Genomic DNA, 288,358 nt, shown 5'->3' with positions numbered 1-288,358 from the left:
TAAAGGAGGAATCACCAATAAAAAAAAAAAAACATTAATTACTGTATATTTTACTTTACTTTCATACAAACACATGTATTATGATTTATTCAGTGATTTACCACTTTAGGATTTAAGTCGTAAAAATATCACTAAGCTCTATTTAAGTGGATTTTCTCTCTCTACTGCTGAATGTTGCTGCTAGATGTCAGGCCGCAGAACCTCTGAGGAGTGCTATGAGCAAAGAAAAGCAAAGTGAAACGGATAATCCAACATGAGTCAGAAGATTACCTTAATAATTTGATTAATATTAACTATTTTATATTTACTTATGTGGACACTAATCTTGCCTTGTACTGTTTTCAAAACTGAGGAGCTCTTGAGAAAAAGCCCAGCAAAAATCTTTATTTGTATTTGACTTACTAGGATGGACAGAGAGAATAATAAGAGTGTGGTCTGCCTGCTTCCTAAAATGTGGAAAACTACTTTCTACTATCAGAGGAGGAGGATGACCACTAGCAGGCTGTTAACTCTTGGATAATCCAACATGAGTCAGAAGATTACCTTAATAATTTGAATTAATATTAACTATTTTATATTTACTTATGTAGGACACTAATCTTGCCTGTGCTGTTTTCAAAACTGCAGGATCCAGCAATAGAGCTCTTGAGGGAAAAAGCCCAGCAAAAAATCTTTATTTGTATTTGACTTACTAGGCTGGACAGAGAGAATATAAGAGTGCCTGCTTCTTAAAATGTAGAAAACTACTTTCTACTATGAGAGGAGGATGATGACCTCTAGATCCATCCATCCTACAGCCCTATCCAAAAGAGGGGTTCAGGGACACCTCGGAATCCATCATTGTGACCACATACTGCTCTTCTGCTCATGAACATCACACTTATATACAGATTAAACACTCTACAAGTCAATAATCATCAGGTGGAGAGATGTTTGTGGAAGATGAGAGCCAGTTCTACTCACTGAGGATGATGTCCAAGGCGAGAGGAGGATCCCCCGTGCATCTCGGATCAATCAAGCTCCCGTTCGATCCGCTATCCGAGCTGCCTGCTGTCGGTAAACTATCCATGGTTGCTGCTGCTGTCGGTGGACTTTCACAAACAAAGTCCTAAGTTACAGTGTGGAGCCGCGCTGAAACCTCCTCTCTTTTATCCAAAGAGCGTCCTCAAACTTTTCCACACAGAGAGAGAGTTGTGCCTCCAGGGCACCCAAAAAAACACTTGTTGCAATCTGTGGACCCGCCTCCTCCCTGTTGTCATAGGACAGTCTGCTAAATCCCCACGTCCCTCCTGGGTAATTGATGTAAAAACGTGGATTTGTGTGCCAATATCTTTTTATTTGTTTAAGAAAGGAGAATGAACAGGAACTTGTCTTATCTGTTGATCTTAATTAGTTTTTTAGACCATTACAATGCAGCATAAAAATGTGCAAGATGCAACAATATTTGATTTGTGCAAGAAATTAGGAAACTTTTGTATGAATTGATTTTATTTGCAGGCACAATTTGTTGAAATGGGGTCTTAGAGGTTTAGTTGTGTTATGGTGGTCTGTGGTTCTGTGTGGTTCGTTTATTAGGGATGCACCGATCAAACTTTTTCCAGTCCTGATAATGCCGATAGCCAGGGAATGAAATTAGCATCTTCCACCTGGATAAATACAGGATAAATGTTGGCTGTGGCAGGTAGAACATTTCAGGTCACCTGCCACTATGGCAGATAAGTATTCCTTATATTAAGAAATGTTATTTCAAGAAAGTAATTCATAAGTTAAAGGTGCTAAATGCGAAAATTGAGAGCAAATCTATTGCCTCTCAGGCAGTGCACTGTGGCGGCCGTGAGCTATTCATGGGGCAATGAAATGCACGGCTATGTCGACAAAGCATGAAGAAGCTCCAATTACAACACACACACAGAGGGAGAGTGACTTCATTCTCTGCTCAGGTAGACATTACTCCTCTTTATCTTTATATAGACAATAGTTGTTTGCTGATATATTAATGCTCTGAATGTCGAATAGAGAACAGGGATTAAGGTTGCATGATATATTCCACATTTCTACTGTCTGGTACCACTTACTCAGTGTTTACAATTCTCAAGCGTTACATACATAGATTTCAGAAGTGGCAGACAACAAATTGAGTGGCTGGTAGAAATGTTAAGTGGCCTGCCACAGTGGCAGGTGAGGAAGAAACGTCATTTCAGACCCTGCCGATAGCGATACCTGGGCTTTGGGTATTGGCCGATAACGAGTACCGATCCGATACCAGTAGTTAACTAGAAAATTTCGCAAGAAATTTTGACCAGTGTGCCTGGTGCTGGGGGGGGGGTCTGAGGACCACAGTGAGGTTATAAGAAGGGGGATGATAGGACCAATAAAGTCCCAAGTCTCGTGATCCTTTTAAACTTTTAATAATTTTTCTACGTTAAAGTATGGCAACTCTGTATTGCCCTAAAGACGAGTGTTTTTGAGCTCTCTTCACGTCGATTTGCCACTCATTCCTATGGAGCAAAGAAATCGCGCTTTCGCGCGATTTCTTCAGAGACCGCTACGCGAATCTCTTAGACAGGTCATAGCACACCATTCCCGGTCATTACGCACATTTTGATGTACTTTTTTTACAGGTGTTGGAAACGCTGCCGGAGGAGTAGCGCGGCAAAAAACGTAAGAAGAGCAATAGTAAGACTTCACTAGAAAATTTCGCAAGAAATTTTGACCAGTGTGCCTGGTGCTGGGGGGGGTCTGAGGACCATAGTGAGGTTAGAAGAAGGGGGATGATAGGCCCCATAAAGTCCCAAGTCTCGTGATCCTTTTAAACTTTTAATAATTCTTCTACGTTAAAGTATGGCGACTCTGTATTGCCCTAAAGACAAGTGTTTTTGAGCTCTCTTCACGTCGATTTGCCACTCATTCCTATGGAGCAAAGAAAACGCGCTTTCGCGCGATTTTTTCGGAGACCGCTACGCGAATCTCTTAGACAGGTCATAGCACACCATTCAAGATCATTACGCACGTTTTGATGTACTTTTTTTACAGGTGTTGGAAACGCTGCCGGAGGAGTAACGCGGCAAAAACCGTAAGAAGAGGAATAGTAAGACTTCACTAGAAAATTTCACAAGAAATTTTGACCAGTGTGCCAGTGTGCGCAATTTTTTCGGAGACCGCTACGCGAATCTCTTAGACAGGTCATAGCACACCATTCCCGATCATTACGCACGTTTTGATGTACTTTTTTTACAGGTGTTGGCAACGCTGCGGGAGGAGTAGCGCGGCAAAAACCGTAAGAAGAGGAATAGTAAGACTTCACTAGAAAATTTCGCAAGAAATTTTGACCAGTGTGCCTGGTGCTGGGGGGATGGGTGGGGGGGTGGCAGATTCAGACTGTCTGAGGTCCATAGTGAGGTCATAACTGTAGGCCCTTTCGCTGCGTGCGTGTCTGTCAGTGGTTGCCATGGTGATTGGGGGGCCGTGAGGAGTGTTTAGTTTCCTGTTAACATACAGTAAGAGTTGAGGGATTTTATTTTGAAAAGTAGGTGAATACCTAGTTCCTGTTATCATACAATGAGAGTTGGTGGGGCTTTTAATCACAGGTGTAATTGATCACATTAATTATGGCCCTGATCCATTGAAGCCTGGTTTAGAGCATGCTGGCTCACTGAAATGGCGTGATAATAGTGTGTGTGTGTGTGTGTGTGTGTTAGTCAGCCTGCTCTGATTGGCTAATGTGAATCAGCTGTCTAGCAGCAATCTGAAGTTGCCGTGGTGATTGGCCACTGCTGCAGTGGGGCAGTTTATAATAGGAGTTAACCAGAGACGTACATGTCATAAAAGTGCTTCTACGACAGAAACCGTGACTCCTATCGCTTAGATTGTTCATGAGACCAGTTAGGCTTTGCCTTGTGCTTCTAGGCACACTGGAATTAATAAGCTGTATGCTTAACTGTGTGGATCATTCTTTTATGTGTTTGGCAACATCAGGCTTGACTTAAACATTGCTTTTCTAACTTTGTAAAACAAAATGTAACCAATAAATACATACATTTACTGAATTGTTATTTGTAATTAAAATAATAAATCGTCTATCAGCAACTGCAAAAAAACTCTTCAAATTTAAATTAAGAAATTGGTCAAAACTTAAACAAGAATTAAAATTCAAGTATATAATGTATATAGTATTTAAACATAGAACTGAATTGAATAGATCGGCCCCATTGTCTCCGATATCCGATCCAGCTATTTGAGTCAGTATCAGCCCGATATCCGATCCGGTATCGGTATCAATGCATCCCTATAGTTTATGGCAGTGGTTTTCAAAGATATTCCATAAACACAATGACAAAATGTATGACTATTTTTGGTCATGGGTTTCATACACTTTCTGTAATAAAACATATAAAAGAAAAAATCCTCTCAGATGGGGGACCCTGGGACAAAGTCTCATTAAAAGGGGGTCCGTGGTCTAATTTGTGTCAATTTAGGGGTCCTTTACATGAAAAAGTTTGGTTTATAGTCATTAGTAGCCCATCACTTCACTGAGCCAAACATTGGCCTTTAGATAATAACTTCTTTGACATCAGCTCACTCAACTCAAGTCCTTATTCACATACAGAAAGTCTTCATCAATGAGGAAGCTCACAGTGTAGAAACTAGGTGGATTCTGCTTCACTCTCAGGGAGTTATGTGACACATGACTTTCTCTCCAGATAGGGATTAACTGGGACTATTTCTACAGGTTACTGAAAAAAGGGGCTGGAGGAGGGGGAAGTTTGCAGCGTATGCCTGTGTGTGTGTGTGTGTGTGTGTGTGTGTGTGTGTGTGTGGGTGTGTGTGTGGTAGTCTATGAGTGGGGGTGTTTGTTAGGACTGGAGCCTGTGGACAACACATCACATGCCCCCTCGTTCCCATAGTAACACATGCAGGGGCATCGTCATGTGAGGCATTTGCTGCAAATCTTTTTGCACCCTTGGCTCCATTTGATTCATTTTCCACAACACTGAGAGGCCTGTATAGAGGGCGAGTCACTGAATTTAAGCTTTAATAGCAATGACGCCTGAAGTGCAGTTCACCAGGCACATCTCCTCACTTATTCTTTAATAGCAATGATGCCTGAAGTGCAGTTCACCAGGCACATCTCCTCACTTATTCTCTGCATCCTACAGTTGTTATCTAACTTTCTTCTTTTACTTCCGAACATCACCTCTGCCCTCGTTTACCTCATATCCACCTCTATTGTTCATCACATCTGCCTGTCCGTTCAGGCAACTTGGCTTTAAACCTCTTTAGCCTTGAACTACATGTGCAGACACATTTGAAGAATGAGTAGAGAAGTCTGACGGGCACAAAAACAGGGACACGATAAGTCATGTACACACACCCCGACACAGCATTGGATATAGGAGGTGTGACGCATCTCTGTTTCACCTGATATGAATCATTTTCATCAAGTCTGAGCAATTTTTATTCTGGCTGCGTCAAGGCACACCTTAGCTTACATTTTTACTCAAGAAGGTTCAGACTTAGCAGAATGGATTTGCCCCAATTGGCCTGAGTTTATGAATAAACAACACAAAATTCCCAGAAATCTACAGAGAAATCTTCAACCACAAAACAGCATCATTAAAGTGGCAGTAGGCAGAATGTTTTTTGGCATCATTGGGCAAAAAAATCCATCATAACCTTTCAGCACATTGTAATTCAAGTGTTCTGAGAGATAACTAGACTTCTGCACCTCCTCATGGCTCTGTTTTCACACTTTAAAAAATCTAGCTTGTGACGGGAGACTTTGGCCAATCACAGGTCATTTCAGAGAGCGTTCCTATTGAGCGTTCCTATCGGCTTTTCATTTGACGGAGGCAGCTGTCAATCACTCGCAAACTCCGATCAATTTCACTTTCTCATTTTACAGCTAAACAGTACACTACAAGATGTTTCTTAAAACATTTTACGCGAGATATAGGCATTACAGTAACAGAATATTGATTCATATTTGAGCAGCGCTGCCTAGTTTGACCGTTTGTCCGGAGTTTGCGAGTGATTGACTCATACATTACTGTTAGGATCGAGTCACCATTTTATAGAAAATAACTTTGCTCCAATTCCACCCACTGCTGCTTTAAAAAGACATTTACGGGAAAATACCCCCCTAAAACGAATTAATATTCTGCTTCAGTTTAAGGTTAGATTTTAACAAGTTAAAAAGAAACAGACTGTGAGGATGATTTTATCTTAGGACAAATCCTTGGATGGTGATTAATGGAACAGTTCAGCTCACTATGACGGCTGTGATTATGATGCACAGCTGTACGCCAGACATTCAGATTCACTTAATTGCAGCCAGACTAACTCCAAAACCTGATCACATCATAAATTTGATGCTGTGATCTCCTGCCAAGGGACACCATCGGCTGTGTTTGTAGATACTGATGTTAAAATCCAAAATCACTGTTTAATGGGGGATTTTTCTTTTAATGGCTAACCCATCCAAAGGTCTTCAGTGAAACTGCAGCTGCTTTGGCCTTGCGGAGGTTTAGACTTGTTTGGTTTTTCACAACTCACTGTTTACTCTCCTTCAAAAACTGACACCGAGGTCATTAACTCGGGAGTTTATAGCTCACATGTGCATGGTCACCCACCTTATAAACACACATGCATAAAACTGGTCAAATCTAAAATCTAAAACAAACAGTATTTGATTTTAAATTAATATTGTGCTGTTCTTGTTCAGACTGTTTTATAATGTAGTCCACGACTTGGCATTTACATTACATAGTATATGCCAAGTCATGCTGTTATGACCTTGGTCGCTGTGTTGTACAGATCTGCAGAACAGATGTGATACTCTGGGGGTCTGTTCTGTCCCCATATGCCTAAATTATGATTTACAAACAGCCATGTCGGACGCTTTTGTAGAGGAAGTTAATGTGAAGCATGAGGGCTTTGAGAGGAAGAGCAGAGCAGTGAACAGCAGAGGGTCAAGGGCCTGGGTGTTAGACAGATACTGTACTATGGCAAAAGTTCTCAGTCCACAAAGAATGTCGACTGCCTCCAGATACTGTGAGAATGAAACTATTTGATGGTTTTAGTTTTGTGTCTGAGCTCATCTAAAAGCACTCGTTTTAGACAAAAACAAAGTTGACTTAAATCACTGTCTTTCTCTGACAGCACAAGGCTAAACACAATAATTTGTTCAATCTGCATGCTGTATTTGCATCTTTGTATAACTTTCACTTCAGGAATTTAGCAATTGGAGATGCTGATACTGAGTATCCTTTTTTCGCACAAACTGACTCTGGACAACACTTCAAACACTATGCAAAACTGGCCTTTTCTTATTCTCCTGTATTACACAATTAAGGTGTTGCTGTGCAGTCAGTATTTTTGATATTTGACACATTTTAAAGATTAAAGCCACATGGACAAACTAGAATTACCACCTTGCGGTTGTATGCCTCTGCCCATCAGTCAAGTTGCAGGCTATGAACTCTTGAGTTATGGCCAAAAATGTGTTTTGGGAGGTCAGGCTGACCATCCAATTCTTTTTTTTTTTAAAGATTATTTTTTGGGCTTATATATATTTAATGGAGAGAGAGACAGTGACAGTTATGAAAGGGGAAGAGAGAGAGGGGATGACATGCAGGAAAGGGACCCAGCCCCGGCACACGGGGCGCCTGCCCCACCAGGCGAGCCACCAGGGCGCCCCGACCATCAAATTCTAATCAGTTCATCCTTGTGTCTGAGTGGATGTTTGTCAAATTTGAAGAAATTGCCTCAAGGCGTTCCTGAGATATTGCATTCACGAGGGTAAGTGTGGCTCCGTTTTTGAAAATGCCCACTTAAGCTATACAGTCCAAGCACGTAGTTGACACGTGTTTCAATAAAACTCCGTAGTCCATGTTCTTCGTTTCAACCGTTTACTGAAAATCTTTCTGAAGTCTTCAAATACAAAAAAAGTAACAAAATATCAAAAAACATAACCAGTAAAAAAGCAAGAACAGGTATATTAAGCACGGTCAAAGACTAGTGTGCTCTCCAGGCTCCATAGCTTCAACTGAATCGTTTAATGAGCACATTTTTGCTTCTACCCAATCAGAAGACAGGGCTGGCTGCAGGCACAATTGCTCCTTATTGAGCACACTGCAATGAAACTACAGAGCTACTTATCTCAAGCAAATAAAACAAAATATAAATTAACCAGTTATTTCTTTATTGTACAAATGGCTCTAACAACGAGAATGGGACGGACATGAGATCACAGTAACCTTGACCTTTGATGACCAAAATCTAATCAGTTCACCTTTGAGTCCAAGTGGATGCCGGCACGGAGGCATAAAAGCTCCACCAATGTTCACATCAAAATGCCTTTACAGTTCTTGGGGAGTGCTACTGCATATGTGGAAACTTGTATAAAGCCTTCTGTGGCTCCAGAGGGAGCTGCACAAAGTTTGACTAAGTGCCTCAAGTGATGTCACTGGAGGTGTGGCGTTAGAAAGAAGACCTCTGTGGCTCACTCCTCCTCTCTGCTTGAGGCTACATTTGCTGCTACTGGCATAACACACCCAAATCTGCAACTGGATTGTAGGATGTCGAGTTGCATTGTGGGTAATGCAGGTTTTCACGGAAGAAGAATTTCTGCAATAAAGAAAGACAATATCTCTGTTGCATTCATTTTGGTCCTTTTTTTAAAAATTGCCCATCCGATGATGTTAAAGGAGTTCAATGCTAAATCGGTGCAGTACACTTTGAAGGCTTGAATTAATAAAAAAACTGATGAGCAAAATTAGACAGGAGGTTTAAAAAAACATTTATTGTTATTTTCATGTTAATCGTGTAGAGGCATGTACTTCATTCACAAAATAGGAACAGTAAAATTAATCAGACAAGAAAAATATATATGTAGTCTTTTTCTTACATTATCAATATATATATACACACATTGTAAAATAGGACATTGTAACAAAAAGAAACCAAAGTGTAGCAATAAGCACGTTATGATAGGCTACATCTGCAATGTGAATACAGATGTGAAATGTTTACAGTCGCAAAAGAAATGAAATTGTCAGATCCTTCCTCCGTTTTCACAGGAGTTTTTATGGCTTCGTTTATAAAGTTGAGACAGACCAGAGTAAAGCTAATTGAAAACATGACGCACCTGGCAAGAATTGTAAACCCCCAATGTTTTGTTTTGACACCATAATCCCTGTTATCTTGATAAAACACATTTTTTTACACGAGTTAGGCGCCATGCTTTTGAGCATTAGTCAGACGTTATGTGTGTACATGTAAACAGACATGTAAAAATCTCATGGCTGCACAGAAGCAAATTCTTCCAAGACGACAATATTACAAAAGAACACTCAATTAAGCATTACAAAATACACACGCGCACTTTAGTCTCAAGGCCAAACAGCCCAGAGAGAGAATATAGGCAATTTGTAAAACGACAAGACGACAGGTCCAATGTTTCAGAATCAGTGGCCGTAAAGTGATGAGCGGGCTCTTGACAGATGAACATACAGATGTTTTTGTCTTTTTTTTTCTTCAACTAAATGTGAGGTTTAGAAAAGATCTACACGTGATCAGAACACAACCTTGGCTTGCATCATGATCTCAGTGATTTAATCTGCTAAACTGAGATCGAACCACCGGTGTGATTCTGATACTTAGGCCCCCATGAGCATCATCCATACAGCAACAAATGTCCTCCAATCACTGGTTTGTAACTATAAATACACTCGGGCTCAAAAAGGGTCAAACATGATTGGAAGGACAAAAACGTAAACATAAAAGTCAAAAGAGCGGGCTGTTTTTAACTCTCCATCCCCCCCTACTGTCCCAGCTGTGGTACATTCAGCACAATGATTACCAAGAAACGCACCGTACAACACCACTAACTCACTCTACGCCATAGAAACAGCTGTAAACTTGTACATCACCAGAGTCTAGTTAGTAGGAGGCTCTTCCAGCAAACAGTCAGGGGTGTGATCAGATAGACACGAGCAAATGACAGACATCAGGAATTCGTTGGGTTTCCCTTTCGATGTGAAAGTTGCATATAAATAACAAAATTCCTCGCAAAAAGGACGTAACTAAATCCTGAACAGTTGTTATTTGGTTATACTGACAGAATGGTCCATTCTTTAGCAGGTATTCACATGTGCATGATTCACGAAATCTAATTAAAAAAGTCTTCCTTTACAGATTTTTGTCAGATCCTCTGAGTCACTGACACATCCCAGATGTTCAACACTGACATATCCCAGATGTTCAACACTGACATAACAGGTTAACTGTTAGGTTTTTAACACAAGCTGAGGCTCCTTTAACAGTTCAAGGTCACAACACGGAGTAGATGAGGCGAGAAGAAAGCCGTAGTCGACACCTCTAATTTCACATTAGATCAGATGGGTTCAATTCACTTTCATTCCAAAAAAGAGAGTTATTACAGGAAAGCTATGCATGGTATGAATTAAATACTTATTTCTGAAGAAAGCTGCACCTGCAAATTAGACTGAAAGTGAATTGAGCCCTGAGCCACATGTTGATGGAGTTCAGAAAAACATCTCCATCTGAATGAGGGCAGATAACAGGAGCAGTGTCGCAACCTGCCGGCCAGCACTGGTATTGCAAGGACATCATGACCCGCTACAGGCAGGAGGGACAGACGCACCTTGTAGAAAATATTGCGCCATAATGACTGATAAGTAGAATTTGGTTATGAATACATTGGCCAGTGAGGTTAAGATAAAGCTAGGATGTTGTAAACACTTCAGGTTCAGAGGTCAGAGCTCCTGACAGGTCAGCCCTTATTTGGCAATGGTGTCGTAGTAAAGGCTGAAGCGCTGAGCTGAGTAGAAAAACAGGCTGTAGACGTTGCGGGTTGAGAATCACTGATGGACATACTTACATATGACACTGAAAAGAACAGGTAGTGATGGACGCTGCGCATTGCACTGTTTGAAATGCATCTCCCAGGTCATTTATAAGCAGCATGTAACACAAGTTGGCCACAAAAAAAAAAACACATTAAGCTGATTCTTTTAGTTGCTGTTAGTTCTTACTGCCACTTCAACTGTTACACACATTCACACACAAACAATACGCCAGAAATCACATGATCATCCAACATCCGTTATACCTGGGATGCTTTTTGGACATGAGAAAAAGAACAAAAAAAAGCAGCACGTTGTTTGATGGACATTGATAATCTACAAAGTGCAAATGTGCCACCTTGTGCTGTGTAATATCCAAAACGCCACCCAAAACCCGGCTACAGCCTTCCCTGTTGTGCACTGGTTCAGTCCGCTGGACCGTGCGGTGTAGAGTCCTCTGTAAGATAGTCCAGGTTTTGGGTGGGAAACATCCAGCTCAAAAAAGTTGCAGACCACAGATGCGCTCCAACATTATGAGTTAAAAATAAAAAGACAAAAAACAACAACAACTGTCACACAGGTAAACTGATCCATCTCCTCAGGATGTACTGCCTTTCTAAAAAAAAAACACGAAATGTTCAAAACAAACACGCTGCTCCAGCTTGTCCCCCGCTCTTCACCGCAGCTTTGTGCCTTTAAAACGAGTCCCGGTGCACCCAGGGAGCTTTTGGCACCAAAAAGTTTTTCTCATTAAACACCAAAAGTAGCTAGTAATATTCCTTCCAGGATTCTTGAATTTTCATCAATAAATGCTCCACTTGTGAGAAAAACTAAAACAGCACGAGGAAATATGTATACAGTTGAATGTATGCGTGTTAGCATGTGTGTTTGTGTGTGTGTGTGAAGAGGAACTAGCTCGTATCACATGGGGGGGTAGGTGTGAGATTTGCTTATGAAACTGCATGCGAAAATGCCAATGCCATAGATGCATTACTGTGCTGTGACGGGCGAAAGAAATGCATTTCCATAGTTACTCTGAATGGGGTCTGTAGGGATGGGGTTGCCAGCTGGGAGACTGTTGCCATGGAGACAAACTAAAACTGTTGCGTTGCTTAAGGCATCGTATTAGATGACGGAGGAGTTTCTCCTGTGGCAGAGAAGAAAAGACAATTAGGTACATTACTGTTGATCACACTCACAATTGACATAATTGTTCAATGAAACACTTCCATGTGAAAAAACTGCAGACTGACTGAACTCATATTTACCTGGTTAGGACTCGCTCTCCATGGAGATTGTAATGGTTTCACTTTCAGCTGTGAAGTCAAACAGAAAACGTGTTAGGGGGGCCGTACACATGACGCTTTTTTTGCGCCCCTCACACCCATTGCTGTCAATGTAGACGCGTGGAAGGCCGGTTCAAATGTGGGAGCGACGCCGCCGCGACGTACAAGCGTTCCCATGCGCCTATTTTTTAAGGCTGCGCCCCGAGAATGAACACAGTTCAACTTTTGGAATGCTGCAGCGTGCACCGCATGTCATGTGACGAGGAACAACCAATCACAGCCGGCAGATATCCTTCCTTTCTTCCGTAAATATCAGTCTACGGTAAATATAGGATAGGATAGACAGCTTTATTGATCCCCGTGGGGAAATTTGATTGCCACCAAGTCAAACAACAACAAAAAACACAGTATTTACAGTACACTAATGAATAAATAACATCATAAGAAGCCCTTTGAGACATCATCAACAGCTGAGAGGTACCATGGAACCTCCTGAATCGTTCAGTAGAACACTGAGGCATCACTAGTCGCTCACTGAATGAAGGAGAAGTTAATCATTTTTATGCAGGGCTACCCAGAGCTTTACAATCTGTCACACAAACTTTCTTATTTGCTTCACTGTTTTCGTTCGAGGACGCCGCAACATCCGGTTGAAAGGTCAGCCTAATTGACACGGAGAAATCGAGCAGTAATGTTACTGTGAGGGGGTTTACGGAACTGGAAATCCATTTTTCTTTGTTTTGACTTTGTTTAGTTTAGTCAGTGAGGCTTTTTGCTGCTAAATTACCGCAGCTTCATTATTGACATTGCAGCGCGCAGGTTTCGGTTGCTTAGTAACAGCATGCGCGAAAGGAGCGGAACCTCCAAAGCACCTTGGGTAGCAGGATGAAAGTGGCACGGCTGGCGTTTTTTTCCACACGTTTTTTTAGATGCGGCATGTGTACGGCCCCTTATGGTGGCAGATGCCAGACGGTGAGTTGTCAATTCTGTAGGTGAAATAGAGCTCACCTGATTTGAGGGTGTTATTAGACTGATGGTCTCCGATGTTGTTGGCATGCTGGTCGTTGCTCATGAGGGGATTCTGTGACTCGCTCACGGGGCTCACTGGGACATCAGCAACACTGGAAACATGCCCAATGAATAAAATAGTAAATGAACTGTGCATCCACAACCCTTTAAAAAAAACATAAATCCTTTTTAGAGCCTCATGTCAAATAATATATATCTTTTATTATACCAGGAATCGATCACCTTTTATTTGGCTCGGGCTGCAGGGTCACTGTGGCCTGCTCTACATCAGCGTTGACCAGCCTTGTGGGAAACGTCAGACCGTCTCCCTGACTGTGGGGGACAAAGAGGACAGGGGAAACTCAAGATTAGCCAAAAAACTGCAGTTTGGTTCGATTTCCTCTGGAACTACACAAAGGTAACCTGATATTTGCTCTATCGCTTCTTAAGCATGAAAACATTTGTGTCAGAATTTTTTTTTTTTAATGACTGTGCTGTAAATTCAACCACAGAATCAGTACTTAGTTTGAATACAGTATAAGTGTTACAAGGGCCTCTATGTCTTTGTCTCCTTTAGAGCTGCAACAATTAATCGGTTAATTGTCAACTATTAAATGAATCGCTAACTATTTGATAATCGATTTGAGTCATTTCAAAGATTCCAGCTTCTTAAATGAATATTTTCTGGTTGCTCTACTCTTCTATGACACTAAACTGAATATCTTTGAGTTGCGGACTTTGGGAAACACTGATGAACATTTTTCACCATCATATAGACCAAACAGCTAATCAAGAAAATAATCGAAAGATTAATCGACAATGAAATTAATCTTTAGTTGCACTTGTCTCTTTTACCTGGTGAAGATGGGCAGCGGCCAGTACTTCTTCTGGTCTCCAAAGACCTGAGCGATATTCTTCCGGAAACCCAGAGAGAAGCCGTTCTTATCAGAGCCTGTCCTAAAGACTGGTGCTCTGAACGCCTCTGCAGAGAGGGAGCAACATGGAGAGACAAGCATGGGCAGAGACAAATACAGACAGGTCATTAAACGAACCAATAGGTGATACGAAGACACATTTACAACTACAACAACATTGAAAACCTCATCAAACACCTGTTGAATGTGTGTGTGTGTGTGTGTCTGTTACCTATAGTGGACCTGTTCTTCCCTACAAGCCACAGGTGGTAGCTGAAGAGGGACAGAATACTGATGCAGAACATGGCGGCCACAAAAAAGAGAAACAAGACATGGAATTTGGCGTGAGTGTCTGGCAGCTCATTCTGTGGGGGGGGAGACAGAGACGAGAGAAAAGGAGAGTGAATCATTAACATATTCATATTGAGGATATTTATGGAAAGAAAGAAAGAAATAAGAGAGAGAAAGTAAAAAGAAAAAGGCAGAGTAACAGAGAAATAAGACGGATGCCATGTGAACCACGTCACTGCAACGCACATCACGACAAAAACCATGGCAACGACGGTGAGGCACTGCAACACTAAAGGCTTTTGGAGGATAGCTGGGTTACCTTTGGGCAGTTCTCTGCCGATTTCCTCCGGCAAAGCTTTAGTACAAACAGAAACAAGACTGGTTAGCAACACCAGGAGAGAACAGGTGGGAGGGGAGGAAGCACTTAGGAACCAGCGGGCAAATACAAGTCAAGGCCACGTTAGGTGAATGAGGGTAAAAAAAATGAAAGAGAGTGGGTTGAATGTACAAAGTGTGCCCAGTATGGAGAGAACAAAGAGGAAGAGATGAGAAGGAAATCAAAGTGGAACAGCTACAGAGAAGGAAAAAAGAGAGGAGGTGTTTGCACGAGTGGTGTGACTGATGGTTCTGATAGTGGAGAGGGAGAGACAGAAGAGAGAGAGATGAGAGAACAATGACCCAGTGTGCGAGAACTGGGGATAACAGAAAGGGGGGGAACAGAGAGGGGTCGGAGGGGTCGAGGGGGAGAGAGGACAGAGAAAACAGAGGACTGACTGACAGCTCAGCACAGGGAGAGGTCAGCACCATGCACAACCGACTCAAGAGGATGCTCGTCCGGGCTTCGACATGCACCCGAATCTGCATCCTCTGTAGCATCGCATTCACAATCTTTACTCACTGTCCAGAACTTTATGAAATATTGCAGTACGGTGGCCGCAATGAACAAACAGTACACCAGCGAGTAGGCCAGGAAGAGGATGAAAAACTTGTAGTTGGAGAATCCGACACAGTTGTTCACCCTGGAGACACACAAACAAACAAACAGCAGAAAAGTCAGATATGACATCACTTCCTCAGCGTAGATATCTTATCAACCTGAACTTTCAAAAAAAAAGGTGGAGGCTTAATCTTATGGTTACACCCATAGACTGTATTGTTACACCAAGCTGGTAGTATTCTTTCTTTGGTACAAACCAGAGTAGAACGCTCTGTTGCCTTCTTATATTTGGTTAATAGAGGCAATGAGAACAAGATCTATGATCATAATTAAGTTGTTTTTGAACAGTTTTTGGCAACATGTCACGCTGCAAGATGAGATTATTCCAACATAGTGGAGTTAAAACAAATTAAGTTATTTGTAACATTAACTATTAGGGGTGTAACGTTACATCGATCTGGATCTACAATCTGACATCACTGACGCATATTGAAAAATATCGATACATATCATCTTTGAGACACGCCTTTATTTTGAAATTCCCACTTTATATGTATTCTTTTTATTAAAAAGAATAGATTGTTTTTCATTTAAATGTCTGGAAGAGCCCAGTAATAAAATTGTCAAATCATATTTTATTGGGCATATGATATCATCTCATATTGATTTCAGGCCCCTGAATTGAATCGTATCGTGGCAGACTTTGTGATATCGGCAAATATGGTTTTGTTGTCCAAAGAATCAATATAATATCATGAGGAAGCTTGTGATTTACACCCCTATTAACTATTAGGTCTTCAAAGCAGGAAAGAATAAATGAAAATTGCTCAGACAGCAGTTTGCTCTTGGCTGACTCCGTTGTGCTCTGCTTTTACAGTATGAGCTATCAGATCTATCTCCTTATGCTTACTAACCTGCATGAAGCAACTAAGAAACACTCGTAATACTGCAAGTTTTGGCATCTTAATACGACCAAAAAAGAGTTAAACTAACATGGGCCTGTTGCAATGATGCTTGGCATGAAGTGTGAACCATCCTAACTCTAAAATGTGAGATGTACAGTATATCCCTTTGTTTAGCAGGTCTTACATACCAGGGACAATGGTGGTCCATCTTCAGCACGCACCTGCCACACACAGCAAGAGAATAGAAGAAGGAGAGGAGAGATTAAAAACAAAAAACACACACAAGAAAGGATCAGAGACAAGTGGAAGAGAAATGGTTGAATCAAGAGGAAGTCTCACAGTTCAATAAATATGTTTTTTCTTACATGTCACACGCGGAGCAGTGATGACAGCGGTCTGGCTTGATAACTTGACAGCGGTCACAGTAACGGATTGCTGCATCGTGTCAACACAACAGGATCTTGTTACGGGACAGGTCCAACACAGAGGTGCAACACACATTCACATTTAGACACACAGAGACGTACCTCCAGCTCCTGTGCGGGTGTACAGAGGCAGACTGGTGGCGGCTCTCCAGAGGATTTCTTGCTGGGACTCTGGCCTCTCTTCCTTCTCGTAACGCTCCTTCTCAGGTTTGGGCAGGCAGAACTGGAGTGAACGAAAAGCAGTTTTTTTTTTATGTCAGCAGGGGATTACAGACATGTAGAGAGAGTGGGCTTGTATTTGGAGACTTTTTTGGTTATTGTACCTCTTTAGAGGGGTTGGCAGGCTGGCTGAAGATGGTCTTCCAGTAAGACCATACAAACATGATGAAAGAGAGGTGGAAGAAGATCAGGTAGACAACTGGAGGGAAACATTAAGCAAAACGTCAGGACCAACAGTCTCACGTATACATTGAACACAAGCATTAGCATTAAAAAGCTGATATGCTGCTGTCACTTGGGATATGAACACTGTACATCTACATATTAAATTAATGAGAGAGGAATGCTGAATGAGGAGCTGCTCAGCTTCAACCTCAGCACTTAGAGAGAGCATGTTTTCTGTGCCAACCTTTTTTTTCTTTAGCTAAAAGTGTACAAAGCATATTTCACCGGACCTTAGAGAGATTATTATTCCAGTAAAAAGCAAACTGGCTCAGTTCCCTACATTCACAATGTATTTAATAAACATTATTTTGAAACACCAAGACACTTACTCTGCTCTCCTATACTGGGGATGGTGACTGGAAGAGAAAAAAACAAGAGAAAATGTTAGATACAAAAAGAAATTGTCAACTAAAACAGTGATAGTTACATAGCAACATTAAAATCAGTGGTTATACATCTGGAAGTGGGCTTTAGAAAGGCTTTCCCAAGAGAAATTCACAAGTCTTACATGCTTAAAGGGATACGAATAAAAGAAAAAAAATATATTTTACACAAAATAGTGTTTTCTCAAGTTGACAAACCAATCTCACCACAATGTGTATTCAGCTTTCAGTCATATCACACAACCTTTGTTGCCAGTTGTCTTATAATTTCCATTTATCTGAGCACTTTAAAATGACTTTTCGTCCCCCTTGTGAGGGGATTGTTTTCTCCGCTACTGTTTCCTGGGTCTAGAATGAACTTTCAGTCTTGAATTTCGGGCTCATGTGGAAGAAAAACAGTCCTTAAAGTCAGAAAAAAATGGGAATTTGATCAATAGAAAATCTGCTGAGGAAAAACTAACGCTCATTTCATTTTTTTTTTTTAATTTCAAAATGTATTTCGAACAAGTAGAAAACAAATAAAAAGAAAGAAAAAGAATGATCATACCAACAAGTGGACAGTCAGACACAAGTAGTATTCACATACAATGAAAAGCGTAAGAAAAATAAATTGTCAACACTTGATGCCTTGATTTACATATTCGAAAGGAGTGAGAAGAAGTATAAACTTATTTAATCCCACCCCTTAAGTCAATTATTAACCAGCTTCCTTATTGAGCTGGTTACTGTTGAACACACATAATCTGTAAAGTGGGGATCAAACACAGATATCACCTCATTTTAAATGAGTCACAAGACATACGTCATCATTCACAGTTGAAACATATCAAATTAATTTAGTTCCTCTGATTAGATCCAACATTTTCTCTCTCTCATTTTATCACAAAAACTCTCAGAGCCAAATCAACACTGAGCTAATTACAGGAAGTATATTCACTTTTTTAATAGTCGTGTATCACAGCGGTTACCCTGCACTATATTCAGTTTTAACAGTTTTCTTCATCTCCTTGTATTTTTATATATGGTATATTTTTTTGTACTTTGTACTACTAACTTTTTTACTGCCTTTTTATTAACATGTTTTGCACTGTGGAACTGTGATGCTGGAAACTTGAATTAATAAAGTTACTATCTATCTATCTAATCTGTCAAGTGGGGATCAAACATAGATATCACCTCATTTTAAATGAGTCATAAGCAAAAAAAAAAAAAAAAAAAAGAGGAACCACTAATTTAATCTTAACCAAATCAGTGTGTGGTGTACTTTTTTATATATATTGTTCACACCACAGTGACATGAAAGTACACCTACATAAAATGAGATCCTGACACCAAAGTGTTGGTTTCTTCATCATTCATAGTTGAAACACATCAAATTAATTTAGTTCCTCTAATTAGAAAAAAAAAAACATTTTCTCTCTCATCTTATCACAAACACTCTCAGAGCCAAATCAACACTGTATGTTTGCCAGGCTAATCACAGGTGGTGTAGTTAAAGAGGGGAAGTCTGCACATCTGGCCAGCCGGCCACCTTCTATAGTTAACATTATAACGCTCCATCCAGACAGACTCAGCTCGACACAAAGCCATGTTAACACCACGGTGGAAGTTGTCTAAAACACATCTCCCATTAAAATAAGGCGACCCAAAGCTACAAGCATGGCAAGCTACCAGATAATGAATTTGGACAGGCTTTGCCACAACAACCATTGTTGAGCTGCAGTCCGTTTACTTCCTGCTGGCCAGCAGCAGCAGCAGCAGCTGTATGTTTGTGTGGACAAACACCAGCCTTTAAAGGCTTTACACAGCCAAAAGACGATGGCAGGATGACTACTTACATATACAAAGCTCTATCACGTAAGCGTAATACGACCAGCAGACGACCAGGGCGATGAAAATCACAGGTATCCATGCTAAACCCCGTTGACAGCATCTCAGGACGTGTGTGGGCGCCATCTTTCTCCCTCTACTGGGGGAACAGGGAGTGTCCATTTGTGACGTCACTGGGCTGAAAATATATATGTGTTTTTATTATAGGGGGGATTAATTAAAAGATATTCATTGAAATAAAGCGTTTTAATTACACTTTTTAGGCTCAAAAATACATGGAATGATCACACATAATATATATAGCCTATCGCATTTTTTTTTTTGTTCCTGCTAAATGTAGGTGTAGTTTGCAACTTTATAAAAGGAGATGTTTGTTAAAGATATTATTATCTTATTATATATTTATTGTTTATAATTTTATTTTTTTACTTGTGTATATTCTTTTTACTTATTTATCTATTTTTTTGTATATAATGTGTTTTTCCTGTATCTATACTGGCTTATTTTATATTAATATTAGGTTTGTTAAGTTTCTTTGTACCGAGAATGTTATTATTGGGGGCGTTTGTGAATGTTTGTTCTGTTGTTTCAAAATAAACAAAAAAACAATAAATATAATATTGAAAAAAAAGAATATATTCTATATTTTGAATGTAAGGAACCATATATATGTGTTTTTATTATAGGGGGGATTAATTAAAAGATATTCATTGAAATAAAGCGTTTTAATTACACTTTTTAGGCTCAAAAATACATGGAATGATCACACATAATATATATAGCCTATCGCATTTTTTTTTTTGTTCCTGCTAAATGTAGGTGTAGTTTGCAACTTTATAAAAGGAGATGTTTGTTAAAGATATTATTATCTTATTATATATTTATTGTTTATAATTTTATTTTTTTACTTGTGTATATTCTTTTTACTTATTTATCTATTTTTTGTATATAATGTGTTTTTCCTGTATCTATACTGGCTTATTTTATATTAATATTAGGTTTGTTAAGTTTCTTTGTACCGAGAATGTTATTATTGGGGGCGTTTGTGAATGTTTGTTCTGTTGTTTCAAAATAAACAAAAAAACAATAAATATAATATTGAAAAAAAAGAATATATTCTATATTTTGAATGTAAGGAACCATATATATGTGTTTTTATTATAGGGGGGATTAATTAAAAGATATTCATTGAAATAAAGCGTTTTAATTACACTTTTTAGGCTCAAAAATACAAGTAATGATCACACATTATATATATAGCCTATCGCATTTTTTTTTTGTTCCTGCTAAATGTAGGTGTGGTTTGCAACTTTATAAAAGGAGATGTTTGTTAAAGTTATTATTATCTTATTATATATTTATTGTTTATAATTTAATTTTTTTACTTGTGTATATTCTTTTTACTTATTTATCTATTTTTTGTATATAATGTGTTTTTCCTGTATCTATACTGGCTTATTTTATATTAATATTAGGTTTGTTAAGTTTCTTTGTACAGAGAATGTTATTATTGGGGACGTTTGTGAATGTTTGTTCTGTTGTTTCAAAATAAACAAAAAAACAATAAATATAATATTGAAAAAAAAGAATATATTCTATATTTTGAATGTAAGGAACCATATATATGTGTTTTCAAATGTTATGATTTTGATGAGAAGTTATTACTGGAAAATGCAGTTTTTATAAAATAAAATCAGAAATACTTTATTAATCCCCAGGGGATATAAAGAAATGTAGAAACATTTAAATAAAGGAGTATGTAACATGTTAATTACGCACATAATACCACAATATATGTAGGGAATATAAATACTAATAAAAATAAGAAATTAGAAATAATTTATAACAAATATGTGCATCAAACACATGCAATATATAATTACAAAATATTCATGACTTTTGATAAACTTGTGGATAAGCTCCATAAAATTACAACTAAATGTTAAATTATTTCAATTTAATTTAATATAAAACTATAAATTGTTTAATCTGCATGTATTTTTTTTATTGTGTTATTGTTTTCTTTATCCTTTACTATCATCGTCGTTTTTAGTTTTATGTTTCTGTTTATATAATTTAAAGCTGCAGTGGGTAGAATTGGAGCAAATATGATTAAAAAAATATGATTTTATAAAACGGTCACTTTATCCTGACAGTAGTGCATGAGACAGGTAATCTGAAGAAAAAAAACATGTGCCTCTGTGTCTGTCAATCACTCGTGAACTCCGATCAAACGGTCAAACTAGGCAGCGCTGATCAAATATTAATCCATATTCTGTTACTCTAATGCCTATTTCTCGCCTCAAATTTTTTCAGAAACATCTTGTAGTGTACTGTTTAGCTGTAAAATGAGAAAGTTTATGACCTGGCAGCCATGTGGAGATCAGTTGAGGAAATACCAAGCACCGCCCATCAGCCGGAGCACAGCCAATAGGAACGCTCAATAGGAACGCTCTCTCTTTGAAATGACCTGTGATTGGCCAAAGTCTCCCGTCACAGACTAGATTTTTTAAAGCTTGAAAACAGAGCCATGAGGAGGTGCAGGGGCCTGTTTCACAAAAGCAGAATAAAGATATCCAAGATAAGAGAAAAAGCGAGGGTTGACCTAGCCTAGTCAGTTCATCCTGGCTTAATTGGTTTCCCGAAGGCCGAGCCAGGCTGAAGAGGAGCGACTAGGTTGAGCCAGGTGTCAGTAATTCCAATAAATGCAGAAGGCTGGATGTAGCCTATGTCAATGGAAATACTTATTTAGTCCATAATGGATAAGAAGGCAGTGCTCATGGAAAACATCATTTTTATCAGGACCCAGATACTGTACAGCCTGAAAGCAACCTGGCATCGTAGTGAGTGTAGGACATCCATACACCATGTGTTTTACAGAATTCACAAACTTTCAGATATCTGTACAGCACACACTTAACAATACAAACTGAGGGGATTAGAAAGAGAAGAAAGTGATCATTTCAATGTACACTGTAAGTATACACAGTAACAGGATGTATTAATCATTGCTGTGTGTTTCTCCCCCAGCAGACCAGTGATCCAAGAAAAATAAAAGTTCAAAGCATTGTGGTGTCCTCTCCCTGTTGTTTTATGGATATACAGTACACTATATAATATATAGAAAACTATATATACATGTATATATACACTACACTATATAATATACGGTACACTACAGTATATAGTTACTGGTCCAGTGAACTTTATCAGCCATTTCTAATCAATAATATATTCATCAACCCTCTAACAACAATATGAACAGCAGTCTTCATAAACACAATATAACCGTAATAATGATTATCACATGAATGATTATACAAATAAAAATTAAAGATAATGGTATGATATGGTATTTTAATGCAGGCTAATAAAAAAAGGCAAAATACATGCATAAGGTCATAGATTAACTGTAAGAAACACACACTGGTTTCTGATCAGAGTGACTGCTGACTGAACAGAGAAGGCACCAGGATAAATTAAAGCTGGTCTGGAGTCTTATGTGAAGTCTAGTTTTGAAAGGTTATTATTTTGCCCAGTGATGCCAAAAACTGCCTACTGCGTGCAGGTCTAATTGTGACTTGTTTAACATTCATGAAAAATGGGAAAAGGATTTATTTATTTTTTTATACTATTACTTTATACTATTTATGGGTGATTCATCCACATACTAACTATAGCTTATTTATTATTTTATGAAGCAGGACCTCAGGACTTTGAGCCTGCCCTCAAGACAACATTAAGTAACTCAGCACCAGGAAGCAAAATCTACACAAGACAGAGGAACCACAGTGGTTTGAACTGGCCATGGAGATGCATCTGGAGACCTATTTGTCGCGCATCGGGTTCGCTGGTCCAGTCGAGCCCAGCCTGGAGGTCCTGAGGTCGCTTCACACCAGTCACCTGTTCTCGGTGCCGTTTGAGAACCTCACGTTGCACAGCGGCGGACGAGTTCAACTCGACCTTCCTCTTCTCTACGACAAGATCGTGAACCAGAGCCGAGGTGGTTTCTGCACCGAGAACAACGGTCTCTTCTCCTGGCTGCTGTCCAGACTGGGCTTCCAGGTGACAATGCTCTCAGGCCAGGTGAAGAGTCGTTTAACGGGCTTCTACGGGCCACCTTTTGACCATTTGGTCCTCATGGTGAGGCTCGATGGGCAGCGCTGGCTGTGCGACGTAGGGTACGGTGCCCCCTGCTTCAGTACCCCGCTTTCACTGGAGACCAGTGGCCTCCAGGAGCAGGGCCACCGGGTGTACCGCATCAGAAAGGTGGATGAGGGGATGCACTTTCTGGAGTGGCAGGGGGAGGAGAACAAAGGGGTTGATGGAGACTGGACACAGATCTACAAGTTCACCCTTGAACCTCGGCGTCTGGAGGACTTTGCAGAGATGTGCCAGTACCACCAGAGCTCCCCTTGCTCCCTCTTCTTCTGCAAGTCCCTCTGCACCATACTAAGACCAGGTGGGACTTGGGTCGCCTATCTGGGACGCAAACTCACCAGCACCACCATTTCAACAAAGGGGACAGCGTTGGAAACCACAATCAGGGAACTTAAAGATGAGGAGATACCTGGTGTTCTAGCAGAGGAATTTGGAGTTGTGCTAAATTCTCCACTCATACCAAAGGATGAGACAATCACACCACCGACAGCCATGTATTGATCATTCATTACACCTCCAAAATTATGCATCTTCTCATTGCAAACTGATCAAATATGAATCAATATTCTCTTACTGTAATGCCTATTTCTTGCCACAAATGTTTTCAGAAACATCTTGTATATATTCAATAGGAACTAGATTTTTTAAAGCCTGAAAACATCCATGAGGATGTGCAGGGGCCTGTTTCACAAAAGCACACCTCCAAAATTATGCATCTTCTCTTTGCAAACTGTGTTTGATTCATACAACTTTAAAGCAATTTTTTTAACTCTCAGGTTTGAATAAAAACAATCACATGCAACAGAAAAAAAGATAAATTGTCAGTTTGATTTAATAAATTATACATACACTTTTAAGATGTACAATGGTCATTGCATTAATTCATATCCGTCTTTTTTCTTTTTTTTAAGACAAAGTCTGCGTTCAAAGTATTTACACATGTACAGTTATCAGGCAGCACTTTACAAAGCAAGGCATGAACGACAATACAGATGTTTCAAATCAAACCTCTTAACCCCTCACCCTCCTGCTCCTACTCCGTTTGTCTGAGGGGGTTGGGGGTAGGGGGGGAAGAGTACTCAGCTGTCCCATGATTATAATACATTTTCCCATCCCACCTTTGATGGGGCACGACAGGGAATTCAAGAAATTGGAACGACATCCATTAAATCCACCGAGATCCACAGAAGATTCAAAAGGATTACTGTCCAAGGACTGAGTTGAAAATCAAAAAAAGGGTGTTGGGGGTAAAGGGGGGGGGGAGACCGGATGTACGCAGGGTAACAGGTGCAAAAATGTGGCAGCGTGTGACACAAAAATCTACTCTGCGACAGGGTTCGGGGGCGGGACTGAGCTCGCTCTTGCAGCTTTCCGTTCATAGTTGACGAGCCTCTGCCCAACCAGGTACCTGTAAGGAGAGATTATCATGAAAATAATATTCAGATTGTAAAATACATGTTGGTTTCTACACTAACGGATCCTTACTTGTCGTTCTTGATGTGCTCATAAAGGCGTTTAAACTGTCGGATCTGGAAGGACAGGATGCCGATAAGCGAGACCACCATCAAGAGGAACGGGTAGATTCTCCTCTGCATTAGAATCTCCATCTCTGGGGTTACTCCTGCAAAAGTAATGCACTTCAGTTATGAATGGTTTCAGTGAACGCCCCATTAGCTGACACTGTAGTCACTGCAACAGTCATCTGGAGATAAAAAGGAGTATAGTATCTTGGAGAAACCTCTGTAATATGAACTCAGCACACTCGCACAGGATTAATCTAATGGAAACCGTCAGTGCTTTAAGTGGGTTTAAGTGAACAAGGCCAAAGCTTTATTGCTCTCCTTTTGCAGCTGATACTGTATACATTACACAACACAGAAGAGGATATTTATTGATTTTTATCTCTTAGTTTGGTGCTCCAGTTTTGGAGAAAAATCCTTGAACCGAGAAGGTGAAATAAACAAACCGACAGAGAAAATAACTAAATGTAAAACTTTCTAATTGCTTCCCACTCAAGACACTCACCCACAGCAGGAACCACCCCGGCAGCGATCACATATGGCACGCACAAGGACAGCAGCAGGACTGAGATGACCGGAGCTGCCAGTTTACGGATGATGAACTGGAGATCAATGTTGCGAATTCCGTTTGCATAAACCTGAGGAGAAAGTTTATAATTATTGTATTGTACAGCCAATTACAATGTCATTCTCTTATCACGCTCTTGAATCAGGAAAGTAATATTCATCTGCAACCCACCTGCTCAATAACGGTCTTCAGCCACCACTGAGGGCCCATGAGAGTGATGGCAGCAATGATTTTGGCATGGAGCACTCCGAGAGCCCAGTCCTGCAGATAACAGAGAGAACAGTGGATGAACACGGATGTAAGGACTGTGAATAACGTGACACAATTGGGCAAACAGGGTAAAGAAACAATTATAACACAATACCTACACAACAATGAACCACTCAAATGGAGTCTCTATGGAGAGAGATGGAAAAAAGACAGACATACTCGTGCAACACAGACCCACAATCATACCTGCCAGGGGTAGAAGAGGGGTGTCTGGTCCAGGGGGACTCTGAGTGGAGCCACAATGACCAGTTCAAACAGCAGGCCTAGTAGCAGCGGGATGACTCCAGCGACCAGCAGAGCTACAACCAGGGTCTTCAGAATCTGCATACACAGCGCAAGGATATAAAATGAAGATGATTAATCACAAAACTTGATGGCACCACATTTCTTCCTTAATGGAACAAAACTGCAGCATTGGCAGAGTTAATGATAAGGTTGGGATATTACTACTAGGCAGGTAGCAGCAAATTTTGGATATCAGCTCAATGATCTTGTAATAAGCAGCCAAACATTAAACAAAAACATTGCATTTAGGTCCAACTTCAGACAATCTAACAGCTGGAAAGAGAACAACTCATTACAAAACCACTCTGCTGCCCAGTTTTTGGTGTTTGCCAACAGTGGAGGCTGCTCACAGATACCCACCATGAGTGTCCACTCCTGGACTTTGCGTGCGATGACGGTGCGTCCCTGGGGCATCCAGGCCAGCAGCACGGTGACTCCGCGGATAGACAGCCAGCAGACATACAGGCCGCACGCTGCCGTGTACAGCTCGTGGATTTTGGAGCTTCCTGTCCAGAAGGACATCAGCCAGCGCCCGGTGAACACTGAAACACGCGTGGGACAAAACAAACATGACCTCTCTGGGAGTAAATTACTATTTGAGCTAGAACTTAAAAAAAGAAATGCTTAAACAGCAGAGACATGCATATATATATAGATTCACCCTTTAATTATGGTTTGGGTGTGGGTCTGCAATGTAAATTGCTGGTTGTATTTTATGCAACCACATCTTACCTGGTAGGGTTAGGCACACCAGACTGGCCACCAGCAGAGTGATGCACATGAATGCAATCAGCAACACAATCTGGAGAAAAGAGGACAGTTTTAGAATAAAAGTATTTTAACATGAAGGAGGAGGAGTGTAATAACTGGGAGTTGAGTTGTACGGTGTTGGCTCAATTCTAAAATTGTGGGGGGGGAGCCTACAGATACCATTTTATACTCAATTATAAATGATAACACATTTAGCCCAACGTTAATTTAGTTTTGTGCATCATCGCTTAAAGTATGTTAATTGGAATCCAATCCCTGCATCTAAGAATTGACCATTCGCTAAGCCCCTCCCTAAAACGGCCACAGTCCATCCTACGTTAGCAACCGTAACTAGGCGAAGGAGCGCTGCCAAGCTTTCAGCGGCGTCTATGGAACCTGCAAGTCCGACAGCAGATATCCTTAAAGTTTAGAGGGGAGTGTCGTATTTTCTTCACTTTTCCGAAGCAATACCGCAAGAGGAGCGATGTCGGATATGGATTAAACAGTGTGGCGGACCTCACTCACAGCTGAGTCCAAGGTAAGGCGCTAATAACGTTAGCTAGTTCAGCGCGTTAACACAAAGACGGTTGAATATTAATTCATATTTGAGAGAGATCCAGTGTATGGATCAGAGCTGTGACGTGCGAGTAATATCCTGGCGTGCTTTAAACAAATGGAAAAGCAGGATAATTTAGTTTTATATTAGATAATGAAAGCTATAGGGGGGTCATAGCTAAATATGAATTGAGCTTAAAACAAACTTACCCAGGAACATACAGGAACACAGAGACTGTTCCAGAAACAGCAGTGATAAATGTTCAAAACCCCCAAGGCTTTCTCACCCTGAATGGGAAGCGAAGAGGTCTGTGGTAAGGCTGGAATCCGACTGGTCCCCCTTGCTGCAAAATGGCCTGATGGGCTGCATGTAGCCCCTCGCCAACAGCTGGGGCAGGGTTGTTATTGTTGTTATGGTGACCGGGAGGAGGGTTGTTATTGTTGTTGTTGTTCACAGGCTGGTTGGCATCATTGTCCTCCTGCTCCCCGAGGAGGTAGGAGTGGAGGTCTCTGTGGAGGTGAAGATGTGTTTGGTTATAGAGGGCCAATCGGAGAAAAATCAGGAAAAACATGCAGAAGTGTATTCAAACTGGTCGACTTACAGTAAAAATCCAGCGCTGACTGTCCAGGCCCTGACCAGGCCTTTGAGCCACTGGCGAGTGTGTCCCTGCTCCAACAGAGCTGGCAGCACAACCTGAAGTAACAACAGCTCCAAAGACAGCTCGCTGACCGGGGCATCACTGAGGGGGAAAGAGGTGGAGAGGGTCAGGCTCAACTCGTTTTTGTGGCAATGTGGTCGGTATTTCCTCTTTTGTTCAAGATGTACTGCGCTAAGATGCTGTGGCCATCTGGCCTAAGGAGGAAGTGGTTTCACACACCATTTCAGAGAGACAAAGCAGCAGCTCTTCACACCGTTTATTGCTAAGTGACCTATAATTTTATCCTGCTTGCTGGTTACCTGTAGAGCATGACGTTGTACGGGAGGAAGATGGGCAGCAGTAGTTTGATCAGCCTGATGGGCAGCCACAGCATGAGCAGCACGATGGAGCCGAACACAACTACTGACAGGATGAACCGCCGCAGGTGTCTATAGATAGGCAGGTGAATCATTTCCTGCACCGGGTTAAAATCGGGATCATTGAGGTTTCTCAGAAACCACAGCACTCCCGGCCTCAGCACCTGATGGGCGTAAACAATACAAGTTAGCGTTAGGAAAGCAGCTGCATTTAAAAAAAAACAAAAAAAACGTTACTGTTATCAGGATCTTACCTCTCTCAGTAGGAGGATGAAAGAAGCAAAGTAGAAGACATAAACCATTCCCACAAGCCAGTGCAGGAACATGGTGGTGCCAGGGGCTGATTTAAAACTCAACTCTCTGTCTTTCAGGGAGGCATCAAACATCTCCTGCAGGAAATCAAATGTTAAATAACGATTGCAGTTAGACTGATTCAAATTCCGTGTTTATTCTAGGATGATAATTACTCGTCTTTGTTAAATTAATGCACAGATGGCTGGAAGATCAAATGTGCTATGAATAACATTTGCGCATGCCATATGCTTTACAGATTAAAATTAGACAAAGCTCAATTAAATTCTGAAAGTAGCATGCAGAATGAAGGGTTCCTCCACTGCCGCTCAAAGGCAAGTCCCATGTTTCATATTGGAATTGTTCACTTATGTCTGTGCTGTTGTGTCTATAGGATTTTATATATCCTGTATGTTTATTACAACTTCTAACTAGAATTACCACCTCACGGTTGTATGCCTCCGCCAACCAGTCAAGCTGCAGTTTACAGCCGTGTCTGTCCAAAATGTCATCACTTCATCATTTTATCCTATTAGACAGTTCTGTGAAATTGTCATAATTAGCACATGACTTCTTGAGTTATGGCCAGAAACATGTTTTGTGAGGTCACAGTGACCTTGACAAACCAGAATCTAATCAGTTCATCCATAGTCCAAGTGGATAATTGTGTCAAATCTGAAGAAATTCCCTCGTCAGGCGTTCCTGAGATATCGCGTTCGCAAGAATGGTCCGCACGGACAAACAGACAGATGGATTTACAGACGGACAACCCGAAAACATTATGTTAAAGTTGATAAAAACAGCATCGTGGCAGAGACCAAACCAGCTTTGTCATTACAAGAAGCTCATTTTAATCTGTGGGACAAACTGAAATGAGAAACACAGCTTATTCCACGCAGTTCATTTTCAGGCCAATTAGATTCTTTTCAGAGGTGAACAGCTGCGGAGCGGGGAGGACATGGTTCCCTTCTGCTGTGTAAACTGCTCCACCTGTTCTGAGGCGCGTTGACAGGCTCGTGTAAACAATCCCACCGGCTTACACTGTGTAGCATAGGTGGGAAAGCTTAGGTGGCCACTGGAGGCAGAGGTCGACTTGGGACTGTGCCAGTTAGCGCCAGAGAGTGAAAAATTGCTGACACACAAGAGACTCGCAGATGAGGAGAGTGAAAGCCACAACGCAGAGGCATAATGTGACTCTCTCCATTTGTCCAAGCCAGTTTGTTTTCTGTATTTCTGTGTTAATAAATGTATGAACTGTGGGATCAACAGCATCTGCTTCTGTCTCTGTCTCAGCCCTGTTAATTGCCACTTCAAGGGCTATTTGAGAGACGCCTCTACAGGGTAGAGAACGCCACTCTAATTTGAACAAGAGACATGTAAGCATCCACTGAAATTTCATAGGGAGGAGAGGTAAATTCAGAAAATTAGACTGGCTGCAACTGGCACTGGAGGAACCCTTTGAGGCCGGTAGAAAACATAGATACCGTTACAGACAAGTATTTGTCACTATATGGCACTGTAAATACATCAGCCAAGGATGAGAAATACAATTAACCTTCCTATGACCATGATACCACTTAAAGTCTTAACATTACACCAGTTTAATAAATTAAATGCAGACAAGTGCGAGGAGCTGGGACTTCCAAAAACAGTATGATAGAGTATAACAGAGCCAGAGAGTCTTACTAAAGAGCAGATGTCGAGCCACCAGCCACAGATGAGTGGAAAAACACCAATCTCCACAACAACCAGCAGAGAGACCTGTAATGGAAGCATTGACGCGTCTCAGTATCACTTAACACCATATGTATGCACATGAAATAAGTCTCTATAAAAGGTGTTGAAATGCAGTAATGTTGTGCTTTTTTTCTTCATTCAGTTTCAGGCTCTTTTAAAATGGACAAGGCCACCTCAAGCCTGACTATTTATTATGAATATGTTTAGGTCATACTGTAATAAAATAATGCTATCTTTCAGTTTCTGTGTAATTGCAAAAATACAAAAAAAAACTCAGATTCAGTGTTATGTTCACGTAGTAAATCTCAGTAAGTGAATACTTCTGTCTATATTTCCACCAAGGACGGTGCAGGCGTGAGTTACACAGAGAAGAAATGTACTTAGAGGTGTTACCTTGACAACGATGTAGCAGACTCCCAGGAGACGTCGGGAGCGCTGAAACCTGACCAGAGCAGCCAGACCCTGAGACGGCCATTAAGGATCAACAATGCTGCTCACACATTTACACCCGCACAGACCAAACAGAATCAATTCCACATGCATTGCTTGTCCTGGTAATAGAATTATGTTTGCTTTAGGTTTTACATTTCAGTAGACGGAAGGATACGTGACAGAGGATGAGCGTCATGGCCAGCAGTATGTAGCCCACAATGGTTGTGATTAAGCCCTCAAAGTGGGAGGCTTGGACCTGAAGAACAGAACAAAGTTGTAGTCAAGTAATTAATCACAACTCAAGAGACACGATATTGAATAATAATAATGCCAAGCGGATGAGAGCAGTTTCTTACATATTCCTCAAAGCCAAGACCCACGACAGAGAAGTGCCCGATGTGGTAGGGACAAAATGCTGATTGAGGGGAAAAAAAGAAGACAAATGCAATCAACCTGCAGCAATTGCTATAATTACATAATATGTCTTAAATATGATCATATAACTGTACCAGGACTGCACAATTAATCAAATATTAATCGGGATTTTGGCTTCCCACAATTAAATGAACATGATCGACTGCGATATTGGCGTTTAAAATGCTCCGCTCATAGAAAACTCTGCTGCATAAATCAAGCGCTTCCTAAACTAACATGTCGTCGGTGTGGAAGTTCTTCAGCGTGAGTGAAGCAGACATAAAGCTCGCAAATTATCACAACTGCAAGTCCAAAATAAGCCGCGGAGGAACAACCTTAAAACATTTGGAACAACTAACTTAATCCGACACTTATATTGTAATTCATTCCCATGAATGCGGCTCAGAGTAATCACCGAGACCGGCTCGTCTGCCGACAGCACGGAGCTAAGGAGCTTATTTTTTTTTTAATCAAAGCAAATATTTGAATAAAAATTTAATTATTTATTTCCTATTCATTTGAATTGTGTGTTTTTATGCAAATAACCACTATAGATGACAATAACAAAGTCAAATCTATGAATAATCATGCAAAATAATCTCAATATTGATCAAAATAATCATGATTAACAGTTTGCTCATTATCATGCAGCCCTAAATTGAACAGTATCTCAGTTTTATGTTTTGTTTATTTTATTGTTGTATGTTGGAGGACCTTTTAGGCTTTATTGTGTTTTAGTCCTTGATGAATGGAACTACTGCTGTGCAAAGTTACTCTGTACTTTTAATCATCCAATAAATGCGATCAATCAATCTTTATGATAAATCCTTGTTTTAATCTACTCACCAAAGACCAGGATGAAGAGTGTGTTGAGAGACACCACCCAAAAAACATGCTCCTACAAGACAAAAGAGTCCAAGTATGATTTTAACTTACAAACGTATGATACAAAAGTGTAAAAAACATAACTGACTTATAGAGAGACTTACCAAAAATACCAGTGAACCATCCAGGCCAAGCATCTAAAAGGGAAATGGAAAGATTTTAAGTACGTCATGATGTATAACACAAATAGAAAAACCTTTGATAGAGTTGTGTAGATTGTGTACTAGGGATGGGGGTGTTTGGAGATCAGTAATGTCACGCAGAGTTACCCTTTCCCAGGTGAGCTCCTCCGCCGCTCTGTCCCACTCCAAAGCATTCCAATTCATGTCATCTACAGAGAAAAATATTTACTTTAAATACAGTGAAGATTAATACATTCACAACAGTCAGCAATTTAAAAATGTCTATATAAACATCCAATTCAATCATTATCAATCAAGACCACACTGTTATTGTGTTTGTCTGGTCAAATGCTTTTGGGTTGGCTTCCAGCAACAACACAGAAAAATAATACTTAAGAACACTGTTATGATTACATTATTAATGCTGTTCCGGGGGAAAATTTGTTTGCAAAACAACCTATTGTTTCCACTGCATTAATTTAGCTGTGGTGACACCCCGCAGCTAGAATAATGTATAATACAATCACAATTCATTATCAGCCTGTTTTGCCTAGCCTGCTGCAATATCAGCCCATTAACCGCAGAAAAACAAAACAAATTAGGTGGGATATGAGTGCATTTTGACACATCGTTATATCATTCTCAAATTAATTGCATGCTCTAATGGCAGTGTTGCTGTTTGTTCTAATGTTTCTCAATGTTTAAGTGTGCATTTCCATAAACCCTGCAGTTTTCTGTCGCTTCAACAACGCCCTAGTCTGTTGGCTTTACTGGAGGCGAAACATGACGCTCTGCTCCATTTCAGTTTGTGCTTGAACTGCACCATTTTCTCAGTGTTTTTTGATGTTAAGCAATTAAATTTTGTAAGGCAAGGCATTCCAGCATATCTCCATAAAATGTAACCAGGCAGAACACAATGTGAAATGTGATTGACAGACAGGCAGTGTGCCATTCTTGAACACAATCACTGTTTGTTTACGCTAATACATGTCTCAAAATGACACTTTATACAGCCTGACAAGATTTCAGTAGGGACTAAAATTACAACTATAACTGCCAAAAACACTACTTTAAACGGATACTCTGATTGTGATTGATTTCCTTATCAAATTCCAACCTTGTGCTCCATTATTGGGGTCTGCATCTTCAGCTGCTGCTCCCTCCTCTTCTTCCAGCTCTGGGTCATCACCCTGGTCTGGCGGGACATCAGGGGGCTCAGGCTCTGCTTCATTCTGGGCTGGCGGATCAGCCGGGGCTGGCTGGGCTGCAGGGGGCTCATCCGCTGCTCCCTGGCCTGCAGCTTGTGCCTGAGAGTGAGGGTTTAACATAGGGAGTTAGAGTGATTTTGTGTATGCACGTGGTTAAGATTGGATGTACAAGTACGTATGTCAGACAAAGTACCTCATTGGCTTGTCCGGCTGCGTTAGGCGGTTGCGGCTGGTGCTGCTCTAACCACTGGGGAGCGCCACCATGGACTATCTGTTCTCTGAGCCACACCAGGCTGATAAATGCACACAGCGTGCAGGTGACCACGAAGCAGCCCTGTAGACAATCTGCAAGCAGGTTCTCTCTGCAGGGGCACAAATATTAACACTTTTATAAACATACAAAAATAGACCTTTAAAAAGTAGGCTATATGGAAATGAAGAGAATAAGCAGGTAAAGGAGACGAGCTTTAGCTTTAGTAGTGTGTAGTAGGAGAACTCTGGTAGCATCACTCACGTAGAGAGCATGTCCAGCGGCAGTGTCAAAAGTGAGCTCACAGAGCCGGTAAACAGACACTTGTAGATGCGACCTGAGACAGAGACCAGATAAATAAATTAGTGTCATTTTGCGTACATTAAATACATTTAAATAGTTTCATTGTAACAACTTACACAATATGTGAGCATTACATAGATTTTTTTTACATTGAGAACTGAGGGGGATTTACATATCTTGGAACATGCACATGTTATGTAAAGATACTTAAGCTGTAATTCTCTTGATCGCGTTAAACCATGAACATGAGCTAATATGTGAAGCTTATGTCATGCCCACTTCATACAATGTAATGAACATCTACTTCCAACCCTATGAAACAAATTCGTCAGCTAAAATCAGATAAAACCTATTATTATCCCCCATTGCTTTGATGAATCAATTTATGAGGAGAAAAAAAGTGAATTATACTTTTAAGATAATAGCTGTAAGAAAGGTGTAATCCAGTATTAAAGAGGAGATCACTTTGGCCTTGAGTTCACAATCAGTTTATCTCTGCATTTGTGCCTGTGTGTGTATTACTTACATGCGGTGAGAGGAACCACCCCGAGCCACGCGAAGGCCACCAGTGTGTAATGGAACCAGTAGCGGATGGCCGTGCCCACACTGGTCAGCAGGCCGGCACAGATGTCCTGGATGGGCAGACGTGAGGGCATGTCTGGGGAGTAGACTGAAGTGGAAAGAGGGAACCAGAGACATTTAAATAATCTTTTATGCTTGATAGCGTTCTAAATATCATTGTGTTATGTAAAAAGGACTGATACAAAAAAAGAACCACATGGCCCCATCTGTAAGGCTTGTTTAGGAAAACCTGAGGCTGTTTAATATATTAAAGTGGATGATCTATCAATGTCACAAGTACTTACTTGGTGTGAAAGCAAATCTGTGCTTGCATAATTCACAGTACTCCTTCCTGCTGTGCTTCAGCCACTGGACCAAACTGTAAAGCAACATTTAGACGATCAAATTTCAACAACCTGAAACATATGCTTCTTGAGAATTTTTAGGTTTTTATTACGCAAAACATTTTATGTGTGATTTGGGGGATAAATGTTGGAAAACTGAATATTCAGATCAATAACAATGGAGACCTACTACAGAGCATATATCAATTAAATCATCCACTTCTAAAATCCTTAAAAAAGTATTACAAAACAGATGAATGTGTGTGTACGATCGGTCACATTTGAAATTTCAAAAGTTCAATAGATTTTATGTGGTCCCTGATTTGGACATTTTCTCTCTGCCACAAGGCCTTAAAATGAACGAGATCCAACTACATACTGTCGCTAGATTAGAAACAACTCCTGTGTTGCAGATTTAAACCACACTCTGGGATGTTAACGTTGTGAGACGAAGACAAAGGTCTATAGTTAACCTCACATAACCCTTTTTTACCACTGCTATGACTACACAAGAATATGACGTGATGAAGACGCATGCTCAGCTGTCATGATCTCTCCAGGATCTCTGGACCCAACAGACACTGACTGTGAGAATTTATCTTGTTTCAGTCATGGTGAAACCTTCACTCTGATTAACAACTAACAAAAAAAGGGCGTATCAGTTATATTCTGAGCTGATGCTTGTATGTTGCCAATAATAATAATAATAACACCATCTCAGTGACATAGGCTAGACTAGGGATTAATAACTGGGTTATGTAAGGGAGTCATTACACAAGCTGATTCCAACACATATGACATGCATGCATATGACAGCATTAAAGACAGAACAGGGTTATACTTAAGCTCCAATTCAACTTTCATCCTAGAAGGTTTCCACTCTACAACCCCCCGCCCATGAAAAATCATCCCCATGACAGAACACATTTATTCCTTCCTAGTGTGTTAATGCAATTTGTACAGCTCAAAAATGTTGTACTGAGATCTACATTATAGGTCCACACCAGTTGGGTTTTCTGTGACAAACTGTCTATATGATCTAGCTGACATATCAACCTGAAATTCCCAAAGAATTAAGAATCTCTGACCTCTCACTGACCATGTCACTCTGAACAATGACATTTCAGCAGTCTATAGTACATTAAATGTGAATGCTACCTGTGTGTTGCTGGGGGTTTGTCTTCATTTGATTTTTATTTAGTACAAAACACAACACAATAAAATAAACATAGCTAAGGTATGCATACACTCAGCAGAACTACACAATCCAGACACAATAGACTGTTATTCTAAACTTTGTGGGGGGTGGACGTGAACTAATATGGATACAAACTGAGGTGCAACAATTACCACAGAACAATCCAGGCCTGGCTTTTGCTTTCGCCTGGGGATTTCCATGCACCTGACCCTCTAACCAGTGACGCTCACACACAGGACAGATGAGAACACAGCACAATCTCCAAAATACCTGCTGCTGGTACAGTATTGTTTTCACTAGGGCTGTTCCAAATGCCATTTTTTGGCAGGTATTTTTCGAAGGTATTCGAAGCTTCGCAGCGTGGCATTCTTTTGTCTGTCTGTCTCCATCTTCCCAGTTTCAGTGCCCGAGACAGCGCTGCTGCCGCACTACTGTACACACACGCACCTCTACACATAACAATCAGCAATATCCATCTGAGAATAACTAATAATAATATTGTGTTGAATATGAACAATTAATAACGTTGTGGGATTATTCCTTATTTCATCAGCTATTTGGGGATCTATACTTTATTACTACATACTTATATAGAAACGAAACAAAAAAAGAAGTACTAATTTGGAAGCCGATCACCATGGCAATGGTCGAAGCATTTGGGTCAGCCCTAGTTTTGATGTGATGTGACACTATGCAACCTGGATGTGACAGAGGATGAACCCGTTCTGCATCCTTTCATGATTCTTAAATTATGCTTGCTATCCAGCCACCACTATAGGAATAATCAAGTTACGCACCAAGTTATCCGATTACTTAGCAACCACCCTGAAATACAACAAATCACTAGAGCTGCAACGATCAATCGATTAGTTGTCAACTTAAATTAATTGGCAACAATTTTGATAATCGATTAATCAGTTTGAGTAATTTTTTAAGAAAAAAAAAAAGTCAAAATACTCTTGATTCTAGCTTCTTAAATGTAAGTATTTATATATTTGTTTCTAATCCTCTATGACAGTAAATTGAATATCTTTGAGTTTTGGACAAAAGTTAACTGATCTTTTTGAAAAACAACAACAACAACAACAACAAAACAAGTATTCTCTTGGCTGTGTTTCCTAAAAACGTGCTCATAGAACCAGGATAGGAACAAGTACAACCATGGAAAAACATGGAAGTATGTTAAACATTATACTGTGTTCTTTTTTCACAACACTATGAACAAAACCACAATCAGTTATTCGCAGTCAAGCCTTACTTTAACCGTGCACACACACAGGGACACTATAATAAAGATCCAAGTTTTGGAGTGACTAATGCAACAAGTTAACACAGTGTCCAACCTTGGCCTAATAATTACTCACATTAGGGTTGATGCTCTTTTGGTGCACATGTCAATGTTTACTAAAAGGGAGAGAGTGTTCTGGGGAGGGGGGAAAGCCAGCTTAAGAGCCAAAACACACTTACCATTCCTGGTGGATAAACTTGATACTGCCAGTGCAGACACAAGGGTGGTACAAGGGTTTGTCTGGTGTCCCCTCAGAGCGGCACACACGACAAATATCCGCTGGACACACAAACAAAACATACATAACATGTGAGTTACTATTATGATACCCATTGCCAAAACCAAGCAAACTACAGAGTAGGGGTACTGGGTGTGTTATAGACAGGTGTCTTTTGGAAATGAGGACTCCTAATGCTAGAAACTTAGATAAGTAAGATACATACATCTAAATGAGTGGGTTATCTATATGGCCATACATCAGGAGACTGATGACATCACAAGAAACATTAGTCCTTTTGACACTCTCTATTACATTGCTGCTTCACTGTATTGCTCTCACATTGAGCTGGCTGCATTAAAACAACTTTTAGTTACTATTCAATTTGCTTTTGCTTTATTGGCATGACTGTCAGGTGTACAATATTGCCAAAGCCTCAATTCAATAATAAATAAACAAAGGATGCAAAGGATAAATGTAAAAAAAAAAATATATATATGAAGTAGAGGAGTAAATAAAAGGCAGAGTGTGAGTTACATCTATATGATACACATTGCTAAAGCCAAGCAAACTAAAGAGTAGGGGTACTGTGTGTGCGTTATAGACAGGTGTCTTTTGGAAATGAGGACTCCTAATGCTAGAAACTGAGTAAGACACATACATCTAAATGAGTTACACTCCCTTATATATATGGCCATATATCAGGAGACTGATGATATCACAAGAAACATTAGTCCTTTTGACACTCTCTATTACATTGCTGCTTCACTGTATTGCTCTCATATTGAGCTGGCTGCATTAAAACAACGTTTAGTTACTATTCAACTTGCTTTTGCTTTATTGGCATGACTGTCAGGTGTACAATATTGCCAAAGCCTCAATGCAATAATAAATAAACAAAGGATGCAAAGGATGAATGTAAAAAACCCCAAAAAAAACATGAAGTACAGGAGTAAATAAAAGGCACAGTGTGAGTTACATCTATATGATACCCATTGCATAAGCCAAGCAAACTAAAGAGTAGGGGCACTGTGTGTGTGTTATAGACAGGTGTCTTTTGGAAATGAGGACTCCTAATGCTAGAAACTGAGTAAGATACATACATCTAAATGAGTTACACACCCTTATCTATATGGCCATATATCAGGAGACTGATGATATCACTAGAAACATTAGTCCTTTTGACACTTTCTATTACATTGCTGCTTCACTGTATTGCTCTCATACTCATACTCATAGAGTAGGGGTACTGTGTGTGTGTTATAGACAGGTGTCTTTTGGAAATGAGGACTCCTAATGCTAGAAATAAGTAAGAATATATATTGAATAAAGGTTCATCTTATCTTATCTTATCTTATCTAATCGTATATGGTCATACATCAGGAGACTGATGACATCACAAGAAACATTAACATCTAGTCATGTTTTACTCTCTCTAATACATTACAATGCTCTCATGTTGAGCTGGCTGCACTAAAACAACATTTAGCATCCCCCACATTACTGAATTAACCTCACACTACACTGACAGGTTGCTAAGCTACTCAGCTAGTTAACCACTAGCAGGCCGGCTCAGCGTTAGCTTCTTGGTGATGCTATGTGTTATTAACCCCAAAACAGAGAAGCAATGATGAGCCTTTTTATATTGAGTTATTTACCTTCTTCGGCTGTATCCATGATTGTTCGCTAAGCACCGGTTTCTTCCAGGAGTACCGTGTTCAGCGAACCCATCCACGACTCCAGACCGTTTACTAGCTTTAAACTAAGCTAGCGAGCTAGTCTCCTTATTTGTCATCATAAAATGGTTTCTCCTCCACACAGACTGATGTTTCCTCTCACATCCGGTGTCTGTGTTCGCCGCTAAACAAAGGGGTTTTATTTGTATTTTGTTGATGTGAAACAATATATACGTTACATCTTCCGTGTTGTTGCTGAAATGACAGTTTAAGACCTGGCTAGCTAAGCTCGGCTAACGCATGCGCCGACGTCACCGCTGCTGCGAGCTGCTGTCACAACCACAACAGCTTTTTTTTTTTTTACTTTGCGACAGCGGCTCAAGTTTTACGGCAGGAGGGAAACTGCCATAACAACCAGTCACGTGGTTAAGTGAAAGGAAGGCAAGCCATTATATCATGTGATTCTTTTAATATCGAAACACCAGATGCTCGTTTCTAAACATAATTAACCCTCCTGTTACCTTCAAATTTACTAACATCTTTTATCCTTGGGGTCAATTTCACCCCAGCAATTTAAACCTCCAGAAAATGATTATAATTGAAATTGTTAACCAAGTTTATGTGTCAGGTACTTTATGTTTGTATGTTGACTACCTAAATAGCCCTTTAAATAAAATCAATATCTTCACGGGAACCATATTTTGACGCCCCCAAAGCGTGGGGAAATATCAAAGTTCTCGCGAGAATGATGTTTCCCCTCTCCCATGTCGTGTGAACTATCAGTGGTTTCTCGCATTACTACAGTTATGGTTATGTTAGGTTAGGGCCCTAAAGCTTTTTGAAGATTATAAATGCATGTTATAGTGACCTCAATATCATCCAAAACAAATGTATGTAAAATGTATATATTTCTTATATGTTTTATACAGCTAAAACAGCCTGGGGTCAAATTGACCCCAAAGAACACCGATGCGTACAGCATGTGTACAGGACATTGAAAACATATCATCATTTTAATTTTATGTTTACCCAGTTGTCCCCATTAAATTAGGAAAAGTCATTAAATATGAAGCAAAAAAAATGATGTCAATCATTTATTTAGAGATGTTAAACATTGAATGGGGTCAAATTGACCCCAAAGATAATAGGAGGGTTAAGATGTACATAATATGTGTCTACTGTGCCTGGCTGACATTCAAGAACGTATTCTCAATTTCTTCGCTTTTATACTGATTTTTAGAAACTGGGTATCAAATATCCATCCATATTGAACAGTGACATCTGCAGGATTTTACTTGAACCAACAACTTTGATATAATAAACTCGGGGAAAAAAAGTGAAGGGGGCTCTTTAGGGTATGTTCAGACTTAAGTAGGGGGAAACCATGGGGGAAACACATATCGACGGGAAACCGTACTCGACACAACACCTGTTTAGAGGTGCAAGTCTAATAAACTTGGGGAAAAAAGTTTGGAAATTTGTGTTTGGTCAATTCTCTTCAGAATCAGAATCAGAATCAGAATCAGAATTGTGTTTATTGCCAGGTGTAAGAGATTTACACTAGGAATTTGCTTTGGTTATGTTGGTGCAAGTCAAACAGTATAATAACAAAATAGATAAAAACGTTAGAATAAAATAGAATTAAAAAAATTTAAATTTTAAGAATATACAATATACAAAATAAGCTTTAAACAAAAATAAACATGATATAAACAGATAGTGCAAATGCTCTTTCTGTTGTTACAATGCTAAATGGCATTGCATTTTACATCGTTGGAAAACCTGTTTATTTACCTTCACAATGATGTCCAACTTGTAAGGATCATACTTTTGTGGGATGAGCAGCACAGCTGATTATGTGGGTAGCGCCCAAGAAAAATTTGCCAAAATGCTCTGCCAATGGTAAACAGTGTATTCTCCTGTTGGGATTGACTCTTGTTTTGAGATGTTTGGTGGATTGGATGATTGAACTCTCTATCAGTAACAAGGAACAAACAAGACATATTGGCTATTTTACACTTTATTCATTTAATACACCGTCAGGAGCCTCAGTAGCGGTGGAAGATCCATACTCAGCCACAACAGCCTGGCACCTCCTCCTCATGCTGGTCACCAACCTGGTCACACGTTGTATTTAATACATTTTGTATTTTATTACATTTTGCATTAAAACTGCTCATAATGTAAACTTAAAAAAAAAAAAAAATTGTGATTAATTTGTATTTCCTTTCTGCAAACTTTTCCTTATCAATTCAGTTTTTGTTACTAAATGTTACTTTATTTCAGATTTTTTTTAATTGATTATATGTGTTTTTGTATGTGTACATACTGCGTGTGCGTATGTATGTATGTATACAGTATATATATATATATATATATATATATATATGTATATATAAATAGATTTAATTTAATTTAATTTTTTTTTACTTGTGTATATTCTTTTTACTTATATATCTATTTTTTGTATATAATATGTTTTTCCTGTATCTATACTGGCTTATTTTATATTAATATTAGGTTTGTTAAGTCTCTTTGTACCGAGAATGTTATTATTGTGGATGTTTGTGGATGTTTGTTATGTTGTTTCAAAATTAACAAAAAAACAATAAATATAATATTGAAAAAAAATGTTTTTACTTTATTTCTTATTCTGTGCCTTTTTATATTGGACAGATTAGAGCAATAAACAGGGAGAGAAATTGTATTTAATATGTAGGGCCATTGTTTTTGGTTTTAATTAAACTGTAGTCACTGATGACGCGTGTGCGTTGGTAGCTTTGTTAATGTACTGTCGACGTATGACATCAGCGGTGCCGTGGCTTAGTTGGTTAAAGCGCCTGTCTAGTAAACAGGAGATCCTGAGTTCGAATCTCAGCGGTGCCTTTTGAGAGACGTGTGACGGTAAGTCAACATTTAACATTCACAAAGTCAAACGACTTGCAAAAACGTTGAGGGATGTTTCTCTGTCACAGTTTGACACTTTCAAACTTTGCCAAAACTAAAGACGTTGTTCAATCTGATCCACTCTGCGACCGTCAGGGACCGTCTACAAAGTGCAACGAGGAAAAGAGAAAAATATTCCATAACTTCAGTATTATACAGTGTAATACCACCAACATTACTTCACACATCAATGATCTTCTCATAGTTGTACTACAACACTTAGTTTGGAAAAATAAGCTTTTTTTGCACAATTTTGGTGAATTTTTAATGGGAAAAATATTCAATAACTTCACTTTTATAAAGTGTAGTGCCATCAAAATGTCTTAATTAGTTTAATAAGTATAATCCGGAAGAGACCATCGATGTGTGAAGTGATTTTGGTGGTACTACACTGCATAATACTGAAGTTATTGAATTATTTTCCCATTAAAAATACAAAAGAATTATGCAAAATAATATTTTTTCCAAACTAAATGTTGTAGTACAACCATGAGGAGATCATTGATGTGTGAAGTGATTTTGCTGGTACTACACTGTACATTACTGAAGTTATTGAATATTTTTCCCATAAATAATTCACTAAAATTACCCAAAAGCATATTTTTCCATAATAAGTCTTGTAGTACAACCATGAGGAGATCATTGATGTGTGAAGTAATTTTGGTGGTACTACACTGTATAATACTGAAGTTATGGAATATTTTTCTCTTTTCGGCATTGCATTTTGTAGACGGTCCCTGACCATTAGTATTAGTATGGCTTTTTACCATAATTTTTCTTTTATTATTATCATCAGCTACGACAGGGTAAAAATAAATACAAAACAAAGCATTGAAATTGTATTTTAGTGGAAAATCCACCTTTAAAGTGTATGCTACTCAGAAAATTTGGAATTTAATGAAATTTACCGCTTTTATTTTGAAGGTCTTGGCATGAGGTTCATTTTTTGGACTTGTCACATGATGCCAGTTTTACGATCATCGACCGACTGGACTCTGGCTGCAACATTTTAAGCCTTGCAAAAGATTTAAGATTGTTTCCTCTTTTCATCACAAAATTAGAAAAACAATACGGTATGTATCTGATCTATGTAAAGTGATTTTTTTTAGCCTTAGGACTGGAGAGTTATTTGTGCAAAGTGGGTCAAGGTACACGGATCAGAATACTTTATTGTGTTGCTTGTATAATCATGTTTAATGGCCCACAGCCAGGTTTAATCAAAATACAGAGAAATGACATGTGACCATTCACTATGTGCTCCAGCTCACTTCCTATGTGTCTGTCTGCTCCTGTCTGTCAGCAGATGGCAAATGAAGCCAAGCCATGCCCCTGTGACATTGGTGATCGGATGGAGCATGAAGGGCTCGGCCAGGAGGTCCAGATAGAGCATATCAAAGCTTATGTGGTGAAACCATATGCTGCATCTGACAAGGCCATCATTGTCATCCAGGACATCTTCGGGTGGCAGCTTCCCAACACAATATACATGGCTGATATGCTGGCTACCAATGGATACATGTGAGTAGAAACCAAGTATATGGACAGGACATTTATATGACTGTGATTTCTTCTGCCATTGTTTTTGCTCTGCAGTGCTGTTTGTCCAGACTTCTATGTTGGAAAGGAGCCGTGGACTCCATCAAATGACTGGTCCCTATTTCAGGAGTGGATGAAAGACAGAAATCCAATGAACATAAACAAGTAACTAAAATTTTCACTTAATTAAGCAGCTGATGTTGAAAAAAATGTATGTAGCTCCAGTAGGTATCTTGCATTTGAGTGTATGTTTTCACCTTTAAAGTTATTTAATGGGGGCAATTATTGGTATGATCTGGCGTTTTGAAATGTATTCATTCTTTTCTTGTATAGGCATCAGTTTTAATAAGACATTTTGGTCGTAATATTCTCCAGAGAGGTGGATGCAGTGCTGAGGTACATGAAGGAGCAGTGTGGGGCCAAACACATTGGAGTAGTGGGCTTCTGCTGGGGAGGGATCGCCACACATTACATCGCCCTGCAATATCCAGAGATCAAAGCAGGAGTCTCAGTCTATGGTATGTCATTCCCATATTAAAATGAATTGAAGTGGTTACCTTCATGTCACCTGTGGCAAAATCTGCTCTTCCTAATTCCATTACAGTGTTACAAATCAGTAATCTTTGTTCACAGTATGATTTTATCATCATACAGTGATTTAATGACAGGCTTATGTGATATTGTGCAGGGATCATCCGTGACAGAGAGGACGTGTATGAGCTGAAGGCTCCTACGCTGTTCATCTTTGGGGAGATAGACGAGATTATCCCACTGGACCAGGTTAGTACGCATACTTTACAAGTACAGTATTGCTTTCAAGTTGATAGTCATGGGATAACCTGCCTGATGCTTCGCCCTGGTATTTGAGCACCAAATGGTACCCTTGAAGAAACATCCATATGCCTTTGTGTTAAAGTACACCAGAAATTAAACATTTTTAGTCAGAATAAAAGCAGAAATCGCACAAGGAACTTCAACGGTGCAGATCATAATTTTAAAAAGCCATAATCCCTGCCAAACAAGCACTACATCCTTTTACTCTCCTCTTCAGGTGACAGTCCTTGAAGCAAAGCTGAAGGAGAAGTGCAAGGTGGATTACCAGGTGAAGATCTTTCCTGGTCAGACTCATGGGTTTGTCCACCGCAAGAGAGAGGCTATCAACCCCACTGACCAACCCAGCATCCAGGAGGCCAGGACAGATATGCTCAATTGGCTCAACAAGTACATGTAAACAAGAAGTGAATCAGTAACCCGGACCAATTTTCATACAAACAGGATGAAACTGTCAAATGTAACATGTAGAGGTGCCGTTTACAGCGAGTTGAGGGCAGTGATTGTTAATCATAACTTTTGTTTGGTCACAATCGTTGATCCCCAAATGTTTTATTTTGGAGGTCTGGATGTTCATGTATGGACCTGTGAATATCGAGGATCTGTGAAATGTGGATTTTAATTGTGAAGCCAAAACTATTAAGCCCTTTTGCCTTGTGTAAAAAAAATGCGGATGCAGTATGTTGTCTTGTTGAAAAATTAAAATACACTTTTTATGCATCAGCTTGCCAACATCTTGTGTAAATTCCAACTTTTATAAATGCATGTAATGTTTACACCTGACAGGGAATACACAAATAAAAAAATATTGGGAGGCTTGAAATCAGAACTACAGAGTCTGGAAGTTTCAACAGACCAACATTTTAATGGGGACTTTGATACTACAACAGCGTGAACATTTTTTATCGAATGATAAATAGCAATATGCAGTGCGGTTTGGACATGGTGCTCGGGGGAAGTGCCTAAAACCTCTAGAACAGCGTTCCAGGAGGCCATCAGTCCTCGCACTCTCCCGGGGTTCGGATGTCGTCGATCTTTAGGATCATCTTGACTACTTGAGTGGCCAGGGAGATCTGCTGCTTCTTGCCAATCAGGGTCTCGACAACATGCTGCTGCTTCATGTCTGTGGAGGAGGAAAACATAAAAAAGCCATTCAATATCACGTCGTCTTGCTTTTTACATTACAGTGCGGCGTCTGACAGTTGCTTCCTTACCGTTGGTGTTGTGGTGCAGACAGTCGATGCCGAGGAAGGGGTTGTTCTCTTTGACCTGTCTGGCTCTGACCTCTGTCATGGTCTGGATTGGGTTAAACCCGCTGTTCTCAGCCAGCGCCATTGGGACTACCTCCATAGCATCGGCAAATGCCCTCATGGCATACTGCTCCAAAGATGGGCACTAGAAAGGAGAGGAGCAGAAATAAAGATGAAAAAGCATGTCAGAAACTAAAGCAATACTGTATTTAATTTAGCTCAATTCTGAAAGTATCGGTGGGTTTTAGAGTGTCTTACCTTATCTGCAGCCAGGTTGACAGCCAGAGCACATGCGATCTCTGAAGCTCCTCCTCCATACACAATACGGTTGTCTCTGACCAGATTGCGAATTACACACAGAGCATCGTGGAGAGCACGCTTGGCCTCTTCAATGATCTAATGAGATAGATAAACGGTGAACCAAGAGGAATAGATTTAACATAATGGACCTTTAGAGTGAAAGTCCCATTTGTTGCTTACCATTTTGTTGCCTCCGCGGATGAAAATGGTTACGGCCCTGGTGTTTTTGCACTCCTGGATGACCAACATGCGATCCTTCGTCGTGCCGAAGGAGATCTCCTTCACCACACCAGCTGAGCCGAGCTTCTCTGGTGTCAACTCAGAGAACCTTGGCACGATGCGGCCTCCTGTGGCGATGGCGATCAACTGCAGAGGAAAACATAATTGGCAATGGATACTTCAACACAACCAATGAAGTACTTACGTATACTTTTTGTTCAAAAGTAACTTTACATCAAGGAGTTCTACCATGTGACAAACATCTCTCACCTCGATCTCAGGCCCTCCGACCCAGCGCACGGCCGGCAGCTGATTCTGCAGCAGAAGGTGGTTGGCTTCATCGTCAAAGCCCCACTGGCAAATGGCCAAGTTAGCACCATTGCTTTTGACCTATAAGAGAAATATGAGTTTGCATTTCAAGCATATGCCAATGTAGATGTTAAGAATTCAGTTTTAGCACATTTAGATGCTGCAGCACTAACCTGCTGGATCATCTCCTGAAACTTCTCCTTTTCATATTTCTGGAGAGCTTTGTAGTCCTCCACACAGGTCACATCCAACTTATGCTTGGTCTTGGGCTTAGGTGGCTCAAACGGGCAGGTAAGGATAGCGATTTTAACATCTTTCAGAATCTGAGTGGGGACAAAGAATAATTGATATTAGCATCATTATCTTACATCCACAAAACGTCAAGACAAGCGTTTTAGGGCCGTTTCAGAATTAATCTCCGTCCACACCACCACGCCTGAAACCGCATGGCCTGGGCATGTGTGTGCCGGTGTAAACAGGACGCATTGCTGAACAAAGGAATTGATGTAAAGTGCTTGAATAATAGCTTGTCTTCTGCACATGTCGGCAGTAGTAGCATTATAAAAATGCAGAACTTAACTGTAGAATAGCTGCTAGCATAAACAACAAGGTCAGCAACGCTTGCTCGTCATTCATGTTGAAACTAACTACTGGTGGTCGAAGCTGATGTTGTTTGAAAAAGTTCACGTGATGGGGTGTGGCGAAGGACACGTCATGACTTATAAGACCCAATCAAGAAGCGAACCTGGGTATCTGCGTCATTGTTTTCAAAAGGTCTCCATTTCTGTCTGTCCAGAATGAAAACCCAACCCTGGAGTTTTCAAACTAAAATGGGGTCAGCAGCATTTTCAAATGTCTCCGTTTTGGGGGCTCGAAAACGCCTGAGTAGTGTGGATGCTAGGCATAAACATAACAAAAGTTATGCGATTTAAAATGAAAACATATTAGTGTGGATGTAGCATTACAGTGGTCAAAAAAAAAATTATAATGCAATATAACCTGTAGTGTTTGTCTGAAGCACTATAAAGCAAATAACAGTGATCTTATAAGTTGTATGTCATACATCTACATTTAGCTTTTTACTATTTCCAGCTAACATTTTCCCCAATTCCTACATGCTTTTAGTAATTAGATTCCCATTTAACTGCTTGCGGCTACTTTCTGAATGACGTCAAAAAACGATTCAGCAAAAAATTATAAAATACTGGGACAGTTTGTGATAGTTATATAGATGCCAGACATACACATTTAATTTGTCCTTATGCACTGTCAACTATACGAATCCATGTGATCAAAGACGAAACAGGAAATAGAGCTGATGACATCATCTTGAGAGTTATATTCCCCCTGTTTGTACCTTGGGCATCTGAGGGTGGCTGAACTCCTTGTCAACTATGACTCCCTTGATGAGCTGTGTGTCCTCCAGCTTGCCTCCCACTTTGCCCTCCATCTTAATGAGCTCAAAGTCTACGTCCTTCCTGTCCATGTCGGCCACAGTGAGGATGGCGTTCACTGCGATCTCTGCCATCTGTCTGTGACACCGGTTGATACTGAAAGACAACAGTAGAACTTTAAGATGCAATATCTTGTCACACAATAAAATGATTACTATATAACTGTCTGATGCAATGAAAGAGATATGATAAAGAAATGTAGCTTATGAGTGAAAACATGTTGAACTGTATTGTTATACTAAGGAGGTGTTTCTAATATTTAACCTACCCCATTTATATCATGAACATTAAACCCAATAACAAAATCAACACAGTTGTGTCTACAAGACTCACATTTTGGAACCCAGTGTTGTCATGGCGGTCTCAACGAGCGGTTCTGTGTTGTTGGGATCGCAGAGTAAGGTTTCAGCAATTTTGTCGAGCTGGTCGATGGCAACGCGTGCGGCCTGGTCATAACCATCAGAGATCCTGATGGGGTGGATTCCACGGTCCAGCAGCTGCTCAGCCTGCTCAAGCAGAGCCCCGGCCAGCACTGAGGAGGAAGAGGAAAATACAGTAAGGCAACAATTTTGCTGATGTCAAATACTCCATGTAAATTTGATTTAACATATTCCTATTGCACTAATCAGTTTTGATGTTTGCTTAAAGCTTTCAGTGTATTTATCATAAAGCAAACTTCATCAATGCATCCAGACTATGAGATGGCGTTAACAGAAACTCATGAATACAAGTTTTTTTTTAATATTCTAGCCCCCCATGTACCTGGATAAAAGGCCTTCATACAAAATGCTGCTGCTTTTAGAGATGGAGGGCCCAATAATTTCTCCTCTACAGTAACAATTATTGTCTCCTTTTCATTAACTTCTAGGGTTGCATGATGTTATGATAATCCCTACGCAGATCTATAAATCCATTCTTATGCTGGAGGCCTCTACATTGGGACCATCAGAACACCCAGCCGAGCAGTATAAATCCAGTTTTATCACCCTAGACCCCTCATCCTTCTTTCACGTACCAACAACTCCAGTGGTTCCATCTCCAATCTCATCATCCTGGGACTTGGAGAGCTCCACCATAAGCTTGGCAATCTGGTGGTCAACATCCATCATGCTGAGAATAGTGGCTCCATCGTTGGTGACAGTCACCTCTCCGTCCCTGTCAACCATCATCTTGTCAAGACCTGGATGCAAAAATTGAAAGAAATGGTTCAGGAGAAGTGTAATCTTGGCTGGGAAATCCTTTGTCCCCCGAGCCATCAAACTGTACAACACCTCTCTAGGGAGAGGGGGGAGGACAAAGGAGGACGGTCTGCAGGACAGATAATAATGCACACAGTGCACTTTCATCGACGAAGCTACTGGAGTTTCCCTGCACTATACCTTGTATTTTTATATCTGGTATATTTTTGTACTTTTTACTTTGCACTACTTACTTTTTTACTGCCTTTTTAATAACATGTTTTGCACTATGGAACTGTGATGCTGGAAACTTGAATTTCCCTCAGGATCAATAAAGTTACTATCTATCTATCCATCCATCTATCTATAAAATTAAAATAGCTGTCACAATTTATAAGGGAGGGATACCAAATTTACAAAATACTACTCAAATTTAATTTATTTTTTAAGTTACACAGAAGCCCAGCATCTCCGCACTCATCCAGCCCTCTCGAATGATTAAACAGTTTAGTCCATGGAAGTCAGATGTGACTGCACTGCATTGGTCTATACTCACCATTAGGTCCCAAAGATGTCTTAAGCGTTGACGCAACTGCTTTGGCGGCCATGATGTGAGACTGCAAAAAACACAAACATATCCATGTAAGATGACATTTGTTTTTTTACCTTAGTTTTTATTGCAGTTTCAGCAACTTATACAATCATCATCACATTCTTTACCACTGTATTTTCATTTTACAACTGTCTTTGTTTTTACACAAAATTTCACAACTTAAAACAAGGGGGAGAGAGAAAACACAAAAAAACAAAACAAGACTTCATCTTAAACTGTAAGGTTAGGGAGGGGAAGTGTGTGTGTTGTATGTGTGCAATATTTGTAAGAGATATTTTTTGGCTCTTCCATGAATGCCTTTTTGTATTAAATAAAACTCTTGAATCTTGAATACATTGCTCCCAGCAGTGCCATTTTGGTCGAATACATCTTTGAGTGCCCAAAATATCTCTTCCCAAAATTGTTTTAATTTGGAGCATGTCCAAAATATGTGAATATGGTTGACAATATGTGTACCACAATTTCTCCAACATTTATTCGAGTGTTTAGGGCCCATTTTAGCCACCATTTCTGGTGTCTGAAAGAATCTTGAAATCTTTCCATTAAATCAAACCTCAGTACCACTTTTATTCCTTGGCTTTTGGCTTGGCATGAGAGTTGACTATTTTAATCCTTTTTTCCTTTCCTATTGGTCTTAACACTCTTATTATTTTAATGTCCTGTTGGTTTTAAGTTGGTCTTATTGTTTTTTTTTTTTTTTATGTTTTTAAGTATAATTGTACAGCACATTGTTCAACTTGTGTTGTTTTTAAATGTGCTTTATAAATACATTTGGATTGCATTGGATTCCCTCCAAGTATTAGAGTTGGTCACTGAATGGTAAGATGACATTTTAAATAAGATCTTATTATTGGTCTCTCTATCAAAGACAGACTGAAGATGCAATTTGCAAAAAAAAAAAGAGTTGGAGCATGATGATGCATCAATAATGTCCATTTTGGGCACAGCCCTGTAAGCATCATCCACCGGCTTGCAACGCCTTGCAGAAAGCACATGGGCCTCAATGCTAGCATGACTAGCTAATACTTTGGATATTCTGTTTCTATTAACAGTTGAGTATATGATTAAAATCGTAACCTTGCATATGAACACATATCGTGTTGACTTAACGTATCCAACGTCATGCAACTAATAGCGGATTAGTAGCTTTGCTAAGCAACATGCTCACATGTGCTACAGCTATCTAGCCCATTGTACCTTCAGTGCGTCAATGCCCGTTAACCGTGTCTGCTTGTCCTGGTCTTTAATGATGAGGAATGGTCTCCCATACTCATCGAAAGCAAGTGTCCCCATCGCGGACATGTTGCCGGAGGGATTGGAACACTTAGAAAAGTGTTCAGTTGATAAAAATGATGAGTTTTTCGGATGTAAATCAGGAGTGTGGCTACGCAGCGAGCCGCACGAGTCAGCCGGCGACTTCTGGAAGGATCCACGGGCGGAAAGGGCGGAACCAAGTAGTCTTAAAGTGTGTCTTATTATTATTATTACACATCTAAACACCGTTTTTTTACACAGATTGACAACACATAATTAACTGAACTGTTTTTAAATGATTCTGAAAAAATAATTACAAGCTTTTCATTTATATTCTTAACGTTACAACTGAAAATATATTTTTTTGTAAAAATGGTTTCTTCCAATCACGTTCAAACTCCTTGTCTGAGCCCTGATATCGCGAGAATATCATTTGTTAATTAGAAAATGCAAGCTGCAATAGCTGAGGTGGAGAAAATGGGCAAATAAATGGGGATTTAAGTTATCAGTAGCAAAAACACAAGTTATTTGTTTCTTAAAACCCATTTCCCTAAAACTGTATGATTAACCTCTGGAGCAAGTCAAATCTGTTTTATTTCTGGGGATTTGGTTTGATGAAAAGCTCACATGGAACATTCATTTAGATAAAAATCAAGAGCAAATGTAAAAAAAAGTCATCAATATACTTCGTTGTTTAACAGGACAGGAGTGGGGAGCAAGTTGAGCATCTTTTTTTTTTTTTTTTAAACAATATTTTTATTGAATTTTACATATAGACATATATACACATACAGACAGACTAACAATATTAATAATTAAATTATACAATGAAATGTTTAGTCAGAATATCAAAGAAAGAGAGACATGACATTTCATGTATTTCACTTATCTAACAAAGAAAACAAATACAATAAAAGATAGGACAAAATAAATAAATACCTCAAAAAAGAAGAACAAAAAACAAAACAACAATTTCAACACAAGTAGAGCATCTTTACAAAATATATATTGTGCACTCATGAGATCTGTCCTTGACTATGGATGTGTAGCAGCAGCAGAATCAAACCTCAAGAAATTAGATGTACTACAAGCTCAGGCTTTGAGAATCATTAGTGGATCATTCAGAACATCTCCGTTATCAGCAATGCAAGTGGAAGTGGGAGAGATGCCCCTACGGATTAGAACAATAAAATGAATGCTGGTATACTGGGTTAATCTCCAGGGGCATTATGAAACTCACCCTACCAAAAGTGATTTGACCGACTGCTGGGAACATAATGAAACAAACTTCATAAGCTTTGGGTGGGTAGGAGATGCAAAGGCAGAAAACATAGGGTTATGTCAATTCCAGTATTGCTCTATACAGTTTCCTCTATTCCTCCCTGGTTTATTCCCCTTACCAAATGTAGACCTCAATATACAGCAGGAATTGAAGTGTGTCAGTATATACCACAGAACTATTGGCAATATTATTGGCCCTGCAGTGGATAGAGGAGAGGGAAATTAACAACACGCTTTTGCATCTGACACGGCACTTACAAGCATAGGATCTGTCAGATCATCATCAGAACAGATATAATCAATGAAATATTCCTCATAATGTATATGATGGAAATGAAAGGCACAGGTACACGATTCATCTGGGTTTCTGTTGGTGTGGAGGGAAATGAGCAAGTAGATATTTTGGCCAAACAAACACTGAGAATTAAGAATATTGATTAAGTAAAGCTGAGGCTTTAAGCCATTCATTAAGACATATGCACAAACAGTATGGCAGGAGTACTGGGATGATCAGGAAACTAGAAGGCATCTGTACAATATACAAAAACATGTTGGAGCAGGGAGAAAGGTGGGCTGGAAAAGAAGGGAAGAAAATATCATCACTCGACTGAGAATCGGACATACAGGTCTTAACCACTCATTATATATAATAGGCAAGCACCCAACTGGGAAATGCACATATTGTAATAAACCAGAAACTGTTGAACATGTACTGATACACTGCAGGAATTACAGTATCCAGAGGAATCACCTTTTAGAGTCATTAAGGAAGGCAAAACATCAGGACTTTTCATTGTCAGGTGTATTACTTTAAGAACTTTAAACATGCACTATCTGCAACCATCTTGGACTTTAACCACTGGAGCACTTTACACTTACTTTACACTATACATCCTATATACCACTTTATAGACTGCACATAATGTACATATTACATTTATCTATTGTACATACTACATTTATTTATTGACCGTCTGTACACACTATGTTCACCCATTCACTCTGTATCTTTTATATCTCTATTATTGTTTTTATAATTTTTGAATACCTTTACCTCTCCTGTGTTTCACTCTGTTTGCTGATGTTGCTGCTTTGACACCTGAATTTCCCTCCGGGGATTAATAAAGGTTCATCTTATCTTATCTTATCTTATTGGGGAATACAGCAGATAACATATACTGTGAAATTATTCAGTTTTTTAAGAGAAACCGATTTAGTTAAACGAATCTAGAGTTTTCCTCATTATTATTATTATTTATTTTATATTTATATATATATTTTTTATTTTATTATTTTGTTTCTGCACAATCTTCTGTTCCACACTCCAGTCCAGTAGGTGGCGATAATGCACCAAATCGTTGTTTGCCAACCGCCAATAAACACCAAAGAAGAAGAAGTAGAAGAAGATATCGCGAGAGTTGCAGAGATGCTATAATTCTATGAGGAGTGCTGCACGCTGGACTGAGTGGCTCTCCACAGCTGTTTTGAAAAGGTAAAACACTTATCTTCTAAGAACTTCACAAAGACTTTATATCTGCTTCTGAAGATATTTAAATATCCGTAATTAGTTAAGAAAAAGGATAAGTTTAGCTCAAAAAGACACCATTTGGGGAGCATATGTTGTCAACAGGGCTGTCAGAGTTCAGTTTGCTATCTACTAACATTTAACATAAGCTAAAATGTTACTTTTGACTTAGTGTTAGATATAAAAAAGACAATGCTCGATGCACTTAGGTAATGTTAACTTGAGTTTAAAAACTGACGCAACGTCCGGGTACTTTATGGTGGTGTTCAAGGCTGTTCTGTGGCAGTCTGTTACCTCACATGTCTGTTACCCCAACTGTCTGTTACCTCACATGTCTGTTACCTCACCTGTCTGTTACCCCAACTGTCTGTTACCTCACATGTCTGTTACCTCACCTGTCTGTTACCCCAACTGTCTGTTACCTCACATGTCTGTTACCTCACCTGTCTGTTACCCCAACTGTCTGTTACCTCACCTGTCTGTTACCTCACCTGTCTGTTACCTCACCTGTCTGTTACCACACATGTCTGTTACCCCAACTGTCTGTTACCTCACCTGTCTGTTACCCCAACTGTCTGTTACCTCACCTGTCTGTTACCCCAACTGTCTGTTACCTCACCTGTGTGTTACCCCAACTGTCTGTTACCCCAACTGTCTGTTACCCCAACTGTCTGTTACCTCACCTGTCTGTTACCCCAACTGTCTGTTACCTCACCTGTGTGTTACCCCAACTGTCTGTTACCCCAACTGTCTGTTACCTCACCTGTCTGTTACCCCAACTGTCTGTTACCTCACCTGTCTGTTACCCCAACTGTCTGTTACCCCAACTGTCTGTTACCTCACCTGTCTGTTACCCCAACTGTCTGTTACCTCACATGTCTGTTACCTCACCTGTCTGTTACCACACATGTCTGTTACCACACCTCTCTGTTACCTCACATGTCTGTTACCTCACATGTCTGTTACCTCACCTGTCTGTTACCCCAACTGTCTGTTACCCCAACTGTCTGTTACCTCACCTGTCTATTACCCCAACTGTCTGTTACCCCAACTGTCTGTTACCTCACCTGTCTATTACCCCAACTGTCTGTTACCCCAACTGTCTGTTACCTCACCTGTCTATTACCCCAACTGTCTGTTACCCCAACTGTCTGTTACCTCACCTGTCTGTTACCCCAACTGTCTGTTACCTCACCTGTGTGTTACCCCAACTGTCTGTTACCCCAACTGTCTGTTACCTCACCTGTGTGTTACCCCAACTGTCTGTTACCTCACCTGTCTATTACCCCAACTGTCTGTTACCCCAACTGTCTGTTACCTCACCTGTCTATTACCCCAACTGTCTGTTACCCCAACTGTCTGTTACCTCACCTGTCTGTTACCCCAACTGTCTGTTACCTCACCTGTCTATTACCCCAACTGTCTGTTACCCCAACTGTCTGTTACCTCACCTATCTGTTACCTCACCTGTCTGTTACCCCAACTGTCTGTTACCTCACCTGTGTGTTACCCCAACTGTCTGTTACCCCAACTGTCTGTTACCTCACCTGTCTATTACCCCAACTGTCTGTTACCCCAACTGTCTGTTACCTCACCTGTGTGTTACCCCAACTGTCTGTTACCCCAACTGTCTGTTACCTCACCTGTGTGTTACCCCAACTGTCTGTTACCTCACCTGTCTGTTACCTCACCTGTCTGTTACCCCAACTGTCTGTTACCTCACCTGTGTGTTACCCCAACTGTCTGTTACCCCAACTGTCTGTTACCCCAACTGTCTGTTACCTCACCTGTCTGTTACCCCAACTGTCTGTTACCTCACCTGTGTGTTACCCCAACTGTCTGTTACCCCAACTGTCTGTTACCTCACCTGTCTGTTACCCCAACTGTCTGTTACCTCACCTGTCTGTTACCCCAACTGTCTGTTACCCCAACTGTCTGTTACCTCACCTGTCTGTTACCCCAACTGTCTGTTACCTCACATGTCTGTTACCTCACCTGTCTGTTACCACACATGTCTGTTACCACACCTCTCTGTTACCTCACATGTCTGTTACCTCACATGTCTGTTACCTCACCTGTCTGTTACCCCAACTGTCTGTTACCCCAACTGTCTGTTACCCCAACTGTCTGTTACCTCACCTGTCTATTACCCCAACTGTCTGTTACCCCAACTGTCTGTTACCTCACCTGTCTATTACCCCAACTGTCTGTTACCCCAACTGTCTGTTACCTCACCTGTCTATTACCCCAACTGTCTGTTACCCCAACTGTCTGTTACCTCACCTGTCTGTTACCCCAACTGTCTGTTACCTCACCTGTGTGTTACCCCAACTGTCTGTTACCCCAACTGTCTGTTACCTCACCTGTGTGTTACCCCAACTGTCTGTTACCTCACCTGTCTATTACCCCAACTGTCTGTTACCCCAACTGTCTGTTACCTCACCTGTCTGTTACCCCAACTGTCTGTTACCCCAACTGTCTGTTACCTCACCTGTCTGTTACCCCAACTGTCTGTTACCTCACATGTCTGTTACCTCACGTCTGTTACCACACATGTCTGTTACCACACCTCTCTGTTACCTCACCTGTCTGTTACCTCACATGTCTGTTACCACACCACTCTGTTACCTCACATGTCTGTTACCACACATGTCTGTTACCACACCTCTCTGTTACCTCACCTGTCTGTTACCTCACCTCTCTGTTACCACACCTCTCTGTTACCTCACCTGTCTGTTACCACACGTCTGTTACCACACCACTCTGTTACCTCACATGTCTGTTACTTCACCTCTCTGTTGCCACACCTCTCTGTTACCCCAACTGTCTGTTACCTCACCTGTCTGTTACCTCACCTGTCTGTTACCTCACCTGTCTGTTACCCCACCTGTCTGTTACCCCACCTGTCTGTTACCCCAACTGTCTGTTACCTCACCTGTCTGTTACCCCACCTGTCTGTTACCTCACATGTCTGTTACCTCACATGTCTGTTACCTCACATGTCTGTTACCTCACATGTCTGTTAACTCACCTGTCTGTTACCTCACCTGTCTGTTAACTCACCTGTCTGTTAACTCACCTGTCTGTCACCTCACCAGTCTGTCACCTCACCTGTCTGTATCCTCACCTGTCTGTTACCTCACCTGTCTGTCACCTCACCTGTCTGTCACCTCACCTGTCTGTATCCTCACCTGTCTGTTACCTCACCTGTCTGTTACCTCACCTGTTTGTTACCTCACCTGTCACATTTTACAGTATGTAGGTAAGATAGCCAATGAAAACACAGCTCGATACCTTAATATTTGATTTTTAATCACGTCAATAGAACAGTAGTCTGCTCTGTATCATTTACATGCATGTATGTATAAAGAGAACATACTGTATGTTGGTAACATGAGCAGTCTGTCATCAGACAAGCACAGGAAATTGTGTCTATCTTAAGCTATCATAAGGACAGTGCAATATGATTAGACAGTGCAATATGTTAAATAGGGACAGTGCAATAGGGACAGTGCAAGATGTTAAATAGGGACAGTGCAAGATGTTAAATAGGGACAGTGCAATATGTTAATTTGGGACAGTGCAATATGTTGCATCTATGTAATATTGGGCTATTGTCTGTGCAATCTGGGCAAGACGGTAGACGGTGCAGTGCACTACCTGGGTGCAATACCTGCCATGGAGTGTGATAGTATGTGGAATCGTTTATTATTGTTGTTGATGCTGTTTTAATTTAGTGTTTGTAACTGCAGTTGGACGGAGTCCAGGAAAGATTTCCCCACGGGGACAGTAAAAAAAAAAGTATATCTTAACATATCAAGACACACATGGCTGAATTCAATGTAGCTGCTTCAGTTTCAGGGTCCAGGTATTGTGCATGCATATCTTACTGGGACACTTGAACACAACTGGGCAATTGTTAATGTTATTAGTATCACCTGAGCTTTTCCTACTATGAAAACTGTGAAAGTGCTGTGAAAAATTGTTTTTCTGTATCCTCTAGCATGCCCTGTGAAGCGAAGCCTCGGTTTTTGGTTCTCTACGGGTCTCAGAAGGGCCAAGCCGAGTCCCTAGCAGAAGGAATAGCTGAGGTGGCAGAGGAGCACGGACTGGTTGCTGAGCTCAGTTGCTTGAGCCTCAATGACAAGGTAGTTATTGCACATTATAAAGGTTTTCCTTGAAGCAGAGCTGTGAAAGCCCCTCTCTTTTACTGCATGGCTGCTGACGCACAATAACCCATCAATAATATCTGAGTAAATGTGATGTTGCCTGATGATTTTGTGGATATTAATGTAATGAGTTCTCACATTGAATAGTGGAAACACCACTAACTGATTAATCATATAACTGGTTCCAGTACAATTTGGAGAAGGAGAATGCCCCAGTGGTCTTTATTGTGTCTACTACTGGAGATGGGGAACCGCCTGACAATGCCCTCAAATTTGTAAGAAGCATCAAGACGAAGACCCTCCCCACTGACCACTATAGACACCTTTGCTATGCACTTTTAGGTATGATGAAGATAGCTCTTTTTGCAGTGCATCTGTCAATATGATGAATTGTGAAACATATTTGTGTAAATCATTACAATGCAGAGCTCTGCTGCACAGTGTTTACTTTCTGAGCATTTGCTGGCTTGAGAAATCATTTGTTTTCCTCTGTCTGCTCCAGCTTTAGGAGACACAAATTATGCAAATTTCTGTAACTGTGGGAAGACAATTGAACGTCGTCTACAGGAACTTGGAGCCAAACAATTCTATGCAACGGGATATGCAGATGATGGTGTAGGGTAAGTTCGGCAGTATAGACATCCAACTTTCAGCATTAGGCCTTAAACCTACCCACTCTCTTTCTCTCTTTTTTTATTACACTGTTGTGTATAATTTTGTGGGCTTTGTTCTTTCCAGGCTGGAGGTGGTTGTGGAACCCTGGATAGAAGGACTGTGGAAAGCAATCAAAGGAGCCTTATCGAAAATGGCTTCTGATAGAACTGGTTACTTGAAAGGAGAAGCAGAGGATTCGCCAAAGGAAACTCCTGATTCATCCATACCAGATGCCCAGCTAAACCTACTGAGAATAACTGACCAACAGAACTGCGAGTCGATCAGAGCATCTGTTGAAACACTGCCCAAATTTGCAAATGCTGCATCATCTTCAGCTTCTGCTTCACAGACTGCCGTTTCTGATCTCAGGCCAGCTTTTCCTGCAGGGAGCCCTGGGTTGGCATCCCAGCCTCGTGGTGCTGCCAGTGTCTCTACAGCAGCACCGGAGACACAGATTGGGGATGCTGGAGTTCCCCATGTTGCATTGACAGCCTCGCTGACACACTCCCTGCCACCGCTGTCCGAGTCCTCTCTCAATGTTCCTGCTCTGCCTCCTACCTACCTCGATGTCTCTCTTCAGGAGGTGGACAATATGGAACAGGTGAGGAATGATGATGATGATGCTGCTGATAAAAACAGTATTTGTGTCATATTTCATCCTTCATCTCAAAGATGTTTTCTTCCAGATGGTTGGACCGTTAAACAAAGAAACCCTCCATGAGGTTCCCATATCCAAAGCAGTTCAGCTGACCAAAGGAGATTCAGTCAAGATGGCCCTTCTCTTAGAGCTGGACATCTCTGTAAGCTTGACAGAATAATGTTAATTTTTGAAAATGATCTAAACCTGCGGTATGAATTTAGATTACAGTTTGTACTTTAAAAGCTTCTTTTTCCTTCTTAGGCTCACCCGACGCTGACCCATCAGCCAGGGGATTCTTTTGATGTGTTCTGCCCAAACAGGGCCACTGAGGTGGAGGACGTGCTCCACAGATTGGGCCTTCATGACCAGAGGAACCACCGAGTACACATTTCTCTACGTAAAGACACTAAGAAAAAAGGTAAAGTGTGCCTGTCAGGTGATTTTAACACACATCAAGTCAAGTCATTTTTATTTGTATAGCCCAATATCACAATCAGTGCCTCACATCCAATGTAGTCTTGAAAAGAACATTGTAACATCGATTCCTTTGTTTGTGACATTCATATCTTTGATAATTCCCAAATGTTCTCTCCTCCCTGGTTATAGGTGCCAAGGTGCCATCCTACGTTTCCCAGAACATTTCTCTGCTGTACCTGCTCACGTGGTGTCTAGAGATCAGGAGTGTTCCTAAGAAGGTACTCTATGTCCAGACATTGCTCTACAACTATTTACTTTTGTAAATTGCATTGGCCAAGCCACTTTTTGACACACTAAAACCACAACTATCCTGTTTTCTCCATCTAGAGCACACTGCCTTTATTTTTGTTCTCAAAGCTTGGAGAAAAGTGTAATATATTTTATGAAGAAGTGCATTTATATTTTGACACAGATGTTCCCATTTATTTTTAGACGATTTACTTACTGAACAGGCATATAGTCTAAGTCAGGACAGGGTCTGGACCCAAAAGATTTGCATGGGTTCAAGGTTTGGTTTGAAAAGCTCTGGCAAGATTGACTTTACTAATCAGAATCAGGTTTATTTCGCTAAGTATATACATACATGGAATTTGACTCCGGTTTTATGCAACGCTCTCAATGTACTTACACAGAATAGAAATAACAAAATACAATAATAAAAATAAAATGTCTATATACAAGTCAAGTGTTCGGAAGTTGTAGCAATACAAATAGTGCAAAGAAATAAATACAGAATGGATATACGTGGGCTGGATGATTATGCACAGTATGTATGTACATATGGAGATGTCTATATACTTTATGTACAGTGAGTAGGCTTCATATTTACATTTACATAAAGAGACAGACGATATGTACATAATACAAAAAAGAGCAGCAGTACATTAAAGACTGTAAGAATTATAATCTATAGCGGATATTTGGTGTTAGTCCCTAGGTAAGATAAGTGTAGTGCCCAGGCTGAAATACTGATTAAACTTGCCTGATCCTCTGTGGCAATGTTGAGTAACAGCTGGTGTGTGAAAATGTCAAATGGCCACAGACTTGAGCTTTGGCATCGCCTAACTTTTGGCATGGGGGACGTGGCCTGCATGAGTTTCACCTCATTCTCTAACATTGCAACATTCTTTGAAACCCCATTACTGTAGTGACAGTATCTAACTTGTGTATCTCCCTGTACTGCTTGTCTAATTTCCATCTCTCAGGTTATTTACACTCTCATCCTGTTTTTTTACTGCGCAACTTAAATTCATTAATAAAAACATTATAGTCTAACCAAAATGAAAACCATTAATTTCCCCTCTGGCATGAGCTGCATCAGTGGTTTACTGCTCTTTGTAAACAGCACACTGAATGACAAAAGGAAGACAATTTGTAAAATGTCAACATATGGCAACAATCCAATTGCTTCTGTAATAAATACAACAATTTAAGTATTGCTCAGGAGGACGCAGCATTGTTTAAAGCACAAAACGACACAGCACTTCTATCGCTTATCTGATGATGGCACACTGCATACTAACATAACAAGACATGTTATACATATATTTATTTATTTTTTAATCATAAAAAAGATATGATATGAGATAAATTATTGCTTGGCCAGTATGATGGAATTAAGAGACATTAGGGACACATTACTCCTGATTTCTGCACTGATTTTTATTAGAGAAGCTCTCCAACTGTGCAAATCTCATTGATAATGTGTCAGAAAGATATAGTACATCCTAATTGTAGCAGCTACCATCAGTTCAAGGCCCCCTGCTGTAAATAAGACATGTGCACAGACTCATTTTCTCCTCCGTGTTGTAAAATCCCTGCACTGAAATGGATTGTTTCAGGCCAAACTGCTGCCTACGGACTTACAAGGCTGTAGGATGTTTTATTTTACAACACCTGTCTGTGTAATCCGAGCAGTTAATCTGTTTTATTAAAGCAGTTACAACACCTATAAGTTTTATACTTCAGGATTTTTAGGATAGTGAAAAATAATCACCTCAGGCTCTTAGTAAGTACAATTCCCAATAATATTCATAACATGAAATACAGAATATATGTGGCATTTCCTGGCTTGTGATTTCCACTGAGACAAATTTGAATGTTATTACTGAAGTTATTCAGAGACTATATCAGATACAGACAATATTTTTTGACACTAGTCAAATAGTGTTGAAGTGCTGTCTATACAGGACAGATTGGAAGATGGGGATAATAATTCTACTACAAGACTGTGCCACTAATCTCTCCATACATGCTCTCATAATGAATCACTGAAATTGTACAGAACACTTAGGCATGACAAATATTCAGAAGTTGTGATTACTAGTATCAGAGTGACTAATGGTTGCAGATGGAATAAAGTAAAAACTCACTCCAAAAGTTGTTCAGGGAGTTGCGTGTTAATATTTATTTATGATCCTTTTTAATCCTGCAATTTGCATCACAGCCTACAAAGAGAAGATTAACAACAACTGATGAAATACCAGTTAAACAGCAGCTTGTCTTTCGCCAATTTAACACAGTAATTGATTGCATTAATTGGTTTTGATGATTTTGTTTAAGGATTAAAAGAACGCCTCTGCTAATTTCTCACTAGCTTTGCAATCATTTAGAAACTAAATGACACTTTTATGGGGTAAAGAAAGTGCACTGTGAATAAAAACTGGGCTGGTGTCAAGGTCTACCTCTGCAGTTTTCATGTACCTAGAAAACAAAGACTTACATTTTTTATGGCCTGTGTGCAACTTGGCATTGAATCTGTCCCACAGTGTTAGAGAATGTTTTAAATGCCTCCTCTTTTTTACAGTTGTGAATGGAAACCTAAGTCATAAAAACTGAAAAAAAAAAATCATGACCATTGCTGCTGACGCAGGTGCAGAGCAGCTTCAAGTGACTTTCTGTCTCCCTGTCAGGCGTTTCTCCGAGCTCTGGTGGAGCATACGGAGGACAGTGTGCAGAGGAGGAGACTGCAGGAGCTCTGCAGTAAACAAGGCGCCGCAGACTACAACCTGTATGTGAGAGACCCGAGCCTCAACATATTGGAGCTTCTCACAGCCTTCCCGTCCTGCTCGCCTCCTCTCAGCCTCCTCATAGGTCAGAGCGCCCGCTGTTATGTATCTCAGTCAGTCATGAGGTCTCTGAGGGTTATTGGGTGAAAACCATCTTTGCTAGATGCATTACATGATGTGAGAACCACTCTGAAGTACAAAATCTGATCAAACATCACATCATTTTTATTTTTTTAATCTTCATGTCACATAGCAAATAGGTGCATTTTTATGCGTAACATTTATCCAGTGACTAATGAGAAAAACAGATTAATATTCTGGCATATTTTTAAGATGTTTTTCAGTTTGTTTTTTGAGAAAAAGAAGATCCTGCACGCTGCTCTTGCTCAGCATCATAATTTATTGATCACACTAACGTTTCGGTCCCTCTGGACCTTCGTCAACAGTTGAAACAAACAAAAAACAAATTAATAGATGCACGTTTAATTAAATGCAGGCTTTCATGTTGCCTGCAGCAAATGGGGAATTTCAGTGATTGACACGAGACTGGGATTTAGACTGCACCTGTACAAAACATCAGTGGAATAATTTGCTTCAGAACTATTTATTTCACTTTTGAAAAGACCTCGGGTTATGTCAAGCGTACCATCTTGTATTTACAAGTATTTTTTCAGCTATGCATGGTTGTCTGTCTGGGTAAATTTTCATCCAGTAGGGGTCACTGTAGCCCCAGTAAAGCGAGATTTATGAGCCCAGTCTCAAGGCTGATTTTGTGAGAGCATTTAATTATACTGAATGGTCAGACAGAGTACATCAGAGGGCTCCCCGAAGGATCAACTCATTTCCTTGTCTCATTTTACGTCCATGTAGCTCCAATATGGTTTTTGTGTCACAGTTTCTGTGAATATAATGGCCGTATTAAAGCTGCAAGATGAGAGCTATTTTCTCAGTTTATTCATAATTTCCCTCCCTGCTAATATTGATCATTTTTTGCAGCTGTCTGCCATCCATACCATCCCTCGTTTGAGCCGACGGTTGGTAGAAAACTAACATGTTCTCTCAGCTCATTAAGATAGTTGGCCGGTCATTCAGTATAGATCTAATAAGCTTTGACTGGAACTTACCAGACAGTGAAATTAGTTGGCTACAGCTTTACATACAAGTGGAGTTGTCCTCTAAAACAGCTGTGTCACAGCTCTTGGCCTTCCCCAATGTCAGTTATTTTTGGTCCACTTGCCAACCACAGCACCTTTTTCAGTGGTGAACTGATGCAGAAATTGGGAATCGCGCCGATCGTGCCCTCGTGAAAAATGCGGCCTTCAGGGCAGCAGCTGTTATTTTGGGGACAGGGGGCCGTTTACCGAGCTTCGCAAGGACACAAACGCGCGGGGTCAGTTTGGATCATAGCTTAATGGTCAACTCTGCCTCAGTGTGTCACTTGCAAAGCACACTGCTGCATTTTCTGCACTGCTCTTGGTTCATTACCCCCACCGGAGGGGAGGTGTTTGCTGATCAGAGTTTATGCTGTTATACTAACTATAAATAATGAGGAGAGATGCATCTAAGCCCAGATGTCTTTGGCCAAGTGCAGGCCCGGGTATAAAAGTAAATGCTGGATATAAATTGAGAGAGATACCTGCTTCCCAGAGTCAGCGCTCTTGTTATATGGTCCATTGTTTCACATAGCGTGCCAGATGAAAAACTTCGGGGTCATCGCCCCAGGGAGCTGATTCTGTCCATGAGCATCTTTTTCAATTTACTTTACCGCAGGGTTCAAATAAAATTGTGACCTGTGGAAGAAAGTAAGGCAAAGTAAAGTAAAGCGAAATGCGTCTGTATCCCAAAAGGCCGGAGCTCCCCCTCGCTCCAGAAGAGCTTGAAATCTAAAATGAAGTTTCCCGGTCACAGAGAACGCACTGCGTATCACATATATTCCCTCTTTATTCATTTAAGATATAATGACATGCCAGGGAAAACCTTTAAATGGGTTTGGAAAACCATGAGCTTGCAGGTCCTTTTCCTCAGAAGTAACTTGAAATTAGCATTTATAGGCTATTAAAAGAAGAAAAAAAGTCTTCCCAAGGAGAATTCTTCGTAATGCTTTAATGCCAACAACCTCTCTAATTCCATCTGCAGCCAAAGAAGCGATCCATATATCTTAAGAAGTATAACTTTTATGTTCAACTACATTGCTATCTCATTTTTTACCCCACTAAAACGATACCTCTGCATATAAATTGCATTGCAGAGAGACTTTTGAGATGGAATAGATTATATTGTTGTGCAGTATGATCGATGATACCCCTGAAAATGATCATTTCTGAAAACATAGCGGGAACCCTGGGACTGTATTTTTTTTGAAACAGAGACTTTTTTTTTTGTTGAAATACATATTTTTAAGATGTATCCTCGAGCCACTCACTGCAACAGAAAAGCAGCTTTTCCACTCGGAGGTTTTAAAAGTGATATATCCTTTGTATCTACCAGCAGTATCATCATGGTGCAGTGATGTGAGATGATGGATTGATTGTCCTCTGTTTCGGACATGTGCTGTCACTCTGTGATAGAAAGGCAGCAACTCGAGCACGGTGCAGCTGCAGAGGATTGTGTTAACGTACATGATGCACCGTCTGATGGAGAGGTGTGTGTTTCCATTGGGTGCTAATGGGAAGGATTGCTGCCTGGATATGTTATATGTGATCATTTGTCCAAACAGATTTTGTCCTTCAGAGGGTTACTTTCTGTGCTGTTTTTTTTTATTTTTTCTTGAGAAATATTGAAAACATTAATGATTTTTTTATCCACTCAGTTGCAGCTTAGTTCTTATTATTAAAATAATTACTGTATTTTTTTTTTTTTTTTACTATTTACAGTAGCTCATTGATCATAACAAAGCAAGGGTAGCCTGTAATCTTGGCTCAGTAATACATTTTGAGCCTCCACGTCGAAACATTTGAACTTCTTTTTCAGAATAAAAGTCCCCTTTACTAAAGTTTATACTTCCCTGGCATGCCAAATATTTGGCCCATCCAGTATGGGATTATAAAATGCCGCTATATATAAGATATAACAAGACATCTTCAGGTAATACCAGTGGGCAACTCCGGGGTCTGAAAAGTGAAGCCAATGCGGAAATGCCTTAAACTTGCATTCTTTCTAATAGCCAGCAGGGGGCGACTCCTCTGGTTGCAGAAAGAAGTCTGATTGTATAGAAGTCTATGAGAAAATGAGCCTACTTCTCACTTGATTTATTACCTCAGTAAACTCAAATAGACCATAAAGCAGGGTATGCTTTAGGGCGTGGCTACCTTGTGATTGACAGGTCGCTACCACGGCGTTGTCCGGTCTGGGTGTTGACCGTGTTTTCGTCTTACAACTTTATTCAGTATCTGGTTGTACTTAGCTCCTCCTTCTTCTGTCACCTTTGGTTGCAAAAAGCCAAGATTGCGACGGCCAAAATGCCGGACTCGAGGCTTCAAAACGTCAGTCCACAAACCAATGGGTGACGTCACAGTGACTAAGTTCACTTCTACGTCTATCGGTAATACGTATGCAAAAGAAAAAAATCAGCTAGAACATTAGTTATACTTGTATATTCTTGCGAACACCATGTTTTTGTGCAAAACTTCAAACAAGTTGTTCGCAGAATAGCAGAAGAAAGAAAAAAGGATGCTACAATTCTGAAGAATATCCTGATAAAGTGCTTTTTATTCACCTCACAGTTTTTCTCCTAGTAACTGGCAAACTTAAAGGAACTATTGGCAGAAATTTTATATAATATAATATATATAGTGTATAATCACCTCAAAATACGTATTTTTGTGATTTTTGTTACGTTACAATGAGCCATTTATATCTTCACAGAGCTGGATGCCATGTTTCTACAGTAGCCCAGAACGGACAACCAAATGGTGGCTCTAGATGGGGCCATTAGCGTTTTTGCATCAGCCACCATAGTTCTCTTACACGGTTGGCACACGGGAGAAGTTTCAGTTGGTTGCAATCTGCATCCTCACCACTAGATGGCGCCAGTTCTTACACGCAGCACCTTTTTAAATGTTTTCTATATGAACTCTGTCTTTTTTCTTCTCCCACACTGACATACGGTCTAGTTTCAACAACTTAACTCTACTGGGCACGCAAAGGTCTTTGTTATTTAGATAAATTATAAACAACATACATTCATAATGTATCATCTTACAGGAATGCAGTTTTGGTTTAGTCCATATGTCACTGGCCCATCTCTAAAAAATGGAGTGTTAGCCCTTGAGCCTGTTGTTTTTTCTTTTAGTATCTGAAGGAATCTAGATGGATGTCTACTGGAAGGCTGCTGTTTGGGCAAGGGCAGTGTTTTTTGTTCAATAGCTTCTTTCAAACTTTTAAGTGTTTCATGCATCACCATTAAAAAAAATCCCAGCTCAAAGAGATGAAATGGACGTCAAATTGCGGAGCTGTCTTGCTAACACCCTGAGCTGTTTAGATGTCAGAGAGATCCAGAAAGAGAGGAGAGAGCAGATTTAGTCCAGCTGTTTGTCTTTCCAAGCAATTTAGCAGAAAAATGTGTTATTGTAGGGCCTCAGCTGGTGCATATGGTGCAGCTTTACTTTTCCAGGTTCCTCTATCGCTGAGATGCAAATGAAGTGTAAGACACAGCAAGCACATCACGCAACTCTCAATCACTCTTTCTACCCACTTCTAAAAAGTTGTTGGTGGTCATAGCGTAGCGAATGGAAAATCTTGGCGCTACAGGGTGAAAAGTTATCTGCAACTCTTCTAGGTTTTCCTGATTTCTCTGACACATCGTCACAGTGGCAATGCACACTACACATTACCCAAAGAGGGCACCTTCATGGCTGGCATTGAAATAAGGTCTGCATAAGCAATCTGTTTCCTACTGGCTCCACATCTGGACACTTGGGATTCCATAACCCTGAGTTTGTAATTTCATAAATATAGAAGTGTGTCCTAGAAACGAGACTGTAACCTGGGTGGGGGGTTACTGTGGATAGATTGGTGGGGGGTAGGACGTTTCAACGGACCGAGATGACTTTCACTTATTTAGTCTGCTCTCTGTCATGGGTGTCTGTGAAACAAAATCTTAGCGATACGGCAGAGATGATTGACAGTTCTGCTTGCCTTTCAGAGCATTTGCCGAAACTGCAGCCCAGGCCTTATTCAGCAGCCAGGTAAGGTGACAGAAAAATAAGAATTGATGTTACATTTTGTACTGCATGAAACTGAGCACAAATATGTATCCATGAGTAGGTATGTCTGTCTTACTCTCACCACATGACCGTGATTTCTACTGGTGTTTCTGAGCTGCACAATAAGTACACATTAAGAAATACATTGATGGGTCATGAAGAGGAATTGAATCTTTGGATGTGTTTCTGTATAAATTAGGGCTGTCAATCCATTCAAATATTTAATCACGATTAATTGCATGATTGTCTATAGTTGATCGTGATTAATTGCAAATAAATCACACATTTTTCATCTGTTCAAATGTACCTTAAAGGGAGATTTGCCAAGTATTTAATACTCTTATCAACATGGGAGTGGGCAAATATGCTGCTTTATGCAAATGTTTCTATATATTTTTATCGGAAAACAACACAACAACACAAAACAATGACAAATATTGTCCAGAAACCCTCACGGGTACTGCATTTAGCATAAAAAAAATATATGCTCAAATCATAACATGGCAAACTCAAGCCTAACAGGCAACAACAGCTGTCAGTGTGTCAGTGTGCTGACTTGACTATGACTTGCCCCAAACTGCATGCGATTATCATAAAGTGGGCATGTCTGTAAAGGAGAGACTTGTGGGTACCCATAGAAAGCCATTTTCAATCACATATCTTGAGGTCAGAGTTCAAGGGACCCCTTTGAAAATGGTCATGACGTTTTTTCCTCCCTGAAATTTAGCGCAAGTTTGGAGCGTTATTGAACCTCCTTTGCAACAAGCAAAGGAGGTTCAATAACCAAAAAATCCACTGGTTGGTACCAATGGATTTCTGAGGTTTTCTAGTTTCATATGATGCCAGTATCTTCACGCTTTAAAAATGAGCCTGCTACAAACAAAAAACGCATTATCGCCTTAACTTTGACAGCCCTAATACAAGTGAAAGAAAACATCTGTCTTATTTTAGAGTTAAAGAATCCATGAAACTGACCATTTTTCCAGGGATTTTTTTTTTCTCCAGTATTTGGATATTGAAATGTTCGTACATTGACTCCTTCTCTATCTTTTTGCAATGGTGATGATATTTAAATTATAGCATGCTCAGGGAATAATTGATTTCATCTCTTTTATTTGAAGATGGATCTCTTTTATCATTTACACAACTGCAACAGAAATATGAACCCTCCTCCGCATCATTTGTTTAGATACTTTTTAAAGCACCCCTGATTAATTCTACTCAGGAGCCTCTGACACAGCTGCTGGATTGTATTCTTAATAACGGAGAAGATGGAAAGAATATATCTGAAAATCATGTAGCACTTATTACAAACACATCAGAAAATCCAGACAATGCAAATATAAATCTACAAAGAGGACTGGATGTATTTTTGTGTCAATTTACGACTTGCATAGGATTTATTATACCACAGAGAAGATGCATAAGTGGTGAAATGTAATATTTAATTTTGCTGTTGTAAGATGAAAAGAGGTAGTTTTATGCATATATTTTGGTCTGGTAACTCTAACTTCACTTTGTTTATTACTACTAGACAAGACAGTCGAGTTCTTATGATAAACACATATTTAACTTGCACTATTGGCAGCTAGGAAATGCATTGCTTTCCATTGGAGATCTGCTATTTTGCCGTCTCCTTCACAGAGGTGGACGAAACTTTCAGATTATTTGGCATTTGATAGATTGTAACATCAAAGGGAAGCTCCATGACTATTATAAAGTGTGGCATTTTCCTATGATTTACTTTTTTGAGCCATTTAGAAATTCTTTTGTTATAAATATTATTATTTGTGTATATATGTGTGTCTTAGGTTAAGTATTTAGTTATGGATTCCCTAAACATTGTAGTACATGTTCTGTACTACAGAGAAATGTGCACAAAGGAATGCATTGTAAATATCGCGTAGCCTTTAGCTAGTTGCGCTTAGTTTAAAAAGGCCCAAGTGCCAGTCATTGATTGTCTCTTCCTGTTGAGCTAGTACCCATTATGTTTGCTTTAAAGCTCATGTGGAACAGCAACATCTAACGCAATGTCAAGTCTCCCTGCTCCTCTCATTAGTCCCTCACGTAGCTGCTTATGTGTGTGTATGTTTGTGCAGAGAGAGACAGGAGAGATGGTGGCTGTAGTTTATCAGATGGTGCAGAGACATTAGAGGCCTGCATTATTGATGCTGTGGTCAATAGAGGTCTCTAGTGGCCCACAGGAACTGGAGAGTGAAGGATGAGAGAGCGTGAGAGTTCTTCAGCCAGGCAGTGAAGACTGGAGCGGAGAGGAGGGAGAGGCTGCTTTATTGAAGCAAGGCAGACAGGAAGTTATTTGTTCTCACTCCCTAGCTGTATGGTTTTTTAGTCTAGAATGAAGCGGACGTCATTGTGTAGATCAGTTATTCCCAGCCAGGAGTACTTTTATCCTAGGCTATATAATACATATACATGCATGTAGGGTTCGTACAAGGTCTTGAAAGTTTGGAAAGTGCTTAAAAACAGCAAACAATATGTTTGAATTTGAATATACTCCTTGAAAAATGCTTGATTCTCTACATAATCTGGTGTTTCATTCACACAATCAGTCATATTCATATTTGAAATGAAACGATCCCGTCGTCTTATTATATCATCACGATCAAAACATACAATCAAAGTTAATCAAGGAGACAATATACATTGATTGCTGCGGGTGTAAAGGAATTCTGTAAACTTTATTTTTTTATTTATAGTAACAATTTAGATGTGATGATGAAGGCTTCTCTTATCTATTAGGGCTGTCAATTGATTAAAATATTTAATTGCATGTTTGTCCATAGATAATCATGATTAATTGCAAATTAATTACACATCTTTTTTATCTGATCAAAATGTACCTTAAAGGGAGATTTGTCATTGTCATGTATTTAATACTCTTATCAACATGGAAGTGGGCAAATATGATTGCGTTATGCAAACGTGTACATATATATTTATTTCTGGAAATCAATTAACAACATAAAACAATGACAAATATTGTGCAGAAACCCTCACAAGTTCTGCATTTAGCATACAAAATAAATGCAAACTCAAGCCCAACAGGCAACAGCTGTCAGTGTGTCAGTGTGCTGACTTGACCATGACTTGCCCCAAAACTGCATGTGATTATCATAAAGTGGGCATGTCTGTAAAGGGGAGACTCGTGGGTACCCACAGAACCCATTTTCATTCACATATCTTGAGGTCAGAGGTCAAGGGACCCCTTTGAAAATGGCCACGCTAGTTTTTCCTCTCCAAAATTTATCATAAGTTTAGAATGTTATTTAATCTCCTTCTTGACAAGCTAGTATGACATTGTTGGTACCAATGGACTCCTTAGGTTTTGTAGTTTCATATGATGCACTTTCACTCTAGCTTTAAAACTGAGCCCGCTACAACCTCAGAAATATCGATTGCCTCAATGTGATAAAGAAATTAGTGGCGTTAAAAAATGAATTTGCGTTATTATCGCGTTAACATCGACAGCCCTACTATCTATCTATCTTTTTATCTCTATAGATATAGATATATCCACATGTTTGTATTAAGGAGGAAAATAAACACACAAATAGCATTACACATTGGTGTAGTGTTGATCTTTAGTATAGGCTATGTACTGTATAATAAGCTACCAGCTACAATAGGCTGACTGCACGATAACACTTGTTGTTATTGAGAGTCCAGGTTTCATAGTTGGCTAGAAGTAATGAATAAATGGTTGAAATAGATAACTAAAGTATGGATAAACAGTTGTCGTAGATGACTAAAGTAATATATAAACATCCAACTTGTGTCACTCCCAATAATAATAATGGTACTAATGCAAGCTTCATAAACCAACCGAAACATTGACGATTCAATTGTATGAAACGATATTGTAACAATAATCAATTTAACATAATTAATAGTGTTTAATAACATCCAATTTTATATAATTTCGAAAGAACATATTTAGGACACGACTGGTGGTTTTTGATGAAGGGGTACTTGAGCTCATCTGACAAGGCTGTGGGTATAGATCATTTATTTTATTTAGCACATTTCGATGTCATGTTTTTGTAATTGTCATTGCATCTAATGTCTGTGTCCTTGTTGCTTTGATCAGCTATTTAACTAGATTTTTCTAAAGGTGGTTTGTGAGTCATTTCTTTGAGCAATGTTGTTTATTCTTGAGAATTTATCCTCCCTCGTAACGCTCGTGCCTTTCTCTACCTCTCTGCTTCTCACTCTATTTTTCACTTCATCTCTGTGCATCTCCCTGCTTGTCACTGTCTGTATGCCTCGCACACACACTATTGTTTCCTTCTATCTCTGTCTTGCTTCCATCTCAAAACTCTCTGCGGTCCCATCTCTATAGCTCCCGTCTTAGGTACCCAGGAAAGCTGCATTTTGTCTTCAACGTGGTAGAGTTCCCAGCATGCTCTGGGCGGCCCGCGGGGAGGCGAGGCTTGTGTACCGGTTGGCTCTTTGACCTCATCTCTCCTGTCCTGGTTTTCCCTGAGAAGGCTGAATCCTCCGGCAGCCCACAGGTAATGAGTACACTGTAAAATGGAAGAGCTGGAACCGGATTGTGCAAATCTATGAACCCTTGGTCACGGCTGATAAGTGCTTTTATTTGGGAGTACAAGTGTTCCGGTGCTGTAGTAGTTGCAACCCCTCCACTCATAGGGGAGAAAAGAAATACATGTACCTTTCCACGCTAGGTTGAAATCCTGCTACACCATACTTTGCCATCCTTTTTTTTTTTTGTCTTTGTCTCAAATTTTCAGTCAGTAAAAATGCCAAGAGAGCTGGACTGCCCGTTCTCCTTCAAATATTACAGTTCAAGAGGTTGTTGAGTAAAAATGGAAAGCAAGTGTGGAGCAGAATATCAGAAAATTGTGCAGTGTCTCCATGAAACTGCAGTACTCGAGGCATTAAGGATTTAACCTGTTTGTACTATATGTTTTAGGCAGCTCTGCAAACTCAATTTTAATGTGTAAAAAAAAGCTTTGGGCCAGTTGTGTGTGTGGCTAATTAAAAAATAAATTAAAGCAAGTAAATCCTCTCTACCACAGACTCTATGGATTCCATGGAGCTCATGAGTTTCCCTATTAGTGTGTCTTAGAATATTAAGTAGATCAATTAATAGATTGGTCGGCCCACTGTGGCTTCTCAGCTTTGTTGTAATTACTCTCATTATTTTAAATGCTTGTTAATGACCTCTGACTCTAGATCCATGTGAGTTTGAGACCCAACTGCTCCTTTCGGCCTCCCTCCGACCTGTCGGCGCCCTTCATAATGGTCGGACCGGGAACCGGAGTCGCCCCCTTCATTGGCTTCCTCCAGCAAAGGTATTCGCAAATTTCATAACACAGTTTCATATCATCTTACAACATCATAAGTGAGATTTTTATCGAGTAAGACAGACGTGGTGTGTATTGAGATTTTCCAAATGTCCTCGTCAAGAGGATCAAGTGCGTGTGGTAATGTACTTGATCCTGCCGATGTTAAACATGCTGCAAGATCCGCAGCCGAAGTAGGTCAGCTAAATGTTCATGTCGAGAAAACACGCAGGTTACATGCTGATTGGTACGCCGTGCGACGCAGATTATTCCAGCTAAAAATTCCTCTAATGAATATTCACAATGTTCAAAATGATGTTAAGTGCACATCATCTGTGCATATTCTCGAGTAATCTGCAGGGACAATTAAATGAACTGCTGCTCAAAGCCGATAAAAGTCGACGTCATGTACATCTCATAAGGCATAATAAATCTAGCGGCGAGGGCTGTGATCACGTCGGGGATTATTTCAGATGCCTCACTCGTCTCAACAGGAATAAATTAAACCCCTCTCTCGGATGCACAAGTTTATGACACGGCCTGTAATGAAGAGCCAGGAGTCATGGCATCAAATGGAGCGTTATTGATTTGAAAGTAAAAGAGTCCAGTAGGTGGTGGCCACGTTATTGGAGTAAATCATTGCTTGTAATTGCTGATGGTGTGAGGATATTGAATGTTAGCTGAGGACGCCGTTCTTCTCTCCAGCTTGTTTTAACCATTTCTGTAAGGGGTTAAATCCTTGAGGGGTGCTGTTACATTTTGTGTAATTTTCCTGTGGTTCTGAATTGATGGCTAAATCAAGATTGCAAGATGATGACCTGTCAGAAAGATTTAATGCGGCTGAAGCTGATGTGTCGAACCCGGCCCACAGCCACCATGACTTGTTAGAAAGCAGAGTAAGCCTTTTTAGTCAGACTGACATGTCTAACTCTTGGGTGGCTTTGTATAAATGAGGTTATGCCCCAGTCAACTCCAATTGTCTCTAAATTCCCCGGACGTCTGCTCTGTTGTGGGGCGGGCGGCGTCAGCAGCGGGTGATTGCTCTGAGAGGTGACACTGTGGCGGATTTTTCTGCAGCAGATTCCAGGGAGGACGAATGGTCATGTGGGTTCGAGAGGTGTTTGTGCCCTTTGGGATGCAGGTGCACTGAAGGTGGCACACTTTTTTTTTTGGACCGACTCGCAGACAGACTCCTCTTCTCGATGATCAAGGTGGAGCCAGAGGGACAGTACTCTGCTGTAATATGAACATATCAGTCTTACTTTGATCCGTGTTACCCAAACACTGCTCTCTGAAATCTAATATATAAAAATGTAAGTACTTTATTAACGTTCTGTCCTTGCAGACCTGCTTGTTAAACACTCAGACCTTGATTGATTTTGGAAGGCATAATGCAAGAACTGCAACCCCTCGTCAAACGCATCCTTGAGAGTTCAATGATGGATTTTTTTTTTTACATTTTTATTCAATTTCAACATTTTTTTTTTCTTTTTTTTCTTTCAAGAGAGGCTCTTCACTGTTTAAGTATAAACTCATGTGAACCAGCTCGACTGTCTCATCAGCCCCTTCTCCCTCTCCGTGCCTCTCATCCTCTCCCCCGCCAGCTGCATATTGTGCTGGAGGATTTAAAAAACCTGTCATGGTGCGCAGCGTTGTACAGAATCTAACTTGAGATTCAAAACAAAGCCTCGCCGGCTGACGCTGCACTCTGATAGGAGATAACAATCACCAGTTTGTCAACGGGACGCTGTATCTGCCTCGAGGCCCGAGAAGGCTCCTGTTAGCAACAAAGCAACACGGGGACACTTCGATCTTCTTACCTCCACCTTCCCCCCCCCTACTGTTAATCAATGCCGGTTTCAAAATAACTTTGTATGAATTTGTAGCGCTCGTAACAAGTAGAAGAAGTGTCTCTAAAGGTCAGAGGCTCTCTTGGTGGTACCGGGAGATTTTAATAAGGCCCCCCCAGTAATCTGGTATTGATTGCTGTGGAAGGATTTTATGGAGAATGTGATTTTCAGTGTTTTTCTATTTAGCTGGGAGCAGTGATGGTTGAACAAATATTGTATTTTAACTGAGTGGTTAGCCTTAATCTCCTTAACAAGCTTTTCTTTTGAAAAAAAAAACAACAGTTTAATATTAACGTTTGCCAGCAGGCATACTTGGCACATTTTTAGGACAACTTTTATTAAAGTTTGTGTGTACAAATGCTGAGCTTCCATTTATCAGTCTTACCAGACAGCTGATTACAATTAGGCTACAGCGTCTTGCTACTCAGCATTGTCCTGTATTATGAAAACATTTTGAATTCAGCACGTTGAATGCATACGGGTGTAATTCTGCAATGTAATTTCAGTGATTAAGCCTCGAGCTGTTGTTGTTGTATTCAGGCTTTGGTTTTTTGTTCTTGTTGTATTTTTTTTTTATGCCTAAAAAGCCACTCAGCACCTCTCGCACGGAGCTGCGAGGAAAACGGATGAAAGATATGAGATAATTGGGATGTTTACCAAGTCTTCACCCTAGCTTTCCATGCAGTCTCCCCCTCCCGCTGATCATTTGAATGGCACTGAAAGGCAACCGCCTCTGATTTCGACCCCAAATGGAGTGCTCTGTAGATGCTGCCTTCCCCCTGGGATTGTATTGCAGGCTGTTATAGTGTGGGTATGTGATGTGATGTGATTTGTATTCAGAGAAAGGCGCCGGTGTGGTCTGCTCAGAATGGAATCCAGGTTTTTTCATATTGGTATTGATCCCTTTAGGGCAGGCGGCGGCGGCGAGAGGAGAGAGACGAGCCCACTAAAATGAGTTTACTTGAGGCTGTTTGCAGATCAGAAGAACCTCGTCCAGGATGCTAATGGACAGGATCTGTACGTTTGGATCAAGTCAGCCAGACACTTATGTTACAAGGCCGCAGTCACAGACAGAAAGTTCAAAGTGCAAAGCATTTATATTAACTGGTCAACTTCTCATTTAATCAATGAGTGAAGCTTTGTTTTAGTATTTACAATCAGACTTATGCATTGATTTAGTTCTCTTCAAGCTACATAATCAGTCATTAGTTGCAGCTCTATACTAATCTGTTCATTATTTAAAAAAATATATTAATCCTTTAGTCTCTAAAATGTCAGAAAACAGGAAAAAATCTCCAACACAATTTTTGAGAGCCCAAAGTGACATCTTCACATTGCTTGTTTTGTCCGACCAACAATCCAAAAGATAATGATTTTACAATGACCTCAAACAAAACAAATGTTCATATTTGAGAAGCTGAAACCAGCAAAGTACATCTTTGCTTGATTAAATACTACTACTACCCATTTGTGCTCGCAACTGAAATTTTGAATTTCCTTTGGGAGTGTTCTCTGTGCTTGCCTAACGCACAAATATGAAGAAAATTTCAAAAATGTCAAACCATTTGGCTGAAAAGTGAATTTTTCAGTCCTAATATAATCTAGTATTTGAGCACATGGGACTACTATTTTTGCAACAGACTCAATTGTATAGTAGTCCTATGTGCCCAAATACTAGATATAGTATGATGGCTTTTTTTCAGAAATTACAAGGAGTACAATCAAGTATTTTCAAGATTCAAGATGTTAATTGTCACACCGGTTATACAAGTACAATCGTGTGAAATGCTTTTTGCTGGGAAGCTCCATTAAAAAAAAGTAAGTTATATACAATAAATAAAAGGAAATACTAAAGGCAACACAAGGGCATATTGAGAACATACTGTATATATACATGTATAAAGAGACACTGAGATAAATATAGAAGCATATACTGTATATATATATATATATATACATATATATATGGGAGCAATGGGGTTGGATACTATAAACATTTTGCACAGGCGTTTATCTATTTTTTTATATTGCACATATTGCACTGATTGAAGTATTGTACTTGTTTATTGCACTTTTTGTGTGAGAGAGAGTGTTGTATGATTTATCTGTTTATGAGTCTTATGGCCTGGGGGAAAAGGATTATGATTATGCTATCTATGAACTCATATCAAAGATATGCAAACATGCAGTGTAAAAAAAACGAAAAAAAAAACATTTAAGACACTAGTCACGTTTTTCTTCATTTATCAAAAATCCTGACTTTGACTATTAATAAAAGTGTGATTTTTCATGTTATCTAAAAATGTCGAAGTTGTACTGTTAGATACTAAAGTATGTCCATACCAAATGTCAAGACTTTTGACCAATCAGAACAAATGTGGCATTTTTCCTTATCATACTAAATACAGTCTTCAGCACAAATCGGTTAAACAGTTCTCAAACGTTTTGTCACGCCCTCCATGCCCTTGTAAACCAATTTTGATTTTGATCAGCCAACAAAATGAGCCAAATTTAATGTTAATTGAAATAACATTTGGATGATCTAAGCTGACTTGAATGACTTGAACCCTTTCTCTTCTAGTGGAGCGCAGGTCATCCACTTTATTTAATTTGTCTATCGACCTCCTCCAGCTGTTTCTGGGTCTCCCTCTTCCCAGTTTGTTTTCTCCCACAGATCTTCCTTTCTGATGGTGAATGTATCGTCAAGATATACTAGTGTTAAAGCAAACTTGTTTGGTTATTGCTCCCAAATGAAACACAACTTTAGTTTCACTCTTCATTTTTGCTGAAGAGGGAAAGTCTCTCTGTACTTACCTTAAATCTGAGTTAAAGACATATGTGCAAGCAACTTATATACGTGTGATGGGAAGACGTGAAACCTCCAGTGCACATACTCTGTGAATGGAGTTTCAGTGACGCAGGAGAAAACCAAAAAAGTCACAAATCATTATTCAAAGCAGAGTATTTTTATATGTGTTGTCTGGAGGGGGTCTTTAATGGACTTATCATTTCGGCAATAAAGTAGTGTGTTAACACTTTTTTATGCACCGTATAAATCCACCAAGCAGTTGGCTGCCATTTTCATTTTGTGACTGCTGGAAAACACAAAGTATGATTCAGTCTGTTGGAGAATAGCAAAGCGTGGTGTTTAGGTGAAGCAGCACCTTATCCTCGGAGTGCAGCAGCGCAGCACAAAGGGCCCAGTCTCAATGCCTCTCTGTAGTATTCCTCAGCCCCTCGTCGTGGTCGGTCACCTCAACACCCGTCTCTCTTCTCTCACCCCCCCGCCGTCCCTCCCTCCCTCCAGACGGGGGTAACAGATAATGCTGTGGCTCTTTGGAGAGTCATCTGACTGATGGCATCATGAAAGGTTGGGGGTCAACTGTTGTTATCTGAGAGAGAGCTGTCACCTTTGCAGCAGGTGTGCGGCACAGATACCGGCATCTTCAGAGCCGCTTTGTGCCGCTGCGTTGCCATCGCCTGCAAAGGATTCTGGGAGCTTTGCCAAACTCCCAAGCCACAAGAGGAATCACTTTTTGCAGGAGCAGTTCTTTTGCACTCGAGCACAGTTGGACACACACGCGCGAGCATACGCGTAAAAACACACACACTCACACACTCACACAAAGCACAAGCCCCAGTTTCATTTTCAGTAACTGTTTATAGTGATGGGATCCATCCTTCTGTTTGGGTGCAATTTAATAATACATGTAATGTCCTCGCTGCAGCACGCACAGTCGTTTCCGTGCATTAGGCAATTGCGGCACTCAGTGTACTGTCATTGTTTAATGGTGTCACTACTCTTCTTTAACCTCTGCTGTGAGGAAGGACTCCCTCTCCTCCATCTGGCTTGGTCCTCTGTTGGTATTGATTTGCCGCTAACATCCGCTGTTTGACTTTCAGGGAGAAGGAGAGGAAGGAGAACCCTGAAGCCGGATTTGGCGACACCTGGCTGTTCTTCGGTTGTCGCCACAGAGACAGAGACTACCTGTTCAGGTAAGCTGTGTTTCTTTGTCAATTCAGCCGTTATTCATAATCCCCATACACTCATATATTATCATATTCTATACATACTATCTTTAACCTTTAGTGAGTCAGATGTACTGTTCTCCATACCACTGAATATTCCATATTGAAACCTGTGACCTGCATATCTCGTTGTCTGTGTACACTTATTCAAAACATGATGACATAAACATTTTAAATGGGCCACTTTGTGTTTCCCGTTGCAATGTTTGTTGATGCAGTAGCTGACGGGAAGTAAACTCGGACCAAAGCTGTTGCCCTAGCAACAGAATGGCAATGAAATTGTTCTTTCTTACAGTTCCACACATCATGAGCATTGTGGACACTCAAGGATGTATTATGAGTAGGACTGTCACCATCATGAATTGTCTATTTCTGTTCACTTTTTGCCACCCAACGCCGCTGTTATGTTTGGTTTTGCAATTAGTTCTAATTCCATGCTGTTTATTTCAATGGCTGCTCATTGAAATGATGCGATCGTTGGCAAAGGAGTGTTAATTAATCATCAAATAAATTGCTGAAACAATGTTTCACCTCTCGCTCTGCTGCACTGAGTTATTTTAAATGGCTTGTTCTAAAACTGTTGTGCATGCATAATATAACGAAAACGTGGTAGTAAGTTAATTAACGTAGAAGGAGGCTTGATTTTATATTCAAAAGTTAACATGCAACGTGGAAACGCAAAGCCTGTGTTAAAGGGTAACTTTTTCAACCTGCACCCTATTTTCCCATGTTTTTGCGTCCAGTATTGAGGGAGAACGAGCTGTAGGGGCAAGTGAGCAGCGTCAATGTAGCATTACGTTCGTTAAAAGTGATTGTTTTTGCCAATGACAACTGACTACGCAGGCAGCACACACTGAGCTATTTCTTAAATGACCCATGCTACTCTCAAAACACCACGTTTCCATCCAAACATTTTTATGTGAATTATCAATTTAGCCCCTTTACCGGCACCTCTCTGTCATCATCTTGCTTCAGATAGCAACAAATACGGTCTCATATGAGCTGAAACGGAAGTAAAATCTAGACAGCCAAGCTCTTTTTCCTTGTTTTTTTTTCCTGAAATTGGAACCTTGTGCTCAGGTACACACTTTATATACCCAGCGGATGAATACGCACCTATTTCACTTTCTATTTATTGCCACATTTGTAACATTGGCTTTAAAATAATGGATCGTAGAATCTAACGATTATGCAAAAATGATTACTATCAGGCGATTATGCAATAAATAAAAGTACAAGATGTATAGGAAGAAAACGGACATAGGTAGCTAGATTAGCCAATGATGGCACATGATCTTCACCTATGAGTGAAAGGGAACAGGAATAGCAGCACATGTTGCGTTGGCATGTACTGTAATTGCGACTCAAGGCAGATAGTTGCATGGAGGTTATGTGACTTTCTATTATGGTTGGGTTCCAATAGGCATTTCTTTTATAAATCCAATTCCAAGTTGATAGAATATCTGGATTTGTCAAGCTCAGAAGCTAACAAATCTTTCGTGAAATCTTTAATCTTCCTCTTCTTTTAATTTATTAGGCTGTATTCTAGACAGGAACTGAAGGGAGAAGTATTTTCTGTGCTAACTCGTGCTGTCATATCAAATTTTTATGTTATTTTTATGTTATCTGTGAAAAGTATCAGGGGTTTGTGTTTTCATTGTGAAAAAAAACAAATTGAATTCAACTAAATTGTATTAATGTTAGACTCCCTTTCTTGGATTGACCTCTTGTTTTGTTAAAGCATTGTAAACTGACATGAACCTGTGAGTAGATCATTGCTCTGATCAGTTTGTTTCATCTTCACTCTCTCCTGACTACACTAATTGATCTTCTCTTGCTAGTATCCGCAGCACGCGTGCTACTCAACGCCGATGCAGTGAGCGAGTTCTTTCTCGGGATTAAATAGTTGCAATGGATTAGCATCCTTAATCACACCAGAATAGATCACAGAGGATGTTGTTTGTCCCCCCTCTGCTTCCTCTATCCCTTAGTTAAACACCAACTCACAGCCAGGTAGTAGGCGCTGGTTTGTTCACAGTGTGGGCTTCTCTGATGAACACCCCCACAGTGTTGACCAAAGCGATTAGTCTGTTTTATGAGCCACCCGTGAAGAGTTGTACTCAATTTAAATAGGTTAGCAGAATAAGAACAACATACCTGCGGTTGAATTGCCTGCCTGCATTGATCTCTGTTAGATTTCTTTGAAAGTAAATGCAATTTGATTGTTTGACTTTGCTCGGGAATGGAGAAACCTGCTTAGCATAGTTTGAAGCATTTTTTTTTTTTTTTTTTTTAAAGCCCCACGTTTTTAAAAGAAAAGTTCAGCCGAAGTCGTAAGTAGAGGTTGAAATTTGAACTTGCATAAATATAGCACAAATGGCTTTTTAGGCTTATAAATATTACAGTATGTCGAGACAGGATGTGACCAACTCTCTGATCGTGTTCTGAATTTTCAGCAAAAAAACAAACAAGGCTCGCGATGCGCCTCAATCAGCCGCAGCACTTAACATCCCTGTGAGAGGTTGATGCCAATCTGCCTGCTTGTCACATCAAACTTGTCCTCCTGTCTGCTGCACTTATCCTTTACCCCCGCCCCCTCCCTCCGACTTCTCAGCCTCTTCGTTGCAAGTGATTTCATGCTGTAGGGGAAACATAACTGGGAGGCCCGCTGGGTTCACGTTAGGGTCCGGGGTATTGCCACAGGCTGTTGTTAGTGTGTATGTGTGTGTGTATAAACACACGGAGGAATCTGGGAGGTTTTGGCTCTCAGAAAAACCCTCGATTATTTTTTTCTAACTAGGCAACTGTCCTTTGTCATCCTCCCGTTTTCTGCTCACAAGATTATCAATCTACGATGATTAATATTCAGACGTCAAACAAACAAGACTCCGCCATGCTTCTCCTTGTTATTCATGTTGTTGCGCCGTTTGTTCAAATAGACTTTGTAATCACACATTTTGGTCAAAACAATGAGATTTTCCTTTAATGACTTCAGGAGAAGCAGCAATTCTGGATGTTTCACACAGAACAAAGACACTCATCTCTCCGTTTAGTATTTACACCGCAATGTCTGTGAGTTATTGAAAAATTCCTTACTTTATTTTGCTGCAAAAACACACACACCCCTGAGGCGAAAGACCTTCACCCATGATCTCGGAAGCCGCGGCTTGTTAAGAGTGTGTGTGCGCGGTTGTGTCTGTGTGTGTTTCTGCTCATTCCGACTGCTTAACTTAAAACAAGATGCTCTGAGCCACAGTAAACCTCACTCCCTCACCACCTTCCTCTTTCCTTCCCTTCCAATAGCACCCCAGGCCCTGTAAAAAACAGAGGCAGAGGAAGAAGGAGTAGTTGGCAAGCAAAACCACCGATAGGGAAGCAAGGTTACACCCAACTGCAAGGCTGGGAGGATTGATTGTAAAAAGATGCTTATAACAGTGACTCGACCTTGCTTATGAAATCCATATTTTCTTTTTGCACTTCCCTCGTTACACAAGATAAATTGGTTGTTTGGCACAGTTGCGCTCAGACCTTTTGCTCATCAGTGTTCTGTTATATCAAGCTTGACAGGTTTTTTTTGTTCTCAGGAAATGTTCTGGGAGTTACATACGGTGTGTCTCGCGAGGCGGTTGAAGCTAAATATCGTAAGGGAGGGTTGTTGGATGTGAAAGGATAAACAGTATGAAATACTTGGCATTATTAGGCCAGCCGTTTCTCCATTTATTTCTAGGTTACAATAAAAATATGCATGTTTTTTTTCCCCATGAAATCCTAGACTGCTGCTCTCCCACAAAGTTATCTTCCATTCACTATCATATGAACTTCTCTCCACCTCAGCGACTGAATCTTGGCTTGTCTGATTCCAGCTTTGGAAAGACTTTTCACAATTTTTTTTTTTTCACAAATCAGGAACAACCTGTCCAAGATTACTTGAATACACTTGTAGGAAATTGGATTTATAGTCTGCTAATGTGTCTCTGCAATCTTTTCTGCTTGTCCCAGAGAGGAGCTGGAGGGCTTTGTGTCCAGCGGTACGCTGAGCCAACTCCAGGTGTGTTTCTCCAGAGATGACCCGGAGGAGGAGGCCACCACCTCAGCAGCACGACCAAGATACGTGCAGCACAACCTGCTACTTAACAGCCAACGCATCACTGACATCCTGCTCAAACAGAACGGTTACCTCTACGTCTGCGGGTACGACTGACACCGATATTATTGATAATAATTGGAAATTTGATTTTGGGTGAGATTTTTTATCCCAATGTCCACCTGGCATTGTTGTGTCATGTTGTGGCCGCACTTGTATTCAGTGTGTCCACTGTGAGTGTGAAAGGACTGCAGAGCATCTCACTCCCAGCTCTTTTCTGCACCGGTTATCTTTGCATGCCTGGTCTGTTTTTTCCAGATCGCCGCGGGTCTCCGAACCGAAGGCTTGCATTTACTTGTAAATCTGCATAGATGAATTTCTCAAAACTTTTATTTAACCGGGAGGTCTTTTTAAATTAAATTAAATTAAAATTAAATTACATTATCTTTTTTTACGAGAGAGGCCTGGCCGACATGGCAGTGTAGAGTAGCTGACTAATAAAGATTAATTTACAACATTCACATCCAGCGCATAGCACAATAACGTAGCACCGAAGAGTCGTAAAGGAAAGATCTATATAAAACTATAAAACATGCATCCTTAAAGACAATGTGCCGGACTGAAATGAAGGCAGGGTTTCCAAATTAAGTTTGTCTTGAGAGTGCGGAGCACAAAAATGCAATTTTACCAAGTTCAGAACAGACTCTGGAACTACTGAAGATTATGCATCTTGATGATCAGTTCTGATCGTTGTTTGAAACAGGAGAAAGGTTTTTACAGAGGTAGGAAGAATCGCTTTAAAGATGAGAAGGTACAAAAAAGTCTTTCTCTGTATTTTCGAAGACACGCTACACACAACTTCACAACAATGTAAAATATAGGCAATTAATATGACATGAAAATGTAATCTCTATTTCTGCTAATATTGGGGCTCATGCAGGAAGCGGTTTAAGAACAAACATCCTCTTATTTTTGTTCATATCCACAATTTGTTGTTATTTAGTTAGAACCCATTGAGTTGGGATTCACCAGCGTTTTCTTATTTTTGCTCTTCTCTTAGATAAGAGAACATTTTACGAGTGGTTGAGTGCACTGTTACTAAGGTTAGGAAAAAAAAACATCTTGTTTTCACAGACCACAAATTGTTTTATCCTGCACACGAAAACATAAGTTTTAAATTTGAGGAACATAAAAAAAAAAACACATGAATATCATATAATTCAATTTTGATTATTATATGTTTTAGAGTAATTATAATTGGATTATGGCTAAAGAAATACTATTGGTCCATTGATCTCAATTAAGACTATAAAAAACCTTGGTTGATATTGTGTGCGTTCAGCTTCTGAATGGCTTACAAACTACTCTTAGATGCTTTTTGATTTTCCTGCAATGCCACTACTGATACTCTGGAAAATCATACGTTTACTTTGTTTAAGTTTATTTAACAGTACCTCAGTTTCACTCCTGCTGAAGTTCTTCTTCTTCTTACAGCCTTTTCTTGGTGGTATCGCTCCAATTCTTGGGCATGTGCCGGCACAGCACAGCACCTGCCCTTATATAGTGTTTAGGGGGCGTTACCTTTGCTAATAATAAACAATCGGCCACACGCCTCCAATTTATCAATAAGTGGGATTCATCATTCAGCACACCTGGGTAAGAGCAGATTTGGATGGTTAGATAATGTGGTAGTTATTTTAGGTAAAAACGTTTTTAGTTTATTTAGTTAAAAGTAAGAGAAAATATTAGAGACATTTAAGAGAATGTTGCTGCATGAGGCTGTATTGTTCAGACTATCAAACTAAGGGTAAATTATTGCTTATAGGAGAAAGGGAGAGACAAAAAACTCCATGTTTTGCTGCTGAAGAATAAACTGCTTGAAGACATATTGCCTGTGAAACGCTTCACTGGAGACATGACGTAGCCGTGACTCAACCAAGCTGCATCAGTTGCCAAGTGCAGCTGCCAGCTTCACCTGACTGCCAATAACTATCTCTGCTTTGGGGCAAAGCACTCAATCTATAAAAAAAATTAACAAAAGGTGCTGAAGTGCCTCACAGTTTGGGAACTTTTTGCTCACAACATCACCTCTCGAACTCTTTTGCTACTGCTGACCTCACAGTGATGCAATATCTTGTACAATTTGTATCATTTATAGTGTATACATACCCCCTCTCCACCATTTCCATATCCCAACACAACACAGTGTTTCTGTCAGTACAAAGACAAAACAAGCAAAACACACATAGGCATATAACAAGTCAAGTCATGTCAACACTTGTATAGCTCAATATCACCTTCCTCTCATCACTGCCAGGCCGCTTAACTCACCTTTTGAGTAAATGATCTTTGAAGCATCAGAACGGTGTGAATTCCTATGAGTCCAAAAAATATCACTTTAGATCCACAGGATGATGAATCTCCCTCAATATGCTGCAACAGCAAGATAGAGATTTCAGCAATTTCCTTCCAGGAATACACTCCTGGAGTGGCAGCGCTTGCCAGTTTTACAAAATATGGGCTTCAACACACATAAGACTCTCTCAAAAAACACATCTGTTGATTGTATTGCACTTTCCTCTGATATATTCATACTCTTTTTCTTCACCAGAGATGCTAAGAACATGGCTAAAGACGTGAACGACACCCTGATGGAGATGATCAGAGCGGAGCTTCAGGTGGACCAACTGGAAGCCATGAAGACACTGGCAGGGCTGAGAGAGGAGAAACGCTACTTGCAGGACATCTGGGGCTGACCGCGGATGACCAGATAAGGGCATTTTGCAGCATCCACTGGGCCTCTTTACACCTTAAATAATAATTAAAAAAAAATCAGCACGCTCCGCTGTAACCTCCAGAACCATAAAATCGTGGATGCTGAAGCCCGGAGGTAGTTTACACCACCCAAATGCTACCAAGATGGAATTTACCATTCTGACCCGGGGATATCGGTTCACTACATCATCTTGGGCTTTGCTGTTTGAACAGAAATTATCTTGGTCAGGGCAATAGTGCTGGAGATTAGTCCTGCAGTGTGAAAATGCTTTTAGTGTAGACAAGCCTTCCTCCGTTCGTCCTGTCTGGGGAAAAGGCATTTACTTCCATCGGCGGTGATGGAGTGATTTTGATGAGACTGGGAGTGCTCCGACCTAGATGGAAGCAACACAGCAATCTGTAGTTCTTTAACAACACACACATACAGGGAATTGTTTATCGTCATTCGGGAGGAAAGAAGTCATTTTTTCACAAGTTTTGTGAATCACACTTTTGTAAATGAAGTCCTTGGAGATGAGGACGATTATCACATTTATCATTATACTGTGTTAGATTTTAAGCACGGAGGGCGTGGATCTCAATGATAATGCGCAGCTCTGACCAGAGCAATTTATCTAACTGACTTTGTTTGTTCCTGTCTGCCCCCACATACCCAGCAGACTGCCAGTGTGCAGACAGTGAACTTCCAGCTTTTTCTAAGTCCTGCAAACCCCGACTAAAATCTCCCAAACGGTGGTTAAAACAAACACAACTGTGCCTTGTTGTATCAGGAATTAAAACACATTTCAGCATAAAGTATTGCTGTCTACGGATGTTCTTTTATTGTGCACAGAGGTGTGACCTTACACACGTGTATTTTGAAGTGTGTGCATGTGAATGAGCATGAAGGGGAGGGGCGAACGGAAGTTTTCTTTGCGTGTTCAAGAGGATCATTTGGGAGCTAACAAACTCTGATTGATTGGGAGTGATTGTTTTATATAACTTTAGAGATAATTTGATTGTTCAAGGTGACTTTGGTCAGAAGATGAAGGCGTACTCTGCTAATTGAAGGCTTTTCGCAATGGGCTTCTTAGCGCAGCGCGGAGCCCCAGAGAGAGGCTTCTCAGAATTAAATCTTCTAACAGCAGTCTTTTTTTAATTTATCCTCTTGTAGGGAGGGGAGAGAGGAAAAAAAAAAAAAAACATGTTTACAATCTCCTCCGCCTGCACCGTGGATGACACCCCCGTTCGCTACATTTTTGAGCCGAGTAAACAAAACAGTCACTGTCGCAGAAAACAATCCCTGATGGTGAATAATTGCTTTAATACAGTGTTGTCAAAGGTAGAGCTGTCCTTGTGTTTGTCCAGGCGCAGCTGGCTGCACCTCGGCGCCCTCATCCCTCAGTGTCCTCATGCTGTTGCGCCAAGTCACAGTCGCAGAGGACAAAAATCGAAATAATGATGCTGTGTGCGCCTAACAACCCCACCAATCTCATCTCGCGCACACACACACAGCCTCCATTTAATGCAAGATCTCCAATTTGTTGTTGGAGAAATGACTCGCATATGTGCTGTAACAAGAAGGAAAGTTTCATCAAAGCGACATAACTGTGATCATTATTAGTGAATCATTTTAGAACCATGAAGTACACTTTGAGCCGTACTGCCCTTATTTACCTACCCTATTAACATGCCCTCATCGCCGTATAAAAAAATGACCCCAGCCATAAGACGGAGAGCCTGCCGGCTGCTTATGTCACCCTGTCCTGCAACCACCCACGACTGATGAAGTTTTAAATTATGTCTTCATAATTAAAAAGGTTCACAGTGGCGGTTTTGTCCCGCAGCGAAAGCAAAAGACAGAGCTGAGGAGATTGTCGTGGAATAAATCAGAGCCGCTGGAGGTCAGCGCGACCTGCAGAATAGTAGCACCTCCGTGATGGATACTCCTTGTTAAGAATGGCTTAAATGAAGCAGAAAGATGTGTGCTGAAGATAATGACACGTTATTATGGAAGTGTTGAGTGAGCCAAGTGGGGAGATGCACTTTGTGTCAATGAGCTCAGAGATTTTAGAGAAAGCCTGCCTGCTTAACATTCGGCTTCTTGGGTGCAGAAGGTACAAGTAGTGATGATGAGGAGGGTAAGTGGAACCTCCCACACGCTCCATCCCTGAGCTCTGCAACGAGGAGTGAGGAGCCTTAATTGGGCGAGTGACAATGAGTTCAATTCAGTTGGTTAGGTGTGTGGATATGACTGCAGTTCAAACTACGTGGTTGTAGTTGTGGGAGTAAACAGCAAGTAGAATCCAAGTTTTGTTGCTTATGACAGAAAACTTTGTGAGATTCAACTTTGCAAGCATGCACGTAGCTGTGTGTGTGTGTGTGTAGGGGTAGGGAAGGTAATTGGGTGTGCATGTTTTTCCCTGTTCATCTACAAAATTAAAGTTTCCATAGAGGAGGGATGGCTCGGTTTCTATGAAATTTGACAACAACATAATTTATCCATCTTTTCCCACAATCCCTGTTGTGGATCTCCAACATTATAGTTTCTGTTGGAAAGATGACTTTCTGTTTGAAAGCTGCACTACAGTGGCGGAGTCTACTTGCATTAGTGCAGTCAGCAGAAAGCTTAATCTTCCCCAAGTTTCCTTGCCTCACCTGTGTTTTATCATTAAAAAGGACACCTCCACTCCGTCTCTGCTGTTCTCAGTCTGCAGCCAATGACCCAAGAATGTCAACTCAGCTCTTTGATGTGGCATTGATGACAGGCCTGCTAGCACACACACACACACACATACACAGATGCACACTGAGAGCCGCAGTCGGCCTGTTCTCCAGAGTCCCAGCTGTGCACAAACACTTTAACTTCAGCATCTGTCAGGAGTGCTGGAGGAAAATCTATGTTTTTCTAAAAAGGCTGCAGCACTTCTATTGAGTTTCCTGTTTTCACTGTGAGATACCAGTGTTGTTCGGGTCTCTGTTTATTGATGGAGCTGGAGAGATATCCCTGCTTCCCATTCGGCAGAACAAACATTCGCTGTAATTGATGCTGGCAGGAGGAGAAAGTATTCAATAAGAAAGTATTGTTCTCCCCGAGGGTTTAAAGAAACATTTCTATATTAGATTAAACTGGCCACGGAGAGAATAGTGTGAAAATGATCAGAATAAATGTATAATCACTGACATTAAGACAGATTCCCCGCACCAGTCAGGTACTGTTTGTCCAAATGAATTAAGTAGAAACTGCTTGGCTCATCAAATGTATTAATGATGTTTCAGCGATGGATGCTCTTACTGTCTCCATTACTCAAAGAAATGTAAAAATTGGTTGGGCTTTTTTAAACTTACAACGATGGATGAACACTTAGCAGAATTTATAGCCTCCTCAGTCCTCAGCCTATAATGACTTATGCAAATTGGAGGTTAAGTGCTGGGATGAGATTGTTCAGCAAAAAAAGAAAGGATGCATGTACAAAATAAGGATGTATGGAAGGATATGTGTGCACTTGACATTTGTCTTTATTTGTTGTGTGGGATATGCTGAACGTGTGTTACCATGGAGCTCAATCAGTGAGTCTAAAAATCTAAAAATGCATATGAAGAGGTTAATGTGAAAATGAAATGAATTCTCCGTTTGCTTTGTCTATCATAGTGCATCTGAACAATAACCGTGAAGGTAAAAATAGAAAGGATGTGGGTGTGAACTCACACTTTATATTTAATTTGATCTCACAGTGATATAAAATGACAAAAAAAAGGATCAAAAATAAAGCTGCGAGCAGCGATGAACAGGCCCTCGCCCCTTATGCACGTCAGTGGTACTCACGGGATCCGGGTTGACGCGGTCGTGCATTTCTGTGACCATCGGACACTGCACGCGTGAGTTATTTCTTGCGTGGAGTGCATGGCGCTAGAAATGAATTATTAAAACATTTTGTACAATCTTCTGCGTCCCCAATGTGGCGCTAGAGAACACGTCATGTTGCTGAATATCATGTGTAGACCACACTGTAAATTTCAGATAAATCAGATGATCTTTGTCATGTAAGGCTGACTTCCTGTTGTCAGTAGGTGGCGCTATGACTATGACTCAAAGTAGGTGCGTAGATGTCTTCAGGCTTGGACTCTTATCCAGCATGGGGAATTTGGGGGCAGATTGGACAATGTAATGTCCAGCTTCCTATGTCATGGCGAAACATGCAAATTGCCCGCCTCGCAATGGCGATGCCGTTCCACGAAAACACAAAAAGTTCTTAATTTGGCATCGTGAAGGTCTTGAAATTCTGATGACCAAATTTGAGATGGATCTGTTGCATCCTCTAGGAGGAGTTTTGAAAAAGAAAAAAAACAAACAGATGAAATGCCTGAAATGGCGTACTGTCACGTGATCTATGACATCATCGTTCAAAGGTATCAACTATTCCTTCGCAATTTAGTGTCACATTACTCAGAGGGTTATACCAACCAAATTTGAAACAAATAACCCTCTTGGAGGAGTTTGAAAAAGTTTGCATTAAATACAAATTTTACAAACCGGTTGGGCAGAGCCGATGTAAAATATGTCTGAAATGATGAGAGCAATGTGGGTACCAAATTTTGTGAATAATCGGAGCAACTATATTCTAACTAAGGCCTTCCACGCCTTAGGGGGCGCTATGGAGCCCACTAAACACGCATGAACCCAATCGCTGTATATTCCCGCAATGTTTATAGGTGTTGATGTATGCTCCAAATTTCGAGAGTGTTCGAGTATACCGATAGCGTAAAAAATGAATTCAAAGGTTAAAAGTAATTAGGGGGCGCTATAGAGCTGGCGTGCCACACTGAAGCCAGATTGCGACATCAACTCGAAATAATTACTAGTTTGAACATGGGTGCAAAGTTTCGTGAGTTTTTGTGCATCCTAAAGTCCTCAAACATGGGTTTGTAAAATGAAAATTAAAGCGCGGTATCCAGAATTGCTGACTTCCCGTCAGATGAAAAAATTTCAAAAATATTGGATATGTTCTTATAGATGAGAACAACGATCCCACCAAATTTCATGAACATCAAAGGAACTTTTTCGCAATTCTGGCTTGCGTTTGGGGGGCGCTATGGAGCCCGCTGGCCACACCCGAGCCTAAAACACTGCAGAACTTAGCAATTTTCGCCAGTTCTGAAGTGTGTGCCAATTTTCGTGATTTTTCAACGATCCAAAACCCCTCAAAAAATAATAATCTCTACAAAAACAATAGGTTCCTCGCACTTTCATGCTCTGGCCCTGATAAAGTTCTAAGAAACAACCAGGGGATTTAGAGGGTCACCGTGGTGATGCTTCATTTTTGAGGAATCTATCAACGCTATCATTGCAGTGTGAGCACAAAGTCATTGTTTTCAATGTGAATGGACTTCTAGTCTTCACAGAGGCATGTGAAAGTAATGACAGTGTTTTTACCCAAAGACTTTTCATCGTCCTCTTCTCGCAGAAACTCCACCGCGGCACCAGTGACTGTCCTAATCTTTACCCAACGCCTGATAAGCAGCCGTGAGCTGTCTGCTGAGTGGGGCTCATCAGTGGCAGATTAATGTCCAGCTGTACTCTCCTCACCATGCTGTGAAAGAGATGAACAAAGGGAGGCAGAAAGTAGAATGACATTGTAAAGAGGGAAAGATTGACTGTTAGTGCCTGGAAATTGGGTAAAATATAGAGCGGGAGCAGAGATTGAGAGAGGCATACGAAAACAATTTTCCTCTGAGGAGAGCGGGAAGAACGGATAAGGGTTGGCAAGGATAAAATGGTGACTGACAACAGGTACAGGCAGGAGAGCAACAGCAGGATGTAAGAGGTCCCTGACTCTGAATTTATTACTGGGCTTTCTGTGCAGTGGGAGGTGAACCAGGGTGAGTTACAACATCACCTGACCCTAATTCAGATCTGACTCCTGTAGAGATGGCCTCGGAGTCACCCCGCAACACACACACACACACACACACACTTTTGGTTCTCTTGCGTAACTAGAGTCCAAGAGCAATGAAAGTTTATACCTTCATCAAACACAGAACGTGGAAAAAGAGGTGATGTATAGCCCCCGAGGCAAGCGAAAGCATTAAGGATGTATTTAAAATGAGCAACTGTTTGTGTGATTAATCATCTTCTCGTAACGTGACATCTCTTGTGCATGTAATGGGACAACTGGGATTTCGCTCAGTAATTACTCTTTTATTGAAAAATCTATATGTGCGAAGAACAATTACAGGTTACAGTATAAACTGCTGTTTGTATTGCAGTATATCAGAGTTATCAGTGCATCAACACAGGGACTGTGTTTTCTGTTCTTTTGAGAGATTGGGCATGAAATGAATTTGATATGCAGAGATTTACACGTGTATTAAAAGTGGAGATTAAAAACTGCATAACACCACTTGGGAAACAAACAAAGAAGTACTAAAAAAACTGACTTTTTTTAAACAGTTTGGATAAAGTTTGCTTGTTTGAAAGAAATGATATTTACCATTTCTGCTAAAGTTTTCGTCAGGTAACTCTCAAGAAGACTTCAAGAACTCACTGCTGTCGGCCAAGAATAGTCTGATACATAATCCTCCGTAAAACCACAAGTTGCGTTTTTTTTTTGCCTCCGCGCCAGAGACAGCCGTGACTGGAGGCACATGTTTTCGGGTTGTCCGTCCATCCTAACGCACGTCCGGTCCATTCTCGTACGCTAGAACGCCAGATTTGGCACAAATGTCTACTTGGATTCGAGGATGAACTGATTTTGGTGGTCAAAGGTCAAAGTCACTGTGACCTCACGTCCGTCCCATTCTCGTGATATCTCAGGAACACCTTGAGCGAATTTCTTTCTAATTTTTTGATTAGCATATAAACTAAACCCAACCCAGTTGATACACTATTTCAAATAGGTAAGGACACAATCTCGGAACGACAGCAGCCGTTTAGCCCCAATAAGCAGGCTTCCTTTTTTTTGCTGGATCATCCGGTGAATAGCGGTCAGCGGCATTTCAATTATCTGACTAGGACCATAAAATAATTCTTGTTTTTTGCTTCTTGTTTAGGCTATGTGATAGGTGTGAGTATTTGATTTAGCAATGCATTTTGCAGATTGCCAGATAGTGAGCATCCACTCCTCTTTAACTGATTGTCTCTCAGCCCAGTGTGTCATGATTGCAGTATTGACGGCAGCTCTTGAAAACACCAACAGAAAGACTTGAATTTTACTTCCTCACTTTCAAATAAATACGCCTCTGTGTGTATTACCTACGTCAACCAGTTACATAAAAGTTAGGCTACTACGAGCACATGTATGCATTCGGCTGAAAGTCACCAGGTCACTCGTTAAACCGAAACACCTGTGTGTTGAGGAACAGAAGCCTGAAGAGCAGAAGCAAAAAGTTCAACCATCATTCTCAACCAAAGACCTACTCTTGCGCCAGTTTCTCCTCAACAAGTGCCAACGACACGTAACGTTATGTGGCTCCTCGTCACCCTATACCCATAACAAGCTGTAGGCCTGCTGGTGAAAGACTCTTTTCAACTGTCTTCTCTCCTTTGAACGAGACTATGATGACATCATTCCAGTGTTCAACACCAAGCCCCGTCGTCTCCTGCTGTGATCATCAAAAGTAAGCTAATTTACAATTTCAATATTATTGTTTATTGGGTGTAGTCTTCGTTTGGTGTACAATTGGGATTTTATGCTGATGTTGCTACCAGCTGTGTGTGTGAGTATGTGGCGTGGCCGCCGTGCCAGGCTATGTTAAAGCGTATCTTTTTTCACGTTAATGCAGGTGCTCTATCCATACGCTTGATTAATGATGCTGTTGCATCTGTCAGCTGTGTGTGTGTGAATATGTGGCTGGTGGCTGCTGTGCCAGGCTATGTCCTGCTGTTAATGTTTGTTTTGTTGGATCAGAATCCGAATCCGCTTGATTGTCCAGGTATGACACATAGAGGCTACTGGGAATTTGACTTATTTAGGTTATTTAGCTCTCATTGTACATACGGAAATAGAAATGCAGCTAAAAACAAGGTCAACAAAGCTGAACAAGAAGATATACCAAAAGAATATTACAAGGAACAACAACAAGGTTGCTTTAGGTGGATATGTAGCCTACAGTATGCATGTATACATGTCAGGTGCCTGTAACATTACCTATGATGATGATGAAGATGTATACCCCAATGGGTTACGAGACAACATTTCGGCCGATGCGTTCTACCTATTTTGCTCTCCACACGGACTGTTTACTTGCATTCAATCAAAGCCTGCTCGAACGACTACAAAAGGAAACCAGAATGCTTCCGATGCCAAAATCTTGTCCCGTTGCCTACATATTCTAAATGTGCAGAATCTGTTCATAGAGATAAGTAAGGACATAAACACAGGAACACATACACTACATAAAAAATGCAACTCTTCCTAACCCAGGTCCACTAGATTGACCAAGTGAGCACCTTCTCTCTGAGAGCAACACTATGAGAAAACCATTTGAGCATCATATTACAGAATGCATTACATCAAAGGAGAAAACAATTGCACACCCACACACTCTGTTAAGGATCTCATTTTTCCAGAGAAGCAGTACAGTGGAGTTTGATCCAGAGCCAGTGATTAAAAAGAACGCAGCTACACATGGCAGTTTTTCTTTTGGAGCCATGTTGGTGCTACAATACACTGCCACCGCTGTTGCTAAGTAACTGGTACGGCAACCAATCTTTTCATCATTGCACTAATACTATTAGAGAGAGCTTTAAAATGTGCAGTCAATACATATTAGTTTAAAAAGTAGTGGCAACAACTCGACACGCTAGTGATGGCCTAATGTTCGAAGAGAACGGGAAGGACGCTTTTCTAAGAGGTACCGCCACAGTATAGCTGCAATTCAGTGAAGAGTGTCAGTCCACATTAAGTTACACTTGTAGCTCTGCTGGAGGATGTTTTTTTTTATCAAAGGGTATAATTAAATGGGTAAACCCTCACATTGGGAAACACCAAAGGAGGCCATGCTCATATAGCCGCTGTATTAATCTGCTGAATTTAATTCCCCAAACAATTAGCATACAAAAGAAAGTTATATATTTTTTACTAAATGAGTAAGTTAACTTAACGGAATATTTTTCTCATTTCAATTTTTAATTGCATTTCACATTGCACAGTTGTGCTATGAATATTGTTAAAAGCAGAGTGAGAAAAAATGTCACAAAGGTTTATGTGCAGGAGGAAAAAAATTGTTCACGATGAGACTTGCAATACAAGTTCTAAATAATTGATTTATTCACTCATAACACCTCATTGTTCATGCATTTCAAACTTCTGCATTGATGATTAACCTGCAAAAATAAAAAGTGAAACAAAACAAAACATTTTTGAAGACTTGTCCTTGATACTTCAAAACTTCACCTTGCTACTGCCACAAAAAATATTACGCCCAGAGTACACTGTGTTGAATTTTACCACATTTTTTAAAGTAATCTGATTTTTTGACCGAAAGCAGAAATATTTCTCGGCTGGTTGCCATCTTCGCCTTGTAGGCCTTTTTCACTAGTATGTAGGCGGTTTCGAATACAGATTGTGGAGCTTTTCAACTCCAAAAAGGGCAGATAATCACAGGTTCTTGTTAATTCTATAATGGACATCTGTGTTGTGATATGTAAACAAACTCTTGAGAGTCTCCAGCCAGCTCATAGCGCGGTATGTGAGCGTGACTGCCCGGCTGGCGAGGTAGCGACCCCGGCAGGCGCTATACATAGCTAGCTGTCGTGGCAGTTTGTGGAGCTTCTAAACTCTGAAAACAATGGAGAAAATGTTCGATTCGCCACCTAATATCGTGAAACTGCCAATATTCGAAATCTACACATTTGATTTCTCGCCTCAAAAAACTTCCGAAGGGAATTTAGTGATAAATTAGCTGCGAAAAATGTAAAAAAATGAGTAGTTTTTGGCCACTGTTGTTGTCACCATAGCCAGTTCTGATCCAGCGCTTTGCATTGTGGGATACAATTGTGGATGATTTTTACAAATCAGTATGACATCCAGATATTTTTGGCATACTGTAGATTTTGCTCTTGTTTGCATACTGCATATTACATGCTACATATTGGCCAAATCAGTACGTACTACTAGTATAGTATGCAGATTTGAATACATTAACGATGGCTCCGTTCTATTAAAAGCCATGACAGTGTGATAGCGAGCCAGCATACACAATACCAGGACGCTAAATGGAATTCAGCCATCATTAATTTCATTATTTACATCCGTGCCTTCCCTACTGTGACATGTCAAAAATGTCTTCCGTGAAAAAAGGCTTATTACTCGAGCGCTAATTAGAATCACAGAAGCGCAGGTGTAACTGAACTAACACCAGATTTTCATCGCCAGTGTAGTAAAGTGATGATATATTTGGGTCATACTTGAATGCAACAACATACAAGCTGCAATATCCAGCCCATCAGGATGATTGATCTCTCTAGTCAACACTGATTTCTCTAGTCAACATGCCCAGAAGCAACCAATTTAAAGGAGCAGCCACGACTCCGCACAAACATATCACTTCTGATGTGGCTTTACTCTGAGTCCACTTGCTCATCTTGAGTTCTGTGTTTTAACTTCAGCAATATACTCTCATGACACTTTATTACAGTACTTCTTCTGTCCAGTGCAGTTAAATCCTGCTTCTCCATCCCAGAAGCACTCACCGTACCGCTGATTTTCTTTCTCATCAGCTAGTTAATTGCAGTTAATTGTGATCACCTGTGTCTCCAGGTGTAAATCAGTCCCTGATTGGTCGGATAGTATAAAAAAAACAGCAGGCTCTGGGCCCCGAGGACCGCGATCCAAGGTTACTGCTCCGGTCTCGCTTCTCTTCACTGTACAGCATATCATAAAACTAATAAATTGATATTGGCCTGCCATCCTTTAAAAAATATCACAATAATGAAAAGTCATCTGCTGTATGAGACTACAATATATTTCCCTCAAGAGTTGCATGCTTATGTATGCGTGTTTACATGCCATACACACTCACACACACACACACACACACACACACACACACACACCTCGAGACAACTGCTGAAGCCTAAATTTTGCCATTTATCTGCAGACTAGCAGTCTCTGACGGATATCTCTGGGTTTCATGCGAGCTCATGAACCTCACCCTGAGAGAAAGGGGGGGACTGAGTGAGACATTTGAGTGCTGAGAATATTTTTCCGTAAAAATCTCCGAGGAGTCAGGGCAACAATCAAAAAGTCGAAGCTGGCTCGAATTGTGTTGTTAAAGGGCATAGTCTGAGGTTAGATAACAAAACCACCTGCAAACTTAAATCTGAAAGTGAATAAGTATGTGCTGCTGAACGCTCTGGTTTAAGACATGACAGTATTATTATTCTGATCAAAACCAAAGAACCATGAGGTGTCACACAGCAGTACTATGGGAATATTTGCATATTAATTCTGGAGATTTAATAAAACAAACCACCTTGTCGCCGTCATCGTGTGAAAATGCAAAGCACTTTAAAGCAGTACACGATAAAAACAAAGAACATCTCTTATCAAGGTCTTGACTTTCTCTTTGTTCCAGTTTTAATTAGAGAGTCGTACATTCAGCTTCTTGTCCTCCCTGATGTTCACAGCGTCCCTCAGGTTGTTTCTGTTTAATTGGGATTGCATAATGCAATTGTTGTGTCTTGGAAAGCAAACTTTGAGGAGAGAGAAAGGAGCATGTCCTGTTCTGCAAGTCAGGTTTGTTTCCCTCCACGGTATCTCCTGTTTTAAAGGTGCAATGTGTACGATCTGGCCACAATTTTAGTGTAAAACATTAAAAATGAACATAACCAACAGACAGTGTTGGTGTTAGGGTTCGTCCTTGGGGGTCCAGGCTCGTCCTAAAAGGTCACTGTGCCCCCTCGGTTGAGGTGGTTTTTGCTTTTATCGGAAGAGAGTTGATGCGCTAAATGGGATAAACATGACTCGTAGTAACAACAACAGGTAGCGTATGAATGGACCGATGAGGAGACCAAGGTATTCTCAGAAAAATTTGCTTAAAATTCGCTTGACATTTTAACAGAAACACGAATGCTACAGTAATTCTCAAGACTTGCTGACTTCTCGAGCACTACACACACACGTCATGCTTCTTTTAGGTCTATCATTTGATGTATAGCTACATAAATTACACAGTCCATGATCCCGGTATCGCATGCATCCCTTATCTTTACAATATTTCCTATGTTGCTTGAAGGAGCAGCAGCTTGTGAAAGGGTCCAGGCACTTATCAGTCACATCAGAGCACATATCTTAGATAAGAGGCAGTTGCTCTACCCACTTGTTCATCTCTTAAGTCGGTTTCAAAGCACGCAATCTGGGATCAAGATTATTCGTCAAAGCAAACAACTCCTTGAAAACGCACGTAAAAGTCAGCGGGGGGAAATTGCCGCACCTGACTCCGCATGCCACGAGCCAGCAGCACGTCTTATTTCTTGATTTGACTCGCGTACACCTGGAGGTTTGATGTCTGTCTTCTGCTTTCCTTCTCATCCATGTTTGTCATGAGAGTTTTCTTTTTTAGTTTGAGAGCACCAACAGTAACTTTAGATGAATATCTTGCACTTCAGAACAAGTAAACTTGCAAGCTGCCAGAAGAGGAGTTTAAGAAGGTGGTGTATTTTGCAGAGTCTTTACCGGTTAGCAACAACTCGATAAGTGAACCGGTCGAGCATCAGGAGGGAGACGTTGGGTGGAATACTACTACGATTGTGCTGCTCAGCGTGTACTGCCGAGGGGGAGCTCTGTGTTATTAGTTACCCTGGGCTCCGACCTGGCCTGAACAGATAGACCTAATCTAACCATGTGTGAGTTTCTCCTGTTACACCATGAAGCATGCAGAGCAGAGGGAGCTAATTATGTATTCCTCCAAGTGGCGAAGGCGATGAGATGGGAGGACGGATATGCATACAGTGATATCCAAATAATATGCCACTCAAATACCTGAAACTTGGACCACCGCAGCAGCCTATTTAATAGTCTAGTTTAAAATTCAGCTTTACTTTGGTCACGGGGGGAAAGAGAGCAACAGGCAACCGAAGCTATAAATATTCTTCCGTCGCTTCCAGACTGACAAAAATGGGTGAAAATTGGACTGTGAGTTTTAATGAAGAATCAAAGATTCACAGGAGAGGGAATGAATATAATAATAATAAGGGTTTCATGTTTGCAATTAGGCCTAACGATCGTTTGTGCCCTGCTGCATAATGTGGAATAATATTTTGGCAATATTCCAGCGTATGCTCGGTATTTTATCTGCACCCAAAGACCTCTAGCAGCCAACTTGAAGTAAGCTAGACTTACCCTTGTCAACATGTTTCGCTCTGCTGTATCCGAAGGTTAAAGAAACTGATGCAATTGTGTTGAATTAAGTGAATATATTCTGTAATTTATTAATTTCTGAAGCATTGACATATTTCCAAATCCCAACCTTATTTATAAAGATATTCCTACTTTGTCATATTCATTTAATCATTATTTTAAATACTGAATAGATAGGTACAGATGTGTTATAGGAGTAAATAACTTCATGTGCACAGAGCTAATTGTAGCACAAAGCTAGTTTGGCTAATATTTGCAATTTATGTGGGTCACTCTCAGATTAATAGAGCTAGGTGCCTTTACCCCACAGGACCCAGTCCTCATCTTTAAAATGTATTTTTTTTTTCGGTTTCTCTGACAGTTTCTTGGAGGCAGATATAACCAAGAGTGTGTCAGTGTGAAGTTTATGCGAGTTAACTTTGGCTGTAGGTGATAATGTTCTCATCCCAACTCTTCACATACGGCTGCTTTATCACGCCCCTTGGCGTCACTTAGTTAGGTTTAGGAAAAAACAACATGGTTGGGCTTAAAACTACTGCGTGTTTATAATGAAAATGTGACTTTACATTGTGAACACGGGACACGAACAGCTGATTTTAATGTGAAAGTGAAACTTAACGCATGAACAGCGGTCTCCTGGATTAAAGCCTTGAGTTTGTTCGGCCCATCCACCTCCCCGCCCGCCCTGTGTGTGTCTTTTCGGTCTTTAAACTATAAGTCTCCACGCTCACGGTGCACTTTCTCTGAGCGTTTACTGTTGCTGTGGCTGGGTTTACAATGTAATTAATGGAAAGCTTGGGGCTTCTCATACAGTTGTGCCTCGTGCGGCGGTATCAAACGTCGATGGCCGCGACAAAGCGTTGGTATTTGACACCCTGGGAATGAGAACGGGCTGGGATGATGGGAAAGTCATTGCAAGTGTTGGACAAATACAAATTTTGACCAGATGATGGCACAAGATGAAAAGTCAGCCACTAAAAACTGGCTTAAAACGTATAATTAATTAACATTTTAACACAAACTGTCCTGACTACTGTCGGTACGATGGGGCCCTTTTGTGTGGAGTTTGCATGTTCTCCCCGTGTTAGCGTGGGTTTTCTCCGGGTTCCCCGGTTTCCCCCCACAGTCCAAAGACATGCAGGTTAGGTTAACTGTTGACTCTAAATTGCCCGTAGGTGTGAATGTGAGCGTGGATTGTTGTCTGTCTCCATGTGTCAGCCCTGGCGACCTGTCCAGGGTGTACGCCGCCTTCGCCTTATGTCTGCTAGGACCGTCCCAGCCCCCCCGCGACCTTGAATAAGATAAGCGTTAACAGATAATGGATGGATGTACTGACTATCAAAATAATACAAAAAACATGATAGGCCTATTGTGACAATGCTGCAAATACATACCCTTATTCCCAAATTCTAAGATACCCAAACGTTTAAAAGATCGTTCTAACGTCTATTTGCAACTAAACAAATATTGTAATCATTTAAAAAAGATAAGAAAAAGAAAAATCTAAATATATCACAACCTTGACATCTTACCTCCCCACACACATTCCTGTCTTCACTGGAGAGAGACAGAGAGAGGGAGTGTGAGGGGGGAGGTATGCACGAGAGAGGTGAAGACAGGGAGGCTCAACCTTGGTTTGGTCCTGAGAGGGATAATTGCAGGGGCCAGAGATGGAGACTAGTCGTCTAATGAGGCAAGTCACTAATTAGCCACCGGTGTCACTGGCCTCTCTACTGTCACATGCCATAGCATGTGTGTGGGAGTGTGCATGTGTGTGTGATAGAGACAGAGGAGGAGACAAAGAGTCTTGCCGACATCATTTCAGCAGGTATGCATTCCTATCATCAATTTAACAAAGAAAAAGTCCAACCTTATACGTGTTTGTTTGCGTTTATAAAGAGCATCTAATAATGCAAAAATGCCTTATTCACAGTTAACAGCACAGCATAGCAACGTGAATTCCTCAGGTTCACAGCACGTCTCACATTGTGCCACAAGTCTGCATTTATTGCCCCTTTTTCCCCATCATGACACACTGTAAAAGGTCTGCAAGAGGCAGGCTGGCTTCCAGTGCTATAGCACCCACATCATTTATGCACCGTTACTGCGATGCCACAGCTGGTCTTTAACAAATCAATTCTGTGCCAATGTAGGAAGATGTGTGACATTCATGTTGTACAGCAACATGGAAGGTGTTGCTACAGCCATTTCTTCTTGGGTTTTGGAGAGCAGAGAGTCTTCAGCCATCCCCTCCTGAAACTCTTCCTGCCAGGGTTCAGGTGGTGAGGATCAGTGACACATGCAGCCGACCCTCAGCGGGAGCTACTTGTGGCCCTTGTTACGCTCTCTGGGGAGCCTTTCCGACCCATCGACCAAACCCCCTCTCAAGCTGTTATGCTATGAAGACATCGCTACACCACTCGCCTTAACGTCAGCCAAGAGGCTGAGCGACCTTTGTGTTCTCTTGGGTCATCATCAAAACGGCATGCTCGGACGTGAACCCCGGAGGCATTTTGAGCGGTTCAGGACGGATGCTTTTTGTCCTCACTGGGGAGAAATGCATGCAACAGTTTGTCTGTTAGGCTGATAGTGTGGACCTGACCACTGGGCATGTGAGGGCATTTCACAGGCCTATTATGCCAGTGGTGTGTCACAGTTGATGCTGCTGCACCGATAAAAAGTGCTAAGTTGACACATACTTGGTGTCGCCGGGTTTCCACCAAACGTTCCCTGGAGTTTTGGTCCCGGGAACTACATGTTCCTTCAGCCCATTGTTGTCTGCGTTTCCACCGCGGTCTTAAGACCTGCGTAGATGAGGCAAATGAGTCCGCTGTAGATGAAAAAACATCATGACATGGGACGAGTGCTGCTGCAGTAAACACACTCTTCAGCCTGCAGTTCAGTGTGTCCGCCCGTCTCATCTAAAAAAAACACATTGAAAAATGTGTTGTCTGCTGCATAGTATTTTCTGATGCACGTTGGATGTAATAAATGAAATGCAGAGGAGAAAAATGAAACTAAGAGCGTCCGTCTCCACAGTAAATCATGTGTTAAGTGTTTGATGGTTATTTATTTGTGCTTTAGAACACAACCGCTGTGAAACAATCAGAAAACAATTTTTCACACCACGCTGTCTATTCTAATGTTACCACTCACAATCTCTCTCTCTTTTTCTCTGTCTGTCTGTCTTTATTTTTATTTTATTTTTTTTTAAAAAGGCCGACAGCAGAGCCCAACTTCACTTTGAATGTTACCAAACAAAGAAAAATGTTCTCCCTTTGTCTTAAAATGGTCCTGAATCAATACTAGATTACAAATTTGTTTTTGAATGAAGCAGAACACGAGTTGAAGCTGTTGAAGTAGTGGCGCTGTGCGCGTGTTTTACCAATCAGTGACGGTCATCCCTACAAACTCCACCCTGAAAGTTCCGGTACTTTCAGAAAGTACTACCCCACGACCAGGGCCTTTTCTGGGATTAAAAATGCCTTGTAAAATGTCCCTGGAACTTAATTTAGACCCTGGTCCCTGTGATCAAAATGCAATGAGTTCCTCAAAAGGTTCCTAGTTCCAGGGGGAAATTCCTGCGGTGGAAGCGGGACTATAGTGTGAGGAGCTTCATGTTTACTTCATGTCGGTGGTAATAGGTCTGCCCCCTGCTCCCTTATCTAACTGATCCCATCTCAAGCCCAGGTCAAGTAGTGCACTATTGGTCACCTCCCTATGGAACCAGCTAGTTTGTAAGGACCTTCAGACATCACTCTGGCTTCGCTATGTTCTCCCCTTCAGCTCCTTATCTAGAGGGCGGAGGAGATGATGGGACTTTACTGTAATTGCTATAGAACTGAACATTGGAGAGCTGCCAATCTAGATGCTTCCCATGTCGGCAAGCACATCAATCAATGGCTGGAAGGGCTCTCTCTATACCGTTGAGTGGGATGAACATGGTTCACCTCTGATTGGCTACAAGGTGTGTCTATTATGTTATCTGTGAAGTGAAAATAATGCTGCTAACACCCAAACAAAAAGGATATGGAACATCCCAGAATGAGAAATGCTCTTTGTGCCCGTTTCCCACCGTATATTATAGAGCACTGCAGTGAATCAGTGGGTATTATACTTCAGGTGGCAGACAATATATAGCCGGGTTTTATTGCTATTTTATTTCAGTACTTTGGTATAAAGTCATAAAAGTTTTTTTTTATTCATGGATGTACCATTTCCACATCCCTGGTAACCTTTTCAGCACGAAGCTAGAACGTGATGAAATTCACACCATCGCGATTGTCTTAGCAAGTACGGCATGATGACGACACGTGAAAATAATGAGCCTGGCATTTTCCCCTCCAGCCTCCCACACTGAGGCGCTTTGAAATTTATGTCGAGAGTGTTCTTGATCAAAATTACCTGGCGCCATCCTTTCCACTTCAGCGGTGCAGAAATTGCCCTTCTATTACTTCTCATAGGTAGCACGGCTCCATCTCGTATCGCCGTGCCTTGTTGCATAAGCTTTGCCTAACACATGAAAAACTTTGAGATTGTCCCCCAGACTCCTCAGGCGCTGATTGATTGGAATAGATCTGTGGCACTTTTACCACCGCTTCCTCTCCTTACCGCTCAGTGGGGCAGTAAAATGAAACTTGAGTGAGGGATACAGAATACTAAACACTCTGAAAAGGTCAGTCAATATCTAATTGCTTTGTCAACTCAGTCTTTATTCATATCTTAAATATTTAATATTGGCATTAAAAATTCAGAGGCGATAGTCGAGTTTCAAATCACAAGGTGGTATCGGGGAGGATCTCATTAAGCATTTTTCATAATGAATGACATCCTTCCTGTCAGTAGCAGGCTGCTTAACATGGGAACTCACACCTCCAGGAGAGATCACCTTGTCTCCAATGTGTGAAATGTAAAACAAAGGAAATGAGAAAATGTTTTTTATCTTATCATGAGGATACAAGATAAGAAACCCTGCAGCTGCTGTAGGCATAGTAATGCCAGCATTGTCTGCTTCTAACAGAGCAATGTGATAATGTATTTATTTGATGAGATTTGGGTTTTTTAAAAAGGTTCACTATACTCCTCCTTATCTCACTCACTATGTGGGAAGTATTTCTCTCAATATTAGCTCTTATGGGACTCCTTATTTCTCTCTTCCCAAAGATGATAAACTCACTTCATTTTCAGAGTGAGTCGCCCTCCGTCGTCCGAAGACAAGTGCAGCACACGCCATCGATGTAGTCCTGACAGAAGCAGAACCAAGAGTGCAGATAAATCACCATGCTCTGTGTCACGCACTGAAGAGCAAACTTTGTCAAGCTGGATTAACACTCACAAGCTCCCAAGCAGGGAGGCAATTACTTGTGTTAACACTGATATCCACTGCAACGCCCCTTGAAGGCTGATTTCTCTTTTGTGTGTGTGTGTGTGTTTATGTGTGCGAGGGAGAGAGAGTAGATAAAGAGCTTTCTTCCCTCCTTGCCTAACACGGTGTATATATCCCATAGAGGCCTGAATGCAATAAAGACAAACAAACAGTAATGAGGTGACACTGTGGATGTGTGTATCTGCGAGCGAGAGAGAGAGAGAGGCTAATTTGCGCCTCTTGAGCGCTCGATGACTTCATTTTAAACTCCATTGCATCGGAACTATACAGCATGAAAAGCTATGAACCTCCTTTCAATTAAAAGAGAGTGCGGGCAAAACAATGAACAGTACTGCAAACTAACCGGTAATTGAGGTTTTGGAGGTCCCGTTTTATTTTATACTCAGGCTCATGCCCAGAAAAGACGACATTCAGTCCGGAGAAGCTCCTACTTTTTATTAAGAAGTTTTAAACCTGTGAATAATATTATATTGTTGGGTTTACTGAGCTGGTTTTTAAGGTGGCAGAACTGCAAATATCTTCGCATGATGACACCGATGTGTTCGTTTGTGTCAAGGGACGTGTATTTATAGTGTTATCGTCTTTACACACTTTTACACATGCGAGTTATGCCTGAAAAGTTCCCAAACTTTCCCTACTTTCATCTGCGTTCTTTTTTTTTTTGTCACACCCTCTCCAAACTTCTGTGCTCACTTTTTGTCTCATCATGTTCCTTTTTTTCAACTTCAGAGCCGCTCTGATGTTGCTGCCGTGTAGCAAGGTCACCCCTACCAGCACCACTGCCTTTATTTCTCTTTTTTAAGGCCCCACACTGGCAGACCCCACAAAAACCTCCCTCCTTTACACCACACATTTATGCACACACCCCATCATTCACTACATCCGCTGCATGCGTGCCACCCTGCAAATGCCAGGTTGATTGACAGCTGATCACTGTGACTGACCTTGGTAGGTTATTTTGGCTGACAGAGTCTGACAGAGACAGACAGACAAAGAGAGAGAGAGAGAAAGCAGTGTGTATGTGTATATTAGAGACTGATACAACCCACTGAGAAACAGGCAGAAGTAAAGGAAAACAGAAAGAGAGGCAGACGGGGGAGCGTGAAGCAAAAGTGTGAGAGACAGAGAGAGGAGCAGACACAACAAGAGCGCGAAAGAAGAAGAGAAAGAGACAGAGGCGGTGATAAAAAGCGAGACATTGAGTGTGCAATGTAACGAGTGCATTGGCTGGTGTGTGTGTGTGTGTGTTGGCTGGTGTAGTTGAGGTAGTAGTGTGTGCAGGTGCTGCTCGTCCAGGAGTGGGTCTCCTCAGAGGAGAATGGGACATCTGTGGTCACTTGGTTGAATAGCCGGTGAGGAACCAGAGAGCCATTAAAACACTACAGAGCCTCTTAATCAGCTTTCGTCTCGAGGGGACAAAACATGCAACCTCGACCTGGAGCGCCATCAAAGCCACAGCGGCACAAACACACGGACACACTCTAACTGAAAAGCTAATTTTCTCAGTGCACCTAAAGAAAAGCAAGTGAGTTGAGTCAAGGTGAGAACAGAAAGTTGGTAAGGACGGTTGCTTTTTGTCCTTCTGTTCCAGGCTGTGGGGGTCAGGTGGTTGACATTTACTTTGAGCTTTTTACTTGAATGCATTATTAAGAGTATTTGAATACATATGGCTTTTCATCACCCCTGAATCTGAACCCATCAAGTGTGAATAAGTTCACAAACTATTTTTCCAGACATTTGAAAGCACATATGAGTAATGTTACTAGACTATACACATAAAATCCTCCACCTCTGCCTATGGTGTTTGTCTACATTGAACAAAAGAATCTTCCAAATAACACATTGCTTGAAACAAACTGTCTCCCAAAACTAAAAAATCCCTGCCTGCTCCTGAACACCATCTCTGTTCTCTTCAGATATTCTCTGTGCTGTATTGATCGCTTTGCTGCAGGAAATATCCCTGCTTCTCCTCCTCCTCCTCCTTCTTCTGCTTTCATATCGGTGCTCGGAGACCTTTCTTCACAGTTGACATGTTTAGCCGAAGACAAGGAGCAAATGGTGGACACGCTTCAGCTTCGGCTCCACGTTGAGCTCAACACAGGTGCTCTGGCTGATTTCTGAATGGTGTTAATTGAGATGTTTTTGGAGACAATGCCTGCACATAGAGCTACAAAACTGAATAATAAAAAAAAGAAGCAATAAAATCATCACCAGGGTGAGATCTCCAGCTAGAAATAGCCTTCATTGTCTGACAGTATTTGAAGCTCAGGACGCGTTCTGGACCCATTATTTCCTAATGATGAATTTCTGCTAATGGTTAGTCTCTCCTGTGCTGCGCCGTGGTGCTCACAATGGGCTTCTTGTTAATTGGCCTTTTGACAGTGATGCCCACCCACCGGTGGCCAACTGGGGTTTGATAAATGAGGTGCTCACTTTACTTGCGCTTCCTCCATGCTTCATGTTTTGAGAGTTGAGTGAAGTGGGTGTTTGTTTTCAATAGCACTTTGTGAAAGGCGAAGTATACTTTGATGCACACGGCCACTCATAAAAACCGCACGTTGAACGACGCTTGCTCGTTTGTGAGCTCTCGATACTTAAAAGGAAATCAGCTTAAAATGATTTAACATTTAAGGCCACTTGCAAATACCTTTTTGCATTTCTGGGCCTATTTTGTTATTCGTAATGTATATTGATCTTAAGAGGTCACATGTACACAATATAAGAAAATCGATTGCAGAATACTTCCTAGTTATATAAAGCACCAGTGGTGGTAGTGCTTTGAAGGCTCAACCTTCTGCACTTACGTTCAGCAATCATACAAGGACAAGTCCATCACAAAAGAGGCAGGGATAATAGTTTTTCCACCGCCAACAAGCCTTGGTGGACCAGAATGCAATGCTGCCCATTGCTTTCAGATTTCATAACTGACCTACATCGCAAACCAACAGCAAAGATTGTATATTGCCAAGAAGTGGAAGTCAAGTGTTTGTTCCATTGCAACATCAACGCCCAGCAGCAAAGCCACGCTTCCGCAATTTTTGGACTGAAAGCGACTACCGGACGCCAGTAAAATGTCCGCCTAAAAAGTGCCGTACAAAAGTAAAGCAAAATTATTTATATTCTATTGTCATATTCTACTGAAATGGCCTGTGTTGAACAATGACATATTATAAATATAATAAGTGTTTTCAGTCCAAAATGGCGGCAGCGGCTGTCTCATCTCTTTGCTTCACTCTGCCTGTCTTATGGGGTGCGTTATGTTGCACTCTGGGAAATGTAGGAAACCAAAACTTAAAGACCCTGACAACCTACTTTCTCAACCAGCTTCCTGCTGTGAGTAATGAGTCCTACATGAACACACAAAGTTTGAACAGTTTTGGGTCAATTCCCATGCCGATTTTTCTGTATTTTTGATGTCATCTACTTCTGTGCACCAATCAAGATATAGCAAAATTCAAATGCGATGATAGTTGTGGCGTTGTCTGCTCAGCTTAACAGCTAATTAAATCACAACCACACAGTCCTGATGAAGCAGCTGAGGTTTTGAGTCGTCAACTTTTGATAATACCTGTTTTTCTTTTTCAAACTTTACGTTTGACTTTTGAATATTAAATGTTATGATCTGAAACCGTGTTGTCAGGGCTTTTAAGGTATTAAACGCAAAATTGAGATCATATATATATTGCCTCTCAACGGCTCTCAACATAGCGACGGCTGAGCTGGCGCCTCGTAGCTAACAGTGCTAACAACGGGAGCAGTGCCGTACGTAAGCAGTGCAGAGCGCCAGCTGTGAGATAGCCAATGGGGCAAGCTCACATGCACTGAAAGGCACGGGCGGCAAGCCCTCTAAATTACAAATCCTGCTATAGTGAAGGCATGGCCCGCCCTACTTTGGCTAGTACTCGCTGCCTGCATTGGTTGGATTGGTTAGGTTTAGGCATGAGGAGTGTGATTGGTTAGGTTTGGGTAAGAATATCATCGTAAGCCAATCAGAGGCAGAGTCGGGTGGGTCATGTCTTTGCTATAGTGATCGTAATATAGTGATTCGTAATATCGCGACCGGCCCTGCTATGTAAACAAAGCACAGAGAAGCTCGGATTACAACACACACACAGAGGGAGAGCGACTTCATTCTCTGCTCAGATAGACTTTACTCCTCTATGTCCTTACATAGCACATAGTTGTTTGCTGCTGTATTAAGGCTCTGAATGTCAAATAGAGAACCTTTAAAGTTGCAGTAGAGGTTGAGAGACATTTGGCGCACTAAGATTGGGTCAGTTGTATGTCAAAATGTATCTTCCCGTAAATGACAAAGTAATTAATACGGTAGAAATGTGGACGCAAAGCCTGGGTTATTAAACAGCTGAAATGCGGTAATCTCCAGAGGGCACTGAACTACCAAATTAACCTCAGGTCAACATAATTTACCAGACAGGGTGCACACATTCCAGACACTCTCTTGTCATTTCAACGCTCATCTCACCAAGGTTGCATTTATTCATATTTTCTGAATATGAGTCCTGCTTCAATTGAAATTACTTACCATGTCCTCTCTCTGTGTGCCCTTGCAGGGAATGTTAGTTGAAAAATACTGCTGCTTTTAAAACTTTGTGTGAGTGGGAGTTAATCAACATGCCGGGCATTTTTGGCCAAATCTTCTTTTAGCTCTTGTTTTTGCCCATAGGCTCGTGTTCGTCATCGTCTCCTGCCTGTCTCTTTCAGTTTACTTTTAATTCCGTCTTGTACTCCACTTTTCTCTGTACACTGTGTTTATTTCCTCACCCGTGCTGCGTCTCAGCCTCTTAATGGATTGATCTAAGTGCTCTCCCGGTACTTTGCAGCTGCTTGTTGTTCTTTATTGCAGCAGAAGCTTTGGCCTTAAGGCGATGTAGTTCCTTCTCTTATCCCACGGTGGGGCAACGACTGGTGCCCTTGATGAGACGGCACCGTTGCAGTCAGTCTCATTAGCTAGCAGATGTGAGGTGTCACAGCATATCACAGCATCAGGTACCGGTGGGCACCTTTTTGCCATGGTGTGAATAATATATCAGATTTTGTTTACGGGCTCCTCTCTCGTCAGATATTATGCAGTCGGCACCAGACTTCCACTATCTGGCGCTGTACAAACGCTAGAGCCAACCAACTCACCCGAGGACATGATAACACCGCCAGAATACTGCCGGTGCTCTCTATCACCTTGCATTCGAGTTTACAGTTGCCTAACTATGCGTGGTGGCGACACACCGCCCTCTGCGAGACGCACTGAGAGTCGCTGGGTAGGACATGTCACATTGTTCGATAATATCTCAGAGGACAATCTCAACAGCAGCGGAGGTGTGCGTCCTCTGGCCTCCAAATCCTGTTTGGATGGGGAAACTGATTAGAGCGTCCCTATGTTAAGAGGCCAAATCAGATCATGTTTGCCGCTCCCAGTTTGATTAGGGATTAATTGAAACAGGAACCGAGCCTCCTGGGAGGAGAGTGGAAATAACAAAGGTTACAAAGCTTCACGCACACTTCACCTCCCACTCTGTCTCGCTTTAGTGCTATCTTTGGTTTGGCTATCCCGCCCTAATACACTCTCATCAAAGGTGGGAGAACAAAACAACCAGCACGCATAGTCATCCATACTAATTGGTCATACTAATGCAGCGTGCTCTGCTTGCTTTTGGCTGACTTCAATGCCTGTATGTTTATTTATCTCTGTGTTCTCATATAGCATGCCTGACCTTAACAGGGATAATAGAGTTGCGGGGTGTATTTGCCTCTAAGCAAAGCCAGTTTGTTTTTGAATTATGGGAATAATCTCATCATGAAACTGTTGCCAGGTTTACAGATGCACAGAAAAAAAATATTATCAGATGTAGACTTGAAAGTGACTGTATAAGCTAGTTAGACAGACATGCTGCAAACACACGGGACATCTCTCTTACTACAGCCCCATGCACATCGCTTTGACATGTAAAGTAGTCGAAAGCTTGACCTTACGTTTGCTTAGCGGGGGGGCTTAGTCAATTAGCATGGCCTTAATCTTCATGATAGGAGATGGGTTAATTAAGTCATACATTAATATGCAGTAGTTCAGGTTTAAGGCTGGCCCACACTAAAAAGATTTTTAAAATCTTAACAGATTTTGAAAAAATGTGACCCCACAGTTTTGTTCCTATAGTGTGTGTGGTGAGCAACGATTTGGCCAAAACAGCAGACCACACACTAACAGATTCCATTCATGAACAACGAGAGTCCCGATTGAAATAAACGAAAATCTCGCAAAATCTCTCGCGATCAAACGTGACTTTAGTGTAAACAAACATTGTGGACGACGGGTAGGGAGAATTACAGTACATGTCCACACGGGCGCTTTTTATCACGAGGGATCGCCTCGCTTTCTGGCGAACGCTTTCCCTTGTGTGCTGCTGCTCCCAGCTTTCAAACTGGAACCAACATGACAGCTCGTTTGGAAACTTTCTTCTCTTATATCACAAAAATAGATAACATAACATTTTATGCGAGAAGTAAGCCATACAGTTGCTGAATCTGTCTTTATTTTGGATCGACAAGGGGTTAGTTTAAAAGTTTCTCGGGAGTTTCGAAAGGTGGCGAGTCACACCGGACGCCCCTGATTTGCATAAAGTAGCCTAGACCTCAACTTTATGCAAATAAGGAGCGGCCACCGTGATGCCCCGTCTCTCGAATCGCGCCGCCACGCTACCAGAATGCATTGCGCAGCTGGTTACATAGACAATGAATGAAGCGTGGAAAGGACAGTGGCTGTTGACATGTACCATTAGCAATGTTTCCACTTCGTACAGAAAATTCACAAAGGGTGGATGAATGGAGTCATGTTAAATAAACACTTGCATTGTTGCCACGAATTAACAAGTTAATCCTTCATTTATGAGGTTCACCTCAACACTACTTTGCATTCTGCTCATGCATTAGCAGAAGGACAACCACTGTGGCTGTCATGGTTGTCCTTCCGCTTCAGTAAGCTCGGTTCTCAATTGGCTATCGTTAGGATTTATACTTACTCTACTAATTTGCCTCTCAACAGCCAGATTCCATAATCATCATGATATACCACTTAGAAGTAATTTGCATGTAGTAACAAAGAAACAGCATGTAACAACTTTGTAAAGAATTGCACCTCACTGACTTGGGTTGATATAAGGCTTTGTGCGGGTCCATTAAACGCCCATCGCCCACATCCATTAAAAACTTGATATAAACAGCATTTGGTGTAAGTGCTCTTGAACAGTCACTGAATAAGTTGAAACCCCTCCGACCTCCTTTCCCCTCAGCAGGGGTGATATTGGTATTGTATTACACTGCGAGAACTGCCTGATGCTCAGCCATTGTAAAAGGCTTGATTGCTGTCGTGCCGTTTAATACGGGCCTACTACCGCCAGGGTTGCTCCATAAATCTCCCTCATTCAGCAGCTTCTGCTCCTCTGCTCCTCTCTTCTCTCCTTTTGATGGAAGCCATTGACCAGAAGCATTAATAAGAAGAAGTGCTTTAGTCACGCCCCATAAAGTTACACTTTGCAGTCGTTAGAGAACACTGGGAGGAAATCATTCGTCATGTTTTTGATGCGAGTTCTTTCAAAGACAACACAGAAGTCTGATGAAAGACAACAAGACAAGCAAACAATTTGGGTTTTCATAAGTGTTCTGAGATGCCAAAATATATATTTGAATATTTTTTTTTTAAAGATACAAATTTATCACATTGTTCACCATGATTGGATACAGTACTGACTGCATGGTTGATGATTTGCCATCTGCAAATTAGCATAGCCAGCTTGCGTTAGCAATGAGACATTTGCTGTATTAAGTATGTCAGTGAGTCAGTGTCTGAGCTTTTATATGCTGCCTCATTTCTTTGGATTTCCATCCTCAATGGAGAGTCTTACTCTGAATGCAGACTCAGTCAGTATGAATGGAGCATATACATGTGTGTATCCTCTCTAAGGACTGTGGTATCCACTCACCTCTTTATTCTCATCTCTGTGCCTTTGTATATGTACTACGTGTGTGTTTGTGTGTATTTCTGTGTCCTTGAGGCCTGAGGACCTGGGTGTAAATGTGAGGGTGTGTATTAATGTGTGGGTGTGTTTCTCTCTTCTCTCTCTCTCTCTCTCTCTCTCTCTCTCTCTCTCTCTCTCTCTCTCAGGATGAGCAGTCCCATCCATCTTCTGTGCTCAGTAATGGGGGCTCAGGGTGGCTTACGCTCGGCCCCCTGATCCGTCCTCATTTGGTTGGCATTTCGTTACGGGCCAGACACTCTTCCTGTGACACGGAAAGAAACCCAGACTACCCCCCCTACTCCACCTGCCATCCTCTCCACTATTCCTCTTTTCCTCTTCTTTCTCCTCACTTCTTTCTCTCTCTCTCTCTCTTTCACTTTGTCTGACAGAAACAAACAAAACACACAGGTATGTACACATTTTCTTCCCTTGTCTGCATCTCAGCTCTCAACACCACAACCACAGGAAAATGAGGACAAATTGGTATGAATCACAAGAAAAAGAAGTCAGGGGGGGGGGGGGGAGGTAGCAGCACCTGCCTGCAAGGCAACTGTAAGCATAAATCCACTGATGTACTGCTGTGGTGTTCGTTCTGTAAGCGCGTCCATTCCTCATTATGATGCCCATAAATGGGAAGAACCTCTAGGACATCCCAATGTCACGCCAGCATCAGATGCTGTGGATCATCTTTTGATTTAGAATTCACCATCAATATACATAAATTCCCATTAAAATGATCATAGCATCTTTATTTCAGCTCAGTGGCAGATGCAGTGGTTGCTTCTCCAAGCTCCAGTTTCCATAGTGGATTTAAAAAAAAGGGTTATGCAATACAAATAAAGGCGAATAGAGTCAACCAAATAGAAGCAATATGCCTCGCCTGCATGGCCAAGGATAACACATACAGGCTGCAATGCACGCTGAATACCCTGTGGCTTAAAACAGGAGCCGACAGCAGCCTCATCTCGGTTAAAGGCAATTCCCCTTCATAGTGGTTCTCTAGCCCTGAGCTGCTGGGTCCAAAACAAAGCCAGTCAATCTAATCATGAGAAAAGGTGAGTGGGGAGGGCAGGAGAGAGAAAGAGAGCAGGGAAAGAGCCTTTCTATGTATGTGTGCGTCTGTGCATGAGAGAGAGGGAGTGGGAGCTAGGGCTTTGCTACATCAATCCTATGAACTCAGAGGCCCCTGCCTGGCTCTCAGAGGTGTTTATGTGTCTAAAACCCAAAATCATCCTGTCCATTGCTCTCACTGTCTGAGAGGGAAAAACTCTAAGAGATGTTGCTTTTTCTCAGTCCACTCTTAAACCTTCTCCTCAGCATTGCAATATGGGCGTCTTCAATTTTTGCATATAGTAACCCAGTGCATCTACAAAAAGGTGTACTCACACAGATCCACACTTTCATCCAGTGGATTTATATCTACCCTTTAAACCCCCAAAGCACATTAGCACATGCATAAAAAACGCACTCCCAGAAGCACGCACATGCACATTTTTTTGGTTTTCTCTGCAGCGCATGGGGAATAAAGGTCCATTGTGTAGGTGTGCGAGGTGAGGCAAGCGCTCAAGTCTAGTCAGCACAACATGGCTTCTCCGAGCTGCTGGATAGCCCTACTGCTGAGCGCTGCAAGTACAGTACATCTCAATTTGTTCTGGGAGGGATCAAATTCTACTGCCTTGCAAATCTTAGCAAGCAGCAGGCGAAGCACACAACGAATAAATGGAGAACTGTAGGAAATATAATAGAGCCGTGTTTGAACCACTAGAATCCAATCGGATCCTGGGTGTCTGTATCTATGAACTATCTGTGGGGAGTGTGGCCATGCTGGATGGGAAATACATCAGTGAGATTCAGGATAATCACAGGCTCAACATCATGCAAAATTGCTTATCATATTCACATCTCTTTGTAGATGAAAGGCATATTCGTTGTAAACATTGTTGTATAGGTGAATAATAGAAAAAAAAACATCACTGGCTTCTCCTCCAGGATGACAGTTCAACCCTCTGGTGGATGTTATGAATCTTTCATTCAGAACCGCACTGAGACAGAAAAGGATATAGTCCTTAAAGGTCTGGAGAAGGTTGAAGAGCAGGGGTTGTGAAAGGACAACTCTATCCTAATTACCGTCATCACTCATTTGCCCCTAATGTATCTGATACTCTTCAGGAAATGAAAAACCTCATCACTAATATCTGATATCACCTAGCTGAGGAGGAGTTTTACCAAGCAAAGACAATTTCTTGCTGATTTTTTTATCACATTTTTTTCTTCTTCAAGGTGGTCGGAGGTGAAATTAATCACCATTTGTTTGCAGAAAGGAAAGGGCATGTTGACAAACTAGCATTCAAGTCAGAAGGGTCAATGATTGATTAACATTAATTAAAAAAAGTAAGCTGTTCACGTTGTGACCTTTGGTTTCTCATGGGGTGTTGAATTTAGAGATGTTCCGATATCATTTTTTCCTTACTGATTCTGATACCTAAATTTGTGGTATCAGCCGATACCGAGTATATATAAAAAAATATATATTATTATTATTTAACAGCTGTTTACTGCTGATCATGTATGGATGTGATATGATAACTATCTTTGTTGTATGGCCTGGCTCATGTGGAACCCTTTGTAAAACACGAACATTTACATACAGAGAATGAATGCAGTAAAACTTTTGTTTATTATTCAGTTTTATTATTTTCCTTGTTCTTACTATCGTTACGTTACACTGCAATCGATGCATGGGTTGTTTGCTAATGCTGGCGGTTTCGGTGGACAACACGGCAGTTTAATGTGGAAGAGAGATGGAGAGGTTTCTTTTTTGTTTAATGTGTGCTCATTTCTTGTGTGGCCCTCAATCATATGCTGGCTCCTTAAATTGGCTCTCAATTCACTTGGTCATCAACCCCTGGTATAGTGTCACAAAAATGTCGTAGTATAGTATACCATAAAATGCCATAACACAGATTTCACAATATAGTATGTCATAAAAAATGTATAAAAAATTCATAGTATAGTATGGCATAAAAAATCATAAAGATGCATAATATAGTTTGCTGTAAACATTTCATAATATAGTATGTCATTAAAATGTCATAGTATAGAATGGCGAAAAAAGTCATAGTATAGTATGTTGAAAAAAAAGTAAAAAAAAAAAGTAATAGTATAGTATGTCGAAAAAAGGCATAATATAGTATGTAGAAAAATCTTCATATAGTTTGCCTAAAAAAGTCATAAAAGTCATAGTATAGTATGCAAAAAATAAGTCATAGTAATATATGTCAAGACAAAGTCATAGTTTAGTATGTTGAAAAAGTTATAGTATAGATTGCTGAAAAAAATCATATAAAGGTATGTCGAAAAAAGTCATAGTATAGTATGCCGAGGAGAAGTCATAATATAATATTTTGAAAAAAATCATAGCATAGTATATCAAAATAGTCATAGTATAGTATGTTCAAAAAAATCATAATATAGTATGTGAAAAAAAGTAATTGTATAGTATGTCCAAAAATCTTAATATAATAGCTGTAGATACAAGATTCAGTATGTTCCAGGGAAACAAATGAATTAGGATGTTGAGGTTTCATCCGTGCAAATTAACTTCAGTATCTCCTAAACTTCCAGAGAGACCATCAGATATTACACTGACAACATAGCCTGGTGCTAATTGCCTTTCGTTTTCATTTATTTTTTTTCTACTGTGGTCAGGCTTCCCGAGGGGCTCCACGCCCGTACCCGTTATGCTGGGATGGTATACATCTGTTGATGTGAAGGTCAATCATCTGGCAGAAGAAGTTCAAAGCTTTTCAGACGTCAACAGTATGTTACATATTTATCTTTGTTTCTAAAGCATTTCACTGAAATGACAGAACACCAGTCACTGTATGTAACCAACCCAGTAAGTACTGGTGTTTAAGTCCAGATGTCTAGGTTCAGTGGTGGAAACGTATAGTATGTCGACATTTTTTTTAGTTTGGCATGTTGAAAAAAGTCATATGCAAAAAAAAAAAAAGTTCATAGTAATATAATATGCCGAAGAAAATAATACCAAGGTATAACGAAAAAAGACATAGTATAGCATGTGGAAAAAAAAGTCATAGCACATTATGTCAAAAAACAAAATAAAAAAGTCATAGTATAGTATGCTGAATAAAAGTATATCGCAAAAAAAAGTTTAGTTTGGTATGTCAAAAAAGTCATAGTATGTCGAAAAAATTTCATAGTATAGGATGTCAAAAAAAGTAATAGTAAGGTATGACGAAAAAAATCATATAATAGTATGTTGAAAAAAAGTCATCGTATAGAATGTCGAAAAAAGTCATAAAAAAGTCATAGTATAGTATGTTGAAAAAAAGTTAAAGTACGTTGAGAAAAAGGTCATAGTATAGTATGTCGAAAAAAAGTTATAGTACGTTGAGAACTAAGTTATAATATAGTATGTCGAAAAAAAGTTTTAGTTTGGTATGTCGAAAAAAGTCATAGTATGTTGAAAAAATGTCATAGTATAGTATGTCGAAAACATTAATATAATATGCCGAAAAATGGAATACTAAGGTATGATGAAAAAAATCATTTAATAGTATGTCGAAAAAAAGTCATAGTATAGTATGTCAAAAAAATAGTCGTATTGTATGTCGAAAAAAAGTCATGCTATTGTATGTCGACAAATTTAAAAAGTCATAGTATATAATGTCGAAAAAACATCGTAGTATAGTATGTCGAAAAATGAAGAACGTCATTGTATAGTATGTGGAAACATTTTTAAAAAGTCATATTATAGTATGTCGAAAAAAAATGAAGAAAGGTCATAGCAGAGTATGTTGAAAAAAAAAATCATATTAAAGTATGTTATCATTCAGTTTTACATGTTAAGACATGTGGCTTTTAAGTTTCGCTTTTACAACATAGTAGGCGTAGGCCCCTATAATGACCCACATCTATGGTGCTTATAGCAACTGATAATGCCTATTTAATGGCCTGATAACAGTGAAATCAGGTGCTCATCCGCGGCCCATTTCAATACTTTCACTTTCAATAGCTTACTCTTCCCAGCTACTGCATCAAACTGCTCTCCCCTATACACGTCTGTCAGGTTAAATGTCAACTTGTAGAAACTGGTTGCATGGCAACTAGTGGCATGCCGTGAGTGTCGTGGGAATTATGTTCCGTCATCAATACAAGTGCTGTTAGCTAAAGTTAGTGATTTTGGTGGACAACTCGGCAGTTTAATGTGGAAGGGAGATGTAAAAGATATTTTGTTTTATGTGTGCACTTTTCCTTCGTGGCCCTCAATCATATGCTGGCTCCCTAAATTGGCACTACGTGTTCAAAACTTTGAGAACCCCTGGTTTTCTCTTAGTTTTCGCTCTCTTACTTCCTGAGGCACCTTGCTGTGTAGATCAATAGCTCATCACAAGGCCCATTAGCAGAGAGGATGAATCTAATGGGGTGGTGAAATGAAGAGTTGGTTTAATCCGAAGTAGTAAAGGCTGATTCTAATTGTTAGTTGTAAAGAAGTAGAGAAGGATGGGTTACTGGCTGATTTTTTTTTTTTTAAATAGAGTACAAATTAACAATGATTAATACCGTAAACAGCTTTTGTGACTGACTAGACTTTAGATCCACATTATGTTCTTTTCAATGTGATTGCAAGGTCATCCAAGTTTGAAAAAAAGGATATCAGTCTGCAAAAGAAGGCTAAATTTTAATAAAAAAAAGAAGTAAACTGCTGTCTTTGTGATATTAATGTTTAATTTTGTTGTTTGATGCCAGTAATCAGTCCTTTTTTTTTATAGTAATGTTTTACTCTCACTTATATAAGCCATTAATACCAGAGTTTTACAAAACACGGTGATTGCTTTCCCGGACCCTGTAATGATTGTGAAGTAAAAACAGGTGCCCAGTCATTACACTTCCTCATTCTCCATTGTTTTCTAGTTAAAGGTAATCAATTTTCTTATGAGCATGAATCCCTTAAGTGTTTCACTGCCTATGTTGAGTGCTTTCATTAATCAACTAGACAAACCATACCTTGGAGGGATGCTCGGTCCTCTGCTGTAAATTCTAAAAAAGCAGCAGTAAAACAAAAAAAATTCATAATGCGTAAAAATGAAAGATGTTACAGCACCAGAAAAGGCAATAACAGAAGTAACTCCCTTTGTCTTGTTTTCTCTCTCACCTATATCCATCTCTCCTCAATCTGTCGACATCTCTCTTTCTCTAACTTTCTTTTTGTCTCTCTCATCTCCTCCTTTCCCGTGGCTCATGAAGGGCTTCATTTGTCATCCAGCAGGTGATGAGTGCAATGTTTTTCACCCTGACCTCTACTCTGTCTCTAATGAGATATCAGCTATGCTGCTTCATGCTCCCACAACCGAGACTGAGACCTGGGTCAAATAATATTTGAAAACCCTTTTTTCCATTTTTTAAAAAGCCTTCATAGGTGCCAGATGTGATGGATTTTCCATATGGGAAACTGTAATGAACAGTAAACATTTAAGGCTCTCACCCAGAAAATAAAGTGTATGAAAGAAAATTAGTTTGCATATCTGTAATTGACAACTTAACTGACACTTATTGCAGTAAACTCCAGCCGAGTGGTGAGCCAAACAGGTAAAAACAAACACTAAGAATGATACATTGAGCTAACTATGCAAATAATGCTTGATTCGGGGTTTGATACAGTCACACCAACAGCAATACACATATAAGTGTTGTGAAATAGCAGCTACATCAGTCTGAGAACATGGATATTCACCACATCTCCTGTCCCTTGCCATCTATGTCTGGAAATATGCGTCGATAGGTCAAAAAACATTCATATCACACCTCAAGCCTTCACAGTCAGACATCTTTTGCCTATCATCCTGACACATATCATGTCTTTTGTTAAAGTTCTTAGCTAAGCTGTCGCCGTCAGTCGTCATGGTTTTAGTCATTCACTTTGTGCTTGACCGGTCAAAGCAAAAAGCAAACCAGCAGGATAGTGGATGCTGTAACGGAATGAAAAATGAATAGCAGCGCCTTGGGGAAAATAAAAAAAGGCATATTTTTTCAGTATCGGGACATTAGATGTCAGTGGCAATTTTTTCAATTATTTAATTGTGATTAATCGCATGATTGTCCATGATTAATCGCGATTAATTGGAAATTAATCACACATTTATCTGTTTTTATCGGTTCAAAATGTACCTTAAAGGGAGATTTTTCAAGCATTTCATAATCTTATCAACATGGGAGTGGGCAAATATGCTTATTTATGCAAATGTATGTATAAATATATTATTCTTAATCAATTAACAACACAAAACAATGACAAATATTGTCCAGAAACCCTCACAGATACTGCATTTAGCATAAAGAACATGCTCAAATCATAACTCAAGCCCAAGAGGCAACAACAGCTGTCAGTGTGTCAGTGTGCCAGTTTTTCCTAGCCAAAATTACGTGTAAGTTTGCAGCGTTATTTATCCTCTTCCGCGACAAGCTAGTATGACATGGTTGGTGCCAATGGATTCATTAGGTTTTTCTAGTAACAAATGATACCAGTATCTTCACTTTAGCTTTAAAACTGAGGCTGCTACAACCTCCGAGAGATCGATTACGTTAATGTGTTAAAGAAATTAGTGCCGTTAGAACGATCTTGCTTTAGAAAGAAACTAAAAAAAGAAACTCCAACGACAAAGTGTTATCTGAACAAATATTGTAGGTCTGTGAAAGCGGATTATGGGAAAATGTCAGATGAAATCCAACCTCTAAATAGACCTGAACAAAGACCACGTGTATTGTGGGAGCATATTACTTATGAAATAATTTAACCCTCTAGGGTTGAAATCGAGTCTCCCCTGAAACAGGAGAGATGTGTTTGTGCCAGGAATGATGTCATGAAAACATATCTGTCGAACATATTGTGGTGGAAAACTGTTACAGGCCTATGTTAATCGTTGTAAAGCTACACATATATAACTACAGTATAATATGTTGTCATAGAAGGGTTAATGTCGAATCATTCTGACAGTGATAGTGAACTGGCCTCTAGGAAGTGCAGGAACAGTCAACATGTGTTAGACTTTCATACCGAGATATCTTGTGTCTATTTGTTTTAGACCAGAACAGGCCAGATTACGGGAAAAACCTGTCAGAAGGGGGTTAATCATTACCTTAATTAAGGGTGTGTGTTATGTTCGATATACTGATGTACTCGAAAATACAAATCAGTCTTCAATCATGTCTGCAGTGGTGGAAAATAATACATTTACTCAAAATACAAGAACAATTTTAAGATACTTGTATAGTTACTGGTTACTTTGTGCATTATGTTTCTAATACTTTTTTTTAAGCTTTCACTTAAACCCGCCGTAACTGACATTTTTGGGTCAAGTTGTAAACACATTATCTTATATATCAATATATTATTTACACATCCAGCAGATATGGAGGAACATTATCATTCATTTGGAGTTGTGTTTCTGACCACTTGATGAAAGTGAATCCAATATTGACTCTCTTTTAGCTCTGTTTTGGTCTCTACCAACTCCTGAGGGAAATATCTGTCTCTTTAGCTGCTAAACGCTCCACTACTTTAACCCGATAGTTTTTTAACTGTGTCAGCGTCTATGGGATTGAGGGAGGAGTTGGTTCAGGCTAGGTGACTTCAAATGACATCATATCTGCAGGCTCAAACAGACAGCATGAGCATGAAGTATGTAATCAGCTATTTCTCACCACTGGTAATAAGCAGGATTTAGTTACAGCCGAGCACTGTTAAGTATAGGCTACAATAAGCTTTGTTTGGACGAGAGCTGGCAGGCCTACATAATCCCACACCTTGACACAGGATTTGAATTTACAGGTTTTACTGTTAACTTGTGAATGTAATTTTTGGGGGCCTTAAACTGTTGGTAAAACTCTTCGAAAGAGTCTCATGTTGGGTATTAAAGGAATAGTTTTACAACTTGTGAAATACGCTTAAAAATGTACTTTCTTGTAAAAGAGTTTGTTGAGGAGATTGATACCACTCTCATGTATGTACACTAAATAGGAAGCAACGTCCAGCAGCCGGTCAGCTTAGCATAGAGACTGGAAACAGGGGTGAAACAGCTAGCCTGGCTCTGTCCAAAGGTAACTTAATCTCATCCAACTCTTGGTAATAAAAGCAAATAAACATGTCAAACTACTCCTTTAAATTACATTTTATTTAATATGTTTTGAATTAGATGCAGTTTACTTCAGACTACCACGTCTTGCTTTCCATTGTGTTTTTATTTGCTGAGTAGTGCAGAGCATTATTGATTGAACTTTCAATTAGATTTTTGTCTTTGTAATACTACTGCCAGCTCACTTTCAAGTTTTAAATCTCAAGTTAAAAGGGACTGCAGAGAGAAAAACACTGAAATATCCTGGACTTTTAGTTCCAGCCTGGAAGGTAACTGCTAAACCAAACAACACTGATTCACCACTCCTTTCCAAATTTTTGTGAGCCTTAAATTGATTTTTGTATATTTGCACGTCATATTTTTTTAACAGTGTTATCATTTATTGTCGTTGTATGTATTATTTCGAACTGCAAGTGACAAGTTTGACATTGAAACTCTGCCATGTAAAGCAGATTCTGTTCTTCCCACAACTGCTCAGATTAAACTAGTTTTCTGTTGCCATGGAAAATTAGATTTTCTGCTGGACACCTGCTGCATTCCCATCCAGTGGCTGACAACATTATACTGATTGTATATAAGTCAAGTGAGCTGCCCAGATGACATTCAGTCATCTCTCAAATTGCGTTCAGAATGAAGGGTTCAGTGGTTCAGATAGTGCTGCTATTCTTCCTGTCATCAGGGACGGCTCAAACGCCCGATCCATCTATTGCTGTTATCTGGAATGAACTGAAAATGCTGAGAGGCGTGGTGCATGACCTTGGCACCACGGTGGTGGAGCAGAGGGTAGAGCTGAGGAGCCTGGAGACCAGAGTGAAAGACACCGAGCTTCAGGTGGAGGAAGAGAGGGGTAAAGTTTTGATTCTGACAACTGAACTGAGATACATGTTGAATAAGGTGGAGGAACAGAGAGCGGAGTTGGTGGTCACCAGGAACAAGATGGCTGAGCTAGACAAGGAAAATGCAGGTATGAATAGTATATTTCAATGTATTTACGTAAGGAAATGTCTCTGTTAGATCTGCTAATAACTCATAGACAAATGAAATGTGACAATTAGACACTCCTTTTTTTGTCATAAGCCAAAAGGTGTTGAATCACTGGTTTAATCTTTATATTAATTTAACAAGGTGTGTTTTTTTTCTAATGTATGACTATCAAAAGTTAAATTACGGAAGGTTGATGGAAAGCGGGTACATCTCATACACTCTGCCACAAACATTATAAACAGATGATTCATAGCAGCGTCGAAGAATTGCTTCTTCTTCTGAGGATAACAATAAATGGGGTCCTGACTTTGTGGATGCAGAAATATATATCCACTGTGATTCACAGGCATATGGGCACATTACCCGCTTCATAACTGTCATCTCCGCTGTGAAATACAAGTCGTTTGGTTGTAAAAGTTTCCGCAGAGTCAATATTTTGGTTTGTTTGGGGTAAAGGAATCCATTTTTATGACTTCTATCGCCGTTTATTCTTCCAAATATTGATTCAAATGTTTTATTTTCTAGGAATAAATTAATTTTGCTCAAGGCTATGCGGCATATTTTCATTTAATTTGTTATGATAGTATTTAAAATAGGTTGGAGACTGTTGTCGAACAGATGTGTTGAATGTATATTAGCAACTTATGCTTTTCCTCCTTGTAATTATAATTCTAGTGCTATCAGGAGAAGTGTCCGGTGTTGGACAGAGAGTGGCAGCCAGTGAGAAAGACCTGGACAATCAGAGCAGAGACGTGGACACTCTAAGAGGAGCGTTAAGTACCACCGAGACTCAAATGCTACTACAGAAGATAATTGTAGAGGACCTGGAGAAGGCAAAAACAGGTAGGATGCCAAAAATGATCCCATATTTTGGCTGAAGCCGACCCATAACTTTATTCTAGTGTGCGTGAGGCTTGCCGTTTCAGGCTAAATAATTATAAAGGACTCTTCAACAACTGTAATTATAAAAGAGCAACTGAAATTTTTACGACTCATATTGCTTAAGTAGTGGCAGCAATGGAAGCTCATTCAAGCAAAAGCTTCCTGAAATATAAAAAGTCCTTCACACATAATGAGGAAGTAGCACCAGAACCAGCTAACCTCGTCCTTAAAAAGTACATGAATATGGGATTCATGTATTTTTCTCTTACAAAACATCACAAATTACGATTAGTTCTACAATTACCGATTTTCACTGAACTTATATTTATTATGAATAAGATGATAAAAAAAATATCCTTGCTTTTATGTCTGCACACTCAGAGCAGGAAGCCAGAATAAATGCGGTGGACGTCAGGATGACAGCCAATGAAAAAGAAGCAGCGGCTCTGAGAGCGGACCTGAACGGCACCATGACTCTACTGCAGCTCCAAAACAATGACATAGAGCTACTGCAGAAAGAGACTGCAGGTAACGTAGATGAATGACTTGAAACTAAAAGGTTGTAAATCAGTTTTTTGTAAAGCCTGTGTAAGTCACATAAGATAAATGTAACTATTAATGTTAAAGACCATTTTTAAGCCTAATTTATAAAATAATAGAATTTTTACTCAAAGGATGCAGAATACTCAGACTCGATATCTCAGGTGTAAGATATGTAGATATAGAATTAATTTATATAGATTTGCATTGTTTCCAGTTCCATACTACAGTATCAATGCAATAAAGTTAAAGGAACAGTGTATTATATTTAGGGGGCTGTATTGGCTGAAATGGAATATAATATTAATAAGTATGTTTTCTTTAGTATATAATCACCTTAAAATATGAATCTTTGCATTTTTGTGACCTTAGAATGAGCCGTTTCTATCTACATTTGGAGCGGGTCCTCTTCACGGAGCCAGCAATGTTTCTGCAGTAGCCCAGAACGGACAAACCAAACACTGGCTCTAGATAGGGCCATTTGCGTTTTCACGTTTCCGCATCGGCCACCGTAGTTCTCCTACACGCTTGGCACATGGGAGAAGTTTGAGTTGGTTGCAATCTGCAAACTCACCACTCAACTGTTCTCATACAACGGCTCGTATGATGTCTTACGAAAAAGTTATTCCTACTTTTTGTTCGTTTTCCAATGAATGTCCAGAAACACGTGTCAATTTCCAATTGGCACATGCATACAGCCTTTTCAAAATAAACTTCCGTCTTCACAGGAAACAACTTCCTTAGGATTAGGCAACAAAACTACTTAGTTAGGTTTAGGAAAAGATCGACTTGGTTAGGATTAGGCAACAACACTACTTAGTTAAGCTTAGAAAAAGATCGTGGTTTAGCTTAAAATAACTCCGGAAGTGGCAGTACTTATGTACGCTGACGTTGACTTCTGGTTTCACATGAGACATGAACGCCGGTCTCATGGGAGAAAGTCCGGTCTTTTTGACCCACCCGGACCTCCTCCCAAGTGGCATTCGCCGCACTTTATATTTCCTGGTTCGCAATTACGTGAATTACACAAAAATAGATTTTGTGGGATATACACAAATTATAGTGCATTACATTTCGTAGGTATGGCTACGAACAGTGTATGAGACCAGCATGCGCCGCTAGATGCCGCCAGATCCTACACACTGCACCTTTAAAGCTACAGTATAAAACAATGTTGTCAGTGCACACAAAAATGCTATGTTCCAAGCATTGATCACTATTTATCCCGAAGCAATCACTTTATTTGAGGTATGAGTAACTCCTTTGTTGCCATTTTGCATTGCATCATGGGACTATGGTGTCCATCAACACCACACATGAAAAAAAAAATCAACCAATTTTAGAGTACATGCCGGCATTTTTAATTACACTTCAATCTGTCATTTTTGCAGGCAGCGCACTCATACAATATATAGAGAGACAGCCACTGAAGCAGCTAATTCAGGCAGACGGCTTGAGACCGCTTCTACTGTGACATGACTTACTCTTCTCATTGCAACATAAATCCAATTCACACTTTGGAAATGGGGGTGTACTTAAAGAGGAACGGCACCAATTTGACACATCAAAGTCTGTACTGTTCACATAAAAGCTGGGCTGTAACAGCTCACACCACTTGCAGCTACAGCTGCTGCCACTGCTGCTGTTCAGTCTCAGTTACTTTGAGGCGGAAGTTGTTATCATCACTCCCCAATTCATGTAGAGATTGGTGTTTCCTTTTGGGGGAGTGATGAGACAACATAGACCCCCCCAAAAAATCAACTCTATGTGTATTTAGCATTTGCATAATAATCTGTAACATATGAGTTACATGGCTGAAATATGTTTCTTGAAGGAAAATTTGAGATTTTAAAATAAAAACCTTTAGGGAAACCTTTTCTAACCTCAAGGCCTTTTGATCTGTCAGATAATTTCAATATTCATTTTGTGAATAAAAAAAAAGTAGATGGCACATCAAATATGGTTTAACTGGATATAAAAATGAAAAGTGATTATTTGATTATTTAATAATTACATTTTTTTTTACAGGAAAGATTGCTTTCTCTGTTGGCTTGAACAGCCAGGTGGGACCGTACAACACCGATACCCAACTGAAGTACAACAAAATCTTTACCAACATTGGCAATGCTTATAATCCTACATTAGGTACAGTTCAACAGATCCAAGCACACTTAACTGGTCACATTTCTAACTATCACAATGTTTAATCTCTTTTTACTTATCTTCTTATTCAGGCACGTTCTTCGCACCAGTCAGAGGAGTTTACTACTTCAGATTCACTGTGTTTGATAATCGCAATGGGCTACATTTTGGACTTCACCTTTACCACAATAGCCAAAACATAATGTCAAACTGGGAATACAACAATAATGAAGGTCACATGTACATGTCCAATGCGTTAACTCTTCAATTAGATGTGGGAGATTTGGTGTACATGCAGCTTCCTTCTGGGTGGGGTCTTAGTGATGATGAACATAATCACAATACTTTCAGTGGCTTCTTACTTTTCAGTATGTAAGTAGTGATCATGTAGTAGTCACATTGTACTGCTTAAACCAAGACATGAATAAATATTAATAATCATCATTATCATCATTCATTCTGATGAAAGGTGCAATGTGTAAGATGTGGCCACATGCTCCAAACAAATAAGAGTTAGCATTTCACTTCTACTACTGGGTCTAAATTTACAGTTATCGATTTAAAAAAAAAAAAATGATATTCTTCACGTTCGTCACTAACCTGGGCTGTACAGTTGGTGTACATCCCGGAGCTGCTCATGCTCCTTGTAAAGTAGTCTCCTGATGGCGGGGAGGAACGAAAATACGAGTGGCATCATTCAGCAAAAATTCCATAATAACCTTTCAGCATATTGTAATTCAAGTGTTCTGAGAGATAACTAGACTTCTGCACCTCCTCATGGCTCTGCTTTCAGGCTTTAAAAAATCTACCCCATGACGGGAGACTTTGGCCAATCACAGGTCATTTCAGAGAGAGAGCATTCTTATTGGCTGGTCATTCAACGGAAGCAGTTGTCAATCACTCGCAAACTCCGATCAAACGGTCAAACTAGGCAGCGCTGATCAAATATGAATCAATATTCTGTTACTGTAATGCCTATTTCTTGCGTAAAATGTTTTCAGAAACATCTTGTAGTGTACTGTTTAGCTGTAAAATGAGAAAGTTTGCTCCGGCTGGTGGGCGGCGCTTGGTATTTCCTCAACTGATCTCAACATGGCTGCCGGGTCACAAACTTTCACGCGAGTGATTGACAGCTGCTCAGAGAAGGCAGGCTTCAGCTGGGCTCTGATTAGTTGTTTTCCTCCGGTCTGTGACATCTTCCAGATGCCATTTAGGAGCACCGGAGGACACCGGAGGCACATGAGTTTTTTCAGATTACCTGTCTAATGCACTACTGTCATTTTATAAAAATAACTTTATAAAATCATATTTGCTCCAATCTCGCCTACTGCTGCTTTAACTATTCAAAGTCATTTGAATAGTCAGTATCGCAATTTGCATCTTACCTTCTAGCCAGAACCCCTCGGGACAGCTCTACTTCTTCGTCGTCTCATGTTGGACTGAGGGCAGACTTGATGCTACGGTGACTCACTATCGCCTCTTGAGGTGCAAGTGGTATTTCAAGACAGGACGGGCTGGTTAACATGCTCATTTCAGTAGATACCTCTGCAACACAATAGAAGAATTATTTAGAATTTAGAATAAATAATCACAGCTCTGTTTTCAAACTTCTTTAATAATTTGAATCAACATCTTATTTAAAACAATGTGATTACAGCTCCGAGGTTGAGACACCAAGTATTTGCCACTGACCTTGCACATTGAGAAACATCTTCCCGCTATTGATAAGACCTGCTGTACCAAACGCCATAGCAGTCATCAATAGCCCCTGTGAGTGAATGTAGCGCTGACAGAGCCCTTCTGTTCTGAAAGGTCTCCCTCTGCACAGATACTGAGGAAGCAGAGCAGCGCCAGAGCAGCTGGGCACGCTGAGGAGAATCAAGGCTTGTGGGGAAGCTGGCAGGAAAAGATGGAGGAGACATAGTGGGTAATTGGAGCGCAGCGATATCCGCCATCTTGGCTCGTTACCTGAATAATAGCTTTGATTGAGGTGAATAGGCCCATAAAGGGTTGTGGTGGAGCTGATAAGCTTCAGTGTGGCTTGGCTGCTGTTGCGAGGCTCTTGGCATCCATGAGGGGCTCTTGGCTTCCTGCAGCTGAGACCTGGACCGGCGGGACAGGCACCTGGGATTCCAGATGTCTTGGGGTGGAATCTATGGTGGCATCTCTCAACTGGCATTAGTGCCTACGGTGACATTCATCCTTCAGTCTGGCATGACGGAACTGGCAGCGTCGAGCCAGCTTCCTATCTGCCCACACATATCTGTCTGAGCGAGCGCTGCTGAAAGTTGTGCCTTCCTTTTAGTCTGGGTCGAAGAAAAAGCAGAGTTTGTGCAGGAAGCTATAGGACTGCTGTGCTATCTGGAAACTTGGAAAGTTACGCAGACAACAGATGCTAATGTAATGAGTATAGATTCCAAATATGAGCGGCAAAAACACATTTTCCTAGAAGATGTCACTGAAATGAAAAATATTTATCTTTAAGCATGGCAGCAAGGGCATTATGGAGATTAGAACTGCTTTGAAAAATCTCTCTCATCTGTTTGCTTTGAATACGAAGTCATATTAATCCGGACTGAAGCTGCATTAAGGAATGTTTGCTTCAAAACATACAAGTGCAGAGAAAAACATACTTAAGGGGATGCTCTAATGTATTGGGGGTTAAAGAATCTTCTGTCTGAGTCGGTCTATTTACAGCCTTAAAGTAACAACAAATAAAGTGGCAAATCCACCAGGGCTTCAACCTTGGCCTCAGGTGGAAACAGACAGAGTGAGTGTAAGGTAAGCTACATCTCTGTGGTGCTATGCTGTGAAGAGTATCTCATTTAAAGGTTCTGGGTGTGCACAGATGACCGTGTACTAACTGTAACCCCCACCGCTCAAGGATTCCACTGCATGACAGGCGTCGGTAATCACTGTTATTTTCCTACCGCAAAAAGCACAACATTTCATGACAGCTCATAAATTGTTCAGTAGTCTTCAGTCTTCCCTGGGGTTGTTTAGTCAACATCTACTTCCATCACTTCTCAAAGCCCATACAAACATAACGCAACAGCATACATTCATCACTTGGTTTTCAGCCTGAAAGCATTTTTCAGCGTGCGCTGCTCTGTCTGCATGTGGTCTCGTCCCACACTAAGCTATAACTTCTTCTGGTTCTCCCCACAACAAATGACAGTATAGTTTTGGCTGGATTAACCACTGGCTCTGAACAACAACAGCAGCTGCTTGTGGTCTGGGGACATCATTTTAGGAGCATTTGTATGGTTATTCCTGCTAATATTACAGTGCCGACAGGGTGGCGGATCTGCTGAAAGACCGGTCTGAAGCACGCTGATCCATGTGAATGAGAGAAAATCTGGTCCCGAGAGGAAAAAGAGGTGTTTAATGGGACGTTCACGCTCTGTTACCTGCCTGACAGGAACAATCTCCCTCACTCACCTTGTTTGCCACTCAGTGGCCTCTGTATACAGGCTGCTAATTAACAGAGCTCCTGAATGCTTCATGAGCAGACTGGTTACATGCGCAGAGAAACCTGGCTCATTTGGAGAAAGCTATTTATAGTAAATGCGTTTTATATTCAAATCAACATGAGGTTATCAGTCAAACCAGTATTCAGAAAATGGCCGTGGTAGCAGAGCTTTAATACTCTGGGTTGGATGTTTATCGGTCAATACTTTAGATATATTTTAGAGATGATATTTGGACTTCATAATAATATTAATACTGACCTTTTAATTTATATACTATCATCTTAGTTGTTCTATAGTAAATGCAATACCAACATTTTATCATAATCTGAATTGTACTTGCCCAAAGTTAAAAATTCCATCTGACCAACAGGTGAATAGTACCGTCCATTTAATGGTACTTTCACACCATCCTTTAATGGTAGATTCATATTTTATTTATTTATTTTGCTCCTGCCTAATTCACAACATTTTGTTAGACTGAAAGAAATACTAATATAGAAAAAAAAGCTGCCAAGATTAGTAAATAAATATATGTAGTAAAAGTAAGTTTCAATGGGAAACAACAGTACAGCTAGCAGCTCTGCAAGGCTGTACTTAGGTACAGTGGTGCTTTGAGCTAAATGCTAATGTCATGCTAACATGCTGATGTCTAGCAGGTATAATGTTTACCATAATCACCATCTTAGTTTAGCGCGTTGCTAATTATAAACAAAGTACAACTAACGGGTATGCCATTAGTTTTGCAGGCATACACTGTAGTCAATTACCCATACTACCATACTATTTAGTATGAAAAAGAAAAAGATATAGTATGTCCCAATACATAGTATGTCAAATGCAGTATGCCAAAAATACCAGGATGTATCTGGTCGTATTTTGCAGTATGCAAGCCAGCATGCTTTTCTGGCTATTCTAACCCACAATCCTCTGTACAGTGGATAGGTAAGAGGGTCAAAGTTCAAGGCGCAATGTTATGACGAAGTACTAAGTCCCAATTGTATGCATACTGCATGCAAAAGTATGTACTTTGTAAGGGTATCTGCAGTATATACTAAAAGTGAAAAGAAAAAGTATGCGATTTGGAATGCAGCTTCATAAAGCAAAGTATAGATGAGAAATCGGAGGATCACTACAGTCAGTAGGATGCATCATCTGGGAACCATGAAGGCAGATTTTGTGCCAATCCATCATCAATCTGTAGAATTCATCATCTGGGGAACATGAAAGTCTGCACAAAATTGCATTGCAATCCATCCAATATAGTTGCAGGGATATTTCAGTCTGGACCAAAGTGGTTGTTCGACCAACACTGCTGTTTCCATTTCAATGAAATGTTCTACACACTTATAGATAAACAATGTGAAGACGTAGTCCATCGAGTCACATCTCATGTCACTTTGACTTCTTTATACACATGCAAGCACTGACACAGTCAGTTTCTCTGACATGCACAAGCCGTGCTCTTGTGACCTTTAGCTGTGACCTTTAGCAGTCCCTAAATGCCACTTTGGGAAAGTCATTTATTGTCCTCGGCCCTGCTGTCAAAGTGGAATGTCACATGTGTCTGACAGACTACGAGCTGCGTAGCTCATGTTGCAAAGTGCTGAGGAAGCTTCACTCTGCTGGCTGTAGATGTGTGTGTGCGTGCAGGAAATGCAGCACATTATGTATGCACCCAGTGATGATTCATTTATCAAGGTTTGGGGAGGGCAATGTTTTGAGGATAACCAATATTGAAAGGGAAAGGCACACTTTTACAACCTTTAAAACACATTTACATATCAGGGTTCAACAGTAATGTTTTTTTTTTGTTCTCATTTCAGGCAAGTGGGCCAGAAATCTACTTGCCTGAAGTAAATTTTTACCTGCTCATATATAAAATAGTTTTATTTATTAACAGTTATCAAATAACAACAAAGACTAAAGTTAATTGTCATGTTTAATCTTTATTTAAGCAAATGAACCAGAACAAGGACACAGCGTGTCATAGATGCGAAGCAACAAAACATTCATCATCAGCTCCGGAAAAAACTGTTTAATTCTTTTTTTTGCTAGACTTACTAGCCCAAAGTTGCATTTTACTTGCCCCGGCAAATCAGGCAATCCTTATTGTTGAGCCTTGCATGTGCTGTCCTCTCGTCCCTGTACAGTATGTGCATATACTGTACATGCATCTGTGTGTCTGCGTTGCTTTCACAGGTAGTAAGAATGAAGTCAAGGTAGATGGATTGATTCTCTGGAGCCAGACAGCGCTGGGCCGTACATTGGGCTGGATCAGCACCCTCCCTCCCCCCCTCTCCTCACCTCCAACCGACCAAACAGCGGGGTGATTAATAACACCCCCTTCCATTACCCTCAGCACACAGATGGGACGTCAGGTTGAAGGTTGATGGAGAACAGCACAGTGTGTGGTGTTACACGCCATCATACAGATTAGAGTTTGGACTTCAGACGGCGCCCCCCCTCCACCTTTACCCTGCTGCCTTGCGCGATTTGTATCCTTCAGGTATCCTTCCACTGCCGCTGATGCCATTTGTCACTGCAGGGCCGTGCTGAAGACTCCTTTAAAAATCGGGCTGGTTTTGAGTGATTTATGAAGTGCTGGTCCGTGCTCGCCGCGCTGTGGTTTTACAGTACTTTGCTCGAGGAACATAAAAGTCTCCAAATTTGTCAGAGCAAACCACACAGGACAGAAGCGTCCCACACTTGTAACTGCTTTCACTCTAGTTGAAGTCACCTTCAGGTCATTCACAAGAGCTGCAGAGAGAGTCAAATTTTACGAGATCGAAGGCATCAACGCTTTACAAATGAGATATTCTAAAAATGAATCTGCATAACTCACACTCTGACAAGTCTGTTGTGTACGAAGCAGTTTTTAATTTATGCACAGTAACACAAGCAAACATGTAAAAAGAGTTAGTTGCAACTGAACCATTGAATAACCTAATATTTGGTTATACACTCTGAACAGAAATATCTCAATGTGATGAAGGGATTTCATCTCATAATATATGGGTAGCACTCCAGTCGGGGTTCAGAAGAGTACGCTCCATCTGTACAGAAAATGCCATTAACATCCTGCTCTCACAAGTTACATATTTAACTCAGAAGCGAAAGGAATAGCGAACACTATCAAAATTCAAAAACATTATTTTTTTTTTTACAAAAAATATAAAAAAGTACGGTGACAAAGACTGAACTTGATGTAGGCTGATATGAATACTCCTGATTACTTGTCAGAATGCACATAAACTTTTTTTCTTTTCAAAAGGAAATGTTTTATTCTTTAAACACTTGCGACATTGAATAAATGTATTTAGAAAAAACTACAGACATAGGCTTCAAACTTAACATCCTGTACAAAACATATGTAGTTTTAAAAGCAACAAAAATAATAAAATTAAAAAAAAAGAAAGCCAAAGATATGGTACACTGTAAGTTCAATCACTGCTAGCTGCTAGATCCTGTAACAAAAAAGAAAAGAAAAGAAAAAGTGGACAAACTTGACCACAGACTTCAAATATCTACATCCTGATTCTAGGACTGGGGGTGGATATTGATCCATCTGGAGATTGCTGCAGCAGTAAATGGTAAAAACCATCAAGCATCACCAAAGTCTTTGTTTTTATGACTTCCAAAACCAGTCCTGAACCTAAGACCAGCAAAAAAAAACGCTGCTTGCAAGTCCCCAAACCCTGGAATGCGATCAACCATGCAAAAAACGAAACAGAACAGCAGAGAAAAACACGTCAGATGAAGTCATGCAAAGCGGTTTTGTGGTTATTTCCCATCATTACAAATACAGGTCTATTTTAGAGGCGTCACAGGAAAGTTAAAAGGGGATCACATTTCCCACAGTCTCTTTGAGTTTCCCCGTTTTTGTCCACATTGGGTAATCCAGTTGTCCGTTTCTCAGAGAGAGTCAAGGCAAGATTTGCCCCCAAAAAATTGAGCTTTCCAAGTGTACCCCAAGGCACCTGAGAGAAAGTGGGCATTTCACTCTGTTGGCAACACTGTGTGTCTGTGTTTTCATTACATACCAGCTGCCATAGAGTCTGAGAGTGGGACTATCCCACGCATGGTGTCACGAATCTCAATACAAAGCACAAAGAAAAGAATACAGTCAAAATGGATGATAGGGTTGGCGTGCCCGCTATGGTATGGAGTCTGAAACTGACGAATCAAGGCTTAATAGTCATCATAGGTGTTGAGGTCAGTGAAGTATGCATTGGTATAGGTCTTCCCGGCAAGCTGAGGGTTGAAGTATTTATTTCTTTCCTCCAGAATCAGATTGTTTTTGTTGAAGGCCTGTGGACAAAAAAAAGGAAAGGAGTCGGTATGGATCAAGTGATTATTCAGCCCAGATGGCACGGTAAAAGCAAATCCATCTAGCCCAAAAAAGAAAAAAAAGGAGCAACACAAATCAATGGGAGGCCGCTCAGTGAATGAAACATACATTTCACAGTGCAAGGTCAAAGCATTTGCAAACAGGCTGGAAAAATGATAAGCCACCACAGGGCTAAATTATTTTGATGCACGTCCGTATGTCCACCTCTGTCATCTCTAATACCCAGCATCAGCAGTTTTTATGGCCCTCCAATTGTTGGTCCTCTAGGACAATCTAAGCCATAAAAATCGATCACGAAAGAGTCTCTTTTCTGTTAAACAATAAGGAAGAGCCATGGGGGCATCTTCTCTGTCCCTGCGTGACATAGTAAACATGGAATGAGCTTCTGATGTGGTGCTCAATACAACATCAGCAATTTGGCAAATGGATGCGTTCATATGCAGTCTGTTGTAGAGAGTGTGTGCTGGGAGTCCTTTGGGGCAGTGTAATTGAACACTTGATGATGCTGCATTTGCCGTTGATGGATGTTTCCGACTGACACTGATAGGGAACGAGTGTGCTGGACAAAAAACTCATATATTTTGCTACTTTCCCATTATGTGATTTGCACACAAAGGGAATGTAATCAACACTCCCACAGCCCTGGAGACGGTTATGTGTCTCTGCAGGTGGCCCCATGGCTGCTTTTAAACAGCTGTGCTACGATGCTTGTTAGCATCATCTACTTTGTCTTCTTGCCTTAAACCTCTTTAATTGGCTGAGGAATGATTACATTTGAGTTTCTGGTGTGGTAAACAAAATGTGCTTAGGCTAGGAAGTGGCATTAGTGATAGAGAGGTAACAGAGGAGCGTAATTAAACAGCACAACGATGGATTTTTCTTTCTCAAACCCATCAAATCAAACCATCAAAAAATAGAGGACGAAACAAGGAAGACAAACATGAAAAAAAACATGCAAATGGAGGCACTTGTTGAAAGAGAAAAATAAGGGAGGGATACACTGCCTTCTCACAAGCCGGGAGGGAGAAGGGGGTGATGGAGGGATGAAGGGGTCTGAGCAAAGAAAGAGAAACTAGTCTGTACTCCAACCTGCCACACACAGGAAGTGCCACAGGAAGTGGAAGGGCGGGGCACGGTGGGGAGGAGGAAGTAGTAGTGGTGGGGGTCAAAGAGTTGTTGGGGGAGGGTCAAGAGGCGAGATGTTGTAGAGGTCAGAGGTTAGTAGAAAATCTCCAGGCCACGCATGGACACCCCCATGTTAGCAGAGAGAGGCTGGTGCATGGCGGGGTCGTCCAAGGGCAAGAGTACCGACACATCGGGCTGCAAGGAGGAGAGGAATGGGCAAGAGTCATCCTCAAAGAAACCCTAGGGCCATATTCAATCACCATGTAGCTGTACAGAAAACTGCAGCTACATGTTGACTTAAGTTTGTGATCATAAACTAGATTGCTGAAAATACTCCCGTTGGCCAAGAAACCAGTATCTGTGATACATTGTGCATAATAATAAAGACTCATCAACATAAGGATTTGAGCCAAAACCTCTCAAATATGGCATCAGGTGTTCATCATTCCTCCCTATAAACGCTCAAAAGAGGCATATTACGGTTTAGGCTCAGTGAGTGAGGGTTGGAGGCAGAATGTGCTTCTGGAAAATTAGACAGTGATCATTTGTCATGCAGCTCCTTTTGTATTTTCACACGGTCTGTCTATATTCATATCCGCCTCTGTCTGCAATAGGACAAACTGAATTATGCTCGATGCTCCTGACTCTAATTGCATGACAGATGAACGCTCCTCACACCTTTATTCTGCAATGAAATTACATTTGGAGACGTTTGCTCCGAGCCAAATGATCTATCTCACTCTGTGACACTTTCATATGTGAGAAGTAGTTTTTGCAAACAGAGATCAAGGTATTCACTTAGTTCATAGTACGTGTCTGATATTGAAGACTTCCTCTGACAGGATATCAAACACAAACGAAAAGAAAATCTGCCAAAAAAAATGCTGATTTATCAGCATTGCAGTAAAATCAAGTTATAATACCAAGCTGAGTTTTAGTGTAAAACTTTGAAGAATACCAATTGACCATGCGTTAAACCTCTCCCCTGAACAGCGGGTCTCTCAAGCTTTGAATTTCTCTACATATTGAAGTGGTGCGTATTGGGCTGTAGGAAAATGAAGAAGTTTGGAGGGTGGTGTTTTTTTCCCTAGCCTGTCCAAAACCAAAAACGCAAGAACAAAAGTGTGAGGAAACGGGGTGTTTGTCTGCTCCAATGTAGCTGCAAACGATAGCATGTTCAGTTATTAGCTAACTGCCTACAACAGTAACCGAGTATTACATCCAAGGCCACAATTTAGCAAATTAACTAACTACGCTTGTGAGGGTACAGGTTACATTAAAGAGGACCTATTATGCTTATTTTCAGGTGCATACTTGTATTTTGGGTTTCTACTAGAACATGTTTACATGACTTAATGGTCAAAGAACGCTTTACTTTTCTTTTACCAGCTGTGCTGCAGCACCTCTTTTCACCATCTGTCTGAAACGCTCTGTTTGGTCTGCTCTGATTGGTCAGCTGGCCCACTCTGTTGTGATTGGTCAACCAAACCAAACTCTCTGGACTCCGCTCCAGCTCCGCTCTAATTAGCTTTGTTTGAGGGCATGCCAAACTAGCCGTTATGCAAATGTGTTACTTGGTGACATCACCACATTACGGAAGAAAAGGCGGGACTTCAAGCAAGGCTTTTCAGGCAGTTCAGGAGCAGTGTTTCTGTGGGGGAGAGTAACTCCCTTTGGCGTAGACTTTGGGGTTTGAAAAAGCACAAAAGCATAATAGGTCCCCTTTGAAAAATAGTTTACAACTAGCGCCTCCACTGTGTAGTATTTCTCCACTGAGTGGAAGCTGGCCCTGGATGCTATCAGAGTGCAGGCTAACATTAGCAGCTCTGTTGTGCTCTTTATTGGATTTAAGGAAGTTTACACCCCAGTAACCCTATCGAGCAACAACACAATGGTTAGTCCTCTTCCTAAATCCTCTTCTCTTGTCATATCAAAAGTAAAAACATACTGTTTAAAATGATGAACATATGTGAGCGAAGCAGCTAAACAGGGTCATGTTTGAACAACGTAACAGTCAGATCATACTTATAATACGAGGATTAACCAGCTCCACACGGCAATAGAAAAACATGCTGTTTCTTTACATGTCTTTGTCGACTTTTTGCCTGAACATGCAGCTTTATCCTCAGTCTTTCAGTACAATACCATGTAGCAAAAAGTAAATTTGCCACCGTTGTTATTGTAAACTGCTATCTGCAATGCGAGAATAGAAAGCACACAGGCATAGCAACAGTAACTACAGTAAGGGGGGCAGCTTACTGGAGCCTCTCTCTATGATTCATGCCATGTAGTCTGGCATATCCAATAGCTGCTTATCAGCAGGAAGGCCAAAATGTGCCAGAGCCTTTAAGTGGCCAGCAAGTTCCAGACTATTTTACAACTGTAATTTGTAAGAATATTTTGAAGCAAATTATTTTATTGGTGTAAAATCATGCTACCAGATTCATAACTTCTGAAGCTTCTTTTTAGGGTAAAAAATGCACAGGGTGTTTAAGTGATTGAAAGGCTCTTTAATACAGAGCACTGGGAATCCTTGAAAAAAGCCCAGCTGGGGCATGGAGTAGCTGTGGACAAGCACTAATCACCAGCTCTAGTCTGGCACTAAAGGCCTGACGTATCAGTGGATAAGAGGCTGTTTGTACCACGAAAGTAGCTGGATGTCTGTCACTGGCTCGGGTGCATCCGACTGTCTGCATTGTAGGATGCAATAATGACACAAAGGGCCTTTCTCAATCCACCCCCAACACCCTCTCCCAACCCATTTCCACTGCGTTTGCGTAGAGGGTCCGACATATTAAGTGCTATCACAAATCAATTAGCGGGGAGTGGAAGTGGGTTATATCACCCTCCAACAGTGAGCCTTCATCGATGCCGACTTACCGGCCACGTGTAGCGGCGTTTCACGTTTGTCATGGAACGCGCTCCGAACAAATGTAAACTGCTCAAACTAAGATAAACATTTAATATGGTCAAACAGACTTAAAAATTACTTTTTATTTAGGATCAAATGTCTAGTCTTGAAAACGATAGGCGTGTTTATTTGAAAAGTAAAGCAGCTCATAAACATCAGACTTAAAAACGAGAAGATGTTTACCAAAACAATGCAACCAAAGAAGCATGGGAGTAAGTTATATTTTTAGTTTCTCTGTATATTGCAGTCTTTTTATCCTCAATACTGTGAACCTTTGCACTTCCCCTACAATATATCTTTACACATTCCTGCGAAGCTCTTTCATTTTAAACAGATTTATTGTACATATTTTCTTAAAAGTAGGCCTATTTTTAAAAAAATATTTAAAATATATATATATATTTTTACGTTTTTTGTTTATGCACCAAAACACCAAAGAAAATTCCTTGTATTTGAAAACCTACTTGGCAATAAATCAGATTCTGATTCTGATTTTTCTCCATAGGTTTAAGCCCTATTTTATAAGGAGTGTAATGAGTCTGCCACCTCACTGCCCACACTGTTAGTTATGTAGTTTATTATTAGTGCTGTGTACAGTTACCTCTTGATAAGAAACCATAGTTAAGACAGTTTCTGTTTCCGTTGGAGAGAGGGAAGTTTGTCCTAAAACTTGCTGTTGTATTTATACTCTACACCTTAGAGAAGGGTGCTTCATTCAGCTGTGAGTGTGACTACAAACGGAGTTCATTCCATCACAGAGTGTGAGTGGGAAGTGTCACACAATACCCGGTGAGATGATTTGATTTATTTTTAATAAGTTTGTTTTCTAGAGCTAAAACCAGAGACCGAAATAAAGAAAGAAATGATAAGAAATCTGCCTGTGATAATAAACTGCTCTGCACAAACAGAACCTGCTGCTGACCGCTTCTGATTCTGTTGCTCATATCATTAAGTCCAGTCCAGTGTATTCCTGTACAACAAAAAGGCCCTTCGAGCTGGAGCCAATTGAGACTTGAATGATATGAGCATGGATAACCCTGGACCAAGCCACTATGCTGGAACCTGGTGTGCCCATGGCTGACTCTCACCAAGTATTCTTGGAGCTACACAGACTGACCAATTAGGAGCCAAGCCAAAAAAATAATGCCGTCAGGAAGCAGCAGGGGCCAGCGACACAGGCATCCACCAGCTTACCTCAAAATATCACCTCATCAGTAGGTGTTCAACATGACCAGCATACTTCCGGTTGAGCTATACAGAACTCAGCCATTCTCATCCTACTTGCTCTGGACACTGCAACCACACCTCCTGTGGTTGGAGGAGAGGCAGAGTTTCATCAAGAAGCTATTAGGGAAGCTCTTGACCCCCTCCAGGCTGCTTTGTTGGAGGAGAATTGATGGAACTGGGGGAAATCCGAAGACAACAAGAAGAGAAAAAGGAAGCTGAGGATTCCTACAGGAAACTAGCAGACCAAACAAGTGAGGCCACACGAGGATGGGGGTTCTTCACAACTCTGATTACTAGAGCCAGGATATTTAGACTGGCAGAGAGAAAGAGCTTGAGGAGGCCACACTAGTGTCCAGCTTTTTACAGATTAAAAACTCCCACATCTCTACTCCATCTCAAAACACAGCAGAGGCAGCTGCAACATGTGACCCTGTCTTAGAAGATGTGTCGCCTCCAGTTGGGTCCCGTCTCTGTCCTTCAGCGAGGTCACATCGCTGACCCCAAGAGCGGTTCCGCCTACGTCGCCAACCTCTGGGTCATCCACCAGAACGGTCCCGTCTCCGTCCTTCAGTGGGATCACGTCACCGACCCTCAGAGCGTCTCCGCCTGTCTAGTTGTCCTCCTGCCCGTCCTCCAGAGATGCTCCGCCCGTCTGGTCGTCCTCCTGCCCGTCCTTCAGAAGTACTCCACACTGTACTGGTGGAGGTTGAAGGAATCTTGAACTCCAAACCGACCATTCCAACGTGGACGACTCTGATCCTGTCACCCCAAATATGTTGCTCTTGGGGCGACGGGATGATCCCTTTCCTCAAGCAATGTACACCCTCACCAACCGGATTGGGAAGAGGAAGTTTTATCTGGCATTATGAACCAAAGCTGCAACCTCGACCTAAGTGGCAGAAGGACTTTGAATTGACTCAAAACCATTGAGTTAACCTTAAGTTTTGGGGGCAGCTGTTAAAAAAGAGGCTATACAGTACATGCTGCCACTGTGGAAATGTGAGTCAGACACCAGTGACTCCTTTTGTTGAGCTTCTAGCTCACTTGTATTCAGGATGCCTCTCCTTCCCCTCACTGTACTGTATGTCTATGTTCTTTCATGTATTGTATGCCTTGCTGTAGAACCAATTGCCCTCCAGGGACAAAAATAAAGTCGAGATTGAAATTGAGATTGCCTTCCTCACTTTGCTCTCTCTTTTTGACCTCCACCATGATGCATGCGTCCTGTAACTTAATTTACTTCTTTAATGCTTTGATTTACCTGTTTATCGCACATCTCTGAGGTGATTTGATTTATTGTTAATAAGTTTGTTTTCTCGTTGCAGAGCTAAAACCACACACACACACACACACAGAGGCAAAGAAAGCAATGATAAGAAATCTGCCTCTGAAAATAAACTGCTCTGCATAAACGGAACCTGCTGCTCACTGCATCTCATTCTGTTGCTCATATTTCTGTCCAACACTGTCTAAGCAGGGAAATGTGCAGATGCAGAGCATCTTCGCTGATTACCTACCCACGCACCGATAAGTAATTGCATTAGTATGTTATGAGAAAGCAGTGTATGACCACTGACACAGAACAAAGTCACACACTGAGACACACAGCAGAGGAGCACACGGAGAGAGGATGTTCGCACAACTGCCAATTTTGTTAGAGAGTGTCAATGCTCGACAGGAGGTGGTGTGACAGTGAGAGTCATGCAGTAAGAAGTGTATTTAATCACGACTGACACTGGAGGAAGAGGCAAACCGTTGCTCACTGACTGGGAGTGTGACATAAGTCAAACAGTAAGGAAATGTTATAAACTGCCACTCTGCCTCTTTACACATCTGGACATCAATCAAGTGCGACCCCCGGTGAACCCCAGCGCAAACCTGTCCACAGACCTTGATGGCTTCCACCGAGTCGTATTTGTCCAGCTTGTTGATGTGGTTGGTGATGCTGGTGTTGAGCGGCGCCGCTGAGATGGGGTGGATGACGGTGGCGTCGTGAGACTGCTGCTGGTAGCGCTGGCAGTACGAGTAGACCAGCAGGGTGACCAGACAGCCGAGGATGGAGCTGCTGAGCCCCACGGCGATCATGTGGAAGAGGTTGAAGTCTGGAAGAAGAAGAAAGGGATACGGAGGATGGAGGAAATTCTCTGTCAATTCACACAAGTGAAAGCGGTAATTCAAGCTGCAATTCATATGGTAATGATGGAGTGTTCTGCAATAAAAAATACATTTTTTCTCTTTGTCTCTTCCTGTTTTTTTGTTCTTACTGAGTGGGACCTCCTGTATTTCACAGATAAAAGATGTGTAAGTATGCCCTGTTTATATCTGGCATCCACATGCAACTTTCCTCCAGATATTAAACACATTGGCTGTAATTACAGTAAATTCATTTACATTTGAATTATTCTGTGTGACTTCTTGTTGTGTCATTTACAGGGGGTCTGTTGCCAGCCAAAAATAAGAGTTAAATATCTAATATAATATATATAAATTAGGGCTGTCAATTAATTAAAATATTTAATCGTGATTAATTGCATAATTATCCATAGTTAATCATGATTAAGCACAAATGAATCACACATTTGTTAGCTGTTCAAAATGTACCTTAAAGGGAGATTTGTGAACATGGGAGTGGATAAATATGCTTGCTTTATGCAAATGTATGTATATATTTATTATTGGAAATCAATTAACAACATAAAAACAATGACAAATATTGTCCAGAAACAGAGGTCAAAGGTCAAGGGACCAAGTATGGAGTATTATTTAACCTCCTTCCCGACACGTTATTATTGCGTTAACTTTGACAGCCTTAAATATAATATATATAAATATAAATGTATACTGCTGTATTAAGCAATTAAGCAATCATTCTGCCACAATAATGGTAGTGTAATATAATAATTGATATGCTGCATATGGTTTCTGTATTATTAATGCACTATCCATACAGTACATCATGTTTTATGTATAGAGACATAAGTCAACTAAAGTATACGTTTATGAAATACAGGTCAGAGCACTTCCCTCAACTGGCTTTTATTCATGTTCAAAAATGTATAGGAGAGAAGAATTGTTTTTTTGCCCTGAGCACTGTCTGCATACTGCAGAGCTCCCTCTCAGACTACATACAGCCTCCAACATGCTAAATAATGATAGTAAGAGCAGCCTGTAGCCTGTGTAAGTAGTCGGAACTCGGGGCACATAAGGTCCCCAAAGCCTCGCTTCTCCTCGTGTAGCTTATTGCTGTGGGCGCAGGGTATCTGTCTAAGGCAACTTGGATGAGTCTTTCTGCATTTGTATGAACTCGGAGCATTCTCATGTATGGATTGTTGCAGCTGGGCAGTAAGACAACACTGTTAAAAGTGATTTTATTGATTTACTCAGATTCTAACTTAAACTGTGGAAAGGAAACAATTGTTTTGGCATTCACCATGTTTCTCAGCCCTATTTTATTATAGTCTAGATGAAGTAAATTAAGCAGGGCTGTCAAAGTTAATGTGATAATAAGGTGTTAATGCAAATTCGTTTTAACACCACTAATTTCTTTGATGCATTAACGTAATTTGCAATTTTTAATTAACCTCTTAAAATTCCAGGTTGTAGCGGGTTCAGTTAGAGTGAAAATACTGACAACATATGAAAGTAGAAAACTTAAGGAATCCATTGGTAGCAACCGCGAAAGAGGCTAAATAATGCTCCAAACTTACGTTAACTTCTCCCCTGGAAAAACTGACATTGCCATTTTTAAAAGGGTTCCCTTGACCTCTGATCTCAAGATATGAGAATGAAAATGGGTTCTATGGGTACCCACAAGTCTCCCCTTTACAGACATGCCCACTTTATGATAATCACATGCAGTTTGGGGGAAATCAAAGTCAAGTCAGCACACTGACACACTGACAGCTGTTGTTGCCTGTTGGGCTTGAGTCTGTCATGTTATAATTTGATCATATTTTTCATGCTAAATGCAGTACCTGTGAGGGTTTCTGGACGATATTTGTCATTGTTTTGTGTTGTTAATTGATTTCCAATAATAAATATATTCATACATTTTCATAAAGCAAGCATATTTGCCCACTCCCATGTTGATGAGAGTATTAAATACTTGACAAATCTTCCTTTAAGATACATTTTGAAGAGATAAAAAATATATTGTCTACTGTGCTACCCTTAATATGAGGAAATTATATTTAAAGGTTGAGAAGAACGACGCATCTCTGACTTCCTCCAGATATCATCAGATCAGCATTTTCTTTTAATGTATCTTGGGGGTGCGCTTACTGCTGGATCTATGTGCGTTAAGCAGGATTGGAAAGCTATCTTATAGCCAAAGATACTGTAAATGTGCAATGCCAGGTGTTATCCTCCCCTCTCTCGCTCTCTTACACACACACACACACACACATATGCAGTATATATATATATAAATTACCTCCACAGCGCCTCTCCTCCTGACTGGAGCGTGCGATCGAGACTTCTAACAAAGGTGAAGAAACAGCAAAAGGCAGCAAAATTAGGGCCAAAAACCAAATACACGTGCATCCCTGTTAGCATGACAAATTGCACCCTTGAAGATTGAGTGTGGAGATGAAAGCTGCGCCCAATATGGAACAGATTATCGTAAAAACTCCACGAGCTAATCGCGGCAGTGGCACCTGGAGTGGTTTATGAAAAGTATCAGCTCTCATTAAAGGAAATGAAGTACAAGACGTATCTAATGAACCTTAATGGACTACCTTTCCCATTAAAGGGGATGGATGATAAGGTATAAAGGCAAATGGGTAATTCTATAAAGACCTGCGAAAGGTTTTCATGACTATTATATCCCTGCTAATTAATACAGAATGGTTACAAATTTATGTTTCAATCAAATGTTTATTCTAATCTCATAATTAATGATTCCTGAAGTTTAGGAACTACAGGAGCCATGAAAAACGACTTTTTCCAAAAATATACAAACAGTTTCAGTGTTCGCAGTGATTAAATGTTAATACCATAAGCATCCTTTGTTAAAGGGAGGAGTTTTAATGATCTCTGTGTAGCTCAGATCAATGCTCTAGGTGTCTCGCATTACTGGCTGTCAATAGGGAGATGCCCATCTAAGCAGATATCAATACTGAGGGTGTGTGTGTGTGAGATATGTGTGTATATTTATGTTTTAGAAGGACTTTCTGAACGTTCAGTCTTTGAGAAAGAGTTAATTTGAAAAACTGTTTAACTGACTATTCACTACACCCCTCCCCCGGACAGTGATTGAGTAATTGTAGCTTAGCAGCCGTAACCAGACACGCCACAGGCTGAAGTAAGAGCCATTCTTGGCATTCAAAGAGCTTTTAGATTTAGTTTTAGATTTTTATTTTTGCTGAAGGCTGGGTAGTCTGACTTTTTTTTGGGAGAGCAGGGCAGAGGATGGTCTTTTATTAATTTTTTCTGACTTCATAAGTCTTTTTTTTATTCCAGCCTTCCCTTGCGAGATTTATTATATCTTCAAATAGTTACATCAAAAAGGCAGCTTTCATGTGCGCCACGGGTCAAAAAGGTGTGCTTTGCATGCAGAGGATCATCCTCTGTATAGGAGTTTTATATTCCTCATCACCATCAAATAAGCAGCAACTGTCAGTTTTGAAAAATACAAGTGGATCTGTTATTAGTTATTGCTGATTGAATGTCTCTAGTAAAAATGGACAGCTTGAAAAAGTAAGGGGGTTAGAGAACGGTCATTTTCAGTGGGCAGAATCAATAAACTTGATCTCATCTTGTCTCACCAGTTCTATAAAAAAGTGTCTTATACAGTTACTGCTTGTTAACAAACAACAGAAAAGCTTTAGGACATACTGTCCACTTAACACTGCAGTTACTCATTAGGAACAAGGTTGCATTATTAAAGGGCAAATTATCACTTAAACACGGATGCTAGAAAATAGTAAAGAAAAAAAGAAAAAATGCTTGAATGACCACGTATAGAAAAAAAGCACACAGGGGCCATTTCTCTCTTTCCTTCCGACATTAAAAAAAAGTAAAACTGCTGGTGTAAGTGCTTTTTGCATGGCCCGACAAGACTCCTAGACTCATAATGAAACTAATATAGCAGCGGGGTTGTTGGAATGTGTAGGGAGACTGCCCTTAAGTGTAGCACCCGGGTTCACGCCCCCGTGTAATCACCTGCCGCTCTCGGGAGTCCTTGAGCAAGACACTAATCCCAACCGCCCTCAAAAGTGCTGCCCTGTCGCTGAACCTGACCTTCGACCTCAGACGAGTCCCTTAGAGGGATCGCTAACGTATTTCATTATCGCAGGATTCTCGGAAATGAACTGAATTGCCGCTGTGGGCATATGGTGGTGGGTGGTGCAGAATGAATGTGTGTGTGTGCTCAAAGTTGTGTGTTAAGTCATGCACGAGTGCCCAAGATATTCCTGAAGAGACGGCTGTATATGTGTGTGTGTGTGTGTGATATTACCTGGTATAAAATTGGAGTCAGGGGAGCATGGCCTGTTCTCGCTGTTGTTTCCCGTGCACTGGTTTCCAGTGGGGAACAGGACATCACAGTGACGCACACGCATCTGGGCGCCGTTGGAGTCGCAGTGGGACCACTCGGACCAGCTGGACCAGCTCTCTGGGAATGTCAATGACAGTATATCTCACAGCCTGTCCAGTATGTGTGCGCCCTCAGCTGCATTTTAGTCATGCATGAGACTAAAGAAAATAAGCAATGAAGGTGTGATGGATTGGTGGCCCAGTCAGAGCCCTAAGCTGCTTATCACTGAGGTGTGTGTGTACCTGGACAGGATTGTGTGTTGCACAGCGCCTCCTCAGTGTGCAGGCCCAGGCAGATGTCCCCTCCGTAAGCTGGCGGGGGGTTGTTGCAGGTGCGCGTCCTCATGTAGTATCCCCCTCCGCACGTCACAGAGCACTTGGACCATGAAGACCAGCATGACCAGCTGCCGTCCACTAAACCGAGGATAACAGTATCACATTGTTTATCATAATGCTAAAAAAACTGTATGATTATATTTGTGTAAACATTTTTCTTCTGTTATTGATGCAGGAAATAGCCATCAGTTTCTTGTTTTTCAGGAGAATATGCCGCTAAAATGTGTGCTTTCATGTTTTCTAGGATTTAGGTTCCAGGTCATTTGAAAAGACAATTTCCTCTGAACATCAAGTGATTGGAAGTCATTCCAAGCCATTTCAAACAGCGATGCGTGACGCAGAAATATGAAGCAATTTGGAGATGTGTGTGTGTGTGTGTGTTTGCTTGCTTGAGAGACTGTTTTTGAAGTGACAGGAAGTGTTCTTCATCCAGCTGTTACAGCAAACGCCTGACCCCCTCCCAAACCCCGAACTCTCCTCTGATTAATAAAGATAAATGAAGCATCACAATCCGCCGTTGTTGTTCCTCCCTTGATGTGGTGCCAAGTGGCAACTGTGTGAAAATTCACGACGGCACCAACACACAAAAGAAGACATATAAATAGATGAAAAGAAGAAGAGAAGGAGATGTGGGAGGAATTAGGAAAAGAAAGGGCAATAAAATGGGGGGCAGTCTTTGGCCATGAATCACAACAGCAGGAAATATCCTTTGCCAATCCCGTCGATAAAACCTTACTTCATTGTGGCAGAGAGATATTACCTTTTCGGCACCACTTGAGAATTGCTTTTAAAGACCTGATGATGGCTGGCAGCACAGTGCAGGTAATTGAAGTTGCCGACGCTTTTTGTCATCTCGGTGTAATTTCTCTATCACAAAGCGACACATAAGTCGATTCCTGGCCCGCGATGACGGATCGTCTCATCTCGGGCGCAGACGCAAGAAAAAACACGGATTCATTTGTTTCCAAACCAGATGGATGGTAGGCATAACACCTTCTCTCTCCTTCTCCTTTACATGCTTAAACAGCACTGGATTATCCATAGGAGGATTACAATTGGTCTACCCAGCCTGCCTCAAAATAATATCTCACTTTCAGAGGGGTGCTAATTGAGTACGCATTAGTATTCATTACTACTCAGGCTGGGTTAAGTCGGTTCCTTTGGGGGACAGGAGTGCGGAGTTGTTCATCAACATACTGTAACTATGGTATTATTACAGTCAACATCCCAGAATAGGTGTACTACATGTATTAGCATAGCGATGCAGGGCAGGAAAATCAAAGCACATTCACTCGACATTTTACTCAAGGGGAACATTAGTGGCAACCATACCAGGCAGAGCCTTCCTGAACAAAGCAATTGCGATGCTCTCAGATCCAAAGTCTTCATCTGAGCTCGCAGCTGATAACAGCTTTACCCTGTTAGTGCTCAAGCTGTTGGGAGCCGAATGGCACACACTTTCACGGGATGAATTAACAGGGTGTAAAAATAGTATCGATGGCCGCGTGCTCTCTTGCTTGGTTACGGTGTGGCAGCAGTTATGAAGACAGATCGCGGCTGCTGACGATGACGCACAGATCTAGGGTTTATAGTGAGATACCGAAGCCCTACTCCAGGGGGCTTGATTAATAATCATCTGAGACAACATTCCTGCTTGTCTGCTCGGCACCCATGCTGGATACCAGGTGCGCTTTATGCCAAACTAAGCACTGGATTTCCATTTAGACAGCTTACTTCCCTCGTCAGACAGAGTATTCTTTTAATTAGAAAGCTTCCTCTCTCAGTCTTCCGCTGGAGGAGTGTTGAAAATGCATTGTCTCAGGGCTTTTCACAACAGAATAAGGCCTCCCATAGCTGGCAGCATAATTACCCTGCAATGTAATTACATACTGGATCGCCGCAGGGATCGTCTCTTCGATTCCTGGTGTAAATTGGGGTCTTCGTCATACCTCTTATCTGCATCTGATTTCTTTTGTTTGTTCCTGATGTTTTGAAGTCATTGTGTCACTGTAATTCTTTATCCATTAATCAAGGATAAACATAGCTTGCGTATGGTGTGGTGTGTATTTATCTGTGAGAGCTGGCTATGTAATTGACTTCTGGTCTTGTCCTCTGTTTGGTTTGTGTACAGTATGTGTCTTTGCATCTACAACTGGTTCGTAACATGTATATGTGTGTGCATTTCCTACCTGGACAAGGGGTGATGTTACACTCCTGATACTCCTGTGGCGGCCCCAGGCAGGTCTGACCTCCGTGCTTGGGTTCTGGGTTACTGCAGGTCCTCTTTCGGCTGCGGATCCCCCGGCTGCAGTCTCTGCTGCACTGGGACCAGGAGCTCCAGGACGACCAGCCACCGTTCACCGTGTGGCCTGAGATCCTCCCGAGGCGAAGCACCTCTCCTGTTGGGAATAGAGTGGGGGCAACATAAAAAAATGACTTCTACTGGATGTCACACCTGTGCCAGCTTTTCTCTGCAGTAAGACAACATTTCCTATAAAACTATTCCCTATAGTAGCGGATGATCCTCCATTCCTGGCATCTCTGTGTACATTCGTTTTGAAGAGCGAGAACAGGGCAGAGAGTCAATAGCAGCTCTTGATAACAGTTACTCTAAAGCTTTTAGAGATACTCCAAAAGCTTTAACTTGATTTGTGCTAAAAGAGCAGAGCCCACGGCATGTTTTGTGTTGTTGTGAAGTTGTTTTGTGCTGTAAAGCGATTCAACAGATTTAATTAAAAATCAACCGGTGGAACACCATGTGCATAGAGTGTCGAGGCTCAAAGGCTCTGTCAATCTGAAGTTCTGCCTGTTTACTAAATCATATCTGAAGTCATACCGATGTCTTAGGCAGATAGAAACACAAAGGAAAAATCATTTATTCAATAATATTTTTTAGTAGTCATGGTAGTGGCATGGCTTTGGTGATCGGTCGGTCTGTCCACCGCTTGGTTCCCTGTAAAATTCAGAATCAACTTTAAGATCTTGCTTATTACATATAAGGCACTGCATGACCTCGCCCCCAGTTACATTTCTGATCTCTTAGTTCCATATTTGACCTGTCGAACACTTCAATCCTCTAATCTCGGCCTTTTATCCATCCCCCGCTCAAACTGCAAAACAAAAGGTGATCGTACCTTTTCTGTCTTAGCCCCAACTCTCTGGAATCACCTCCCCCCAATCTATTAGAGCTGCTGAATCTCTGGACTGTTTTAAGCGGCTTCTAAAAAAACATCTTTATAGGCAAGCCTTTCTATAGGCCTCATACACATGTGTGTTTGTCTGTTTTTGTTTGATCTGTTTCTCATTGTTTCTCTGTTTCATATTGTAATTTTTCCTTTTTTTCATCATTGTTTGATGTTTCATTTGTGTGTGAAGCACTTTGTAACGGTGTGTTTTTAAAGGTGCTATATAAATACAGCTTTACTTACTTACTTACTTACTTTGATCCAGACTGAAATATTTCAGAAACTATTGGATGGATTGGATTGAATTGAATTTTGCACCGACATTCAGTTCTCCCCAAGAGGATGAAGCCTAACGACTTTCCTCTAGCGCCACCATGAGATTCACATTTGTGGTTTTGAGTCAACTCTCTCAACAACTATTGGATGGATTCCCTCAGGATTAACTGTAATAACCTTAACTTTTCATTAAGTGCCATCATCAGGTCAAAGTTTCAATTTGTCCAATTCTTTGGTTTATGACCAAATACCTGTAAAATGCCATTCCCATTAACCAAAACTGTACTTTGTGTTTAGGCTACAGTAAGTAGCAAATGTTGGCATGATGGTGCCATGTACATGCTAAACATCAATATATTAGCATTGTCACTATGAGCATGTTAGCATGCTGATGTTAGCACTCTTAGTCTTCTTTGTGTACTCTTACTTTTTCAAATAACATTATTGATAAAAAAATAAAAAGTAATTATATTCTACTATATTTTTTATTTGAAATAAATAAATAAATTACTAGTAGAAGGGGTGCAAAAAAATAATGGAAAATATCGAATATTGCGATACTATATTTTGTGATACTGTATCAATTTTTAATTAATTGTTTACATGCAAAGAATAGTTTAGTCAATACTTTATTTAATTTGCAAAGATATGCACCCTGTCAGTGTATGTGCCCTCTCAAAGTAGTGCTATGATGTTGGATAATAGAGGGACTGTGATAAATGCAAATGCAGATCCCACTGTTCTAATTGCATAAAAAGTAAACTTTTTTTACTCAGATGTTATGCATATGGTGGTGTGCTCTTTATACTATAACAGTTTTCCTAAAATTTGATTAAAAAAACTGCAACATATATCCTTACTTACTGTATCGCTATATATCGCAATATATTGAATAGTAACCCCTGTATCATGATACGTATCGTATCGGCAGATTCTTGCCAATACACAGCCCTAACTAGTAGTACTATTGAATGAGAATGGAGGAGAAGATAGATAAATCCAGTACATATACAGATAGACAGATACCACAGTGATTGTGTCAGAAATCAGCTGTGCAGATGTAATCCATCATCAAATCCTTCACGGACCTCTTATCAGTCTCTAAAGATGGATTCAGAGAGAGCAGAGTGTGTCCTGTCAACACGCGAACGCTCCCCCTCATCAAACAACATCAGCTGACTAATCTGTGTACACTCGTCTGGAATGAGTCGAATAGAGGATTCCTAATGAAATATGAAACCGTCATTTCTATTAAACTATAATTACTGCATGCATTAATCAGCGCGTTGTGGAGATGAGCAGAATGAGCGGAGGAGAGAGAGAGAGCGAGAGAGAGAAAGAAAGGCTTCTGGCCTTTTTGAATGAAACGAGTGAACTCATCTGTGCGAGTGAATGATAATCACCTCCGATGAAATTACAGTCACTCTGATGGTTCACTCATTCAACAAACTGGACTGTTATCTACTTTTTTTCAGATAGCAGTGGAAGTCTTCATTTGGTATCTGCTTCTGCACTCTGTCTCTTTCTGTCTGTATCTCTTTGCCTTTAAAGGAAAGACGGGATATTGTGTTGTTGAGACAGACGGCACAATCACAACTGGATCCTGAGTCTCGACCACGCCACAGCAACCTTCCATTTTATCTGCTTCTATAATCTCTGGATTTATTTTCTTGTTATATCACTATCTCATCTATTATGCTGACAGCCTCCCTTTATCCTTCTCTTCCTCGCTGTCTATCTTTCCCATTAACCTTCTCTCGCTTTTTGTCTCGCTCCCCCCCCACACCCATCTCTGTCCTCCAACCTGGCCTCGTTGTTTTGTCAGCGTGCTCTTTTCACTGACAGTTAGCGTGGCGCGGCTGCTTTGTATTCTCAGGGAGAGGACAGAGTGTTTACCTAGCCCAAATCCTCGACCTCTTCATAACTACGGCCGACCTTGGTGGTGCACAGGCCGGCTCACCTCAGCATCAAGCTGCCGTGAGCGTTGACAAGCCCGTCGAGGCTGCCGCTCTTTATTGATTCTGAGCAGAGGCAGTGGCACGGACAGTCCCCTCTCTGCCACTTTGACCTGTAGTCTTTATCAAGCCCTCTGTAGAGACCGGACTGCTGCTCTGCTCTATGGAGCGCTTCATAATCATCCCTCTCATACATGCAAACATACACATTGCAAGACACACACACTTCCATGCACACACCAATACAGGTACAAACACTTTTGCCCACTTTGCTTGCTCAAGCTTTGGCCACTAGTGTGCTGTTAATGCTACTTCACAGGGACTGCCCTCCCGTCGCCAAAAACAAACAGCGTGGCGCCCTCCCTCTCAAACAGGCAGTGACTCTGGATCTATCGATCTGCACAAGAAACCATACACAGCCGGAGAGAATTAATCCTCGCTCTCCAGACGAGCTGGGCCGAGCCAAAACTAAGAAGGACACAGCGCAACATCCAATAGTCCCCGCTGCAAAGAAACTAGGACATGAAAAGAGTCCCCTCCTCCCTCTCATGCCTCACTCAACCTCACACCCTGCTCAAAGGCAAAATACACTGTAAACAAACGTATGAACTTCTGTGTGTGAATATAGACGTATGGTGTGTGGGAAAAAGAGGGACTCTGTGAGGCCACACCGATACGCAACGCTGTGCAATCTAATGTACACTATAGGCAACTGTAAAGGCACTCAAACAGTGAGAAAGAAGGAAGTTAGAAAGAGAGAGACGGAGGCAGAGATGGAGACGAGATGACATCTGCAAACCGGAGAGACAACTCCGCTTTAACACAGACAGATGTGAGAGACGGAGAGGTGGAAAAATCGCTAACCTTCAGCGGCGAAGAGATGTGTGAACAAAGTTTTATCAACATCAGAGTAGCGCTGGACCACACCGAGAGAGAAAAAGTGCTTCTTCCAGCCTGTCCTAGATTCAAAACTGCACATTTACCTCCCATTACTCTTCCTCCCTCCTCCTTCGCCCCATCAGATCAGCTGCGAATATGTGTGTTTGTACATATACACTCCGTATTTATATCTTAAAAAATGTATGGCTGATTTTTGCATACGTCGTGCCCTGGTTTCTACTCGCTTACAGTGGCACAATATATGACAGTGCTCCCTGGGCTGACCTGAGGTCTGCCAAGCGATGGTCGACCCAGAAACTCTCCAGAGGGCTATTCTCTTGGAAGAGCTAATTAAAAGTTTGTAAGGGCGCAATTAAACCCCCAACACTGCAGAGGGATCAGTGTACATATAGAGAAACGCACATGCAAACCTCATATGAGAACAGGGAGTAACTGAAGGTTATGTGATGTGTCATTAAGTCACTCGAGGTGAGGCTTGTGAGTGTGACACGTTTTTTAAAAGGAGGATTAAAGACCCGACCTGCACCTTCAGACCGCGGTGTCCTCTGCTGAAACATTATTCCCCACGTACAGGTTTGATTGCAGAGATTTATTGGACTGAAGGGGGTTTTATTCGCCGTCCGTCTGTAATGTTTGAGCTTCCAGGACTGAAAGCACAATATTATATCTACTACGAGCATGAAGTAGCTGAGTTACTGTGTGGAGTTTGCAGGGTTTACTGTTAAAAAAAGGATCTGCAGCAGGTTAAACTCCAGTTCTCCAGCTCACGTACTGTTTCCATCAATGCCACCGTACGACATCCAAAGTTTCATTCAGCTGCCAAACAGCAACCTTTCAATGCCACAAAACATCCAATCTCACGTTATTGTTTTCACATCTGCTGAGTTTGATTTCCTGACAATGTAATTCAGCATCGCGTGATATAATTTTCGGCTCCTGACTGACAATTTGCCCTTGAATGTGCCACCAAGGAGAGCATTGAAAACGGTCCCCACCGCTCCAAACTGTGACAAATAATAAAACAACGTTGACAAGAAAATGAAGGCAACTAAATGCTTACTGTGACGGATCACCTTCCACATGCAGGTTTCAAGTTGCCACAGGCTGATTTTTTCACTAAAGTGAAAATAAATGAACTGAAACCAGAAACCGGTTGGAAGGTGGGAATCAGCCTAAAGTGTTACGGTATGTTTAAGAAAATTATTGTAATGCAAAACCCATTTACACCCATTTTTCTTTGGTCAAGAACACATATTTCTCTGTGCAATTCCTCAGTATAAATTGGCTGTCGCTGTTTAAGTGAGCAAATATCAAGAGGGGAAATTCAAGACCAGCTTGTCTTCAGGTGACAAAATACCTGCTTCTGCTGGCTGTGGTGGTGGGCTTCAATTGTGCATTTGTAGTTATTGTATTGTAGGTGCTTTCAAAAGAATGAAGCAACTCCAACAACTCTGATATCAGCACAAACAGCACACATAGGATCGATTTCTTTTTTTCTATTAAAGGAAACTTGCTTCCATCAAAGAAACAGTCCTTTTCTTCTCCCTGGCAATTCTAAGTACCACAGCACTACTGCTCTCCGCTCTGAGGCAGCATCCAGTCTGATTGGTCAAAAAAACGCAACAAAGCGTAAAGTGAACCAATGTCAGAGAAGACAGGCGAAGACAAGCTCATGACTAAGTCAGAATGTGTGAGACCAGAAACATTTCTTGGGTGTTGTTGATCTGTCAACGCTTGATGTTTTTTAAGAGCTCAGAGTGATAATCTCATGCAGGCACGTTGAGCAACGAGTGGCTTCCTGCCAACAAAGTCGATTCTCGCCTACGCTCGTTTGCTAATTTGTTGACTCTCTGTCACCAAAATCCGTGCCACTCTACGAGGGCCACGTTGAGGGCAAATGTGAAACCGGGATTGTGTCATTGGCACTCCAATGGTACCCTGCAAATTTGGTGTCAAGGATAATTGCAATAAGGTTGTGAACTCCATCTGACTGTAATCTGGGAGCGGGCGTGGGTTACGTACTTAACTGAAGCATAACAGACCGAGTGAGACCATATAGGGAGAGATCCTGTTAATAGTAAGAGCTACTCTATTATAAGAGATGCAGAAATATCACAATTAAGCCATTCAACATCGTAGAGCCTGGATGGGGATGAGCGATTGGGCAGGAGAGACAGAATAGAAGAGAAAGACTGAACTAATTTGACCTACTGTATTTCATTCATTGCAATATAATCAAAGTGCAAACGCACATATTGTATGATTATTGTGTACATTGTTTTTCAAAATAAAGCCACATCCTTGCACATACCTATTATTAATGAATATGACTGTATTGGCAAGAATCTGGCAATACAATACGTATAATGATATAGGGGTTACGATTCAATATATCCCGATATATTGCGATACTGTTAGCAAGGTTATATTGCAAATTTTTAAATCGACTGGTCAATCATGGCATTATGGGGTCTGTAATTTCTGTATAACAGACCATTGCTATGTGTAACAGACCGTTGCTATGGGTGCAGTTCAGATGTCGGGCTCTGGTCACAAATCATATTATCCATATACTCGATATTTTTATATATTTTCTTACACCCCTATTAATGAAGAGTTGGCAGAGGTTCGACAAGGAGGATGTTTTCTTTTTTTCTTATAAGCCTGTGATTCTTTCTTGCAGACTTACTATTACGCAACCTGCCAACATCTCCCTTTTTGCAAGATTCAACTGAAAGCTTCCATTTTCCGCCTACTGGCTTCACTCCACCTCGGCCGTCACCAGCGTCTAGACTCCAGGGGAATTGTGTCCTATCTTCTAACTTCATCACCAAAGTCTCTTTCTCAATAAATATTTACACATAATGAATCTCTCCTTATTGAAACACATACCTCAGGGACCAGACATGTGTTGTATAACTCAACTGTGAGTTCACTTATTAGCTCAACTTAGTTCTGTTTCTTCCTTGATAAACAGAGAGAAGTCTGCAGCACTGACTGCAGGGAGAGAGAGCGGGACAGAGAAACAGAAAGACAATAAGGATGCTGGAATGGTTGTCATCCGTCAGAGGCGTCCCTCAGCACTGTCCTGTGTCTACTCAGTGTCTGCTCATGACATCCGTGCAGGAGAAACTAATCTGTCGCCCATGAGAAGGCCCTGGCCTTGATACCACATCAGCTGAAGTGAAACACATCAAGCTGCTGACACTCCACCGTTTCTCCTAGGGAAAAAAGATGAAGCCATCACTCACCGACACAAGCAAGGCAAAATTACAAACTCGCAGCCTTTCCTTACAGAAATGTCTTTCATCTTTCCAGTGCTTTCTTTTCCCTTAGTGTGTCTGCTTCTGTCTCTCTGAGATGCAAATGGAAGAATAAAACTGGAATGAATGCACGATTGCAAAGCCCTTTTTAAGCTTGATATTACTGCTGCTGCACTACAAAACTAGCGTGACTGAACGTTCAACTCATTATGTAGAGATATTGATTAAATCAGGCAGGCATATCTGTTTCATAGACATATGGCTTCACAGGAATCATCATTTAAATTGTCGTTTTTTTGCGCTGGGCTGGCCTATGGCAGCAGACAGAGTGACTAATAACTGAGAAGTCTTTAGTTGGAGGCTGACTAATGATGGACAGGTAGTTGGTTTCTACCCTGGCAACAGTGTGAGGGTGAACTCCAGCTGTCAACGATTTTTTAATCTAACTATAAAGCAAGGAATATCTGTGTGTCTGCATGTGTGCATGTGTGTGTGTCCTTCGCATATCTCGCAAACCGTTTATCCAACCCACTTCACATTTGGCGGGTGTATTGCCGGGGACACAAGGACGTGCAGTGTCGAAGTTGGTGAAATTTTGACACGTACAATATAATAAACTTTGAATAAACCAGTGAATGGCGCTTTGTGCAGCAGCGGGGCTTCAGGGCTCTGCCAACTGAGTCGAGCATGTGGTCCGCAGCGGGCCTTTACATGCCACGGCTCATTGACTGCTGTTCACTTTTGCTGCTGGATGCTGGATATACTGACGTTACAACCAAAATCTTCTTCACTTCCCTGGAGTCAACGCGTGAAGAGTGGTTCTCAAGAATGCTGCAAGCAGCACTTCTGGGGGCCAAGCAATGGGACAGCCGAATAGACTGTTGTCAGGCCACTAAATAGCCGTTATCATTCGCTATTAGCACCATAGATGTGGATCAATAGGGGCCTACTAAACCCAATTTTCGATTTTATCATCTATACATATGACAGCGTGAAACTCCAATGGGATGGAGGTCAGGGCGATGGAGGGGACAAAACACAATTTTTTTTCGCAAACCTAACCAAGTGTTTTGTTGCCTAGACCTAAAGAAGCCTTTTTGTTTGTGTTCAAAACGTAACGTTTCATGCAGTTTTACAACGTGTTAGAACGCGTTGCTTTTACGTTTCGCTTTCACTTTTATAACGTAGTAGGCATAATAGGCCCTTATGACCCACATCTATGGTGCTTATAGCAATGGCCTGATAACAGTCGAATCCGGTGCAGCAATCGGCCCGCTCCGAACAAGCATCCCCCGACAACGCTGCAGCAATACAAGGAGCCAAGCAATCAGCACGTTCCAAAAGGGCACACTCTCCGAACAATAATTCTGCAGAGATCTCTTTGAGCAATCTATAGTGAAACACATAATGTGATCAGGGCAGTGTGCTAGATGGAGAATATGCGAAAACCCACTGCCTTGTGTAAGTCACAGAGTAATATTAATTGTCTATTAATGCATACAACACATACAGTAACATTGAGTAAAGAGAAGAGTCTTATAATGGGCAGAAAAAGGGAAAGCTGTGTTTTATAAATTGCCTGTAGAGTTTTGCTTCCAGGACGTTTCAAAACACACGTCTATACAGGCAATTATGCAAATGATCAAATGTAGTTGGTTTTTCATCCAGGCATGTGAAATGTGATAAAAAGGAAAATTGACTACAAATGCTACGAGACTAATCACTGGGCGTACAAGACAAGAGAGGTCTTTAAATCACTACAGATCTTAAGTAATTAAGTCATCGTTATCATTAAGCTACGATCACTGATACGAAACAAGTCAGTATGTTATATAAAAGCTCATTGTAATTGCTTGGTTAAATCGTATATTCATAATGTATCTCTCATAATAAAGACGGATAGAGATCTTAATATGAGAGACATCAGACACAAAGAAAAAGAGAAAGTTTCGAACCTATCTCAAACATCGATTTATTCTCTCCATTGACAGGGGGGGGGATTAATTCTCCATATCTGTGCTTCACAGGCGAAGACTTCCAGGTGTTTGTCAATAACATGTGCCGCGTCTCAGAATACAATCCAATTCGTCAAATGTCAGGTACATCTGATAGCTTTGATGCTCCGAGCTGCAAACATGGTGACATTCTGGCTGAGCAGGAGGAGATGAAGAAGATCTCAGACAACATGGCAGAGGGGGCATTTTATTGAGCAGCGGGGGAGCGACATCAACACAGACAGCAAAACAGTCTTTCAAAGTTCATGCGTCTGTTTCAGAACAAAAAGGAGGACAGTGATTTCTGTAGGGAGAGTACAAAGTCTACACCTGATTGCTTAAGATATTCGGTACTTAATCTGTTACAAATCCCAGTAATATTAATTTCTTCAACACTTTGGAGTATTGACTTGTTTGCTGTCTCAAGGCCTTTACACATTGGCAGCATGAAAGCTAATATTACGCGGGGAAAAGGCAACGTAATTTTTTACGGAACAAGGTTAATTTTCTGAACTTTCGCATCGTGAATAAAGGCATCAACAAATCAAGTTGTGCGGAACGGGTTGAGTTGCGTCTATATTCATGAAACAACAACATGGAGGCTCCCTAGTCTAAAAGAGGAAGGCAAACTTTATTACTCCTTATAACCTTGACAACTGCAGCACAGATCAGATCCACTCCTTCCATTCTTACCTTTCACAATAGACATATAATATTTGCAGGCGAGTATTTCGCATTTTCGTATTGTTTATTCGTCACGCTCCTGGTGTGTAAAGGCCTTGACATGGAGTTTAATGAAGTGTTGAAATCAATTTCTGTTCTGCGTTCGAAAGGACAGACTGCTGCTGTGGGATGCGGTAGCTTAGCACAAGTGCAGGAGGTGGATAGTCTCTACTAGAATTAGAGAAATGTGCCTCTCTACAACTCAAAAGTTGTCTTTTTTTATATATTATGTCCTTTGTTAGCTTTGCCGACATACAGTTAGTTAGCCTAGATTATAGTTGAGGATGGGGTGCTCATGTTGTCAGTCACAGGGGCGAACTGTTGTTGCTGTTGTTCTTGTTAAACCATAATGTCGTTTTCTTTTTTCCTCCCACACCGTCCCTGAGCCGCCAAACGGGGCAAAAGCGCACCGCTGTAAAGGAAAGGGGTGTGCTGGATTTATAACATTGCGAAAAGGGGAATACAGCACAATAATATTTTCATGCCGATTATTTTGTTTTCATAATCGTTCGAAGCCAAAATCGTAATAGAAATTTGATGAATTGCACAGCCCTAGTCGATGGGACGTGTGCGTGTGGTGGATTTGGAGCGGTTTAAAGGCGCCTTACACGAAGCTGGGCTGAGTAATTAAAGTAATTACCTTTACTTTTGAGCATTTAGTAAAGTAATGTAATTACTTGACAAAGAGTAATCTGTAATGAGTAATTGATTACAAGTAACTTGCCCTGCACTGCTGACACTTTTATAAAGGCTCTCGCAGGAAAAGCCCAGGTTCTGTGTGGAGCTCTAATCGAAACTAAGCCGCCTGATGCAAATAGTAAATCTTTATCGGGTGACACACCATTCCTTTTGGGTTCTCATCATCTCGGAGGGATCTCGGCGTCCTTTGCCCCAGTTGTGGACATCAATACACACCACCGCCGTGGCGGTAATTATCCTGCAATGGCCTCCTGCTTAAAGTAAAGTTAACTGCTGTTCCCGGGGCACGGGTCTATGAGAGGTGGACGGTGGGAGGAGGACAAATTGGAAAAACGTCATGCACACACACAAACAGATGCACATATCCATACACCCACAAAACATGCACAATACTCCACCCCCAAACACACGCACACATAGACACACCAGCACTCTCCAGATGGATTTGATAATGGTTGAAATGAAGAAGTGGATCACTGGAGTCCAATCCTCTTTTTTCGACAGTTACGACCCAAAACACCTCCAAAAAGTGATTCATATTGAAGTATTTAGATGAACAATCAACGTGGGATAAGAGGAGAGCAGCACACAGAGGCCACGCCGTACACTATAACTAGAGCGAAACAGCTTTTTTTGTTGTTTGTTTTTTAAAGGAAGATGAAATTGTTTCATATTCTACGTTGAAGTGTTTCCCCTCAAACGTACAAAATATAAATTTATTATATGAAATTCAAAAAGTGAAAACATTTTGGATTTCGTATAAAATCACTGTTTTATTCACACGGCCGTGCTTTGAGGCGATGTAGTGTGACCAGTCTGCAGTGATCGATGGCAATATACTGCATATAGGTGGAATATGAAGTGCAATAGCATCATGACTAATCACTGCTGTTGATCATCTTTGGTACTAATGAAGTTTGTATCCATTAAACCTGCAGAAACGTTTTTGGCATCATTGGGCAAAAAATCCATAATAACCTTTCAGCATATTGTAATTCAAGCGTTCTGAGAGATAACTAGACTTCTGCACCTCCTCATGGCTCTGTTTTCAGGGTTTAAAAAAATCTAGCCCATGACGGGAGACTTTGGCCAATCACAGGTCATTTCAGAGAGCGAGAGAGCGTTCCTATTGGCTGTTCATGCAACGGAGGCAGCTGTCAATCACTCGTGAACCCCGATCAAAAAGTCAAACTAGGCAGCTAGACTAGACTACTAGACTGATATAGTGACCGTTTTATAAAAAAAACGTTTTAAATCATTTTTGCTCCATTTCTACCCTCTACAGCTTTAACAGAGAAATTATAACCTCCAATCCAAAAAAAGGGTCTAAAGGTAACCTGCAGCACTATATAATTTGCACCTGAATAAAGTGAGTTAACAGCGTCTTCCATTTTACCTTGTGAAAAACAACATTCATGTTTATAACACCGGTTGTTGGAGGGATTTGACGCTCGCACTGCGCAGCTCCTACATCACCATCTGTCTGCTGTAGCCTATGGGCTGCTTACATCCTCCGGCACAGCCCTGACTCGCTGCCAGAAGTGACTGCTGAACGTTCAACCTCCGCTTTTCAATTGGTGTAATTAACACTAAAACTAATCTGATGCCAGGCTTTCTGGTGACAACCTCTAATGAAACACGTTGTGTCTGTTACTTCCCTCCCGCTAATCAGAAACAAGACAGACCTATTAAAGCTCAGGTCTTTGTTCACTCGTGGATGTGAGGCTGTCACTCCTTTTACAGTCTTCAAGTCAGGTTTCCTCTGTTTCTGCCGGCGCTTATTAAAAAAAAAAAACCCTTCAGGAACGTTTAAGCGTCGGCTTCAAAGTGTGAGGAGAACGACTTGTACCAGCGACAGCACCGGAGGAACGACGGAGATTAATAATCAGAAATGAGGAAGAGATCAAAAGAGAGAAAACCCCACTGATATTGCACATTAGGGCTATCCTCTGTGATTATCGCAGCATGTGGCGTGTGAGAGGCGTCGCAACAGACCACCCAGAGACATAGAGGAAGTCAAAGACGCTGCATCAGAGCCAGGTGCAGACTCTAAAGCCTTAAAAAAAATCTGCTTTTCCCTCTGAAGCAAAGAGCCATAAACAAACTCTAACTGCTGCATGTGAAGCCTCTTTGCTTTGGTGTGGTGCCACCCCGCCTCTCTGCCCTCTAATATGGATCCTTCCACTTGACAACATAAACAACTTGTCAATTAGCAACCGGCTTGTACAAACGTTTACAGCGTTTAATTCACCAGGGGTGTGGCTGACTGAGACTGTGTGGTACACCGACCCAGGCAGGAGGGAATAGCTGGGATGATGGATAAATTGTGTGTGTTTGTGCTTCTTTGCGAGACTATAATTGCATCTGCGTTTATGAGTGTGAAAGAGAGCTAAAATTAGTTGTGAACTTGCTGATCGGCTTTGCGGATTGGAAGTTCATTAACATGTCTGACGCTTTGATCCTCTGATAAAGTCCATAAACGCGAGAGCTGATTAAGATAGCGCTCGTTCAACTTTTTGCAGGACAGAGAGGGGGGAAAGTTTGACAGGGAAAGAAAGATCTAATGAACAACAGACAGAAAGAAGGAATGGCCCGAGGCGGGGAGGCCAATAACTAGCCTGCAGAGACACAGAAAGCCAGTTGGAGTGAGATAACAGAAACATCCAGAGGCTGAGATAGCTGGATGGAGACCATCTGTCTCCTGCACTCTTGCACTCACCGTCAGTGGAGCAGCCGGTGGATCCGTCGCTGGAGCAGTAGCGCATCTCGATCCTCTGCCGGCCCACCTCCAGCAGGCTTGGATCCGGGATTCGAGCTTTGCAGGTGTAGCGGAAGCGCTGCTCGTAGTGCCCGCCGTTGTCGGAGATGTTGACGGGCGTCCAGGGGGTCCAGGGCGTCGTCTTCTTCAGGTCGGGACACGGCAGGGTGTTGCACGACTGGTACTCCTGCAAATCACAGAGACGGACAACATTTAGCTGCAATTAACTGTTATTTCAGCAAATTAGACAGGATAGCGTTATCAGTCGCTATAAGCCCCATAGATGTGGGTCAATAGGGGCCTACTACACCCACTAGTAGGTTTTATCATCTATTCACATGGTAGATCACCGAAAGAAGGTATGGAAAAAGATGACAGCGACCGTAGTAATTATGACAGAAGCATAAGAGGAAGTCAGGTGCTATAGTATAGACAGAGTGAAACTCCATAAGGGGTGGAGGTCAGGGACAACACATCACGACTTTGTATCCTGTGTGAAACCAACAATGTGTAGTTGTGTTTGTAGTTATTTTAACCCCAAAGATGTTTTTCCCTAAACTTAAAGGGACCATTTGTAACTTTCAGAAATGCTTGTTAACAGCGCCATCTGTGTCCGTGAAATCAACGAAAGTCAGCGTCGGGCTCATGCTTGCTCGCTCTAAATATACCTGAACGAGCATCGCTCAAAACAGTGAGGCGACACACGTCAGCTAAAACCACAATATCACTCTATATTTAACCTGCTTGGCAGTAATGTTAGCTGACCAGACGAAGGTCTCTCCATGAACATGATTTAGATCTGATCCAAGTGTTGGCTTTTCCTGCCTCAGCGCAGGCTGAGGTAGTGGGGCTCTGCAGTGTGTCTCCCTGCTCTCTCCGCCCGCAGCCGGAGAGAGCAGGGAGACACCGGCACCCGGTCAGTAACGAGACTACAACGTGTCTCTCTGCGGAGCCCCGTCACTTCACAAGACACGGGAAACCTCTGTTGGTCTGGAGGAGCTGCAGCATTTCTTTCTGCCCAAACGTCCACTGTACATTCACTAGATATTCTCAGAGCTAAACTAACTCTTCTGCAGTGTGGAGTGAGCGAGAACGCGTGCGCTGTCTGAGTAAAGGCGAGCAGGCAGAGGAGGAGAGGCAGCGGCCACACGCGAACGCGCATATGCGAGCGCGCATGTGTCCCGACCCGGTACATTTATACGCTTAAAAAGTTACAAACAGTCCATTTAACTTTTTTTTTTTTTTTTTTTACCTAAACACGTTGTAGTTTTGTTGCCTAAACTTAAAGAAGCCTATTTGTTTGTGTTTAAAACATGACATTTCATTCAGTTTTACAACATGTTAGAACATAGCCCCTATTGACCCACATCTATGGTGCTTATAGCGACTGATAACTCCTATTTAATGGCCCGATAACAGTCAGCAGTTATTTCATGGAAAGCACGTTCGCAGGCAGGTGAATTTGCCCGCGTAGGAAGAGATAATCGCAAATCATTAAAGCAATAATTAAACATGACAAGCTCAGACAGAAATATGTGGTGTATTTCCCAAGCATAATAATGGACAGGACAATGGCTTTTTGAAATTCTCAGCAGTGACTAATATGAAATTAAACAGCGTGTTTTATGAGGAAATAAACAGCCTTTTCAAAGCTTTCATCACCATCATTCATCCTTGAAAGCCTCTTGATTCCAGTTCTGGCTGGTTTACCGTACTGTATGCTGCAACTCGTCCCCCCAAAACAGCCCTTTACAAGCCAACCAAGCGATGTTCGCCTGGCCCCCAACATACCTGTCATTCTGCCTGCACGCACTGACTAAGGATACATTCCCCTTAGTCCACTTGCTGAACATGGCAAGAGGCAAACAAGCCAGGCAGAAAAGGTCATTCGTCAAGTTTAATTCATAAGCAAGGGGAAAGGATGGAGGAGAGAAGGAGGGGTGATAGAGAAGGAGCCAAAAGAAGGCAAATAATGGCAACCCTTTCTCCCCTCTGCATCTGGCTTTGAGAGCTGAGGCCAATAAAAATGAAAAACACAGCACTGCCGCTCCAACATTATGATGTGTGAGTCTCATTCAGAGGTGCCATAAGTATATATCTTGCCTCTCCCAACCAACTTCTATTTGGACCAGTAGCTGAAAAAAATCTGTGGTGCTATATGTGATGATATGATTCAAGAAGATAATAGGTGGGTAATAGGCAGTCCAGACCCCTTTTGTGCCCAGCTAAATAAATAAGGAGGTGGATACGTCTGGAGAAAATGACACTGCAGGATAGAAGGTGAGACGGCTGCCATTTTTCCTCACTGCTTGTTTATTTATGCTGAATAGGCCTTGAGTGACTGCCAGACCTTGACAAAATAAGATAAGAGTTCCTTTCTGCAATCCGTCAGCCTGTCACATACGATCGGCTGACAGGTCAGCTGAGGAGAGGAGCGCTATACATTATACAGTACGCCTCCTCTTTTATGCCCTCCCTTGGTCTCACTCTCCATCCATCCATCTATCTTTATGTTTCTCTCGCCCTCTTTCTCACACACTGGTCATAACTCGCTTTGTGTCAGCTCTCTTTTCTGCCTCTCCTTGTTTCTTTTTCCCTCTGTGGCCTCCGCTTCATCTCTCTCTGTCTCTCCCCATCCGCCCTCGCTTCTGTCTCCTCCTCTCCCTCTCTTCCCCGGGGTACCAAGGTTAAAAACACAGGGAGGATTTAGATTCTGTTCAGGGCTCCGTGATGAATGAGGGTGTCACCTCCACCGCACTTCCTGCCTCTCTCCATCTAGCGCAGTAATCATCTCCAGACATTAATATTTAACATCATCACGCATCACAAAACCGGCCCACAATCTGTGATTATCAGCCAATAACAAAAAGGAAGCAAAAAAAAAAAAAGAGTCAACCTCAGCGTCTCGCCCGCCGCCGCCTACGGCAACAACAAAAAAATAGCAACACATGGCATGAATGGGGGGGAAAAAGGCAAATGATCTGTGGGTGTTTGTTGTGTGAGTTGTTGATGGTGGCCAAACACAGTAAATATTTAATGAGGCTTGTCTGGTAAGCGTTTCTTCCTGCACTCTCGGAGGCTTAGTGTCGATGCAGAGGGCTAAAGAGATAATTACTGGGTTTAAAGCTAAACCTCATTCAAGGTCTCCGAAGGCATCCACAACAACTGCAGCTAAAGCATATGCAGTTTACAGCAAGGTGGGCAGTGTTTATGTAACAAATATGTCGCACTGACTGAACAAATATAAAAAGCTCTGTGGCTTGTTGAGGGGACCAACCTTATAAGGGGTCCCAATTCATTATTTTTTTAGTCTATTTTTTTGTTGTGAAGTGGAAACTTTTATCTCTTCAGGCCTCTAAAATGAACTCTTTGGTTGAGCGGCTCAAAACTCATGCCACACCGAAACCACCTGATGCGAAGTGGAGATGTCCTCCATGTCACCCTTTAACATCATGGAACGTACAAATTGTCAGGTATTAGCATATCTAATTTAATAGCATTACACCTTAATTATTTATTTATGCGGAAATGAATCTGCTTCTTTCAAAGACCGTTTTTGATGAAAAATATTTCATAGTTTTTTTTTATAATTTGTTAGAATGGCCAGTTTGTTGACTTTTATTTTGAAATTTCAAAAAAGTTTATTATTATTATTATTATTATTACTACTACTACTACTACTACTACTACTAATAATAATAATAATAATGAATAGGTATTTTTTAGAAGGTTGTGTGTTTGATGACAGTATTTGCGACAATCGTCAGGTTGTAGACCTTTATTTTGAAAATCAAACAAAAGTTGAATAAAAAATAATAGGCAATTGTTAAAAGCTTGTCTGTTTGATGTAAGTATTTGTGACAATCACTAAGTTCTAGACTTTTATTTTGAAAATTAAATAAAAGTTGAACAATAATAAATAAGTATGCTTGTAGCAATGCTAATAAAGTGATTGTATAAACTTGGATGGTGAGAGTATGACGTAATGCCATGAAGATATGGTGGCGGTCCTCAGTATCACCTGGGGGTCCATGATATGAAAAAAAATATTGTAGTCCCTGCTGTGGACTATTTCATCCAATAACAAATGGTGAAGGACAGTGGACAGCTTATTGTCTTTTCCTGCAATAAAAGAGCCTTGTTATAGTGGGTGCGCACGTGAATACAAAATACTGGCATAATAACAAAAACAAAAACAGTCCCCCTGCTTTTTTGAGCGGCGATTTTTATAACATGTTTTGAATAATGCATTAAAAAAATGGACCCGAGGATGTGAAATAAACATCAGTATGGCTCTGCCCCATAAAAATCCATAAACCCAACACACACATACACCCACAAGCAAATAAACTAACTCCATTAAAATGACATCCACTGAGCCAGAGCAGTGAATAGGTCATCTTAGGCATATATTACATGTCGGCCATGTAAATGTGCCTCTGAACAAAAAAACAAAGGAGCCATACTGTAATTAAACTTTGATTCACAGTTGGGCAAAAAGAAGCTGATCAAAATGAGCCATTTAAATGTTTCATCGCAGTTGATATGATGAGCAAATAAAACAAAGTAATTAAACTACAAGAAAACAACAAACAAACACAGCAAAGACTTCCTGTACTCTTCACTCTGCCACGCTCGCATTTCAATTTCAGAGAAATTAACCGAAAGCGAAAAACATGGCGGAAAGCAGTGGAATGTGACAAGTGGCATGCGGAACACAAAATTGGATTCAATTAGTCCGCTGATTTCGACTCATACCCGGGGCCCCCCCTGGCGAGAGCAGCGATATGCATTATCGGCAAATGGGGAGCAGCGATTTTATGCTGTGCAACACCTTTAACAGGCATCTGCTCAGAGATGGGCAGCACCGTAATGTGTTTCTGGCTGGAGCTCAGGAGAGCTGGGTGGTGGGAGGACGCCTGATAGCATTTTACTGCCTCACACAAACAAGCCGCCTGGTCGGTCAGTATGGAGGTGGGTTGTCGGGGCTGTTTGTGTGTGTGTGTGTGTGTGTATGTGCAAGACTGTGTGTATGAATGTGTCAAGTTGACTATAGAGTGAAAGTTTGACTTTACTGGCACCGAGTGTGTGAAGCGCGTGCATGTTTATAAGTTTATGCATGGCTGAGTTATGGATTCAGGCAGCTCCTATCTCATTCTGTCTCCATCCACAGACCTTTCTGCTTATTTTTTTAGGTGTTATAGGCTGAGGGGATACAAGTTGAGGAGGAAGAAGGGCAAAAAAGAAATAGAGAGAGTGTGTGTGTGTGTGTGTGTGAGTGTAATAATAGTGTCTGAGTGCTGGGGAAGTATAAGCCCTCAGCCTCTCTGTATTTGTATTGAAGAATGTATGAATGTGGAGTGGAGGGTGAAATACATTGTATATATTTACTTCTGTGTGTGGAGGGAAGAGAGTGTGTGTGTGTATGTGTGTGTGTGTAGGGACAAAAGGCTCTCTGTGGTGTCCGGCCAGCTGTGGGAGGTGAATAATAAGGAATCGTGCCTCTCCAGCCTCCTACCATCATTACACTCATTATGCTTCTTATTGGACTGGGAGAGCTGTGAGTGTGTGTGTGAGAGAGACAAAGTGAGTGTGTGTATTAGTATATAAGGATGCCTACATATACACACTTGTACCCTAATGTTGAAGTGAACGGTCCAGATGTGAGATAGGAAAGTGACTAATCCTCCCAAGCGCCTACATCTTTATCTATTGTGGTCGAGTCCGCGGAGACGAAGGCCTAATGTTCCTCAAGTCTCCATGAGACATCAGTTCAATTAGCAGCACCGACCAAAACACACTTTGTCAAACTCTGACTTCTCTCTCTCTCTCTCTCTCTCTCTCTCCGTCTCCCCACCAGTCTGACTCCATAATGAAGCCTGCTGTCGGCCAGGAGCAGGTCTCCCGGCTACACACCAGCGCACACACGCACGCATGCACGCACGCACGCACGCACGCACGCACACAACGACGACCGCCGAACAACACAAAAACACACCAGTGTGTTCGCGCACGTCAGTCTGCCAGTGCCTACACAAACACCGGGTACTTAACTTTCATTTGGCAGTCTGGCTGCACGACTGGCAGGTAAATAGAACAGCTCTCGGTGTCATTAAGCGGCTCTGTGCATCGTCAGTTCTGCATGGCCTGTATTTGACTTATTTAACTGTGAGAGGCAGAGTCAAGATGTGCTGCTCAGCTGAGAATAATGCTCCTTTTTGATCCTTGGATGTGAGAAATATTCGATGAACATTACTGTATAAAGAAGGAAATACCGAAGTGAATGAGATCTTCTTAAAGACCTCTGGCGCAAGTTTTTCTTACATCTAATAACATTCAATTAAGAATGTGAACGATGTGAATGTCACATCGCAATATACAAATATATATAATCAGCGGCTGATTTAATGTGTTGCACTCTGCTGCTACCTTTACTGTGATGTTAGAGTTCAAATTAACACATTAACACCGTACGTTTACATGCACAAAATATTACAGTTTTTGCCCTTATTTCGAAAAACACAATACTCCTACTAAGCTGTTTACATTGCTAATGAAAATGAATAAATATTCTCCTTTACATGCAACCGAGCATACTCCAATTAATGTCACCGGGGGCGGACTGTTTTACCGCGTGAACACAGCCCTCTTTCATTCCTTCAACCTTTCTTGAAAAGGCCGGTGTTGCTATATTTGTGCATATCCAAAACCTGTTGATATCCAAGCATAATGTTTAAAAGTAGGTTTGTTTCTCCTTTTGACCAGAAATGTGGGCTTTTCTTTTGAGCATGCATCTGCGCAAACTGTTGGCAATTTGGTTTGGGTCGTGTCTAGAAGGTAACCCACAAGTTATGAAACTCTCGCGTGTCTTTTGTTTTTTGCAATTTGTGGGTTACCTTCTAGACACCACCTTGGTTCGTGTACAACGCACAAAGCTGGCCCCAAACAGGCAAGATGCTGTGTGTTGCAAACTGCCGTAAAAAAGTTGAGACGCATATTCTGAATGCGCTGTATACATGATGAAAGAGTGCTCCTAAAACCCAAATAATATCTATATAATTAAATATATAACTATATAAATAATATGTCTTAATTGGAAAATGCCCCGAGGCCTAATTCAGAATATCCAAACAGAATATGCTGTTTACTAGGCCTGTATCAAATTCTGAATATTGTCATATTCAGAATAATAGTGGAATATTGGTTTGCATGTAAACGTATTCAATGTTTCAAGTCAATATTGATCACAGTCAGCAGTCCCCTCCTCCGACAGATGACGGTAGTCTGTGTGAAAGTGAAAATTATTCACTCTAGTTTGAATTTGGTTTCAGTCTGTGTGGAGGAGCTAGCTAGTTAAACTCAGCAGGAATTACTTTAGTTTATAGATTAAATCAAACTCCATGATTCATTGCCTTGTCAGAAATGCTTCATTTAATACAATTCTGAAAAACGCGATAATGTAAACGTGGAATTTCGGCTGGCGAAAAGTCATAAAGGTATGAAGCTAGCAAGAGATCAGCGGCCTTTGGAGGCATACCGCTCTGTATTCAGCGGCCCATGGTTGGTCCTTTGTCGGCATACCATGCAGAGTGCAAAACATGAGGATTTAATGGAGATTTATGAAAATAAAATGTATTTTACGGAGCAGAGGCTTGCAACTTTTATTTAAAGTTTTGTTCCAAAGTTTATTACTGGAGCAGTTGATAACAGCACAGAAAAAAACATCTAGCTGTGGAATTTTGTGGAAAAGTTTAAGTTTTGTAGCTTATAACCTGTATTTTAATGCCATTTGATGAATATATTATCGGTTCTACTACAATATCTCCTGGACCCATTTCTTGGCAAGAGGGCTGAAAAATGTTTGCTGTGATGCATAATGTAGGTAGTCTGTGGAAGTTTCTTCTCTGTTCCTTTCTGCTTCTAGAGGTCAAAAAAGGGCCTTGACTGATAACTAAGCCGACTGCAGCACCATTAATAATAAAAGTAAATGGACATCTTTCTTTCTCATTAATGCTCTTGAACAATGATTCCTTTTCTAATCAGCTCCTCAGTCAGCCTTGATAAACAGCACAAGGGTTTCAACGTGTGTGATCATCATCAAAAGGGTTGATTTAATGAATTCTCTTAGCGACACTACAACTCAGCAACTAAAATGTTTATATTAATAACCTCCTTTCACAAGTACCTAACCTCTCATGAATAATGCCTCACTGCTTCATTGTTTGGTAAGATTTTTGCCAATTTATCCAAGGCTGACTAGCTCAGAAACACATCCTCTTCTTTAGCAGAGTTTTCAAGAGAAGATGGAGTTAAGTGCTGCACTCGTCCTGGTACAGCATTTTACTGCTGGGCCACCAGAGCTTCGCTTGTTTATTTCCAGCCCAGATTTTGCTGGCTCCTCTGGGGGATTCAAACCTGTAATGCAGATACAGTGAAACGAGAGAGACGGGAGCGGCGCTGCACGGACCAGGGCTCAGACTGATGAAGTTGCAGTCATGTGGCCTTTTGCATCAGCAAAACTAGGCACCCTCAGGACTAAATACTTCCATGATGATAAGACTGCTGGGGCTTAAGTCAATGACACACAGGGCAAACTCAGAGCAGGTTACATGGAAATGAAGCAGCTAGAGAGTTTGCTTTTTTAATCATGCACGTGGCAGCATTTTGTTTTTAGGGGTTGCATAGTGAGTAGAGACACTTTTGTTTAAATGAAAGTGTCCTTGACCTGAATTCAGCTCCACTTTAGCTATTCTGTGTGGGACTCTGCGCTGCCTAGAGGTGGTATAAGCGTAGAATATTTTTGCTTCAGGGATCAATAGAGAATCACAAAAAAGTAACAACTGAATAGATTTTTTTTGCTTAGCGATTCACTTTACAGCATGTTGACCATGACTGTTATCACCAACTTCACTCCATCTTTGATACTTTTCAAAATAAGTTCCAAAACTTAGTATTTATTGCAAATTCTCTGCTTGACATCCCTGTAAAAACACCAAGCAGATGTTAGCTCATCGCTGTCGATTAATGTCTGGCAAAGGCCGGGAGCTGATCACAGGTGGCTGCCGCGGCGATATCAATCCTGACGGGTAAACATGAATGCACACACGTACATATGCGCGCCGACGTCTAAGACGTACACAGTGTTCATCTCTTTCAGGTCTCAGTAGGGTGTCTGGTCTAAAAAAGTAGCTGTGATGACAGAAGCTACAACCTGTGTGTGTGTGTGAGATTATGTGTGCGTGGTCTCCTTCTGTTTAATTAAACATGGATCTGTCCGGGGGAAGAGAACACAGACAGATGGCGCATAAAAAACGAACTCCTTCACACTTTTCACTCTTTTTAGAGGGGTGGTCCTTGAAGAAATCAAACGAACATATTCCCCTCCTCCTTGATCTTCAAGTGCTGAATACAAATTCGTAAAACTAACTTTATTGGAAAGGTGCGTGCGCGGTTTCAAACACTGTTTCCTGTCTTCAATACTTTACTTTTTGGGGACTTTAAGTGCATTGAAGCAATTGTTAAACATTGACAGCTGTGCCGTTACGCGCCTTATCAGAGCTGTAAATGAAAGGCAGCAAATGTTTCTTTGATCCGAGTAAATATGCAGCTATAATACAAGTTAGCCAAGCTGTCCAAATAAAGTCCTCCCGAGAAAAAAAAGAGAAGGCGTCTCTGAAATCTGCATGTAATTACAACCCTGGTGGCTCCAATTAAGTCCATGTCACAATGGCCAAAGACAAGGAGTCGACATGGGAACAAAACAAAACAAAAAAGGTGAAAGTTTGTGAATTTAACTTGTCTGTAATCAGTGTGAAACTCTCCCCTCCCTTGACGCCAATAAAAACCACCTCAAACATCTGCCGCTCAGTGAGCTTGAGCTTCAAACATCAAAACTACAGACAGTCAAAGACAAGCTTTCCCTTTTGGAGACAGCAGTGACGAGGCGCTTAGATTCCCTCGTGCTCGTCATCAGTTTCCTTTTCTGAACCGAGCTACTCCAGGAATGCCGCTGCATTCCCAGGATGCCCCTATGAGGATAATGGCCGCAGCGCAATGACAGAAATGAGACAGCTGCCACCTGATGGGAATGTGTGCGCGAGACGTAGCCTCGATGATATGGCCCGACTGCCAAATTGCTTCATAATGGGAGGTCAGTCTCTTCATTTGGTCGCTGTGCGGCTACTAATGTGTCATGGGCAATTATCAGATACTACATGTGCTCTTGCAGCGCCTTGTGTGTGGGATGTTTCATAATGCTGGCATTGTGTTATTTAGCTTCACAACGGGTCATTACACAACCTGTGGGATGTTCTCTTTCAGCTAAATGCGATGTGGTCGCTGAATGCTTTTTCAGCATTTGGCATATTTAAACAAATTTCATCTAACATCCTTTTAATTTTACACCGTGAGTGCCTGTGTCCAATAATTTACTCGACATGCAGACACATTGAGAAAACGTACATATTTAGATAAATGCACATACAGAACCAAAATGTGCATAACCCTGATTTTAAAACTTAAATTCCAAACCCTAAATTTAAACCATTTTTTCTACCAAAAATGATAAAGAAAGCCCACAAACAAACACTTCAAGGATCCCATGCATCCACAGGACCCTGACCCACATTCTTTAATCCATCTCCAAGAGGGACACGAGGAGCTACAGCTATCATGCGCATTCTCGCTTATTTTTTTTACCAGGACTGTGGATGAGGGAGTGTTGTGTGTTTGTGTGTGAAAATAGCACCAGAAATAACACGAGCATCACATAATTCTGTCAACAAGGAGAAACGCTCACATTTCAACACTTCCTTGCATCATCCGAAGCTTCGAGAGAACGCTTTGTGGCAGAAAATAAGCCTATTCATATGTGGAGTGATTACTGCGCGTGTGTGGTATTAAATATGTCTCGGTAATAATAAATCTGATGGCTGCTGCCACTGTGTAAATATAGCCAGGGGATTTGGTCGCGTTAGATGTTCCAATTTCATCACCGCTGAGTGTTCGCCGCATCAAATGGCTCGGGCTGAGATTCCCAAACAATGGATAGACAGAGAGAAAGACGGATATAAGGATGATGCATGTGAGGGGTATTGTTTTGTGTGACATACCTGACCACACCCGGGACAGTCGTTGCCGTTCTCACAGGTTCTGCGTCGTGACTGGATGCCTCCGCCGCAGGGCACGGTGCAGCGTTCCCATGCCGACCAGGCCGACCAGTACACGTGCGGCGGGCAGGGCAGGTGTTCATTACAGTACCTGGGAAAGAAGAACACACTTTATTCAATAAGAAGAGCCGGGAACTCTAAACAAAATGACAAGTGCATCTTTAAGTAATTACAGGATTGTGTATTGTAGTTGTGACAGAAGATATATGAGTTAGTTTGCGAGCTTTGACAATAGAGCTTAACTTATACTGGGTACATATAACTGGATTATGTGTGACAGTGTCTTTTGAGTGGCCTGCGGAAAAATGGAATAGCTACTAGCACTAAAATTATATGTGAAGGGCACTGGAGACGTCACCACACTCTTGAAACCTCACCGCTGAATGGAAATAGCTACAAAGAGTTCACACCACAAGTTAGGGATGTCTGAAAAGGCATGTAAACTTCACTTGTACGAAGCCAAAAATATCTCTTTAATGTGGCCATGGAGTGCAGAGAGAACACGGTGCACCGTGAACCAGCACATCTGATTGAATCATGCCACCAGGGACGGGTCTGTGCTGTAGTTCTGTTCATGGCGTAATGGCCAGTGTAAATGTACTGTCTATAAATTCCATCTCCAATCTTAATGGACGTGCATTTTGCATAACACAAAGACGCATGCATAATCTCTAATTACATCGTTTTACAAGACAGGATTACTGCAAAATCTAAAATACTTAATTACTCAGTCCTCATTATACAACGACGACAGACGATTGCCAGCCTTATTAGAGCCACATAATTTATTTTATAACTTCTACGCATACGATAAAATTGCTTTTATTGCTATTTTGTTGTGTTTTTGGCACACGAGTGCCTTTTGAGGGAACTTCTTGTACTAAAATAGCTTTAACTTTATACCCTTCCTCCAGAGGCTCAGTCTGGGTATTTCCTTTATACTACATTCCCAAATACTCTACTGTTGTTCACGGCAAATCAGAAGCTACATTCTGTATACCCTGGTTGTAAAAATCCTTAGAGCGGTGTGTTCTTTTTCCCACTTTTACTAATCGGCACGCTTGTAGTGGGATGACACAGTGGGGGAAAGAGGAGTGTGAATTTCAAATCTTACAAAAGCCTGAGAGGAGAAGGAGAAAGACCCACAAACACACACACTCATTCATTCACATGGGCTTGCATGCAGACCCTAAATACCTCTGCTGCACCACAGCACAATGAAAAAATACTGCGATCAATGCGAAGCAGATTTAGCGCTTCAAAATCATCCTTTAATCATTTCAGACAGGTCATAGTCCATCTCATCCCTTTTCTCTTCACTCTAATAACACACAGAGCTGATCAGACTAAAACGCTCACTAATTACTCGCTATAGGCTGAGTAAGCAGTGCGGACGGTGTCCGCGTGCGCAGAGGGAAATAACCAACAGAAGGTTCATAAATGCAGGCATTAACCAGCCAGATTTAAGCCCATAGCGCTGTCGTGCTCGGCCGGTTTCAGAACATTCGCTTTATCTTTAAAGGCTCTGGCTGCTGCAAACAATCAGGTCCAAACTAATGAGTACGGCCTGTTGGCTAAAAAAAGACGAGGTGAAAGAAGAGGTTTAGTTTTTGTAAATACGTGTACATATGAGCTCACGCCATATGCATGCATGTTTGAACATAAGTCTTGTGCATTAATCCGAACAGGGTATTCAAGAGGAAGAACAAAGTGAGTAGTGAGGCTTATTGCAGACGCCTATAACACCTCTGAAAGCAGGCCTGCGCCCCATAAAATAAAAGTCTTTCACAGCATTAAAAGAATCGTTCGGTGCGCAAAAGCTGATAAAGTGCCAGTCCTTTTTCATGCCGTGCGGATTAAAGCTTGTACAGAAGACCTATTTCACACATGGGCAACTATAAACAACAGATGTAGTGGGAGTTTTTGGACACCATTACACGGGTTGAACACTCAATGAGAAGTTTTCCCCGTTTTTTTTGCAAACATTGGTGATATACATGCATCAGGATATGCTCAAATTGAACACAAACATCATTTATATCGTTTTCTCCCTCAGGCAGACTCAAACTGACACAGCATAATTCATCTGTTAACACATTTTCTCTTCCTATCGCTCTGTCTTGCTGTCCATCTGTCTTTCCCTCTCGCTCTCTCTCTTACGCGCACACACACTAAAACTCCTCTCCTCTCACTCCTCCTTTACAAAGATCCTTTTCCAGCCCTCACAGCTGGCCCCTAACTGGCCTAAGGTGTTTTAAATAGCTGAACAGAGCAAATACTGAGAGCAGGAAGGGGAGATGAAACAAAGGAGATTAAAGCTCGGAAAGAAAGAAAGAGAGGGGGTGGCAAAACCTGCTTCTGGCCTCCTGCGGTCTTTAGTGCCAGCCAGCGCTTTTTTTGGTGTGGTTCGTGAGTAAATGGGCTGTGCCGGTTACTTCATATATTTTCCTCAGAGCTCCTGGTGGAGCAGTCCTTGAGAAAAGGACGGCACCACCAGGAGCGTCCGTGAGTGAGAAAAGGGAAAGTGGGAGGTTAGAGGAAATGAAAAAGTGCAGAGAAAAGAGTAAAAAAAAAAAGGATGTAATAGAAGGTTCATCCTTGAAGGCCGTATCCAATTACGTGTCCGTCACAATGCTGTATCTGTTGCCGTGGTAACGATTGGTAACAATTTATTTCTCCTCTCTGCCTCCCTGTACCCTCTGAACTGTACTTATTTGCACTTTTCTGCCTCCACCTCTGGTTAACGGTAGGAGTTGGATGAAAAACATCAGCATTATGCCTCGCTTGGTGACACAGAGGAAGAATGCCTCCGTTCATTAAGAAACACAGCCCTCCGTTAAGATGGAATTGAAGTAATGTAATAGCCAGTGTCGTCATTTTGATTTGGCAAACACTGAAGTAAAGTTTGAGATAATCAGAACAAATTGAGAGAAAAACTTTAACTTTAAAATGATTCATCTCTTGACCTGTTCTACCTGGGCTGCTTCGTATGCCTCTTTGTGCTTCTTTGCATACTTTCTCCTTGAAAAACAGATCTTTTTTTTCCAGGCCTAGAAGGTTGCTTAGAAACCAAACACCAAACACATCTTTAAAAAGGCGATTATTCCACGGCAAAGCCTCCAAAGCTTCAAAACGTGGACTCGGCCCGTGTGTGAAAGCCAGATAATTACCCAAGAGCAGGCCTATCCCGCTCTTTCCTTAATTGGCTGTCACAAAGTTGGACAGAAGTGAGGAAAGAAAATTAAGAAAAGTCACAGTGAAAGTCATGCTTCCTAACTGATTGCAAATAGCTTTCTTCTGTTTTTGTTTTGTTTTTTTAAACATGCACAGAAATACAAACACACATGTATTTGCTTTAATTAGTACATGTGAACGAATGTCTAATCATGTAAGTGTTTGTGTGTGTGTGTATGTGTCATACCTCTCCTCGCGGTTCTGGCCCACACACACTCGTCCGCCGTGGCGAGGGGTTGGGTTGCTGCAGGAGCGTTGACGGACCTGGAAGCCGATGCCGCAGCTGGTGCTGCAGGGAGACCAGGAAGTCCAGGGGGTCCAGGCTCCATTTCTATGGAGACAAGAAGAACAACATCAGTCTAAGCTACTTTAGCTACTGATGGAGAGGTGATGGTAGCCGGAAGAAAAACAACAACAAGACTACAGCAAAGGGATATTAACTATTAAGTCCCATGAATCTCTGATTTTGTTACCTTGTAGAAGACAATTAACAGTGAATAAAGAAAATATGCAAAGCATTTTTGTGTTCCGGCTTTCATTTATGGTGATTAGCTGCGTTTTTCTGTTTCTGTTTCATTGTAAATTTAATACATTTGTTTTTTTTTTACTGCTAGTCAGATAAAACATTTTGGAATATTTAATTTGGGCTCTGGTGACTACTTTCAGCTATTAATTAGACGGAAAGATTAATTTATTGTTAAAAAAAAGATAAATTAATTAACAACAAAGATAATCCTTAGCTGCTTCCGTCAGCATCAACTCACACGTACGCAACGATGTGTTTGATGCAAAGCAGCAGCAGCATCTCAGTTAATTTTAAATCTGAGACAACACCAATCAACACTTGGCTCGAATACACCCAAATAACTGCAACAATGAACAATTCACTGTGTATGGATTGAATAGACAGTCCTGTCCATCAATTTTTATGTCTAGCCTTGTTGTCCTTGTCCCTACAGTAGCTGTTATTTATATTTCTGTGTGAACAAAACGGAGTCAAATTAGAGGTGAATCTGATTTTCTGATGGAGTAGGAGTGAGGACGCAGGGAATTAATTAACACATTTTTACATCCATCCCCCAACCTCTCTGTCACTTGGAGGTACATACATATTCATAGACAGTTGACAAAGAGAAGGAAAATTTACAGATGTGTGCCGGTGTATCAACAAAAACTGTACCTGGAGCAGTTTGCGACCTCCACGCTGATGCCGTAGCAATGCTGGCCTCCACACTGAGGGGCAGGGCTATCACAGGCTCGCGTCCGACACAGACAGGACCCCGCGCTGCCGCCATCATTGTGACTACACGTGGACCAGCCTGACCAGGCGCCAAAGCTTCCATCAACAGTCACATTACGGATCTGTTAGCAATGAGACAAAAATAAAACATTTGAGAGTAATGGCTTTTCTCAGAAACTGGTCATCGCATTAGACTGATTCTATCAGGAATGTATCGCTCTGGGAAACACAGCCCCACGGCTACGGTGGATGCAAACAGAAATCAATTTCCCTCAAATAGATGCAAAAATAACTGCATGACATCATCTCTAGAGCACATTCAAAATTGTGCGAACAAAACTGTGCTGTAAATGCGAGGAAGATGTATGAAAATTGTCTCAGGATACGATGAGATTTCAAAACAGCAATAAGAGAGATTGGGAAAGGCAAATGAAAGCTTTGAATGGACACATTCAAAGGACGGAAATGTGAGGAAATAAAAGTGGCGGCATAAATAGATATCTGAGACAAAACAGAATGAAACAGGAAGGCTCTGATATTACAGGAGCCATAAATTACGAGTGATGTCCTGGGCACACGAGCTAAATACGAAAACGCACCAGAGCTGCAGATGATATGAGCCATGTCGCTGCTACATTTCAGGGTGATTTAAAAATGCAAAGAACAATTTCAGACGGGGAAAAACGAGAGCGTGATCATCAGCTGCTTTGGCAGAAGCGGAAATAATGTCTGCCCTGCGCTCTTTTTGGTAATTGAACTCTGCCGTGTGCCTAAATGGGAAGACGCTTGGCTTCAATGGGCTGCCTAAAAAGCAAACAACTAGAAAAAGATACACAATATCTTGCATCTCTGTCACGAATCATTAACAGCTGAGACTATAAATGGTATGGTACGTGTGTTATTTATCCCTAGAAAAATAAATAAAAATAAATATAAACATTTAAATAATTCTTTTATTTTACTGGTGTGAAAAGTACATGGGTAATTTCTTTCATTAAAATGGGAAAAACAGAAATGAAAAGGCACCAGAAACAGGATGATAGATGAAGTCTGAAGGATGATGAAAAGCACTCATGTTTTATGCGGCTTATGAGGGTAAAAGTAATTTCTTTTTTGCAGGCTGAAATTACAACAGCTGTCTCCTTTTTATTCTAAAGAATCGTGTTTTTAGAGTGGGGGTTGATTAATTAAAATTACTTTTAGGCAAAGTGGGTTCCTTACAAAAACATTTATTGAGGAGAAATTTCCATTTTACTTGAGTGGAAACACACAGAACAGCAGCTACCTTCCCTACAACTACTTTGAAACTACTATTTCTACGTGTTTCCATATAGACTGTGGTGCCAGATGGCGTTTGTGAATAAGTTGGTAAAGCATATCTCCCGTCTCTGCCTACACAACTTGTTAGTGTGTGTGTGTGTGTGTGCAAAATCTTGACTGGCCTCCAGCTCCACACTTCCACTTTGCAGGGGAAAGCAACACAGACATTCAGCCAGTTTAACCGTTTTCAAAACTGTTAATGAACTCAAAGGGAGTGAAACACTAACTGTGATAAAAGACAACTTCCTTGTTTTTCAGTTTTAACGTCTCGGCATCGACGTGTTTTGAAGCAGACAATTTTCCCATTCTGGTCTGGCTTCACAAGCCCTATTGTAAAGCCATTTATCTCTGTCAGAATACAAAGTGATTACTGCCAAAGGTAATTCATACTCACTCTAAATGGATTGGATCTGGTTAGACCAAGGTTTAAGTGAGTAAATACATATTCCAATACTGGTGTGGGCAGCGGTATGTGGCCAAGTGAAAATACATCAAAACTAAAGGATTGGTGGCTACACTGCAGCTGGAAACATGGATATTATCTTTAATCAAATCCTGCATTTAAAGTAACAGGTTAGAGACAGTTATCTTAGCATAAAGACTAGAAAACAGGGTGAAACACCTGCCAGCGCCTCTAAAGCTCACTAATTAACACAATTCTTAATTGTGTTTTGTTTACTCCGAACAGAAACTGTGTGTAAAAATGACACGTTTTATTGGAAGTTTTATATGAGCAGTGGCCAGGAAGCTGTTAATTAGTGAGCTTTATAAGAGCTGGTAGTCTTTTATCTTTGAACAGAGCCAGGCTAACTGGTTCCCCCTGTTTCCAGTCTTTATGCTACTCTAAGCTGTCTGGTTCCAGCTTCATATTTATCGTACAGACATGAGAGTGGTATCGATCTCATCTAACTTTTGGCAAGAGAGCGAATGAGCACATTTCCCAAAATGTTGAACTATTCCTTTAAAATATGTACTATAAGTTTGATGCATAGACTGTATAAAGATGGACAACAGGACAGCTCCCCAAAAGTGAAGCCAAAACATCTTGAGTGGCTGGCTGCATTACAGGTCATAAGTCCCGCCTCCGCTGTGTTAGCGGATGGGACATGGGCCTAACTAAAAAGGCAAAGTACACTTCAAATACATTTTTCCCAAAGATGGTTTCAGTCATTTTAGGTAGTTTTTATCATGCTGATGTATGTTCTAAGTGTTCATTCATCTGATAAGTTGTTTTAATTAGTTATTTGATGCTATTAAAAGGGGGTGATACGTCACGATTGACAGTTGTGATTGACAGCTGCTCTGAGTGAAGTAGTCTTGCAGCCGGAGGCTCGAGAGAAGATGTAATTTTAACTTTCCATAACCGTCACGAGTCTGTGTAATAGAACATGTGTCAATTTGAGATATTATGGTTAGTTGTTGTGTCTCTCTAGCTAAACAGCTACCGTGGTGCTAATGTAGCAGCTACGTGGCTCACGCTAACAAGCTGCGGCCGTGCTCGGCTTGTGATTGGCTCAGGTGGGTGTGTGGGCGGGACCTCGATATCGCGGCTCCAGCCCTGATCACTATACTGTGAAGACTCTGGCTCCGAATGACGTGAAAAATCTCAAGATGGCAGCTCCTGTATCCTGGATATTTTGGCTTCACTTTTGTACAGTGGGAGGAAGAGGAAGACGTGTCGTCCATCTATATTTACAGTCTATAGTTTGATGTAGTAATGACTAATTGAATGATGGAGTTGTAGCCTCCAGCATAAGGAAAAAATTACGTGGCAAAATTAGAACGTGTCTGTTTATGCACATATGTATGCATGATTGTGTGCGTCCATGTTATATATCTGAATGCAGTGTAAGCCAAGTTTCTGCCAGAGCTCGGCTGACAGATGCCACTGGGTGCTCAGTGGCTTGACTGCCAAATATTCCTCTGAACATGAAGCCACATAAAAGGGCACGGAGGCACACAGCACTCTCCGCTGTGACTGGCTTGAAAATGATGTCTGTGAAACGATGAGAAAAAAAAAGAAAAAGAGACATGCTGGAATTGATAGGCTTACCGCCCTTCTAATACCGCTCCAAAATGTGGCGTGCGTTAAAATAAATGGAAGAGCTGTTTTGCTAATGAACAAGCAGTCAGAGGTGAATGATCGAGGCGGCGCTCTAGATCATTCCCGGTGGTACGCGGCGCTCCCTTAAAGTCGAGTTGTTCGGCCCCGAGACGTCTTTCTTGGGCGAAGATATGTTTCTCAGGCTGGTTTTAGGGGATGTTGCTTGTAAGTTGTGAGCGCATGGAGAGAATACAGAGCAGGCTGGAGCCTTCAAAGGAGAGGAGTGACGATGAATGCGAGTATTCATGTGGAGGGGAGAGCGACCATGAAGGCCAAGTGAGGATAATTGTGTCTTCTACCAACTTTTCAAAGTAGAGACAGCAAAGGAAGTGAGTAACAATGTAGTGAACTACAATGAGGTATCAGGAAGCAGCTCAGTGATACTCACGGGGCATTTTGTGATGCTCTGCTCCCATTGGCTCATCCTGACACTTTCCTCCAGTGTGGTGCATTTCTTCAGCAACAGGTCCCAACCACAGTACGGGTCTCTGGCCCCCACACAGGCTCTGAAAGGACAATAATCAACTTTTTAATGGGCTTTTATTAAGCAGTCATGTGAATACAGATTGCTCTGCATTGTGACAGGACGTGAAATCTAGCAGGAAGATTATGGAGAAAGCTGGAAGATAAGGTGGTGGGAGAAATGATGGATGGAAAAAAATAAAAGGAAACGGGAGAGATAAGACGGGAGAGAGTGGCAAAGCAGAGAAGGAGATACAGGGAAAAAGAGGGAAGTGTAGAGGTGTAGAAAGAGCAAATTAACATAGAAGAGAGGGAAGAGAAAAGCTCCTCAAGTGACAGAGAAGAGGAACGAGATAAGAAAGGCAGGAGAAAAATGTTAATAAGAGCATTGCGATTCTCCACAATGCTTACATTGCACCGGCATCCTAAAATCACGTCTTAACACAATGTGCTGACTGATTTCTCAGGTAATCTGCAGCCAGGATTATAGTTTTGTGTCCGCATACACACATTTCTGACTCAAATCAGCTCAACAAAGACTCGCAGTCTGTGAGGATATTGTATAGCAAAGATAGCTGGGTCTGTCTTTGCCGTATCTGCTTCAGGTGGTTTATCGAGTGCAATAAAACGCCTGATGTTACTCTTTTTATGCAAATACGAGTCGGCGGTGACAGCACAACGACATATCTCTGAGCCACATGCATCAACGGAGCCTAACGGCGAAATGTAACCGAAGTCATCCGTGGGTTTCATAACAATGAACCGGGCGCAGATGCAAACACCAGTGCGAGGACACAAGATGCCTCCGTTCATGTGAAAATGCAGAAAGGCACACACTCCGGCCTCCTTGCACACACTATTAACGGACACCCAAGGCGGCTGACGTAGCGTCTGGGTGGCTAACAAAAAGCAGAGAGAGAGAGTTATGGACTGTGTCTGTACGGACAAGGATATAAGGGGTGACGACAGCAGCACAGAATGAAAGGGAGAAGGAACAAGATAATACTTGTCTTTCAGGGGGCCTTAAGGGCCTTGCAGATTACGCACCACCCATCAGTGAGCCACGCAGCACACACAGCCAAGCAGAGAGGCATCATTCTAAAATTTCAAACAGGTAAACCTCAAAGAAATGTCAGTCATGAACCCTCGCTGCACTGCCAGTCTGTGAGCATGGTTTCTTTAGTCTGTTTTGTTGTTTTCTGACTCTCTTAAAAAAAAAAAAAAAAAAGCGTGAAAGAGGTGATGAAGTGCTATAATGGCTGCGGCATATATCACCGAACCACAGCTTGTAATACGAAGCCTCAACTCCTCTGTGTATTCCAATAACAGCTCATTGTGTGGGAGATAAGGAATGCAGGTGTGACTCCTTTTCGGCGTGCGATGATGGATGGGATCCCAATCTTGTGGTGAGTCTCGACACCCTGGGCTCTGTCTCGGGTTTTTCTTCGCCAATATTTAACGCCTTTGACGGAGCGTCTTCCAGACAGACAGAAACTCAATATATCTGCTAAACGCACGCGCGGCTGCAACAGAACTGTGCGTGCGAAGCGGAAGACGCACGGTTCGATGACGAGAGGAAGACAGCGAGACAGACAGAGGGCAGTCGTATAGGCACCTCCAGTGGCTGACAAAAGCTGATTTACAGGGTTTTAAATCTCAGCCTGACCAACACACAGAGGCCTGGCCCTCTCAGATAAAGAGCATCTCATGAAAAGACGGAGCTTTAGAACTTTGTTGTGTACATATTTGCTTTTGACAGTCCTCATTGAGATTAATGGTGCCGGTTGGTGCATGTACTCACTCTCTGCTCTTGTGGTAGCTGCATCTCTTGAGCGGGATCTTGATGACCTGGTCTCTCACACCCACATAAAGCTCGCTGCGGCTGTGCAGGATCAGCAGGCTTCGGATCGGCTGCCTCTTCCTGGGCGGGAACAATTCGATCTCCTCCAACAGGCAGCTCCCCGTGGACTGATTGAGAGGGGAAAGCACTTTCCTGATAGTACCGTAATCTGGAAGAGAAAGAGAGGGGGGGGGGGGGGGAGAAGAGAAGATTTGGTCACAAAGAGGAAGGCGGGTGTTATCTACACGAGAAAGCAGTGGAGAGAAAAGTAGCGGCAGGGTGAGAACAGCAGAGAGTTTGATGAGGGAAAAACAACAAAAAAGATATCTCGGATGAGCCAAACTGCACACAGGCCGATGTGAACTCAGTGTGAACCGAAACAACAATCACTTCCCAACAGAGAGGTTCTGAAATAGGACTTTCAAAAAGACCGGCGGTGGCTGGCGTGGTTATGCCATTGACATGCTGTAGATGCAATCAAGGAATTGGTACTGTGTAGCACGTCGTGAATATATATTCCGGGGAAAGAAACCACTTCTGAGAGATCTGAGTGTGGATACCCATGTCATTGTGGATACGTCCTGACCTTTATTTTATGTGAGCTAGGCCTGATGAAGAGATGAAGTTGCTGGAATTTTTTTTTTTGGGGGGGGGAGCAAAAACAAACATCATCTCTAATACATGCAATCCCCTGGGTGCAGAAAAAGTAATTAGGTGCATAGTGACGCCAAGGGAAGAAGGGTGAATTGCTAATACATAGTTTCAAAGTAAGAAATGTAAATGTTAAGTGTTGCCCCAAGCAGTGTTGGTGCAGTAACATATTACTTAGTACCATGTTACAGTAATGTGATTACTAGTTCAAGTAACCTTTACTACTTTGACAATTTGGGTGTTGACTTGTTCGGTAATTTGTTGGAGGGTTGATATTAGTTTGGTCCAGTGGATAGACTGGTCCGGGAAGTGCTAGCTTGGCACAGGAGCTGGAGGTATAGTGAGGTGGGGTCAGCCCTATACGTTCCCTCACCATCATCCCCGCCCCATGTTAAAATCTATCCATAACTTTTTGAGATATCACACTAACAATATCCTATAACAGACGGACAGCCTAGCAAGTACTTAACTGCCTTTGTTGGTTGGGTTGGTTAGGTTTAGGCATGAGGAGTGAGACTGGTTAGGGTTAAGGAAAGAATATCAGGGTAAGCAAATCAGAGGCAGAGTAGGGCAGGTCATGCCTTTGTCATAGTAGGGAAAAAAATATTGTAACCTGGAAGGACCAGTGATGTCATTCTACATAATAATTAGCCATGTGCTTCTGTTTGTTGTATTTTCATTGTGAGCCCCAAAGCTTCCCTGTGAGGATGGGACTTCTGGAGAGCTGTGTGCTAACCGTGTCTTAATGGTAAGCACGGTTAAGCAGTGTTGATGCTTAGTAAATAAGAATGCAGTCTGGATGCTTGTTTAACCACGTTGTAGTTTGCACGACATTACTCTTGTGCTTACATATAAATACAATACATTACATTAACTACAATATTTATTCTATATATTTTTCTCAATCTATTTGTACTTACTTCTAGGGATGTTCTCAACCAAAGAAATTCTTAGTCGACTAATACATATGATTTTGTCGACTAATGGATTCGTTGATTTAATCGACAGATCTGTAAAACTGTGTTTCTCCACAAAGAATCACAAAAGCACCTCTTTAAATATTGTGTTTACCAGAGATGTGCTCACAAGTTTCTTGGAAATAAGTCATTCAGCAGGAAAAAAGTATTAAAAAATGAGTAATGTTAATTGACTAAAGAAATCTTCCGCAACACAATAAAGGCTTTTCTTATCTTATACTATAATGTCTAATTTTCTAATCCTACACATGTTGAAATAATTACTTTTGCTGCTGAGTAATTATGTAATTATGTTTTTTAGTGAGTGATATGTATAATGAGTAAGTGCTAAGTTGTTTTTCCCTCAAGGCACATACCATCACTAACTCCTACTGACTAGAAAAGTGGTACTTTGGTGAACCAGGACCTTCCAGGAAAATCTTTTTGCATTTAGCTGAATTCTGTCCATGTTAACTGCTAGAGAGAAAATGCTGCTGCAGGGCTGAGAAAACTAATGAGGGCTGAATAACAAGGGAGGGGAAATGTGCTTCAAGCCACATGTTTGAATAAAAGAACCCTACACCTTGACATCTTTGGACCCCCAGTTGGAGCTATCAGGTTTTCCACAGTGGCCCCAATCAGCGGGGTGCGTTTAAGCGTTAATAATAGCATGTGATTAGGTACAGTATGTGCGCTACCCAATGGCCTTGGCAGGGATTCAGATGTTTTCATTAGCGTCTGGTTAGTGTCTGGGGAACTTGCAGTGTGGGCAGCTCTGGTCCGACGCTACATTGATCACACAGCACCATGCAAACAATGAGAGGGGAGTTTTTGAGGGAGATGCCAAGCATAGAGCCACTGAACTGGAACAGGTTGCGTGCATGGGAGCGTGTGCTCGCATGTGTGATATCCTAAAATAACACTGACTAACAACAGAAAGATCCTGTTGACATTTCCCAGCGGGGCTATGGTACATTAGCACAATGAAGTGGGTCACTACGTTCGAATCCTGTTCAGTACATCCGCTCTTAATCCATATTTTGTGCTATATCATAAAACAGGACAAACGCCAAGTGTATCTGGTGTCTAGCTGATACTGTTTTCAGCACTTTGCCAAGTGTAACATCACATATTGTCACACACCCGTGTGATCAAACAGTCTACTGATAAGCAGGCGGTGCCATGCAGTTCACAGAGGGAAAACGTGTAAGGGTGAAATGAGAGCTGTATGTGTGTGTTATTAATTACCCGTCTGTTTTCTTTTGACACATGGCTGTCGGCTGTTTCATGGTGTCTACGATCTCTTAGTGAGGGATCGCATGGCAGTGATATGTGGTGTGTGTTCTGTCAGTGCATATGGAGGACATATGGAGTGATCAAACTCGGGTCAGAAGACTCAGCTTTGATGCCTCCTCAGAAGTACACATCTATTGGTTTCATTCTTCTTCTTACAGGCCTTTTTAGTATGTGCAAAGACCGTACTTCAAAAAGGCTTAAAAACTAATTTTAGATTAAAAAAAAAAAGTATTTATTGAAAACAATCAATACCCATGACAATATCAGTTGAATCTTAAATTTAGAAAGCTACGTTAGATATTATTTATTAAGAGTTTAACACTCCTAAAATGATAATCTCTGCTAATATGCTCCTCCAAGACTGTGTTGGTGTGAATCCTGATCAGAGCATGCTAGCGGAGCGCAAGCCGGAGGATGTTGGATGGAGCACAGAGCAGATTTTTTGAAAAAGTCGGAGCGTCACCTTATCTCCCGCTCCATCCAGCCTACAGCTCGCACCGTGAGTTCGAAGCGTGCCCGAGCCCGACCCAGAATGCATCTGTGTATTGCGCCCCCACACTATTTTCTTACATGAATCAGCTGTTGCGAGCTCGACAATGGAGTTCACAAAATACTTTCAAAAGCAAGCTGAGAAGCGAGCGGTGAGCGATTTTGAGTGCAGCGGGGTGAAATCTTACTTGAGCGCAGAGTGATATTGAGTGAAATTAAAAAAATATGTTTACAGGGTCATTAAGAAGCCAAAAAATCCCAGCAGACACATGCAAGAAGCAAAAATATGCCAATGAAAAACAAAAGACAGTAGCATGTGGACACACTGTCTCAAAGTCTCAAAAGTCAAACACAATGCATGCACACAGTGCCAAGAACTCACCCGTGGCCAAGTATATGATGTGAAACAGCATGTCCTTCCCCTGCACCACGTCCACCGCCACGTGAGTGAACCGCACGTTGTCCTCCATGAAGTAGGGCACGGGAACCACGGGTTGGACCACCTCATGCATCAGCAAAAACTTCTGAGCATCCTGCAGGTTTCTTTCAGTCAGGTTCACGTAGGAGCCGGAGTCAATGGTGCCGCACTGTGGAGGCGGAGGAGGACAGAAAGAAAAAGATTGACTGACTACATTAAAGCATAAAACCTTCAAGCTCTTTGGGATGAAAAGCTACGTTAATATGCTTGATATTTTTTTGTCCAGAAGTACCACCAGAGATGAGAATAGAGAGGGATTGAATGATTAAATGAACAAGGCTTTAAAGTCGATTGCAGCCTTCGCTATCCTCACATCCTTAAGGCTTTGTAGTCAATACACCACGGCTGATGGAAGACGACTGGATGAATGGATGTTTGACTGAGCAAGTAGTTTGCTCTTTTATTAGATTTTTCCTCATATGCATATATATAGCTGGTGTGTTGTGTTGGTACCCAAATAGTAATGACTCTTACTGCTCTTTTACTTTCTTTTTTACCCTCAAATTAAACTAATATCTCAAAATGTTTTCATCTTCAGAGCTTCATTATTGCTATTCATAATGTTACAGTAAAAATGCAAATGCTGCAATATCATTCAAATAAAGGACTCCTCCAAAAATGACCCAAAATACTAAGACCTGCCTTGAAAGCAGTCCGGCTGCAAGAGCAGACGTATCTCATATAAATAGGTAGATTTCATTGTCAGATTCATTTGGTTTTATCAGGTATTGTTGACTCTAAGTTCTCGTTCTGTGTCCCGGTAGAGTTTCCTGCCGAAGTACAGTCAGTGCCTCCGCAGCACTTGCTTATAATATGAAATATCTAATATGTATGACATTTCCCCCGACTTCATTTATTAAAAGGAGTTCAATAAAGTGAACTGTCTCCAGTTAAAAGAAGGAAATATTAAGGAGTCCAAAGGATATTTTTGTGATGCTGGAGGGTTTTATATGTGTTTCTGACAACAGGATGTGTTAATTTCTTTAGTTAATATTTCTTTTTTTCTGGGAAACAATATAATAAATGAGCTTTGGCATTTTCAAATATTGCTTTCCAAGCTGAAAGAGGCTCCAACGAGCATTATACAGACTGCCATCAGAGGCAGGCTGCATTATTAGCACTAATTGCATACTAAAAACTAACTGCAAGGAATATACAGTATGTTTTTGACGCATGCTTATGCTTTCCAGTGACAATATGCATGCTTTTTAGGGTGGGAATGTACTGCCTTTTTTTCCACCAAGCCGAACTAAGAACTAAGTGAGGCAAAAAGCCAGTCCAGCTGAGGCAGAGCTGGATCAGAGAAGCTAACCATGCATGTCCTTCTCAGTAAAAGAGGTCCCTGGCTGGGGTCAGGAGGATTGTGGATTGAGGCCCCGTCCACAAAGAATAGGCCTACTCCAAGACACAGAGCAGAGAAAACAAAAATAAGCCACGCTTGACAATTACCCTAACCCAAATGACTGGTACTGTTTTTGTTTTGGACACAGTATCGCAGAATGCACCGCACGGATTTGCCCCAGGCTAACCGTATGCAGCCTCGCCGTACTAAGCCGAGACTGGACCTTGGGCGGCGATTAGTTCCTGCTGACTAGCTACAGTAGCAATGGCATGGACACTTTATACAGATCAATTCCTGGCCTTCCCTGGGCTGACGAATGAGACTCACGGTGGGCTTCCCCGGGATGGGCAACGGATCAGTGCCCTCGCCACATCAGGAGATGGGAAATTAAAGCCCTGAAGGACAGGGAAATGTAACACTGCGTGTATGTGCTGCTTGAGAGCCTCGAATGTGGCTCTTGCTTATGGCAAACACGTGTGTGTGTGCGGTGAGGACTATATAATAACATATGTCTAAGGTTTCCTTTTGTGGTTTGTCCTCGCACGTGTGTGAATCTCAACGTGTCTCAGCGTGATTGTATTTCTGCCACAGTGAGACAAAGTTAGGCGCTGACCAGTGAGGGTCTGTAGAGAGACAGATGTGACGATTTCCTCGGTGCAGACAAGGTGAGGGACAGAACCGTCATTTGGCTGAGGGCCCGTCCAACACTCAGTCCTGTCCTGCTCATCAGCAGCACACAGTGCTCTGCCAAGACGATAAGTGCCTCTGTGAAATATTACAGCATGTTTTTGCCAAATGGGCTTTTGTTTAAAACGCGTACCAGCAGGTCATTTAAAATTTCGGCATCCCAGTAAGATATGATTATAACTTTTGATTAGTTTTGGCTCCAAATGATTGTATATAGTGTTGAAAGGAAACCACAGAAAACTGACACCTCTTGTTTGTCGCAATTAAAATATCCAAGACAACAAAACAAAGACAACCAAACAGCAGACTCAGACTCTAACTTCAAGGGAAAGCTCGGCACTTTTATGTGGATTTGCTATCAGAGTATGTGTGTGTGTGTGTGCATAAGGATTCGGGAGTGTGCGGCACAAGAGAGAAAGTAATGCTAGTGAGCGGAGGAGAGTTTAAAGAGGACCTATTGTGCTCATTTTCAGGTGCTTCTTTGTATTTATGATTTCTACTAGAACATGTTTACGTGCTTTAATGTTCAAAAAAACGCTTTATTTTTCTCATACTGGGTGTGTTGCATTACCTCTTTTCACCCTCTGTCTGAAACGATGGGCCAGTCAGAGCCCAGTCTGCTCTGATTGGTCAGCTGGCCCACTCTGTTGTGAATGGTCAACCGAACCAAACTCTTCGGACTCCGCTCCAGCTCCGCTCTAACTAGCTTTGGTTGAGGGCGTGCCAAACTAAACTCTAGGCAGGTATAATGCAAATGTTTTACTTTGTGACATCACCAAGTTACAAAAGACAAGGCAGGACTTCAAGCAAGGCGTTTCAGACAGTTCAGGAGCAGTGTTTCTGTGGGGGAGAGTAACTCCCTTTGGCGTGGACTTTGGGCTTTATAACTTTGCAGACTTTTTACATGCACAAAAAACTATATAACACACTAAAGGAAAGGGGAAAGCAAAAAAGGACAATAGGTCCCCTTTAAGTGAATGTACGAGTGGATGTTGGACAGAATCTTGCATCGTGGTACAGGTAGGCACTGCTGGGTATGACTCCGTGAGCAGTACAAATCCGCTTTCTCGATCAATATAGCACGCATCGGGAATTTATCGCTTCAATTGACTACATTTCCCACCAACACCGATTGGACATCCACATAAAAAGGTGCCAGATTTTCCATATTTTTTTTAACACATGGAGCTTAAATGCGTTTGTACAGTAAGCAATTGCAGCGTGACAGAAAACCTATACAACACAGAGACGGTATTAGCTCCTAACGGCCAACGAACATGACTCATAGCCTGAATAAACCCAGCAGGATCAATCCGTGTGGTTCAAATAAATGGGGGGATTTTCTCTGCAGACAGACGGGGGAATTAAGCTCTCAATCAATGACCAGCGTGTGTGTTGAGTGATGAGTCCACAGTGATAATTATCCCTATTTGGTAGCAATCAACAACCCTCTATTTTTGTGGGCGTGTTTGTGTAAAGTAGATATGTACATGGCTGGTGGTTTTTATGGATGCTGGTTGCCTTTAGGTGTACGTTTTATGTGTGTAGGTGTGTGCACACAAAGGGCTGGGAAAAGGAAAAGCGGGCAGGCCATAAATCCTGCGCTCGTAAATCTAATCCTCCAACATTGACAAATGCTTGATGAAGATGTCACTGAAACCTAGATAAAGTGTGCATCGGTCCAGCGGTGAGGAGCAGCTATTGTGCCTGGGTTTAAGTGGAGGGATGTGGATGGAGAGGAAGAACTGATCCCTGTTTATCCTTGAGGAACACAGCCTCATAAAAGCCTATAGAATCCTCTCTGGGATGTACATAGAGGTATGCCGAAGAGAATAAATACGTAGCGAGATAGACGGAATTGGTTTTCTTAACGGAAAGTGAATTTCAGACATGCAGATATTTCAATGCATGACGGCTGTGAGGCGCTTTCTAAGTAACAGATCCATGGGTATATGTGCATTTCTTAGTAAACTGTCACAGCTAGCACTTTTTCTGCATCCACTCTTTTTCTGCATGAGCATGTCATTATAGATAATGTGTGTGTGCGACTGCTCGATAGCAGCCGTCGCGAATCCTCATGTGGCTGCTGGGAAACATGATCGAGGGCCCGTGCATGATGGGAAACGTGGGGAAGTGATGCGTGTGTCACACATTGTCAGCCAGACCTCAGAGGGAATTCAATCCCTCATGGAGAGCAGCGTGGATTAGCTCCCTCGCTATCTGCTAAGCCCGATACAACTGAGAGCCACTCCGGCTAATAAAACATTCCCTCTGTGTCATCAGTATCGAGCAGCGCCGAACATCGGGATGAGGTGCCGCTTGGTTCGCCCCTCCGAGTTTTAGCACGGAGTATAAACATAAAGTGCCACTTGTGCAAAACAAGGACAGTTTATTTATAGAGAGGGACTACAGTTCACAGAACGAGGCTATGAAACACCTTAAAGGAATGATTGGGCCATTGTAAAACTCACTGGATTTTATAACGAGTGGTCGTAATGTGTCTGTTCATGAGTAGAGCGAGGGATGATTCAAAGTGAGGAAATTAATGAGAGGGAAGGGCTTGCTGGGACTCGGAGGCAGGAATCATCAGGGTGAACACACGTACACATGTATAAATTTCCTCAGGCACACACCCAGCCACGCATATTGTTTAGCAGTGTGTTGGGTCTAAATCACATCAAGCACGAACAAATCTTTAAGGGTTAGCTCTGAACTTTAACTCACACATATACAGCCATAGTGAGCATGTTTTTTTGGCCATGCTAGTGGCGCGACTGTAGTGATGCCAATGATGGGCTGTTCTGGTCCAAAGTTTTGGTCCAGACTGAAATTTCTCTTAGAACCTTTTTGTTTTTTTACTGAAATGTAAAAAGTGAAACAACTATGGGATGGCTTGCCATGAAATTTGGTAAAAATCATAGACTAAGAAGTGGACGTTGTCAGCATGACGTCACCTGAACTGCTGTTTTGAAACCTTGTGTTCGGCATTTTGTTTTTTTGCAACCAGAAGTGACACGAGAGGGTGGAGCTAAGTACAAACGAACGCTGAATAAGACATTTTCATGCGACCAAAATGTTACAATTAACTTTCATGAACTGAAAACACACTGTGAAATTGTACGCCAAAAAGCAGACACCACCCAGACCGGACAACACCGTGGTAGTGACCTGTCAATCACAAGGTAGCCACACCCTAAAGCATACCCTGCTTTATGGTCTATTTGACTCTAAATGGGACCATAATTTACTAAATGAACATCATGCTGTATTGAAGAAGACTTGAAACTATCAATTGAGACCATAAACTCATGTTTACAATGTTTACCGAGGTAATAAATCAAGTGAGAAGTAGGCTCATTTTCTCATAGACTTCTATACAATCTGACTTCTTTTTGCAACCAAAGCAGTCGCCCCCTGCTGGCTATTAGAAAGAATACATTGGCTTCACTTTTCAGACCTGGAGGTTCCCCACTGGTACAGATATTCATGTCCCCCTTAGGGTGTATTGAAGTAACACAGTTTTTTTTCCAGCACTTTGGTAGGATATTCCCATCAGCCCCTTTCAGTGTTTATGGTGTTTCTCTGTTGTTCAAATAATAATAATAATAATAAATAAAACAGACCAGGGCTCTTCTCTGTGTAGTTTTGTTACCTGAAAGTCTGGGTTGGGGTTGGGGTAGGGCAGCCACGCTGACCGCGAGTTCTCCTGGTACTTGAAGGGCCCGTTGAAAACCTGTGCTATGGCACTGAGATTGAAGGCACACACCGCAGACGCAGCAATGCTGTTTCTGAATGTCAGGAACAGAAATAAAAGGGCAGAGAGAGACCCAACATTGGGGGGGTGAGAGGATGGAGGGGATGATGGATGAGAGAGGGGAGAAACAGGGAAGTATTGGATGAAAGAAATTTAAAAAAGGACACCAAGTAGAAAACTCTGTTCAAATCTTGTATTTGTAAAGGTGACCTCTGTATGTTTGTATTGCTCTCTGCCAACAATACAAATCAAACACCGGACAGACAGACGCAGATGCCGGCGTAAGTGATCGTCATTATTGGATTGTAAATCCAGCCACAGGACACAATTAAGCTGCTCGACTTGTCTGATTAACTGTACAGATCTCAGGCCTGAAATACAGCTTTGACTTTTTAAGCTGTCAGTTTCAACAAGTACCGGTCTCTAGCCTCTGAAGAGAGAGTAAAGAATGAGAGTATTAACTCTCAACTTAAACTGAGAGACTTGGGCGATGTGAATTATAATCCTATGCGGCTGTTCATTAAACTCTGTGCCTGCAGGGGGAAATGTTTCCAATACCCTTCAAAAGACTTCTTTTTCAGCAATGTGAAGGCATTGACCATAAAGAATAGATTACTCAGCTTTTACAGTAATAATGGTTTGTGCGTGTGTGTGTGTGTAAGTGCATGTGTGTGTGTGTGTTTATGAGTATGAGGAAAAAAAGATGGTGAGACAAAAAGAGGAAATGGTGTTTGTGAAAATAGAAAACAATAGTTTTCATCCATGGATGCATCCCATCTCTTACATCCCCCATGTGCATGATACAGTGTACACTTTAATAAGTGATGATAAGCTTCTTTCATGGGATTTAAATGGTACTGGAATGAGCGATCCTGTTTGTTGCTGGTTTGAGAGTTTATGGGAGGAGATTTTGACTGGAAATTCAATTTAAGATGCGCTTTGGCCATGTAAACTTTACTGTCACATTACTCAATTTTATATGCTCAGTGTGCATGCTAAAAAAAAAGGTCACATGCCAAGTTAATGCAGTCGAAGTGTGTTTGTTTACACAGCTGACAATGTGATGCCAAAAACACTGTGAATTATACATGAAGCTGTTCTCGGGGTGCATTAAAAACAACAGAGAATGAAAGAAAAATTGGATGATGTAAGTTGGCATTTTCATCTGATATCAACATGCTGAGAGCTGGAGCTCACTTTGGTTCATCTTTCACAATGCAAATTATACAGACTGTCAAATATAGCAGTGGAACTGGGGCGATTGTATAAAACTTTTAAAGACTTAAACTCTTAAAAGTTTGAATCTAACGACTTGATAAGTGACTTAATCTGATTATTTACAAAGGATGGATTTCTTTCAGAGAATTTGTATGCAGATTACAGTACAAAAGCGAACATAATAAGGACTCAGAGATACATAACAATTTGTGAAAATCACTCTGGGTATAAAAGGAAAGCAATTCGTCAACAAACAAATTTTCCAAAATGCAAATTTTAAAGGGTTCTTCTTTCAGTTCTGAAATTCTGTCACCATTATTATTGTAAACTTAATGTATACAGGAAGATGTATCGACTGTAACTAAAACTATGTTCACACTACAGGCGACAAAAGCAACAAAAGGGCCAAGCGTGGCCAGCTACATTGGCAAGTCGCTGTTGAAGTGTTGCTCAAGGCAAGCGCTCGTTGACGTAGTTACGCCAAATTCACACCAGAGCAGAGGCGAAGTGCGGTCTGCGGCGAACAGACATGCAATGTCTGAAAAGCTGCGGCGGCTGTTTCCGAGCTCTGTGAGCTGCAGCTGTTTTATTCTGCGGCGAAGAAAAAAAACGGAAAAGTTACATTTTTAGCTCGAAGGGCGGCCAGAGATGACCTTTAGCCAATCAGTGAACAGATCCTGTGACTCCTGTGACATGATGACATATGTTGTCTAAATAATCTCTTCCCGCCTGAAACACATGAACACGCCTCCTGGCCATGGAGCTCAACTAGCTCAACTTTAATTGTAGCACATCACGGCCGTCATGCAGGGTCATGTCTAGAGGGTATCCTGCAAATTGCGATGCTCGATGACCTATCCTAACCTTAACCATTTGAGGTCAATTCTTAACCTTAACTATTTAAGATCAAAGCCTAACCTTAACCGTCTTGCGAGAGTTACCTTCTAGACACGATCGTTACACAGCGACAAGTGTTGGGCGTCAGTTTGTAGCTTCATGTCACCAGCTTCCATTGAAAATGACTCGTAACCTGTTGCCGTATCGCTTATAGTGTGAACACAGCATAAGGGGGTCTGGGTGTAGCTAATTGTGGATGTAAATGCTATTAGAACAATGTCATATATTTTGTCAGAACAGTATGAAGAGAGAAAGGTATTTGTGGTCATTGTACTTTTGGAAAATGTCATGTTACTCACACGTTGGTAGTGAAAATGCCGTAGAGCAGCTCCAGCTCAGGTAGGTAAAAGGTTCCCTGCAGCTCGTTGTAGTTGAAGGGGATTTCTCCCGGTCGGGAGCAGTTCAGCCTGGCCTTCATGAAAGTCGTCCACGTGTCCTCGAGAAGGAAGCGACCGCCGATGTCGTTCTTACATACACGCCCTGCGCGGGAAAACACCGTCCGACCACAGTCATGCTCCACTGCGTTTTCCCGGAAGAAGAAGTAGGTGAAGTTGCCGATGTCGTAGGAGGAGACGAAGTTGGGCTCTGTTGAAGGAGAGGCGTCAGGAGACGAGGGAAAATGAGTGGGAGAGAGAAGACATAGTGAGAAAAGATGGAGAACTGCAGGAGAAAAGTGCAGAGAGAGGAAGAAGAAATGCCAAAAGAACAATATTTAAGGCTGTGGGAGTAAGAGCGAGTGGGAGAGCGAATGGGTATGTGTTGTGACTGATTGACTCGCACTGTGTGTGTGAGGCCCACACAACAGCAGGTGATCAGGATTAATAACTAGAGGCCATGTTATTAATGGCGTTGTGCTGTAATAAGAAAACTCATTTTTCACTCCCCAAACCTAAAGGTTAGGATGAGAAATGACCAAAACACGTGTAGCGTAATAGCTTTCACCCTATCAGAAACACGCGACCTCCGCGACACTGTCACAGCTACGACGTTCATCTTTATGTATGACATTATTGGATCTAAACCGCACACTTTATTCTCACTGACAGTGATTTAATTCACCTTTAAATGAAAGTGTCCCCCCCCCCCTTACTCATTTCAGCCCTCCTCTCCTCTGCACCTTTGGAGGGCAGTGCATGGAGACGGAGGCAAAAAAATCAATTCGCCATAAAATTAGTTATTAAACCTTTTCCCAGAAGGTTGCTGCACAGCAATGTATGTGGCGGCTTTTAATTTATTTTTTTCAATTTAGCTTAAATGTGAATCAGATAAAAATCACTTGCTGACAAGATACTGATTGACCTGCTCCTCTGTCGGCTGGACACCTTAAGCTGTCTGAAGTTCTCCAATCTGCTCGGAGGAGGTTTGTGCTCCAAGTGCGTCTGAACTTTCAGGGAAAGAGACATTGATTTCTGACAATTTCACAATTTCATGCTCCTCAAAGAAAGGCTGAGATAAATATAAAGATTTTCTAGTTGCTTAGTAACTTTAGAAAGATTTGTTTTTGGCTGCAACAGAAGAATTATAAAGAGACAATCTTCTTTTTCAGCATTCGGAACCAAGCACCCAGGAAGAGCGCCCGGCTTTGAAGCAAATTTTCATATTGGCCAAACGGTGGAATTACTAATTAATAATAACTATTATTAATTTTATTCACAGTTTTGAAATATACGCATCTCAAGTTTTGTCTCTTTTGTAATTTCCCTTCTTCCATACTTTTTTTTTTAATTATGCCACTTAGTTACATACTTAGTTATGCTTATTTTTAGGTCTATCAGTTGATGCTAGTGTGTCTGAAGTTTTGTTGGTAGCTATAGCTCAGAAGTCCAAATCGTGTCTGCTGGTTCGGACAGTTATCCGGGGACGGTTGGGACAGTATTGTTAATAGTTCCTACCTTGTTACAAATCAACAAAAAACAGACAAAAAACAAGACAAAGGCTTTTCCTAATTGACTAAAACCCACTGTGAAGTCACTGAGTGAATGTTTACTCAAGTGGCAGCCAGTCAGAAACCCTTTATCTTTCAAAATTCCATATCAGAGTAATTCAATTCAATTCAATACATTTTTATATGGCGTCAAATCGTAACAGAACATATCTTGAGGCGCCTTTCATATATAGCGGGTCTATATCGTACTCTATAATTTAGAGGCCCAGAAGAAATCCCCCATGAGCAAGGAAAAACTCTCCTTTAGCGGGTAGAAACCTTGGGCCTCGACCAGTTTGGTTTTGATTGAGTTATTGGGTTATATTTGGTTGATGAAAGTATAATAAATTTACTTGAATGTTTTCTTTTTTTTGTTTTAAATTATATATTTTTTTTAGCCCAAACAAGGTGTCCCAACCGACCCAGGGAGTCAGAATTTTGGGGAAATGCACCCCTTGTACATTTAACAAAATTGTGCATTTCATATTTGGGTTTCACTCTAAAAAAACTTGATAAATGTATAACAGACACCTGTATTAGACTGCTTTAAGTCTTATCTGTTCAGGGATCAAATTATTTTCATTACAGTTCAAGCAGTCTGTGAGTAATGGAAGGTTATTTGGTATTGACGCCGCTCTCCCCTACAATCCATCGACCAAGAGAGACAGATTCCTACTCTCATGTTAGAGGAGCATCTCCCAAGCTTAAGTATCCTTGAGCTAAAAACACTGAATCTCCACAAGCTGCAGTGCTGATGTTCAACAGCTGTGATGGGGGAAAGAAAAAATACATTTTCTCCTTCATTGGGTTTCTTTCTATATAAAATGCCCATCTTTTAATAACGTTTTTTACACACATTTACAGTAACATCTGTATCTACACCTGGACCCAAAACTTCAGCAACCCCCCTACTATACCGTTCAGCCACTTGGAGTTGTACTGGGCAGTGCGCAGCGGTGGCAGGCCGCCCAGGCTGCGGTAGATGGCGGGGTCTCGCCCAGAGAAGTCCATGGCCGTGGCGGCGTAAAGCTCCCCACTGGAGGTGATGAGGGCGGTGGAGTTGTGGAGGGGGTTGTATGGACACCGAGCCATCCCGCTGATCTGATCGTGGATCTCTGTCAAATTTGTCAGCTGCAACACAGACAAAGAAGAGGATGAGGGAAAAATAGGCATTGACAATACGCAGGTGTTGCCTAGATACTACTAGGAGAAAATCAATTTGATTGTATCTAACAGGAGTATCCCTTGAGTTAAGAAGCAAAAAACAATGAGACACATTTTCTCCTTATTTCTAAATAATGCATCGTTGTGAAAAAACTGGATAAAAAAATATAGGACAAAGTATCAAAGGGCAACATTAAAATGCAAACCGTAGAGGTCTGGTAATGTTTTTGTTTGTTCCTGCCAATATGCAAATGGTGCAGACAGACCAAAAAAAAATACTCCATCTCATTATGTTTTGTTTAGTTTACATCTACTGCGAAACACACACAACGATATATATATGAGCGAAACCTTCAGGAGCGGCAAACACAATCAGAGAACGCATTTAGAATCATTAGCTGCATAAAGCACACAAACAGAGCAGCTGCCTTGAGTCCAATGTTAAGCAGCCGCCTGTCAAGAAAGCAATACATTTTCTAAAACAGGCTTTTAAATGAAGATACTCTTGGTTGCTGTGTTTTCTTAGTTTGGTTGGACAAGCAGCTGTTCGTCTGGTTATAACATTATTAAACCACATCTTCGAGAAGCCTCTCAGAGTTCAAAAGAGGCTTGATGCGAGATGCAGTCTTCCCTGACGTTCTGCCTTTGAATATGAGGCCAAATCCAACTCCCTGCTTTTTAAAAATACTTTACAGCATGACCCTGGCTTAGCCCTGACACACTGTGCTGGTTCCTAGTTATAAAAAAATAAAAAAACAGGACATAGCTCAGTGACTCAGCCTTGAATACCAAAATGGGAGTAATACATTTTTTAAATCCAAGTCGTAATTATATTTTATGGTGCAAAAGTAAACACAGTATACGAGGATTAGCTCATGGTTTGTGCTTCCATCCAAGTTCATCTAAGTTCTGAGGGCACGAGTTAAAAAGATTGCACTAATCTCAGGTTTTTTAGAAATCCTCAAATGATGATTAAAGTTACTCTATTTGCAATTACTTTTCCATCAATCAGGGCTCCATATTTTTGACTCCTCTGTGCTTGCGGAGGGCTCACAGCTCAATCTCTCCTCCTCACACATTGTGAATAGTGGACTCCTCTACACAAGAGGCCAGACTCCATTCAGCGCATGTGTTTGGGGGGGTGAGAAACGGGACACTTCTTCAGTCAATTTCCCGGAGCCGGTCGATTTGGATCAAGGGTTCTGTTAACACCCGCCACCTCTGCTCCACCCAAACCACAACAAAACAGAGCAGCCCTGTCTGAGATGAAAGCCCTGTATTGACTCATTCTGTGGGTCGGAAGCTGCTTTTAGGTCAATTGGGTCATTTAGAAAAAAACAAGAGGAGGAGTGATAAACGGATAGACTGCAGTGCTTCCGTTGCATTTTGAGGAAGTGGAGTGAAAGTCGTCTCTGTAGTCGACCCGGCAGCTGTGCGAGTAGGACACTGAAGTGACTTTGAATGCCTCTAATAGAGACTTTTTAGAAGGCGACAGCTCACAGCTTAGACAGACTGCCAGTTGGGTGCTATGTGTGGCGCTACTGCTACTGAGACGCTTTTGTGGCTGTTGAGGGAATTTTTAACGATCCACTATCACAGGAAATCTAGCCACACGTTTTTTTTTTTCATCGGACCTGCTGCAACAGCATTGATATTCCACCGTGGACGGTTAGCAAATCCTGTGATCAGTTGTCACAATAAACTCTGTTTTTGTACGTATTTCCTGCATTCTGGTGATATTTCATGTACCAATTTATGATGGAAATGTCTATATTTATGTAAAGGAAAACACGAAAATTCAAAATATAATGGGATATAATGCAGTAAGGCTCTCAGGCATTCTGTATTGCTTTCAAATATTTATTTATTCAACTTCTCTCATTTAATGTTATCAGTCAACACACATGTAGGTATGACTCACTCCTTCATGTCTTTTGTTCGGGGAGGTAACCGATGATATATTCATTCATTCTAATTAATTTATAAACCGCTGCACTTTAATAGCTCATAATGTGTTTCAGCAAGATTTATGCTCATGTTCAAAATGTTCTGCACATTCAAAAAACATATCCCACATATCTTTGTTCTCTGAGAAGTCGAGAATACATTTTGAGAAAAAAGTCATAATATTATGAGAATAAAGTCGTAATTTAATGAGAAGAAAGTCAGAACATTTCAAGATAAAATCTATAGTCTGCTATGCATTACTTTATTGCTCTGCTGATATGGTAGTATCCCCTTCAGACCGTCTGACAGGCACAGTTTGGGACTCTCTCTGGATGATGCTCTTCATCGGACGTGGAAAACCCTTCTGATCAGGTATAAATCTCACCATTGTATGGCTTACTGACCACACAAATGTTAACTTCACCAATTCCAATAAAGATCAGCTCACAGCTACTTCAGTGGGAAGCATCCTGCAGAAGAGAGACAGCCTCAAACAGAGCAAAGCTGTCTGGAAGCGAGGGGGACGCAGAGACACAGAGCTACCGGCCTCGCAATATGATAGGCTTAATATTATGACTTAATTCTCTAAATCTCAGATTATTATTTTTTTTTCTAACAGTGGCCCTAATACTCCGTCGTAATTGACAGACTAGAATTCCAACTTTGGGTGTATCTTATTCTCTGGCGAATTTACGGCTGCATTAGATTTCAGTAGTCGTTGGATATTGGTAGGTAAACAAACAAATATATTCCAAGTGATGGTGCTTATTGAAATAGTATCTCCAGTCGCAAGTTGAATAATATAGAAATCCATATGGAGTTCACCATTTAAATATTTAATGATCAATAAAGTGTGGGTGTATTCTTTTAAATTCTACTTAAATTTTATCCTACAAACCATTTTAAGTGTAATATTCTGTGATGATGACTGCAGTTTTTTTTAAGTGGCACCCATTTTAGTATTGTCCTTATTCTGTATTATTATGGAAAGACGTTAAATGATTCATAACATAACATAATAAAACACAGTAATATTTGACTTAAACTTGTGTTTGGAGACTGTGCCTTTTGCTTTCTACAATAATGGCAGAAATAAGCAAAAATAAATGTATTTAATTTATTTGATATTTGAACTGGCAAAATAAATACATCTACAAATTCTATAAATTCGGTACTCTGTGATGAAAGTTCATCGACACAATCTCCTAATCAAATATTAAGAAGGTAAAATGATTGAAATGAGCTATTGTTTTATTTAAAAGACGTCTTCCTGACTGCGATTCTCATTATTCCCATCATTATCAGTGGCAGCACGACTAAAAGTCACAGAAACGAACAGCTGTTTAATCTATAACCTCCGAGCACTTATTAAACTAATAGAATATTCTGCTCCTTCTCCGTTCATCCATCACAGTTGATAGTAAATCTGTCTGAGCGCGACTCCGTTGCTGTTGCCGCGCCCGACCAGTGTTTCACATTAACGGACGTTCAGTGGGTAAATATGACAGCCCCTGATGAAATACGGCTATAATAATGTCGTGACATTTCAACTATATGTATTTTCACAGCAGTAAACAGTCATTATGAGCCTGTGACCTTTGGGTGTAGTGCCTTTGGACCAAAACAAATGTCATCATAATAGTAAACTCCTGCAGCCTCCACCTCTGAAATCCCACAGAAAGGAGACGTCGCAGATATTTGATATGTTCTAAAAGTGTGAACACAATAGTCTGACATTTTAAATGTTGTTCTATACTTAACTTCAGTGGGACACTTCAGTATTGATAGTTGAATTTGTAGAAGCATGAAAGAGAGGAGTGAAAACATTGCTCTGCACTAGAATTAAATATAGAAAAGAAAAGACAACATGATTTGATACAAAGAATAAAAGCGAAATAACCGCAGTGACTCATGAAGAAGGGCAAAGCAGCACATATGAGACAAGCGTATATTTAGGCCAACGCCGTGATTATCGGGAGTAATGAGCTTAAGGCAATATTTTGATTATGACGTTTAACAAGTTTGAGGAAACACGACTTCTCAAATAACCCGAGCTTAATAAGATTCATCTTATAATTAGTCTACATCCCTGACTGCACAACAGAGGAGGCGAGAACAGACACACAAGCTCGTACAGTAAACCCCGTGATATCAAGATCACGACTCCATTTCATCTTGATTAAATGCGTTGATCAACCTTGGCCTTTCCATCTGACATTGTCACTTTGATCAATAACACTTCAATTAATATTTTGCAAAGTTATCAGGCTTACCCAGCTTGAAATATCACCGTTATTGAAGGATAATAACTTATCAAGATGTGTTGCATGAATAAATGTGGCATATATTACAGAAAAAAAACCTGAACGACTATGGCTGCTGTCTATTTCCATCCTGCACTGAAACATGAATGGGAAGCCTTGTTGCTAAACAGCCACCATTGTGGCCACAACTGACAATCATGGGCTAAAGGTGATGGTTCGTATAACAGTAGCACAAGTAGAGAAGAGTATTCAAGTCAGTGAAATGACATATGTTCTACAGGAATATCCTATCTATCTATGTAGATCTAACATTAGCTACCATAAGCTACTGGTTATACCCATGGATGTATTATTAGAACTGGATATCGGACAATAAGATGGCGCCTATTCATTGCAATGATGAATGAATTGCATTTTGATGACTTCACAGATGTTTAAATCACTTTTCCTCGGCCCGGAGGAAAGTTTTACAAATATAAAACCTCCGTGGATCCCAAATTCATAATACAAAGAGTCATAATTGACCTTGTTTGCAGTTGCTCTGTTAACAGTTTTACAGGTGTCTTTTTTACAATTGTGGTCTATGGGGAAAATGCTTTTTGGGCTGCAGGGGGATTTATCGCTGCAATACCGAGAGTGCCCAAAGGGAAAAATTGGAAGCAAGGTTGTGTCTAGAAGGTAAAGCACAAGTTGCAAGACTCTCAAAGATGGTTAAGGTTAGGATAGGACGTCGGGCAGCCTGTCTCGCAAGAATGTTTTGCAAACTTTTGCAATTACAGGGTTACCTTCTAGACACGACCCATATCAAAGTCTTATTATACATCCATGGTTATACCAACACACCAGCATATAAAGCTGTATCGGCAAAACCTGTGCGTGCATTGAACAGTGAAGGTGAACAGTTGTTCGTACCGTTCGGTTGGTGCAGATGGGGGTGAAGGCGTTGGTTCCACAGGTAAACAGCCTGTTCCCGTTCACCAGCAGCACCCTGATGTAGTTCTGGCACTCCTCCTGTGGAAACACAGCAGCAAACAGTTAGCAGCGGCTCCATTATCTCTCCATTGACAAGCAGCAGCATTAGGCAGAGAGACAAAATAACACTTTATGCCAATAAATGAGACAAACACCTGCAACCGCGGGAGTGCTACTCTCAAACGTGGCCAAGCTCGACAGAGTCAAATCAAGGCTAATGCGCACACGGCTTAGCCACGTCACATCTTAATTCTACAGGGACCAGATTTGGAGCGGGATGGAGAACAGATAAATGCAGCGGGCGTGAGAGAGGACCACTCAGGATTGGTTTAGAAAATTGCCTTGGCTTTGTTGACTGGTCGAAAAAGTGAAACGAAAACGTAGTCTCATCTGCTTCATTAAGGCGTGTTTCTTTTTAGGCTGCTACATTAATCAACTCAAACTACTTTTCTCAAAATGATGGCGATGTACACGTTCACCACTCTTTTCTTGGGTCTGCTCCTCCTCTGAGGTTTTGGCCTGCGTTTCAAGCAAACCACTCAGCACTTGGTTTTGAGGCGTGCGACAAATAAAACGGGACAGACGTGGCGAATGATTGATTGAATGATTGATTGCCGCTGAACGCCATGAACTCTCAACATCGCCGCAGGGGCTTTCATGTTGGCTTTACTAGGGATTTCCATCAACAAAACAACAGCAGTCGGTATTCATGTCAGAGAGTGGCATTTGTTTTTCGTCCTAGGGTGAGGTAATAAACTCATAGGGTCCCCTCCATCTGAAAGGGGGCCACGGCTGGGCGGGGACCCTCGTAGAAATTTAAAACCCTGTAAATCTGCAAGTGTCTGCGCCACTCGAGGTGCCCAGGGCGACACCACCTCCCTCTCCTCCCCCCTCTCAAGGGTCTGCTTCAGGTGTGGAGGGCACCGCAGGAGAGATGGAGGGAGGAAGGGCTTTTATTTCCCCCCATCAAGATGAAGGTTGACTCATAAAACAACTCGTTTCCTGGTGCTAAGCACAGCCTAAGTATGTGTGCTTGTGTTCATGTGTGTGCCTGTTCAAAAAGCGTAGTAAAACTTGTTATGTATGCCTATATATCTGTGCTGCTCATTGTGTACTGTATGCTTTTATGCATGGATGCAGGAGTGAAGGGGGGCGGTGGTGAGGGGTCTGCATAATTCAATTCTCCTCTGCAGTTTGTTTCTACAGTAAATAATGCCATATTTAATATTTGCCCAGCCTAACAGTCTTGACTTGTTTACGAAAACTTCCTGACAAATGTTCCACGTCTGTACTGTAATACAGCGGCTGTTATGCTTGGCTCTCGCATTATAAAACAAAACAGAGGCGGCAATCAAGTCCCGTCAAGTCGATTTAACTCTCCTTTCTTCTCCCGGTTGAAATAAATCAAATACACAAGAGAGAAGCGGACGCGTGCATTAGTGGGAAAAAAAAAAATACAATCACTTGTAAATTCACTCAAAGTACAGGCACGGTATCTGTATAATAGCTTAAGCGATGGTATATTGCTGAGCGCTGAGCTAGGTAATAAACCATCGAAAGCCCTGTCAGCTGCCGGAGAATGAAGTCTTTTAATGCTATTCTTAGTGTACATCACAGGAGCTGATCCTCCGAAGGGAACAGTGAGCAAAACAATTTGAGTCTGGGAGACGGCGGTGACTCTCAAGGACTGAGGTAGCGTTGCTCTGTAATTCACAACAGCTATCTTGTGCCGGCCAGCCCATGCATGCATATTATGGGTCCCCTAACCACCTTTCACAGGAGGATAAATACACAGCGGTGCACACACACACAGGGATCAGGGCTGGGCAGTTCACCTACAAGTCAAGTTCAACTCTAAACCAGCTGTTTGGTAGACAGGAGTATGCCAGCTAACCACATAGAAAAACATACACTTCTGCACCAAAAGAAAGTACAAAAAACAATAGGAACTCCTTTTAAGAAAGGCAAGAATCTTTTTACTTCACAACAAAGTTGATTTAGATCCTTATTGAGAACAATCAAACCCCACATACAAAGCAGGGATTCCCACTGACGTTAAAGCTAAAAAGAGCTCCATGTTGCTTTCAGGCTTGTTTCATCATAACTTGAGATTTATTAGATTTTAGTGAGCTATTTGATGTGTTTCTCTGAAGCTGACTCGACGCTGCCTGTAAAAAATGAAGGCAGATCTGTGATTTCTTTAATTTCCTCGAGCCGTTATGCGGTGCTGGTTTTGCTAGTGGGAAAGTTCGACATCTGGGGCGCTCCGTTCCACTGGTGGACAGCATTCATTCATGTGTTATTTTTGTAGATAACCAAAGCCACAGGAAAATGTTGAGCTGTCATCGGCTGTTTTGAAGGCTGCAACTTTGCAATTTAGAAAAGTGTTCAGCAGTGCTGAAGGCTTGCTTTGTAGATAGTAGTTGTATATATTATTGTTACACAAGGGGAACTTTTATACATCAATATCAGTTTATTAGTTAGTAGTATTATCAGGCGGTGGATTGGTCAATCCTCTGACTCCCTTGAACATTTTAATGTGTCCAATACCTGATTTATGACCAAAAAGTCTACCTGTAAAGCTACTGACATTCCCATCATCCTCAGCTGTACTTAGCATGCTGATGTTAGCATTTAGATCAAAACACTGTTGTGTCTAAGTAGCCTACAGAAGGCGTGTGAATGACACAATATTGTGTCATAATGCGTGAGGCAAAATCAAGTAATAAGAACTCCGTTCTTGTTTTAGGCGTGTCTTTTTTTTACGCCATGTAGTCTGTACTGACTGCAATGTAAAGGCATCCGTGAGAATATGCTACGCTCTGAGCTAGTGACGTAGAATACAAAGTGAGAAAGATTGGTGGTCTGGTGAGACCGGTGTTCGAGATCAATGTTTTGTAAGCTACATTAGTGACGTTTGTGACGGGTTTTTTAGTTTTTTAATTTATTGTGATGCGTTCTCTTTACTTATGTTACGTTGTTTCCATACGTATTTTACTATGTACTTATTTTAAGCCCAACCATGACATTTTCCTAAACCTAACTAAGTTGATTTGTTTCCTAAACCTAAGTGAGTGTCTTTCCCCCCTTGCTGGTAGGCTACTGCACCTTCATACACGTGTAATGTTTACGCCTCAGCGAGGCAAAACGTGACACTGACACGCTATCCTCTGGTGGACGGGCGGGTCTATCACACGCTTTGCCGTGATGTCGGGTAGCATGTCTGTAAACTCTTTCCTTATTAACAGGGTGTGGAGTTTGAAATATGTCAGCCATAGGCTACTCTTAGACATAGAGGGAGCAACAAAACAAAAAGACGTTATTGAGTTGCATTATGGGAAGTGGATCTAGGCTTATTTGTCTCACACCTCCCCAAACTTAATGCAAAACTAAATAGCTGAAATGCCCCTTTAATTGCCTTAAGTAGAACAAATAGACCTTTTCAAATTTGACAACATTCTATATGGGCCCCTTTGTATTTCCTGTTGCAATGTTTGTTAATGCTGACAGGAAGTAAACTGGGACCAAAGACAGAATGGCAATGAAAAGGTCAATAGGTTCATGAACCTAATTCATAAAGTGCACCTTTTACTGAGGACAAGATTTTTATTATAACAACATCAACTCTGAAACTTGTTTTCCCCAACTTAGTGACAAGTGTCGGATAAAGCAATATCACGGTGTGACATTTGAAACGCTCAGACATCACTTAAACTCACCTCAGACTTTCCGCGGCTGAAGCAGGCTCCCTTGGTAAACTCATCGCAGTGCCACTCAGCCTCCTGCGGAGAGAGAGAAAGAGAAAAGCGGCATAAGTCTCCCAATAAACCACCAAGAAGAAGCAAACATCAGAAACATTTGGCGCCATGTCACCACGAACCACTTTGAAAACCACTCAGGGAGACCAAGCAAAACAATGTCTGGCTCTCGACTCCCACCTTTTTGAAGTCAATTTGATGTCTGGTGACTTTGTCTGAGATAGCAGGGGCAATAAAGATGCCAGAGAAGACATGAAAACACAGTCGCAAATGTCATAGAAAACCATATACAGCGTAGTGAGTTAGATACCGATTTTTCTGGTTGCTGACTATTCTTTGACTTGAGTGGGAGGAATGGATTAAAACAGAAGGGAACAATAAATGAGTTTGACATTAAGCTTCACTGTACTCTCAGTCCCACGTATAGGCACATACACACTTACAGTATTTATAAGCCATGTTAAATACAGACACAGAATCCAATTAAGGTGCATACCGAGCAGAAACCTCAAGAAACAAGTGACAAGTTTGCGCAGAGCCGAATGCCCGATTTGATTTATGTGCGAGGGAAAAGGAGGCATCTTTAAGACGCGAATCCCCCAGGACTAAGATGTCAACGTGATTTACATGTGAGGTAGAAACAGAGGGACGCCTTTTACATTTTACTACAGGAGGGAGGGGAATAAGGAGATAAAACCTCAACTCGTCGAGGGTGAAGACACCAGCGTGTTCCAATTTCTACCGTTTAATTTCAGCATGACCTCTGGGACCGGGGGAGGGGGGGTTCTCCATTCATAAAATGAGCGTTGGCCTCAGGACAGCACCGGGCCACTAAGACACTCGCGCTTGTGACAGGCAGAATTAGCCGTCACCGCCACCAGCTCCGACTGGCAGAGAGAGGAATACTTAACAGAAAAAAAAACTGGCTGCTGCAATAATACGCTTAACGCCAAGTCACGAAAAGTCTCTAAAAGTGAAACTATTCTTTTTTTGGCCACGGAGAGTTTCCTTCAATAATAACCTGGCTAGTGGCCAGAGGGGCAGGAATTCTCGCTCTGTGGGAATATAGTAAATATCTGTAACAGAAAAGAGAATATTAGATTTCACCTTGGTATCAGGACTGTTTTATGCCAGGACAAGAGGGGGTACGAAAGCTGAGACCCCCTCAGCACTTAGGAGAGCTTCTTTCATTTCCTCTTTGAGAATACTCTGAGTTTCCTCTGTGTGTGTTTTATGACAAGGCCTTTGCTTTCCGCCTCGCCGGCCTTTTGGGAGGCGCAGAGACACCCGTATGCACACATAAATGCACACATAGGCAGTAAAAGGAGGGAGCTTAGAGAGAGGAGAGAGCTCAGGGTGTGGGGTGCTATTCAGGGAGGATAAGATATGGAGTATTAGTGTGAGCTGGCTTCTCCGTGTGTGTGTATGTGTGTGTTAGTTCACATTCCAGGCCAAAGCAGGCTATTCTGGGGCCGCGCAGCCGCCACCACAGACACAAACCACACAGATCAGCACAAGCGGCGCAGCCTGCACACACAGCACCACAGTGCGTCCCAGCTGAATTGAATGTAGACGCTGATAAGTGCTTCCACTAATCGCAGGGGGGGGAGAAAACCTGTTAATGGGCCGAAACCTTACTTCACTCATGTTCAGGGTAAAAATCAATCATAATACAATGCTAAATTACAATTTGAGATCACATGAATGGGAGCAAAGTGGTTGCTTTTATCATTACGGGGCGATTATGTGATTCATCATCGCTCAAAATAGTTCAAAGCAGATTTTCAGATACAATGTATATTATCATTACATCTTTAAGTAACCAACTGTATGACGTATGCTGAAAAGGGTGACTTCCGTAAGCCTGTAAGAGCTGGATATGCTGGCATCATTGACCGCTAAAGCCGCCCTATCTTACTGCCCTGCCTCAAATGGACCAGAGTAAAGAACAGAATCCAGTGCCAGCGTCATTAAGAAACATTAAAAGCTCATCAACATGCTTTTGTTCAGCCACTGTGCTCCGGAGATGAATGTGTCTTGAACCGAAATATGTCTGGAATACGCTCTCGTTAAATAATAATTCTTGGCTTTATCAGAGGGAGCTGCATCACAAAGGCTGTTGTCTGCGCCTTTGTCACCTAGAAGACACCGAAAATAGAGACTTAGAGGGGAAACAAAGGAGATGAGAGAATAAGAGGGGACCAGGTTTCAATTTAGTGAGCTGAGCATGGCGGCGAATTGGCCCGAAAGAAAAATAAATATCCATCATGGCACTGTAATCATCTCTGGAGAAAGGCAACCATTGGATATTGTGGAAAAGGAAGAGATATACAGCTGTTAAAGGATAATTATGGTGTATTGCAGCTATTTATTTTCATCATTTTCATTGGGTATGATAACATTGTGGTCACCAAAGTATGGAAATGGGAAATATTTGGGAACAACTGACATCACAGGGAAAAAAGAAAACATGGGTGATCAGATTATCAGAATGAGCCAAAAGTGTATCCACCTTGTCTAAACCATTGGAGGTAAAACTGAAAGTGCCTATGATAAGTACAGCAGATCAAAGCTGAACCAGGAAGTCTGTCCCACACTCGCTATTGCATGTGACGCATGCAGGCCAAAAAAGGCATTTTCTCATACGCAACAAAAATGATGAAATTATTTTTATGAGGATCATGGAAAACCTAAATTTTAGCATATCAGTTAATTATTGTGTGACATTCATGTGTGCGGGGAGCCAACAGGAAGTCAGGGCGCTCAGCCAGAGTAAGTCTCTACAACACATGCTCAAAAAATAGGGAATATATTGTGGGAAGTAGCAGCATGCACAGCTTCGAATCTTAAATAATATATCGGCTGCACGGTAGTAGCAAGGATCAATAGAAACAAAACACCAGCACAGATAAAGGGTCTTCATATTTATTATGGGCACTGTGCCCATAATAAATATGAAGACGAAGAATATCCAGTTTTCTTGATACATCCATGGTAAACTAATATGATCAGTTTAGATAATAATTCTACCCTTTGCTTTACTTTTGTATTCTAAACATGTTTGGCCAACCTGGGAGTTTGTTTAAAACCTACGTAATTGTCTGATTGATCCAGCTTCTCGCCATGTGGGACTTTGTTTTAGCAATAATGCCGCCCTCCCAAGTCCAACCCGGTCTCACTCCCAATTTGTCAAATACAGCCGCTTGGTCAGTGCCAAAGAGTGCCTCGGTGTCAGATACTGATGCTACGAGGCACTCTTCAACTGACCGATGTAAACCCACCCACGTCATAATTAGAGGGACAGAGCAAATGACGTAGTATAAAGTGCGAGAGAGTCGCTCAGGGTTGGTCGGAGTAGAGGTTGGATGGGTCAAACAAACACAGGGCTTTCATCCAGGAGACCGCTGTTTGTGTCCCGTGTGAAGTCAAAGTTGACTTATTTTACCGTTGTTTCGTTATGTAACTTCCGTACTTTACAAACATTACTTTGTTGTTCGTAACAAGTTTTTTTACGTAACAAATACTTCTTTTAACACCAACCATGATCTTTTCTTAAGCCTAACCAAGTACTTTTGTTGCGCAAGTAAACCAAATAACGAAGGAACGTCGGACGTTTATTTTGAAAAGACACTATGCGTGTTAAAAGCGGAAAGTGACACGTCATCCCTGAAACGTCCAAAATGGACCTAGCTTGAAGCGTATAGGGCCACTGACCAAGCTGGTGTACTGGACCAGTTGGCCAACCCGGTCTAAAAGGGAAGGCATATCAATAGTACATTCCACAGACAACCCGCGTGTCATTTGTACGCCATGCAACAAAACTATGGTAATGTCCACGGGTAAGTTGAGGCAACAAAACCATTAGTTAGGTTTAGGAAAAACGTCATGGTTGGGCTTAGTACATAAAATAAGTAAAATACGTACGGAAACAATCTTACAAACATCACTAAAACACACGTATACAAAACACCCTTCTCAAACATTGGCCTCCTTGTTAAAAGTTGTATAATTGTTGAACCCATCCACCTTTCCACCCGCCTGCCATAAGCAGTCTTTCTCACTTTTTATTCTACGTCCCCAACTCTGATCGTAGCATATACTGTATACACGGATGCATTTACATTGCAGTCATTACAAATGGCGTACAAATGACACGCCAAAAGCAAGAAAGGTGTTCTTATTACACGCTAAATGCCTTGCGCCTTTATCGTGTCATTAATATGCCTTTACGTGCAGACGAGCTGAGTTGGGAGTCAGTACACGTTGCCATATCTGAGCTATCACTTGGTGAGTACAGTCTTTTTATTACCCAAGGGTATACTAGCCACAATTAAAGTAAAAGGAAAAATAAATAAAGTGTGATTAAGATGCAGACATTCGGAGAGAGGCAGAAGGAATTTGGCACAGTCAGTAGCAGTTATTTGTTGCTTCAGGGAAGCTGGAAAAAAACAATTCCTTAGATCCTACTGTCCTCCGTAAAGGGTGCAATCCTCAGAGATGAACTACTATTGTGCTCGGGCCTCTTGTCAGCCTTCACACTGAGGGGCTATTGTGGTCGAGGTGGGTTCAGGACAGATACCAAGGGAGAGAGTGGGCAGGGAGGGAGATAGACAGAGGCAGAGGAGAAGATAGAAAAAGGAAAATAAAGGACAAACAGATAGAAAAACAACAACAAAGAGAGTCCAACTTCAGAGTCAGCCAGAACAAGGGAGACAGTGTGGGCAGAGCGAAGTACTCAGTGAGACGGAGGAGGGAGTGAGTGAGGCGCTGAATTCCAAAACAGCGCTGTTTCCAGACATGATACTGAATATATTTTGCATAAAGAGGGTCCAGAGAACACACTCCACTTCTGACAGCTGTCTCGCTCTATGAAACGACTGGCTGTGTGTCTCATTACGGGGGGACAACCGGGTTGAGAGTGAGAGCTGGACAAATCCTGCCGGGGAAATCTAATCTGTCTTATGAATAGCTGATATTGCCTTTTGATGTGCTGGCACAATATTATTCACTATGCTATTCACACTGATGTCTGCTGATGTAAGCTGCTGAAAGATTTACACGTGAAATTGGTCTTGATGTCGTGTCTCAGCGAGTGTGTAGGTCTGAGTCACTACACGTATCATCCTAACGCCAGAAAAAGAGTTGTAGTGACCCCCTGATCTACTTGCTCCAACATCACCAAGATATCACTGAATGCGCTGGTATTTGTATCTTCAATCCGCACTGATGCGTTTCACTCTATGCATGTAAATGGCCGAGTTACTGGGTTCCAGTAATTGAATTAGCAATGCTTCCAGAGCTGTGGAGGACAGTTTCTGTAAGCTACTGATTAGCAGGGCTAATTGTCTGCCTGATGAAGTGTAATTGCGAGAGGCAGGCCCGTGAAGTACAACATGTGTGACCGGAGGGAGTCTTTTGTTTTCGTTGGAACCCTCCGTTCCTTCTTAACTGCACAACAATACGCCGGGAAGTGAAGAAAAATGGAGGCGCAATGTACATCTCAACACCCTTACAGTGCACTGTTGCCAAGGGGAGCTGTAATGGATAGTGTTCCGCGTGAGAGAGAGAGGCTGGAGTGAATATCCACTATTTTTCCCCTCCTCTGGTCCTGTATCGAATGGCGAACAATGCCGCTGATCCTCCTCATCCCGGCGCTTATTGACTAATGCTGTGCCTCAGTGTTTCTGTTGAAACTCGGCCTCGGCGTCTGCATCCTGTTTTCGATTAAGCATGGAAACGGCGTGCTAATATCGGAATCTTACAGGGTTCTTTTTCTTTTAATGTCTTCTTGCATTAGCACCTTTGCTTAGGATATTGCGAATTCAACAAGCTATTATTGTGCCTGCAAATTAGACACTTTCAGGACCAGCATGGAAGTGTGTATCACAAGGGTAAAGATGGAGATAAAAACAGGTGGGGGGGGGGGGATCGCTGCTTTAGGGTGTTCAACGATGTCAAAGCAGGACATTATTTGGGGAGCTCACAGGCAGACAAGAAACACAAGGCTGAGTGGTACATGGAGCCGGTTTGGCCATTCATCAACCCTGGCAGCACAATGGGAAATTGAACACAATGCAAATGCAGAAGGGCCAATCCATCAGTGTTTGTCCCCCTCTCTGCAGTGGGCCATGGAAGGTGGATAACAGCGATGCCAGCGTTGATTCACCCGCCCAAAGTTGGCAGCAGACGCAGAGTGACGGACAGAGAGGAGAGAGAAGGACAATACCGAGCATATGGTCGGATTCTCCTGTAGATAGAGGAAGAGATATTGCACTTTGTGGTTGCTCTTTTTACAGCTAATTCTTTGGCTGCACTAGCTCTTAAAGTCTCATTTTTTGTGCATGCTGCAGAGTTAGGTCCTTGTTGTCGTTTCACTTCCACTGCACAAGTTTGAAAGTGGAGCAAGCAGAAAATTAGCGACCTTTTGTTCCTGACAGTATTTTCCAGATCAGTGGGGATAGAGGCCAGAGGTTGACGGAGAGAGGAAGGCCTCTTCAGGCTGTTGAGACACTGCAGAAAAAGTGTCGGATATTAACTCCAATCAAGGCCACAGAGAGGGCTGACTCATGTTTCAAGGCCCGATTCTTCTTCCCACTTCAACCTGATTACCATTCAGTTCGAGTGCACGCTGGGAAGTTCATGTAATGTGGAAGATTTTCTCTTTTAAGATTTTGAAAGTGTCTTCCTGTCGTGTAAACAGTTCCTCAGACAGACGTGTAAACAGACCTCTTTCATAAGGGACGGAACTAGGGCTATTAAAATTAATGCAATTAATGCAGTCAATCTTCCCGAGGTTGTAGCGGGCTCACTTTTAAAGCGAGAGTGAATATACCGGCATCATTTCAAACTAGAAAATCTAAAGAATGTCACAGTAGCTTATCGGGAAGGAGGTTAAATAACGCTCCAAACTTGCGCAACATTTTGGCAAGGAAAAAGTGGCATGGCCATTTTCAAAGGGGTCCCTTGACCTCTGACCTCAAGATATGTGAATGAAAAATGGGTTCTATGTGTACCGACGAGTCTCCCCTTTACAGACATGCCCTCTTTATGATAATCACATGCAGTGTGGGGCAAGTCATAGTCAAGTAAGGAACACTGACACACTGGCAGCTGTTGTTGCCTGTTGGGCTTGAGTTTGCCATGTTATGATTTGAGCATATTTGTTATGGTACATGCAGTAATATATACAAATGTATACATACATTTGCATAAAGCAGCATATTTGCCCACTCCCATGTTGATAAGCTCTGACAAATCTCCCTTTAAGGCACATTTTTAACAGATAAAAAATTAGCGATTAATCAGGATTAAATATTTTAATCGATTGACAGCCCTAGACAGAACCCTTTATGTTCCCAGGACGCACTCAAAATTGGTAAAAGAAAGCGTAAAAGTTCTCAGATGGCTTGACATTAACTGCTTTACCAAAAGGTCCTCTCTCGCCAACGTCTGATGTTCTATTGTTTTATTACCTCTAAGCCAGGAGATTATGGTTGCTGGGCTCTGGCTCAATCGATCCGCAAGTCTCAACTCGATATGTGCAGTAGAGCGGGTTAGCGCAGCAGTGTTCAGCTACCACCCTAAGTGTCACTACTCTCTAAACCCTCCACAATACAACAGTAAGCCCAACCAAGTACTCAGAGTTTATTTTCTGCCTCGCACAATGCTTGAAAACAACTCATCATATACTGCGACCAAGGGCAGGGAAAGTGGGTGGGATTCATGTTGCCTTCATGCAGCTGAAGACCGTGGCTTGTTGTTTCCATAAATGTTTCATGCATGCACATATGAGATGAGATTGGCCCCGTCATCGATCATATGGTAATTGCATCCACCTCTTTAGCGTATTATAGGGTGTTTGCATTACACCCGCTCTAAGCCTTGTGCTCTGTCAAAGCGTACAACAACCTCCCTCTTAGCGCTGCCAGCCATGCAAGAACAAATCACCGCCACTGGGCATTATCTGACATGGCTGATGCATGGGGATGGGGTGAAATCACAAAGACGAGCGTAGGTGTAGCTTTTAGCTTGTTTTCCTTCTGCAGGAAAGGAAGGCAAAAGAACCTCATGCAACTCTTTTGAACAGCAGTGCAACCGAAATAAAAAACGCACTGGGCTGTTTGTGCTCAAACTTTCTTTATTCGCCCTGACACCATATTCCGTTGTAAATCTATTTGATCAATCAGCAATGCATATAATGTGAGTGGAGCAACGGGCGCCAAAGGGGAAATTCATTCAAGTCTTTCATATCCAACAAACCAGCCACGGAGGCAACCGAATCTCTGTGCAATTAATCTCCTGTTTTATGCCAGGGTGAACAAGAAGGAAGGACAGAAAAAAGGAGGAGAATAAAAGAATAGCACTTCAGCAGTTGAACTTCGCCTTCCCCCTTGACTCTACCGCCCCGGTCCAATCAAATGCAAAGCAGGCACTAGAGCACAGGTCATCTTAAATTGGCGCCGGGCCTTGGCAGGGATTACCAGGTCTCATTCTCTTGAGAGGAGATGTCTTGGTGATGAGGGTCGGAGGAATCTCCGAGCTGATTCTGCAGCGCCAGCCGAGCGCAGGATGAAATAAAGAAGGAGGGATGATTGGGTGCAGAGCATGTTTTAAAAGCATCTGTGTCCCAGTGAGCGGCCACAAAAGACCGCGTGAATCCTCGTCTATCTCCGTGGGGGGTTTCTTCCCTCTGTCTGCGTGCTGTCTCACTGCTCCCTGATTCCTTTGTGTGTGTGCTGAACCTCTACTCCTTTTCCTATCCAACAAATTCCCTGCCTTGCCTCTCATTTCGTCCGACCGCTTTTTCTCATTTTCCCTTTCCAGGCGGATTTATATCAACAGCGCTCCCTCCAGTCTCCCCTTTTGTTCCATAAAACCATTCTCTTTCTTTTTCTCTGGTTTTCCAGGGTGTAAATGGCAAACATCAAGAGTTGTCAAACCATCAAAGAAGCCCGGCTGCTAATAAACCCCTCGATGTGTCAATGTTTGTATGGTAACTCAGTGGGTCTCAAAATGCTTAACGCCACAGGGGGGGATGTGGGCTCATACAAGTGTAGAAAAAGAAAGAAAAATGAGAGGATGCAGAAAAAATTTGGATGACAACATGTGGGAGAGAGGGGAAAAAAAAGAATAATTGCTACCTTGAGCATACTTCTATTTATGCATGCTTTGTGCTAATGTTAAAACAAGTCACCATAGGCTGAACTCTAGGTAGCATTCTTTAATTTCTGTTTAATATTTTAGATCGTTTGATACAGGAGGAGTAACCAAAATGGTAGGACCATATTCAAGAAATTGCACAAGATGTTAATACCTTAAGTAGAGCTGAAGAGTGTCATATACAGTTTCAAATTGGATTTAAACACGCAGGGTGTTTGCAGCGTCTAAACTTCACACCATCACTCTTTCTATCAACCCACAGCGCTGTCGACCGAACACGCTGTCACTCCGCCGGATGGGAAGTTGTTGTGACATGTGAAATGCTAAACCATTTTACTGTAACAGCTCTAAGTTGCAGGAGCTGGCAGCACGCTACGACTATAGTGTGGCGTTTTGTTGGAGGCAGGCATAGCGCTTTGGATGGCTGTACCAGCGTGACTGTAAGAGCAAACAGAATACTCACTCGGAAAAGTGGGTGAGACAGACTGAGGGAGAATCAGAAAAACGGAGTGAGAGAGAATTAGCACTCACCTGGATCAGTGTCAGGTCTTCCAGATTGAGCCTGAAGAGGTGATTTCTGTAAAAAAAAAAAAGAAGAAGGAAGTACAGTATGTGAGCTGATGAGGCCATTTTCCAAGCAAGATCCGTGTAGCATCTCTGCTCTAAGGACAAAACTCTGTACAGTTTTTATCTCTCTCTAGTTCCTTCATGTTCACCCTCCTACCCATAGTGCCACCAGTGCAAAGGGATAACCACCTCAAAAAAAGGGAGCATTAAAGCTTCACTAGGCAGAATCCAAAAATCCATAACATCCTTCCAGCATATTGTAATTCAAGTGTTCTGAGAGAAAACTAGACTGCTGCACCTCCTTATGGCTCTGTTTTCAAGCTTTAAAAAATCAAACCTATGACTGGAGACTTTGGCCAATCGCAGGTCATTTAAGAGAGAGAGAGCATTCCTATTGGCTGTACATTCAACGGAGGCTCATCACTTGCGAACTCCGGTCAAACTGGGGAGCGCTGTTCAAATATGAATCAATATTCTGTTACTGTAATGCCTATTTCTTGCATAAAATGTTTTCAGAAAGTAGTGGGCGGTACTTGGTATTTCCTCAACTGATCTCAACAGGGCTGCCGGGTCTCAATCTCTAATTTTAACAACTAAACAGTACACTACAAGATGTCTGTGAAAACATTTTATGCGAGAAAGGCATTACAGTAACAGAATATCGATTCATATTTGATCAGCGCTGCCTAGTTTGACCGTTTGATCGGAGCTCGCGAGTGATCGACAGCTGCTCATAAACGGCGAGGCTCCAGCTCGGCTCTGATTGGTTGTTTTCCTCCGGTCTGTGAATGCCATTAGTAGCACCGGAGGACACAGAGGCACATGATTTTTTTTTTCAGATTACCTGTCTAATGCACTACTGTCAGGATCTACTGTATATATTTTATAAAAATAACGTTTTTTAAATTATATTTGCTCCAATTCTACCCACTTAAACAACAAATTGTCAAAGTCACGATGAGCAGTTTACAAAATTATCAAAATTGGTGCAGCAGAATCAGATATATCACCTTTATTTATTCCACACACCTCCTTGGTGCCTACATTACCCACAGTACAACTCAACATTATGCAGTAGTACTCCCCAAGACCTGTAAACAGACTTTGATGTGTAAAATCTGTGGAGTTCCCGTTTGAAACAGCTGCATCCGAAGCTTCTAAAGTTTCCCCCACTTAGATGTTAAAATAAACCTTTTCATTGATGGCATGAGGAGTTGTAAGAGTTTAATCAGGGTCCTCATAGGCGCCGAATTCATTGGATGGTTGGATTCAACCAGGCAGCAAACGATGCACCATACAGTAGTTTCCTTCAACCCATAATTAGGAGGCAAAAAAGACTGGATAAAGCAGTGATAAAAACTTTTACAGTCTGCTCTCCTGGAGTTTGGTGTGTATGAGAAACAGGGGGAGATAAAGAATAAAAAGAGAAATGAAAGCCCGGCGGTGAAACCTCACTCTAATAAGTGCCTATCCTGCTTTGCCTGAAGCCTTTCAAATTTGCACCGCACAAACAAAACCGTTTCATTGGCGTTTACAACTTTTCAAGAAACATTATGTTCTTATGAATGCCCTCTCAAGAGGAATATTCTCCATATTGACTAATGACGTCTCGGGCTGTCTACTAAAACCATTATGCACCATTACAAGAATGAGATCACATGAAAGCTGACAATTTGGACTAAAAGCATTATTTATTGTGATTTTTTCCCCCCCTTTGAGACTCATGTATTATCCATATTTTGTAGTTTTTGTTCCATGAGCCAATCACGATCCAAGTTTATTGTCAGTCCATGCTGAAAAGGAAAATTGTCTTAAACATTTGGTACGTTTAGTGCATTTCACAGCAAAAAAAAACTTTTTATAGAGCAACATTATTTTGCAAGCAGAGATCTTGCAATAGCTTTAACAACAACAACACCCCATAATGTGTTTTTCTTTCATATCAGCAATCATTTTTAAAGAGCAAGAATTGTTTTTTTTTCACAAAGTAGATATCTAATTTAAAAACTTCAAGCATATTTATGCACATTCTTGCACACACATACACATGCATGCAACACTTTCGCTGAGATCTATCAATCTCTTGAAGAGTGGCTATCAGCAGGTCTCAGCGCGGCCGCGGCCCCCCTGTTTTACCGTATTGATATTTGCATCGATCCCTCTTTCCTTCCATTATCACTCATACTTCTAACCCAGCCTGCAGCCATCCATCCAGCCGCAAACGCCTCTCACTGTTAGTCGTTGAGCTGGCACCGAGAATTGAACTAAATCTCGTATTCGATTTTTTTTTTTTTTTTTTTTTTTTGAGCGCTCCAAGTACTATGTGTTGATAGAACTGGCTGAGCTGTAGCTAAAAAGTAAAAAAGATTGCCAGCAAAACAACATTGTTATATATTATAATATCAAAATTTTGCCAGCAGTGAGAATCCACTTGCCTCTTCGACCTTTGCTCTCCATCCGTCCACACACACTCTCCCTGATTAGCCGTTTCCATCTAGGATCCTTGGGTGCATTAGTAAATTCCCAGGGCCCACTTTGATTCTGTTTGTTTTGCTGCTCACCTTCCTGCTGGCTCCTCATGTTGTCTCTCGTTCACGTTGTCGTGAGTGTTTCTTTCTATTGACAACTAAGCCATTAAGAGAAGTGCAGAGCGCACTTCATCTGGAATCAGACTCACACAGCGTGAATGGATACACACACACACACACACTTGGCTGGGCTTATCAACGACAATGGACTTGGAAACAATCTCCAAAGCCATTTTCTTTGGCTTTTGAAGACATCTATAGAGACACTGATCATTACTCATGCAATGCACCAACAAACGCTGAAAAGAAAAAAGGGCAGACAACAAAAGAAAGAGACAAGAGAGACAAAAGGAAACGAAAAGACAAAGCAAAAAAAACAAACTCAGATATTGGTTACCTGGCACCGACGATCAGTTCGTTCTGGCCGGGGTCGAAGGTCAGCTGTGAGTAATCCACCGTGCCCTCCGCCTTGAACCTGAAGATCCACGGCTCCATCTCTGCCAACGACACCACAGGACACAAAAAGTGTGAGCCAATCAGAGCGGAGGGTTTATGACTGCAGATGACAGCTGTGCTGATGAATGAGCTGCGTTCAAAGGGCTGCTGTAACTTTTCTCAAGACACTCTATGAGTCCGGTCCTTAAAAGCCAAATCTATATTAGCAGCAAGTCCTACCTTTCCTCCTACCTTTATAGTTGATAACGTTCAAAGTTCACTTTAGTTTAAATAAAACACAATGCATTCTTATCGTTTAAACTACCCAACAATATACAGAGTAGTAAACATTAGCTCCACGTCAATTAACTACAATTTTAAAACGCTGCTTACACATGAATGCATCTAATAATCCAATATATAATAGTATTACACTCAGGGGCCATTTTTTTCCCAGTATAATGAGCACTTCTACTTTTAATACTTTGATTTAGCTGATAGTACTTCTGTTCTGTTAGATTTTGAATGCAGGACTTGTAATGGAGTCATTTCCATTCCAGTAATGGTGCTTTTACTTAAGTAAAAGATCTGAATACGTCTTCCAACAGTGGCGACCAATATCATCTTTGTAAGGGATAATGTACAGTGAGCCGGTCATTGTTAAATAAAACCTGACAGGTCAAGCATCGCCCTGAAGGGGTTTATTTCACAACAATGACCCGCTAGCTGAACGCTATCCTCCTTAGTACACTTACTTAAGAAATCAATATTTTGACACAAAAACTGTCCTCCAGAGTCCGAGTTCAGAACTGCTATATACTGTACATGGTCTGCTATAAAGAAATAACAGACCATAGAACAACGTGATTCATCAATCAGAATTGAGTATTCAACAAAGCTGTGTAATAAAAAGTAATAAAACATGTCTCCATCCCTTTCATAGTCTTTTGAACTGGTTGTAAAGTCATCTTTACAATTTTGGGTGATTGTGGGTTATATAAATAAACCTGAGCCGACTTGACACATTTACAATATTTTGTTTCTACAGTATTTTTTTTCTGCACAAGACACAGTTATATAGATCTGTGCATTTTCCATTGTTGTATAATGACAAAGTTTGGCATATTTTGTAATTACGATTCCTTAACAAAACTATGAGGCAAGTTCTTATCTGCCGTGATGCAAATGTGGGTCTTCCTACTGAAGAAAATGAAGAGGACACTGAATAAATAACAAAAATGTGTAGAGCTGTCTATAGTTGATAAGGTCACTCATTCAAAAAATAATTTTCCACGGATCAACGTACTCTTACATTAGTGCTTCTCAGACTCCCAAAAACAACAGTGAGACCTGAGACCTCCATTCATAAGTGAATGTGTACAAAACAGTGAAATCTAGCTTCTTGTGACTCAGTGGGCAGTCCTGTGATTTCTGTAAACCACCATTGATTGGCCGCTTTCATGTAAATGTATACTGTGGATGAGCGATGAAGACCGATGACTTTTTTATGGAACTTGACCTTGGTATGGTGAATACACACACACACACACATGAACAGAGAGAGAGAGATATCCCAGACAGACACTGACATCTTATCCACAACATGCCTGTGCTCATGGCGCCCAACCCATTAACCCCTGACCAATCGAATCACAGGCCCAGAGTGGTTGCCGAGCGATGAGGACGGCCTGTCTACCGCCTGGTTACCCGATAGGTTTATTCAAGGGGTCATTATGGTGACGTGTTTTCCCCATTACTCGTCACATGCTCAACCTGCAGACATAATAACTTACTGTCGGATTGCCAAAATATGGGACATTTTCTCCAGATAACTAGAAATTAGTATTTTTGTGTAAGGTGCCAGACTCCTGCAGAGTTTTTAACAGTGGTTGCCACGGCGATTTACTGTAAAATCATTCATCACTACATTTGTGAGCTATTTCCAGTCTAAAAAATTTCAAAGGGACTTTTTTTAATTTACCAAGGAGCTTTCCATCAGGGCCGGAACAGAGGGAGGGGACAGCTTGAATATCCTCCCTGCAACACGTTATCTGCTTCTTCAGGCACACCTGTCAGACAGCGTTTCAAATGAAAGCACGCTCTCCCTCGGCTGCATCAAAAGCCAGTGCTTTCGGGTTTCGGTGACAAACGTGAGATTTCTTGGGTGATTTAAAAACGAAGACAAACAGAACAAGGAAACTGGGAGCTTCCAAAGAACATCTGCCTCCTCCAGCTCACGTAGTGGGACCAAACTCCAAGTCTCCTAACAAAACAATATCATCTGCTGCGAGACAGCGCCACTGTATGTATGCAAAGACATGTCCCCTCCCTTGTTCTCTTTCAAGTCTCTAGTGACGAGAACAAGACAAGAGGAAAAAAAGCATCCCGCCTCTGACTCTAGGTTTCACAGCGCCAATACATTTTCATTAGCGGCGGTGAAATAAATATCTGAGAGATCACGAACAACTTCACCCCAAAGTATTCATTTTGTTTAATGGCTGCTGCTCTGCTTGTTCTGAAGGGAGACACAAAGTTTTGGACGCGTCAATCCTTTCCTCCACCGGGCTTGTTTTTCACGCCATCGAGTGGATCCCTGGCATACAAATGTAGCAGTGACACCCCCCGGGGGAAGACGCCGCCTGACGAACCCAGCTTCTCCCCATAAATCTCCCCGACTCACCGGGGGAGGCTCGCTAACGGGGTGATGGAGTGTGTGCGAGTGTGTGTGTGTGCCTGGATCTGTGTGTGTGTGTGTGTGAGATAGAAACAGAGCAGAGAGGATATTTGTTAGAGTGTGGAAAAAGGGGCAAAAGGTTCTAATTGAACGTAACAGCACTCAAAGGATTTATGGCCTTTTGTGACGGGGGGCCAAGGACCATTCGTAAACATTCATAACCAGCGTGGATGGGCCCTCCCAAGGCTGCGGAGCTGAATATACGGAGCTCCACAAAGTCAAACTTGTGGGGGTTTAGCTGATCGTAGTTTGGGTTTACTACATGTAGGGATACAAAAAAGTGGCATACTTGGAAAGATTCTCAAAAACAACACTGCAGGGGCCACCCGATTTGACTATTATCCGGCCATTAAATAGGCATTATCAGTCGCTATAAGCACTGATGTTGGTCAATGAGGGCCTACTACGCCTAAAACCTTGTAAAAGTGAGATTTAAAAAAAAACATGTTCTAACTAGGGCTGTCAATCGATTGAAATATGTAAATGTGATTAATCGCATGATTGTGCATAGTTAATCGCAAATAAATCACATTTTTTATCTGTTCAAAATGTACCTTAAAGGGCGATTTTTCAAGTATTTAATGCTTTTATCAACATGGGAGTGGGCAATTACGCTTGCTTTATGCAAATGTATGTATATATTTATTATTGGAAATCAATTTACAACACAAAACAATGACAAATATTGTCCAGAAACCCTCACAGGTACTGCATTTAGCATAAAAAATATGCTCAAATCATAACATGGCAAACTCAAGCCCAACAGCTGTCAGTGTGTCAGTGTGTTGACTTGACTATGACTTGCCCCAAACTGCATGTGATTATCATAAAGTGGGCATGTCTGTAAAGTGGAGACTCGTGGGTACCCATAAAACCCATTTTCATTCACATATCTTGAGGTCAGAGGTCAAGGGACCCCTTTGAAAATGGCCATGCCAGTTTTTCCTAGCCATAAGTTTGGCGTGTCATTTAGCCATCTTAGCAACAAGCTATTATGACACGGTTGATAGCAATGGATTCCTTAGGCTTTTTATAGTTTCATATGATACAAGTATCTTCTTTCGAGCTTTAAAACTGAGCCCGCTACAGCCTAAAAATGACGTCGCTAGAGGTCTCTGTCTTGTTCTTTTATACCTTCTTTTGGTGATCTACCATGTCAATAGATGATAAAACCTACTATTAGGTGTAGTAGGCCCCTATTGACCCACATCTATGGTGCTTATAATGACCGATAACGCTTATTTAATCGCCTGATAACAGTCAAATCAGCTGGCAGGGTACTGGTTTAGCTGCACCACAGAAATCTGATCTTACTTGTGATATTTGTTTTTGGATGGGTTGAACTGTAATAGCTAATTTTAGGGACACCCAGGGAGGTTTTTATGATCCCATAAAACCAACCTCGTCGTTAAGCCAGTAGAAAAGGAAACAGTAGGACAACCCCCCAGCTACTAATTATCCCTAAAAAAAAACACACCATGCTTCCAATCTCACTTCCTCGATTTCAGGGCCTGCTTTGCATGTTACATGGGTTCATATCAGCAAGGCGTGTGATAATGTAATCACATCACAGCCATGCTTGTTCAGCAGATGACTGAATCAGGGGATTGGCTGGCGATGAGACGAAGGCGTAATAATCGCACACGCGCGTGCAGAAAATTCGGAGAGAAGCCAGCAGGGCTCTGAGCCAACATGGAAACCGACAAACACACACTTACACACCCCACCCCCACTCTCGGTCCCATCTTATCCCCTTAACCCCTGTCTCCCTCCTCCTCAAAATAGAGCAGCCCATCACTCACGTCCCCGTTTGTTATTCCCCCGCTCTGACACGGAGCAGTTGACACAAAGACGAAATGACAGGATATATAAATATTTACACCCAGCATCAGAGGCCACGCCAGTCTGCCAACGCTCAAAGTTAGTGCTCTACAGTTACCGCCAGGGTGGCAACAATGGCAACATGTGGAACCATTTATGAAACATGAATGGTTTGTCTGTGAGTGGTGTAAATAGAGTGTGGCAGCAGGCGCTCGCATAAATGAAGAGCCAATTCGACTCTAAAAGCAGCCCTCTGTGGTAATGGGCGGCACAAGAATGGCAACTATTTAGTCAAGTCGATGTGAGGAAACGATTTGGTCAGAGCGGTCAGAAAAACAAACACCTTGAAAAAGGTAAGACAAGGTTTTCCTCCTATTATGTTATTTCGAGCAAGAAAAACAAGCAGCTGAAAAGTCCTGAATCTCGAATGACCGCGGATGTGCTGCTGTGGCCCTCTGGGCGGCGAGTGACTCATGCGCAACAAACCGCCGTGAAGCCACAAATAAGTGTGCAACAAAATATTTAAATCTAATGTGTATTTAGGAGTCGTTTGGTTTAAGGGGGCGCGGGAGAGGAGACAAGCTTTTAACAAGATGACCAAATCCTCTTCAGGCCACTTAAAAAAAAAAGAAAGAGATGAAAATATATATGTAGGGAAATGAGTCTTTTATTGCAGCGGGTACATGAAAGAAATCCAAAAATATGGCCCCTTAATCATGCCACTGGCAGCCGACCATTGAATTAAAACATGGCTGGAACATAGCTGACCCTCAGCCACGAATAGAGCTGACTTAATGCTTTGTAATTTAAGCTCCTAAGACCTTTGAGGGCTTTCAATTTAAAAGAATCACCCCCAAATGACCAATTAAAAGATCTCTGTTGCAAGTTGCAGCCTGTTGCGTTTATGAATGCTGTGAGGCCATTTGTTTATTTTCCTGCTTTCACTCCCCTCTCTCTCTAACGATGTGTTAGCCGTTCAGGGATGATAAAAGCTGCTCAGTCTGTGGCTGTAAAACAAGTCTGCCGGTTGCACTCCTCAGAGACGTGGCCCTCAGCTTGGCCTGTGAAGGCATTGTTTACACCACAGTTTATAACCTTTAAAAGCCTTCCAAGCCGACACCCAGGAACACTTGTTAAATACAACACTTTATTAATACGGTGGTCTACTGTATCTCCGGGGCTTTGAGCAACAATAACGCCGAAAATGCTTTGTCGAAAAAACCTTCGCTAATTCATATCCTTTCCCGAGAATGGGGATATAAAGCCTTTCAACACCCCTCCTAAAACAATTCTATAACTGACAACCGTTCGAGCCATTGGACCTTTGCTGGAGCTATATTCAGACCTGTTTTTTCGCGAAAGAGTACATTCTGTATAAACATTTCGAGCGTAGCTGCTGAACTGTACAGTGTACTTTCTTTCTGAAACCCTGCATTTGTAAAACCGCCACACAAAGCAGAAAGTGGTCTTTAGGCTGTAGCATCCTCTCCACAGTAGCAGCTCTGTCAGCCAAGTGTTGTGCCAAGTCAGAAAAACCACCATCCCCAGTGGGGTCAAACCCATGCGAGGCACGCCCTTCCACAGTCAGGCCACAATCACACGGAGAGAAAGAAATGCTGTCACTGGAAGGCACTCAGATAAACCTTGACCTTGGTTTCTCGTGACGGGTCACAACCACTCTTTGGGCTCTGTATTGTTTGACTCCATTTCTTTTATACCAGGCTGGCTGAAACATCCACAATGGAGTAGCTGTAGACCCAGTGACACAAGCTACTAAAGGAAATAAGAATATCACTCTTTTATTTCCTTCACCTACTGTCACCCCAACCTTGAATACAAAAAAGACTGGTTTTCTATCTCATGCCGGAAAAGATTAGTTCTAACTGCAGTTGATTAATCTATTTCTTATTTCTTTCTAATTGTTTAACCTCGAAAGTGTCAGAAAATTGTGAAAAATGAATGGCGAGTCCAAGGTGATGTTGTGAAATTGCTTGTTTTGTATCTGTGTTTGGTTTCTTGCCAAGGACTACACGTGAAAATAGATACTACTCAACCTTCGAGTCTATTTACCACAAAACTGTACGTTTATGTCCTAGCCATAGACTGTATATAAAGAAGGACGACATGACAGCTCCACAAAAGTGAAGCCAAAACATCTCCATCACCCCCTGGTGGCTGGTTGCAGTATAGGTCATAAAGCCCGCCCCCTTCATGTTTGACATGGGTCAAACTAAAAAGTCAAAGTACACCTCACATAAACCTTTTCAAAAGATGGTTTATGTCATTTTAGGTAGTTCTTTTCCGTTCCTTTCCGTAATGTATGTTCAAGTGTTGATTTTTTTTTATACATTTGGTTTTAATTAGTTATTTGATGCTGTAAAAAGGGGGTGAGACGATAGCTGTGATTCTCTCTCGCTAGCAAGCTGGGTCTGTGCTTGGCTCGCGATTGGTTCGGGCGAGTGTGTATGGGCGGGACCACGATGCTGCGGCTCCACCGCCCGATTACTATAGCACAGAGTCTGGTTCTAAATGACGTCAAAAGCGCAATATGGCAGCGCCCATATCCGGGATATTTTGGCTTCACTTCTGCACAGTGGGAGGAAGTAGAGATGCGTCGTCCATCTATATAAACAGTCTATGCTCCTATAGCTTTAAGACTCAAGCCAAATCTCTAAATGTATGTCTGTGTATGTCCAGAAAGATAAGGTTGGTCAGAGCAGAGTGGGAGTATTGTGCTGTTGTTGTGATCCACAGGGTATATTTAATGTGTTTGTAGTCCTCCCAGCTCGGCTGAAGAGGAGCCATGGCTGCCTCGCTCTACACATTCTCAACAACCAGGGATTACACTACATTACATGGAGCACAATGACACACAAAAGAGAATGATAACAGGTTTAACAAGAAGATTCTCTTCCCGCACACACTGTGTGTGTGTGCATGTATTCGTGCGTACGTGTCGGCGTATTCAGTAATGAATCATAGCTCTTTTTGCATTTATTGCAAAAAAGGCAAGGGCTGTAATTTGGCAATGTCGGAAAAAGGCTTTGTATACCGTATGACTCGGAACAAAGAGATGTGTTTGAACTGCACAAAGACTATCATCAGGCCATAAGCATAAGTATAACTGTGTAGGCAGTGATAAATAGATGTCTTCATGAGACCATGGGCATTAGCAGCTGCCTCTGCAAAGGTGCTGATTCTTACACAAGAAAGGTGAGAATAAATAAGATTGGGGTGTAAGTTAACAAAGCATAATGATGAAAACCTGCGTTAATGGCAAAAGAATTCTGCTTTCTGTCACCTTATGACAACAAAACAAACCTCTAGAAATGCAAAGTCAGCAGAGCTTTAGAGCTTTAAAAACCAGGGCAACAAAGCTGATGTGTAGACAAGTCAACAAGCTTATGAGCTCAGAAACTTTTAGGGGTCAACAGAATTAACGAGCCAGTTAAATGTACATGCCTACTGCACGTTTCTGCATCGGTGCAATTTAATTCTACGAACAATAATGCCACCTTTTGATAGTTTGAATGCAGATGTGAGGGAATGAGTTGACTGCCTCTGGTTTCCCCATAGACTGTATCTAAGAAGTGGACGTAGTCACCGTGACGTCACCCACTGGTTTGTGGACTGCCGTTTTGAAGCCTCGAGTTCGGCATTTTGGCAGTCGCCATCTTTTTGCAACCAGAGGTGACACTAGAGGGTGGAGCTAAGTCCAACCAAATGCTGAATAAGACATTTATAGGCGACCAAAATGTTACAATTAACTTTCATGAACTGAAAACACACTGTGAATGGGTTAAAGATATGAGACAAAAACGGACAACTCCCAGACCGGACAATATGGTTTATGGTCTATTTGACTCTAAATGGGACAATAATTTACTAAATGAACATCATGCTGTATTGAAGATGACTTGAAACTAGCGATTGAAACCATAAACTCATATTTACAATGTTTTCTCATAGACTTCTATACAATCAGACTTCCTTTTGCAACCTTTCGCCCCCTGCTGGCTATTAGAAAGAATGCAAGTTAAAGGCACTTCCGCATTGGCTACACTTTTTTTAATACCAGGAGGTTGCCCACTGGGTTTCCCATGGAGCCTAACCCCAAAAGAAGTAAGTGTAAACTGACTTTATAGCTTTTACCATACAAAATCTCCTATTATATAATACTGTATGTCTCCAATGAAGCTAAATAGTCTTTTATATACGAAACCACTGAATCATCACATCTGATCATTCAGACACCGAGCCACAGGCAGTGAAGCCTCTGAGTTCCTCTCACTTTCTTTTCTCTTCTTCTGTACAGTAGGCTTTGTGTTAGTGAACCATGTCTGATTACTAACTGAAATGTCAACCCTTTTTATTAATGCTCCCACATTTCAACCAAAGCATTAAGCCACCCGAGCTTAATGGGCCATTCTTGTACATTAGCGAACACAAACGCGTTGACCACAGCTGACCCACTGGCTGCCGTGTGATCCCCCTCATGCAGAAAGAAAGCACAAGGCAGGAACGTATTACGTTAGCCGGGCAGTTAGTCATCATCATTGCACTCAATTGGCGCAGAGGGAAGAGTGCCACCTCGGCTAACAATGAAGTGACAAAGACTTGCGAAGAAAGAGAGAGAAGGTTGTAGAGGAAGAGTCCTAGTGTATGTGCCGGGCGGTGTCAATGGAGTCTTTGCATGCATGTGGATCTTTGAATACACGCAGTGACCTTGTTCGCAGAATCTTATGTGATTATCGGATTGGGACTCTGCTGGACTGAAAACAGCTCAATGACATTTTGCTGCTTTGCACAGGGTAGACAGAACTGCTATTGATCGCTATCGATACTTTCTTTCGACTAAGTTCATTTCATTACAGTTTAGTTGTTCAATAGCAATGTAAGATAAAGGATGAAATCCGATGCGGAGTAAGCTGTATCTAAAAACTGCAGAGCCATGTAGTAAAGGCATACGAGGAAGGTTGTGTCTGTTTTGTGTATCGAGGGAAGATATTATTGTGCTAAAAGACTGAAGGTAAAGTGCCATGTTCCAAACAATGGCACCTTGTAGCCTCGGTCATCAGTGTATGAATGTGTGTGTGAATGGGTGAGTGTCGAAATGTAGTGGTCGGAAGACTAGAAAGGCGTTACTGTATATAAATACAAGTCCATTTAATGGATAAAAACTTAATTTTCATTTTAAACAACACACAATCCCAACATTTCAGTCTTGTTACCCAATACAAATGTCAAGGTGCTCCACTTTTTTCTTTCTTTGGTCATCAATTTGCTTGCAACTAAGAGCTGATGGCATGTGTCCAAGAGTGTTTATGTCTCCTAGCAACAGCAAAGTGTCCTGATGTCTTACAAATCTAACCGTGTGGAGGAAATAATGTGATGAAGTTTAAAGTGAAGGAATGGATAAATGAATGCAGAGAGGACATATAAAAAAATTACATACAGAAATATAATTATGGAAGGAAATAAAAAAAAACTCAATGAGTCGATGTAACCCTGGTGCGTGTTTACCTGAGTGTGGGACGAGCGGGTGCTCTGTCTTGTGACAGGGCGATTCAGGCAGCAGCACTGGCCCTCTCCTACCAGCCGCTCCTCCTCCGGGCCGCAGGACCAGCATGCACTGCAGCAGCAGCAGTGCATGCTGGGAAACAGGGCGTCCCATGCGGGGGTTCCTTGGCTTGGCTCACTTCTCCTCAGGCCTCAGGGGCCCAAGAGCATTGGAGAGACACACCTGAAAGAGACGGATTCGGGGTTTAAAACAAAGACTTATTTTCACATTAGTTTTAAATCAAAGCGCCGAAAAAGCTTGATACTGTATAGCACCTCGCTACACGCACAGAGGATTCACTCCGGGAGATGAAAAGCAGCGAAAATAAATCCTGACAAAAAGGGAGTGAGGAAGAGAGGTGCAAAGAGAGGAGAGAGTGTGACAGATTGTGGGGGGGAAAGTGTTTGGAGTTTTGCTGAGTAAAACCAGCCTGTGTGCTCCCAGAGACCTCACACCTCTCACCTCTGACACCCAGAGCATGAATCAGACATGGCTCTGCATTACCTCAAACACCTCGTATGTGTGTGTGTGTGTGTGTGTGTGTACTCTAATATCTGAAATGATAGTCTTTGTTTCCACTGCAGAGCTTTGTTGTAGGGCAGCAATAGTTCAACGTGTGCTGTGTGTGTGTGTTTGCATAAGCGTGTTTTTTCATGATTAAGAGTCTATTTGTTTGCGTGAATATGTGACTGATATATGCACGGAGCGGCGCCGCACAGCACTCCTCGCGGGTCAATTAAATCCTATAGCTGCTGTAAATCTGACATGTTTGTATTCGCAACCGAGCCCCCAAATTGCCGGATGTGATTATTATTATATAATGCTTACTGCGGATTCATGCTTCCCAGAAAAGTCCTTGCCCGCCGCAAGAACAACAAAGCAGTTTCCACAACTCAATCGCCCGTGATTTCTTTTCTACGTGGGGGTGAATTGATGAGCAGTCTAGACCGTCCACATCATTACTTTTTAATCATTTATGTGATGCTATTACCGAGAATGATTCATGCAGCGCGCAACAGAAGAATAAGCCTCCCCTGACTGTATACCCCGTTTTGAGCAGCGTGTGTGGCGGAGTGTGTAAAGATACCGAGGATCTCAGCTGTAAAGTGCAATGGCATTTGCTTAAAGCTGCAGTGGGTAAAAATGGAGCAAATATGATTAAAAAAAAGTTATTTTTATAAAACGGTCACTATAACCTGACAGCATGAGACATGTAATCTGAAAAAATCTGTCTTCTGGTGTCCTCCAGTTAATATGTCAAAATATAGGAGGTTTTTCTTTGGAGTAAATCACATAATGCTCCATTGGCTACAGAACTTCATGCTATTTTTGAGAAAAGCTGAAGCTGAAATCCTGAAATTTTTGGTGCTTGGATGATGACAAAATGGAATGGCTATTAAATTTTAATGCTTATAAGTTGGCTAGTATCATTTTTAATTTATACTGCTACTCTGGTTTCTGCCTTTACAATAGTAATAAAATAAAATAAAATCAGATCCAGTGCTCCTAATGGCATCTGCAAGATTTCAGGAGGAAAACAACCAATCAGAGCCGAGCTGGAGTCCGCCGTACAGCTGCCGTTTATGAGCAGCTGTCAATCACTCAAAAAGTCCGATGAAACGGTCAACAGTGCTGATCAAATATGATTCAATGTCCTGGTACTATAATGCCTATTTCTCGCCTCAAATGTTTTCAGAAACATCTTGTCGTCTACTCTTTAGCTGTGAAATGAGAAAGTTTGTGCAGCAATGTTGAGATCCGTTGAGGAAATACCAAGCACCGCCCACCAGCCGGAGCACAGCCAATAGGAACGCTCTCTCACTGAAATGACCCGTGTTTGGCCATAGTCTCCCGTCATGGGCTAAATTTTCTCTAGTCTAAGTCTAGTTATCTCTCTGAACACTTGAATTACAATATGCTGAAAGGTTATTATTTTGCCTACTGCAGGTTTCATAACAGAAAACGTATTCTGCAGTCGACCCTGTGGAGCGATCTTATTATTTTATTGCATGTGAAAATAGGCTTTTCATCTGCTGTCAAGTCAGTGGGAAATAAATGGTGCTTTGTAGAGCAAGAACAGTACAATCCTGCCTCCATGACAGAGTTGATTCTGTGTGAATGGTGGGTTGCAAATAAGCAAAAACTATTAATACCCTGTTGTTGTTGGAGGGCAGCAAAATATGCAAAAGAAGAAGACCAAACTGAAGTGAAGTGGTGAACATTTCCTCAGACAAACCTCTCTCTGAAGTATGAATCCCCCTTTAGTGCTGGTGCTGGAAAGCTTTGAGCGGCTCTGGTGTAGAACATACATACAGTAAGGCACCTCTCTCCTCCTGCTTTCAAATGAAAACCCCTCATGCTGTGAATGTGGTGGTTTTATTTCATTTTCTCCGCGAATGGAAAGTTTACTCTGCCTTCAGTGTGCATGAATAGCCTCCGCGACCTTGGGGCCTATATGGAATTCATTCAAAGTCCAGCGTATGAATGTAGGCAGCGGGGTCACGTGGTTCGCCTTCACCCACAGAGTAATGTAAAACACCTGTCATCCACAGCGGGGGGAAAGCGAGTGACAGCCAGTGCCAGTTGCCTCTCCTTGTTCTTTTTCCCTTTCGTCTCGACGGTTCACACGTCAGCTTCTGTGCTCCTTTTGCAGCTTTGCTTTAGTCAGCCTGTCGCTTAAGATGTCACTTTTCTTTGTCTGCTAGTTGCCTTGACAGTCTTTGACTTTTTTTTATCCCCCGTCACCAAAAAGCCATTTTACCTGTTGCAGTTGAAAGCGAGCGAGTCATTTCCCCCCAGGTAGTCTCTCGCTAGGACATTCCTCTTGTCATTTTTAATTCTACAGACCTTTAGGTCGGCATTTGCTTGGGGAAAATATAATGAGATTACTGATGTTTTTACAGTTGTGTGCGTGCTAGTATGGTCAGAGAGGGCAGCGCTATAAGTATTGTAGTGAATTGTACATACTGTATGTCCCCAACATGCATGCACACACACACACACACCCACATGTATGCAGAGGGCTGGCTGACAGGAGCAGGAGCTGTGGCCACTGAGCTGTGCGCTCTTTGTTGACCTCGCTGCCTCTGCAACAGCCCTGAACACAACCTCGTCATCTCTGCACATGCACACACACACACAAAACATGTGCATGTTCAGAAAACAAAGTTCCGATATCACATATATGTACAATCAGTAATGTGATTTCAAGAACAAGCCGCTATGTAAAAAAATGGTATTATTATCATCAGTTTCTTTATCACTCATCTTTTCATCTGGTTTTACTGATTCACAGCGTGTCTTAAAACCCATTGTAGTTGGATTTAATATTTAAAAGGTGCCCTGCGGAGATTTCAAGTGAAAAAAACCCCACAAAAGCACCACCAAAACACATTGTGTGTGTATCCTGGAGGTCAAACAAATGTGTTTAATATATTTCCCTCAATATCAAACACTTGCAAAGCAAATCTTTGAATATTTAAAATCATGCTGTGTTTCCATGGTCGTGTCTAGAAGTTAACCCACAATTTGGGAAACTCTGGCAAGATGGTTAAGGTTAGTCATTGTTGTGAAATAAACCCAGACAGGGCGATGCGGACTTGCATAGCCCTGAAGTGGTTTATTTCACAATAATGACCGGCTAGCTGTACATTATCCTGCTGTTTTACACGGCTATTTACTTAAGAAATCAATAATTCAACACAAAAATGGTCTGCCAGAGTCTGACATCAAAACTGCGTCCATAGCAACGGTCTGTTATACATAGCAACAATCTGCTATACATAAATAACACACTGTAGAATGCCGTGATTGACCAATCAGAATCGAGTATTCAACAAAGTCGTGTAATAAAGTTATGCATTGACCTTGAATGGTTAAGGTTAGGATAGGTCGTTGGGCAGCTAGTCTCGCGAGTGTACTTGTACACGTTTTTTCAAGTTTTCGCAATTAGCTGGTTACCTTCTAGACACGATCGTGTTTCCATCACATTTTGCTGGTTTGCTGTCTTCCTCTTTCTCGCCTTTGTTTGTGCATTGCTAAACTTCTTCGCTCATCACCGTCACCAACTGTCGATCGGTGGACTAGCGTGAAAACGCGGCGACAGGAATGTGTATTGTGTTCTTGTGTGTGATACAAAGTGGGGACCCAATCATAAGGGAATTGCTCCATAGCGCCACTAGTAGTCAAAAAGTCAACAGGGTACCTATAATTTAAGCAGAGAATAAATACACAAACATTTTATAAAAATAGCACAATTGATGAAGACTAATAAAATATCTAAATTATGTCCAATAGCTTTTCTTTTTTTTGCATATTTAATATCAAAATGTAAGTGAACCATTATTGCTTTTGCCTCCCTTTATACATCTGGATTTAATAAATCTAAAAAAATACTTCCATCTCTGTGTTTGCATGAACTAATAAAAACCTGCCATTACATGGTGAAACAATTAAGAACTATAAAATCTAAGATACTGTAAATATTTATGAGCCATAAATTAGAAAATAAAATGCATATGCGACTTTAAAGACCCACAGATAACCGGATTTATGCCCACACATGCATTTGCATCATGCCTTTTAAGTTACAGAGCGCAGACAAACAGACGTGACTTGATTTAAAACCAAGCCAACTGTTGTTTCCCCTGAAGTGATCTCGGGTAGATCCTATTTTCTCTTTAACTCACCACAAGCCACCGACTGGTCCTGTGGGAGAAAACTGGAAGAGCTTTCTGTGCTGTTCGGTGGTCTAAACTCTAAATCATCTCCAGGGCATTAGTACAAGCCTCCACCACCTCCTCCTCCTCCCACTCATCTTCCTCCTCCTGCGCCCACCTCTACTTCTTTCTCTGTCTTTCTTTCACACCTCTACACATACGGACACACAAAAACACATGTACAATGCCAGTGCATTCACAGCACACACACACATATGCACTGAAATCACCCTGGGACCCGGTGATGGATAGCACACCGGTGCATTCAGGGCACTTAGCAGAGGAGCTCTAGCCACACAAAATGAAATGAAACATGCTGTAAACGATGTTGTCACTTGAAATACATGTACAGAGCAGATAATACAGTACAATACAGTATTCCTGCCAGGATAGTGTTAAGCACTGGTGTCCTTTTCCATATTTTAGAAGGCTCAGACCAATGTGAGCTTCAATACAGGTCCATCATCTACGCAAGGCGCATGAATGACACGATGATGCGCAAGGCAAAGCGTGCAATAAGAATGCCGTTCTTGCTTTAGGCTTGTCATTTGTACGCCATGTAGTCTGTACTGACTGCAATGCAAATGCATCCATGTGAAAATGCTACGCTTGGAGCTAGTGACGTAGGATAAAAAGTGAGAAAGGTCGCTTATGGTGGGTGGGAGGGGAGGTGGATGGGTCCAACAAACACAGGACCTTTTACTAGGACACCGGTTGTTTGCTTTGAAAACTACGTTAATGACGTTTGTCACGTGTTTTCAGTACTTATGTTACATTGTTTCCGTACATATTGTACTTAATTTATATACTTATTTTAAGGCCATCCAAGACGTTTTTCCTAAACCTAGTGGTTTTGTTGCCCCCTGCTGGTACTACACCTTTATACCCGCGTGTAATATTCACGCCTCGGCGAGGCAAAATGTGACACTGACACGCTATCCTGTCATGAACAGGGGGTCTATTACATGCTTTAGCGCGATATTAGGTTGCTACAGTACATGCCTCAATACTTTTTCACTTCATCAGGGTGATATCTGCAGCAGAGTCGATTAGTCATGTTACTTTACAAAATTAATACACAGTACATTACCATAAATACAAGACGGACAAAACATTACAAGCTTTTTTTCCATTAAAACCATAATTAACAGGTAAAAACAGTTGAATCTCAATTTTTCAGTAAAAAAAAATAGCAAATTCTACTTTTTCAACTATATTTCAAAATACAGTATCCTAAAACTCTTACATATAATAATAATATAATATATAATAACACAGTAAATCTACAATCTCAACACATTTCTCTCCCTCCTTCTCTTTTTTTTCTTGGTTGCCTCTTCAAATGATCCATTGGTGAATTGAGTTAATGGCCCAAATGAATTACACCGCTTCTCTAATGGTCTGTCTAACTCTACAGACCCGTTCATCAACACTGTGTAAATCACATGCAAAATGTTGGAGACAACTGCCACGACCTCTCAAAAAGAAATGTTTCATGAATTTCAGTAACCCAAATTGAATTGATGACAGATGACTCTTACATAAAATTGTCCTCAAATTTTAACACAATGATCACATTATTATTATTATTGTTAATATTCTTGTTTTTATGCCAAATATTGTGCGGCGTGTTCAATTTTGGTGGTCTAATGTTGTCTCGAAACCTACAATTAAAGGTGCAGTGTGTAGGATCTGGCGGCATCTAGCGGCTGCCGGCTCCGTGAAGAGGACCTGCTCCATATGTAGATATAAACGGCTCATTCTAAGGTAACGAAAACACAACGATTCATACTTTCAGATGATTATACACTAAAGAAAACACACTTATTAAAATAATAGATTACACTAAATGTTATGCACTGTTAAAGGCAAGCAAAATATATGACGAACTCCCAAAAAAAAGTAAGTGTACTTGCAGTAAATGTTTCGAGCTGAATAATGGATTGGTTCAGACAATCAATAGCTGTTTGCAGCATAGTTTTGGAAAGTTATATAATGGCACATTCAGCCGCGTATAGACACACACACACACCTCTTTGCATTGTGGGAGCTGAGGTGTCAGCTAACTAATCAATTGAAGTCTTCCTGCAGTAACGAGTGGAGAGAGGATCATATTAACACCACTATTGATTTTGTCTGTGGGGGACTTCATGATGGTTGGATTACACTATACATAATGAATACGCTCCCGAATAAACGCCGGCTTTGCGTCCGTCACGCTGACACATACATACACGCACACAGACACACACACGGGCTCACATGCAAACACGTTTGTCAAATGTGAGTGGTGCAGTGATGATCCATCTGTCCAAACACAGTCAAGGGAGGGTTAGCTCGGGGTCACAACACAGTGCTGATAGATGCTTTTCTCACTCTCTCTCTCTCTGGCCAGACAACACACACACACACACACACACACACACACACACACCCACACACACTAGTAAAATCCACCCAGACTTTGCTTTAGACCAGAGCACACAAAGACACTACAGAGCTGCTTCATAAAGCTCCGTGTTTGTCAGGAAGAGCGCTTATATGTGTGTGTGTGTGTTTGGATGCGACTGACTGGGTGTTTATCATTCTGTCTATCAGACGGGTTATTGCCAGTTTTTGTTTGTTGTTCTGAGTCTCTGTCTGCCGATTGGTTATCTGAGATTTTGGCGTCTTGTGTTTTAGACCAAAGCACACACAGAGACGACAGAGATGTTTGCTCTTTACTTTGCTGTCTGTCTGTCTGAAAAGGACAGCTGAGACCGAGCGATTAGTTGAGTATGATTGAACTAAGTTATTGATTTGTAAAAGAATAAAAGGACAAACTAGATGACCGACTGACTGTGAGGCTAGTGGACTGAAAGAGGAGCTACTGACTGACAGAGAGACTGATGAGGTACCTGAATGAGTGAATGGCTACTGCGTAAAAAAACAACATGATTGACAGACCAAGTGGCCGACTGACTGACTGACTGACTTTTCTTCTTTTCTGGCTGTCATGAGGATTTTTCTTTCACCGCCATCTCTCGGATTTCCTCAATCGTTATCCATCCCCTGCCCCTTTCCGTTTCTACCTGTCATTGACCTTTTTCCCTCCACTATTTATGCTTTCAGTCCAACCGGGTGTCTCACTGGCTCAGCGGAGGATGACAGAGAGAATGACGGAGTGATGATATCGCCATCAAAGGCTCATCGCCGCACAGCAGGGTCCTTTCCGCTTCACGACCCTCCGGATAGGGGGGGAGGGAGGGAGCAGGTTAATTCCCCGCGAAGAAATGTTTGTGTCTCTCCAAGAGTGAGATTGAAAAGCGCACTTGGATCAGATGGCTTGTTTGTTTCAAAAAGCTTATCTGTGGTGCACAGTATTGCTTTTGATGCGCAAATCAAATGTGCACATGGTGCAGTTTGTCTTTTTCAGTCTTTCACATTCTCACATTCATTCTCTCTCTGTCTCACACACACACACACACGCTGCTGAGTAAAAAGCTCTCCAGCCCAGAATGCATTTCACACTCCAGCTTCCCTTACTTTGTACTGATATTTCTCTGCATTTGGATTAAATAAGTAATTCCGCTTGTGTGTGATTACCAGCCGCGACAGCGTGTGGCTGGTGTTGTTTTCAGTTGTGAGTCTGCGTGTGTGTCATCATGGTAAAATGTGGTCCTGGAGACTCCTACTGTAGCGGGAACTACCACAGAAGATGAGCGTGGTTCGAGCAAGGGCGCCTGAACTAGGGGGGTTGGAAGTAGGGATGTCACGAGAATCGATACTTCAGTATCAAGTCGATGCCAAAATCCTGAAGACCAACGGCGTCCTGTCACCCAGGGATGATAAAAAGTCTCAGTATTCTCACTATAGACACGTCGAGGGGACAAACACTATTTTTTCCCTCATAATGCTACATTATGAACAACAAATCTGTGTTGAAATCGGCAGGATGAGAGCTAGTTAACGTTAGCCGTTAGCAGCCAGTAAGCAGCACAGTCCTGCATGGAGCTACTAACGTAGCTAATGGGAGGTGCCATTTGAATTACATTATGGTGTGTTCATGTACTATTCAATAAAAATAAGTATTGGGCGAAGGTACATTTTATCGTTAACATGATGTGTTCAAATGTAATCTTGCACTTTGAACTACATTATTTGAGCTACATTCCTTGTACGAAAATATAAAGCTTATATTCTTCATCTTCTTCCTATTATTATTATTATTATTATACATATTTGTCTTGTCATGTGTTTTCTTTTGGTATAATGAATCCTTTTTCAAGTCAAATTGAACACATTTGTTTTTGCTATAAAAGCAGTAGGCTTATATATCGCTGCTGTTTGTTTTTACTTGTGCACCTCTTTTGGTGTTCTATGTCTTTTTTTTATTGTATTTGTATTGTGTAAACCGTAGCAATGAAGAAATACAACTTTGTTCCACTGTATACTGAATATTGTGTATGGAGAGAAAGACAATGGATTCTACCTTGTACTTTTATCAGCATGTAAACGCTATACAGGGCTGTGAAGTGCTCCAGTCAGTAGTGCACCACGGAGCAGGAATTGACAGCACGTCTCTGAGCATCCGCTGCCTTGGGAAACGCCCACAAAGAGGCTTGAAGTTATGTCCAAAAACAGTTTCATCCTCTTTTGAAAAATGTAAAAATATGCACAGTAGCAGCAGAATCACTGTACTTTATATACCCTTGCAAAAAAAAAAAAGTGAGGACATAGTACTTTGTCACCGAGAAAGGTTTCATTAGCCTTTGAAAAATCACCCTTATGTTTGCAGATGCATATTTCTGTAACATACTGCTATATTTTTACCTGCACATAATCTGACTCTGAGTCCAGCATGTTCCACAAACAGCTCTATATTGGAATAAACATTAAATCAAACAAATAGCGCATCGGTTTCCCCCTGTCGGAATGACGCTCAGAGATTCCAATCTGTTGTTGGTTTGCGATCGCTGCAGAAGATTTGGGAAAACAGAGCTGTGATTTGTTGTGTATGTTCTGCTCTGAGCATATGGGAGGGGGTATACAGCTGATGAAACACAGGCGCCTGGGGGGGAACAGCAGAGAGCTTCTCTGGTGTTGGACTGAAGCAGCGCAGGTACTCAACTTTGTTTCACAAAACTTCTGCAGGGACTTTTTACAGTAAATAGTCTTGGGGTCAATTTAAGAAAATGTCACCCTCCTCTGCTCCTGATTAATGGTTGCACACACCTCTGTGGTATTTATTTTTTTATTTTGTGTACATGCCGAAAAACACAATGAATCTTAAACACACCAAAGTCTTTGTACTGTACAGAGCTTTTTTTTGACCAGCCCTGATGACTTGCCTGACCACAACCATAGCTTTGGTCCAGCTAAATCTGGGACATATATCACACACATTTGCACACATTGAGCCACAGAAACACGCACACGCACACACACACACTGACTTGCTCAAAAACACACCCAGCAATTTCTTCCCGAGTCCCACCCTAACTCTCCAGAGCTTCCCAAATCCTGCTGTTATTTTTACTCAACTGGCTTACCCTCTAGCACTCATGCTGATGCATTACCACGTGCCTGACTGCGGTCTGCGTGTGTTTCTACACAACACATCTCCAGACGAAGAAAAAAAGGCTTCAACAACATGCAATATGTGGCAAGAAAAGTGACATCATGCCTGAAAAGAGAGAAATGTTTCGTGTGAAAGCTCTCACACACACCACTAGACACTAGATTACCGGCATGTCGTGTTCCGGTGTTGCTGCCTCCATGATTGCTGGTGGGGCTGTAGTTCAATATGACCTGTGACTTAAAACTATTACAGACCTCCTGGCAGGATGGCCCTTTGAATACAGAGCAGGGCTTTTAACACTGTTCACTTCAAAAATTTAGGTCAAGGTAAGGCAGAGTCAGGACTTGTAGCCTACACAGCCGACTCCATAATTACAGAGAATTAATCATCTCTGAGGTTGGTTGGTTTCTTCTCTGCTTTTGACAAGGGTACTATGGAAATAGATACACTGAGTAATCTTTTTCATTTGTATTCATTTCTTGTAGGAACTGTGCCTAGTTCTTATTAAAGGAAACATTTGACATTTTGGGAAATGTGCTTATTCGCTTTATTGCTGAGAATTAGATGAGATAAATGATATCGCTCTTGTGTCTGGAGGCTAAATATGAATATGTTGCCAGCAGCCGGCTAACTTAGCTTAACATAAAGCTTAGAAACAGGGAGAAACGGCTAGCTAGGTTCTGTCCTAAGGTAACAGCACCTCTAAAGCTCACCAATCAACACGTTATATATTGTTTGTTTCATTAGTACAAAAAGCGAGGTGTAAAAACAACAAATTGCTGCTTTACAGGGTGTTATGTACCGGCCGATTTCTTGGTTGGAACCAGTAACTTTCTGGTGTCTCCGCTGGTTGCCCAGTAACTGTTAAAACAGTGATTTGTTGTTTTGACACTTAAGTTTTTGTACTAATGAAACAAACATGATACAAAATGTCATGGACCTTTCACATAGAAACGCGACAACGGCACAACTGCGCTTTGAAACCCATTATTTCCAATGGCTTACGCGACACAACAACGGCTTTTGGCAACGGGTTGGACTTTGAGGCGCACTGTGATGTGCGCTGAACCCATCGGCGGGCGCAGTGCAAACCACGTTCTGTTTGAAGGGCCCTTTAATTAGCGTTCATTTCTAGTCTTTATGCTAAGCTAAGTTAGCCCGCTGCAGGCCCTAGCATTACATAGAGCGTACCAGCCCGTTCTCATTGTGTGATGCTGACGCACAAGGCTCCTATTAGCGCCGGTATGAGACGCACCAGGCTTTCAAGCGACTACAATGGAAACCAATCCGTGGTAATTAGAGAAAGTGGTCGGGGAGTGTGGTGACGTAGTTTAAAGAGTGAAAAAACACACATAGGGCGGGGTGGAAGGGGACGTGGACGGGCCCAACAAACAGGAAACTGCCGTCCGTGTCCATGTGTTAAGTTTCACTGTCACGTTACAAACGTAGTCATTTTAAGCCCAATCCCGATGTTTTTTCCTATACCTAACTAGATTTGATTCCTAAACCTACAAGCACGTTTTTGTATGAATTCACAACATTAACCCCGTGTTTACTGCGATCGTAAAGCGACGCCAAGGGGTCTGACAAAGCGTGAGTATGTGACGAGTCGGGATGAGAACGTGTTAAGCGTACAGTCTAGCAAATAATGGGCCTGTACTTTCCATAATGTCAAACTTTCCTTTAAAGTTTTCTCTCAGAAAAACACCATGAAGGAGCTCAAAAATTAAACAGGGCCACATGCTGCACAGACAAAGGAATGAAACTATCAGCTTTATCGGGGATCTGTGGACAGCACGCACTCCTCCTTTCAGTGCCAATTAACATTACTCCACAAGCCCGCTCTCTTCCTCTACGTCCAGGCTGCTAAGAGATGTCTGCATAACACAGTGTCAACTCTTGAAAAAATCTGTGGCCGACGCAGGCACGGATCGGCTGTTGAGACAGCGGCTCTGACACACAGCCCAAGACCCTCAGGCTACTGTCTGAGCTGCTCTCAGTGTCAAGAAAGCGCTGTTCACAGGGAGCAAATTGTCACAACAACCTTGCCGCTCTGGAGTGGCTTAAATCTTACAGAAGAAACTGAGAGTTTGTCACCCCTGTCCCAAAACTACATCTCACCGAGAGCTGAGAGTTGTTATGATGATCCATAACAACCTCAGCAAGGTACTACAAAGTTACCTCTCTGACAGGAAAGCAAATGTTAGGTTGCTACCAGCTTCCCTTATACAAAGTTTCGAGGTGATTCTTCAATGCTAATGTCATGGATGACTTTGACTTAACAGCGAGCACTGAAGATGAACACAGACCCCAAAACCCCTAAACTGATTTGCAAGCATAAAATCAGGTACTTTTTCACCCCGGAGATGATCAAAACAATCCCCTCGTGGATGTTTGAAGAATATTCTGTCATTTTCCTCGACGTTTAACTGCTCGAGTAATGCATCGGCATCAAAGATTCCTCGCACTTCAAAGCCTCTGTTCTCAGTGCGGTGTATTAGCAGGGCAGATCGACACGGGAGGAGCGGTGTCATCTGGCTGCCTGATCAAGGCAGCGGTGCGAGGATGGCCACAACACCTCAAGACTTAACAACAAAACAGCTCGCCACAAATGCAGGAAATACAAACTCAAGCGCTTGTAGCAGCACATGCACTCACCTGGGAGTGCGGCGCAGATGCATAAAGCCCATGGATGGTGACATTTTTAAAGCTTTAATTACATGCTTGGCTAACGGGTAGCCGACTGTCTCACCGGGCGCAAAATGACACTATCACAGTCTACAGCTGTGCACAGACGCAAGTCTGAAACTGACTTGCCAGTCACACAAACACACCTGCCCTCTGCACCTCTGAGGTGAAGGAGCCAAGTGATCGCACTCGCTGCTCTGCCAATATCAAGAGTGACTACTAACTACAGGCCCAGCTCATTGATCTATCCTTTCAAAAAGGGCACAGACGCGCCTCACAGAAGAAATGAAATGCTACCTTGATGATAACCAGACTCCAAATGAAAAGAAAATTACACTCATCCAAGGGTAAAGTCCTCTCATTCAGCTGAGAATGTGAAATCAGTGAGTGGGGACGTTTTTTTTGTTCGGTTCGGCACAGAATGCTGCAGTTTTGAATCATCCAATTACTAATATCGTAATCAATCATATCAGCTTTAGCGGTGACAGGATATGACTGGGGGAATGATGGATGAAATCTCTTACAGATAGATTCCACTGCAGGGGAGGTCGAGTCTCTTTGGTTATGCTTTCAACTGTGTGTACTGTTGGATCTTCTACAGCAGAGGCGGAGGACTTAAAAGAACATGTACTCAGTGTACTGCACTTCAACATAATGTGAGGTTTTATATCCGTACATTTCAGAGGTACTGTACTTTTTACACTTTTGTAAAACAGACCTGTTACTTTAAAGTGGCAATCAAAACTTTTATTTTAACAGTGTATCAAATTACTATGCGTAATATGAAAGATTATGCTCATAGTGTCAAATCTACAGTATGGAGCCTCATAGCTTCATTTAACTCATTGTTTTGGTATACTCGCACCACTCTCATAGTGCAGTTTTCGACCGTAGCGGGCCTTTGTTTTCAGCCAAAATGCCCCAAAAACACGACTTTACATGAATGATAATGTTGTTTCATATATCCACCGGATGTGTAAATAGGCAACTGTTTGCTTACAAGTTCAGCATATCAATGTAAAAAGCGTTAATACATCAGTGTTGTGTTTACACACTTCTTTACGCTCCCAAGTGCCCAAAAAATTCTGTTATTGCTGATTTAAGAGTTTAAATGTCAACTGAAATGTTATGTTTAATCATGCAAATGAGGCATTATCTTTGCATACATTTCTTGAACAGAAAACTGAACATTGGATGAAGCCAGATTCAAAAGGTTTCAATTTGTTGACACATTAGAGTCAACATTTGTTTTACAGAGGGAATTTTGGATATCTCTTTTTATCACTCCATAAAGAAAATACTGTCAACAGCCATAAAAAATGTTTTTAGGAATAAAATGTTCTATAAATCAGGCTATGAATTATATATGAACAAACCCCTCTTTAGAAAACCTTCACAATATAGATAGGAATGAAACTAGAAAGTTTGGTGTATGTAAGAGCTACTGAACTGGAGATTTCTGGCTCAGAGTGAGGAAAAAAACTAATATTGAGAAAACTGCCTTTAAAAGATATGTAGCGTAAAATTCCATATATTTTGAAGACACTACAGGTGAATATGGTAAACAATTGCAACTACTAGATATCACCATGAATCTTCCAGTTGATTATTTACATTAAGACAACTATTTTTTTTGTATTACAAGTTTTATGAAAGTCTGTTATGTTTACAAATGAGGAATAATCTAATGCTAACTTTTAGTTAATATAGGAGAAATCTACAGATGCAAATAGGCAAAGTATAATAAAATAAACACCTAACTGTGCATTGGATGTTTTCTTTCCCCTAGTCTGAAATGAGACATGTTATGGAAGCAAAATAGCCCCAAATCTCAAAATCGATCAGTGCATAAAAATGACGTTTTTGCCTAGGATGTCTCATTTTGAAGATATGACATTTTGCCAGTCAGTTGAAAATCTTTATGTATGTAGATAGTATCTTGCTTTATTTCATCAACTTGAATCCGTTAATAATCACCGACTGTAATTTGTAATGCTTCTATAGAAGGAAAACATGCTGACACATTCAGTTTGTGTATTTTCTTTGTGTCTTGTCTATTTTTTCCCACTTTAAAATGTGTAACACTAGTAAAATATACTTTATGGAGAAAATTAGGTCAGCTACAACTTTACACACAAGGGCTTAATGCAGACTATCTTATACTTTAAAATAAAATGTTGATTAATGTTCCAGCTACTTGACTAGATCTAACAAAGTTCTTCTTTCTTTTAAATCTGGTCCGTCACTGTCCTAATTCACAAACCCAAAGGGAGACAGGGGGCACTGAGAAGTGAACTATAATCAATCTTTCCACATGTTTCTTGCAATCAACGCATCCAAGATAACAAGCCTAACAGGCTGCCAACTCCTACAGCTCATAATTATATGCCTGAAAAACAACAACAACCACCTCTTTGGCATAAAAAAAAATAAATAAATCACATATACTTCAACACACATAGAGGACCTACAGATGGGGAGGGAGCCATAAGGAAGCTGCCTTGAGATGAGTCGTCTCACTGTATCTGAAGATATGTGGCAGGAGGGATAGTAAATTAGCTCTTGGCTCCACTGGAACCAATTAATTACCCGGGCGTGTGCATGTGTGCATGTCTGTGTGTGTCTGTGGAGTGCCTGGCCTTGGTAATTTGTCCCGTTAACACCAGAGACGGGCATAATAGCAAAAAAAAGTTATAGCTTTAATGAGTGGGAGAGATGGGTTTGGTTAACGGCAGCTGTTTTAACACCAGAAAGGATGCTGCAGAATATGTGTGTTTGTGTATGTGTGTGTATGCATGTGTGTGCCTGCCTGAGTCTCCGTCTCCCCGAACATGTCTCCCAAGGGTAAAACTGGAACAACAGAGGAGCAGAGTCGGAGACGGAGCCCGCAGGCATCCGATGTGATCGTGTCTCTGCTAGACCAAGCAAACAGATGTAGGCCTCCGTCTCGCCTCTATCTTTCTCCCTCTGTCTGTCTGTCTGCCTCTCTTTCTTTTCCTGCGTGCTATAGCGAGGAGGCTCAAGGATTGTGTTTCACCGAGAGCTGAATGGACTCGTCCACTCTGACAGTTGGCCTTCTCAAAAATAGAGACGCCTGAGACTTGAAGCCACTTTCAGAAGCAACATGCACACCTTAGCCCCAGGCAACTCGTGTCTCCGGATCTATTAAGGCCACGAAAAGGCAAACTTCAACTATGGCATGTACTACTTCAGTGATTCTTCCTCTATATATCTTTGCTGCTCACTTCTACTGGAGCAGGGCCTCAGGGTAAAGGCTTTAATTGGGCATTTGATTCCCAGTTGGAGTCCAGAAGAAGACTTTATTAGTCAGTGGTACAGTTAGGGGGCGCCGGACTTGAAACGTATTGATCCTGCTTTCATATACACTGTTATTAAGTGCACTGTACATACTTTATGCATATTAACAGATTAGGTTAACTAGCTCTAAGTGTCGTGTTGGAGGACGTGTGTTCCGCACCGTCGGCTCTAGTCTGTCCGTGTCAGAGTTTTTTTAGCCGATTCAGCATGTTGAATCAGCAGCGGCGCCCGTCGGTGAGCGAAATCACTCTGATTGGCTGTTCGGCTTGAACGAATCAGTGCACGAGAAGAGAAACGGATGTGAGGAAAGCAAGCCAACGAGTCAAGAGGAAAAATACAGAAGGCTCTTCTCATTCTTCATCTTCATCTCATCTGATCATTCCAACACACGGATATTTTCACAGCGAGATGGCCATCTGGAATGAAGCTAAGTGGTGAGTGAGAGCAGTGTGAAAATGATCGGCAAACGCGGCTTGTATATCCGCCATCTTCGGCCTACTGTTTTCCCTTTTTGAATGACAAATACAGACTACCGTGACCTGCTTGCGTGTAGAGTTATTTCATCTCACGAAGGCGCATAACGTACATGGTAGTTTTGTCCTGTCCTGTCATTTTGTCCCCAAAAAGGAAGGCGAGTCCCCACAATGTCAGTGTAATGTGAATGTGTGTAAACAGATTTATGTCCCCACAACATGAGTAATGCACACCCACACACACACATAGTCGTGTTTCCATCACTTAGAGGACATTACATTGAAGTACATTCATTTCCTGGAGAATTACCTAACCCTCACCATAACCGCTACTTGCCTAAACCTAACCCAAGTCTTCAACCTGAAATGTAATGATTCACATTATGGGGACGTGCATTTTGTCCCCAAACGGAAGGCGAGTTCCCACAATGTAAGTGTAACGTGAGATATATGTCCCCACAACATGAGTAATACGCGCCCACACACACACACACACACACTCATACCAACGGCTGTACAGATTTTCTACACCGACAGAATATTCCAGGTTTCAAATAAACACATTCACTGTAAATATATTCATTTCACTGGTGTATCTTTAGAGATTCTATTTGAATAAAGTAGCTCCTCTTGAGGTCATGGGATGCCCACATTAAAAATGACTGGTTAATAAGCTTATTTACATCCTGTGAAGATGGGGGAGTGAGTAAATCAAATGATTTGCTCTGTGTCTTTGAAATTCACCACATTAAAAAGAGGCTAACTTTTAACATCAGGGGCTCAGTGATTAAGATTCTGCTGGGAGGCGGTAATTGCATTTCCTCCTGCGTGATCCAGCGTATTTTCCCCATGAGACAGGCCGGGCTGTTTTCGAAGAAGCACAACAACGTACACGTCTCGCAAAAACACACTCTTCTCCGAGGGGCAATGCCGCGAAAGCGAGGAAGAGCAGGGCCGACAATCACAAATATTAATAGATGGGGGGAAGATGTCCATCATTACGGAGCTGCATCATGATGTCTGTGTAATGGGTTTTTCGCTTGAGGGCGATAACTGCTGTCCCTAATGATAGCCCACAAAACGTCAATCAAAGAAGACATTTTATTCATCATAACCTCCGCAGAATGCGATACAAACTGCCTTACGGTCTCAGCTCACTTCTCCTCACCTTTATTTATTTGTTTTGTTCAGAAATAACTTATTAACCTTAATAGCATCCTCCACAGCGCGGCATAAATATTCACCACTCGCACTCTATTTATAGAGTGGTGAAGCTGATAGCTTTAAGAATGCATATTAACAACTGTGCTACTGTAAAGGAAGCTTAAGACCACACCACATATGGGCCCCCACTATTATCTCACCCACATCAATGGGTGCCATTATCTTCATTCTTAGGTCCAAAGGCGTAATGATCAGGTTGTCCTTCACCATGTGCTCATTAACCACTGTGACAAAGCCTTTTGTGCAGGTAGATTTCCTCTGTAAATGCCAATTGGAAGGTCAAGAGAAGCAGTGAATTAAAGTTGACAGAGTGCCAAAGAAGACACAGTAGTTAAATGAGGGTTTTGGCCTCATATAAGGAGGTGATCGTGGTGATGTAGGAAATGGTTGCATATGTTAACCAAACCGAGGGTGAACTACTAACATCGGCGTAAAACTGTAAAATTGAAATTTGACTTTGTGGCATTTACACAGGAATCCATAACCTATTCCTATTATGTGACGCACTTTCATAGCAGCGTGGAGATGGGGGGTGGGGTGTGAGTGGGGCAGGGGGGGGTGCTGAATTTGAGAAGCCGCCACTTTGTAGACAAGGACAGGAGGGGAGACATCAAACTTCTGAGGGAAATAGAAAACTGAGGCTCCAGTAGATTTTCCGTGGGTGTCATTATTGATGCTGATCCCTCGGCGCGTCACGCTACACTCTTACTAATCAGGTCTCGCTATAATGTTTCCACACTGTCTCTTTCTCTGATCAATGACACTCTGCCCTCCTTTTAAAAGCATGAAACCGCAGACAGAAAGCGTGAACTGCACAGTTAATCCACTCTGCCAGTGTACTGCTAAATCATCAACATGCCACATTAGATGGACAGAGGGGCAGGGGGGTATGTAAAGTAGGGCAAAGACTAGGTTACAGGTGTGCGCAAATGAACACACACACCAAAACGCACAGGGATCCTAACCTCATGAAGCAGATCGACTAGGCTATGTATGGCACACATGACGTATCCACATTAAATATAGTTTTCGCTTGTGCAATTTTTATAGCCTGTAATAAACTTCTGCTGTACCAAATCATTCCTTCCTGAATGTGCTTTGTAATAAATGCATTTTGATTTGAACATAGTTGTAGGCCTTTACTGTGGAACTGAAGGGGCAAATAAGCCATTGGCAGTTAGCTAACATCATTATTTAATTTAGTCAGAAAGTCAAAGCAATGGCTTTGTAAAGGCTCAACAAACGAAGGCTGTTGTTCTAACTCACAGGCTCCACCTTCTACTGGACTTTATGAGTAATACTCTGCCTACATTTGCCAACTGAGTATTACCCATAGAGTCCAGTAGAGGACTATTATTAAAGTTATCAAATGATGCTGTCACCAAGAAGACTGTCATTAGGCCTGTAGCCTAACAATTCTCAAAACTTGCTTGCCAAAATTACTGCAAAATTCACTTTGAAAGCAGATATTAGAGTTGTATCCTTGCCAATTTTATCTATTGCCACTGTGGCTGAAATTAGAAGGTGCTTTTGCACAATTGTACAACAGCTTGCATATAAGCACACAAACACAGTCAACGACAAGTCTCTTTTCAGCTCATGTCATAATTGCCTTGTAGCGACAACGCAGCCTTTCAAGACTCCATTATGACAAACATTTGTGAATATTCGAGGACGTCACAGTCAGACGACTAATTGCACGTCTTTTGGGGTATACGGTGCCACCATTGCCCCCGAAATACTGACAACACAAAACAAGTTTCCTCTAATTGACCTGAATGAGCCATGTAACAAATGGAAATCACTTTGATAATGTGTCATCATTTCCTTCAGAATAACTGAGAGAGCGACAGGGATTAGAGGCTACAAAGAGTGAGAGAATACACCATCTGTCAGCGAGTCCAATGAAAAGACTGTGTGTTCACAAAATGTTATCTGTCGGGATAAATCACATATCAAACAGACTTATAAAGCTATAAATTGGCACATATCACAGATGCAGTGTATCTTTAACATTTTTTTCCGTCTGGGTAAAACTACAAAGATAGAATTAGGCTATCAAAAACTCACCCCTCCGTCTCGCTGGGAGGGGCGTGGATGGTCTATAATTGTTATAAGAATGTGTGTGTCAGCAGGTATACAGTAGCAGAGCAGGTGGGTAAGTGTATGTGTGTGTGTGTGTGTGTAAACGCGCTGAGCGGCTTCAGGCTTCATGTTGGTGTTTAATGAGTTTTGCGGGGGGAAACTCCAAGGTTTCCGGGATAAAAGTGAGACTCTGTAGTCTCTATTTGGGCCAGTGTTAACTCTCCGAGCCTTCGTTGCTGCGGGCTCCTCTACTAACTTGATTAGGCAGGCATGGGCCAGGTGCTTTGTGCCCTCTCTTCGCTGAAATGAAGGCTGGCACAAGGGCAAGCTGACACGAACACACACTTTGGTTACACATACACACACCATCTTTTCTTTTTTCTTTCTTTTAATACGCACATGCCGCCACAACTATACACCCGAAATGCCACCCAGGAGCAAAAACAATACTAATCATCAACAGCAACAGCTACATCAACCCCATCCCTCGAGATGACACACCAGCCGGTATGGTATGTGTCTATAGCTGTGACAGGTCTAATTTAAGCTTGCACGGCTAAATATACAGTACAGCGCGACGCTGCCCCTCCGAACCGAGTTCCATAACGCCTTTGATGGCACAACATCAAAGCTGAAAATCACCACTTTTAACTTTAATATTAATTCACTTTCTATGTTTAGGTTCTGCCTCATATTGCTGCGGAGATGATAAAAAAAAAGAAAAAACTTGTCCTCACAATGCATATTAATGCAGCGTGCACCACGTAGACGCCACTAGCTCGTCGGATTTTAGGTCGTTTGACCTACATTTCCTAGAAATTATGGCATGTATTCATTTGGAAATGCCTTCCTGTGTCATTATGATAACAATTACAGGCTGTGCTGCTGGTTAATACCCCTTCACCGCTCTAAATCCCCAGCAGTCAGTCGCAAAGAATACTGGGCGTGTATAATGTGTGGTCTCCGGCGGTGTTGACGCACCGGCCCTGGGGTCCATCTGGGTGTGATTGTAGGCCAAAAACAGATGTTCCTGCCAGTATATGTGTGTGTTTGTGTGCATGGTTTCTTCTCTATACCTTAAAGCATGTGTGTGTACAGCTGTCTACCTGACCCAAATGTATCTATTACTGCTGAAATACCTCTTTGTGAGCGTGAGTGTGCCTGACCCATTTGTATCGGTTTATGTTTACTTGCATGTTCCTCTGTGGGTGTAAGTTTGTATCTGTGTCGCCCCCTTATATTTATTTTTGTTTTATATCTTAGTGTGAACAGCTGCTCATCTGATCCTATTTATTGGTATTTACAGTACAGGTCTCTTCCTCCATGTGTGGATATTGAATATGATATTCGTGTTTGCAAAATGTATCTAAACCCTGAAGAAAGTGTGTTTTGTAGAGCTGAAATTCTCTGATTTCCAGCTTCTTCAGTGTGAGGATTTGCTGCTTTTTCTGTTCTCATAGTTAACAAAATAAATTTTGGACTGATTGTCAGACAAAATAAGGAATTCTTAAGACATCAATTTGGGATCCTGGAAATTTTAAAGAGCATTTTTCACTACTTTTGACATTTTATGGACGATTAACTGAGAAATAATCAGCAGATTAATCAATGTATGCCAATGTACGAAATGTTTGCCCAAACAACACATTCTCACTCCCAACTTGTTGAATACCGCCGCTTGGTTAGTGCCCCCCGACACACGGGGTACCCCTCTTGCGTTACTTTTGGGCAGACAAGGGACGCCGAGTCAATGTACGCTCGTTACATGTATAGTGTCCTTTCAAAATAAACTTCTGTTTTCACAGGAAGTTAGGTTTAGTCAACATGACCACTTAGTTAGGGTCAGGAAAAGGTCGTATTTGACGTTAACTTCACTCACTAGCGACTCACGTGACTCACGTGACTGACGATAACGAATCACTTGACTGACGATACCGACGAGTCACGTGACTAGCGACTGACGTGACAAAATAAGTCAGTCACCTGGTTAAAAGATCTCTTTCTTTGACCCATCCACCACCGCTCCCGCCCACCCAACACCTCTTCCTAACATACAGCGACTGAGCGAACTGTGGCGAATGGAGCGCGAAAAATAGTCCAGATATACTACGAGCGATGTCACTGTCTATTACATAGAGAGAGTGATATTAATCAACTGTCAGTTACTGTCAACGTCGATTTTGACCAATGAAAATAGGTTGGAGGTGCGCGAAACTTTGCATAAATAGAGCTATGTCGAGTTTTTTTTCAAACAAGCGACACATCGATTTGCCTTTTCGCTGATGCATGGAGCAGGACATCTTCATTGGGAAAAAGTGAAACAATCTGACGTTCGTTTGCTCACTTGTTCGCATCACGTCCAGTTAGGAAGAGGTGTCACGCTATTGATACTTCGTCACTTGCTCCGACCATCGAATAGCGCAGTGGCTGGTTTACATTGGAGTTAGTTGAAAGCCTGGTTTGTCACATACTGTTGCTAAAAGGTAATTCCATGCGTCGGTTTCCGATGTCGAGGGGCGCTGGCCAATCGGCCCAAACTCTGAATGAAAAAATAGAGAAAACCCGACAGGATGTTGGCTCAACTAATCAGCTTGCTTGACACGCAAGATTTGGAGGTGTGTGCACATCATCTCCTCTCCGAGTCTCTGCAACCTCCGGTTACCCATAACTCCCTTCTCTGTGTAGGTTCGCCAAGGTGCTTAACATTCATCTCCACAGAGGGATAATAGCTTGAGTCTGAGGGTCTTGGGATTATTTGGATTTGACTACATTATTTCTCTGTTCTTTTCAGACAAAATGACATACATATTTATTTCAAGCTCATTTGATTATACGGCGGCGACTTCCCAACTAGAGTCATTATAATCAAGCTTTTTTTTTACTTTTTTGTGAGCCTGATTCCTTTTTCCCCTCTTTTATTAATGCATTTGAATCTAACAAAAATCCGTTTTACAATGTCAACATGAGTTGCAGATTAGCAGCAATCTAGAAGTATTAAACACAGATCTGCTGCAATTACTCTCATGTAATACTGTAATCTGTACCATGTATGTGAAAAGTCAAAATAATGTCATTTTTATGTATTCGAAAATAAGCGGAGGAGCTGATGGAAATGTTGAGCTCCTCTTACTTTCCTTCCTGTGTTAGGTGGTCTGTAGTATTATAACTGTCAGAACTCCAAAAACGCATTATCACATAGTTACACTGACTTGTATTGTTCAGCTGCGTGCAGTCGGTGGACGGAGTCAGAAATAAATTTAAGTGTGTATGTGCGTGACGACGTCTTATAACTTCACGCTCCTGCTGAACACCCCAGCGAGTTCCCCTGGATCCCTGCATATATTATATTTGCTATATTATTTTTGTTAGAGTGAAATGCACATATTCACACACGTGTCCATGAATAAGAACCTCAAGCAAATGCATTTCTGCCGGTGAATTCTTGGAGGCTGCCTGGGAAGACACGGTGAAGTAAAGCCTTTCAGACTCTTCAGAAAACGGGAAGAGAGGTGCAAATGGAGAGGAAGAGGTGGCGAGAAAGTCGTTTAGGGTCACTTGAGGTAAATTACCGGAGAGAGGCCGGTGATAATGAGAGGAATAGAGGAACAAAGGGGTGGAGGAGATGCAGCAGAGGATGAAGAGTAAGAGGTTGGATGAGAATGAAATTAAGGGACGAGGCTTGGATAGAGGAGGTTGGGGGGAAGAGGAGAGGGGTGTTAAAGAGGTTAGGCGGGAACAAAAGGAGCGGTGAGTGAGGAGGAGAGGATTAATAGAGGATGAGTTTAGATGGAAGTAAAGAAAAGGAGTTTGGAGGCACTTCAAGAGAAAGGAGGTTGGAAAGCTTTTTCTATGAGGAGAGCAGTTCCTCACGTATGCTATGTGTCAGGAGTGGTCCCACTGAGGTAATTGAATCAGGACATGAAAACAACAGGGGAACAGATTCGGGGTGAGGTGGTCAGGCGCAGCTGGGAAAGCAACAGTCCCCCTGCTTTTAAAACTAAAGGGAAAGGAAACACCGGGGGGAATATGTGGGGCTGCGGTGTCCAGAGAGCTGACTCTACATGGCCTTTCACAGGAGCCACAGCTCCAGGTGCAACACAGTGCAGGTCTGTTAAACATCCATTTCTCCATGTCTTTTATTTTTTTTAGCCCACCTCTACCCTATATGTCTATTTTCAACAGGTTTTTTTTTTGGTTTTGTATAATGTAAACTGCAGTCATATGACTGTAATCGCACATCTCAGTGTGAAATGATGACAGAACGGGTGAAAATTGATTCAAACTCACCCCCCTGACGAGGAAAGGCAGACTGAAATATACCAGTTCACATGAAAAATACCTATAACAACCTTGCCGCTGTTCCAGGCTGGAAAAAAGAAGAAGCCAAAATTGGGTGAGAGGGAGTTTAAAGTGCTCTGTTTGCGTTTTTTCATCAAGCAAACTATTGTAAAAAGGGGAAATTGCCTGTAAAAACTTCCCCTGTGCTACCACACGCCTCAAAACTGGAAGTTCATTGTGGGAACGGGCGTGTAAATAAACATAAACAACACTAGGTGTAAATGAGCCTAACAGGGGAATAAAAAAAAAAAGTTGGGTTAGTCGCGTCTGCAGCTGGCCCAGACTGTTAATGTCTGCACTTTTTCTATTAGACGGGACCCCCTGGCTGCCTCATACAATTATGTTATTCTTCTGGGGCCGCGAGTGTGGGTGTCTGCGTTGTGAGACTGTGTCTGGAGGTGATAAAAACAGCAGAGAGCCCATAAATAATGACTTAATGATCCCCTCCACCCTTCGCAGCGATGATGACAATGGAGTTTTCCAAGCTGGGACGCTGGTGGGGGGGCGGGTGGGCGTGGTGATCCACATGTGGCCTCCAGGTGTGCTCAACTCCATTTCTGTTACTTCTTAACCACCCAACTCGCCGTCCATCTTTTACATTATCCATCTTTTATTATCTCTCTATCACTGTACATCCATCTATAAAATGTATTCTCTCATGTGTGAGCGTTCACCTTGATGCAATTGTAAAAAATATGTATGCGAAAGCTTTCTGCTCTCGAGGGAATGCTGCATGATCTGCATTAATCAACCCGTCAAGGTTGCGTTATTGTGTATACAGAAAGTGTGTGAAAGTGGTAAATGTGTGTTAGAAACAGAAAAGAGAGAAACAGGTAATCTGAGTGACAGAATGTGCGGGGACCAGATGCAGAATCAGACGTGCGGCTAAATTATAGTCCAGCCGCCGAGGCAGAAATAAAGGTGTGATTTGCGTAATTGTTTCTTTAGGTGGGCTCTGCCACCACGGCTGCAACAACAAAAGCAGTAAATCATGTGACTGTACATTGCAATTAACATCCTCTCCTTCACAGTAATCACGCTCCGGAGCTAAATATGATAATTTGATCAAGATCATTTGCCTTTTCTGCTTTTATAAATCATTTTGCCAACACCTACTGCACCTAAGCGGCTTCTGAGAAGCATGATTTCCCCCTCAGGGGTTCAGGGAGGAGTTTGAATGTCGTCCACTCACGCTGCGAGAGAGGGAAAGAGTCGACTAAGCAGCGCTAAAGAGTGAGAATCAGAGATGAAACAGAGTGACTGAACCTGCCAATTACTATAATTGCTTCAGCTAGAAGTGATGAACTCTGGATATCTGAGAGAGGGTGAGAAATCACACGTGTGCTTTATGTGCAATTACACAAAAACTCTTTTTGAGACTAAGCCAAGAATAAACATATATTTGAAAAGAGAAAGTGTTAATTATAATGTATGGGGCCCAGAGGGGGGTGAGAGAGGACAATGATATGTTACATCGGGTCTCATTGTGTGCAGAGAGACCTGCCGTCGCCTGAGGGGCTGAAACGCGTCCAGGAAGCAGAAACTGCTGTTGTTTCATGCTTATTAACACTGGCCATACCAACTGAACATCCTTTTGTAAGTCACTGCATCCCTCCCATATCCAGCTGCAAGGCACTCTGACCTTCCCATATCAGAGGGAGGGCGAGCCAAAAGATTATTTCCCTCTGGGGATGAATTAAGTATTGTATTAATATTATGGTATTCAGCGGGAGAAGGTGGGTGGGAGCTGTAATGGGGTTTGAGGCAAAGGAGGAAAAACATCCCATTTTCTCTAAAAAAAACTACTCGGAATGGTTTGTAGAGCTCCAGCTGCACTTTTCGGGTTTTTGCAACACCAGCAGAGGCATTAAAAGAAACAAAAAAAACTATCTTTACTCGCACAATTACCTCCCGAGTATCAGCTGCTTGATGGTCTCGAGCAACAGTTTCCTCTTCGCAGCGTGAGACACAACTCCTTCTCGTGTGCTTTTCTAAAGTCAATAAAAAGACGCCGACCCTGCAGGACAGAATCCCCTTTTGCCCTTAACTGCCGCAGAGAGGGGAGTACTTTTCTACCGAGAAAGCCTTCGGGGAACAGCGTGGAGCACAGAATAGATCAGGATGCTACGGGAGCGTTGCTTCGGAAGGGCAGAGGTCTATTTTTAATGACAACAAGAGCATTGCAACAAAGTGTTGTGGTGGTCGGGCGAGTCCAGAGGAGATTTATCCTCTCTGCGTAGGAGTTCTTCCCTCACTGCGCCCGTCTTAAGAGTCCAAAACAAATGCGAACGTTTCCTGCAACAAAAATCCATTTTATCCTTCGTTTACTCTGATTTGACTGAGCTGATCTCGGCTTAGCCTCATTAAGGGAATTGTGTTTTTCTTCTTTTAGTCTACTGCTGACAGTGAAAGAGAGTGTGTTTTAATGCAGCTTTCTTGCACACCTGCCTGTTAGGGCTGCACGGTTATGGCCAAAATGGTAATCACAATTTTTTTTGATCAATATTTTAGATTATTATCTCAATTATTCAAAGATTTTATGGACAAAATGTTAATGTTGCAATTTCACATTTTAAATAAACAGAGCGCTGCTTTCACTTCCATGTTGTGCTACATTACCAACAGTCAAAAACTCTAAATGTTATCCTTTTTCTTTGTTATTGTCATCTATAGTGGTTATTTATATAAAAACACACAATTCAAATGATTAGGAAATAAATGATTGTATTTTTATTTAAATATTTGCTTTGATTAAAAAAATCTTGTCATTAATACTTCTAATAATATGTTATCAAGCTGCTCAGAGTTAGTGTTAGGAAGTTAAACAATTTATATTGCTGTGGAAACATCTCCTTCAAATAACTGGATTTATTCAAGTCTCTCGCCAAAAACTACATTTTACAAGATTACATTTGAACGCATCATGATGGCGTTATAATTTACCATCGGCCAATACTAATTTCTACTGAGTGGAGCTTGAACGCACCATAATGTGCTCCTTGCTGTCGGCATACGAGCTGGTAACTGCAATTACTCTGAGCAGCATCATGGGAATGAATTACAATATAATAAGTGTCTGATTAAGTTAGTTGTTCCAAATGTTCCTCCACGGCATATTTTGGACTTACAGTTATGACAAATTGCTGTTTTATGTCTTATAGGGTGTGTGTGCGACGTTACTGATTGTACCGCTGTGTGTCAACGAAAACCCATCATGTGGCGGCACATGTGCGTCTCGGTTATATGAGACTGCTGAAAACCGGTCGGCTTCAATCGGCTGCTGATTGACGGTGAATCTCTAGCTGTTAGTTTAGGAAGCGCTTGATTTATGCATCAGAGTTTTCTATGAGCGGAGCATTTTAAACGTCAATATCGCAGTCGATCAATGCTCATTTAATTGTGGGAAGCCAAAATCTTAATTAATACTCGATTAATTGTGCAGCCCTACTGCATGTGTATCTACTATCTCTATGAAGGGGCATCAGTGAAGCTGGGGGTCAGGTCTTGGCCAGGCTGAGGTCAACCGGCGGGGTCAGTCCCATCTCTGAGAAAGTGAAACCAGAGCCTTTCCTTCCAGTCACTCGGAGTCGCCCCGCTGACCTCCGGACGCCTGACACATGCACCTGAGAGCCGAGCTGCATGTGAAATAAGCAGCAGAGCTATTAATACGCCTCATATTTGCACACGGGGATATTTTTGTCACTGCCTTGACTCACTCTGGTTTGCTTATTCTCTGGGATTTAGCTATTGATATCATCTTCTATTTGACCGCCTCTTCCTCCGTATCTCAGCCTACATCATATGATGCTGCGAGGTTTAAAGCTTGTCTCTTCTGTTAAGGCAACACAACAGCACCTTAACACGCGTGTGTACACTGGGATGTGTAGGCACTTTGGTGTTTATTTGTATTTGAGTCTTCTTCTTTTCTATGCCAGACAGAGAAGGGAGAGAAAAAAAAACACACATCTCATCTCGGAGAATCTTTAAACAATCCACTTCAGTCCCAACAGGGCAGAAGAAGCGCAGGCAGAGAGGCAGCACAACTCTTGAACGCAACTCGCATTTCGGTGGGAACGAAATAGAGGCAGAGCAGGAGAATAGAAACATTGTCTTGTTTCATGAACAGCATAAACAGACCACTGTATTAACCAACCAGCACACTCCTGGCAATACCTCTAGAATTACTCCATTGTCTTTTACAGCAACTAATCCTTATCATCGAGGCCCAGTACCTGGCTAGACTTTTAACAGACTTAATGTTCCGTAACAAAACACCCCTTGAAACCAAAATCCCACTTGTGTACAATAGTTTTCAACTCCAAATGACCATTTCCTGTTGTGCAAAAGAGCTTAAAAAAAGTCAAAGTCAAGTCAGCTTAGTGTACAATCAAAAAAAATACGGTGTTCACCGCTGGCAGACAGCCAGGCAGGTTTCTAACTGAGGGCTCATTCTTCTTGATGGTTTATTCAAGGAAGAATGAGATGTTATTCAGGAGGAATAATAAGTGGTCTGGTGTTCACTGCTGGTGGTTTAGATCAGACCACACATCCTCCGTGTGGTTTCGCCGTCAGCACTGAGGCAGCATTGTGTCTACGGAACGGGGTAGACTACACATTCACGTTCGTGCCCTACACGGAACAGTAAAGGCCATGACTCATGAGGGTCTCATGTCTGGAGTGTGTGCCGAGTGTGTTTTTGGGGAAACAATACAGGAGGTGTGTGTGTGTGAAGGAGAGACCACGCGACTGTAGTTGTTTCTCACTTTGCCTCTCTTTTCAAGGGCGTATGGGTTTGGTTTCAGGCACACAATGAAGTCAGAGGTCCTTCAATGAATTACTATGTAAATCGCTGCATTATTAATGCGGCACCTACTTAAAATCACATTTAGGTTCCTAGTTAGAGACTTGATACTTTGCTCATTTTGGTTGATGTACGATTTTAGCAAGTTTTGAGGAGAATATTAACTGTGAATAAAAAAGTGTCGGCTATTTTCACCCGGTAATAGTAGTAGTAATATAAAGAGCGACAAAGTAAATGCAAGGAGTAGGATGTGGTGGATGAAGGAGTCAAACTCAGGACTTTCACCCCGGAGACTGGGGTAGTCTCATGAGAAGCCTATTTTTCACTTAGTTGACTTATAACTTTCTATTTTTTTAAATTATTATTTTCAGTTTTCAGTCGCAGCTTGGTTAGGTTTAGGCAACAAAACTACTCAGTAAGGTTTAGGAAAAATATATATATGGTATACAGTATTTAATGTGTGCCCGGGTCAGGTGCATATAGCATTGTTGGCTACGGACACCTGGGTGCTAATAGCATCTGCCATAAAAAAGATTATTCTAAATCTTACACATCAAACATGCAGAGGAGGTGGAAAAGTTGTTTTCCGCCTCTGTAGTGCCCCAACAACCTACTGCAATAAGGATGAGCAATGCAGTGTTGGAGGACACCCTCAGATCCTTAACTTAAAAAGTGAGTTTGTCATGATATGTCCCCTTTAATTAAAAGTACCAATACAGAAATGTAAAAGTACTCCATTGAAGGAGAATGTTCTGCATTCAAAATCCTACTTACGTAAAAGTACAGAAGTAGTATCAGCTAAATATACCAGGGCTCCTGTGACTTATATATTGGATTTAGTTTTATCTACTTTATAAACAGTTCAGTGTTTTAGTCCAGTGGTAGTCCAGCCTAGGGCTACTCCAAACAGTCACAAGATAAATCAGAGGAGTTATGAGATTAATGGGATATGAAGAAAAACAAAGTTATGTGATACAAATTTGTATTCGGTGTTTGGTCTCTTCTCTAATCTTTGCCTTTTTTGTGAAAAAGCGGATAGTTCTATCTCTTTGTGCCTCCACCAGTTAGCCAAATGAAACCATTTGTGACCATTTGTGAAGTTTAGAGGGAAATGTCTCTTTATTCGAACCGCTAACAACTCTTAGAGATCTGAAACACGACAAGGAGCCCCAACTAGACACTGCTTTTTTTTGCAAGGGCTCACAAGGCAAAAAGACTGGGAATCACAGGTTTGATCCTTAATATTGCATCAACTAGAAAACTAAGAGTATAACTAAAAACTGAGTATGGTACAGGTATTTCAAAATTGAAATGTAATCAGTTACTTTCCACCACTGTATGTAGCCTGAGAGGTGAAACCCAGGGTAAAAAAGCCCCATATATTTGCTGTAAGTGCAAAATGTAAGTGACTATGGTGAGCATATTGACATTTTTGGACTTTTCTGGCAACAACATTTGAATTTTAGCGCATTGACAGTAAGAGGACATTGGTTGGAGAGAGATTTTTATGAGGGAAACATGCCCCTTTCATTCATACCCAGCAGAAAGTGCGCCTTCATTTTCTCTTCCTTCATTGTGTTTATCTCTTTTATGTCACTTCTCCTCTCTTCTCTTGCTGCCTGTGCCTACTTTTCTCTCTTGTCTCGTCCCGTCCTGCCTGTCTGTCTCTCTGCTCGTCCCTCTCCAAGGACCTCTGGCACTGACAGATGAATCCAGCAGACGGATGCATCCGGGGACCGACGAGACCGCCGCCTCTCGAGAGAAACCCCCTCCCTGTATATTTAACAATTTCCCTCAAACCCGCTCAGCCTGCTAGTCAATCCTCCTATCAGCTCTTCTATCTCGACATAATTCCTCTTCCTTTTTTCTTTTCTTTTTACCCATTCAAAAAGCAGGCGCCGCCCCTCTTTGTCTGGGAAACTTAAGTTTCTTATCTCTTCACCTTCCACTCTTTATATCTCTCCTCTAATCTCCCTCTGCATCTCTCTTCCCGTTCCCATTTTTCCCGCGTGCCCGAACTACAAGCAGTTATCTTTTTAGATGTTATCGCTAACTTTCATATAAAAAAGGTCGGATAAAAAGAATATAGCGCTCTCTGTAATTCCGTTTTTCTCATTCATCTGCTGAAGGAAGCGTCCTCTTGCAACTTGAATATTTCTTTTTTTCTTTTCGAGGATATTGCTCTGATTAGCCCTTCGTAATGATTTCAAAGTGGAGATAAATGTTTTCATTTGCTGAAGATTAAAGGATTTTCTGCATTTATATCCTCTCATTGATCAAATTAGAGCTTCCCTGGCTGTTTGCGGCGGCGGCGCGATAGATGGAGCTCTGATAGCTCTAAACACATCACATCAAAAGAGCTTCTTATCGTATAATGATATGCTCTGTAAAGATAAGACGCTGCGATGCGAGCGTCCCATGAGGGGTTGGAAAAAAACTCACGAAAGACTTCAGTTACATCACCCCCCGCTGATAGGAAAAACATATGGCAAACACGATATTGCACAAATAAACAGAAAGTACATCCCAGTGCACCTGCTTTAGTAATAGGTGCAGGCTGCTAATTTTGCCGCGACTATACATAGCGACGAGTGTCAGAGTCTCGCAGGAGGCAGTCCAGTTTTTGCTCTCACCTCGGAGGTACAAGCCGCAGCCTGAAAGGAGCAGCAGCTCCTATAAAAGAGAAATATACGAGCTGAGCGGCGCTATCAAATGATCCTTTCATTCATGCTTCAAAGTCATTCATCTTCCAGAGAAATACAGCTGGGTTGACGGCCCAGAGAGGGGAAAAAAAGTGTCTTTCTATGTGTGTGTGAGTGTGTTTAGTGACAACTCATGACTCATTTCACCCTTCAAATGGCCCTGTGGCGCTCATTGAGTCAATAAACAAAGACCAGCAAAGCCTCTCCTCTTCCTCGAGCTCTCACTTTAAAATCTCTCTTTTCCCCCTCCTGACTCATTACACCTCGTCACACACACGCTTCCTCTCGCTCGCCTAAGTAGTACAACAAACTCCAAACTTAAAGAAGTTCACAATAATCGCTTCTCCTGTTGTCACCGAAGTTTGGATCCATCTCTGTTTAACCTTTCAAACATCCTCTCTTGGCTTGATCCCCAGTGAAAAAGAGGCTTTGGGGATTATTTAATCGTGACCCAAATATAGTATCCCTCTTCTCCCTGCTGCTGGTGGTTAAAAGACAGATTCCTCTGCTATTTGAGTGGGGTTTTTGAGGTTGTATAGCTCAGAGAAGGACGACGCTAATGTAGTGTAACAGCGCTGGAGAGTGAAGGCTGCTTTGGCTTTTCTAATTCCCTTTGACGTGCGGACATGAAGCTGGATGTTTTACTCAGACCACAGATATTCACTCTTGGATCCGAGCGGCAGAAATAATTGCGTATCCAGGATCGCATATCCCTGCTTCACCGTGAACTCAAATTATTTCCCAACACCTGCCCCTGTGCTGTTTCTGCTGTTTAGCATGCATTGTGTGAAATTATCCCAGCTTCCCCTGCCTTGTTTTACAAGAATCCGCCCCATCAGAGAACTGCTGCGTGTGTGCGTTTTCTACACTTTTTATCACTTCATTTCCAGCTCTGTCCTCGTTTTGTGTGTGCTGTGTTTTCACATCGCTTGACTCCAGCTGTGCAGCATTATAGTGCAATATTCCTCGCAGAAAATGAAGTCACACACTGCGTTTGAAATAAACGCCACCATGCAAGCAGCAAACCCTGCAGAGCTGACCTTGACGGAAAGTCCGCTTTATCCGTAATGCAGACTTTCGTGGGGATAAACAACATATGCTATGGGGCTGCATTGTGCATCCCGCTTGAAAGCTTCCTCACGATCTCTATGGCAACAGTTGTGTGACACTTTGGCCTTTAAAAGAACAGAAGTGCAGTGGATGACAAACTTTCATTTGGAGTTTTTTTCGTGACTGACGGTGGCATTCAAAACCCCTGCAGGGAACCTTGGAGTAGCCATAGCAACATCGCCACCATCTCACTAAATAACTGGTGGAAAAAGAAAGAATTGTTTGCTTACAATCTGGCAACTTTCTCTGTTACAGGTCAGAAATGTATCCGAATATGCCGCTATACTGGCGCAAATGAGCACAAAATCAGCGTCTTCTCACATGTGGGACGATTCTCCGGGAGCTACAGTGTTGAAATCAGAAGTGGCAGCAGGAACAAGGGAGGGATGAGATAATGGCAAAGTAGTTGTGATGTATAAATAGCCTGTGGTGGTGAGAGGACAAAGCACAGCGGGGAAGAACAGCAAACCACTTCAGCTATTGTTCAAGTCTCCAAGTTTACTTGCGTAAGAGCAATAAATCACCCGCTGAGGAGAATCTGTACAATCGGGGGCTTCCGTGCAAATTCACAGCCAATAAACTTGGCTCTTTTGTGAGGCTGTGTGCGCAGGGACAAACTATCCCAAAGCTCCGTCTTGCCGGTGTCAGATAAATAAGTAACCAGAGGGCCCTAAAGAGCGCCGAGGGGCCAGAGGGTAATGCCTGTTTGGTTTACACGCGCATGACAATGCCGTTCACTTTCACTCCCAACGGGGGCTCGATCCCCGAGGGGACGCCGAATCACAAAGGTCGACAACAATGGGCTTGTCATTCAATCGGTCTCCATGGCGACCACACAGCCCGCCGGGGCCACCGGGGTCACTTTCATCATGGAATCCTCCCGGCGAGGACTAATTGCTGTGTTTGTGCTGGCGTTCTGTGTCAGCGCTCGGGCAAATTCCCAACACAGAGCAAATATCAATCATGCTAATCATGTTCTGCTTTTCAGTAGACGCTGGAATGTGTGGCTGGTATCCATTACTACGGGCTCATGTGCATCTTCTGCTCATCTCTGTTTGTGACTCTACGGGGCACGAGTGGAAGCGTTGATGTTGATTAGGGCTGCAACTAATTATTATTTCCATTATCGATTAATGCGCCAATTATTTTCTCAATTAGACCAATTCATTCTGGTCTGTAAAGTGTCAGAAAATGCCCATCACAGTTTCCCAAAGCCCAAGTTGACATATTCAGTTTCTTGCTTTATCCAACCAACAGTCCCGAAACTGAAAGATGTTAAATTTACTACAATAAAAGATCAAAGAAACCAGCAAATATGTACAAATATGGTGCTCCGATCAGGATTTTTGGGGCCCGTAGCAGTATCAGCCGATACCGATCACTGATCATGAGCCTTCTATTTATCAGGTAGCATTATTTATTTCTTAAAAAAACATTGTAAATTAAGTATTAAAGAGCTTAAAAAGTATCATGAATTGACAGCTGTTTATTTATTGGCAAGCAACATGTTCAACATGTTCCACTCTCTCTCTTTGAGCCATTAGATCGCGTGTTTTGCGTCATGTGATTGGCCTTTATAGAGACCACCGATCAAACTATTTTGAACCAATATCTGCCAATAACGATCGAACAATTAATAGTTTAGTTCATAAAATGTCTCAGCGTCCGAGAGCCCAAGTTGCTGTCTTCAAATGTCTGATCAATGGTCCAAAAACTATAGATATTCAGTATACAGTGATATAAAACAGAGAAAAGCAGTAAATCTTCACATTGGAGAAGATGCAACCAGACAAGGTTTAGAGTTTATCGATTACCAAAATAGTTGCAGAAATCGATTAATCGACCAATCCTTGCAACTCTAGTGTTGTTTTTTTCTCCGTGCAGTGTTTCTCTAGCACTTCAGCTGCAATATAAACTGGCTACTTTTGCCAAAAGGCATCATGTCGCATGATTCCTTGATTCAGCATTTTCATTCCTCTCTCTCTCTCTTGTTTTGTATTTCTTTGGCCTCTCTTCTCCGGGGGGATTTTAGCATCCTAAGTCTAATAAAGGCCTGGATGCTGTGAGTCCAAACTAATTCTACCATCTGGATAAGGGTCCCTTTTTTTCCCCATTGGTAAGCACAGTGTGATGGGACGAATGAGCCGCAGCATCCTCGTGGGTCAGAGGCCACGAGATCAGAGGAAGCCAACTGTGTTTATCACAACTGCAGCTTTCAAGTCCCGAAAGCTAGCACGACCAACAACAACCACCGACCCGTATGAATCCCAATGAAATGGAAAAGAGCGCTCTGGGTGATTTATACTCTGGACACAACATCTGAGTGAGAATTTGCATGTTCTCTAAAAAAAAAAGAAAAAAAAAAGGTGCTCGCCTCAAGCTTGGAAAAACAACAACAGTGGCGAATAAGTGACTTAGTTAACAATTACGTCCGGTTAATCGTACACCAATCAGCACGATCAGGGTTGGAGATTAGCATTCATCTAAATCCGCTACAGGTAAGAGCCAAGGACAAGAGCCGCGGGGGAAGCAGAGGAGCACATGAACCACATATATTATCTCTTTCACAACACAAATCCTGTTTCTCACCTACAGCACAAACAGCTTTTACCATCTAATCTTCTTGAACCCGCTCACAGACACTGGGATGCTGTGTCAGGGCAGCTTTTGTGAAGGAGAAAATGCTCGGTTTCATTTGGAAACATAAGAAAAAGTTCAAATGAAGGTCTTAGACTACTTGTTAAATAACTTTTTTTGTGACATTTTTACAAAAAAACCTTAGAAACCTTCAGGGCCTCAGCACTGGCTCTATACCCATTGTGTGGGAAGCCTGATGTTTGAGGTGCATGACTGGAAGGTCCTTCGAGGTCCAACAAAAGGGATGTGGAGAATAAAAGGAACTTTTAGGCACATCTAGTCACTTTCATTAAATGTGAAATACAAGCTTTAAACTGTACGCGACTGCAGCAGCATGTCTCTTTTTAAAAGGCCACACATTCTGTTCATCTCCTCCAAACAGTGACTTCATTTCACCAAAAGGAAAATACTCAGGCAGAACTAAACATAGCAGCAAATACACTTTTAAAAGGTCACACATAAAAGCAGAGACAACTGACCTGCAGCCACTGATGAAACACTCTTATTATATTCAGAAATCTTAACACAATTAACAACGGAGTGTGAACATTTCTCAATTTGCATTTGAGCTCTCAGGGCACTGACATTTCCAACACAGCTTTTTTTTCTTTTCTTCTAGACTATTTTCTTTTTTATAATCATGACCAGTCATATTTACCCCATGCTTATGTTTGTGCACTGAATGCAGAAGACTTATGAGACTATTGGTTATATGATACCAGACCTTGATCAATTGTCATATTGGAAGAGGAAATTAATTTTGTAGAATACAGTATAAAGATCTGATGATGATGATGATGATGGAGGAACCTGGTGATGGTTGCACTCTGCCAGCACCACCATGTGGTCACACATTGCAAAGCAAAAAAAGCAAAACTTCTCAAACTGATTATTTACAGTATATTGTGGGGCTTTTGGATTTGGGAAATATTGCATGGTTACTAAGAGATTCTGGCATATTTACAGCATGTTTTTACTTATTTTAACATGTAAAGTAGAGTGTATGACAGAAAATATATGACAAGCAAGTAAAAGTCATGGGGGTTTATTTGCAGTATGTTGTGGGGCTTTTGGATTTGTGAATTATTTTATGGTTACTAAGAGATTATGGCTTATTTATAGCATGTTTTTAACTTATTTTAACTTGTGTATTTGACTGTAAAATGAGAATAAAATAGAGTGTATATGACAGAAAATATATGACAAGCAGTAAAAGTCATGGGGTTTATTTTGCAGGAAAAAACAAAAACACCTTCTTCCCTGCAGAAGAATGAGATATATCATAATCATAATAATCATAATCTATAATAAAATAGTCTTACCAAGTGAGGTGCCCAACACCGGTTCATCTAGCAGAGAGCGAAGCTGCGTTGTCTTGTCCCGGTGAGAAGAAGAGTGCTATACGGTGCTGGAGAAAACCAAAAAGAAAAGATGATATATCCTCCGTTCTGCTGCGTCTCGGTAAAAAACTCCTTCTTGTCTCCGCAGAGATTCCTCTCTGTGCTCTCTCTCTCGTCCCTCCGGAGCACTGTGTGCTATTTCTGCCCCACAGAGAAGCGCTCTGTGCACGGTGGCTCCTCGGTTTGTAACCGGACACCGAGCTGTCGCCGCGCTGCGCCACAGACAATGTGCCTCCGCTCTTTAAAGGAGGGGGTGCCAAAAAGCAAAAAAAACTGTCCTTCAACTAAAAAAAAACAGTCAGAGCTTACAAGTGCACACACAAAAAAAAAAGCCAAGTGGAGGTGGGTTGATGTGTCCGATGCTCAGTCAGTCAGTCACAGCTGCGCATCTCACCAGCAGCTATAGGGGGGTTTTGAAGGCTGAGGAGTGCGCCCCCACTTTGCGCGCGTCCACTCCAGCAGCGAGGAGAGAAACGTGGCAGCAGCGGCGCACAGCTGTCCTGCAGGTGGAGGAGAGGAATACAGCCGACTAACCGCGGTGGGAGCTACAAGTGGTGCTGTCTATAACATTTGGACAGCTATTTGGACATCTTCACCTCTATGTGGTGCTTTATTGATTCCAGCTGTTATACATTCCCCCTGTCTCTTATTCCAGGGAGGTCAGAGGTCAACATCAGCCTAAGAAAAGCACTCACTCCTTGAGCATTTTGCATGTGAATGTGGGAGTTTTAAAACTATATATTTGGACATAGAACTCTTGTGATAGTCATCCAAAACCTTTTTTTTTAATTAATTTTTATTTGGAAACCTTGACACTTTACATGATCAAGGAGTGTACATGTTTGTAGCATTATTATTATTATTTTATTTTATTTAAAAAGGGACCATGTACAGTTTAAAACATACATGTCAACATTTGATGCACCGTGCCAGATTATAGCTTTAAGCCAATTCACATCTGTAAGTCCCTTGGCAGATCAAAACAAAAGGAACATACTACAGTCATACAAGAAAGAACATACAAAACGCACAATACACAGCTACACACAATAGCACATCACAAAGTATGCTTGTCAAGTAAAAGCGAGTCATGAAGACCTATGGAATAAAGATCAGTGAGTACAGAGCTGAGCAGCTTTCAACAGATGTTTTAAGTTGGTTTTGAAAATGCTGATAGAGCTGCAGCTCTTCACATCGTCGGGATGTAATGAGCAGCATGTACTTAAAAGATTGTTTCCATTTTTTAAATTTTTTTAACTGTACATATACAATAAACATTGTACCCACCCGCCTATTCGTGGGGTAGACACCTACAGTAGCAGAGAGGGAAAGAAAAAAAAACAATCAAATCAGGATCGCATTTTTAGGTCAACATCAGCCTAAGAAAAACACTCAGTCCTTGAGCATTTTGCATGTGACTGTGGGAGTTTGAAAACTATATATTGGACGTATAACTCTTGTGATAGGCATCCAAAACCTTTCATTTTTAGGGGTCTTTTCACCTGCAAAAATCCTCACAACTGCGCTCTCTGTGACAGAGCTGATAAGGATTCAGTTTTCAAGTATGCTTACTGAAAGTGGGGCTTGAACCCTGTCGTGTACATCTGCCACTGGGACCCAGCTGTCCAATATTGTGGCTGAAGTGTTTTGTAATTGTGACATGCAGCCAAAACATTTCCTTAACAGAGAAAATGAGCAGTAAAGAGAGAAATTAATTCTTCCACAACAGCAAATTGATCTTTTCAGAAAGTTTATATGCCATGACAGATATGAGTGTGGGTGTGCACCGGTGGACTCGGTGTCTTAAATGAAGACACCATGATAAAGGGCACTCTAGGGTGCCCTTCTAGTAAAGAAAACATGATGAAGTGCCCTAAGGGTGCCCTTCCAGTGGAGAAAACATGACGAAATGCCCTAAGGGTGCCCTTCCAATGGAGAAAACATGATGAAGTGCCCTAAGGGTGCCCTTCCAGTGGAGAAAACATGATGAAGTGCCCTAAGGGTGCCCTTCCAGTGGAGATAACATGATGAAGTGCCCTAAGGGTGCCCTCCCAGTGGAGAAAACATGATGAAGTGCCCTCTAATGTGCCCTTCCAGTATGGAAAACAGGATAAAGTGCCCTTTTAGGGTGCCCTTCCAGTAGAGAAAACATGATGAAGTGCCCTTTAGGGTGCCATTCCAGTGGAGAAAGCATGATGTAGTGCCCACCAAGATGCCCTTCCAGTATATAAAACAGGATAAAGTGCCCACTAAGGTGCCCTTTCAGTGGAGAAAACATGATGAAGTGCCATCTAGGTTGTCCTTCCAGTGGAGAAAACAAGATGAAGTGCCCTCTTGGGTACCCTTCCAGTGGAGAAAACATGATGAAGTGCCTTCTAGGATGCCTGTCCAGCGGAGACAATGTGATGGAGTGCCCTCTAGGCTGCCCTGCACGCTAGAAAACCTTCTGCGCGCTGGTGCCCCACCACATGCAGCTGGTGCCCTTTTTATTTTTTTCGCCCATGTCTCTCAGACAGTGTGAGTCCGCCACTGTGTATGTGTGTGTGTGTGTGTGTGTGTGTGTGTGTGTGTGTAAGGAGAGGGGAGCAAGATGGAGAGCGACAGCACTGTGTTTCTGTTCCTTTGTGTATTTTAACAGTGACATCCCCAGTTCAATTACCTATTTATCCTCTGGTGAATGAAGGCAGCCTCTATCAAGCTTCAAAAGCCCAAAGAGTGTCGTACACAGCTTTAGGGCTATGACAGCAAGTGTGTGTCTGTCTTTTTGACAGACACGTAGTCAACAACAGCCTGTTAATACGCCTCTTCCTTCAATAGGAACGTGCTTCTGTGAAATGCCTCGGCTCCTGTATACCCACATCTATATTCAAATCAGGTAATTTTCATAAAAATGTAGCTACCCACGAGGAAGGGGGAGAGAGGGGGGGAAGCAAAGCTGAGATTTACATTTCAAGTGGCCTCCGTGCGACTCTGGGAAATGCGTGGGTAACCTTTTCCTTTCTGTTGCTGCGCAGAGGGAGCTTTCTTAAAATATCAGAACAGATTGGATGAAGGTATGGCACGCCAAAGGCCGTGACAGCGCTTGACAAAACAATAAACTAAAGTTAGAAAATCATCAAATACAATTTCATCCACTAAAAGTGCTGCTGTGACCTCCAGAACTTTTTCTCCTCGCTTCAGGAATTGCAGACTCGCTTTCACTCTGCATGGTTCGCTCTCCCGTACAATAGATGTTTTAAAAGCGTAAAAACCCACAGAGCTCCAGCTGAGCTTCAGAGTGAGGCTTCGGATGCCTGAGCTGCACCGAGAGAGCAGTAGTATCATCAGTAAAAATAATGCAGTGACTACGAATGAGCCATCAGGCCCAGTGATGGATGGGTTTTGAGTACATTAGTTCATGATGGGAGGCCTGAGATAAAGAATGAATCAAACCGACAATGGCTTTCAAGTCTCCTCTGGCGTGTTTGTGGTTGTGGGTGTAGGTGGCCACCATTGTTGCTCAGCATTCCTGTTTTGATGTCAAGCAAACGAACACAAGTTGCCAGGCAACCCACAAAAATGTCTGTTTCAGAAGGAGCCTCCTATATTTCACCTAGTCGTATAAGATCTCAGTAGGGTGTATTTGTGAGTGTGTCGCTGTGTGTTTGTGTAGCGTTTCATCTCTCAGCTTTTTGTAGAAATGGGGTTTTATATTGTTTGTCGTCTACTAAGTGCAGTGACCAAATACAATTTTCAAAGTAATGTCGTCATGAAAGAAAGTGAAGGCCAACTTTTATGTTACAGAAAAAAAAGCCAAACCAGAGGGGGGATAAAATACTAATTTGAAGAGTACTCCCTGGAATGTCTATTTAGTTTTTGCCTCTTGTGCATCTGTACTGGCTTGTGTGCTGTTATGTGTGTCTATACATAGTGATGGAAGGGAGGGGGGTTGATGCTAACAGCAGGCCAAGCCCTCGCTTTGGTGCCAAACCGCGTATCCGAGCCCCCAAAATCCCTCTCTCAAACAGGCCATCTGTCACGCAGTTTCTGTGCCGTTTCCGAGCCCCAGGTCAGCTCACACCTTGCAAACACAGCCAGCCAACCAGCCGGCCACTGGGACATGCAAAACACACACGCTCACTGACACATGAATGCAACATTTTTTCACACGCGGGGGTTGAGATTTGGGCACACTCTGGTGCTTTCGCATATGCGCGATTGTGAGTGACTCAGAGAGGTGAAAGGACAGGTGAGCGAAAGAGAGACGGGGTCATTTCCCAGGAGGGGTTAGAGGGAGGAATATGAAAAGATCGCATGGGTGAGAACAAGAGAGAAAAGCCGGCCAGCTGTGAGAGACTGCAGTCATTCCTCACTCTGAGCGCCATACCTGCAGACTCAATGAGCCGTCCCGCGCTGCAGCAGGGCCAAAGCCATGCGATTTCTCAGGCTTACTCAGCCTTTACTGCGCCCCTGCAGCAGCAGCATCCATGGCCTTGTAGTGCCAGGACTCCACAAAAAGTCTACTTTCACTGCCACGCTCCACAGGAGGAAGGATTGGGCAATGATGCCATAACTGTCACTGTGTCAGAGGAAGTATGTCTGCGACAGCGGGGACAGCAGTTCTGGAGGTGACAGACTCAGCAGGATTATTAAGAGGCTGGAGTTTATCAGATCTGAGATAATGCTTATTGATACTTTGACCCCTGACTTTTTATTAGTCATGGCTCTAGGGATTTGCAATGTCGGTCTGAGGGGTGGTCCATCACTTTGGTCCAGACTGAAATATCTCAACAACTATTGGTTTGACTTTCATGAAATTTGGCGTAGACATTCATGAGTCCCAGATGATGAATCCTAAACACTTTGGTGATCCTCAGACTTCTCCTCTAAAGTGCTAACAGCAGATGGACATATTCGGTTCAGTGAAATATCTCAACAAGTATTGGATGGATTGCCATGGCATTTGGCACACACATTCTCGTTCCTCTAAGGATTAATTATAACACTTTTGGTGATCCATAAACGTTTCATCCAGAACCATCATCAGGTCAAAACTTTTATTTCTCCAATACTAATTGCCATTTAAGTGCCTTAAACCTGCATTCTTTCTGATAGCCAGCAGGGGGCGACTCCTCTGGTTGCAAAAAGAAGTCTGATTGTATAGAAGTCTATGAGAAAATAGTAAACTTCATAAACATAAGTTTATGGTCTCAATCACTAGTTTCAAGTCTTGTTCAATACAGCATGATGTTCATTTAGTAAATTATGGTCCATAAAGCAGGGTATGCTTTAGGGCGCAGCTACCTTGTGACTGACAGGTCGCTACCACAGTGTTGTCCGGTCTGGGAGTTGTCCACGTTTTCATGTTAGAACGTTAACTCTTTCACAGTGTGTTTCCAGTTCATGAAAGTTAATCGTAACATTTTGTTCGCCTAAAAATGTCGTATTCAGCGTTCGGTTGTACTTAGCTCCGCCCTCTCGTGTCACTTCTGGTTGCAAAACCAAGATGGCGACAGCTGAACTTGAGGCTTCAAAACCAAGTCCACAAACCAATGGTTGGCATCGAAGGTGACTACGTACATTTATTATATGCGGTCGATGGTTTATGACCAAATACCTGCAAAACTAACGGCGCCGCTGTGCCTTTAAGAACAGCCTCACAGAGCCGCTAGCGTGGCTGTTCGTCTTGTTTTAAAATTCAAAACAAGGTCAGAGTCTGTTGTAGAACAGAATACTTCACTGAGTGAAGTTTACACTCCCTGCGAGTTCTCACTTATAACATCATTATGGAAGTTTACACCACCTTCATCTTATACTCGTGCAGCGCAGAGGTGTGATCGAGTGTTCCTGGGGCCCGGTCCGTCCGAAGGTAGTGAATGAATGGACTGCATGAGATAATGAAATGCAGCACCAGAGTCCGGTGGGGTCATCTTTCTCGCTTTCTGCCCAGATCCTGGCTGGCTGTATTTGTCTTTGTCCTCCCCTCTATGGCCCATGATGGATAGCAAAAAGAATACGGCTGATGGAGAGAGTTTTTTTTTCTTCTTCTACTCTTCTTTTTTAGTGTCTTCTTTTTTTCTCGACCACCATTAGCAAAGTGGCAAAGTTAAGGGCTGGAGAGATGAACTCTGTGAAATTCAATCATGGGAATAGAAGGTTTGGAGGCGTGAGGTCTTGGCCCCATGGGCAGTTTGGAGATTGCCTGAGATTAATTAATGTCAAAATGGAGAGGGGTGAGGCTGTAGAGGACAATTATGTATGTGACTGCCGGGCATGGGGTTCTCCATTCAGTGCAGTCGGCTGATTTTCCTCTGTGTTAAGAAGATATTTTATTCCCAGTCAGTAATTTTGGGAAGCCAAAAGCAATTTAAGTGAAGATAAAGTAGGCAAAAGCTACCCATGGCTAAATGGATAGAAAAATAAAGCCACTTATGTAAGTACTCTAGGCGCGTATAATCCAGAGGAGCCACAGTGGGGAAAACCACCACCATCTCCTGTGCATTGTAATCTTCTGAAGGCAGACCCGGAGTTAAAAGGGGACTACCACTCAATTAAAGAATTCACATTTCATTTACATAGCTTGGAATTGTCCAGTCAAAACATATGAACCACCATATTGAGTGTTACTTTAGGACCTTGTATTACTATGGCAATGCTATCAGCTAAAAATAAAACCTTATCTGCGGAAGATCATCCTGCAGTCACAGCCACTTTCCCGCTTCCACTTCATAGTCAGTGGAGGTTTACATCCCAGATTAAGCAGACAGATAAAGTGTACGCTGCTCCTCGAGGCCGCAGGGGGACGAAGTGATTGTTCACCAACAACACTGGCCAAACTGTCTCAGCAAACATGGATAAATCCTCCAATTTCTAACTCAGCTACACACTATCTTGCCTCTCGTTGTCTGTTCTCTCAATGCACGAGTGTACCCTCGATAACTGAAGGCACATGCATCAAACACTCTGATGTTACAGACAAAAAACATGAAATACTTTGTGCCTTTTGTCTCCGTCTTTCTCACTCTCCCATGCAAACACAAAACAGAGCTACACCCTGCAGCAGACCGACCAACGTGGAGGGAGTTGGTATTTGCGTGAACCGTGATGCACTCTAAGCAGGTGTGCACAGGAAATCAAGATTGGTCTTCTCGCTACGCTGCTTTTCTATCTCCAGAGTTTTTGAGAAACTTTGATTTATGTGTGCTTCTTAGGTCTGCAGAGGGGAAAAAATGTCAAAGAAATCTGAGGGGCTTTCACAGTTTGCTAGTCTAACGGCTGTACACAGACTGCAGAAATTGAACAGCTTGGAAGAAATGTTTAACTTACATTAAAATATGTATTCTCTTGGTGAATGTAGCACATGGCTGGCTTTGTATATTACAGAGCTATAATCTTTATATCCCTTACATAACATTGGCTTTCATAAACCGCCCCATTAAAGGGAAGGGAAATAAGCAGCGAGGCTGACAACAGCAAGCAAAACTTGCATTAACTGATAATAATCATAGTCATTACCGGGATATTATCGTTTCTTATTATTCTCAGTAATGCAGATCCTGTTTTTTTTCATAATGAGCCTGCAATATGGCACAGGAACTCATTAGAAGGAAGGCACCACTGGAAATACAGACATCCATCATCTCTGCACGTCTCCTGTAGGGGCCAACAGCAAAGGACTGTAATACGCTGCCCATTCTTCTCACGAGAAACCAACTTTGTTGACAAGCAAGGGGGTGCTTGGGTAATTGTTTTTGCCTCACTTTGGACAAGTTAATTAATTTCAATTACCGGCAGCTCTCCAGTTGGAGGTTAGAAGTCATTGCTGTGTGGAGGAGGTAGAGTCTGATATTTATTTTTCCATTTATCAAAAAAAAAACCTGTACGTTGGGGCGATGATTTACCTGTGAGTATATTTAGACACACTTCTCTCTGAAGTTGTCTTAAGAGCTGCTCTGCCTGCCGATACGAGAGAGTGAGTCCACGAGAGTCTAGCTGTCTCCGCACAGCAGAACAGGAAGCGTCAAAATGGCATTATAAGATGGAAGCACCTGCTTGTTTTCAGGAAATTTAGGCCACTCGGCAAAAAGGAAGAAACTCTTTTGCTTTGGCTTTGAACAAGCCTTTTTTTCCCTTCCCCACCTCCCGGAGTCACTTTCACCTTTTTTCCCATCTTTGAGGCATGCCTTTGGACAAGATGAAAGCAAATGTCTGAAAACTTCAGTCAGGGTACGCTAGACAAACTACAAGGAGACAGCTCATGTGAAGTAAAGTGCCTCTAAAAGCAGGAATTCAAAGGAGAACAACAGACTACAGTTTATAATGGTTTAATGGTATTGGCCAGACTGCGTGCTTTTGCACTAAACTGAAAAAGCATCATCTCATGGTGTAAGAAGAATTTTAAAAGCAGCATACTCTGCTGAGTAAAGGGGTGTGACTGTGGGACTCTGTTTAGCGGGTGATACACACTGCTTAATAAGGAAGTCATCTAACCAATCAATTTCGGTAATAGACTCAAAGGTTGTGTCACTGGTTACTTAAACAACTATGTGGCTTATGTGAGGTGTCATGACCTTCTGACTGATTTTTTTTTAATTCAAAGTTGATATAGTAGATGATTATAAACAATTTGGAATTTGGTTGGATTTCAATCTCATTTTGAACGCTGAACGCTCAAAAACGATCAAGTCTACTATCAATGCTAGCGGCTCTGTAAGGCTGCGTTCAAACCGACTTTTCGAACTGCGTGAAAAAAACACAGTCTTCTCATTCATTTAAATGGAGCCAGTTTGGCGGCACAGCATAGTAGGCTCAACTAGGCTCAACCCTTGCCATGACACAACTTGACATCATCCGGCAAGGTGTTTCCATTGGCCAATCACATACATGCAAGCGCACATTCCTGATCGCGAATAATTGGTTCCGCGATAAAAGTTGTAAAATCCTGTTTGTGAGTGTTTTGGCGTCTGATAAGCTTTTAAATGCATTGTTCGGTTACTCCGATCATATTTCATTGTCTCACCAGCACCTTAAACAGCATCAACACCACCAACACAGCGACCTGCATTGTTTTAAAGGGGACATATCATGCTCATTTCCAGGTTCATACTTGTATTTTGGGTTTCTACTAGAACAGTGTTATACACTTTAATGTTCTAAAAATTTATTTTTCTCATACTGTCTGTCTGAATATACCTGTATTCACCCTCTGTCTGAAACGCTCCGTTTTAGCACCTGTCTCTTTAAGACCCCCTCCCAAAAAAAGCTCAGTCTGCTCTGATTGGTTTGCAGCTTGCAGTATATTCTAATGAGCCAGCATGTGACATAGGAAGGGGAGTTAAATCTGAATGGCTTGTTGAATCACATCTGATCTAGACACCCCACAAAAAAAACTGACTGGGTGTCTAATTTCACAGTTTGTGAGTTGGTAGACACTCCAAATACCCAAATGGATGTGCACGATATCTCATGATATGTCCCCTTCAACACAGGGCTGTTTTCTAACATCAGCATGCTGACATTTGCTAATTACCACTTAACACAAATTACAGCTGAGGCTGGCTGTAATTAGCTTTACAGGTATTTAGTCCTAAACAAAAAGTATTGAGCTAATTTAAATCTGATAATTAAAAGTGGAGGAATCACCAAAGTGATTACAATTCATCCTGATGGGAACATGAATGTCTGAACCTAATTTCCCAACAATCCATCTAATAGTTGTTGAGACATTTCACTCAAAGCCACAGATGTCAACCTCGTGGTGGCGATAGAGGGAAAGTCAGGAGATCATCAAGGTCATCAGGGCTCATCATCTGGGAACCATGAACGCACAAAGTTTAGTGCCAATCATTCTACATGTCAACGTTCTAATAGTTGTTGAGATTCAGAGATATTGGCGTCAACAAGACTTTCTGAATAATTAAAACATAACTTACTAACTATATCAACAGTGTAATTACAAAAAAATATGATTAACCAGAGAAGAGACAGTCTACAATATTTAAAAATTAGTTCAAACCCCGGAGCGAGTGAGGTGGCATCAGTCAGTGAAAATGTCGATTATGTTATATGATATTTGCAGCTTGCTTTTTTGTTGCAATATTAAATATTAGATCCTGAGCTGGGCTTTTTTTTTTTTCTACGGCATTAGTCATAATCAGCTTCCTCAGCACGCAACACCTAACGGAGACTGTTCCATATGCGAGACATTTTGTTAACTGACGCCAGGAGACGAACGCCGCTCTGGTCTTTTTCCTGAGTGGTGGAGGCACATCGCTTCTGGGCTTTTTTAAAAGGTATTATATTGCTGCGTGAATCATGCAGGAGATAGATCAGTGAATATTACAAGCTGTTTGCAACAGATTTAAAGAATTAATTATTTATTTCCTCCCAATCCATTATTAATTCGGGCGTTCATCAGATGTCTGGGAGAGTCAACAGCAGACACGGAGACATTCGTTCTCGAAGCCCATCGTGTTCGGAAAATTTTCATTTGCTTTTATAAGACCGGGATGTGCTCTATTGTCCTCTATGGTGATAACGAAGCAGACTTTATCTGTGCAAGTCTACATTTTAAGCAGCAAAATGCTAATTATTTCTTAATTGTACAATTGAAAGCTTTCCCTCAGGAAGGGCACTGATTTCCCAAGTGTGACCTCTTGGTTGGAATAGACAACAAGATGAATAAACAGCCTGATTTGTGGAGCAAAGTGCACCCTTCTCACTTCAGCGATACATGCATTACCATAATAGCTACATGAGGCCCCCCCATCAGCTCCCTGATTGATTGGTTAATTGCTCAGTATCCCTCAAATGCACCCCGATGACCGACCGGTGTCGCCTTAGGGATTGTGTCAACATTCCCCGACGCCGTCTCATTCATTCCCTCTTTCTGCTACTCTTCTGCGGAGCGTGAAGCATGAGATTGGATTTACAGTGTAATGGAATAAAGCACATTGTTTCTCATCTGTGAGACGAGGAGGAGGAGGAGGAGGAGGATAGAGCCGATAAAACCCCCCTCGACTTGGCCAGCTGGAAAGTTGATCAAAAGGCGGCGCGTACAGGAAGGAAGAATTGTGTTTTTCTTTGCCCTCTTGTTAAGTTTACTTCCCCCCAGAACGGCACACCTTTGGGTTCGCTGTTGCTATCGATTTGCTCGGCTGTCTTATTATGCTGGGATTTCGGAGGAAGAATAGGAGCGAATAAAAGAGGTCATCATCAAGAGATCAAAGGCTTTGATGTAACAGGTGTAGTGTTTCCGCCGAGAAGCCTGTCATGCAATTTGTATAGAAAAAGACATGATGAAATTCATACTCCTCGGTTTAGTACATTGTTGTGGCAGCTGCGATGAAGATTACTCAGCACTCTTGGCGTTCAAGCCACCCCAATGTGAAACTCAATCAGGAGGAATAAAATTATCAGCCTCTCTTTGAGATCTAGAGAACGTCCATTTTTCTTTTTGACTCCCACCCTTTCATTTCTATTCACTGACTTTTCATCTCAGAGAATAGAGCGCCATTATCAGTTAATTAACTCTTATCTGCTTTACTGTTACAACGCTCACACTTTCCAGTGTCCCGCCAAAGCACAAGTTACAATGTCGCCGCCGCCGCCGTCCATTACCACAACTTTATTTCCATCTCCACATACGCGAAGTACAAGCAGAGAGAAGAACTATATTTGTTCGTGGTTGAAGCAATGAGACTGGAAGGTCAGACTAGATGTAATTAGTCGGGATCCTAATGACTTCTTTTGGAAACTGGCGCTGGCAGCCTGTCGTTCAATTTATGCTCTTGACTTTTCAGTTGCTCTTTATCAGGGCGATAATGCAGAAGTTAATCACCATCTCGTTGCAGTGAGCAGCACTTGGATGGAGGCTGCAGGTGCCGCAGTCTGGAAATAATGTAATAATAACAATCGGAATTAGCATTTTAATGCATTTTAATTGCATTGTAATGGCTTGGGCTTCCGTCCATACCGGTGCCAATGAGACACAGAGTAAGTGCGGTCCTTTACCTGGTTCTTTGTGGAGCAAATACACAGAACAATGCCTTTGAAATAGCGCCGGTGCCAGTCTAATGAGAAAATGGGAAGAGCAGACATTTTCAAACAGAAGACTTAATTCAATCTTGAAGGAGAGAGGGTAAACAGTGTTTCTAGCAGCTTAATTCCAACTATTAACTTGCTTTGAGACTATGAAATCCGTCATATTAGACCTTGTAATACCACGAGGACGTAAAGAGAGAGGAGAGAGCAGAGAAAAAGGCTGTCAACGTTAACGCGATAACGTGTTAACACAAATTAGTTTTAACGCCATTTATTTTTTTTAACGCATTTACGCAGTCAATCTTCCGCAGGTTGTAGCGGGCTCAGTTTTAAAACTACAGTGAAGATACTGGTATCATATGAAACTAGAAAACCTTGTCCAACCATGTCATACTAGCTCGTCGCAAAGAAGGCTAAATAACGCTACAAACTTGCGCTAAATTTTGGCGAAGAAAAGCTGGCATGGCCATTTTCAAAGGGGTCCCTTGACATCTGACCTCAAGATGTATGTGAATAGAAATGGGTCTCCCCTTTACAGACATGCCGAATCGCATGTTGATAAGAGTATTAAATAATTGACAAATCTCCCTTTAAAGTACATTTCAAACAGATAAAAAATGTGTGATTAATTTGCGATTAATTGTGATTAATCATGCGATTAAATATTATAATCGATTGACAGCCCTAGATGAGACAAAAACTTTTTTGTAATTGAATAATTATAATAAAGATAATAGCCTCAAAGCTAGCTGATTGATCGATAAGTTAAGATTAATTGGCAAAAATGTGTATAGTTTATATAGTTTTTAAAGCGGGATGGCTGCATTAAAAGTAGATCTGTTCCTGACACTCTGGTGTCCAGAAGATGAATCCTAATGGCTTTGCTGATCCCTCTGACTTTTTGCTCACCATAGATAATACCAGATTTACCCATATGGTCCGGGAACTTGAGACATTTTGCAAACCAAACTATAATTTGATTAATTAAGAAACTAAACCGCGGATTATTTGATATTAAAAATAACCGTTAGTTTAAGCCCTTCACTTTATAGTGTTGAAAATTAGCTGCTGAAATGGCTGAAGATGCTGCATTTTATCTTTAAATGTGGTGATGGTGATATTTCTAGATTTAAGTGATATTAAAAGACAAATCAATACCTAAAATTAAAGTTATGACTCACCAGATCTCTGTTAACACACAACAAGTAAAATAATGTAAACACCACTAACCCACCAGGCATTGCAACATCAACCCGGGCCCCATAACACGCACCCCCATATTGTCTGATATAATATTCTAAATAGATGTGAAAGGTCGACCAAACAAAGACAGGTGCTGACGAATCATATCTTTTATCTAATATCTTATTAGACAGAATCTCCACCATCAGCAGAGTTGGCCAACATGCCACATCAAAGAGAGAGTAGGAGTGGACGCGTCCATCCTAATTAGTGTGATGGAGCGCTCTATCACACACACGCACACACATCCTTGTACTGCTATCTTTGTGAGGACACTCATTAACACAATGCATTCCCTAGCCCAGGGGTTCTCAAACTTTTTGGGGCCAGGGACCCCTTACAGGGGAGACAATTTTCCAAGTACCCTCCTCATAATCGCAACACCAATTAAGCATATGCTTACTATCATTTGTACTCTTAGATGCCATTGGAACCATTTGTAGACTAAAACTTTTCAACCTAAATACTTCAGACTTGTTTCATAGTGATAAACATTTCAATTTGAATCCTGTTAATACCACTTATATAGGGTGTTTTATTCAAATTGCACTTGGACTCAACTCAACAGCAATTATACTTTTCAAATAATTGATCTTAAAAGCTTTCATTAAATGAACAGTAGCAAGACTGGCAAAGTCCTAATAAATCCAGACATTTAAGTTTACCAGTTTACTAAAGCTGACTTTCAGTAAGTGCTTCAACTTAAAAATAATGAACTTATTGCTGTGTTACAATCATATCAGAGTTTGTATTGGCCCAAAACTAAAGTGGGTGGGAATAATGGACACAATATGCTTGTTTTATTGGCGCAAATGGTTTCGTATATGCACTTTCATGATACAACACAATTTTATAATTTATGCAAACTTTATAACAAACTTTATTTCACGGACCCGCTGAAAGAGTGCCACGGACCCCACTTTGAGAATCACAACCCTAGCCCCTATACCCTTAACCAACACAACTAAATGCCTAACCCCTACCCTTACCCTAATTCTATCCTGAACCTTAAAACCAAGTCTGAACCCTCGAACAGGCCAAAATGTCCTCACTTTGAAGGTCTGAAACTCAAATTGGTCCTCACAAAGATAGATGTACAAGATCACACACACACACACACACACACCTTGAGCCCGACTCTGATTCTCTGCCGTCTGCACACACGTGTTCCAACTATATCCCTGGCAATGGAAGCATGAAAAATCTTGGCACGTTCAAACTCATTAAAATACGTAGAAGCTGATGTGTAAATATGCACACAAAGCCCGGCTGTAGTTTTGTGACATTCTTACACACACACAAACACACACACACACACACAACCCAAGAATATTCCTGGTGATGGCAGCATGAGCAAATCTTGGCACATGAAGTTGAATTCTGCATAGTCAATGTGAATGGGTCTGACTGCCTGTCATCTTCTTGTGGACTCACACACTTCAAGCCTGTAAGTCGTCTCTGTAAAGGAGCTCCAGTTACTCAGCAAGTCTGGTTTGGCCCAAACATCGGGATTCAATTAAAATGTAAATTCTCGCTAAGCTGATAAACGGGGAACAAGTTTCCCAGGCACCAGACAGGAGGCGTCTTTTTACAAAAGAGACTTGGAAGTTGTTGCGTTGGACGGCAGGTGAGCGGCGAGGCCCAGCAGTGGAAAAAGCAGAATTAACATAAGAGGTCAGAGGTCAGGCAGGATTCAGACCATTCAGAGGGATTTACAGTCTGCTCTTGTCTCGGCTGTTTCCCTCACCGCTTCCTGCACAAACACCCATCTTCTGTGTATTGCAGGTCTTTGTCTGGTGTATTGACAGCTCCCAGAAAAACTCAATCTGGTCTGCACCTGCACCTTTGAAGTTTCTCTACAAACTGCACAAGCGGAGAGACATTGTTTGAAAGGAGCTGACACACTTCTTTGACTCGTGGTACTTTAAAAAAAAAAGGAAAATAGAAAAAAAAGTGAGCAAATGCACGTCACGTCGAAACCCAAAACGCTGAAGGGCGAATGCAACACTTTGGAACACTGACTCCAGATAAGAATTACAACATTTCTGCAAGTCAGATATATATATTTCCAAGCTGTTTCTGCACCGACTCTCAGCTGAGGAGAGGGTTTTCTAATTTTCACTTTTCATCTTTCAAATTAACCCAGCTGTGGATATATAAGTCACAAACTTACTTGCCTGGATGACAGCTTTCCATTTGGAGGCACTTTTCTGAGATCAAAAATGCAAAACATACCGACTCCAGAGACCAACAAATAGCCGTTAATAATGATTATATCCAGCAGGTTATAGCAAATTCAGAAAATTCAACAACCTGATACGTTGACTGCCAACTCATTATGCTCACACACATACCTGTCTGCACCAGGTGCTCATCCTTCCCTTCTGACATTCAGACATCCTCACTTATCCTGTCATCGCACAGACGCCGTCCCTGCCCTCTAGATTACATCTGTAGTGGCGGACCGAGGAGAAATGGTGAACCTGCTTATCAGGCTGTTGACACTTGATGTTGATGAAAGCTGGTATGGACAGCAGTATCTTAAAAAACACTGTGTGAAGCAAACCACACTCTCAGTCAAGAATAAGCCTGCTTTCACTCTTTTAAAAACTTCCTTTCCTTCATATTAAATCACTCTTTCTGACTTATCCCTTGACCACCCATCACTGAATACCATCCCTCATTACTAATCAATGCTTTTTAAATGAAATTATCTAATAATAACTCATGCATGCCCATCTCTGGATGATGATGGCTTCTAGAAAACTTATGATGGATCATACAACAGTTCGTCAGCGCTGGAAGAAGTACTCCGATCCTTTACTTTAGGAAAAAGTACCAATAAAAAAAATGTAAAAAAAAATAATAATACTACATTACAAGGAAAAGGCTTGACTTTAAATCCTACTTAGGTAAAACTACCAATAAAAATTAAAAAGTACTACATTACAAGTAAACGGGCTTGACTTTAAATTTTACTTAAGTAAAACTACCAATAAAAATTAAAAAGTACTACATTACAAGTAAAGGGCTTGACTTTAAATTTTACTTAAGTAAAAGTACCAATAAAAATGTAAAAATACTACATTACAAGTAAAGGGCTTGACTTTAAATCCTACTTAAGAAAATGTACCATTGAAAAATTTAAAAATACTACCTTACAAGTCAAAGGGCTTGACTTTAAATCCTACTTAAGTAAATGTACAGAAGTATTTCAGCTAAATGTTCTTAAAGTATTGAATTATATATTATTACTTATGCCATTATTAGATTGTTAATGCTGATGCTTAAATGCATAACAGCATTTTACTGCCGGTTGAAGTGGAGGTGGTTTTATCTACTTCGTATACAGTTAGGTAGTCTAGTCTGGTAGCTCCCAGCCCAAGGGTCACAAGATAAATCGGAGGGGTCGTGAGATGATTCATGGGACAAAAGAAAAACAAAGTTCTGCTACACAAATGTGTACTTCAAATTTTCACCTAAGAGCAGCACTTGAGTGAATGTACTTTGTCTCTTCCTACTTGTGTTTTTCATTACTCAAACCCCTCACACAGGAGGCAAACAGACATCAATAGTAAAATTGCTTTTGTGTGCCATTGAAATGTCAGGGGAACCGTTGAGCTCCACAGTTTAGTGGGCAGTTTACACTTAAACTGACATGCCACGTGCTTAAACGCTGACATGATTATTTGATGATATTTGAGCAGATGTTAATGTTTGGACACTTTGCAGATGCATGGCGGGAAATCACCCTCTAAAGTAAACAGGCCACAGTAGCTGATACATGTCCAAAACCCTCTTTTACTTTTGAAACAAATATGAAAAAGATGGCTAAACCTGCCAGAGGAGCTGCTAAAGAACTGAAGCCTAACAGGCACGCTCAGTTTTCCATATATAATTACAGTGGCAGTGCTTCCAATTCCTTATTGTTCTATATATACTTTAAATGCATACGTTAACTGGATATTTGGCTACATCACACTGAACCAAACGGACAAGCAAAGTAAGAAGTGATAAAGGTGTTCTGACAAAGAAAGGAAGAAATCTGTTAGCAGTTAAATGACCTGCAAAACCCATTAACGTTCCCTCTGTTGTGCTGTTTTACAGTCCCTCGCACAAGGAGGCAATATGAATTTTGTGGCAAGATAAAAATTTAAACAGTGTAAAATAACACCTCTGGTCAGGCCACTGACGGGTATCCCCTCCTGAAATGACTTTGAGGTGGGAAATCAATAACAGGCATATTTTTGACATCTTATCCATCCTCGCCCATGCCTGGAATGTGCTTTTCTTGCAAAAGGTTTTTTTTTTTTCCACGACCACTGCCTCTCCAAAAATACTAGTCATTTCATAGGCGCTGCACCTATATGCGAGCCATACATCTTTGACAGACAACAGAGGGTAATTGAGGCATCTATTCCCGCTTCTCAAACGGCCTCGAAGACCTCAATAATCTTGGAAGGGCTTCGGTGAACATCCTCGAGTAAAGAGTGTTCCGCGTTGCATCCATTACGCAGCTGTTTATACGGAGATGTAATGATTAGTAAAGCGCTTTAAATGATGGATTGTTGCCCGTTTCCCAAAATGCAAATATTTCCCCTGAAAGCATCAATTACTCAAAGGGGAAACCAGTGCACTGCATACAGGAGTGACAAACACAGAGTGCTTATCTAACTATATTTAACACCGACACACTCTCACACACGAATACATGAGTGAATGAAGGCTGTATTCTTGATGGATTACCTTCATTCCAATGTTTAAAGTGGTATCTGAATAACTGCTTCAAAACAATACGTAATAGAATTGATAAAGCATGCAAGAGCATTTTAATTCCCATTATATTTTTTTTACTATTATTAACAGGCATGAGAATGAAAGCATCCTCTATCATAATCTCAATAGTTCCATTTATTTATTTTTCCTTTTGTGGGTTTGTTTCTGCAGTTGGCTGTCATATTTATCTGATTTGTCTCATACACAATATTTCGCTTTACCAAAAAGGTTTATAATCAAGCATCCACACATTGTGATTTGTATGCAGCTTAGTGATGCGGCAGCTGAGAGGCTACAATATGAAAAATTAATGTCCTTGAGTATCCACTCTGCTACATATTCCACAAGAGGGCCGTACAATTGATCTTGATCAAGCCCAATTACTTTTTTTTTTCCCATCTAAAGAATAAAACTTTGGAGCAAATGTCGATGTCATTTTTCTGTCACAAAAAAAATGTGTAATAAAAGACATCAATCAATACTGAAGCGACACCATCATCCAAGAGGTGTAGTGCTCAGCAGCACATGGGGCTCAGCAACAGGTGCAGGCTGCACAGACGCATTCATCACTGGTGCAAGACTGCTCTCTAGTGGCACGTCACAGGATCACTTTTTCTCAAAGTCGCTCTCAAAACAGTATTCACATGTTCATGTGCATTCCAAGTGGTCACTGTAATCATCCTTATAGTGTCCTTACTGGCTGTGAAGAGATCAGATGGGGGACTAAATCGACAGTACAGTTTTTGAGAGTTAGATAAATGAAGGAAGAACAACAATTTAAAACAGGGAGTTTCATACTAAAAAAGGCTTTTAAAGAAACTTGTCTTATATGAACTAGGTAAAACTTCAAATTAAATTTAAAGGGGTTATTTTGACATGCATTTTGAAAGGAGCACTCCGTACGATTTCAAACATGCTGTTCCGTTTACTCGTTACAGGGAGTACTGCTCGGCCTGGGAAAAACAGTTATATAATGTTTTCTGTGGCTTTGGGAGGAGCTTTCCAAAGTTTGAGAAAAATTACCCAGATGAGGTAATCGATGTTGGCTCGGTTCAAGCTCGAGATTTTCACCAGTATTTAACAGAAACATTCATCAAATCTGCTAAAAATAGAAGTGGTATAGAGCAGTTGTGTAAAAGGTCTGCAAAGTTACAAAGCCCACACCAAAAGGAGTTACTCCCCCCCCCCACAGAAACACTGCTCCTGAACAGCCTGAAACGCCTTGCTTGAAGTCCCGCCTTCTTCCGTAACGTGGTGATGTAACTAAGTGCCTGTGGCTAGTTTGGCACACCCTCAAAACAAAGCTAGTTAGAGTGGAGCTGGAGCGGAGCCCAAAGAGTATGGTTTGGTCGACCAACCACAACAGAGTGGGCCAGCTAACCAATCAGAGCAGACTGGGGCAGAGCTCAAACTGAGGTGATAAGAGGTGCTGCAGCAGAGAAAAGTAAAGCGTTTTTTTAAACATTGAAGCATGTAAACATGTTCTAGTAGAAACCCCAAAACACAAGTATGCACCTGAAAATGATCATAATAGGTCCTCTTTAAACATCAATAGTAAGAAATCAAGTAAATAAGGTCTATTTTGGAACCAGAGTGTAGCTATTGTTCCTCTAGAGCTTAGCGAAATTATTTAGAAGTCACTTCATATGCAAGGTAAAGCAAGAAAACAACACTAGCACAATTATGAACAACAGTTTAATACAGAAGACGGATTTCCCCCCCCCCCCCCCCCCAAAATCAAAAACACAAAAGTCAATTCCCCTTAACTCACAAAGCTACCAAGTGGAGAGATCTGATACGTCACCCACCATGGGAATGAACATGAAGTTAACAAACAGGACGGACAGTACATTACAGTGGGAGCCTGTAACACTGGTTCAGGTAGTCGATCGTCCTCATGCTGCTATGTTAGAGTTCAAAGCTACATTTGGATGATGTACCTTGCAGCTTCTCTGTTGCACCCTTCAGATTTTAAAACCCACAGAGAAGGTTCATTGAAGGCATCAGTGACCGATGCTCCATGATTTGTCATCACAATATCACATTTTAAATTCAGATTCTCCACCAAGATCCCCTTTTTTATACTTTTCCCAAAAAGCCCCAAATACATTTATACAGCGTTCCTATTGTTTTTCTTTCTCTTGTTTTTTTTTTCTTTTTCTTCTAATGTTCAGAAACTGTACACAGATTATATTGTTGCTGAAACAAATACAGGAAGGGGATCATTTGGGAGCATCGTTTTACAGTGTTATTTCCGGATTATCTGAAATGCAGTGATACAAAAAAAGAAGAAGAAGCAAAAAGCACAGTAACAACCTCTCCCAAAGCAATACTGTAACAGAAAACACAAACACAAGAAATACACAAAGTTGGATGACCTCTACCAACCTGTGGCAGATTAACATGAAGATTACAAGGAACAGACGTTGTTATTAAAAAACAGTTTTTGGTTAGTCTTCATTTTGCAACAATTACGGAAAGAAATAACTGAGTTTTGTTGAGGACTTTTTAGCCTTCAGCTCCAAAAATGTTTTGAGCCCTGTGAGTATTTTTCTAAAGGATTGTTTTCCTTTTTTCATTTGATATTTTTTTTCTCAATTCAAGCCTTCAGCTCGACATTACAATTCATAACTGATCTGATTATCTTACAGCTGGTTTTACAACTACAGAACATGTGCTTTCATTAAAGGTCTTATTGATAACATTTACAGAGTCTTTAGAAAGGTGCCGGACAAAAGACGGATTATGATTGTGAATTAATCATTTAAAGAAATGTTGGCAGGTCCAAAATTAATCTTTTGTTTATCTCTGTGAAAGATATCGATTGTTTGATTCCCACTTCTAACAAGGCTTGTAAGCCAATAGTAAAACGACGTTGGTAT

At 41.5% G+C, this 288,358-nt stretch overlaps 9 protein-coding genes and 1 non-coding gene across 14 annotated transcripts in view; 5 read left to right on the top strand and 5 right to left on the bottom strand.

Annotated features, from left to right (window-relative positions):
* slc51a (solute carrier family 51 subunit alpha) overlaps window positions 1-1,246 on the bottom strand; it is a 26,949-nt gene extending 25,703 nt beyond the window's left edge. For both annotated transcript variants that reach the window (XM_037756393.1, XM_037756391.1), the window contains exon 1: window positions 964-1,246. In XM_037756393.1, coding sequence (XP_037612321.1) covers window positions 964-1,069 — 106 coding nt within the window. In that variant the 5' untranslated portion in view covers window positions 1,070-1,246. The remainder of the gene's footprint in view (window positions 1-963) is intronic.
* Window positions 1,247-8,776: 7,530 nt separating this feature from the next.
* LOC119480652 (palmitoyltransferase ZDHHC20-B-like) lies at window positions 8,777-19,443 on the bottom strand. Of its 2 annotated transcripts, XM_037757135.1 has the most exons (14): window positions 19,297-19,443; window positions 17,405-17,431; window positions 16,955-17,049; window positions 16,734-16,854; window positions 16,572-16,641; window positions 16,395-16,427; window positions 15,263-15,383; window positions 14,684-14,719; window positions 14,306-14,438; window positions 14,015-14,141; window positions 13,403-13,492; window positions 13,160-13,272; window positions 12,134-12,181; window positions 8,777-12,012 (listed from the first exon to the last, which is right to left on the bottom strand). In XM_037757135.1, exons 1-13 carry the CDS (start codon window positions 19,412-19,414, stop codon window positions 12,138-12,140), a joined length of 1,128 nt encoding a protein of 375 aa, XP_037613063.1. In that variant the 5' UTR covers window positions 19,415-19,443; the 3' UTR covers window positions 8,777-12,012; window positions 12,134-12,137. The 2 variants fall into 2 exon arrangements, with proteins under 2 accessions (XP_037613063.1, XP_037613064.1); XM_037757136.1 differs by lacking the exon at window positions 14,684-14,719.
* A 3,487-nt stretch (window positions 19,444-22,930) lies between these two features.
* LOC119480648 (arylamine N-acetyltransferase, pineal gland isozyme NAT-3-like) lies at window positions 22,931-24,063 on the top strand. The gene has a single exon (XM_037757131.1). It carries the CDS (start codon window positions 23,096-23,098, stop codon window positions 23,948-23,950), a length of 855 nt encoding a protein of 284 aa, XP_037613059.1. The 5' UTR covers window positions 22,931-23,095; the 3' UTR covers window positions 23,951-24,063.
* Window positions 24,064-24,263: 200 nt separating this feature from the next.
* Window positions 24,264-39,708, bottom strand: LOC119480647 (E3 ubiquitin-protein ligase MARCHF6-like). The gene is made up of 25 exons (XM_037757130.1): window positions 39,321-39,708; window positions 37,625-37,724; window positions 34,921-34,994; window positions 34,581-34,724; window positions 34,016-34,088; window positions 33,695-33,863; window positions 33,411-33,600; window positions 32,441-32,502; window positions 32,276-32,308; window positions 32,133-32,184; window positions 31,229-31,287; window positions 31,048-31,128; window positions 30,834-30,902; window positions 30,390-30,464; window positions 28,667-28,801; window positions 28,356-28,576; window positions 28,000-28,137; window positions 27,685-27,907; window positions 26,825-26,894; window positions 26,453-26,634; window positions 25,994-26,128; window positions 25,709-25,798; window positions 25,475-25,607; window positions 24,935-25,070; window positions 24,264-24,857 (listed from the first exon to the last, which is right to left on the bottom strand). Exons 1-25 carry the CDS (start codon window positions 39,337-39,339, stop codon window positions 24,770-24,772), a joined length of 2,751 nt encoding a protein of 916 aa, XP_037613058.1. The 5' UTR covers window positions 39,340-39,708; the 3' UTR covers window positions 24,264-24,769.
* A 2,442-nt stretch (window positions 39,709-42,150) lies between these two features.
* On the top strand, window positions 42,151-42,224 carry trnat-agu. Its single transcript has one exon. It is a non-coding gene; the product is annotated as a tRNA-Thr (tRNA).
* A 1,010-nt stretch (window positions 42,225-43,234) lies between these two features.
* Window positions 43,235-45,374, top strand: cmbl (carboxymethylenebutenolidase homolog (Pseudomonas)). Of its 2 annotated transcripts, none has more exons than XM_037757095.1 (6): window positions 43,235-43,357; window positions 43,588-43,802; window positions 43,878-43,985; window positions 44,196-44,338; window positions 44,509-44,600; window positions 44,872-45,374. In XM_037757095.1, exons 2-6 carry the CDS (start codon window positions 43,588-43,590, stop codon window positions 45,049-45,051), a joined length of 738 nt encoding a protein of 245 aa, XP_037613023.1. In that variant the 5' UTR covers window positions 43,235-43,357; the 3' UTR covers window positions 45,052-45,374. The 2 variants fall into 2 exon arrangements, with proteins under 2 accessions (XP_037613023.1, XP_037613024.1); XM_037757096.1 differs by having other exon boundaries at window positions 43,253-43,357; window positions 43,585-43,802.
* Window positions 45,375-45,496: 122 nt separating this feature from the next.
* Window positions 45,497-51,410, bottom strand: cct5 (chaperonin containing TCP1, subunit 5 (epsilon)). The gene is made up of 11 exons (XM_037757094.1): window positions 51,172-51,410; window positions 49,918-49,978; window positions 49,199-49,363; window positions 48,517-48,715; window positions 48,087-48,279; window positions 46,903-47,052; window positions 46,691-46,810; window positions 46,382-46,567; window positions 46,160-46,297; window positions 45,866-46,046; window positions 45,497-45,774 (listed from the first exon to the last, which is right to left on the bottom strand). Exons 1-11 carry the CDS (start codon window positions 51,274-51,276, stop codon window positions 45,647-45,649), a joined length of 1,626 nt encoding a protein of 541 aa, XP_037613022.1. The 5' UTR covers window positions 51,277-51,410; the 3' UTR covers window positions 45,497-45,646.
* A 2,481-nt stretch (window positions 51,411-53,891) lies between these two features.
* mtrr (5-methyltetrahydrofolate-homocysteine methyltransferase reductase) lies at window positions 53,892-87,049 on the top strand. The gene is made up of 15 exons (XM_037757127.1): window positions 53,892-54,001; window positions 58,038-58,182; window positions 58,392-58,545; window positions 58,706-58,823; window positions 58,942-59,458; window positions 59,544-59,657; window positions 59,759-59,915; window positions 60,104-60,192; window positions 62,887-63,067; window positions 68,126-68,168; window positions 72,547-72,718; window positions 73,404-73,522; window positions 79,267-79,359; window positions 83,392-83,583; window positions 86,088-87,049. Exons 1-15 carry the CDS (start codon window positions 53,949-53,951, stop codon window positions 86,230-86,232), a joined length of 2,292 nt encoding a protein of 763 aa, XP_037613055.1. The 5' UTR covers window positions 53,892-53,948; the 3' UTR covers window positions 86,233-87,049.
* Window positions 87,050-122,693: 35,644 nt separating this feature from the next.
* On the top strand, window positions 122,694-127,145 carry LOC119480552 (heavy metal-binding protein HIP-like). Its single transcript, XM_037756931.1, has 5 exons — window positions 122,694-123,123; window positions 123,819-123,986; window positions 124,407-124,553; window positions 126,594-126,710; window positions 126,800-127,145. The coding sequence occupies exons 1-5, from the start codon at window positions 122,790-122,792 to the stop codon at window positions 127,081-127,083; spliced, it is 1,050 nt and encodes a 349-aa protein (XP_037612859.1). The 5' UTR covers window positions 122,694-122,789; the 3' UTR covers window positions 127,084-127,145.
* Window positions 127,146-132,110: 4,965 nt separating this feature from the next.
* On the bottom strand, window positions 132,111-267,832 carry sema5a (sema domain, seven thrombospondin repeats (type 1 and type 1-like), transmembrane domain (TM) and short cytoplasmic domain, (semaphorin) 5A). 2 transcript variants are annotated; one of them, XR_005204950.1, is made up of 23 exons: window positions 267,360-267,832; window positions 230,347-230,566; window positions 220,231-220,330; window positions 217,270-217,315; window positions 207,541-207,603; window positions 203,762-203,860; window positions 198,392-198,605; window positions 195,850-196,135; window positions 193,334-193,469; window positions 187,557-187,761; window positions 183,744-183,951; window positions 181,869-181,986; window positions 177,997-178,178; window positions 177,004-177,147; window positions 173,526-173,673; window positions 162,376-162,601; window positions 148,851-149,060; window positions 146,569-146,739; window positions 146,249-146,404; window positions 144,224-144,268; window positions 141,682-141,893; window positions 135,618-135,848; window positions 132,111-134,488 (listed from the first exon to the last, which is right to left on the bottom strand). XR_005204950.1 is itself a non-coding variant. In XM_037756930.1 (22 exons), the coding sequence occupies exons 2-22, from the start codon at window positions 230,495-230,497 to the stop codon at window positions 134,369-134,371; spliced, it is 3,240 nt and encodes a 1,079-aa protein (XP_037612858.1). In that variant the 5' UTR covers window positions 230,498-230,566; window positions 267,360-267,831; the 3' UTR covers window positions 132,111-134,368. The 2 variants fall into 2 exon arrangements, 1 of the variants encoding a protein (XP_037612858.1); XM_037756930.1 differs by lacking the exon at window positions 135,618-135,848 and having other exon boundaries at window positions 267,360-267,831.
* Window positions 267,833-288,358: the final 20,526 nt, after the last annotated feature.

This window comes from Sebastes umbrosus, chromosome 21, assembly GCF_015220745.1.
Source record: "Sebastes umbrosus isolate fSebUmb1 chromosome 21, fSebUmb1.pri, whole genome shotgun sequence".
In the NCBI taxonomy this organism is placed as follows: Eukaryota; Metazoa; Chordata; class Actinopteri; order Perciformes; family Sebastidae; genus Sebastes; species Sebastes umbrosus.
This window is presented reverse-complemented; position numbering and strand designations above follow the sequence as displayed.

What these genes read in the sequence shown, in the direction of transcription:
- LOC119480647 (XM_037757130.1), bottom strand. An exon ending in AAGTTTATCCACCAGGAATG is followed by an intron (nt 34,995 to 37,624) that starts GTAAGTGTGTTT and finishes GTTGCTTTACAG; the next exon opens with TTTGGTCCAGTGGCTGAAGC. An exon ending in TACAACGTCATGCTCTACAG is followed by an intron (nt 28,138 to 28,355) that starts GTAACCAGCAAG and finishes TTTCCCCCTCAG; the next exon opens with TGATGCCCCGGTCAGCGAGC.
- cct5 (XM_037757094.1), bottom strand. Translation starts at nt 51,276, where the DNA reads ATGTCCGCGATGGGGACACTTGCTTTCGATGAGTATGGGAGACCATTC. An exon ending in ACAACACTGGGTTCCAAAAT is followed by an intron (nt 48,280 to 48,516) that starts GTGAGTCTTGTA and finishes GTTGTCTTTCAG; the next exon opens with TATCAACCGGTGTCACAGAC. An exon ending in TCGGAGGGCCTGAGATCGAG is followed by an intron (nt 46,568 to 46,690) that starts GTGAGAGATGTT and finishes TTTCCTCTGCAG; the next exon opens with TTGATCGCCATCGCCACAGG.
- LOC119480552 (XM_037756931.1), top strand. Translation starts at nt 122,790, where the DNA reads ATGAAGGGTTCAGTGGTTCAGATAGTGCTGCTATTCTTCCTGTCATCA. An exon ending in GCTAGACAAGGAAAATGCAG is followed by an intron (nt 123,124 to 123,818) that starts GTATGAATAGTA and finishes TTATAATTCTAG; the next exon opens with TGCTATCAGGAGAAGTGTCC. An exon ending in ACTGCAGAAAGAGACTGCAG is followed by an intron (nt 124,554 to 126,593) that starts GTAACGTAGATG and finishes TTTTTTTTACAG; the next exon opens with GAAAGATTGCTTTCTCTGTT.
- mtrr (XM_037757127.1), top strand. Translation starts at nt 53,949, where the DNA reads ATGAGGAGTGCTGCACGCTGGACTGAGTGGCTCTCCACAGCTGTTTTG. An exon ending in GCTTGAGCCTCAATGACAAG is followed by an intron (nt 58,183 to 58,391) that starts GTAGTTATTGCA and finishes AACTGGTTCCAG; the next exon opens with TACAATTTGGAGAAGGAGAA. An exon ending in TATGCAGATGATGGTGTAGG is followed by an intron (nt 58,824 to 58,941) that starts GTAAGTTCGGCA and finishes TGTTCTTTCCAG; the next exon opens with GCTGGAGGTGGTTGTGGAAC.
- sema5a (XM_037756930.1), bottom strand. Translation starts at nt 230,497, where the DNA reads ATGGGACGCCCTGTTTCCCAGCATGCACTGCTGCTGCTGCAGTGCATG. An exon ending in AAGACCTGACACTGATCCAG is followed by an intron (nt 207,604 to 217,269) that starts GTGAGTGCTAAT and finishes CTCTCTCCGCAG; the next exon opens with GAGGCTGAGTGGCACTGCGA. An exon ending in CAACTCCAAGTGGCTGAACG is followed by an intron (nt 196,136 to 198,391) that starts GTATAGTAGGGG and finishes CTCCTTCAACAG; the next exon opens with AGCCCAACTTCGTCTCCTCC.
- LOC119480648 (XM_037757131.1), top strand. Translation starts at nt 23,096, where the DNA reads ATGGAGATGCATCTGGAGACCTATTTGTCGCGCATCGGGTTCGCTGGT.
- cmbl (XM_037757095.1), top strand. Translation starts at nt 43,588, where the DNA reads ATGGCAAATGAAGCCAAGCCATGCCCCTGTGACATTGGTGATCGGATG. An exon ending in CTGGCTACCAATGGATACAT is followed by an intron (nt 43,803 to 43,877) that starts GTGAGTAGAAAC and finishes TTTGCTCTGCAG; the next exon opens with TGCTGTTTGTCCAGACTTCT. An exon ending in AATCCAATGAACATAAACAA is followed by an intron (nt 43,986 to 44,195) that starts GTAACTAAAATT and finishes AATATTCTCCAG; the next exon opens with AGAGGTGGATGCAGTGCTGA.
- LOC119480652 (XM_037757135.1), bottom strand. Translation starts at nt 19,414, where the DNA reads ATGGCGCCCACACACGTCCTGAGATGCTGTCAACGGGGTTTAGCATGG. An exon ending in CCCCAGTATAGGAGAGCAGA is followed by an intron (nt 17,050 to 17,404) that starts GTAAGTGTCTTG and finishes GTTTCCCTCCAG; the next exon opens with TTGTCTACCTGATCTTCTTC. An exon ending in CAGCCCGAGCCAAATAAAAG is followed by an intron (nt 13,273 to 13,402) that starts GTGATCGATTCC and finishes GCATGTTTCCAG; the next exon opens with TGTTGCTGATGTCCCAGTGA.